We start from the raw sequence: 209,350 nt of genomic DNA on the forward strand, positions 1-209,350 counted from the left end.
ATTCCTTTTTGTCTAACAAATTTATAATTTTCAAAGTTCATGATTATTGAGATACTAGCTGTCCCGGCAAACTTCGTACCGCGGATCATTTTTTTTTTTATGAATATTATATTTTAATATTTATTATCCTATTCCGGTTTAAGAGGAATCCAAAAAATCAAATATCATACAAATTTGTCGTTCTTTACTTATAAATGGTGTAACTACCACAACTTTCTTTTATATATATAGATTTAACTAATCGCCATAGATATATAATCTACAATCACTCATCAATCCACAAACCATAACCATCAGTGATGACTTTTTTTTTGTTTCATTTAGGTATTTTACGGCCATGGTTGTCTCTTTTTTTTTTGCTTTTTTTTAAAGAATATTTTGTACGGCTATGGACGTCAGCTTTTTAAAACCTTACCTATTGCCTCATTGTCTTAAACCTCAGAGTATAACCCTATTTGAAACACATACTCCTTGGTCTGTGATCAAGGAGCGTCGCCATTTTGATGATTAATCCTCACTTGTCACTTCATATTTCATGAAATTGGCCCGTCTACCCGATTTTGTAAGTTAGATAAAAACGAAAATTCGTAAGGTATTAATAGAAAATTTCTTAAAATAACTTCAGGCGATGTCTGACCGAAAACGCTTGCTAGATGATCTCCGTGTTATAGACCTACGCGCTGAGCTAGAGAAACGCAACTTAGACAAGAGCGGCGTTCGCGGTGTGCTCATAAAACGTTTGACTAAGGTAATTGCGAGTGCGAGAGATTCATAAACTTTAATCATTTAAATAGATATGTTGTATTATATTATATGTATTTGTAGCATTTGGTGGAAGAGGGCCATGACCCGGAAACGTTTACATTCGAATTGAGTGGAACAGAGCCGAAGACTCCTTCAAAAAGATCAAGACGGACAGAAAGTTCTGTAGATCCGACCGACACGGAAGATACTCCCGCTTTAGAAGATATGATAGTTCAAGATACGGCGGGCGAAGAGGAACAAACTGATAATACTGAAGAAAATAAAGCAGAAGCTGCCAAGGAAAGCCCAACGAAACCTGACTTAAAAATGGATGTAGATGAAAGTGAAAAAGTCAACAGAAAACGAGAGAGCAAGGATGAGCCTGAAGCTACTCAAGCCAAGAAACAATGCACTGACAAAGATGTTAAGATTGAGGAAAAACTGGAGAACACAGATGCTGAGGACAGCATCAACTTAGATATTGGAGATGATGAACTTTTAAATGAAGAGGTATGTTTCTATGTCTTCAAGGTGAATGTTACTTTGCCACCAATAAGAACAAAACATTCAAATGGATTTATGATGGAAATCGATTAGATAATTATATATTCAATTTTCATAGAAAAACAAAACAATTTTTAGACATAAAGTATTTATTTTTTTACATAGCTTTAAGAACCCCAATTCAGTAGAATTATATAATAAAATGCTGTGAATTATTTATGATATTCTATTTTTTTAATAGTCAAAAAATCTAACAATTGATTGTCTCACTCATATTTCACTTGATCTATTCTAGTTTTCATAACTTAACTATAACATTTAATTTCCATTTCAGACTGACAACAATGCAAAAAATAAAAAAGGTAAGTTTTATAAGCTTATGTTAGGATTAGGATATGCTACATATTTATTTTTGCATATAATTTTGTTCAAGCAAATATCACTACTAAAACATTGAATAAATATCACAGCCACTTCTTGTGCTAAGTAGAAATGTTTCTATTTGTTAAATTATATAATATTACATGTTGTCTTTAACAATGTTAAATAATTATATGTATTGTGAAGTGACACTGATACTGGAGTGGACAGCCAGGAAGAACATTAGTAATAGGGAATAAACAAAAATAGAACCTGCTTGCTGCCTGCACATGGAAAATGAGAAGAAATTGAAAAGTACCAGAGAAGGAAAATATTAGCGAAATGGGAGACTGATTAGCACCATCTTATTAATACTATCTGAACTCATCTATATCCAAAGCATTGTTACAGTGACTCTTCTATCCTACTATTTTAACAGACTTGTTGCGTTTATCCGGTTTTCACCAGTTATAGTGTTGCATCCATACATGGCATGGACAATATGCCTTGGGAGGTAATATTGCTCCACGTGTCATAGAGGCACTGGTGTTAATGTCAAATCAAGTTTTCAGGTGAAGAAAAATTAATCAACAAAGAAAATATACAAGTATCGCACATCTATTTTACTATGAACTTATAAAGAAGAACAAAAACCAGGACGGGCCGCTCATCTCGAGCGTCCTGTGCTGACTCCACTGATTGTTAACACTGGCGTAGATGACGACGCGAGCGAGGAACCTGCACCCGCCTCCAGCGACGATGCGGCGCAGAAGGACTCCACCACGGCGGACATCACCACCAATGAAAATCAACAAGTAACTTCTGAAGCAGCAGCCACTAGGTTGGTGCACATCGAACGATCGTCGCGACGTCGTCTTGCAGCTATATACTACGATATTTACGTTTAAATATTTACAATTGTTATCACTACAAAGTTTTGCACCAAAAGTGCGGGCTGAAAGGAAACAGTATTGATTTTGGACAATGAACTTGCTGAAGTAGCTGCATGTGCTGAGCTGAACATCTGCACCTATCAAGAGCCACAAGCTTTTTCATCAGGAAGAGTGCGGACCAGTGCTTTGTCGTTGATAAAGCAACGACTTACGGCGGGCAGCATTGTCACGAGCTCCGGGCTGCTTCTTCACTTGGACTTCGATGAAGAGAAGACATCATACTACCATGGTGGATTAACGGTGCAAAACTTTGTAGATGATGTGTGTGCTAAAATAATATTTTATTATAAAGCATTTGGACAAAAAAAATCTTTAAAATCATTTACTATATTCAGGGTATACTAAAACAGTATTTCTTTATTGCAGCATTGATACAGAGAAAAGTGATAAGGATGAAAAAGGTGAGAAAAGATGTCTAATTTAAGTTTATTGCAAACATTTTATAAATATATTTTATGTTTTATGTTTGTTGTGATCATTGTTTTTAGATGATAAGGACAAAGATGGAGATGATAAAAGAGAAAAGAAAGATGATAATAAAGAAGGAGGGGCTCGTAACCTATGGGTCAGTGGGCTATCTGGAGACACTCGAGCTAAAGATCTGAAACAGCTGTGCAGCAAACATGGCAAGGTAAGATTCACTGCCTTTTATTATTTATTTATTTATTTAAATATCTGTAAAAATTTTCAGTATACCTATATAATATCTTTATCTTTATTATACCTTCTTGATGAAATTGGATTTAAAGTTATCACTGAACAGAGCTGATTGCATATTATTCGCTTACATTTTGTAAGCAAATAACCCCCACCCTACCCTGCCTTTGAACAAATCCTTTTCCTCATGAAATCTGAGCTTATGTAGAATATTCACAAGTCCAATACAATGCTAACTAGGTATTGCCCAAACCAAACAGTATATCTCACAATTCGTGGGGTCTGATGCGCAGAATTCAGTATTAGCCAATCAACGGAACGGTACATTTGACTAGTACGCGAAGTGAAACTCGCAGCTAACTTCCGCGACGACATAAAAATTAAGTCGAACTATACTAAAGTTTCCATAAAAAAAAATTATAGGTAATAGGAGCTAAAGTGGTAACAAATGCACGCACACCTGGCTCTCGATGCTATGGATACGTGACGATGGCAAGCGCTCAAGATGCTGAGAATTGCATCAAAAATTTACATAGAACAGGTAAACCATAGAAAAATAAATTTATCAATTTGTGCCCTGATATTTTTGTATGATCCATTATACAATAATTAATAATAATCTCTGAGTATTGATGACAAAAGTTGGACTTGTACTATTATGAAATCTGGTTTTGGGTCTATACATCAAATGTCCAAACATACATTTGATTTATGTGTAAACTCAAAAGCACTGATTTCAGTTATCGAGATTTAACTTTCACATGAATAAACCATTTTTCATAACATGATCTCTGAGCCACATAAAACTGGTGCTGACAAACAACAACCCAGGAATTGAAACCAGACACTAGACCATAGACCATTATAAATGCGAAAGTGACTTTGTTTGTCCTTCCTTTAAGTTCTAACTAAGCAACCAGTCAAATTGATTCTTAGCGTAAACATAGTTAAAAAGACGTTGAATAACATATAGTTTTTTTCGAAGTAAACCAACGGTTTCCACGGGATTTTTTATATAAACCGTAACAAAATCGGACTTCGGATTCATATTCCTTGATTTATGTATGATACACTCGCAGAACTTCATGGGCGTATGATATCTGTCGAGAAGGCTAAATCAGAATCAGAATCATCAACGCGTCGCCAACCATCGGCTGGTCGGCCTGAACGCCGTACCAGTAAGGATAGAAAAGACGAAGCTAAGGAAAACCAAGTAAGTAACAATCAAACACTAAACTTATGCCCCGCTATCAACTCACCTGGAAGTTAAATAATTGAACTGATTTCCAAAAAGCAATTGCCAACCTGACATCAGAATGGCTGGTGTGTCTGATATGCTTTATTAACCGACTTACAAAAAAGGAGGAGGTTCTCAATTTTTTTTTTTTTTTAAATTTATACTTCTTTAAAGGCGTTAGGAAAAATTAATGGGCGTGAAATTATACGATGTAACAAATGCGCGCGCACATGGTTACACGATTTTAACAGGATAAAGGTAATCACAAAACCGAGTGAGAGGGGAATACATCGCCCGCCAGCTCACAAAAAACCGACACCCTGAAGGTAGCTATAATCAACATTTTAGTTTTTCAAAAAAAAGGTTTGACGTTGTGCACTTTCAGTTGTCAAAGTCTGCGGGCTCATTGAATTAATTGATTCAATTGTTCAATTGATCAAAAATGTCTGCAAACGTAGAATAAGGCATAAGATAAAAAAATTTAAAAGTTTTTCACCTTGTTACGTTATGTTTGTTAGCTCAAAATTCGGTTCTTTATAAATGTAACAAGGAATATTAAGAATTTGATCTATACTTAGTAACTTTCTACACATTTTACTTGGCACCGACTTAAAAATGTTGTAGACAATATTTATGTCTTGCTTTTGGTCTTAAGTTATAACAAAGTTGGTTTTTTTTTGTCAATATTAATTGCTCTAGGTACTATTCATTTCTATACAGGTGCTATTTAGCATAATTAAGGTACAATTATTTGAAAGATATTTCATCATTTTTCCAACACTAAATGTGCCAACCCAAATAGGAGTATCTAACTAATTAGTACTTATGAAATTCATTGACAGTAATGTACAGTATGAAAATCGGTATCGGTTTTGGCGGACAAATAAATTACATTGTAAAATATTTGTCCTGTAGTTAAAAATGGAACGATCTTTTATTCCGAAACATGGTGACCAAGGATGTAACTTATTAAAGATTTTAACTATTTAAATTTCAAAGTGGTTTGCAAATATACAGCTGTTTATTGAATTTTACAATATCAAATGACAAAAATTAAATCAATAAAATGTAAAAAAAATTAAATAATAGCCGGAATTAGCGTATTCGTGCACAGAATGCCAACGAACATTATCGAGTTTTTACCGCCGCATCAGCTTAACCGTCAAAAAAAATATCCTAAAAGTCTAAAAATGTTTAAACCTTATGCAAAATGTTAATTTCAGATTACTCTAATTAGCCGTTAATGGCTCGATATTTTTATTACTACGAAACTTTGGTAGGTATTTACAACACTTTTTGCGAGACATAAACTCTTCTTAATTTGATTCGAGATACACAAATTTTACATGAAACTTGTTTTTTTTTTTTTAGTTAAAGACTTTAGAACGGCAAAAATAATTGTAGTCTGAGCAATTATTGTGTTATTATTTTTTACGATAATATATTTTTAATGCGAATAATTTTCCTGTTAGGATGATAAGGAAGGCACCGACAAGACTAGCGAACCGAAAGCAAAGAAGGAAGGCGACGTTTCTGGCGCCGAAAGTACCAGGTCCACGTCAGAGTCTCGGGGAAAGTCGCATCGATCAGATAAGGTAAGCTTACATTTGCACTTGCTTATGAATAAAACCGGCAATATCAATTACTACATTGTATTGTACATTATTCGATAAATACCACTTTACTTATTTTGTTTTACCATACCATAAATTACGTGAGGTGTTTTTTTAAATGTTTTGTCCCTTCATATCACGACATCTCACCACGGGGGGAGTCCCCTGGTGAGATGGCGTAATATTTTATTCAACCCCCTCCCCCATCCTTTTCACGTGAGATTTTTCAAAATGTGGGTTTCTTACGTTAACGCGTTGGATTGTTATTGTAAAAAGACCAAAATAGTATAATTTTTTTTTCAACCAGGAAAAAAAATGCGTGATATTTGCCGAGACCCCCCCTTCTCTCCAACCTAAGATAAGATGAGATTTTACTAGACCCCCCCCCCCCCCCCCCCCCTAAAACATCTCACGTATTTTATGAACACCCCCTAATTATAAAAACTTTATTGCACATAAATGAAAACAATAAAAGTTACACTCATAGAAGTAAAACTTGTATGTACTGTGTATATAGATAGTTGTGTGCAAAGGTGGTCTTATTGCTAAAGCAATCTTACAGACAACCCTTGGTGAAAGTAATTTACTAACATGAAAGTTCAGTACAAACAATAAAACATAAACACCGAAAAAACAATAGAAATATTTATTTTTATAATAAATAAATATAACATTCCACATTATATTATATTGAAACAAACTACTTTTAAAGCTTGCTAGAGATTTAGAGGGATTTTTTGAATTGCAACCCCCTTTAATTTTCAACTGCTTGTTTATTTTTATCATTTGTTGTGGAAGCTCAGTAATGGGGTCCCATTGGCATCCTTTGTGTATGACTCTAAACATTATATATTAGACTGCATTTTATCTTAACTATCTTATAAGGTAAACAATATATTCCGTTACTTTTTAGGGTAAACTATGTTTTTCTGTGGTCTAATGAGATTACGTAATTAATATAAAACATCCTTAATTTATTTAAACAGGACAAAACTAGACATAGTTCAAGGAACCGCGAAACTAGGCGGTCTCCTGCGCGGGAAGTGCTTTCGTTTTCTCGGATATGGGTGAGTAAATGTCCACTCGCACGGCTTCTAATGAGAAGAGCCTTTGCAGTGTGAGTGTAAAAGCCTCAATGAGTGCTATAGTGAAATATTATAATCTTCATTAAAAGAACCATGAAGTTTTCACTACAACCTATAAGTTTGAAAAAATGTTTTTAAATGTGTGGGTTATTGCACGGTTATATGGAATAGCTATGCATGACGGCCAACTGGCGCAGTGGGCAGTGACCCTGCTTTGCGAGTCCAAGGCCGTGGGTTCGATTCCCACTACTGGAAAATGTTTGTGTGATGAACATAAATGTTTTTTATGGTTTGTCTGGGTGTTTATCTGTATATTACAAATATTTATGTATATTATTCATGAAAATATTCATCCGTCATATTAGTACCCATAACACAAGCTGTGGGGCTAGATGGCGATGTGTGTATTGTCGTAGTAAATTTATTTATTTATTCTATGCACTCATGGTGAGTGCATGTTGTAAATTATCATCATTGAGGATTGACGTCCACTGCTGCACACAGGCCTTTTGCAGGGAGTGTCAAATTTCACAGTCCGGGGAAACGCGTTTCCAGCAGCTCCCACTGACTTATTTGATTGTGGTCTGTCAACCTCGTTGGGTGCCAATTTCCATCGGTTCCACGGGCTATGTACTCTATGTACTGTGCTCTACGATACGCATGCTCCGTTAAGACCAATCAAGCTGAAACATCTACCGGCGCCTTGGTTATCAGAAGAGATAAAAAATTTAATGGACAAAAAGATCGCGGCGAAATTTAAATACAAAACAAATAATACTGACGCTAACCGGGAAAAATATCATAAAGCACGGAATCGCTGTAATACATTGTGTAGGGATGCTCAACGACGCCATATTCATAAGTCTGTTGAAAGTGGTGACACTGCTAAAACCTGGAAGTTTCTTGAGTCTCTTGGAGTTGGTAAATCATCTCATAGATCTTCTATTAACGTTGATATCGAACTCCTAAATAAACATTTTTCTACTTCTGATACAATTAATAGTTCCGATAAAGAACGTACTCTTAGTATTCTTTCTTCCCACTCAACTCCTAACTTTTTACCATTTACCTTCGAGTCTTTTACTGAATGTGATGTTAAGAAGAGCATAATATCCATTGCATCGAATGCTGTTGGTGTAGATAGCATTACCCGTAATATGATCATTCCAATTCTTGACGTTGTTTCCCCTATTCTAACCCATATCTTAAACTCTTCCATTCTCTGTAGCAAATTCCCTGAAGAATGGAAGTTTGCTCAGATTATTCCTCTACCTAAAAAAAACAACCCTTCATCGTTTTCTGATTTTCGCCCCATTTCTATATTACCATTTCTCTCAAAAGTTCTTGAAAAACTCGTATCTCAACAACTTAGTCTCTTTCTTAATAAGAATAACCTTCTCAGTTCTTTGCAATCTGGCTTTCGTCCTGGTCATAGTACGGCTACTGCTCTTGCTAAAGTAACTGATGATATTCGATGGGCGATGGATAACAAGCAGCTAACAATTCTTATTCTGCTTGACTTTAGCAATGCCTTTAATACAGTTGACTTTGACATCTTGCTTAGTCTTTTACGCTCTATTAACATATCTCCATCAGTAATAGACTGGTTTCGGAGTTACCTCAATGGCCGTCGACAGCGCATTCAGATTGACGAGTCCTTTTCGTCTTGGTGTGATGTAGCGGCTGGGGTACCTCAGGGTGGCGTGTTATCTCCTTTACTTTTTTCTATTTTCATTAACTCTATTACTCAAAACATCTCTTCTCTCTATCACATGTATGCAGATGATATCCAAATATAACGCTCATCTACCCTTCAAAATCTTGGTTCTGCTATTGCAGCTATAAATAATGATATGGCTGCAATTTCTGAGTGGAGCAGGCAATATGGGCTAAAGGTCAATCCTGCAAAATCAAAAGCTATCGTTATTGGTAGCTCAGGAATGATCGCGAGGGTTGATTGGCTGAGCATTCCTTCTGTTATTTATAATGGCATCGCTATTCCTTTTTGTGACTCTGTGAAAGATCTTGGTGTATACCTCGACCGGGAATTGTCATGGACAGTGCATGTCAAAGAGCTGAGTCAGAAAGTGTTTGTGGCGATGAGCTCGTTGCGAAGGCTGCAATCATTTCTTCCAATTCCGACCAAAGTTATGCTAGCACATTCTCTTTTTCTATCTATTCTCGATTATGCGGATGCAAGCTTTCTTAATCTGACCGAGGATCAGCTTAATAAACTTGAGCGTCTTCAAAATCTTGCTATTCGGTTCATATTTGGCCTTCGCAAATATGACCATGTTTCCGTATTTCGACAAAAACTCAAGTGGCTTCCTATTCGTCGTCGCCGGGATATGCATGTACTTTCTCTTCTGTACTGTGTGTTATTTCATCTAAATACTCCCTCGTATTTAAAAGAGAAGTTCACTTTTCTTGGTGAGCAATCTGGTGTAAGATCGTGCCGTGCGCTGACGCTGTGTATGCCTTATCATAAGACAAAATTTTATAAGCGTTCGTTTAGCGTACTAGCTGTGGAATTGTGGAATGCGCTTCCATTGAGCATACGACGATCCAAATCACTGGCGATATTTAAAAGAGCAGTTAAGGCCCATTATATTGTTAACGACTTTTAATAGTATGTATATATGTACTTACTCATTTATTGTATGTTAAAGTATTTAATTATGTAAGTGTTGTTATTATATATATTAGTTTATTTTTATATTTATTTATTTATTATATTATTTACTTTTTATCTATTTGTGCACACTAGTTTATGTATTGGCATGTAGTTATTTGCATGTATGTATTTTAATATTTGTACCACCAGCAGTCTATTCTCCTCTTCTTTTTTTTTCCTAATTCTAAGGTTGCCTGGCAGAGATCGCTATTAAGCGATAAGGCCGCCTTTTGTATTACTACTTCTTTCGATGTTTCTGTTTTTGTTATATTTTAAATGTTGTGGTATACAAATAAAGAGTTTAATAATATGTGCCCGACCCATTGCCACAACAGCTACGCGACTCGTTGGGCTATGTCGGTAAATCTAGCTCTCCTACGGATCTCCTCATTTCTGATTTGATATAGTAGAGATACTCCTAGCATAGCTCTCTCTATCGCCCGCTGAGTGAGCCTTCTTACGAAGGACATGTTTTCACGTCACGTTTTCTTAAGTCATCACTGGCAACAAGCACTTTGCGAAGGGTGTAGAATATTTATCCTTATCCTTACTAATATTATAAAAGCGAAAGTGTGTTCGTTTTTTTATCCTTTACGCCCTAACTAAGAATCCAATTGATTCCGTTTTTTGGGATAAAGTTAAGTGATAGGATGTGAAGAGAAGAGTAACTTTTTATCCCAGGAAAACAAAAACGGTTTCCACGTAATTTGTAAAAAAAACTTCATAAACGCGGGCAACAGCTAGTATATATTAATGTCTATTTCTTTGGAAATTTGCAGAAAGAACGTGACGTAGCCAGAGCGCGCGAACGTTCGCGAGCCGCTCGCGAAGAGGAACGACGTCGGCGCGCGGCCGAAGATGCGTTACGGGAGCGCGAGCGCAGACAGCGTATTGAGAAAAACCGCCTCGCTGTTGAACGTGAAAAGCTGCGTGCAGAGAGGTATTTTTACTGACTTTTATAAATAAACGATTACAATTTCAATGGAATACTATCGCAGTACCTACCTCCCTATCAGGACACGCAATCAACCTCTGCACAACGTCTTCGCCGGCGAAGACAAGGTCCCCGACTTTTAACGTCATCCGGACGTAGACTCACACCACGGCCTCGGCGTGCGTTTTAATCACCGTCCATAACCCTTTCAGTCCAATCGTCGCCTGATCAGAGGTTGGGCCTCACATGAGGCCGAGGGTTCAAGCTCTTCCTGGCAGAGCCCTATTCCGAGGCACGCCAATAAGCCCGCGTTACGCTGTTAAAATCATTAGGGTTAATCAGCTACAAACAATCCGAAAAAAATTGTATTCGTGCTGTACAATATATACTAATATAATAAATACGAAATGTGTTAGTTTGTTACGGAGGGTAACATAAGCTATCCCCGGAAAAAACGGCTCCCATGGGATGTGTAAAGAACTATTATAAACAGACTTAGGACGACAAGTTCTTGTATAAATTGGAATCATCCATTTGATATCCCTACTATAATATTATAAATGTGAATGTAAGTTTGTCTGTTACTATTGAAAGGTATAAACCCAGTTATTAGAATATAAAAAGATAAATAAAATAAAAAAATAATAATTAGCGATTCAAAATAACAAAATAATAATCAACTAATAATGCGATTTCGATTCTTACTTACTTATTGTCTTTCGAAAAACAAAAAAAAAAGCAGACAAAATCGCGGGCAACAGCTAGTTAAAATGTAAATTCTCATGTGGAACCATCACAATTTAAATGTGCAATTTTTATTTTATTTTATCTCCCTATAGGCCCTATAGTAGCGTGCATAGAGGGTATGCAAAGAGTATGCAGATTATATCCAGTACTAGTTTTAAAAAACTTAAGGATAGACATTGTAAGAGTTATAAAAAGTGTACCCTTAAGTATTTATAACTCGTACTGGAGATTTTCTTCCATACCCTCTATGCACGCCACTGCCTATAGGGCATACTTCGTTCCGAATGTTATTATTATCTTTATTATCATTTTTATTTATTTCAGGGAGAAAATTGAACGGGAAAAGAACGAGCTATTACGTTTAGAACGCGAAAGACATAGACTTGAAAGAGAAAAATTAGAATTGGAGAGATTGGAGTTGAAGAGAGCGCAACTAAGGTATGCATTTAACATTAATTAGTACCACTACTATGACCCCACCTTATGAATCCCCACATTTCTAACAATTCTCATGCACGGAAATATTGTTACAGGATTTATGTATCAATATTGTTAAATTTATTCATAAGGAAGCAGATCTTAGATCGGGTTGTTTCATCTGTTATACAGAATAATTCAAACTACTCTATAAGCTATTACCCACAAAGTTTTTGTTGTATTGAATCACTGTTATTATAGTAATGACTTGCGTTAAGCTAAGTTCAGGGAACTCTGGCTAGTAGAGCTGGTAGAATTTCCGACTCTTAAATATGGAACACTTTACTATAACGTCATAGCGTTTTAATGTTCGAAATCAAGGTTATAGATGATTTATATATAATACAGACTAGAAGAAGAGCGTCGCAAGCGCGGCTACGAGAGTGGCACTTACCGCAAGCCTGCAGTCAGCCCGCCACCCGAGCCCGCCTACGAGCGAGACTCGCGACACAAGCGACCACCGCCGCCGCAAATGGTAGTTTTTTTTATGATTTTTTATGATATTTTATGATTCCTAAGCTTAACCTGCGACTTCATTCAACTAACATGACTACATATGACCATAAGTTTATTTACAATCTATGACTTGAAAATCTTAATTTATATAGATTCAATTACCTAAAACCAACATATCAATTATTACGAGACAATCAAATTTCTATTATATTATTATCTCGATCTCGATATTTTCAAATTGATTTGCACTTATATAATATACATTTTTATACACATAATATCTTTTGGATCTGTATAACATTTTACGTGCTTTAATAAGGGCCTTCTTGTCACTGATGCAAATAAATTGTAAATTAATAATAACACATTAAAAAATCGATTATATCGATTGCCACATGCAAATGTATCGAAGATACCATAACGGATTTTCATAACCACTATACTATCGATAGTCTAGTATAGTCCAGACAACGGATGATGACAACGAGTGGTTTGTTGATAGGCCTCAGGTCGCGGGCAGTTCGAGGCGCCGCCTCCGCCGCGGTTTGAGATGCCGACCAACTATGATCGCGGTAATGACAAGCGCGACCGCGACCGCGACTACAAACGGGACTACCCAAGGCATGTCTCCTGTAAGTTGATACTCATAATTTTTTTTTTTCAACTACAAGGATGTAAGTGATGATCTAGTCTAAGATAGCGGTATCTAAGACTGGATCATTCATAGTTATATTTGTAGCTCCTTATCGCTTACTACGTGATATCGTACCGAAACGCTAAATCGCTTGGTGTCTGTGGACGGTGGCTAGCCACGGCCGAATCCGCCAGACGAGGTAAAATTCAGGCACCGGGGATATTATAAAAAATACTATAATACCCCAGCCGTATACATACCTTTCCTGTATACTGTTCTGACTGACGGATTTTGAGATTTAAGTTCTATATAAGCTACAGTTAAAGTACTGGTACTTTTGAAATGAAATGAAATTTATTTTTAGAGATAAATCCTTTAGAAAGATATCATTCAAATATATATTATTGTCATAGTCTAAAATGTATTTTTATTTCAGCTGGTAACATGAAGTACCCCAGTAATGGCAGCACAAATGAAGACACACGGCAACAAATGCCTCCTGGCACGAGACTAAAAGAACCTGGGTGAGTGTAATTAATTTTAAATACTATGTACAGAGTAGCTATACTTTAAGACAGTGCTCCAAATCATCTCAAATCTCTATTAGCCTTATGTCCTATATAAGATAGTAAGATAGTCTCTTGAGTACATTTTTTATGATACAAAAAAACTCCCTTGCATTGGTTTACCATTTATTGCAATATCACATCTTGATGACTGCCTACTTCTGTTTGTACAGCTAGTTGAATAGGTAAAGATTATAAAAATCAATTACCTTGTGTTACCCTGTGGTAATGCTCGCAAAAACTGAAAAAGGTGTTTTTAGTTTCGTTCGCCTCAATACTCAAATGTTTTAGTTTCTGTCTGAATTAATTATCTATCTGATATAATTAATTGTTAATTAATGTTTGCAATCAAACCGCAACTAAAAAAATGCATTTCAATGATTAACTTCTTTCAGCCGGTCATACGACGCTCGAGAAGGTCGCTCGTATCGCCCATCACCCCCAGGCAAACCGGAACCACGAAATTGGAATGCTTCTAATCGGTACCCCGATGCGGCAGCAGCTTCTAAAGGTATTAAAGGTACTTTTATAATATTCTATGTGTGACCTACGTTTTTGTTATTTTTAAAACCTAATATGTACATCATCATCAACCTATTATCGAGCAAGGTTTAAGTCACAGTGCTGATTGTAGAAGTCTTGACACACCCTTGAGAGCATTATGAAGAGCTCTTTAAGCCGGTTTCCTCTCGATGTTTTTCATTACCGTTAAAGGAAGTGATATTTAATTGCTTAAATAAAAAGCATTAAAAGATGAGTGTGGGGATCAAACTCTATCCCCCAAAGGGGAACCGAAGCATTATTCACTAGGCTATTTTTTATCATTAAACGTAACTAATGTCACTTAACTTAGTGTCTTCATTATTTACTTAAATCAGATCCCGTACGATAAATGAAAATACCAACACAATACCATACCTTGTCGCAAGAATCTAAAGACTTGTTAGGTTATAATATGAGTTGCCTAGTTAAAATAAATTGGTTAATGGTCACATGAATGCTTAGGAATATTTTTTGAGTAGACGTTACTTTCTTAGGCCTTGTTCCTTCGTTAGTGAAAACGGGCATAAAGCGTACTATTATAAAACAGGCATGAAAGATCTATAATATCTAGTATATTTCCCGCGTTTATTACGGTTTTCTACAAATCCCGTTACCAATACTCCCGGAACCGTTAGTTATTCAAGTTAACTGTTTGCTTATTTAGAGCATTAAAGGAAGGACAAACAAACACTTTTGCATATTATATTCTTCTTCTCAGTCGGTTCACTCTTGCCAGAGCGGTCTTGGTAGTCACATCAGTGTTGTGGCACGCTTGACCTATTCGTCGCCACTCCTCTCTGGCAGCTGCCTTTCTAGCAGCACGTAAGGGACTGCCACATCCACTGCGACAGCCTCTGCTGCCTTTATTTGGTCCCATTGGTACATCCCATCTCATGGGCGATCTTCCGCGTGACCCGATGCCCTCAATTCTTCCTTGGACAACAAGACGTTCTACGTGTATTATTAAATTGTAAATTAATAATAAGGAATAAATGTTTGGTGCAGGAAGCGTAAGCGGTGGCGGCACTAGCGGTGGCGGCGAGGCGTGGACGGGTGGCGAGCCCCGCTATGGTGGCGGTGGTGCGTACGAGCCGCGATATCCGCCCTCTTACCCCGCGCCCCCACCCGCCGCCACTTACCCCGACCGCTACCCCTCCGGCCGGGAGTACGCGCGCAAGTACTGACACCTACCCACAGTGTCTACCAAGTACAGGCGCTACAGACGCCGTACGGTGAGTACTGTAATATTATAATAAATATTTCATAATATGGTTAGTGTGAGCCACTCTGATCAAATGTATGTGTGAGGCCAGCCTAAAATGGTAGCGGGCTAACCTAATATGGGTATGGCAGTTGTATTAAATAAAACCATTAATCTGTTTCTAGGAAACTTTGTGGGTAGTGGTTGGCCTGGTTAGTTTGGTAACTAACCAAGTCCACCAAACAATATTTCTTAGAATATATTTTCGGAAAAATCCACAGATTTTTTAGGTTGCCTTTTGTTTCATTGCTAAAATAAATTTAATCTTTTAAAATAAATCCCACAATGAGAAGGGATGAAGGCCGTAGTCCACCACGCTGGCCCATTGTTCGACTTCACACACCTTTGAGAACATTATTTGGAGCTCTCAGGCACGAACTCAGCCCCCCCGAAAATGAATTTGAGCTCCCGCGATGCGCTATCACCGCGTTATTATAATACTGACATGTAATTCTCTATTTATTTTTAGGTACATTGATGGGACTCCACTGTAATCCAATTTCGCCATGTCGTTTGTGTTTTAGTGTTAATGTATATTTAGTTATTAAATAAATAATGTTTCATTCCCTTTATTCTTTTACAATAAAATATTGTAGATACTATTTGCTGTAACATGCAAAAACAAATTTGCCTTATTCTTGATATACCTAAGGCTATGTCTGTGTTAAGAGTAATTATTTAGGTTAATGTGTTATTTTATTTTATATTAAATTTGATCTTTCAAATAGTTGATGTAGCGAAAAACATTTGTAATATATTTAAAAATATTACCATAAAAGCTAATTCTGACTTATTAATTGGTTTCATTAAAACATGAAATTAAAAATTAAGACTTTTATTTCACTTTACACTGTTATACAGCATTATGAACATGAAATGTTAGTCAATCAATACAAGAATATTCACTAAATTGTTGTATTGTTTACCTTCAGTTATAACCTATTAATAAAAATATATATATGAATCTAATAAGTGGCACTACTATAGATTTGTATTGAAACAAAATGGTTGTCATTGCTATTTTAGATCTATACAATGTGTGAATTTAGCTTTTTTTGTATATGTGGAAAATATGCATTAATTAAAACTTCCACCAAATTTACCATTAATTATATCAGAATATGGTTTAAAATATACACACAAAAACTTAATTCATAGTCTAAAAGAAGTCTTAATTTCTATATTTAGAGATTGTGTCAAAATACAGCTGAATAAAAAAGTGCTTTATAAGAGGCCCTCAACAGGCTCTTTTGAAAAGAACTTCAGGCTTCCTCTAACAAAAATATTTTTTCATAACTCTTTTAAAATATCCTGTTCATTATTTACTTAAATGCAGATACTGAGAATACGCTGACCAAATATATGCAGCAGGTGCTCTTTGCATATGTGACTTGCATTTCATTCAAAGTAAATAGTTCAATATTCAAAATTATATTTCACATGGTTAATTTTACATTCTATTTCATGGATACCTGAACATTTAACTTATTCTTGAAACACAATCACAAGGTCATAATCAAATTTGGCCAAATTGTCTTTGAAAATATATCATAAAAAAGCATAAACTTCTAAGATAAGTTTGCCATTCTAGGAAATGTAGACGAACTTTCAAACTTCCAGCTAATGCAACATTGCTAACAACATTCTCTGTCACAAATGGATTTTTCTTTAACTTAAATTGTTATAGTTAAAACAGATCTACTTCTTATACACATACAATATAATGGTGTTATAAGCAGCAATATTTCAAACATATGAAATCATTCTTAACTTATTTTCTTAACACATCAAAAGGATTTATACAATTAAATATTTGTTAGGAATGAGCGAAACTTTGAAGTTCTTTAAAATATGTGTGCACGCAAATTTTCATCTATAGTATAAACTTAAAGACAATGCTTTATCAGAAAATAATTGTAACATAAAGCAAAAACATTATTTACACTCAAAACCAATGTAATTGTTTATAATTTTTTTTAAAACCAGTGGTAGTACAGCTCATTAAAATGCAATAAATTACCACCACCATTCTAAGTCAAGATTTAAAATACCACTGGTTCATAGTTATAATTTTGTGCATTTAAAGTATTATTATTGTCAATAAACAAAGCTGAATGCGTCGGAACTATGTTGGCATGATTGGTGAAAGGTGTGAATTGTTTAGTCCAAGCATCCATTTCAGTTTCTGGTGGTGTCATTGATGGTTCCTCGAGTGATTTTAATGCAGTGATGGCATCCTGTTGACCTTGTACTGCGGCCAGGCGTAAAAGCCGAATAGCAGTTGCCTTATCTCTAGTAAGACCGCCGCGTCCTTGACCGTAGTATATCCCTAGATTATAAAGTGCACCCGGGTGTTGCAACGCCGCAGCTGAACGGTAAAGCTCCATCGCCTAGTACAACAAATTAACATACTACATAATACTGATTGCAAACTACCAAAACATCAGCTTATTTCACTTTACACATCAGCTTATTTATCATAGCAAATTAATCAATATGCTATTTTGTAGCTGGTGATATTTTCAGTATTTAAGAAATTGATGAGACAAGAGAACAAATTGATTGTAAACTGCGACACTTTTGTTGAAGCCAAGGAAGTAGATTTTATCCCTAACTGTAGTTTAAAGAGCATGATACACGGTTCACTTATTTGTTTGAAGAATTTATTGCCCTTGGCAAATGAAATCTGAGGGATCCGGGGATGGTGCAGGAATTATTTTATGCACTACTATTACTACTATTATTCCTTGTATACAACTAACACAATGATATTGAATAATTTGCTTTATGACATGTCAACTAGAACAAATAAACTGCTTTTGAGATAGTCTCCCAGCAAAAAATACAAAAATAACTCAACTTACTATTTTCTCATCAGTTTCCACTCCCATACCTAGTTCATAACAAAGTCCTAAGTTGTACAACGCTGGTGGGTGGTTACGATTAGCTGCAGATCTATAAATTAAAAACAAATGAAAAATTCCTTGCAGTGAACAACACAGCAGATCCTAGAATGATTTTGTCCTAGAAGTTAGATTATTATACTTTAGCATACTAGGTTTTGTAGTGAACTAATTGTTTATTGTAATAAATAACACTGTTTTTATTTTATTATATACATTATAGCCTAAAAATTATGATTATACCTTGAACATGTTAGTAATTCACTTACACTTCATATATTACTTTTTATTCCTAAGCTGCAGCTATGCGAGACTTGCAGACTCACAACTCATTTTGATTAATACTGGTTCCTGTCTGGAATTTCAGCACTTTCTTGGCTGGAAGTGGTTTGGCCTATACTAAGGGTATAGTGTATACTATTGTTTTCCTAGCTAAACGTTTGCTGAAGAATTAGTGCAGATACTCCACTGACTTGTAATTACTTTTTTTTTATTACACAGTTTTGGGGAACTCTGGTGCAGATGTGAGGGCTGTAGGTGGAGGAATTTGTGTTTTCTGAATTTTGTCCGGTCTGGTGGGAGGCTTCAACCATGGCTAGTTAACTCCCTATCTACAAAACATGCCCCAAGAATTGTAGTGATCTGGTATGATCCTGGATAGAAACTGATTAGGGGTGTGGGTTTAATTTTTACCCCTAACAGAATAGCCTGTTACAATTAGACTGCATCATCACCTACAACCAGGTGAAATTGCAGTCAAGGGATTACTTGTACTCGAATAATTAAAATTAATAAGATATGGCAGATTGCCATCAATGTAAACCAGTACTAATTTGAAACACTAATTAATCTAAACAAATTAATCCGTGCTATAAAGAAAATAATCACCTGAGCAAGTTAAGTCCATCTTGATGTTGTCCATTCTCAATAGCAGCTAAACCAAGTCTGTTTTCAATTGAATTTAGAACCTCTCCCAAATCATCTGAGTTAGCAGTACTGCCACTACTTTGACTAGTCTCTAAATTATCATTTGTTACAAAATGTAGAGTAGGTGGTACATTTGGAAATGATGTTTCTAACTGAGGTGGTAACTGCAGTGGATGAAAAGAATCATTGTTCAAGCAGGGTAAGATTTGGAACAAATAGCTGATTTTAGGCAAACAGTATTTGTTGTTAATTTTGGATTCCTTCTTACATTTCAGGTGAATGAGCTGGCTTGTATACCATCCAAATACTAAAGCACTACTCTGTAAAGAATAAATTAATAACATATTAATGGAATTTATTTATTTTAAATCGGTAATGCTATACATTTTTTTATTAAATTTTCTTTTTAAGTTAAACTACAATACATATGTTAAAAACATGATGGCAAAAGTTATACAAGAAAGAATATCCAAAGCATTACTTGTGATAAACAAACTGTGTTTGTGAACAGCCACAGTAAAATTGATAACATGCACACTGAAACAAGTGATTGACTAGCACAATGAACTTGGAACACCTATGAAACAATCATTGATTTAGAGCTTTTTATAATCTCTACAATACCATTTGGTCAATTTTTACACAGTGAATTGTCAATAAATTATATTAACATAATAAAAAAATCCATGTCTAAAACTATATTGGAATTAACCAACCAACCTAAGACAAACATGAGGACAGCTTAAGGTTGAAAGAAAACCTGGTTCAATATAGTCACATTATAAGACATAATAATTGTATATGGTTCCAGAAACTAAAAATGCATAAAGAGTATTTTTGAAGACAAACAGAGAGTAAAACAGCTTGATAGTGCTTCCTCATGGCTTGCTTTACAAATATCATTATTTTAGGCCAAAATCTTAGTAGCACTAAAATAAAATATGTTACTTGTGAATACAATTGTTTTCTAATGGTGAAACAATTATTTAAATCAGTTTATTTTTCAGTTTTAATTGTGTATGGAAATATTTTTCCTCTTTTTTATAATATAAATAAAAGTTGAAGAGTTGTGTAGCCTTATTGCTACACTTGTTAAGTAAAAAACAGCTTTAGCATGGTTAGCCCCAATTTTATATGTCTCTCTTGTGTGAGGACCAAAGGTAGAATACCAAATAAGGCTGTGAAATATTCAACTCTATTAGCACTAAAATGTAAGAAAAATGCTTTCTAAACACAAGCTGACCTTCATTCAAAGGTCATCATAACAAGGCTTTTTCTTGCTTTTGGACTACATTAATAAAAAGCTATGAAAATTTCTAAAAATAATCAAACTGAATTTACCCATGTTATGGCACCAATCCAAGTGCGATTTAACTGTTCAAAGTTCCATCGTTTGTTGTTAGTGTCATTTCCGTTTTGATAGCTGTTCCAACACTTTCTAGACATAAACCAGCAGCATGGAGAGTTTGCATTCTTATTTTTCTCTTCTTGTAAATTATTCTTTGTATTCAACACAGCAGAATGCCGTTTATCAAAATGATTAGCACCTTTTTCAAATGTATCTCTAATACGACGCGTTACATATTTCCACATGTTTATTTTATTAATTAAGATTTAAGATGATCATTTGAGTGAGGGAGTTAAAGAATTTCCATTTTGTCTTGGTGGAGGATACAATTAGGTAATAGGTACTGCGTTCTGTAAAAGAAAATAACTCGATCGTACAATAAATTATTAAGTCACTTTTACTCCTTTTTCAGAAAAATCCAAATAAAACAAATATAAAAACAAACTTCTGCTTTGTGCTTTTTGATGTGTCAAAAATTGTTGTAAAGTCTACGGTGTTGTAATATTTTTTTATTTCCAAAGTATGGAGGGTAGAGGTAAGGAGAGTCATCTTATATGGGAGAAAAGTTGAAAAAGTGTCCAGTTGTTGCGCTAAATAACAGTTCAAAAATCCTCCACAATGGCGCTGGTGGATGCACAGGGTATGGTATGAATGTAGCAATCGTAGATGAATTGAAGTATGCCGAGTTAAAAAATTTAATGTCATTATCGACTAAAGTAGTTAATTATTGAGAATTTCAACAACTTACGTTGTACAAAATATTGTGGTAAATATAACCTTACTTCCTTGTATCTCCATACTTCCTTGTTTATTTTTCAAGCCTACTCTAACAATATTTATATTTGGCGCTTCTTTAAAGAGTTACACTGATGCAAATGTGGCGCCATCCTAATTTAATACATTTTGACGACACTTTTTCATATACACAGATGACTCTCCTTACCTCTACCCTCCATATTTCCAAAGCCAAATTATGTCAGAATGCCACAGAACCAGAACACAGACGAAAAACCAAAATTTGTTAAATCAGTTTATATAATCTTTTAAAAAAAAAGTTAAAATCAGTTATAAGAAAAATTGACTTCTTCTTCTTCTTCTTTACGGGATATGGTATTGTACTGCCTGATCCCTACGGGAAAGAAAGAAAAAAAATTAACTCACATGAAGTTTGAAATTTTTAGTACGATTCAAAGTTTTTATTGTCTATTTAATATATTTAAAAATGTAATAATTTAATCTATTTAAGTTCGTATTTAAAAATATATTAAAAAGACAATAGTTTTTTCAGAGATGTGAATGAAGATGATATAAAGATACAAACGAGCGGGGCAGGCGACAAAAATTATATCCCCTGATAAAGGATATATTTAACGTGTCCACCTGCTAAAGAACGGGAACAGGGAATAGGAAAAGTTTACCTCCGTTTATAATTACACATATATTAGTTGGATATTATTTCCAATTGTGCGTAAGTGCTCTGAGAGTTGATAAAGCTGCGGGAGAAGATACATTTTAATCCGTTCCCCGGGGAGATATTTGTCTCCTGCCCATGCTAGCTGATGAGTTCGTCAGTGGTTTGTGAGTATCTTTATACAAACAAGCTGATCTTTTTTTTTCTGTACGGTATTATACCTTTGCCTAATTACAGCGAGAAATAATAATGATAAAAATGTATTTAAGTGACGTTTGACATTTTTAGCGGCAAATTGCAAAATCGTTTCATTGAAAACAAAAAAGTACCTACGATTCAAGGCGCATTTCATTTAAAATATATTAAATACACAATAGTTCATGCTTTTCAGAGATGTGTGGACGAACTGGTTTGTGAGTATCTTTATATTATTGTCAAATTTATTTTTGTCAGTCCGTGATTATTGTAAAATAATTCCAGATTTAGGCAAATAAACTAATATTATTTTTGTAATAGGTCTCTTAATAAGGAACAGGTACAGAGTGCTTGTGGCTACAAACCTAACGATCGCAATGTATATGTGAAACCAGACTGGCTTCCCGAACATAATGATGGTAAAAATTTCGTACCTTCTTACAACATAGCCCCAACTGAAGTCACGCCAGTATTAATATCATCTTCCAAGTTCAAACATACTGCAAAAACAAATAGAGTGCTTAAGCCTATGATGTGGGGAATTATTCCATCATGGCACAAGGTATATGTTTTGGCTCCTTCATTATCTATATTTCTATCTAAGATAGATCATGAATGCTAGTGAAAATAATCTACTTAATCTCAAGCATGCAGGAAACATTGCATTTTTATCTTGTCACACTGGTCTTGTGTTGGTTTAAGTTGTTGATTTGCATAGGTATTAACTGAATTATTAGTACATGGTCAAAGATGCAATTTACTATTTGAATGCATACAATAACTATAATGCTGCTAGAAAGAAAGTGCCAAGCCCCGACTAACACCCAAATAATATCTTATTATGATTTTTTTTCTAGGGTGACTATAAAAACCATAACCTCAGTACAAATAATTGTCGCATTGAGAACATTAAAAGCTCAAAGCTCTATGGACCATTGTTAGCATGTGGAGGCAGATGCATCATCATTGCTGAAGGGTTTTATGAATGGCAAACAACATTTAAAAGTAGAGTTAAACAACCATTCTATATATATGCTCCTCAAGATGAGAATGTAAAGGTGAGGTACATTTTTTTTAACTTTTAAGAGCAGTAAAAAAAAATATCCATATTGATATAATAATCTTGTTTTTCTTTGTTTATCTTTATTCAAAATCTAAATCTATTGTATAAATACTTTTAAAACATTTTTATTTTCTGCAGGTTGATGATCCCACAACATGGAACAATGAATTCACAGAAGGTAGAGGTTGGAAAGGAATTAAGTTGCTACACATGGCAGGCTTGTACCATGCATGGCAAAATGAAGGCACAATAATCTATTCTTATTCTGTCATCACAATGGACTCTAATAACGCTTTAGATTGGCTACACCATAGAATGCCAGCTATTTTGGACAACCAAGAGCAAATAGAGGTAATCAACATGTCAGATGTGGGCATTCTCCCCAAAAGAAACCTCTCCTCCCCCTCCCTCCAGAAACTCCCCCAGCCCTCATACTTTTTTCTAGCTACTTCCTATAACATGTTACAGGTAATATCAGCATGATGAGAGTGATGAAGAATCATTAAAATATTGTATTCATCTAATGATATATGATTCTTATGTGTTATTTATTTGATAATAAATAAATAACAAACAAGAATATTATTGTTACATGTGGCTTGATCTAGAGTTGATGTGTACCTATTGTGAATAATGGCCATTAGTCTAAAAAGATTGTTGTATTAAAACCTTCAGTAAAGTACTGTTTAGTTTTATAACAATGATATATTTGCATTAAGTTTTATTTATCTCTGGTATAAATAATATAATTAATACACAATACTTGAACTATAAATATAAATTAAATCCTTAAACTTTTGACAAAAATATCTTTTACTTTCCAGGCCTGGCTAGACATTGATAATGTTAATGCTGATATTGCACTGTCATATTTGAAACCTACTATGTTGCTGACTTGGCATCAAGTATCTACATTTGTCAATAGTTCAAGAAATAAATCAGATAATTGTAACAAAAGATTAGAAAGTAAAACTACACAGAAAACCCTTACAGCATTCTTTGGCAAGTCAGAAAAGCGGAAATCTAATGAAGAAACAAAAGAGGATAGTAAGAAAATAAAAAAAGAATAATTTTTTTTCATATTTATTTATCCAACAACTGCCGATCAGGCATAATGTGACAATCACTTTTAAGGCATTATAATCACCAGATACTTTTTACTAATTATTGTCAAGCTTGTGGTTTTTGACATCTCCCGCATAATTGACACAGGTTGAATCTTAAGACATAGGTGCCAATTATGCTGTAAACAAATTAACAGGGCCAAAAGTAATCCCACCCCTTTTACATTGTTCTTGACGGCTTTAGTATACATGCTTTAGTACTATTTTAAAACCTATCGGTTTAGTTCAGAGATTTGTGTACAACAGAATAAGCACCATTTCATGGTCAGTTTCTGATGACTAATCGTAATTATTTGAAATATTTTGTAAATTAGTCACTGGAAATCTTACCAATCTATTGAACATGTTAGAACCGGTAGATGCACAAACTATCTCAATATTTTATATATATATTTCTTTGTATTTTGATTGGACAATGTATGTTTAATGTCTAATTTAAATACAAAGATTATATTATAAAATTGGGTAATGGTTTCAAATATCTCCAAATAAAGTTGACAGCCATAAAAGTAGTGATTTCCTTTTCCCAATGTTGATAGGTCAGAAATTAAAGTTATCCTTTTTTATGTTGCAGTGAGCATTGTGAGAAGACTAAAAGAAATAGCTCTTTCTTTTAGATATGTCAACTTAGTTCAATTTAGAGATATGTTGCTACATAATTTCCACCAAATATTATGTATAGAAAAGGCTATTTTCAACATATCAATTGAGTTTAGATGTTGATTAGAACCAGCACCAATTTCTAATCTGATAACTTACATACAATGATATGATTGATGTCATTTAAAATATTTTTTTTTCCCCCCCTATAAACAACAGTTTACCTGGGTTGGAGCTTTAACAAAGCAAATTAATATTATGTTGTAATCCACATACACAAAATATTATTTAGCAAGAAATAATAAAGAAAAATAGACACAAGAAGCCCTAATTGTTTTCTATTCTAAACTTCTTGAAGTCAGCTTCACATCGAATTACTTTATGGGCATCCAGAAAATCTTTGATAAAGCTTAATACTTCATATTCATCTGAAATATAAAACACATATGTAAATATCTTATCAACATCTATACATACAAAGAAATAAAATGGACATCTTCTTAAACTTAAGAGCAATTATAATTAAGATTTGTAAAGTCGTAATTAATGGTTATGAAAATATGGCTTAAAAGTCAATTTAATTTTTTCGTCTATCTGTTTGTTCTGGCTAATGTCCGAACGGCTGAACCAATCAAGTCAGAACCCTCACTAGTAAAACAAATTAGAGCTGAAGGTGAATATTTTGTGGAATAGCAGATGAACGTTTGTATTGGGAAAAAGTGACTCAAAAGAAAACAAGTAAGCGAACAAATTTTCAGGGAATTACTTGGCTATTTTGTATATACAGATTTTAGAATTTTCATTATTTAAAACCAGAAGCCTAGATAACATGACCATGTTGATATGTCTTACTTTATTTATCCACATGCTCTTGATCACTTTAAAAACTAGAGGTATCAATTTGAAACTTATAAAGGTTATTATCATATTTTAGTTCAGACATTGAAAGAATGAAATCCCTGGTGACCCACATGGTTTGCAAAAGGGTTAGACTTTGCATAAATGATGAAGAAAAAATTCATATATTCATAATCTACAATACTTACGTGGATATTTACTGCATTGGTATATAAGCCTTATTAAATGTTTGACCAAAGATTTAAACAAATTTTTTCCTTTTATTCTGCCTTTTATATAATATGGTGTTAATATTTTCACAATCCAAGGTGCCATTCTTTCTTTGCAACTAGTTACAAAATCATGGCTCTCCTCCAGAGGTGAAACAACACCTTCATCATCACTATCATCACCAAAAAGATCCAATAGCCTTTGTTTCACCTGAAAGAAGAAAATGTAGTATATGCAGTATGACTGTTAAGAACAAAAAATCAATCTGGATTGCTTTAAGATATACCAAAGTGCCTGAATAATTTGGGGTGTCCTGTAAGGTCTTAATTGTGGCATGATTCCTTTCCATTTTCATTGGAAAAATCAACAATCAACTACAGGATATTTCCACTGAAGCAAGGAAGGAAAGTTGGGAAGTAAATAAATGGTTATGTGCATTCAGATCTCTGTTCTCTGAATATTTTTTATTTTGTATAACTTATGTCATATGTGCTCATTTTGCTTCAATGGAAATTCAAATGGGAACCATATTATTTTGTTACAAAAAAAATACAATGTCTAGAATTCTTTTAAGATATCTGTGCTCATTTTGCTTCAATGGAAATTCAAATGGAAACCATATTATTTTGTTACAAAAAAAATACAATGTCTAGAATTCTTTTAGGATATCATTGGCATAAAAAGAGTTAATTCTAATTTATGTTTATTTGTTGAATAATCATCACAAAAACCTACCCTTCTAAATTTATTTCTATCATTGTCTCTGATTTGGTCAAGCAATTCATACAGTTTAACCTTTTGGAAATATTCTTCACATAGCCATTTACTTGTTCTTGCAATAGATTTTTTAATTGTACAATGAACTGGATGTTGAGCTGAGTTTTCAGGGTTGTTAACTAATATGCCACTTATTAAAGCCAGTCTTTCATCAAAACATTTTTGTGTTTCTTGGTTCTGCTGAATTGGCAAATTTACTTGATGGGCCTTAATATTCGAAGGCATTGCACTTTCGTCATTTATTTTAGAGTTATCTGTCATGCACAGGGCACTGTGAAATAGATCCTCATCAGTTTCTTCACCTTGAAATAATTTATCAAGTTGCAGCATTATTTCATCAGAGTCTTGTATGTCTATCGAGGTTCTTGTGTTATTCTTTGGTGAACTACTGTGATTTACCATATTTATGTCAGTATTTGGATGTATTACAATGTTATTTGGAATTTGTGCCAAAACATTATTACTGTTAGGTAATTCAAGGTTTTTACTCATATCTATTGGAGATTCCGAAATTCTTTTCATTTTCTTCCTTTGGTTACAGGAACATTGACAGTTGCAATCTTTAGACCTGCTATTGGTAGTTTGTGTTTTCTTCTCATTTTCTGGTGCATAGTGAAGGCACTCATAGAGCTTTCTATACAGAAGGCTGTTACTTGTTGACTTTTTTAAACCTTTGATCTGTAATACAATAAGTTCTGCCAAAATCCCTTTTGCAACTTACAGTATACACATTTTTTTTATTTTTTTATGATCTTTATATACTTTTGTGTGTCCCTGAAACTCTTAACTACTAGACTGATTTTGATGAATTTATTTGTGTCCTTGATTTTAAATGAAAATAAGATTGATTTTTAATTAAAAAAAAAAGAATAGACCTGGTACTGCAGACTGAAAACAGGAACAACTGCTGAACCTTTCAGTTTTATTATATTTTATAAATTACAGCTACTTAATATAAACAATTCATGTTGTGTGTTTACATATATTTAACTGTGCCATATTTTTGCACAACAATAGTAAAACAATTAGATAAATGCATTATTTCATTGTGATGCAGACTATTTAAATTTTAGTGATATATTTTTTACTATATAGGTAATACTAAATTTACTGACCACTTCAGAAATACTGTTTCTGTATATCTGAACCACCATAGATGCTTGTGCTGCGGACATCTCTATCATTTTAGCACATCTCCAAATAGCACTGGGTAGATAAATGTTCTTATTAAGCAGCTTCTGGTTTTTTTCATAATTTACTGCTAGTAATTTTATAAGATATTCCATATAATGTTTACGAACCTGTTGAGTCGAAAATAAAGCTACAGAGTTAGTACTTGCTGAAAATAATAGTTATAACAATGATTTTATGGTACAATTAGAACCACTTACTTTGGATATAAGAAGATGCGGTTCAGATTCTAGAGATGGCAAAGGCATAACAGTTGGGTCGTGTTCTTGTAACCACTTCTCGACAATAATATCGGATTCCCATTCCTCCATTTTAAGGTTCTACTTTGTTTTGATTAAATTCTAATAAATATCTAAATAATGCTAAATGAAATTATCGTAAACACAATTCACTACCTATCTTACGCCGGCTGTCAAAATGTATATGTCAATATATATTTTTTTTTCTATTCTTGTTTTTAGTTTGTGATCTACAGAAGGCAACGATCATTGAACATAGAGCCTAAAATCTTTTTTTTTTCCCATACGGAAAAGGGAACGGTATATCACCGTACAAACATGTCTTGAGTGTATGTCAATATCATCAAAGAGATGACATATAACAACTATGATGTGATTTTTCGCACTACAGTACTATCGATGTAATATCGAATACCTAAGGCTAACTATCGGCACAACTTTGACATAGTTGAACTTGCAAATTACAACACTATAATATGGCATAATAGCTATACATTTTATTGTATTTTTGAATTTGTTATGGTTTTACGCATTTGTTAGGTTTTTAGTACCTACTTGATTTCGTGTATTATTCGTTCAATATGAATTTAGAATTACTTATGATTATTTGAACTATAAACTTGATTATCCTGACTTCGGAACAAAATAGGAATGGCTACCGAAGAACATAAATATTTATCGAATTTTTTCAAAGATGTCCATTTAGCATTAAGGGAATCATCAGCTGATATCGGAGTGGACAAAGCGTGGCACTACCACTGTAGAAATAAGGATGTTCTTAAAACGTATGCTCAATATATGCAGAAACTAGCTACAACACATTGGGAAAAAAACGCATCAGATGAACTATCGTCGGCTTCATCTCGGATAACATGGTCTGCCGACTTTGCGTATAAGTATTTTATAAACAAATCTTATATGAAACAAAGAGAAAAAGAAATAGACATTGGAAACAAGATTAATATAAAAATAAACAATGCTGATGAACTATTCACTAAGCCATTTAAACTGCTGGATGTTGGTAGTTGTTATAATCCCTTTAATAGATATGATTTCTTTGAAGTATTGGCAATAGACCTATGTCCCGCTAACAATATTGTATTTGAGTGTGATTTTCTGCAGGTTCCCATACAATCAGATACTGTTATAATAGATAATAAAGTAATTCAATTAAAGGAAAAAAGTTTTGACATAGTGACATTTTGTTTTCTCCTTGAATACATTCCTTCATCAGAGCTAAGAATTAAGGCCTGTGAACAAGCATACAAGCTCTTGCGCATTGGTGGTCTGTTACTGATAAGTACTCCTGATTCAAAACATGTTGGTGCAAACAGTAAACAAATGAAGTGCTGGCGGTACACGCTGGCTATTATGGGATTTTCCAGAATAAAATATGAAAAGTTTAAACACATGCATTGTTTGGCATTTAGGAAGTGTTCAAATAAGGAAGTGGCAGAGAGATGGGCAACTCTGCATAAAGAATCATATATGAATTATTCCATACACATTCCACAAGACTTCAAAAATAAGAATGAGTGTAAAGTAACAAGTAGTAGTATTAAAGTAGAAGTTGAGGACTTTAGAGAACTTCCTTTTAACATTATAAGTTAACAATATACAATAAGTTTTTTTTTTATTCTTTATTAGCCAACAACAAAACAACTATCAATGCCCTTAAAGGTTTCAACATTACACAACCAAGACATTAAAAAAGCTTTCAAGGAGCGTAACCATCAACCAAGGAAACCATTTCTTTCTTACCATGCAAGTGCATTATTACACAAAAATATGGAAGATTTCCCACATTTTTACAATACCAAACCTGTTAAAGTAATGACAGAACCCAGTTTATATACCCCCATTATTTTGCTGCCTATAATATCAAAAGTTTTTTTTTGAAGTAGAACTCAGGGGATCAAAAAATAATTCTAACCTTGAGACAATTCAGGGATTCGAAAACATTGTCCTAAGAACAATCTCAACAAATATTTGGAAATAGCAACAATAAGAGAGAAAATGAACTCATACTCCAAGAAAAAGCTTAGATTAAAGAAATATCTCAACCAACATCTTAGGTACAGACAGGGTCTTAATAGAATTGGACAAAAGATAAACTTACCAGACCACATTAACTCAAAGGGGAAGGAAATTTGGTGAAATACCTCTTAAGTAATCAATAATCTTACTATGGCTGGAAAAGCCAATGGCAATATAGGAAAATATAAATATTTCTTTTAAGTGAATATAAATTTGTCTTTTACCACCCTATAGGATAGAAATAGAAACAATGTTACCCAAACAAAATGTACTCATAAAGTAAAATGTGTGATGAGATTTAAGGACTTCACACACAGCAGCTATAATGTATATTAATGTACATTACATCCTGGGATGTATAGCTTTAAATGTAATGTATCTTTCCCTTCATTCCATTGGTGAACATCTCGATTGATGCACTTTCCAGCTGCTAAGGTTTTATACAGTGTGTTGGTATTTTTAATAAATAAATAATGACATATACATCACCATCTAGACCCAAATTTAAGCAGTGCTTGTGTTATGGGTACCAAAATGACTGACGATTATATTTATGAATAATATACATAGATACTTATAATTTAAAGATAAACACCCAGATACTGAAAAACATTAATGTTCATCACAAAAACATTTTCCAGTTTTGGGAATCGAACCCTCTGCCTTGGACTCAGAAAGCAGGGTTGCTGCCCACTGCACCATTCGGCTGTCCAATGTTGTGATAATATGGATCTGTTGAGATACTTATTACTAAATTAAATCATGTTTCTCCTTTAATATTAAAAATATTTAACACCATGAATGATTTTGTTTTTATATGAACTTTAATTATTATTAAACTCTCAGATGCCATTGATCTAAGTATATGCAGTGAATATTTTCCTTCTTACAACAGTGACTCAGTTAATCTGTTGTATGTCTGCTATTCATAGGTAAAAAATTGACACATCTCATACACCCATCTATTGATTTAATTTTCTTAGTATTTGTTAAGAAAATTAAATCAATAGTTGGGTGTATGAGATGTGTCCTATATAATAGTGTAGAAAAAGGAACAAACAAAAAATTACTTGGAGCTGCTTCCAATGTCTGCAGAAATTATGGTTTTAATTTCTTATAATTGATGCAATATTCATATCCCTAACCTACCCAAACGCTAGCGATATTTGTAATAGTTTATGATAACTAACATCAATATAGAGTTACTGAAGATCAGATAGATTAATTAAAGGGGGTTATATTTTGACAATTAAAAAAATTGTGGCATGGAAAAAATGTTCATGAAATGCATATTAGAAGATTTATTAAACTCCTTGTTAGCAAACCAAATTCTGTATGTTATTATGAAGTGTTTAATAAATGAGAAGCAGGATTGGAATTTATAAATAAACAGTATTTCATTAAGTCTTATTTAATTAATTATGAAATAATCTTAATGTTAAAAAAATATAGTAATTCAAGAAGTAACAATTGAAATACTTATATTTAAAAATAATGATATAAAGAAAACTGCAATATGCACTATAGATCAATAATTCACTATTACCCATCACAAATCTATTTAACAGAAGAAAACTTAGCTTTACGCTTCTCTAATTTTTCTTTATTTTCAATGTCTGTCATTATTGCTGACACAGACTGACCAAATCGTTCAGCCCTTTTCTTGAATTTATCCAAATTATCAGACACTGAACCAGTATTTGTGTTATCAAGTATGCTGTTACTAGTGGTTGTCCTTTGGTTAAATCGTTCTTTTCTGGCCTCTTTTCGTTGCTCATCTGTCATTTTTACTGGCAAGCCAAATCTTTTTGCACGCATCTCTAATCTTGTTTTAGGATCAATGTCAGCAGTTATTTTGATTTTATTATTTGGAGTTTTTATACTCAGATCTGGCTCTGGTGGTGTAACCTCCTCCTTTTTGTCTTCTTCCGGTTTGGTAGAACTGGATGTTATGGAAATTGTCCGATTCAAAACAATTTTCTTTGCACCTGCCTCCTTGTTTTGTGTTGCTTTCGTTTCCGAAGTGATTTTCCTCTTTAACGTTCTCTGTGGTTTTGTTTCTGTAGGCTGCTTTGGCGGAGAGACTTCTTCGAGTGCGAACTCTTCGTTTAAGGTGTCTACAGCTACATCATCCAAGATATCGTTTTGGCTTTTATCGTCTTCGTCTTCTAGCACTCCGTCTGAATCTATTTCATCTGAATCAAGATTAATATCTCCGTGATCCTCTTGAGACATTGCTGCTTGTAATCTCGCTAGGAGCTCCGCTTTATCACCGGCGTACGATAGTCCACGTGATTTAAGTTCTTTTCGTAACTCTACTACCTTCATCTTACTGATATCGCTTAAAACAGAATCTGCCATTATAAAAAAAGACTATTTAGATACCTATTTATTTACTAGATAATAGATATAAAGTTATAAATCTTCTAAATTTTACACAACACAGCTTTTATTTAATTTTGACAGATTAACACCACAGACAGCGAGGCGGTGCGCGGTAATATACATTTTTTTTAAATTTTATTAATGACTACAGCTCTGGACTTTTGAGCCTCAGATAAATTAGTGTGTGTGTCCCAATGAGTACACAACAAATTTAAATGAGACAAAACCTACAAAGTATCCGTTTTTAATTCAAAATGAGGGGTTAATAAGAGAATTATGATTAGATACCTGTACAAATTTTAGTCTTTATTCGTGTACGAATGTAGCATATCCGCACTTCTTCAAAAGTATACATGGAGATACATATTTTATTTCAACTAAGAGAATCCAAATAAAAGATTCATCAGTCAGTCTGTCCAATAATTTTCAAGGTATGACTAATTTATGTTAATATGATTGCCTGGTTTATTGTGCAGTCACGGCATGAAAAGGTTCGTCGATTTTGAATAGATTCGTTCAACGTACCTATCTATCGCTAGCACATATTACTTTTTGAAACCATGTTACAGAATAGATTGGAGTTAGTGCAAATCATATTTAATTGTTCGTTCGTAAAGTTCAAAATTGTTCAGATCAAAGTCGTTTGACTATCTTTAAATCTTGTTTTTATGTTTGATAAACTTCTTGTTGGTTCAACCTGCCATTATTATTTCTTGCCAACGAATCAATCAATCAATCTAATCAAATCAATTCGCCCAAATATATGGTGTTTGTCCAAGAGTGATAAGAAACGCATTACGTTCAATGGCATTACATTATAGGCGACCCGTAAAAAAAAAGATGCTCTGACAACGGCTCATAAGGAATCACGTTAAAGTTTTTACAACTGTACTTGGAGTCCGTTTTTTCAATGGTTCAACAGGCATAGTGATATAGTGATGATACCCTGGCCGGCATGATCTGCAGATTTAAACCCGATAGAAAACTTATGGGGTTTAATGGTATAGCAATGGGAAAAAACAAATGAAAGGACCAAAGAGGCTATAGAAACCACTGCCGAATGATTTGAGAAGACACTAGAGGCACGGATCTATGCTCTCGTCCACTGGGTTCAATGAGAAATAGATTACAATGTGTGATTGAAGTAAATGGTGGCTATACCCGTTAATAAAAAAAAAAACATTAAACTTAGACGTAGTTTTCATTAACTTTTGTTATTTTATAGTTGTCATTTATTCGTTGTTTTAATACATTTTGTAACATTGCACTGATGATTACTTATTCGGTAGCAAACGTCATTTTTATTTAAATGTTAGCAGCACTGTTTCTTGCACTGGTAAACTTAAGTTATATCTAGCTGTAAAACTGTTCCGCCACCATTTAATTGCAATACGTTTTGCTGAAGGCAAGAAGTTAAAATTTCCTGTGGTTTCAGGAAGGTCATAGGGGTATTTTCTAATTTGGAAAGCGCAAAAGGCCTTCCTATTTTCCTTACGCATAATTCTTTCCGCTTTAGGTATCGTTTCCAGTTTCCTTGGAGGCCTAATAAATCGATTTTCCTTTGTTTTGAACTAAATCGACAGCGTCTTTAAGATTCTTGTGATCATATTTTCTATAGGATTTATTATCGTCTTCCATTGTTGATCTGAAACAAATATAAGTTATGAGGTTATTTGGTGATAATAAAAAATATTGTGATAAACTGGTGATAACAAAAAAGTACTTCAAATCTAAATCAAAATATATTCACCGATTGCCAGAAAATAGTAACTTTCGAACGCTATATTACAATTTACTATTTTATTTTAAACAAAAGCACAAATCAAAATCAACACTCAACAATAAACTTCACTATCCAAAAATGTACCTAAAACTTTCGTAAAACACTAAGAATTGATGTTCACAACTTATATTAAAATAATAACTTACCTTGATCCTCTCACAATCTCATTGCAGTTTTTTGTTTAGTCAGACTACAAGCACTATTTTAATTGTTTTTGCCAAAATACGCCAATGCAAAGGTGCGATGCCAAAAAAATGGCGTGACCGATGCAACTTCAATGAAAAAGTTTAGTTTCCTAAACACGCGGATGGTGGTGGAACGGGAGACATATCTGTCTTCTTCACACTTGGCACAGTGCTAGTGTCGTATTGTTAACGTGCTTGTACAGGTTAGTGTGAGATCTATTTTCAAAAATGTCACCAATTTATCTATACTACCAAAATACATAGTATATAGAACAAACTCTGTATTCTCAATTCTGCGACCAGACTATTTGAATCCTATATGTTTTGTAGAGTACTCTAGAAATCATGATTTTTGGATGTTAACGGTTATTGTATCAGGAAATACTTTTATTATACAATGTATTATTAATCTCCGGGATTAATGGATTTTCAGGAAAAACACATTTGGTTTTTTACTTAAATTTTATTTATAATTACAAAGTCGAACTTAAGAAAATACCCATGCTAGATTTCGAGAGGCAATAGAAGTATTGAGACCGTGACCATAGATGTGAGGGTACTTTGAGGAAATAAAATACAAAATATGTTAATATTATAGAATTTAATTAGGGTACATACAAACATTTTGTAATGTTGGAGTATAATGATCAAACTAATAAGCATTATTGGATAGCTAGTGACAATTCGTGTGTAAGTAGCTTTTATTAAATTTACTAAAGAATATGATTTTGGAGAGGAGTCTAAATAGCAAAGTTGAGATGTCGCTCTTATAAAAATACATGTATTAATTAACTCTAACTACTGTATGTGACAAAACATAATCTCATTAAAAAATTACTCTCAATACTGCTTTGCTCTTGGTCTCTGACGAGGTGCGGTACGCACTAGCGACTGGCAGAACTTGCGGAAACGGTTCGCCACGGGGACTCCTCTCGCACTCTAACGTCGTAGCTTAATGTCGTTCCGCAATCTGTTATCACCTTATATATTTTAAATCGATTAAAACATTCCATAACTATTAAGTATTCTCTATTTATTATAAAGGAAATCACACTGATATTTCGAAAGCCAACAAAACAAACATAAGCGTCCACTAATAAGTGTTAGCAAAAAAAAAAAAACAACTCAGTGAAACCGGCCGACGACGGGCATCGCCCCGCCCGTGCCCCCCACTATGTACAACGGCAGCGGGCGCTCGGCGCGCCGGCTATACGTAGACTACCGTAATGCTAACATCGAACAGTTTCCGCTAGGTCGAGTGCGTCCGGCGCGCCCCTCCCCGGCGTCGGTTGCGGCGCGGGCGGCGGTCAGACGGGGCGCGGGCGCGTGGGCACGGCGGGCGGGTCGGGCGGCGCGGGCACCTTGGTGCGCGGCTGCGGCTTGGCGCGCGGCGGTGGCTGTGCGGGCGGCGGTGCGGGCGCGGGCGCGGGGTCGGGTGCGGGCGCGGCGCACAGGGGCGGGGGGCGGGGCGCGGGCGGCGCGCGGCCCAGCGACGCCAGCATGAGCCCGCGCAGCAGCGCCGCGCGGCTCTCCGTCTCCGCGCTGTCCGTGCCGCTCGTCGCGCCTGCACCCAGCGGACGGTTACGACCATACAAAGCTTTGTGCATTATGATGATTTTACAATTTTTTATTAAAGTTTTTTCCTTCACTTGGAGGAAGTATAAATTTTAAAATGCATATAAACATTTTCTCTTCTGGCGATTGCCAGAGAGTCGCAGGTTCAAATACTGTCGGTTTCGGAAAAAAAATTCTTATGCATTTTAAAATTTATGATTATTTTAGCTCAAACTTTAAAGATTATAGAATTTATTAAAGAAAACATTTTGTTTACGTGCCTATATTAACACCACACATTTTTTTGAATTTTGAATTTTGTTAGATCACATGATCAAATTAATAGCAAGTCACTACAGCATCATCAACACATTACCGGCACACTACAGGACACGGGTCTCCGTAGTTTACCACGCTGGCCAAGTGCGGCTTGGTAGACTTCACACGCCGTTGAGGACATTATGGAGCACTCTCAGGCATGAAGGTTGAGTGATATTTAAATTGCTTAAATTATAACGCACATAGCTCCGAAAAGCCAGTGGTGCGTGCAGGGGCACGAACTCGGTCTCCGGGAAAGGAAAACCGAAGCTTTAGCACTAGGCTGACAACGCTTCAGCCACTACATATCTGCGGTAGTCTAGAAACTCGACTAAAATTATTTAAAAAAAAAGTTCGTTTACGTGCCTACATTATCACCCCACATTTAATTCATAAAATTAAATTCCATACCATGATCCAATGCACTAAAGGTAAACAAATATGGCGCTAGATCACATGAACAAATTTGTCAAGTGTTGGGAATATTAGCAAAGTAGTTTTGAATGGCCGATTGGATAAATACATTCTTTACCATACATACATTAATTACCATGTGGTATTTATAAATATTATTATTTAGACCTTTAGATCATCATTATTTTATGATATTTATGTAATGGACTCTAGATTGTCTATTTTAAGATAGAGGCGGCTGTATGGACAATGATCTTTGCCTGTTCTGAAGAAGACAAATAAAGTATAAGATAAGAGGCTCTTTATGCTGTTCTCTTTTTTGAATTTCTTTCCCACACGCGGGGCGATAATGAGGTGTTTTCCACCCGCAGTTTAAATGAGGAACACTAATTGTCCGAAGAAGAGATATCAAAAGTAATATTACCAAGGAAGCCGGCGAGGAGGAACTGGGAGTCGGGCGCCTCGGGCTGCTGCGGCGGCTGGGAGGCCGGCTGGAGTGCGGGGGGCGGAGCGCTGGCGCTGCTCGACGACGCGGCGGCGGGTCTGCGCGGGAGTCGCTCCAGCTGCTGGCGGGCCGCCTGCACACGTCACTAGCGGTTAGCGATTACACTGACACACTACATAGTCAGAGTTTATTTATTTATACTCTTTATTTGCACACAAAAAATACACAAGAAGAATAAAAAAAAAAAAACGTGTATTCACTTATGTAAACCTTTTACCCCTCGCCTTATTCTACGTTAGTAGAAAAAACGACACTAACAATGAAAAAAAGATATTTCATACCTTAAGTGGTGGGTCCCTCGCATAAGTTTATACACGACTATCTTTAAATAGGGAAAAGTGGGGAATGATCGTATGATCGTATATCGATGAGTAACAACTCCCACAAACAATGTCCCACCATGATGACCACGATCACTCTGGCAAGAGTGCTACGACGTAGAAGAACAGGAACTGTACAATATTGTGTATATAATAATATGTTGTGCTCTTAAAGCTGCTATTGTGGCTAGAAAAGTTAAGAGTTGCGTGCTGGGATTCGGAATCTGCCCCCGAAAGTTAAGCCGATGCCCTAACCACTGGTATATCGCCGCTTAGCCAATATAAGTATGGAATTACAACAAAAGAATAAAAAACAATTTATATCTTAAATCAAAAAATCCCAGTGCGTCAATATCTGTAATCTTCATTAAAGAACTGAAAAGACAGAAACAAGGTTTTAATTTGAATATTTTGTTTTTTGTAATATTTTTTACTTGTCTTTTATTAAATTTGTAAGTAACCTCACGATAGACACCACTCACATAAAAATACAACAAACCGTTTAGGCTTTATGGAAATATACACAAATACCCTCTGCGAACAGTCGGGTGAAAACAAGAATACAAAGGCTACTCACCGTGGCCTGTTGCCGCTCTAGTTGCAGTTGCATCTGCAGTTGTTGAAGTTGGCTGGGCGTGCCGGGCTGGGCGCCCCGCCGCACGCCCGACAGCTGTGACAGCAGCTCCGCGATGGGGTCCACCACAGCGTCGCGCGACGACGGCGACAGCGCCGCGATCCCGCCGGACGTGCTGGAAGACCGGTTGCGTGCAACACACACGTATCAGCGAACCGTGCAACGTTTATGACACGTCCACACGCTCGCCGAGTGTAGGCGAGCGGTGGCCAGTGCTAGCGTGAAACGTCACTGCTCGTTCAGAGGGCGGTTTTTTGGAAAAGATCAAAGTGGCGAGTGGCGAGCGCGAGCGGAAAATTTTAACGACTTTGTTCTCGTTATTAATTAATAATAAAAAATAATCGATCTCCTTGCGAAAAGCTTTGACCAACATCTTAAAAAGCTTTCGCTTAATTGCTGGATCAAGGGTCGGATACAGAAAACGGTAGGCCTTGAAACAACGAATATAGTGAGGAGGTTCCCCACTCTGGAGTCCTGACCGCCGGTTGCTTTGGCATTCAAAAGAAGTAGGTGTTTATTTTTTGTAAACTTTCAATAGTGCTGTTTTTATGTATACAATTTAACATAATTAAGATTGAAAAAAAAATTATAATCAATAAAAGATAGAATACCAAAAATTTTATGTAGACATTACTGAGTATTTTATTTCAAAAAAAACAAATAAAGTTATATACATAACCAACGTTGAATCAATTTTGATTGAACGTGTAAAAGAGAAAAATAATGTTGAACATTATTTTCCCTTTTACACGGGTTCACATGGTTCGATTTTAGTTGACCACCATTTGTTGCTCAACAAAACATTGAAAACTAATTGAAATGGACACGTTCTAACATTTCAATCAAAATTGATTCAACATTGGTTATGTATATAACTTTTTTTCTTCATTCATTAATTTTTCGTACGTATAAACTTACACATAATATTAAAAAAAAAATGCGCAGAGCTAATACCTGAAGTGCATATTGGTGCGACGCGCTCGGCTCACCCCACGCCCCGAGGGCGGCATGCGACGTACTCCGCCGTGCCGGATGCCGCTTGGCTCATCGTGCATAGCGGTTAAGGATTATCATATTATGACGGGATGTTGAGTCAAATAAGGCTAAACACTATATATGTGACAAAGAAACATGCATAATATACAAACGAACAACTTAAACGTCTTCCTTCATACTTTCAGCTAACATGCATACAAACATTCTCCTATTATACATAACACACAAGCAGAGCCATCCCAATGAAATAATGTGAAATTCTAATAACGAGTAGCAATTTAACCTTATTACAATTATCACAGGATATTGGTCAAAGACTTAAGAAAACCTCAAAATCTGTTAGAAGGCTATAGCATATATAGATATACATAGATTAACAGATATATATATTTATATATATATATATATATATATATCTAGCTATATATACATATCCGTTATCTGTTAGGTAGTGTGTGGATTTGCATACAATCAATTACCTCTTTCAATCAGAAATGCTCAGTAAATGTCGAGAGGTATTTTTATAGCTGTAAGGAACTTTTAGATTCTTAAATTATATAACTTAAGACCATAAAATATTAGTATAGATGAAAATTATAACATATTAAGTGTAAAAATAACATACAGTAGGTTTATCCACAGCAAATATAAAAGAAAAGTTTGAAATAACTTAATAGTAGTTTATGCAACTGTAGTATAATTAGGGGTATTAAAACACAAGTGTGAGTTTGTAATAATGTCAAATGAGACCGAATATAATACTGTTCTCGGAGGAATATTTATATTTATCAATTCACTATTTTTATTTTCTACGGAATTCTTTAAATATAAATATGTATATAAAAATATATTTAAGATATCTAATGTTGTGCTATAAAAACTTGAATCGTATTTTATTTTGGTAAACAAACCAATAAAAACAGGTATCGATCAAAAATGGCGGGGATTTTCATAACCTACTTTTTTTTACGTTCAACCTGGCACGCGCTTAAATGATAGTTCTTTTTTTGAAATTCATACACATACCACACATCGAGTAGTAAGAAATTGACTGTATGTGAGAAACCCTTTGCGCAGTAGGGATCGAAAAAAAATAAAGAGTATTATAATGTAATTCAGTACAATATTATATCATCCGTTTGAATGATACATTTAATGGTTATTATGACATTGAGTGTTTTAAATGTTGGCAATAAGCTAACTGTTTCAGAATCTTTTGTAGAGGATTTAAAGCATGGGAGTAGATAAATAATATAACGATACTCAAGGATGAATAAAGAAACTTTTAGTGTACACCACAACAAAAATAACTAACAGACTATATACAGCAGATTGGCCCAGTGGGCAGTGACCCTGCTTTCTGAGTCAAAGGCTGTGAAATCGATTCTCACAACTGAAAAATGTTTATGTGATAAAACATGAATGTTTTTCAGTGGCCGAGTGTTTATCTGTATATAATATAAGTATATTATTCATAAAAATATTTATCAGTTACTTAGTACCCATTTGAATTTTGATGAATTCAGTATAATTAAAACAAAAATTTACCAATACTGACAATAATTCGAACCTTAATAATTATTCCTATTAATTGTTATAAAGACGCGTGGGAATCTAACACTGAACCACGAGATCCGTAGTAGAACTTGCTAGCTACCAAGATCATACTATAGATCATCATAGAAGACAGATATATTTTCAGTACATAGTTACATCATATACTACGCAATAAAGCTGTTAAAACAAATTAATTGTTCTTACCTGTCTCATATTGTAAAACAATCTTCTAATGACTTTTCATATAAAATAAAAAATAAAACATACACAAATAAAGAAAATATTTTGTAACTCTACTGTTTGTATTAATTTAAGCTCATTTTTTCTATTTCAGTAATATCAGTTTTATAATTTTTTTGAATTTTTTATCCTAAAAGAAAATATAAAGATTGTTTTACAATATAAAACAGAGTAGAAATAATGGAGTATAGATTAATGTAATACTATATTAAAAAGGATATCAAAAATGAAATGAGATCCCTTGGTCCCGTTCGGTGTTCAAGAGTCAGATGGCCAGGAAAGTCATCAGTTACAAAGTTCGGCTCCCCACCAGGCAATGAAGCGCACACAGGACATACCACCTAAAAGTGAAATTGGTTAAATTGGTTACATATTAGACAATACTAAATGCTGTTAAGTCAGTTGTATGTATACAAATTCTTACAAAATACTTCTAGAATAGAAGCAACCATTTCTATCTCTACATTCCTATCATCATTGTCAACTCAGTACTGGCCCACTACAGGACAGGAGGTATTTGGAACTCCCAACAAAAGACCAATGTCCAGTAGTAGACGAGAATTGGTTGATATGTTGATGAGCAACTAGCAACCTGCCCCTGTTTCGCACGATTACTATGTAGATACCGTAAATTCCGTAGAACATTAATTCAATCTATCTCGTAAAGCCAGTGTGGCCTTTGCATTGAAATTGAAAATTCAAAAATCTTAATTTTCAATGCAAACATAGTTGCGTAGTTTCAAAGATCTAAGCATACGTTTGAACGTGCACATAGTCAGCTCATTTGCTTCTTCACCTTATTATTTATGGCACCTTTTAGTGTAAATTACCTGCTAAAAATACTTATGAATATTAAAACTGTTTATCCATGGATAGCTGTAGATACTGTTGTCGTGACTTGATCATACATTTAAAAATAACTTTACATTGACCTACATTCGCTGTATAAGAAAGCCATATAAGTATCTCGTATGGTTAAAGGAGTTTCAATAGAATGTTATAATGTTAAACTTATTACCTATTAAACTAGGTATGTCATATGGTTTTACCTGCTATAAATACAAAAATATGAAGAATGTTATATAACAAAAACGAAATGATAACAAATAAATAAATCTAGAAGTTATATACTGAATGAAATATTATTTTACTGCCAATCATTTGAGTATAATTTACATTTAGTAAGTTATTTTGCATATAATGCTAAAATACCTCAATTTGTGTTAAAACCACATTGAAAGTATAGACATATAGATAAATATGACAAACATAGAAATTATGAGTAACATGAATAGGGAAAATAGTGTGTATAACTAGTACGGATAATATAATCATTGGATCAAACAAAAAGATGGAAGAATAGACAGGATGAAATAGAATAGAATAGACCTGTTGATTCAGTTCAGTTTAGAGATATGCGAACAACATAATCTGCTCTAATATCTCACTTTCAAGAGACAAACTGGGTTACAGGTGGATAATGAAGTTCAAAAGTGGATAAAAAAGACAAAGGAGGCACAATGTGAAAGAGAATTGATGGAGAATTACAAGATAGTGATCTTGTCAAGGTACCAGTAAACTTTAGAAGGGGATGGAAGAGGGCTATGCCACAAGTAACACTGCAGTATATGAACTGTAAACTTATAACTTCTGTCATATCTTTCAAAACTTACTAGTTTGCTTCTATTAATTTAAAGATTTATTCTATATAGAATCTGTAAAATGTGGCCTTTTTTATTGAATATGAGATATGTATGAAAACCTATTGATGAAACATATGAGACTTGGTAGCTGATTACTTAGAATTAAGATTCCTATATATTTTTTCCAAACGTAAATGTATCATTTACTCAGGTTAGACGCCTACATAAAATAAACTTTGTTTTTTTCCATTCTTACAACAGGTATTTTTAAAACAAAATTGAATAGGCATCTACTAGCTATTTATTTATTTATTTATTAAGAGCACTTACAACATGCATATTACGTTTTTTAAACATAGCAACACACAAAAACATGGACTGATATGCACGTCAATGACAAGTGCACATACAAATACATAGCATTGACAAAGCGTCATGTAATCATTGTCATCTACACTGTATAGTTATATGAATCATTTTGTATAGCGTTCTAGCTTCTCGTGAAAATGGATAAGACAGAATGCTATTAAAAATACCAACATTCATACGTGCTAAATGAAACTTATTAACAATTTGTTCTTTTCACCTTGTTACGTACATCAAAAGGATATGCTGTATGTCTTCCAGAATTCCACATTAGGTACAGTTTGGATTAGGGTAAATAAATGTTTTTTGGAACAGTAAAAAAAAAATAATAAACTTACAGCCTGAGTTGTGTCAGCATGTTCCGCAGTAACATGTTCTATAAGCGCTGTGTCAGTCATCCCCATACGGTTGCAGAATGGACATGTGTAGGCTTGTGGCTGTTCCAGTGTCAGGCTCTCGCCGCCGTAGTATAGGTCTTTGAAAATATAAAATTTTAAAACACATTTTAATGAGAGCAGTTTATATTTATTGATTTAGAATACTTGTAAAGGTCAGGAATTTAAACAAATATGTGGTGCCAAAATAACTGTTGCAGTAGTATAATATTAATCTCTAACCCAACCATTAACACCCAGAAATTTGATTACTTCTCATCAAGCTCATGCCTCAGAGAACAAATAAGTTCAGATTGATTTTCACACAGTTAAACATTTTCAGCCTGCCTGACCCCATTGTCTACTGGAAAATGTAAGAAAGCAATGTTTTTCGACCCATCTTGATCATCATCATCTTGAAATGTTCAACTTAGGTCAAGCTTATAGTATTTATGTAAATTGCTCTTTTGTTCTATATTTACAGTTTTCAGGGAAATGTACCGAAGTTACCATTTACATATTTTTTGTTGTTACACAACCCTGACAAAGCATAGATTTCTCACACAAAAAATGTAGGCCAGTTGTCTTATGTTGAGTCAGAAAAAAATGTTTCTCACCAAAATCACTTCTGGATAGAATACATTGCATGGCATGCTCTGTTGTGTGTTGGTTTGTTGTAGCGCCAGACTCATAACAAGCGGCACATAAGTCGTAGTCGATGCATATCAAACATTTATATCGTCGTCCTCTAAAATTATTTTTCAAACAAGAATCACAGCTGACTCCTGAAATTGACAATACAACATTATTAAGATTTCATTTCGCATTTCGTTTAAAAACTACACAATATTTAGTGTAAATAAAAATAAATAGAGCAGGAATGTTTACGATTTTTGCAAAAAAAATCTTTGTGACAAAAGCATCGCACAAATTTTGATTATCATTCATTACCCACCTTCATGGCGATTCATTTTCGCCACAAAATGTCGCCGCAACACCTTGGCACCAGGATTACTGCTACTATTTGAGGTATTTATATTACTATTCTAAAATAAGTAGCACAACATATAATACACTAAAATACAAGATTTTTAACAAAAATTTCCAAGCAAACCTAACCCAACCAGGCCATAATGACGTCACATAATGGCTGTGTGTTGTCTGTTTAAAAAATAAAATAAATCACAATCTCTCAGGACAGATTATAAATTTTAGCTTAATTTTTCTGGTCTATGATTTTATTGTTATCTATTGACAGATGAGAGGAACAAAATGATTTTGATGAAATTAAAATAAGGTCGCAATAATTCTAAGTTCATCAGTTTGCTTTCAATATACCTTAGTTCACTTTATATAGCTTCTCTATCTTCTGTACATATTATAAAACAGAGTCCCCCGCCGAGTCTGTCTGTCTGCCTTTGTACGACAATTTCATATGGTTTTCACCACAGAGTATTTTGATTTTACTTATGAACAAATTGATTCATGCGTAAGGTTTTAGTGTATATTTAACGATTGTTTTCTCCATAGGTTTTCTGTAATTTTGCTGAAATATAACGAAGTTTTCTAAAAATGTCATACCGACTTGGAGCTACGGTGGTGGTGGTGGTGGTGGTTGATACGGTACTATTAAGGACGCATTTCCAAAATTTTATCAAAATGCACTACTTAATACAACCAACACCTTATAAGTATTGGATAAAATTGGTTGATATTATTAGCAAATTAATTAAGCTTAATTCTCATTGTACAGACCTTATGGTCTGTATAGGTTTCAGCATTTAAAACATTTCGGCGATTTTCCACTTTAAAAAAAAGGGTAGGGTTTCTTATCTAGCTTAATACTTGCGTCATGTCTGTTATTAATAATATTTCATATTTTGTTTGCTATTCAGTAGGCAGGAGACAAATATTATATTCCCCGATTATGCTAGCCGTGCAGGCTGTTACTACCATAAGATGAATACAGGGATTTTACCATTTTATTTCATTTATTGAATATTTAAATATTTATCAAGTCCTTAAAGTAACAATGAGTCTTGTAACATGGAGGTAAAATGATAGTGTCAAAAGTAAAGTAAAATGTTACAAATGTAACATTTTGACGACGTTGGTCCTGCCTCTTAATTTCAATTTTTTTGCCTGGCCATCGTATTATAAAAAAGCTATCCTATAGTATCTACTAAGGCCAGTGATGATTGCTGGCTTAGGTGCTGGCTGAACATACTTTTCTTGTACCTGTGATTCCAACCAAATATTACAATAGTATAATGTTAGTTGGTATTCCAACTAATCACTAACCAATGTCACAAACCCATAACCACAAATATTACTTACTGACACTGTCATTGAAGAGGCTGTACGGTGATATTCCTTTGTCTTTACCTTTCCTTATGGGAAAGAATATAGAAATAAAAATTGAAACTGTCAACTTGACAAGTTAAAATAATAATACAAACCTAGAATATTCGTTATTCGTGTTGGTTTTTGTCTACCTATTATGAAATGTAAAACATAAAGTGTATATTATTTCATGTTTTATTTAATGCTGTTTAATTATCTTCTAGTATTGTAACTTAAATGTTGTACCTATAATTTATAAGAACGGCTAAACAAAAGTGCCGAAAACGGGACAGGAACAAATTCAATGATTGTTAAATTCCGGTTTTGTCAAAACGAAATAAATTGACGGTATTTTGCGCGGGAATTTGCACTTAGTGGAATGTAATGAGATACATTGATTAATTATACGTCTATTATTAAGATTAATTATTTTAAACAATGGCAGACGCCTTGGCACATTTAGTTGTTGATGGCAATGAGGCACTCGAATTCAAACTGGGTAAGTATCTAAGAAAACGTCAGTGTACTTATACACAGGATGATTTGTGCTAGCCAGACTTTGTCATCAGTTCAGGTGACAAAGTCTGGCGACTACAGTTTGCACTTTGTCACAATCCTGTGTAACATGAACCGCTTTTTTAAGTTTTAAATTGTTTTTTTAAACTTTAATAACACGCGCGCCGTAAGGAGCACTGCTCGCTTCCAACGTTTTTCCGTTCTTCTTAAACATCTATAAATCGAAATATCGAAACATTGTTCATACTATTCACTTATCAAATCCATTTTGCAGTACGAGAAACTGAAGACATTGAAGATGATGACACAACCTTTGGACCAGACATGTGTCATCAGGTCTTTGGAGAAAACGAAAATATTTTTGGATATACAGACTTGAGAATCAAACTATTTTACAGTGCAGCCAGTCTTCAAACATACCTTGGCATATCCTACTCTGATAAGGTATGATAGAACTAAAGCATTATTGTAAAGGCATATATGTAATAATAAACTGTAATTTTAAAGATAATACGCTATAAGCAATGGTAGTAAGGCATCAGTAGAATTTAAAACTGACTTAATTTCAACTAAACTGTGTAACTTTGTGATGGAATGAATGTCAATGTGTCCTGAGTCTGTAGCAGTGTCACTGCTATATGCTAAGCTATATTTTTTTAATATATAGTTAAGATCAGTGCTTGAATACAATCACACCTTACGGCCATCAATGACCACCTCTCGAGAGTCAATTTTTTTGTAATTCTAAAAAAAATGATATTGCAAAAGATGAACTTGACTGACTTTCTTGCTGCCTTATGTTTGGTAGAATCTGTCTTCCTAACCAGTGGTATAATGCCTTAACACAGACTGTGTTGTTTCAAAACTTCCATAATTTCAAAATGTGTTAGATGGAAGCCTTCCAAATCTTTGGAAGTGAAGTATTTCATACATGTTGAAGGGATATAATATACATGTTGGAGGGATATATATAATAAATCTTTTAGAATACTAACAGACAAGTGGTTCCTTTGGGAGAGGGGATGAAAGTGTTTGACGATTTTACACCATAACTCGGACAAATTATATAGGTTATAATATGTGGTTAATTTTGCCCAAACTGTGGTTGGCGATAGAGGACGGCAGCAAACCCCTCATTTAAGGCTTAGCGATACTGAATACTTTAAATTTTTATAGAACTACAATTAAATTTAATGCCACAAAGTTGCGGGCAACAGCTAGTTAGTTTCAATATCATTGTTTTATCTTGAATGCAGTTGAAAACAGAGTTCTTCTATTTCAAGCATCTTAGTCATTAAAAACAACTTAATATGTTCTAGTATTTTTATTTATTTATTTATAATATGTTCTAGTCTTATGAAAATTGTTGTGTCTAATGATTAATAATTATAATTATTTTTTATAAATTCAGATTGATCCAAAAAATTCAGCTGGATTGAAACCAGATGATGTGGAGGGTGCACTACAAAAGGTGCTGGCACCTGGATATGTCACCAATATAGATCGATTTGTCTCTATGCTCAAGAAAGACAGACAATTTAAACCTCATGGAGTTCTCGTTCAAAAATTCACAACAGTAAATCGTGAGTTCTGAAAACGTGACTTATATTCCAATAAATCTACTTGTAGTGTGCTACATTAGGGGCTATGGAATCCAAATAAAAAAAGGCCTTTGAAACTATATGAACTTACACCCACAAGTTGATTACTGCTCTACGATGTGCACAAGATGGCTCTTAGATTCTCATAATAATTGTGAGGCTATCTGTTTTCAATGAGAAATATTTTAACTTTTTTATTATGTAATACATACTAATATTATAAATGTGAAAGTTTATTAATTTGTCCTTACTTTACGGCCCAACTAAGGTTCCCTCAGGATTCGTAAATCACTGAATAAACATGGACAAAGAATGTGGGCAACAGCTAATAACTTAAATTATATTGTTTTACTCATTTCAAATCAATTTGAATGCATGAAAAAACATCAGTGATTCACTCCAAAGAAGTATAATTTAAATATGTATTTGAGAACACTCATATTATGTTTTGTAGGTGATGGAGGCGAAACTCAAAATTTTGAAGTCTACTACTGTGAGACTGCAACACCTGGTTTTTTAGCTTTTCATGAACGGTTACAGACATTTCTGTTATGGTATGTTGATGCTGCTTCTTTTATTGATGTGGATGACGACCAGTGGGCATTCTTTACTGTGTAAGTATGTCTTTCAATTGAATTGTTAAAAAGATTGTACATGTGATTATTAGTTGTCAATCATTTTATTTAACAACCACCCTCATTTTATTGCTAAAAACATAATATGTGTAATTATGGGAGGAGGATATGTTGTTACAATGCTACAAAAATATGCCCAGGATTAACTCCTTTTCAACCGACTTAAAAAAAGGAAGAGGTTCTCAGTTCAATTGTTTTTTTTTCTTTTTGTGTATATTTGTTACTCCATTACTAAAACCGATTTTGATGATTATTTTCTTGTTCTTTCTTTACACTATATAAACACCTATAGCAATTCAAGTATTCTTTAAAAGAACTTTTGCATCTTCTTTGGAAAATAACCATATGGAACTGATGATGATGACAGTTATACCAGAGACTCACTTGTGACAAGTCATTTTTATAAATTTCATCCGCCTCACCGCGCCATATCGCCCCCTCGTGTTAATACTGCATTGTCTCGGTTTCTAAGGGTTGCAGCGAGATTTTAAATAAAATGCAAGAACTCTTCAGCTCTATTATTCAGTGACGTGCATTTCATACATGCACAAAAGCACTGCATACCCTAAAATCGAAATATAGAGAAGGTTTTTTTTCCATTTCATGCAATTTTCCTGGTATATGCATAAACCAGGGCACGCCACTGCTATTATTTAGTATAAGTAATGAAAAAGCGGTGATAGCTTGGTGGTTAGTTCTTCGGCTACGCCTCAAGGGGCGGAGTTCGAATCCCAGCACGCGATATGTGCATTTTTAGTAATATCACTTGCGTCAACGGTGAAAGAAACCTGCATGCCATATAGTTCTCCATAATGTAATAATTCTCAAAGGCCTGTGGAGTCCACCAACCCGCACTGGGCCAGCGTGGTGGACTACGACCTAAATCCTCATTATAGGACGAGACCCGTGCCCTGTACTGGTCCGGTAATGGGTTGATATGATGATGATGATGATGATCAAGTTATTAATAACTAATCAATTTGTATTTAAAAACAGATTCGAGAAGTACAGGAGCAGTGAAGGCGAGCTCCGGTACGCGGTGTCGGCTTACGCGACGGTGTATCGCTACTACGCATATCCACGGCACATACGCCCGCGCATCTCACAAGTACTGACTTTGCCGCCGTATAGGAAAATGGGAATATGCGCGAATTTATTACAGGTAATTTTGTCTGAATATTATTATATTCTTAAGGTGTAAATTATAAAAATTTATAATATACTACCTTTTGTCCGCGTTTTTCGTCCAACCCTCGGTTTTTCCAAATAGATCACCAAATTGTAACCAGGATACAGATGCGATTTGATCTACTTCCGGTCCCGATAGGGCCTTATAGAATCTGCCATCCAACTCCGTTACTCTTCCATACCGCCATACAATCTGAGTTACTAAGTACTATAGGTTTGCGACAGTTCTCTTTGCCAAGGAATAGCGTCTGTAAATCGACTATACAGATAACCAATTATTTAACAATATTCTGGTGAGCATTTTTCTTTAAAACAAATTAACTTTCGCTTTTTGTATGCTTAGATCTTTTAAACTACACAACAGATTCTAATTTGGTTTTCAGTGATATATAGAGTGATTTAAGAGGAAAGTATATATGCAATGAAAATGCATATTATTTTAGAAGATAAGAGCAAAGAAATTTAGAAAACAAACATATTTTTGTGCTCTTACTTAAATGCCCTTATTGCAAATGATTGATTAAATTAATTAAATACCACATTTGAGTCTACATTCCATTGTGGAAATCTGGGTAGCTAACTAGTTAAATTAAAAAAGTTCTAATATTATTATTTCACTTTATTCGCAGGCTATCTATTCACATTTCTTATTGCATTCAGAAGTTGTGGACATAACAGTGGAAGACCCCTCCGATGATTTCCAAAGAATAAGAGATTATGTGGATGCCAAATATTGTGAAACACTGTCAGCATACCAGCCGTCCAAATTAACACAGGGGTCTGTATAGTAATTTAGTAATTATTTAACACTTAATTATATATTTAACGGACAGGTGATGGCAGATCAGAGTACAGTTTTCAGTACTCCTGCTTTTTCCTCATGGTATCGTACGAGGCGACTACTACTTTCATCTACGGCAATCACCAATCCGTCTTCCCAGAGGTGTGATTATGGACAAACCCTCTTGTCAGGAGAGGCCTTTAGTCCAGCAGTGGACTGTAATAGGCTGTATGAATGAATGAATGAATGAATATACTTTTATTGTACACCAAAAAAAAAGTAGTTACAGAGATAAAAATACAGAGCAAGAGAGTACAATATGGTGGCCTTATCGCTACATAGTGATTTCAACCAAAGGCGTAAAAGGAAAAAACAGAAAAGAGGTAGGTTGTGAACTCAATAAGATTTCAAAATTATACAAATATATAAATAAAATATATATATATATATATATATATATATATAAATATATTACATATAAATGCATGTAATGTATTTACATATACATATATTGTTTTTTTTTTTTAAACTCTGTTTATACACCACTACACAGTTATGAAAATAAAGGACGAATAGAGTGAAACACAAAGACGAAGGAGTAGAATACAAAAGGAGGCATTATCGCTTAGAGGCGAATTAAGTTAAATGTATAGCCTCCAATTAAATAAATAAATATACCACGACAATACACAAATCGCCATCTAGCACCAAAGTAAGCGTAGCTTGCGTTATGGGTACTAAGATGACTGATGAATATTTTTATGAATAACTAGTTGTACCCTGCCACGCTTCGCAGTGGCACATTGTGATTGAATGGTTGAGAAAAATAGATATTAACAATCCTTGATGCGTATTATATATCATGCTAAAATTTCAGCCCAATCATTAAATAACTTTTTGAGTTTTTGAAGCGTACAAAAACCAACATAACATTTTATACATATAGATGTGTTTTAGCACTAAAGATGTCCCTCCTACTTCCAGAGGCAACCAGTATTATTTGGAAATTACAGATAGTTGCAATCATTGACTGCAAATCTTACATAGACTCTTCCGCACTTCGAGTTTTAGTAGTAGTACCTATTAAAGCATTTTGTGGCCAAGCTTGTCCAGGGAAGTCCCTACTACCCCCATGCCTATTTAAGCTGCTAAGCTGTGTTCCAGTCCGAGGGGCGTCATTTCATAGGATGTGTTCCTTGCATGGCATTCAAAGTGTTCCTCTATTTATGTAACAAATTATGGTTTTTCACTAACTATTAGGTTACCACAGCTTGGTCCATCATTTATTACTATAAAAAAACCTTTAGGATGTTATCAACAATTATAATTATATAAATAATTTAAATGCCCCCTCCAGGGCTAAAATTTTTCGAAATCTGATAGTAAGTGACCTTAATTTAACAAACATGAAACTTTTATTAAATTTTAAGTCTGTGGGAATTTTAGTATAAAATTTTCATTTTTTTTCATTAGCACCCCCGAAACCGATTTTGTGATTTAAAGTTCATTCAATACATTCTTGTTTACTCGTAACATAGCAAAAAAAAAATCTGTCCAAATTTCATGTCTAAAAGAGTTAAAATTAAAAATTTAGTTTTTTATGATTTTTTCTAATCATTAACGCCCCCGCTAAGTCAATGTATCCTCTACATGGATGCAAAATTTCAATTCAATTGGATGTATAGTTTAATAGTTTTAACGGAACAACCGTAAACAACTCTATAGATTTATATATTACTATAGAGTATAGATATACATAAATACTTAGAATATATATACATATAAACACCCAGACATTTTTCAGTAGTGGGAATCGTACCCCCGACCTTGGGCTCAGAAAGTTGGGTCGCTGCAAAATGCGCCAATCGGCCGTCAAAAATTGTAGGCAAAAGGTGCTAATAATTGAATAATATTTATTGGATAGATATACGCGTTACATTGCGGAATTCCATGATATACAATGTGCTTAATTTGAATTAATTCGCTAAAAACAAAACACAAACAATTCATCCGCGTATAAGTCAACCTTAAAAGGTAACATATGTTGTCGCGGACTTTTTTTTAACTTTTAAAGGGGATCATTTTTTGGATTATGGATTTTTCTATAATAAACGTAACCTAAGTTTACTCCTTATTACATCAGCTACCTGCCAATAAAACAAACAAACAAGCCAAACAAAAAATATTATTTTGGTGTATGTACTGTATAAATATTCTTATAAATGTAGTAAAAAAACGGTTATTTCAATATTACAAACAGACACTCAAATTTTATTATATGTATAGATTAAATTAACAAACTAAAATCATTGTTAATTATTGTCAACAAACTAATTACAATTCTTTACTGAGAAAGACAAACAATGCAGGTGTACTAAAAACGAAAATTTTATAAATAATTGATGTTAATTTTCACAGATTTTCCGCTGAAATGGCGAACCAGGCGCGCAACAAATTAAGAATTAATAAGAAGCAAGCACGGCGCGTGTATGAAATACTGCGTCTAAAGAATACAAACTTGTCAGACAAGGCCGCCTACCTGGATTACAGATTAGATGTAAAGAACAGATTGAATGCACCTTTCCAAGTATGTATAATTTTTTATATTTTTTATTACACCAGTTAGCCCTTGATCACAATCTCACCTGGTGGTAAGTGCAGTCGAAGATGGTAACGGACTAACGTGTTGATGGCAATGGCATTTATATTGAACCAATACCCCTAATTGGTTTTAAGACAACATTGTACCGGAATTCTTAATCGATGGTGATAGCTAGAAGCGGTGATAGCCTAGTGGTTGAGCTTTCGGCTTGGCTTTCGGGGCGGCTAAATTCGAAACCTAGCACACTAACTTTAGGTTGAGCACGCACCTTTAACTTTAAGTTATGTGAGCAATTGAAACATTACTTGTTCCAAATAGTGTAGGAGTGAACATTGTGTGGAAAATTGCATGCCTCCAAAATGTTCTTAAAGGCGTGTGGAGACCACGAATCCGCACTGGGCCAGCGAGGTGAACTACAGCTATAACCCTTCTCATTGTGGGAGGAGACCCTAGTGGTACCCTGTTGATGATGATGAGGTAACTAGCCACGGCCGAAGCATCCCTGATTCCAAACTCACCCAGTGGCGTTCCTAGGGTTTTGAATTTGAGCAAGCCCAGTTACCTAAAGGACAAATTTAACTCGTCATGATCTCTAAGTCACCATTCTTGTTGTGCTAAATGACAAACCATATCAACAAATCTTTGAAAACGCGGTCAGCACGCGAATTATAATAAAGAAGTTTCTATGCAATGTTTGCCAAAATTAAAAAGTAATCATAGTAATCCCAAGTGTTTCTTTGAGTTCTGCTCTCTTTAATTCTTATGATGCCTGGTAATTTATGTCGTAACCAGCCGCGTTCCAACCATTATTTTAATAAGAAAAAAAATATGCAAAAATTTACCTGTTGTTCGCCAATTATTTTTTGATTTCGCCACAGAAACAATTTGCACACAAATTGAGCTCATATTTAACAATATTTACTATAATTTTTAAGAAAACAAACCAGTAAAATGCACTATTAATCTCAAAAAAACAATAATAAACTGCTAACTAAGTAGTTACTAATCAATAATAATGAATCTGTCAAGTGTCAACTAGTTGTAACGCAAACAATAACACGCGTGAAGTTGTTTCAATTCGCTCGCTGGTCATCTTCACTAACTTCAACTCGCAATCTGGCATTTGATCTCCATACTAAATTATTAAATAATCTAGATTGTCTCTGCTAAATACATTGAAATTTCTATGAGAGAGAGCAGTAAAATAAAAGCCCCATATAAGCAAATGAGTGTGAGCGAGACAAAGCAGGGCCTCCGATCGCGTACGAAGACACGCGAAGAGCGCGATAGTGATAGTTCGGCGCGGCGCCGCGCCTTTCGGCTGGTTGCTACCACAGAGGCTACCTGCCAGAGTAACGTAGTGCTTTAATTTTAATCGGTTCTAATTTGTCGGAGTTATGGTGTAAAATCGTCAAACTTTCATCCCCTCTCCCAAAGGAATACTTCTTACACTTCCAAGAATATGTGTACAAAGTTTCATAAGGATCGGTTAAGTAGTTTTTGCATGAAAGCGTAACAAACAAACTTACATTGACATTTATAATATTAGTAGGGATAGGGATTTTAATAACTACATAGTGTCTTATATTTATATCTATTGCAGAAAAAGAAGTTAGAAATGAAAAAGCTACAGAAGGTCTTAAAACCAGAAGAGTATGCAGCTGCTATTAGTACCACAGGATTAGCTGAGACCCACGCACGTCTTTCTGGGCAGTATTTAGCCTTGGAGGATGAATACCGACGCATCATACATAGGATGCAACAAGACTAACTTTGCCATTAATATAATAACTAAACAAAAGTGAAGTGTCCAAAAAAGTTGTTGAAAGAAAATTAATGTTCGTTTATTACGTTATTTGTTCAGTGTATCCTTAAAAATGATGACAATAATTGGTGTTAAAAAAAATGTGTCATTAATGAAGTGGCCAAAAAAACAGCGTTATTATCAAAGATTGGGTAAATTTGACATGTGAATCTTTCAGTGAATTTTTCTAATGTTTCTCATTTGGATGTAGTTATATGATAACCATACAAATACTAATAATTTGGCTTCAATATGGCTAAATACAATTTATTTTTTTATTTATTTATGTGGGTTGGTATCAAATAAAAAAACGTAGAAGCTGTTCAAAGATAGCCTCACAAAAATAGCTAGTTGATAGCCAAGATCAAAACATTACTGGACTCAAATATTTCACTGAAATATTAAAGGTAGTATTAGTCATTATATTTCTTATTGTTTAGTATTGACGGCCGATTGGCGCAGTTTGCAGCGACCCTGCTTTCTGAGTCCAAGGCTGTGGGTTCGATTCCTACAACTGGAAAATGTTTGTGTGAAGAGCATGAATGTTTTTCAGTGTCTGGGTGTTTATATGTATATTATAAGTATTTATGTATATTATTATTTAATTCTATTGAGCAAGAAGATTTTTAAATAACTACATCCATAAGGGATTGTACAGGGGAAGTCCACATAGCAACGAATCAAATTACATATATCTTCATACATTTATTTTTGAACTTGTCAACAAATTCATGCAGAACACACGTTGCTGTTCGGACTATCTCTTTGTATTTTTTAAGTAACAATTATAAAATAAAAAAGTTGATGGAGCCATGTCAAACTAATATGTTGTTGAAAGTTACGAAAGTCGTTCACCCCAGTGTGTTCCACAGCTGAGGCCACTGCCTATGAGATTTTTAATAAAATTTACTTCTTATTTGGCTAATGGCCTTGGGCTTGCTGGTGCAAATGCACTACGATTAAAAGCAAGCGATTATATCCCGCTAGATTTTTGATAATCAAAGAGAGAACGAGAGTTAAAAAGAGAGTCAAGCTCTTTAAAATGGCAGGTAGTTAATGCCAGACTGGGCCACTGTAAGAAGCGGTTGCAGTGTGTTAAAATTCTAACAAAAGCATGTATTTTAATTTTTTATCTTCTTTAATGTTTTAATTTGTATACTGATTTTAATTAGTATCCCAGTATGTTCCTTCCCAGTTCACAATATTCAGTCAGTCAAGGTCTTTGATTTCAGGACACAGTATCTGTATAAGAACTCTAGGAACAGCCCCACCATGGAATCATCACGTCTATCATTTTCTCATCCTTTCTTTCTATGAAATGGGTAGACATAATTACCTAGTGACGCATCTCAGCCCTGACATATTCCATCCATTGCACTAGAATTTTATATGAACTGGGCATTATAGGAGTCAAAAAATTGAGTGAGAGATAAATATACCCACCATGTTGAATGTCATTATTGGTTATTTGAAGTAATGTAAGAAAACAAGTCATATTTAGTGTACCAAATTCATCACTGCCTTTTTGGTGATTCTAATGATAAAACTTTTGTAGGGTTCTGTACCATATAATGGAAAAACGGAACTCTTATACTATAATTATTTTGTGATATGTCTGTCCAAGTTGTTATTCTCCGAAACAAGATGAATTTAATGACAAATACCTCATAGTGCTGTGAACGTTTTAAGATACAACAAAATATTCTAAATGACATGTAACGTTATATATATTAAAACAATGTTAGCAGTTAGCAAAACAATATTTCCAGATATAAATATTTCCCGTTGAATTCCGTAATAGCCCCCTTTTCGGTAGGGCTAACATGCACGCCACAAAATAGTTATGTCTAACATTTTTTCATTCTATTTGTATTGCTTGAGTCACATTAACGGAACACGCTCGTGCGTCGTTAACCGTAGGTGTAGCTACTACTTGTCACGAGAATTTAACTACAGCATTCACATTGCTATGTGACCTTAAACGATAACTCTGGTGGCGGTATTTTTTTTGGCAAATTAATGAGATTTAACGTAAGAATAATCTTGTTGAAGCGGTCAAACTAACGTTTATAATTCAGAATCTAGGGCGTTGATGTAGTGTGCCCATTTAATTTATCGCGTTAAGTATCGGCGAACATGGCGATGATGGACATTTATGATTCCCTTTCATTTAGCCCGAGAATATGATTAAATGGATAGACAAAATTATTATCACGTGACGAGTATCTTAACAGCAGGGCTGGCACGGGCAGATTTTATCCCCCAATGAAATCCACTGACGGGATATAATGAAGGTGTCCATCTGCTAAAGCACGGGAACATGGTATAGGAGAAGTTTACCTCTGTTTATTACTAGACATATATTATTTGGATATTATTTCCATTTGTGCGCCAGTGCTCTGTGATTTGATAAAGCTGTGGGAGAAGATATTTTTTATTCTTTCCCCGGGGAGATAGTTGTCCCCTGCCTGTGTTAGCCCTGCTGGTGTGTTAATGTCTCGACCGAAGTTTTTTTATTAGTTGTCAACAATTTATGTTATTTGGTTAGATATAATTATTGTTTTAAACTTGTGCCTTACTTTACTTTCAATATTTTAATGTAATTCAGATGCGAGGTTTTTGTTTACATATATTTTCTATAATGTCATATCTAAATTCCAATTTACTTTATGATAATAAATGAAATGTTTGTAATTTTAGTGGTATTTCTTCCCACATGCCTAATATCAAATTAGATTTATTTATTTATTTTTACTCTTTATTTTTTACATGAAGTAAAAGATATATACAAGAAAACAGAAACATAAAAATAGAAGCAGAATACAAAAGGCGGCCTTATCGCTTAGTAGCGATGCCTTTTATTATCTGGTCACCTGGTGGTAAGTGATGATACAGTCTAAGATGGTAGCGGGCTAACCTGTTAGGGAGTATGGCGGTTATATTAAACCCATATCCCTAATCGGTTTCTACGCAACATCTTTGTCGGAGGGTGGAGGGGTTTTTGATAAATAATATAACGAATTGTCATCACTTTGTTTATTCCTTTTTTTTGATTTTATATAAAAATAAGTAAGCTATTACTGAGATCCGTAAACTTAAAAATTACAAGATCGATTAGTAGAAAAATCTACTTAAAACTTAAACAAGAATTATATACATTTTGTACTAGATAATGAAAGAGTGCAACAATTAAAATGAAGTATTCATAATTTAACAACGTAAACTAATCCGCAAGTAACTTAGGAGCATAATGCGAATGACGTCAGAAATAAGCTGACTGAAACGGATGCAGTGTTATTTATCCTTATCCTTAAACTTTTAAAAGGCCTACAGCTAGGCTCAGGTACGAACTAGAATATAAACCGAGATCTCTTGATCTGTAGTCAGAAATGCTAACCAGTTTAGGATATACGAGTATACGGATATTAAGTATACGCTTTTATAATATGATTCCTAAGGTAATTTTGGACCTACCAATGCATAAGTTTAAAGAATATGTTAAAACACATTTATTACAGCGAAGATTCTATACAATTGATGAATTTCTTAATGACAAGATTGCTTTGAAGCATCCGGCTCCGCTTTCATATCTCACAAGAGAGAAAAATTAATTTTAAAATGTAAAATGTAAATTGTTGATTTTTTTTATTTTTTTTATTGGCATTTACTATGTTCTACTTTTGTCTTATTGGTACTATACATTTATTGTTGGAGGTGGGCGTTAATTGTTGCGACACAGTTTATACTACTGCAACAGTTATCGTTGCACCATGTTTATTGCGTCAATTCTGTACCCTTACCAATATTCTGAATAAATAAATAAATGTTGATGTTGGAAATGAGCAACTGCTGAGTTTCTTGCCGGCTTCTTCTCGGTAGAATCTGCCTTCCGAACCGGTGGTAGATCCACTACACACAGACAGACTTGACGTTTCAAAAGTGCTTATATTAGGCCTACTTGAAATAGTAAATGAATTATGAAATTTGAACGAAGCAAGGCAATATTCGAGATCCAGTAAGGATGGCATAAACTCGAAGTTGGTGCTATGGCAAGGCTTCCCAACTTGGCCGCCGTAGAAAGTACATCACCCACTACCGGCCCACTACTGTGGCACGGGTTTCGTAACACAATGAGAACGGGTTAAGGTCGTAGTCCACCAGTTTTTTGATAGTCTTTGTGCAGCTTTCTAATTGGAATGAAGTGACAAACCGCCTGTTCGAGAAAGATTACTGAAGTGGAATGGTTTTTGGTACTTCAATATTAATCGTGAACACGTTTTCCGTATGTTCCTAATTCTGTATAATACAAAAAAAAATGCATATCAGTAGTTTTTTACTATCTGTAACTTCCGATACACTGAGGAAAAGTTAAAACAATACTTAGTATAGGATAGAAGCAAGCGTTACTTCGCGGAAATCCATAATATATTATGAAAATTAAGCTTTATTTGCTCTGGTGTAATTTATAATTTCTTCAATCTTTATTCTCCACACCAGACAGATCTTCGGCAATGTACCCTCTACGCACGTTTCGCTCCGAAACCGGAGCATCTTCAGGAGATTTTGACTTTACAATGAATAATTGTTAACAATTCTCAGAAAGATTCTCCTGCTGTTCGCGGAGTATAGCAAATTAAGCTTAATTTTCATAATATAAAACAATAGTTTTTATTTTCTCATTGCTATCGATAGTCGAGCAGAGATATTTATTGTAACGCAAGTTTTACCGCATGCCCGGCTTTTCGGCTTATAGCACTGACCTCTAATATACTTATAAAATAGAGGTCAATGGCTTCTAGGGTAGTACGAACATTATGGAAATTCAGAAAAAAAAACTAAACCGTATTGCACGATCAGGAATTATGATGGTATGTTCAAAGCATGCCTTCTAATTGCTTTTATTTTGCTTTGTTGAAAAATATTAAAACATACTTAGTATTATAGTATCTGTACTGCACAGATCCACTTTTTACAGAAAATATCAGAAAACACTTGTTTTTATCTATTTTGTAAAAAAACTTAACACTCAATAGAAATTTAAAAGATTCAGAACACATAAAAGTGTCAATGGCTTGAAAGATTGCAATTTTTGAATTCCGCCAAAATAGTGACGTAATTTAACAAAATGAATTCTAACTATAATAATCTACATGTAACAGTCATGAAGCGGTGATAGGCCCGGCCCAGTGGGTAGGACTTTGACTTCACTTTCGGAGGCAGTATTTCGAAATTCAAGCCTATTTAAGTAACCGAACACTCTTCACTCAGCGTCTTAGTTATACGATCAAAATCGTAATGCCATGTTTCACAAATTAAACCATACGCATTGGGCCATCAAGTGAATACGATATTCAAAATCTCCTTTCGGGTAACGTCTAGTTACAGCTTACGTTCTACAGCAAACTAATTCGTAACAATTCAAACCAGTTAATGCTCTGCATCTTCATAATCTCTGAAGGGCTTTCAACAAGTTTCTATGTGGTACGCCTATGTACATTTAGCGCGGTTCAGTGCGACCGCGACACTCCGTCAGTTATGTAAAACATTTCTCCGAACCACTCGTTGTGCTCATCCAGGTACCTAAAACAGTTAGAACTTTTTTTTCATTTTTCACTTTTCCTGGTATAAAGTATCTTATGTAACTCCTTTTTTAACTCTATGCCCCACATCAAATTGAATGGTTACTTAGTTAGGGCGTAAAGGACAAAGGACAAACAAACACACTTTCGCATTTATAATATTATTAAGGATGCTGTAGAGACTAAGATGGTAGCGGGTTAACCTAACTTGTTAAGGGTAACGCAATTATTTATTTATTTATTATTTATGTACCAGAAATGGTGATTACAAACATAAATATATGAAGTGAACAAAGGAAGCAATTATGTTAATCCCTAATCCGTTTCAAGGCGGCATCGTACCGGAACGCTAAATGGACGTGGTTGGGTGATAGCTAGACTCGCCGAACGCTCCCATCAGACCAGACCAGAGAAAATTCAGAAATTATTAAATTGTTCAAATTGCTTCGCCGAGGATCGATTCCACGACCTCCACTTATAAACCAGAGCCAACCACTGCGCCAGGAAGGTCGTCAACTAATTTAAAAACAAAAGCTTGATAACAAAATAAAGCTAAAACTTGCTCGTCTATTATTATCTGTTGTCGTGTTAGTACAGGTAGTGCTGAATTTATAGCATTGAAATGTGAGCTTTATCTCATATAACATAAAGTTGAATTTTAAGTGTGTGACGTGTGGGCAATGAGTGGTCGTATCATCATCACCATCCTCACATCAACCAATTTACGCCCACTGCTGGAAATAGGGCTTGTAGGGCTTTCGCAATACAACGGTCTCGTGCCGCTTGAGTACAGTGGCTCCCTGCGACTCGTTTGATCTCATCTGTCAACTGTTGGAGGTCTACCGATGCTGCTTATGTCTAACTTAGACTGAAATTCTATTTTTGAAATTAGAATAATAATTGGCACACCTAAAAGCCAAAAAAGAAAAAGTAGGAGAAGAATATTAATAATATAATCTATATTATGACATTGTAATGGAATTGTAACTGTATCAATAAAAAAAAAAAAAAATCTACCATAAATCTCGACATACTGGCACTTAAATATTAAAAAGTTTGCCGTGTCATATAACAAAATCTCTCATTTCGAGTTTTAGCCACTAAAAAAATAGTTAAAAATTATTTCAAAACTTATACTCACTGTACAAACATATCTATATGTTTTAATATAAGTTTCAATTTAAAATCGGGCATCTGTGTTGCATTTAAAAAGTCCGGCAGCTTTACTGTAAAGTAAAGAAAAGAAAAGAATTTATTTTATATAATTTCTAAATAATAATGTTATTACAATTTTAATTGAAGATTAAATTACCAAAGAGTCTTGCTAGATGGATGGCTCCGTAAACTCTACAGGGAAGGTGTTCCGTATCTTCGCGCGGTATTAATTGCCATTTTGCTACCTAATAAAAAGAGCAATTTTAACATCTATGTAATCGTATAGTAATGTTATGACACACAATAAGCATACAAAAGATCCCGAATTTCTAGCAGTATATTAAAACAGGGTGATGTTTTGGCTAGGTTGGTCTTCTGTCTTCAAGAAATTAATTGAATTTATAAATGAGTATGCTGTAATAATTAAGATCGAGGCAAAATAAGGACTTTTTTCGAATTAAACTAGCCTAGATATCTTTTCTAGGTTAGTGTAATTCGGAAAAAGTCCTTATTATGCTCCGATATTAATAATTTTTTTACTAAACGTCCAGCGTCGGATACACGCTTCGAAAGCGGAAGCAAAAGATACTCATTCAAGAAGTTAGTTATAAATTCAACTAATTTCTTGAAGACGGAAGTCCCACCTAACCAAAACATCATCTTGTTTGAATAATAATATCCTGGTCCTGTTTTCTTTTTTTACTATTATTATTATACATATATAATTTTTTATAAACTTAAAATGCATATAAAAATTTTCGGAACCGTCAGGATTTGAACCTTCGACTCTCTGGCAATCGCGGCCTGAGCGCTTTCTCCAATTAAGCTACGACTCTCCTACCGTCGATGCCGAAATTAGTATATGCCTTTCACATCAGTCTTATTGCAACAGAGCGTCGCAGGTTCAAATCCTGTCGGCTACGAAATTTTTATATGCATTTTAAATTTATAAAATTAATAACTCCACCAAGTGTAAGCTAAAAACACTAATAAAAATTAATAAAAAAAAAATATATTATTATTGTTATTTAATATTTTTTTTATAGTAATAGTGAACGGACCAAGCAGAGCGCCCACTTGATGGTAAGTGGAAAACATTCATCTATAAACAAAGCAACACTTCACTTCCTTTAAACGAATGTTTAATGGAAATGTGCCTGAAATTTACCGGCAACCGAGCACTTCAGACCGAAATTGCAACAATGCTGCTTAGCAGCAGTAATAAGCATGGCGACATTACTTCCCCGGACGAGTTTCATATTTATTTATTTGTTTTTTTATTTTTCTTTAATTGGAAAACCAACAGTTGTAGATTCTAAATACTTAAAAAATTGTTTGACTTAAAACTAATAACAGGTTTCCACAGATAAGTCTTATATAAACAAGGGTAACTGATAGAACCCAGCAAAAACGCAGCAAACTATAACTGAGTGTTGAGTTTACCTAGCATGCAACAGTTTATCTACTAAGTTGCGACGTACACTGTTCATATTACCATAAAATAAGTCAATTTCGGGGTCATTGTAAACAGAATTAAGAAGGCGAGAGACACGGATTACAAAGTAATTAAATCTATTCTTAGTTTTAGTTCAGGGTACGTGAAGAATATTTTTATACCTAGGTAATCGTGATTATTAATGTATTCTTTAATACATTTGTGATTTGGCTTATTTTCTATTATCTTTTTTTATATGAGTAATTAAAAGTTAATATAAATATGTAATAATAATTATTATACTAATTTATGAAACAGTCTCTGTTACCAAACCATTATAGAAGTTGGGAGTTTGATCCCCCTTATGTGCGTTTTTAGTAATAAAGTATCACTTGCTTTAACGGCGAAGGTAAAAACTTTGAGGAAATCTAGACATAAGACTGAGTATCGCCTGAGAGTTCTCCATAATGTTCTATCAATCCGCACTTTGCCAGCACGGTGCATGATGAACTAAACCGGCTCGATCTGACCTGTGCCCCTTTTGTAGAAATGGGTTGGTAATGATGATAAAGGTTTCCTTACTAGAAGAATATGATACCTTATCGAGGAGTTGCGAGAGGGGATTTCTTGCGGGCGTGGCGGGGGTCGGCGGCGGGCGAGCGGGTCGCGCCCAACTCTCGCTCATCGATGACCCACTGCTGCCAACACTGAAAAAACATTACACAATAAATTTAAAAGAATTATGGTGTGGGTCGGATCGGAATATCGGGATAGAATTAGAGACAATTTAGGGTGCTTTCTTCTGAATATTGTTAAGTGCTAGGGTACGAATATTTGGAAATAATTCCTTATGTTTCTTCTTTTTTTTTTTTTTTGGTATATTTATTTTACTTCATGTAGTGTTCAAATAAAGAATAAAAATAAGTGAATAAAGAATTAAGCCAAATTTGATATTAGGCACGTGGGAAAAATACCACTAAAATTACAAACGTTCTTTTATTATCAGAAAGTACATTGGAATTTACATATGACATAGCAAATATATGTAAAAAAAAATCTGGCATCTGAATTACATTAAAACATTGAAAGTAAAGTAAGGCACAAGTTTAAAACAATAATTATAATTAACCAAATAACATTGATATTCCACTATCAAATAAAACTTCGGTCAAGACATAACGGACCCTGGCACTTGGTTGAGATAAAAAAAAACACACACAGAAGATAAGCACTGGATAGCATTTATTTATTACTTAAATAACTAAACTCTTGTTCGTGATGCGAACCTTCCAATGGTCTTAGAGCTATTTGTGCTCAGGAGGTTAGCCAACCGGCAGACAGAAAGAATAGGTAGGAATGTAGCTGGGCAGCATTTCGGCTAATACCTGAACTGGGTATCGAAATTAAACTCGACCTCATTATTACGCAAATCAAAAAAAGTATGTAGCAATATTATGCTAGTATATTGTGGATATAACAGAATTAATAAGAAGTAATAAACGAATAAGAACAAAAGACTTTAATCTTCTCTTCAATACAAAGTTCCAGAAAACACTTCTGGAAAACGGTCAATCGTTTCCCCCGATGAGCCCCATCTCCCCGGAGATGGAAACATCCATCCATTCCATCTCCCCTGTAATAATCCGTCAGCTACTGTCCGTCCGAAAAAAGAAAACTAATCGTAGTTTTGAGTAGAAGCCGAGGAAAAATATTTAGTGATATATTTCACAAATATCACTTGTTTCTAAAGTATGGCTCAGATGACACTTAATTCCGCTCTCAGAGTAGACTGACTCAGTGGCGTCGGACACCCTGCTTTTAAACTGCTTCGGAGGCCTAGAACCTCTTTCAGTTGGAAATCATAGAAGGAAATATCTAGAAACGTTAGAATTATGACCATTCTTTCAGTTTTTTGTTGTTTGGTATATACCTACTTATTTTACAGAGTCGGTATCTGTTCGGTGTAGAATCGATATGCTTTAGTAAAAAATTAAACAAACCGAATAAGACAGTACATTGGATCCGTGAAGTGTTAAGAAGGCTTTTTTTACGCACGATCCTGAAATTGAATGCATTTTGGGGGGTGTTTTTGGAGAGTTCTAGAAATAATCAGGTCCAATTCAATCTCAATATACTGTATAGAACAGTGTATGTTCACAATCACATATCACCTGCACGTCTAGCATGGGCCCGAGAGTTTTTCTTAGGCCCACGGCCTTGGGCAAGTGGATAAGTAAATTTTATCACTTCTCATTGGATATAAGTGGGGGAATACAATTTCTGTTTCACCCATGCTAGTGCCGTGCTGATGGTAATAATGGTGCAGCCAAAGCCAGGTTACCAACTGAAGGGTAAATAAAACAATTATAAGTATTTACCATTAATAACACTTAACTTTTGATTTAGTTTTGAAAATAGGACTGAAGCTCTTGTTTATTCCATTTTTTATATGTATATTGAGTTAGTTGAATTATTATTAAAGTCCATTCAACAACATAAAATAGGCATGATTGATACCCTTCTTCTCTTACTAAACTAAACAGAACAGAATTAATGTGTTTCGAAGTTACTGTTCCAAAAACTTTGGGTTCTAATTACTGACCTCGAAGATAGTGTTTCAAAAGTTCGTTGTTCCCCCGTTGAGGTAGAGGGCGCTGGTTCTTCGTTTTCTGACTGCGAAACAGCCGACTTGTGTGAACGGAGTCTGTATAAAACGTGTTATAACGATACATTATTCGTTTGATCATAATTACCGAACCCAGTCCGCTTAATCAAAAGAAATGCCAAAAAAGTCAACATTTTGAATTAGTTTTGTTCTATAACTCCGTTTCTAGTAGAACTTTTGCAGTTCAACTAAAAATAGGACTGAATTAATTCCCTTTTTTGTATGTATATTGAGGTAGTTATTTATTAACTATTCTTTTAGTCTATTCAACAACATAAAATATGTATGATTGATACAATGCTTCTCTTACTCTTTAATCGTGTTAAAAAAGTGTCTTTGCAGGTTTTGAAGATGATTAGATAAATTGATATCATTTAACAATCCGTGGCTGAAGTCATAAGAACGATTTATTTTGAATTTCCGGGAATCGGACGCTAGGTTTTACTTTTCCTGTAAACTGACGTTTGTCTACTTTAACACCAGCACTGGCGCGCAACTAAAGTCGTTGGTCTCGTTTATTATTACCAACGTGTGGTCATTTTCGTGCAATCAAGCCAAGCCGCATTTAAATTGTCACTTCTTGACTAGTATCTGTCCAAAAACATGAGACAGGAGACCTGTCCCATTAGTGGAGGGTGTTTGAATGAGGGTGATTATGAAGTCTATCAGATAATGGAAGTGTACTTGCCTTCTAGCGAGACTGTATAATCTACTACTAAACTAGTATAGATGTTTAAACAAGTGTTTGGAGGCCTAGAATACAGTTGCTCCTGCATTCATCATCATCATTTCAACCGATTGACGTCCACTGCTGGGCATAGGTTTTTTGTAGAGCGTTTCAAACTCCACGGATTCTGGGCCGCTTGTTTCCAGCGTTTGCTGCGACCAACGTTGCGTTTACCGGTGCGGGTTGCCATTCCAGCACCTTGGATTCGAACTTCCATCGGTTCTCCGAGCTATGTGCCCCGCTCATTGCCACTTCACTTTCGCGGTTTGGCTACGTCGGTAACTCTAGTTCTTCTACGGATCTCCTCACTGATTTGATCACGTAGAGATATTCCTTACATAGCTCTTTCCAGCGCTCGCCGAGTGACCCTGAGCCTTCTTATGAGGCCCATAATTCGCGCCTGCATTGCTGAGATATTAATAGGATGGGGATGATGATGAAGACTTTTAGTGATACTGTATGATCTACTAAACTTGTATAGATGTTCAAACAAAAGTTGGGAGGCCTAGAACGCAGTTGCTACTGCATTGCTGAGACATTTATTAGGTAAGGTATCCTTAGGTAATTTTGGACCTACCAATTCATAAGTTTAAAACACATTTATTGAAGCGATGTTACTATACAATTGATGAATTTCTTAATGAAAAGGTTGCTTGGAAGCATCCGGCTCAGCTTTCATCTCTCGTGAGATAGAAAAATGAATGTTAAAATGTAAATTGTTGGTGTTGGAAAAGAGCAACTACTCAGTTTCTTGCCGGCTTCTTCTCGGTGAAATCTGCCTCCCGAACCGGCGCTAGAGTCACTATAAACCGACAGAGTTGACGTTTTAAAAGTGCTTATAGAGTAAGCATTCTTGAAACCAATATATTTTTTTTTATTCCACTACAAGTTTGTCCTTGACTGACTGCAATCTCACCTGGCGGTAAGTTATTATGCAGTCTAAGCTTGTAGCGGGCTGTGCGAAAATCGATTAGGAGTATGACTACCATACTCCCTGTATGGTAGTCATACCCCTAATCGAGTTTAACGCGACATCGCACCGGGACAATAAATCGCTTAGCGGCACGTCTTTGTCCGTAGGGTGGTAATCAGCCACGGCCAAAGCCTCCCACCAGACAAATAAGGGGCCATCTATAAATAACGTCACACGAAATTATTATTTTTAAGTGTGAGGGAGTGAACTACCTTCTAGCGAGGCTGCGTGATCGCGGTGCAGCCCGCGGCTCCCGCTTCGTGGTGTCTTCGTGCCTCGGCGAACTTCTGGTACCTTCGCTGCTTTGTTCTCTCGTCTCTTCGCTTTCCGCCTTTTCTGTTTCCGCTTCCGCCTCTGCCTGCGCTTCCGCGTCCTCTGCCACCTCTTCTTCCGCTTCCGCTTCCGCTTCTGCTTCTGCTTCGGCTTCTATGTTTTCCGGGGCTGGCTCTGAAAATAAATACTTATATTTTAAACGCGCAAGTTTCTTTGTATGTCCTTACTTCACCCCCTACCGAGCAACAAGTCTACTTATGTTTGGTGTACAGTTAGTTGGAAGTACGGAGAGTTACATAGGCTATATTTTTAATCTCCGCAAAAAACGGTTCCTATGGGATTTGTATGAACGCGGACGGAGAACGCGGGGAACGGTTTTCTTACTGGCTCTAAAAATCCATACTTATATCATGAATGCGCAAGTGCGTTTCGTTGTTTGTCCTTACTTCACCCCTTAACGAGCAACAAGTCTACTTGAATTTTGGTGTACAGTTAGTTGGAAGTACGGAGAGTTACACAAGGTACTTTTTATCTCTGAAAAACAAACTTTTCCTATGGCATTTGTCAAAAACCATAATAAACGAGGACGAAGAACGCGGGCAACGGGTTTTCTTACTAATACTATTAATGCGAAGGTGTGTTTGTTTATCTTTTCTATACGCCCTAACTAAGACACCAATTGACTTGGTTTTTGGCATAGAGTTTGTTGAAAGGAAGAAGAGTAGTGTATTCTGAACGCTACTGTTTCTTCTGGGTTAAACAAACGGTTCCCACGAGATTTGAAAAAACGGTGATGATCGCGCGAAACAGCTAGTATATATATATTGTAACCTAAATTAGCTATGCGGCTTTAGGATTGATACCGAAAACTAAACATAATTTTGTTTTTTAGCCATATTAAGAAAAAATGGCGTAATAAACCGAAGGGATAAACATTATATTAAAAAAAACATTTGCTACGCAACTTTTAAGTTTGACGAGTAGCTATACAAAGTTTTCATAAAAAAATACGCGGTGACAACCAAAAAAATTAAATTGTCTAAATTTAAGTCAAATGGAGCCTTATGTATCGAAAACTGACGAGCATTTAGTTTTCGGGAAATACAAGGTAACAGATATAGTTTATGTTCAGGTTAGGTTAAGTTGGGTTTTTCTTTATTTCTTGAGATAACCTTTTCAAGATTAAGTAATCCTTTTTTTGGTTACGAATGGTGTTGTGTGAGTGTACTGTGTGCATAAGTTGCGAAACTTATCCTAGAGATTAAACTTAACTCTCGTATCATTAAGATTATTAATTAATAGTGAAAACTATATTGGCTTGTGTAAGATGTATAATTAATCTCGATTGTAAGATCAACAGTAAATTAATTATAGATTTTTGTTTTTCAAATAAAAAAGAAAATATACCTTCTCCGTTTTCTGCGTTTTCCGGGTCTGGCGGTAAATGCGCGTATTCGGGAACCTTGGGGCTTTTTAGGTCCTCTTCTACCGATTCCGCCGTAGCGTCCACGTCGTCTTGCGATGGATCCTGGTTCTCTTCGTCCTCATCGTCGGGCTCTGTCTTTATATCAGGTCTGCAAAATATAATTTTACACACCACTCGCTCGCCTGCCTTATCACATAGCATGGTCATCTAAAGGTAAAGCGTGTCATAACATTCAAAAGCCATAGGAGGGGTTGTAATGTGATTTAGTTTAAATAACATCCCGCTTCCGAAGAAATTTCTGATCTTTCCCATATTGCTATCTCTCTTAGACGATATATCACTCTTTTCATAAAGTATGGATTATGTACCTGTGATGTTGGGAAGGATGTACTTTACTCTAAAAATATCTTAGTTTAGCAGAAATTAAAAGTTGTTTTCATTGCAAATTATATTTGGTGCAGTGGGCAGCGACCCTGCTTTCTAAGTCCAAGGCCGACTACTGGAAAATGTTTGTGTGATGAACATAAATGTTTTTCAGTGTCCGGGCGTATATGTACATTATATATGTATATTACAAGTATTTAAATATTCCTTTGATGATTGATGATGATGATGTGTGTATTGTCTTAGTATATTTATATTTATTTATTTATGTAATAAAATTGTTTCCCGCCAAAACACTCTCGGGGTGTCAAGGCCTCACTCGTGACATAGGCAAATTAGAGCTTTTGTAAGTCTATAGCAAAAGATTATTCATTTGATATTGATAACAAAAAAAACCTAGCAACTAGTTTGAAATCATAAAATACTTTATACCCGTGAGATTTCCGAGTTCAAACGGTACAAAATTATGTTTATATAAAAGTGACGTCATTATTTTCAATCCGGCGTTTCACTATTCATTGTGGATGGCTAGATCTTGCAGTTTTATTAATTGAAAATAAATACCAATGTCACTTCGAATATAAATACAAATAAATATGTTTAGATTATACATGAATCATAATACAATATTTTAGCAATTCTTTACCGGAACATTGCAACAATGGAATATGGAGCTAGTTCTCCCCCGGACGAGCTCTATCACAAAATACTCTAATGCTTGTACTATTAGTATGGATACAGTGCAACTTACTCGTCGATATATTGGCCGCACATCTCGTAATACTGATCAGCTTCCTGTTTGTACAATAGGTGCCCGCGGAGTATGAAATCGAAGTAGACTCTCAACCCATCTGCCACTTCTCTGAGTAAATTTAACCTGTAAAGAACCAATATTTTCTCAGGTATCCTCTCTCATAGGATAGAGGGCCGAACCTTCTCGAAGATGAAGACGGCAAGGTGGCGGTGAACACCATCCCAAAATAACCCGGGTGATGTGACCTCAGGGTCGCGGCCTGTTAGAGTGGGCGCTGTTGTTTTGTGGGACAAGCTGCCGTGCGAAGGATCGGCGTTCTTGGGAGTTTGCTAAGCTTCCCAATATAGGCAGAGGGTGGCCAACGAGGGTGTTTAATGGTCAACAATCTCACATAACCCAAGCTATCCCCCGGAAAGCCGGATTGGACAAAAAGATAGTGGACTTGACAGCCTAAAAACCATATCTATACATTAAGGTAGGTATGTTTTTCCACTTTAGTTCGAAAAGAGATAAATATATGCTCTACTAGCTGAAACTCATGACTTCGTTCGCGTGGATTAAGGGTTTTTATTCCCGCAGGAATTCTCTTATTTCCCGGGATAAACGGTGATCTATGTTCTATTCCATGTCAAAGGCTACATACATGCCAAATGTCATCCGACTCCGTTCAGCCTTATTTGCGTGATTGTTTTACAATTATCCAAACTTTCACATTTATCTCATATATATATTTCTTGTGTGCGTGTGTATGTCACTGAACTCCTCTCACTGAAAAATTCATTCAAACGGCTGGACCGATTTGAATGAATTTTTTGGTATTCGTTTGGGTGGCACCCTGGATGGTTTAGATTCACAAATCAGCCCGACAGATGGCGCTGGGGTCTGCTAATAATAGTATATTAATAATACGTATATAGTAGGATATTCAGCGCCGGTGCGCTAAGTCAGCGTGAATGTGAAATTAAAATCAGATTATTGCCAATTACTGCGCGGGTTACATCGAAAATTAATTCTAAAATGCTATACACAACCAAGACGGTTTATAAAAATTATATAAGAAAGACAGTATCTCATCATCATAAATAATATAATGAGTTTAGTTAAGGCTAAAAAGGCTCAGTCACTTAGAAGGCGATGGAGAGAGCTATGCTAGGAGTATGCTACGTGATCAAATCAGAAATGAGGAGAAATTTGAGTTACCGACATAGCTCAACACTTGTGTTCTGAACTAATGGCCGTAGTTGCCGGTCAAATTACAGGCACGTGAGGCTAAACACGTACGACTCAGGTTGATGGACACAGGTGGTGTATGCTGTTCTTATTGTTGCATGGTTTGTAGGCGACGGTTTTCCACTTTACATCAGGTGAAATCAATAAATGATTATTTAAAAAAAAACGTGTTAAAGTGTGCACGTCATCTACACGTTCGACATTCAATGCCTAATTGTAGCCAAGGCTTGTATTATACTTTTCTCAAATAGTGTATATATACACTAGAACTCAACTTGTTAACTTTTACTAAATATGTATCATATTATATCGAATAGTAATTTGAATAAATAAAGATATGGTACAGACACGCATACACCCACACACGCACACACTTATAAATAAATAAATAAGTAATACCGTTTTTTCTCTAATCTCGATGCACATATGGAAAGACACATACCCCCAAGACACGGGAAATCCTAGTTCGGGGGTCCAGGGAATTTAAGAAAAACATTTGGACTTTTAAGCAAATAATAACTGTAATTATTATTATTATTAATTACAATGTCTTTTCAAAATCTATGACGGACGATGAAGGACAATTGTGAGAAATTGTGTTATTACCTGCATGAAACATCAAGCATGTCTGGCTTGTGTGTGGGATCGTGCCTCGCGCGGGGCGGGTTCCACGCGCCAGCGCGCGCAAACCATTTTACGAAGGACTCAAGAATCTGGGCAGCGCACGGCGTCGCAGGCAGTCTGGACAACCTGCCACGTTTCACTACCAGATGGTAGTCGAATGTCAAGCGATCCCTGAACCAAATTAAATATGGAAAACATTAAAAAGAAGACATTAGATCAGAGTGCCTTATGCCTAGTGTGAGTTTTTCTACCTACATTTACCAATTCGATCGATTCGTAAATTATGATTTATATAGTATCGGAGGCGCCACCTAGTTACAATACTGGGAAACCGCACTTGATTACGCGTGAAAGTACACTACGATTTAAATAGTGTCGAAGGAGAGTCACCTCGTTACAGCGCCATCTAATTCCAATATTGGGAAAACTGACACTAGATGGCGCTCTTTCGATACCATTTTGTAATTATTCGTACTTAACTTACGGCCGACCTGATGAGTAAAAGTAGGTAGAAAATCTCACAGTTGGCACTCAGTTCGATCCCTTGCACACAACTCGTAACTTTTCGGATTAACTATATTATAATTAAAAAAATTTTACGACATCCATGTCAAAAACGCTAAATATAAAGAAAGTCAGCGATATGGGGACATCCTCTTTTTTACACAGTCGGTTGAAAACGAAACTATGCCAAATTAAATTAAGTTATGTTGTTTTTCACCTTTTTGAAAAAATAGTAAATTTCATTTTAAGAAAAACTAGAAATTATTAGTAGTCCATTATGTAAGTTACAACACAAATCAAAGAAAACAATTAGTAAAATAGAATCGTAAAGGAAAAAATAATTTTATAAAGTAATTATGGAACTGAGTGTTATTAATTTTGAGTAGTTATACTACTACTAGCGCCATTAAAGATTCCATCCATCGACGACAGATGGCGCTGTACAACAAATATGATAAGATGATGTTTGAAATTCATTTAATATAGTTTAAAATATTTTATGTATCATAAAACATGACTGTAATGGATAATAAGATCAGTGTTTTTTTAATAGACGGCTAAAGTGATATTGTTTATACATATTTTCTTTAAAAGAAACAAATTTCCTAACTCACGCTATTGAAGTTTTTTAAATATTTGGGTATATATGGCTGGCAAAGCAAAGAAATCATTGTGTCTATTGAAAGGAGAGACGGTTAGCACTCCCCTTGACAAGGATGGAACACATAAAATGGTGAAGGCACAACTTTACCACAATTTTTTTTTTTAACAAGTTCTTAACAGAACATGATAAATTTACTCATTTATTTTAATAGATTAATGAAGAGTGTTTATGATTTTCTTTTACTTTAATATTTTTAATGTTCACCATAAAATATTTTGAAGGTTGACTGATTATTTATTTATATTTTTATATATATAAAAAAAACAGATACCTCAGAGCAGAAGGTAATATTATACTAGCTCTGCCAGCATTAGAGTTGGGAGGAGAATTGGGTTGATTACTGGATGCAGACCCTGAAGAGGAGTCTGTGTCACCTGTTTCGCCTTCTGCTTCTGAAAAGGAATTCAAAGTTCCTTTGCATAAGTGATTTATATACTTTTTAAGTTTTATACATAACAGAACAGCTCAGTTTTATATTAAGATCTACAAGAATAGAAATTAATATAAAACTATATATTGTTGATGGGGCTATAGGTTAGCATGGCCAGGTTTAGCTGGTAAAATATATTTTAAAATATTGATTCGGATTGTTAAAAATATTGATTTTTCCTTCAACCAAATAATACTTTATGTTTCAGTGGATAATCACTATATTGCTAACATTAATTGTTGTAAATGGTGCAAAAGGCAAGGAAATAATAACTAACAAATTTTTTTTTTTAATTATTTGTTGGTCTATTCACCGTCTGGATCAGGTTGTGTGCTACTGGAAGACCCATCATCACTGAAGCCATGGCGGGGTCTTTTAGCTGGCCCTGAACCTGAGGTTGTACTGTTTCCTTTTTTGCGTTCTCGTCTGTACAAGTAAGCTCCTCTGAAAAATAATTCTACCTTTTAGTTTCTCAACGTACAATTAACAAGCCAATGTTTTTATTGACAAATTCTCTAGTGCAGTGGTGCAAGCAATTGCTTTATAGGTGACACGTCCTGGTTTGTTTACTGTGCTAAATCAATTTGGAAATTTTTAACTTCTTAATTGATTTAGAGGGTCTCTGGTTGATTATTCTAACTGCCACTGCTAGTTTTCAACTTTCTGGCAATGATGAACTGTCAAACAATATAGCATTCTCATAGAAACCAATTTAGAGGTTCAAATCTAATCTAAAACATTGCCATATTCTTTTCATCTTAGACTGTATTTGCTATTAGTACTTACCATGGAAACAATACAAAGTTTTTTTTGTATCGTTTCCATGGTTTAATGTATGTAAATGCCTTCATTATCATCATCCTAGCCTATAAATGTCCACTCTGCATTACAGGTCTTTTCCCTTCAAGAAGAGAGGGAACTAGAGCTTCAACCCTACCACTGAACCAATTAACATAGGCAGGTTTGAACAATTATTATAATCACTTGTTTTTGAATAGTGCTAATAGTCAATGTTTCTAACCTCCTAGACTAGAGGCAGATTTAAATAACTAATTAAACACTTAATAAAGAACTTTTAATTATTACAATTGAAGCTGTGATTTTTCAGCAAGATCTCTCTGCAACTGCCTGTTCTCTTCTGTGTCCTTGAGCACAAAGTCTTCACTCACACAGCGGTCCCAAGAGGAATTCCAACCTTGGAAATGTATCAGATATTCGACAGTTCGCCGTCCTCTCTTATCTTTACTCTCTATTACCTCCAAAACCTGGTGTGTAAAAATAATTCTTTTTTGTAACTTTATGACATAAATTTAGTTTAATTTCTAAGGTACATATTTCAGCAGTAAAAATATAGTCTTTAAATTGATATTGCACTCAAAATGTTCGAAATATTAGAAGCAGACAAACCTTTGAATCATACAAAACTTTTGCTTTCGTAGGATCTGGCTCATAACATAACACACGCTCGCCTTCGCTGAACTTATAGCGTACACCTCTCGTTGAAACCATTTCTGACGCTTGAAGAATTTTAATGTGTTTGTTATATTCTTTGAAACAATAAGAGAGTCACTACTAACACAACATACATTGGTGGGCCGGCGTTATGACTTTGAAACACAAAAAAACATTACAAAACCAAACTTCAGTCACACCCCGCTTGTTATATTATTCTATAAGAGGTATTCGATGCAAACGTTTTGGGTGTTTGTAGTATTTAGAAACTTTAGTTCAATTCTTGTTACTATTTAATAATTTGATATCGGCACCAACGCATTCAATGGATGTACACAAAACTGGCGTAAACAAATCAGCCGACAGCGAGAAATAAAAATATTTTGACACTTGACATAAGTTGGACATTGACGGAACGACAGATTAAAAATAATTTCGTTCGTAAATAATTTATACGGTAGCTACAAAGAGACAGTAAGACACAATTTGGCATCTATGCTATACGTAAGCGAAGTGTCAAAGAATCCGTTTATCCCGTATACTCCTTTCCTGATTTGTACACCTTAAGTCATCACTCTCTTCGTCTGTTCCTTCCTCTACTGGGCTGGATCCCATTTAAAATTTCTTGTATGATGTACGTGCATCCCTGACTTATAATCCCATTTATTCATAATATTAACGAATGTGATAAAATTAATGCGAATTATATTAGGTGAATTTAAAAAACATACAAACTTCCAACCCCTGTTTTACCTATGTATGGATAAAATATTTCCATAATTTCAGGTTTGTAGACTTAGTAATTACAAAATGAAGCATTTACATGCATCCCCTGTTTTACCAGTCGTAAAAGTGATATCTAAGAAAAAACATATATGTATTTTTTTTTTTTAATTCCTAACCTAAATGCGAATTATGGCGTCTCTTATCGCAAAAACATAGGACTTACATAATAAACTTCCAAAGCCTTATTCCCCCTTTACGGGTAGATTTGGATAAAATATTTTCTTAACTTGACGACCGACTGGCGCAGTGGGCAGCGACCCTGCTTTCTGAGTCCATGGCCGTGGGTTCGATTCCCACAACTGGAACATGTTTGTGTGATGAACATGAATGTTATTCAGTGTCTGGGTGTTTATCTGTATATTATAAGTATTTATGTATATTATTCATAAAAATATTCATCAGTCATCTTAGTACCCATAACACAAGCTACGCTTACTTTGGGACTAGATGGCGATGTGTGTATTGTCGTAGTATATTTATATTTATTATATTATGTTTATATTAACTAATGTTTGTGCTTTAAAAGAAATTTACTCGTATTTCCGAATTATAGAATATTCAGAATAATCTTTCGACCCCTATTTTACTCCCGTCTATAAGGATAAGGTGATATACTAACCTAAACGCTAATTTTGGTGTCTCTAATCTCGACAACAAAGGACATATTTCGATAAAAAAAAATCTGGACTGATTTGGTTTCTTTCAAAGCATAGACTTGAAAGAAACCAATGTTCTAAATTTCAGGTTTGTAGACTTAACAAAAAAAAAAATCTGAAGAAACTCATCCCCTTAACATTTGGTTGGTTGGCAGGTTATGTTTTTATTTATTTACATATTTTGGAAATTTAACTATATTTTAAGAATTTAACTATTTCTATTCACATATTTTGGAAAATTACCAAATTTCGCCCCAGAGGTAGTTATGAGGTTTATAGTACTGACTACCGCTTTCGGTAATTAGAGGGTGGTAAGAAATCTAATATGTGAAAATATTGTGAAACATAACGTATGGTTTTTTAATAATTAATACTTAGTTTAAAAGTCATACGCATAGACAAAAGTAATGTACTTTAAAAGGTCCGCAAGCCAAAGGTGTGCATAGGTACCATGAATCAAATTGCGCAAGCGGTTGGCCCGCGTTGTCCCAGTATAACGTCGTGGGAACAAGACAAATATCAAGGCTGTAGATTCTTACAGTAGACACATGGCTTTAATTAGTTGTTTTATCATCACATACATAGTTACTTATGTACCTCCGGGATTTATTAATCTTTCGTTTTTAAAAACATGCGATCACGTCTGATGGTATCAACAGGAACTTTCTCTTTATGTTAGTGGCCAACACTATATTAACTATAACCTACGTTTTAGGTGACTTGTATGTTGTACCGTAGGATATCATGATGCAAATGAAAGCGCTTGAGCCCATGTACGGGATTTGGTTTATTAAATCGATATCACTTGTCGGTTTTTACACGGAGTAGTAAGTACAGTACGCTAAAGTAAAGAATTGCTTGTCGGTGTCTTACTGGTAAATAAATGGTCGACGCAGGAATCTCTTTTAAATTATGAATTGGTTGAGAACATGATTTATAATCTACTTATTTGTAAACTTTGTATAATAATGTTTGTTGGTGGTAAATAGATGTAACCACTTATGTGCTTACTTGAAACAGATCTATTAATTCGCTTTCATAACATGATGTAAAAGGACTCTTGCAATCTCACAGATCGTAATCAATTTAAGTAACCTAAAAACGATTATTCCCTATGTGGCCCCCTTAGTGGTGGGAATTGAAAAATTTACATAAAAAAGTTTGCCATCAAATGCATAAAACCAAAGGAAAAAAAACGTGCGTGTATTTATGTACACGCGTTAGAAGTTATACTTCTTTGGCGTAACAAGATACAAATCTTTTCAAAATGTTATATTCCGCCTTATTCTATGTTTCTAGAAAAAACGACACTAACAATAGAAAAAAGGTGTTGTTTGAATTATTGAAAGTCAACTGTCAAATCTTTTTTAGAAAAACTATTGACAGTAGCTAGCTTCATGATGTCCGGTTTTCGTGACGGTGTCGGTGTCGGTGACGCGCGCATCTTAAATATTTACTCTCACCATTTTTCCCTAACGCGCCAAAAGAAGTATAACTTCTAAACCTTTTAGTCAAAAGTTTTATTATTTAGCATAAATATCTAAAAAATATATAAAAAAGCCGCTTTAAGCTATGCTAGTAAGCCCCTATACTAAATTGGGTAATTTAATACAGAAAATTAAAAAAATATGTATCAGTATAAAATAATTTATTACACTTAATCTAATGAGTCGATCCACACAACACGATCATTTCACTAGTTCGATTATTATGTACTATTTGGCTGATGCCACTAAATGATTTTAGTGGTGGTAGATTGGGGCAGAGTAAGCGACTGGGGCGGCGAATTTGGCAATGGGAGCAGCGTGTATCACGGGGGCAGCGGCGTAGCCAACGGGGGCAGCTGCGTAGCCAACGGGAGCAACTCTTGCAATAGGGGCGGCATAAGCCACTGGAGCGGCTTTCACTGCAACGGGTTCCCTGTGGACGACCGCGTTGAATCCGTTGTGGGGGTCAGCAGTGTACTCAACGGTACGCTTGGTACCGTCGGGGTCGACAACGGAGTAGGAGCCCTGGACAACATCGCCGTCACGAGTCTCGTGTTGAGTCTTTGAATCACCTGTGAGACTGTCTTGGACGTCGTAAGCGAAGCTGTATTGTGGGTGGGGGTCATATTCCTCCACGCGTGCAGCAACGGGTGCGACGGCTGCATATTTGGCTACGGGAGCTGCGTAGGCTATTGGACCAGCCGCGTGATACGCAGGGGCTGCGGCGTAGGCGGCGTAGGGGCTGGCTGGTAGCAAACCAGCGTTGGCGGCCACCGCGATGCTGGCAAGGATTACAAACTGTAATAAAAATAAAAATTATAACTTCTACGTTCTACTAGTAAGCCCCCAATTTTATACTATTTAATCCTTATATCGTAAGATAGAAAAAAATATGTAAAAATGATGATGTTGAAAAAGAGCAATAGCTGAGTTCCTTACCGGCTTTTTCTATATATAATCTGCCTTTTGATCCGTTGGTAAAGTAACAACAGACAGACTTGAAGTTTCAAAAGTATAACTTATATTGGGTCTACTTCAAATAAATGAATTTAGAAATTCAATTTAGAGATTGAATTGTTCAAATTCTGTCAATACTACAATTATTAAAAATGAATAGTCATCGCTGTCTCATCTGGTAGACGTCCAAATATATCGAGCGAGCGAGCGAGACATTCAGCTTAATAATTTTGAACCTTTCTTATTAGGTCTTTAGACTATATTTAGCGATCACATTCCAGACCCTTCCGCCATCACTAGCTGCAATCGGCACTGTTTAAAAGCTTTGGCCATCACTCCTTTAGGAATTACACGTGCCTATATTCTACAGTGGCTGATCCTACGATGACCAAAAATCTTTCTGGTCTATACCTTAGGAGATGTTTTGGATTAGATTTTTTTGTATACGTTTTATTGCAAAGAGATAAAATGGAAATTAGGGCAAAGTTTTAAGTTCGGGCTAGCTGTGGGATACTATAATAATTTATACCTTGAAAACCATTGTGTTGATTTGATGAGAGGTTGTGGAATGATGTTGACGGGTAGTGCATAGAGCTTTTATACTAATAGCGGGGGCTCACCCTTTCACTTATTGGACTTGCATCGTGACGTAGTCGAATGATCTTGAATTCGCGCCCTAGGGGCAACATTAGCGTTAAAACGCCCCGAAAATAAAGATAAAAATTATTTATATTAGAAAACACAACTTGTCCAACATAGATTATGATTCCACTACGATTTGGCCCTTGACTGTAATCTTACCTTCTGGTAAGTGATGATGCAGTCTAAGATGGTAACTGGGTACACGATTACGGGTATGGAAGTTATATCAAACCCATAAACCTAATCGAACGCGACATCGTACCATAACGCTAAATCGGTTAGCGGCACATTTTTGTCGGTAAGGTGGTTACTAGCCACGGCCGAACCTCCCACCAGAACAAACCAGAGAAAATTAAGAAATTATAAATGCCCAATATGCCCCCGCCGAGGATCGAATCCGGGGCCTTTCCCTTAAAACAACAGCGCTCACCGTTGTGCTAGGGATGTCATCGAACTGTAAGCAATATTCAAAATAATTTAAGATTACTGCACCAGTATTTAAAAATTAAAAACTTTTTTTTACTGCTGCATGGAACGACCGCAAAAGGAGACGTGCGTGGTGCATTTTCACTGGTATTTGATGCAATGCACTGCATGCATAATGCATTAATAATGGCTGAATGAGGGTTCTATATGTTCTTAACTCTGTGTTCAAAGTATGTTTTTTAATCTATGTGAACAAGTGTTAGTACTCGTAACTATGACCACTCATTACTTAGCAACCTTAGCATTCAGTATCATTCTTCCAACATTCGATAACAATCGCTAGCTTTAATAATTGATTCATCTCGACAGTTCGTCCGTCTGACAGCATACGAGGTCGTATGGTAATATAATAAGTGATTGAACTGATAACCTATTGATTTTAATATAACCGTGACCCTGTGGAAAATTATGTGAGTGAAACAGCTTTTGATTAGTTCATTAGTAGCCTATAACAGTTCACTGTTGGACTAAAGGCGTCTCCCAACCCTGTCGGTAGGTTTGACTATAATCACGTAGTAGAAGCACAAAGGTCGGCTCCTATGACACCCGCGGGAAGGGTGGTGAAAACTGTAACTGATCTGCCGTCACCACACTGCATGTTGTATAATAAGTTAGTTCATTTTGGGATAACTTCTGCGGTTCAGCAAAGCTATCAATACAATAATCTATGTATAAATGAGAAAGTGTGTGGGTATGTTCCGTATAGGCTCCGAAACGGCTGGACCGATTTCAATGAAACTTTCAGGGAATCTCCGGGTTGACCTGGCGAGTATTCCTGTAAAGTTTGGTGACGATCGGAGCACTCCTATTTTGGAACTGTCAAACTGTCAAATACAGCTTTTATTTACTATGACGATATTCTATTGTTGGGTATACATGGGTGTAGATAATAATCTTCACCCGCTCGAGAAGAGAATAGAAGAGAATAAATACGGAGAGAAATAAATGATTTAATATATTATGAGACTTAAATTAAAAATTTAATAATGTAAGTTTATTGCTTAAATAAAATAAAGCAAAATCTAGCCCGGCTGGGTACGCTAGTGTAATATAAGGAAATCTTTAATTACTTGTGGTATCCAAAAATTCCATCATAAAGATTTTCAGCAGAATCGAAATGGGGGCAATCTCCACGCGCTGTTAGCCAATCTTGAAGTTTTGAGAATGTATACCGACTTATATTATCGAATTGTTTGTTTGGTTGGAGGCGTCAGGAACTACTGGTTCGAATTGGAAAAATCTTTTTGTATTGGACAGTCCATTTATCGAGGAAGGGTACATAACATTATGCTTCGAACTATAGGAGCGGAGCATCTATGGAAAACGTTACACGAACGGAAAAAAATACCCTTTTTGAGCTATCGAAGGGTGCGATGCGTAAACGGTTAAAATAACACCAGAACAGTCTTCAGCGGAATTGTTTCTTTTTAAAAGTTCTCAGAAATTTCCGTGACAGCATATGCATATATTTTATGGTAGTACACGCGGATTTAGACGCAGGTGACCGCTAGTTTAGTTATATAAATTAGTTCCTGCCCTTTTTTTACTCTAAGCAACATAACCCCTTACCCGCAATTGCCTCCGCCGGGAATTGAACTTGGGATCTCCTACTTAAATTCACAGCGCTCACCGTTGCCCCAAGGAGATCGTCGAAATCGCAGGACGCGCCTGATCTCTTTCCGGTCATGACAGAGTTGCCGTCTCATCGGACCATGAAAGTTAGGAAATTAAGAGTTTTTTTTTTTTTGTTTTGTGTTTTTTTTTTATTTGTTTTTGCGTACACACTTATGGAATATCTTTCTGGAGATTGACCACCGTGGCTGAAATCAGTCAGGGAAACTTATTTTTGACTTTTCTTTAAAGTTTAATCGTTATCAAAGCTCGTGTAAATAACGTCTGGAACGTTTTACCACGTAAGTATTGCGAAGTCTGAAGCTAAGCGTGCGCGTGTCAGATCATAAACACAAAAGCAAAGCTCAGTGAACTTATTATATGCCATTTAACGCGGCGCATGACACACTTCGTTAACATAATGATGTTAGATAAATACTAAGTAGGTTCCACTTCGAACCGGTTTAGGACCGCAGACCTCTCTTGCACAGCGGTGTGAAGGTTCATCTGGGGTTCGAACCTCTGTGCGAAACAAGTAGCGCGTTTGCTTTTAAAATTATCATGTTGTGGGCTTGTGTCACAATCTGGCTGCTGTAAAAAATCCCTTGCTATATTTTATCGATGGCTTCTGTATAAGTTTTTTTGTTTTATTTAATGAAACACCAGTAGAGAAAACAGAGATATAAGAAGAATTCTAAAAGTGACCTTATGACCGTGATCTCTGGCAGACAACATTAGCCTTAGCCTAGAGTAATAACATTTTATTTGAGGTACTTAAATTTAATTTCCATTATTTGCTTACGATGTTTTTGTAGATATCGGCCCTTATAAAAATATTATCATTTTCAAGTTCTAAAACTGTCTTCTATGAGAGACGCATGCACCTAGCAATGTGGAAATATGTTGAGGATGATGGCACGCATTGACGGACAGGGCAAAATTATAAACGACTCAATTCAAAGCAAAAAACAAAATTAATTTAGTTCCAGTAGGACTACTTTATAATCACTTTTGAAACGTACAGTCTGTAGTAGTGACTCTACAACCTTGGAATTCGTTTTTAATCGAGAAGAAGCCGGCAAGAAACTCAGCACTTATTCTTGAACTATTGGTCTACAGAACCCAGAAAAAGACAAAGTTTGACAGTAATTTAGTCTATGTTAAGATAAACAAACGGCCTTCATTTAAAAGTTCAGGATTTCGTCACCCATAGCTGACATTAATATTTCAGTAGTGCAGTGGACGCATTTTGCAAGTTCCTATACCTACAATGTATATGCATCTGCAATTTAGCGCAAGGTCTGCCTTTATGTGTCATTGCTTCGACAGTGCACTTAACAGAATAAATTTCTTAGAAGGAAAAATAGCCTATGTTTCAATGGAAACTGTTGTAGAGATATTCCATATTATGAGGGTGCGATAAATTTTTAATTCTAAACACGAAATACACATTTTACTACAATTTTATTACTTTTTCATAACTTTATGAAAGTGCCGATTTGTCAGTAGCATAGCATGTTGCTAGTTTATGCTAGTTAATTCTTTCAAATATACCTATTCCTCATTTAGGTTATTCGAAATTTGAAAGTAAAACTTGAATGAATTTTAAAAATTTAAAATGCATATAAAAAATTTCGGAACTGATATGCCTTTTACATCAGTCTTATACCAAATAATATTTAATGATCTCAAAACTAGTGGGTCTACGTTAACTATAGTGGACTCCTATGATATTTAGACGTACCATTATTCATGAACCTAGACATGTACCAAATACTGAAAATCCGATAACGACTGATAAAATGTAAGATGAATAAGAAACATTTATAAAAAAATGTAATAACCATAATGGTATTAATTAAAGTTCCACGTGCCAAATTTATAATTTTGTTGAAAGGAGATAATTTTATAAGTTTGATGAGTTATTTTAGGATTGAGGTAATAGAAGCTGATTAGCTATGATATAAATAAAACTACCACGTAAGTAAAGCAATAAAATGATTGAATGGTTTGGAATTGGTTTTGAAAACAGCCTCTGTACTGTATATTCATTGATCTTAGCTTTGTACCATTTGAAACAATAAGGGGCATAACCTTCAACCTTGGCACTCGCCATCAAATGTAGGCTGTGAATACACATATACACTTTGTCCGTCCGTGGTTTCGGAATATTTAAGAGTCAAAAAAGGATAAGAGATTATTATTATTTCGAAATCGCTGATATTCTATTGAAATAATAATAAATACAAAATCAGGCTTTTAATCATTATTGAATGAAGGATGGCATAACACACTCGCGTGTTTTACTTAGTGTTTTTGACGTTCTTTATTAACACAAAAATATATATTGCCTCCTGAATGCGAATTAGCGCACAGAGAAAACAAACATTAACGTATCTATATCAATGAGTATACGAACACTTCATCTATGTATGACAACAGAACGAACCATTTGAGTTGACTTTATTCCTGTAAAGTGTAATTTCTCTTTAGATTAATCGATTTAAAACGTCTTGTTCTTAAAAAAAATATTATAGTGTAAATTACGCCGTATGGTGACGGCAGATTGGAATACAGTTGTCACCACCCCTCCTATTCTCCTATTTTGACGTAAGAGACGTCGGACGACGGGCAGCAGCGTCCACTGTCCTACTTTTACCATCTATTGCTATCACCTACTCGTCTGTCTAGCGTGATGATTGTTGGGTTAGCCTTTAGTCCAGCAATGGACTGTTATAGGCTATCGAGGGAGTAAAATTCTACCAATTATTTGACTGAACCAAACCGTTACTTTTCTTCTCTTTTTACTCCACTTCTCAATAGAACCTTAGTAGTCCGCGCCACATCTCGTACACTCGCCACTTCTTATAATATAAACCGCGACGTAGTATGGCATTATTATTCACGGCTAAGTGCTGAATTAATGTTTTTACGTAAAAAAGTACAACATGCAATAAATCTTATGATCTAGTTCACGTACATTATGTTTCGCAATAAGGGCTGGTCAGAATATTAGAAAACATCAGCTATTTATACATCTGTACAGTAGTTACGCGTATTAAATCAATGGATCTGTACTAATCGATACTAAATTTTAATAAATATACTACGACAGTACACACACACACTAATTGCCATCTAGCCCCAAAGCAAGCGTAGCTTGTGTTATGGGTACTAAGGCAACTGATGAATAATTTTTATGAATAATTTACATAAATACTTATAGTATATAGATAAACACCCAGACATAGAAACATATTCATGTTCATCACACAAATATTGTCCAGTTGTGGGAATCGAACCCACGGCCTTGGACTCAGAAAGCAGGGTCGCTGCCCACTGCGCCAATCGGCCGTCTAAAGGCCATACAAAGTTTATGTATTCCTGCTTGATGTATATCTGTGATTTCAAAATGACTTATTAACTAATATTAAGGCGTTGTTAAAAATGCTACCTGCCTAATATGTCTTTGTCTGCTTGTGTCTTTGTCTGTTTAGATTTTTATTTTATTACAAGTTAGCCCTTAATCGCGCTCACGATTTATACGTGCATCGTTTTGGAACGCTTAAACGCTTAGCGGCACGTCTGGCGTCTCTGGCGTCGTCACGTAGGCTTCGACTGTGGATAGTTCCTACCGACAAAGAAATGCCGCAAAGTGATTTAATATAACCACCATATCACAACAGTGACTTTTATCGTCCTATGGGACAGCAGCTCCGACACCATTGTTGTTTCGCAGGTATTAGATGAATACATGTTAAACACATACACGCAGTGGCGTGCACTTCATACATGCACAATAGCTCTGCTCTGCCCTAACATTTTTGTATATAAATGCGAAGGATTTTTCAATTTCATGGCATCTTCCTTCTTTATGCATACCCTGGTCAAAAACCCTGTGCACGCCACTGCCCAAACGGTAGCTTGTTATCATTTTATAATTCATCATCACGTATCACCAGATGAGATTGCAGTCAAGGGTTAACTTGCGTAAGTGAGTGCACGCAAGACGAAGGCATATTAGCATAAAGGTCGTCTAAAGTAAAGCCGATATTGAGAACAAATCGACTTTATCAGAGACCCGAGTGAATGTGGGACATAATATACGGAATTGCATCAGCTGTATCGTATTAACGACTGATTATAAAGTAAGGTGAAATATAGGCCAAGGTTGTTGTTGTCTAAGGGTGGTTCGCTGTGATTTTTTTTTAATTCATTTTTACAAATTAGTCCTTGATTACAATCTTACTGTGTAGTAATTGATGATGCAGCCTAAGATGGTACCGGGCTAAAGTAAGGTGAAATATAGATCACGGTTGTGGTCTTTGAGCCTTCGTGTGAAGGTTTTTTTAAAATTATTTACAAGTTAGTCATTGACTGCTATCTCGTCTGGTACGTGACGATGCAGTCTCAGCGAGATAGCCTGTTAGGGGTATGACAGTTACAATAAACCGATACCCCATCCTACGGGCCTACTTGGTTTATAATCGACATCGTACAGGAAATCTTAATTGCTTGACGGCACGTCTTTTTCGGTATTCTGGTAACTAGTCACGGCCGAAGCCTCCTAACAAGATTTCGATAGCCAAGCGTATACTGTTTCAACTTTCTGTCTTCTTCTTGCCCTTATGCAAAAATTCTGAGGGGACAGTACAATATATCGTCATCAAAAATTACGACCGATTAGCTGTTTGGTTTTTGGCATATTGCTTTAGACCGAACGCGTTTCTTAACTTAACCTACGTCAACTTTCCTTGGAAAGTTATTTCACCTCCCGTAAAGTCCGATTCGAACTTTATGGCTTCTCAAACTTAGTGCGTTTCACGCAGAATTTAATATTCCGTATCAGCCAATGAGCTGGACGGTAAATTTGACTATCTGCGGGAAGCTACACTCACAGCTAACTTCAGCTATGACATAAAGTTTGCATCGAATTGTACCTAATCAATAAAAAAAAGAAAACATTTATTTCAAGTTTGCCTTATTTTTAACGAAGCGTCAAGTCTGATTTTACTGACTATACGATGCACTGGTTCAAAAGGCAGATTCGAAAAGTAACCGGCAAGAAACTGTTGTTTGATAATAAACTGTTGAATTGCCTTATTAAATTTATTATATGCTGTATAACTTTTTCCACTTTGATCATATAAAAAAAAACTTGACCACTAATTTCCTTTATTAAAGATATGCGAAATCTGAGGGCATTTTCAATATATAACTACTATAATATACATATAGTTTTATTTTCTATTGCACTTATCCCTGGTGGATACAATTTAAAATTAATGCTTAAATACTCATATTATACAATTTCAAAGTTTGACTGTTTGTTTAGATGTTACCTATTTCCCGCTGTACTGCACTTAATTTTAAGCACATAGCTTACGTCCAAAAATAGACCTAAGAAGCGTTTATCACCGCTAAACGTTAGTAAGATCATCTTGCAATACAGCTTGTCCGGGAAAGTAGGTACTACCTACAGCTTTGCTATTTCTGACGCCAAAGAGCTTTCCTCTGCTTCGTTAGGCTTTACACCAACGCCTCTGCAGGGCTAGCACGGGCAGGAGATAAAAATTATATCCCCCGATTATATACCCTAGGATATAATTAACATGTCCACCTGCTAAAGCCCGGGAACATGGAATAGGAGAAGTTTACCACCGTTTATTATTACACATACATTAACTGGATACTAGCTGTTGCCCGCGACTTCATCTGCGTTTGATTTTGTATTTTGATGTGGCATTTAATTTAGTTGTAGTTGTAAAAAAATTAAAGTATTCAGTATCGCTAAGCCTCTATCTCCAACCACATTCATCAGATTACATACACTAAGTTTGGCCAAAATTAAATACATATTATAACCTGTATAGTACATAAATAATTATTTAAATTTGTCGGAGTTATGGTGTAAAATCGTCAAACACTTTCATCCCCTCTCCCAAAGGAACAGAGCTTAATGTCAGGATAAAAAGTATTCTATATTACTTCTAACACTTCCAAGAATATGTGTATAAAGTTTCATGAGGATCGGTTAAGTAGTTTTTGCGTGAAATCGTAACAAACAAACTTACATTATCATTTATAATATTAGTAAATAGAGATTTTGGGCCCAGAATAGCAAACGGTCCAGTAAGTTCCGGTCCGAGAAATCTGTACGAGATAAGATTTAGTACGAACTATTAAGATCCATGAGTCTGGAGAGCAGAAAGCTGAGAGTTTATTCAGCGTTTTGGTAACCATTCCTAGTCATTGGGAGGCGGACAGTAAGTATATAAACTTTTGGTAATGGTATATAAATTTTAATGGTAACCCCAATGAGTCGGCCACATCCAATGGTGTTTTTTGCATCCTTCGTCAAACGTGTTCTAATGATATCATGTGCTGACATTATAATCTTTGCACATACTATATGAAACTAGTTTCAAGCTTACCTTCACATTATCACAGGACATAATATATCTTATCTATTTATGCGTATACAATGGTTGCAATTTGTCGATTTGAAATTAAAGATATACAACAAAACGGTAAGTACTAAATAATACATAAGTACATGTAAAAGCCAAAGGTCACTGCATACAAAATATCGATAATTTTTGTACGTTTAAAGTTAAAATTATCTCATAGATAATTTATAGCTAAGAAAGGTTTTATGTAAAATAACTCCTAAGAAGGTAAAATGGGAGTTGAAAGTTTGTATGAAAGGCGATGGAAAACAACTTTTATTTAACTTTTTTTATCGCAGACGACGCATTTTTAAGTATATTATAACATTAATTATTTTTTTATGTTTATATTTAAAAACTTTTACACGTAGTGTTAAATACCACTTAGTCAATGAAGCTAAAATTTTAAAGTAGGTACTTTATGTGAGATATGAAATAATTTTAAATAAAATAACCTCTAAATTCTTGTAATATTCCGATTTAAGACACGAAAATTAGCATTTAGGTTAACATTTTATTAAAAATATACTTCTACTAATGTTGGTAATGATCTTTTAAGGGTGATTAAAAAAGGGAAAAAGTTTTGCTGAAAATAATAATTGTTAATTCCACGAACTTGAAATTCACACATAGCGTAGACCCACAGCGCTGCTGAAATGTTAGCTGTAACGACCATAAACACATGTTGGTGAAAATAAACGTTTATTTAAAATCAAGTTTAAACGGGGACAAAGTCATCCTGTAAAAACCTGAAAGCCTGCGAGTTCTACATAATGTTCTTACAGGCGTGTGAAGTCTTCCAATCAGCATCTGGCCAGTATTATGCACAACGCCCTAAGACTTTCTCATTCAGAGAGGTGACCCGTGATGTGTAGTGGGTTGATAATTGCGAATGGCGATGGGGAGGTAGTATCAAAATTTAGATGTTCAATTTAACGCGAGCTTCAAGCGCGTTGAATTCTTTCTGTTGGTTGTACTTATTAGACGTGTTATTTATATTCTTCTACATTTTCCGCCCATGTTAGGTAACCCCGCAGCTCGTAGATCGATAGAGGCAAGTACAAGAGTTATGACGGTATCCAGTAATAGTCGAGCTTTTTGTGTCAGAGCTCGTCCGGGGAGGTAATACCTCTATGGTATACCCTCTATGCACGTCACTGGGTATTACCTACCGCCATACTCATTTCTGTCAAAGCCAAAGCTTTCAAAATGCATTCAGTTATAGGTGCATAAAACCAAAATCTAATCCAGGTTTTTTTTGCAATGATTTAAAAAAGAATTTCAATTTTAATCATTTCGTTTATAAAGAGAGTTGCTTAGATAAAATAGCAGAATGAATAATGATGATTATTTGTAAGAAGTGACAATCGATGACCAAATTACTGAACAAATGCGACAGATAGTTCTATATAAGGAAATCTTATTAAATTCCAGCAGCGGGGATATTCAATACGAAGCAGACATTGTGTGTGCTCGCGTCGCAATCTTGCGTAACTCCTGGCAGCCTTGCGAAGGACGTGTGTGTGGCCGCAACGAAAAATACCCGCGCGTTTCATACGCGCCTCGCTCGCTAATGGGCACGGCATAGACAGGGTTGATTGATAGATACCGCTTAGAAAGGAAAAGATAAGCAGGTTTTGTTTATCGCAGAACCGATGGCCTTTGAGGCAATCGGGTTCTGGAGTGAAGATTGCGGTGTGGGACGAGCAATGAGAAAGGTTGAGAACCCTATTTTATAAGTATAAGCCGTGCGATGGCCCTCGACGTCAGTATGTACTTAAACATTTGGTCCGGGAATAGATAATGAAAATTGAGAGTAGAATGTAAATAAATTAATCAAATAATTATTGTTTTGGTGGAATTAAGTTATAGATATTCCTGAGGTAACTTTTGAATTACGAGAGATTAAAGTACGTGACGTATAAATTTCTAATATTAATATTATAATGAATAGTTATTTAAAAAATAACAAGTTTATAAAGGACTTGCTGAGCCCACGTTGTGTGAGTTCATCATAATATACTTTTCCAACTTGTTATTTTCTTTCTGGCATTAAAGATTGTTACACGTAACTTAGTTAGTAGCCACAGCTTTTAAATATATGTAACTCGTAAAATTTTTTGCATTTATTCTCTACGATATTTTTATTACGATGGTTCATGAGTTTGAATCCAGAATCAGGAATCCAGAATCTAATACCAATGAAATTTTATTTAAAATTTTTAGAACAAAAAAGCTAAGAACCTCCTTAACGGGCGCAAAAAAGTCCCTATTAGAATTGAGAATGACCAACTACTGTATTCTTACGTTGTAGAAATAAATAAAAACTTGGAATCTTTTTCATAGTTTTAATTTATTCTTCGAGTTTTGAGTCTTAGAGTCTTTTGCCGCTAAACGATGTACGACGCGAATACCTACCTCATATTTATTAACGATAACAGTAAAAGCCACTAACGGTGATCGCACATCATATCGCTGATCGCAGCATACATCGAAGAAACACATTTCATAATCATATTCAGCTTATTAACATCCCAATACTAGGCATTTTTTTGCAATTTCTATTGCATTCTTTGGTGAACCCAAAGAATGTATCAGAATATTTTTTTATATTTTTAACAAAATGTGTTTACCCCCACTCGTAGGAAATATCAGTATAAAAATTAATAACAACCAAAATACTCAGTAATCTATGCATGCATACATTATTTTTAATCCAAAATTTTAATAAATAACCAAGATAAACGGACTTCAAATTTTCGTTAGAGATTGCAGTTACTAGTGTTGTTAGAGGTAAGGTTGACAGAACTTCAACTATTAATAATTTAATCTATTTGGTTAACACAGCGAAAATTTTATGTCATTCTATATCTTATTTCTGACTAATTGGTTGCCTATATTACGATTCAGGTCTCAGGTCGATGCATAGTAACCGATCAGCTATACACAGATACTCCGATACTATACAGACTCCGGTTTGTCTGCTTGTCATTTTGATGACAATGGCTAGACGAGCCAAATCTTTCAGACTTTCGACACCGTAACGAGCGTATACCTATTACGTATTGTTTGGTATTGGCAACTAAACGACTGTAATTAAAATACAATACCTACTTCCATTACACTTATTATGCTTTCAATTAGTTATTTTCTGGGTTCCGTAGACAAATAACACTCTAATTTAAATTCTTTACTAAAGGGAAAAGTCTAAGAAGTTTAATCATCCAATATATTTGCTACATAATGCTTTTCGGAATAAAGCCCCAGCATGATTATTCTGGGGTCATTACGGGTCGAGTTTTATCTATTCAGCTAAAAATTAGCACTTGATTCCAATCTCACTTGATGATAAGAAGATGCAGACTAAGATGGTGCCTTATCAAAATTAAGCTAAATTTGCTATACTCCGCGAAAAGCAGGAGAAACTGATTAAGACGGACGGAGAAGCAAATTAAGCTTAATTTTCATAATATATCATGGAATCCCACAAAGTAACGCCTGCTTCTATCTAATGGAATATATTATATTAATATATTCTCTACGTATATTGAACCCACATTTATATTCTCTTTCCACGCAGCATCGTACAAGAATGCTCAATCGCATACCCATCAGAAAAACCTATCAGAAACCTATCAGATAAACTTACCCTGCTTAGGAGTTACTGTTACATGTTTTCTTATATTATGAAGTAAACGACTATGATTGAAATATAAAACCTTTGTTTAATAATACATATTACGTTTTAAGTTAATTATTTTCAAAGGTTCCATGGAAAACTCTCAATTTAACTAACATCTCTACAATAATTTTTATTAGTGTTTTTTCCTATACTTGGAGGAAATATCAATTTTTATAAATTTAAAATGCATATAAAATTTTTTTCGGAACCGAATGGATTTGAACCTGCGACTCTCTGGCAATAGCGAAATTTTTTATATGCATTTTAAATTTATAAAAATGTCTCTACAATTTTTTGTTCTACGAAAAAGATCTGACTTTGTTATCCAACTAGCAAGAAATTAATATTTGCTACATTGTTAGGTCGGTGCCAAGTAAAAAGTAGAGATTAAAAATGAGTAGTTACTATTGATCATATCCTTCGTATACCTTTTTATGTAGAAGCAAGGAAAGTACCAATAGTTTCTACATTTTACTTGGCACCGGTAGAATATACGACTACGGTCTAATTGAGAAACCCTTCCTTTTTTGAATCGGTTAAAAATACCTATTTTATGGGTTAAAATGATGACGCGGTTATTAAGTCTTGTTTTCTAAACCTTTTTTAAACAAAATATAGCGTGTATGAAAAATTAAATAGGAAAAAGTTCTTGAGAACTCGTATGCATCACGACCGTACCGTAATTGCTTATTTTGCCTCATATGTTTTAACTTAATTAAATGAATGCAAGTAATATATTTACTTAAATATTTATCTGATATAATAAAAATTAGCTCTCACAATTCAGAAACATGTAATGTTTGACTTTTATGATACCTTGATACATACATTTATTATTTTGCAACTTAATGATTCACGCCACGATCTGGACGAGTTTTGAATAGTGACCACAATCAGCTAGTGTGACAACATTTAAACTGGAGCACTCGTACTATTAGAAAAATATACGTGTAACGTAATGCATCCTAAAGTTTATTGTACACTATCGCATATTATCGCGTTAGAAGTGTATTGATGCAGAATTGTTAAAAAAAATACCTAATATATAAGCATTTCAAAATAATAATAATAATTTTCCAAAAATATCTAGCTATCCTTTAAAATTATCTAAAGAACTTACGTCGTACATATAATACGTATTTGCACCTTTAACGTATTTGCTTATGCTATGTCATATTTAAGAAAATGTTATATACTGTATGTTATAGTTACGTGAAAAGGCAATAACAACGACGATATGAAATATTCTTCAACTCTTAAGCACGCATTAGAAAAATATACACTTCAATGAGAAGCAAGCAAGATGATGTAGACACCTTTATTAACAATTCCAATACCTACTGAAACATTCCTCCACAAATCTTGCAATTCTTGCAGATCTTGCAGCAGTCGGCGATCTCATAAGCTCCGCTTATGTTTATTTTAAAGCACACTTCTATTGAGGGTGCCGTGGCCCCGTGTCATTTGTGACAATACAGGTAGGTTGAGGTTCTAATAAAATAACATATTAGTAAGAGAGAAGACATCTATCTAATCAAAATCAAAACTAGTGAAGAGAGAAAACGATAACAAGACATCAAGACAAAAGAAGTATCGATAGCTTTGAATACTAATTTAATTAAGCTCGAAAGGCTGCAAGCATGTCTTCCTATACAGCACTTCAGATGTCGTTAAACCTTTAACCAGGCGCTATCTACTAATATTGTTTAATATGCTTGCTTGTAGCTTAACGAGTAAGCATCAGTAAGTTTGTAAAAACTAATTTGCAAGCCACATTCAAATGTTTTCGTCGAGACTATTTTTGTAGAGCACCGTGAAGATCTTGTAATACACCTGAAGCGGGCTAGAATCTAAAGAAAAATTGGTGTGACCGCGATGTTTCATAGCCCCGGTCGAATTGCACAAGTAGCGCCTTTGTTTACGTGGCATTGTCCAGCCAGACCATCGGCCATACCCGTACGTGCGTACTTGAATATATTTAAATTTGGAGATGCGACCAGGATGAGGCAAGCGTACAAGCGCACTATAAATGCCGTTTGTGCCCAACAGGGGGTACAGTTCACAGCTTCTAGCACCCCTGTGCACATCACATCATACCAAACAAAAACAAAATGGTCTTCAAGGTACGGAATTCAAATGGATTTTCGGTGAAGTGTTTACTTAAAGTGCAGTGAAAAGTGTCAAAAAAGTGCATCAATTTTGCGAACTAAATGTTTTATTTTAGTTTAAAATTCGGAACAATTTAATAAATGCGTTATTAGTGCAGCGGAAAGTTAACTGTGTTACACATACCTTCTAATTAATATCTAAATAGATGGGATTTCAGGGAACACGCTGACGTCTTTTTTTGTTCTAGTTGGTGGTCTTCTCTTGCCTGGTGGCTATGGCGTATGGGAGCGCAGCGTACGCAGCGGCACCTGTTGCCTACACCGCACCAGTCGCAGCAAGGCTTGAAGAGTTCGATCCCCTGCCACAATACCGATTCGGATACAACGTAGCGGACTCTCTTACCGGTGACTACAAGAGTCAGTCGGAGCAGCGCGATGGAGACTTTGTGCAGGGACAGTATTCCCTTGTCGAGCCTGACGGTACTCGTCGCGTTGTGGACTACGCTGCTGACCCTGTCAATGGTTTCAATGCTGTTGTCCGCAAAGAACCCCTTGTGGCTGCCGCTCCTGCTGTAGTCGCTGAACCCGCAGTCGTGCCTGCTCGTATTACTGCTGCCCCTGTAGTTGCCCAGCCCGCTCCAGTTGTGGCAGCGCGCTACGCTGTCGCACCCACTGCCCGTTATGCTGTAGCCCCAGTTGCCGCCCCAGTGGCTAGATACGCTGCTGCTCCTTACGCTCAGTACGTCTCTGCCCCAGCTGCCCCACTTGTAAGCGCTCAGTACGCTGCCGCTCCTTACGCTCAGTACGTCTCCGCTGCTGGTGCGCCCATAGTAAGCGCCCGTTATGCCGCTTCTCCAGTTGTAGCTGCACGTTACGCCAGCCCCTACGCAGCTTATACCGCGCCTGTTGCCACAGCATACAGCACTCAGGTGTCGTCTTACACTGCCGCTGCACCGTTCGCTGCATACACAGCAGCAGCCCCAGTAGCCGCTGCATACACAGCGGCAGCCCCAGTGGCCGCTGCATACACAGCGGCAGCTCCAGTGGCTGCTGCTTACACGGCAGTCGCACCCGTAGCCGCTGCGTATACCGCGGCTGCACCTGTGGCCTACACTGCCGCTGCTCCCGCCCGATACGCAGTGCCAGCGGCATACGCCGCCCCCGTAGCAGCAGCGCCCGCCCGCCTTGCCGCCGCCGCTCCGGCGAAACTAGTCGAAACTGCCGCTGCCGGATACCGTTACCCTTAAAGAAGACCTTCAGCTTGACGGCTCATTTTAACAAAGACTTGTATATAGCTAAATAAAATTCTTATTTTGTTTACTTTTGGATTTTTATTGCCTTACTAATATTAATAATGCGAAAGTGTGTTTGTTTGTGTGGATTTTTCACATAGATTTAGTTGAAAGGACGGAGAGTAACATAAGCATTTTATCCCAGGAACACCAAAGGTTTTGCATAAAAATAAACGTAATAAACGCTCCGCGTTTAGCCAAGCCAATGCTTTTTATTTGCATCAAACATTTAGTATAACGGACTGGCGTACTAATCGGCGCGCGGCGTATTATAACTCAGGTCTCATAAAAAACAAAAATACACTATTCCGCATAATACTTTACTAGCTGACTTGAGTTGGAGGAGCTGAGCTGAGTTGCACAACTTCGTTGCACCAAATGGGTTATTACCGGAAAACACAAATGAGATGACATTTTCTCAAAATGAATCCTAGCTAGATCGATTTGTCGCCCCCGAAACCACCTGTATACTAAATTTCATGAAAATCGTTGAAGCCGATTCCGAGATTACAATTATATATGTACAAGAATTGCTCGTTTAAAGATATAAGATTTGGAACCAACAAATTTATATTATTACTTTAAACAAGTTCCTTTACACTGTACAGTTTAAAGCTTTCTTGAAAGAGGAAAACATATTATATTGAAAACGTTGTAAAAAAACACATACATATTTACTAAAGAAATTATTATATGAACTTATTATTGTAATAATAATAAGTTCAAATAATAATCTGTAATAATAATGAATGATTTATTTTTATTTTATTTTTAGGGAGATTGAGTTGGTATTTTGATTATTATTTGGTGTTTGAGAAAAATACTCAATACAATAGTCAATAATCTCTATAGGTACTAAACGTGGTTGACGAGCCTAAAGGAAGAGCCTTTTTCACAATATTTTCCGTAGCAAAAGATTCCACTACCACTATTTTAAGACCTGTTAATTTAGTTTAGTTTAGTTTAGAGATTTAGGTTCGGCATAATACGTATTATCTATTTGAATATCCTTTATCGCTTGGTAAAGAGATATAATGGTTATAGCCACCTTGCAGCTCTAAATAAGGGTTTTCTTTGTATTTGACTTGTATAATCACATCGTTCGTAAGCAGTAAGATCGTCTCTATGTGACCTGTAGAGCATCTTTCTTATCTGGTTTAGGAAAACTTGGCACGGTGCCAATTTAGTTGTAAGTAGCCTAGAATGAACGTCATTAAGATTTCGTTGAACACATTTTGTAATTTGTTGTCTGTGACTATGTCTCTAAACTAAATTGAAATGTCTAAAATTAGTAATTTTTACGATGATTTCCATGGAATTAGACTTTTTTGATTTTTTTGGCCTTTATTCCGCGGAAGCGTTTCCGTGGCCAGACGATTGGTAGGAACACCAATTGGTGGGGCTTTAGTCGATACGAGTCCGACATAATCACAATTTATTATTTCTGAATTTTCTCTGGTGTGGTCTGGTGGGAGGGTTTAGCCGTGGCTAGTTACCTTAACGACACAGCCATGCCGCCAAGTGATTTAGTGTTCCGGTGCGATGTCGCGCAGAAACCCATTAGGGGGATCACTACCATACTTCCTAACAGGTTAGCCCGCTACCATTTAAGACTTCATTATCACTTACCATCAGGTGAGATTGCAGGCATGGGCTTACCTGTAGTTAAATCAAAATAAAAAAAATACCTCGTAATTTTGAACACAATTTCACAAAAGGCTTTCATGGAGCTGAACACATACGACACAGATTGATACATGCAAGGAACACGTCCACTAGCGGAGTATTGCTCTGTTTAAAGGCGATGGTTTTCCTCTTACCAGCAGGTGAACCATCTTCTTGAACCACCAATTATTAACATAAGAAAAAAAGGTATTCATCAATCAATCAAACAATTTTTATTTTGCTTGATTATGGTACATGCAACATATCCTGCCAAGATTGGCGTGCAAAAATTATTCGTTAATGATTATATCAATATTCTATATTAAATAACAAGTAACATTTAAATAAATTAATTAAAAGTAAAAACACATAAAAAAAAGGAAATGAAAATATCAGATTAAATAAAACGTTTATACTTAATAAATAAAATGAATGTCTATAATTATAATAATTTTCCATCCAAAAGTTTATCAAATAAAACTGATTTGAAACAGGGAAGATCAATTTTGATGCTTTAAGTATTTGAAAGTATACTTTATCGCTGGCAATAATTGACACGATTATCACTAACTGTCATAAAAGAGAATGATTTTGAGCATGCTCTAATGCTACTTGGTGGAATTTTTCGATACAATAAGAATTAAACATAATTGACTACTCTTACTCGTTAATTCGCTTAAAACTCCCTAGAAAAGACATATGTCCAGCACTTCGGACGTCTATCGGTTGATATGATAAATAAACAAATAAAATAAATAAATAAATATACTACGACAATACACACATCGCCATCTAGCCCCAAAGTAAGCGTAGCTTGTGTTATGAGTACTAATATGACAGATGATTTTTTATTTTTTTTTATGAATAACATACCTAAATATAAATAGGAACACCCAGACACTGAGAAACATTCCTAATTATACCACAAACATTTGCCAGTTGTGGGAATCGATCCCAGGGACTTGGACACAGAAAGCAGGGTCGTTGCCCACTGCGCCAATTGGCCGTCGGTGCGATGATGATGAATTTATAATTTCTCCAATCTTTATACTCCACAGCAGATCTTCGGCAATGTACTCTCTAAGCACGTTTAGCTCCGACACTGAAGCACCCATAACCCCGTCTCTAATTATGTCCTCTGCAGTTTGGTTGCCTGGCAGGCATCGCTTTTTAGCGATAAGGCCGCCGATTGTACAATTAAAGTTTAATGTGTCGTTTTATGTCGTTTTTGTATGTCTTTCTTGGTGTGCAACAAAGTAAACTTTCTTCTTTCTTTCATCCTTAGGAAATTTTGACATTTGATAATTGTTAAGTGAAATATTGGAATATTATTACATGCAACAGTTAAAGTACCTACGTGGGTAAACTCTGCTAAATTCGTTGGTTATTACATGCATGTGGGTGAACTCTGCAAATTTCCTAAGTTCGTGCCGGAATTGAGATATGACCTGTAGTTGAATATTCTACCATACTAACGCAATACAAGGATAGTATTGTTATAGTAGAGTCGCTTAAATAGTCGCTATTTAACTAATAACTCCTCCTTAGCGAAATTAATATTTAATCTAATCCAAAAACTTCAGATAACGATTGAATTGGTTAGTGATTTCCTTTTCCTTATCTTCCCTGTCGATAATATCCATACTAATATTATAAATACGAAAGTGTATTTGATTGTTTGTCCTTACATTAATTAAGCCCTAATGAACTTTATTTTTGGCAAGTTGAAAGCACGTGGAATAAGGTAAGCTAATTATTATCCCACAATATACATCGATATACGTCTCTCACAGGAGAGATGGTGCTCATTAGAACAGCGTCTGTTCTCTAAAACCATCAGCGAGTTGGTGGGCTTTAACGGCTGTTACCACAATTAAGTGATATTTTTTTTTTAATCTTTATAAACGAGCGCTTGACTGCAATCACACCTGGTGGTACGACGATGCAGCCTAAGGTGGAGCGCGCTTGCCTAGAAGATGCCTAATCACTCTTGATTTGAAGGTACTCATTTTGTAGGTACTGGGGAAAATGGAAGCTGGAAGGGCATTCCAGATCCTAGCGGTGCGGATCAGAAATGAAGATGCGAAGCGCTTCGTACGCGTCCGCGGGACTAATAACAGGGACCGACGGCTTAACGTGCTCTGTGACTCACAGGGGTTGACACTGGCTAACTATGCTCTGTGGCTGAAAATTATTTTATAGAACATAGACTACACCTTATATAATTTTTGCCCCGACCCGGGATTCGAACCTAGGACCTCTTGATCTGTAGTTGAACATGCTATCCTGTAGACCAACGGGGCAGTTAATGGTCTTAAGGCGACATTGAAAACAATTTCAAAACATTTTCATGAATCAGCTGTTAACATTGCCGATATTCTAGTCGGCGCGTGCTCTATATGAAGAAAGCATTTTATAAATCGTAACAGTGCGTCGCGTCGCAGGTGTAACTTTCTTCAATGAGCCACCCAGTATTGTGCTCACGTCCCGAGTTACGTATTGATGTACACTGGTATAAAATGTGGGGCTGCCCGAGGGAAGGCACAGTTCAACCTCGGCCACTGCGCATCCTCATCTAAGCAACCAACCATGAACAACAAGGTGAGATTTCGATCATTTCATAAAAAATATAAAACCGATGCTTTTATTTTTATTTCCTTAAAAAGGTTTCCTTTTTTAAAAATCTAAAATTATGTGTTATATAATTATTATTATTTTAAAAAATAACAATGCTTCATTAAAAAGGTAATTTCCGCTTTATCATAAAAAGCAAACACATTAATAAGGTTGCATTTTAAATTATGAATTACATTGCATTAGCATTTTCGTAAATCAGTTTTAATTTTTTTGGCTTTATATAGTCTTTTTCCCCTTCAACAATTCATAATGTCAATGGGCCCTAAAGATATCCCTTGGGTCATGCTTAAAGCCTTATATTTTATCAGAATATACTAGATCAAGTTTAAAAAGTTTGAGTGTTCGTGTCCTTTAATTACAAAAGAGTACGAGTTAAAATTTCTTAATCCAAATAAACATTCAACTGTATCGAACATTAAACAATCAGGACAGTTGTCGTTATTAAAGCGGCCTAGACCTAGGCTGGCTCACAGGCGTTGCCATTTATCGTTCTGCACACGGTCATCAAATCTACCACGACGCACGACCGATTGACCAATACTCTGTCACTGGATGATTTGCGACATAGCCACAACTAACGTTCCTCATAACGTATGTGATAATGCTAGATAGCGTATTAACAAAAACTTGAATGGGCTAAACAGTTTGTTTAATACGTAATCGGTTTTATACCCGAACACTTAATCGTTTTTCAGAACGGTTTGTCGTTAGGGTGTCGAGTGTTGACTGCGTCTGATACCAGGCAGGATCTGCCCTTTTTTAAGTAACTTTATACGTATAATTCGACGGCGTTAGTTGTATTATGTCTCCAAATGTTATAACTATAATGTAGAGACAGTAACAAATATGTTTGCTTTTGCTCTGCCCACACTATCTGTTTGGCAGACAAAACAAGGCTTTGTAAAGGAGCTTTTTTAGATTAGTGCTTAAATTATGTAACTCTAATGAGCACTTAAATAATATATTTAGAAATTATGGGATACATTGATCAAAAGATTACTTTACTAGAAGTTAATTGCACATAAGTAACGTCTGCATATTAAGTAATTATGTTGGAAAAGAGCAACTGCTGAGTTTAATGCCGGCTCCTTCTCGGTAGAATATGCCTTTCTTATAATGTAGTCCACTAAATAATTCCTTTTTTTAATAAACTCACCACGCAATTCAAGCATTAATGCACTAATTTTTGGCTTACTTCCTTAAAAACTAATCTATTATTATGCTGGACGTATAAAGTTACGAAAACCGACCCTTTCTTTGAGTTGGACCATGTCGCAAGTGAGCGCATGTATTCAGTACGGCAAACAACCCGCGCATATCAATGCGTTGGTGTGAGCACGACGCGGCGTCCTGATTGTGTAATTGATCGTTTGATAGCTTATTTCTTTGACTATTAGCTGATACCAAAAAAAAAGGTACACATTTTGTGAATTATATATCTAAATAAAATGAAATGTGAGCTACCACTCTCTTCTATGATTGCAGACTGATTAGCAGGGCAAAGTATATATGAAATGTTATCAATGACTTTTGTGCATCGTCAAATTGGACATCTTTTGTTTCAGATTGTAGTATTCATCTGCGTAGTAGGTATTGCCTACGGTAGTGTCCTAGCCCCAGTCCCATTAGCTGCACGCGTAACTGATGTTCTACCTCAATACTCCTACGGCTATGATGTCCAAGACTCCCTAACTGGCGACTACAAGGGTCACCAAGAACAAAGAAACGGCGACCTAGTGACCGGCTCGTACTCAGTTGTAGACCCTGATGGTACGAGGAGGATTGTTGACTATACTGCTGATCCGTTGAATGGGTTCAACGCGGTGGTCCGTCGTGAACCGCTAGTCGTCGCTGCTGCTAAAGTGATTGCCCCAGCGCCAATTGTAGCTCCGGCTCCGCCACCTGTTTACGCAAGAGCACCCTTCTTCGCTCCAGGGCCCGCACCACTTCTAGCCCCAAGACAACCCTACTACTTTTAGATGAATTAATACAATTTTGTTGTGTTGCTGTATATACCTACCTATTAATTGATTAAGTACTTTTTTTATAATTGTTATTTATATTATTAAATGAATTGAAATTTACTGTTGTTAACATTAGTTTATGTATAGTTTATGTAATCTACGTTATTAGATTAGTTCAGAGAGGCAGTCAACGCACCAATTTGTAGTGCTATTCACACGGCTATTTATCACAGACACTTATTCACAAATTTGAGGGAACAATGCGGGAAGAGATCAGTTGACAGATATTTACAGTTTATGCACAAATGTCACTCAACCCTTTTCCACTAATCGATAACCCGAGGCCTCACGAAATAGCGATGTGCCTATATCACGACAGAGATCAAAGGCCTATAACGGGAGGGTTTGGTCATAATCACACCCCACAAAACGACTGTCAGCCATTTTGTGGTAGCAGTATATTTACAATTTACAAAAGACGATGCATTTTTTCTAAACGATATATATTTTTTTAATCTTTTTTTTTTATTTATTTTCTAGTCTAGTTTATGCATTAGCATGAAGTTATTTTTATGCTCATTATCTTTTATAAACCTGCAGTATGTTTTTAGCCAGTTATCTTAATCCTATGGTAGCTACTTTGTGAAAAGATCGTCTTTTGTACTCTTTTTCATCACAAAAAATTTAAGAAATTAAAGGAGAGTTTGATATTTTCTTAAAAACCAAAATTAAAACAAAATATCGAGTATAATTACCTTATTGTGAACTCAACTATAGTTTAGAATTATAAAATGTACTGCAACTTTTACTATGTGGAATAATAAGTAAGTGTCCTTAAAAATAAGCACAACGATGACCGCATTCCGGTAACATCGTGACCTTGCCTTTGTTAGCTACTTCAATTGAAAGCGAAAGTCAAAATGTCTCCGAAGCAGCGGTAGTTCAATTACCGGACCAGCCCAGTGTGACGTCACGAAGCTCCGATGGTACATATGAAACGAGACCGCTGATTCGAATCCCCTGCACCAAGTTGCTTATTTTAACAATATGAGTTTTTAATTTAGTAATTAGTAACTTTTCGTGACAGAGCTCATCCGTGGAAACACTAGAGCCATGAAGAAGTTTTTCACATTAAATTCTTCGAATCAGAACTGTTTTTATTTCAAATAAAAACTTGTAAACTTCAATGTGGTGTGGTCGTTTGACCCCAATATCTATCCACTATTAGTTTATTCACGTCGCACTGCAAAGGCCTACTTCAATTCATGGTGGCTAGATTTAACGAATATAAACACATTATTATTAGTAATAAATTATTACCGAGACGAAGGCTTAACGTGTACTTCGGGGCAAGGAAGTGGACAACGCAAAAACAATGCTAAAGAGTTAAAGACTTATATTTATTATCTTCTAATTAATTCTTCTTTATCATAAGGCTGCCGGCACAGTCAATATTATTAACAATATGCAGAATATTGCCAATAATATTGATGTGTGTGCGGGCAGCTTATTAGATGTAAGGAAAATATGCTTCGCGTAAAAAAATAAAGTTATTTATTAAATTACAAACAATATAAAGCAAAAAAAAAATGTTGTAATGTAAAATTTTAGTAACCTATAAGTCGAATATCTGAAAACCCAATGTACCTGATTTTGGAGGAGGTGGTAATGCTCGTTCTGGGCCTGGTATTACAGATAGCCCTCGCTGGCACCGTCGTTTACGTTCCGCAGGTGATGATCCAGCTTCAGGTTTACGTGGTAGAACTGAGAAACGTCTGCCAGGTGGCACGGTAGACATTCTCTTAAACAATACTTGGGTTTCAACGCCCTGAACTTCGTCCATTACACCTAAAATTTGCTTCTCACGCTGTACAATTGCTTTCCTCTCATCAGCAGTAACGGTTTCGGCTGCCATTTCTGCACATTTCGCTAGGAATGCTTGCACGCGTTCGGGATCCTGCAACTTCTTAGAAAATTCATACGCTTCCTCAACTTGGATTCGCACTTCATTCGAATTACCTTGCTGCATATCACCGCTCATTAACACAAAACAACCATTAAGCCACCAGGTGACGCTACTTGCCTCTTGAGCTTCTTTTTGGCACCGTTTCGCATAGAATTTAGCGAGTGCATAATTCTTTTGAGAACACAATAAACGTGCTAGTTCGTACATTAACCAGCACTTCATAAGCGAATTTTCACACATTTCTAGAGTAGCAATAACCTTTGCAGTAGCTTGTTTTATATCAATAAATTTATAGGGATAACTGGCCATGACTGAATCAAATGAGGTTGGTCTACCAACTGGTAATCCCATAAGAAAAGCGATACGACGTCTATTCCCCCGTTCACTGAGGGTATACGACAAGCGATGTTGGGATAAATAACCTTCTCCTACAGCACGGTACAATCGATCAGTGTAAACCTCTTTATCAGGTAGTGTACGTCGAGTTTTGATATCTAAGAACATTTGCATGCGCTCTGCTTGTGCAATCAAATCCATAACACGATTTTCACGCATGCTCTTTTCTATTTGTTTCAAAAGTCTTTCAGCTGTTCTAGCTCCTATTTCTCGTTCTTTTACCAATATAGCCTCTTTATATTTGTCTTGATGTTTTGATTCTGCCTTTTCAGCTAATTGTGTTGTGTAATACGGACGTTGCGCTCGTAACATTTCTTGTCTCTCGGTTAGTGACCGTAAAGCTTCTTTAACGAGCGCTTTTAACTTCACACTTCCCGCTGAATTTGCAGATTTCAGACGTTCATCTGAAGTTAGATGCTGGAGGAAAAATTTATCATACGCCATTGGTCCTAAATACTTCATAGCTAGTACACGAGCTAGGGTTAAATGTTTTCGTGCTTCCATTTGAGTAAGTTTTCGCTTTCGTTCCGGCTTTGGAATGCGAGAAACGTGTAATTGTTTCTGTGGTTCATCCTCATCTACGCGACCTGCCTTTGCCTCCATGTGTTTAATTAGCGGTAAGAAATCTAACATAACGCTACCTGCGTTAACACCTATGCAGTCTTGAATTGTTTCAACGCCCTGATTAATTCCTTCCATGAAATAAGGTGGCTGTCTTCGATATCTTGCACCTCTATAATTCATCACAACCGAGCGTTCAAAGTCTGACATAGTGTACAACGCCCGAGCTTGCATATTCCGGGCGTTCATGTTGCCAGGCTCCAATTTGAGTGCAAGCTCTGCGTCTGAATATGCTTGAACAGGTTGCACCGAATCAGCACATACCTGACTTCGGCCAGTAAGCAGGCGGACGTCGTCAGGAACATTGTTATAGGCTTCATCGTAAGCTGCCTTAGCTTTTTCGAACTGTTCGAGGCGTCTCAAATGCGCACCTCTCTCTCGATAAACTGTTAAAGCACCATAAAGTTGTTTTTCCTCCATTGTGCAGTATATAATGTGTAAATTATGGTATATACCAAAACAACATGTACAGATCAATAATTTTTTGATTTTGTTTGACAAATAAATATTTTAATCAAGTTTTTTTTCTGTTTTACTCTTTGTTCAATCAAAGAGGATTATACAAACGGCAGATAGCAAAACGCAACGGTCACTGACTTATATGCTACGTTTAATACATATTTTATTTCTTTAATTTTTAAGAAGGAGTTATGCTATCAGTGCATGTACTCTAAGAGGTTATTTGAACTACCTTTGATATTTTAGAGTCAAATTATTATGTTCCGGAATATGGACTGACTGACCGAGGATACTTTTAATCGTGAAAAAATTAATAGATATTCCTGAAATATGGTAGATCTTTGAATAATACACTGAATTTTATATAACTAAAATTCAATAAAGACAAAAGGGAATTTATTGATTTAAATCCTACTTTCAAACTACAACTTACAAATTTATAACCTAAGTAGAAAAGAGTTACATACAAGGCTTCTTGAGTAGAGCGCAGCCATAGGCAAAACAAGGCTAGCTAGACTGTTGTTTTTTTTGAGATAATAAAAGAAGAAACGCAATTGACATAAATAAAAATGTTTATTGGTCATGTAAATATGAATCAGTATATCCTATTCGATGTAAATCAATTTATACAGCTACCACTGGTGCTACGGGGCCCGCTGTGAATCTAGCGTACGGACTGACGTATGGGGCAGAGTACGCTGCATATCTCGCCACGGGGGCGGTATAAGCAACGGGAGCACTGTACGCTGCCACTTTCGCAACAGGTGCTGTGTAAGATGCATAAGCTAGCGGTGAGGTGTACGCAGCGGTGTATTTTGCGAATGGCGCTGCCACAACAGGTGCAGCAGCGACTGGTGTGGCGGCGATACGTGCAGGTACAACTGCTGGCTCAGCAACCACAGCTGGAGCAGCAGCAACTAAAGGTTCTTTCCGCACAACCGCATTGAATCCGTTGACTGAATCAGCGGAATAATCGACAGTGCGGCGAGTGCCATCGGGGTCCACGAGCGAGTAGGAACCTTGGACTAGGTCCCCATTACGTTGCTCCTGTTGACTCTTGTAATCTCCTGTCAGTGCATCAGCTACGTTGTATCCGAATCGGTATTGAGGGAGAGGGTCGAATTCTTCAAGCCTAGCTGCGACTGGTGCTGCCAGAACCGGAGCGGCTACGGCCACGGGTGCGCCAGCTTGGGCCAAAGCCGCGAAGCATGAGAAGATGACAATCTGTTAACAAACAATGAGCTTGCTATAATCACGAGTGAATGTCAAAAAATATCTAGGTCATACAGAGGTCTGACCAAATAGTTCAGACAATGCAATTGTCTGGAAGTTGCGGAGGGAGGAAGATACCAAAATTGGACTCAGTAGTTTGGGTCCTATGTTGTTGAAGCTTTTGTTTGAAGCGCGATAGTCAATTATAATATTAATTACTGGAGTAAATATTTTTAAGTATTCTTAGTAAACGTTTACTTGACATCCCTAGCCTATTTGAAATATCGCGACGATGTCGATACCCTGGGATCAAAGGCATCGGACTACTGTATCTCTTCTTTATACTGTGCTACAATTCTAAAGATAATTTCCTTAAAGGTCGCGTTAATGTTCTCGTTTGTCGTACTTGAAACAGTGACACGGTTTTACGAGGGCAAGACTAGAGCAGTTGCGTAAAGTGTGCACGGAGAAATTACTAACAAGTTGAGGATGCTTGTCAAGGACAGCACCGCGCTGCCTCCTGAATCTTAATAAGGCATTGTGATCGCGTGAGTAACCACTGAAAGAAATGTATAATACGTTGACGGAAGTCGGTAAAGTTGGAATTTATATGGGATTTTGTTAAGCGCTATTTGATAGGTTTAACAAATTTTCATGTGTTTCATTCAGATGTTTTTTTTAGAACGAACAGCAAATGAGTGTGTTATACTCAAGCCTCCACAAACAATGTTCTGTAGATAACGATAATGCCACCTTTTGAAACAGATTTCTTTATTTATGTTCCTGGTTCTCTATATATTCCTACAGAAATATTAAGATTATGTAGTCGTGGTAAAAAAGAGTAAAAATAATAAATCTAAATTATTATTATGTTAAAAATATTCTAATCATTAAAATTAATTACAATTTATCTTAAAATGTAATTTTTTGAAGGTAGATATTTTAGATAATTATAAATGTTATGGTCATGAAAATAGTAAAAACATTTTTTTTTTTTAATTATTAATAAGAAAATGAACTATAAGGTCTTGCATTACCTTAAAAACCATTGTTGTTTGGATGAGTTGATGAAGCCAAGTATGACTATGCTCCTGAAGAGTTTGCCGTGGTATATATAGTGAAGCTGGTTGTGACACCGAACCAAGTTCGCACTTAGTATTGTGTCTGCGCATCACTATGGATGTGCTCGCAATTGAAAATGAGCTGCAGTTTGTCAATGACGGAAAATCTGTTGTTCTTGACTTTCCGCCAAATATTAAGAAATTTCATAAAAGTCGAGTTTTAAAAACTGGGTTAAACTTGTAATATTATCCGTTGAGCATTGTTGCAATGCTGTGTTTCGGTCTGAAGGGTGTGGTTTCCGGTGTAATTACAGGCACGCCTCAAATTGGATGACACAGGGCGGCATTTTACAGGACGAGCTCTTTGCTGCCCTGTTAAGTGTTACTCTGTTTAAAGGCGATAGTTTTACACTTAAGATCTGGTGCTTTATCTGCTTGCTCCGTCAATTATTACTATAAAAAAATTAAAACAAAACAAGGAGAAGAGTCTTCGGATTGTTTACGAGTGCCTGTTTGAGAGCGACAAATTGAAAAAACGATTCGTCTTCTTCCTCATCAGCTAACAAAGAATAGAGTCCCTATGTTGTGCCTTAACTTTAACGACATATTTGAGCTAGCTTGTCAAACGGATCCTTGTGTAAAGCAAGGGAGAGCTAGAGCTAGAGTTTATACAGGCATTGTTGTTGTTTTTTTAATTTAGCTTTTGTATAGAACAAACCTCAATGAGCGAATGGCTCTTGACCTTTGCCTCGGTTATGGTAAATGCTTAGATGTCAAATACCTTGTTAATGCATATCTCCGCATTTTACAGTATGGATTACGATTTCTGTCAGCGTGGTGCTGCTTCAACTGCTTCAACCACTGCATGTATACAACGGGAAGTCGAAGGCTGCGACACGGAAGAATAAATATTCTTTCCGCATATCCTTTGATCACATCCACTGGCAAAGAAAGAGAGTGAACGTAATAACTGTTTAGGTAGGTAACTACCTAATTTAAAATCACATTTATCTGATAAGTTCGGTAAGAAAAAACTATTTACTTTGGTGACGCCGAGGTGCTATCATACCAGCAGGTCTAAATCCGCGATGAGTTTGCAAATTCGTATACTCTATATATAACTCGATAGTAAAAGTGGCGCCGCACTTTCTGTCGCAGTCGCAGTCGCAGTCGCAGTCGCAGTCGCAGTCGCAGTCGCAGTCGCAGTCGCAGTCGCAGTCGCAGTCGCAGTCGCAGTCGCAGTCGCAGTCGCAGTCGAAGTCGCGGTCGCAGTCGCAGTCGCGGTCGCAGTCGCAGTCGCAGTCGCAATCACATACACAATCCTTTCACTATCACTATCATTATCACAATCACCATCACTATCACCTTATACAGATACATATTATACTTATAATATACACGTAGTCCACCACGCTGGCCCAGAGCAGATTGATGGACTCCAGACACCTTAGACATTATGTATCACTCTCAAGCATGCAGGTTTAATCACGATATTTCCTTCACCGTTAAATCAAGTGATATTTTTATCGCGCTATCACCGCTTAATATACATATATAATATATAATATACACATAGCCCCGGCTAAGTTTGTGGACTCCTCTTAGACCAGCACGGCTAGCATGGGCAGAGGACAATTATCTCCTCGGGGAAAGGATAAAAATATATATTCTCCCACAACTTTATCAACTCTCCGAGCACTGGCGCACAAGTGAAATTAAAATCCAAATAATATATTTGTAATAATAAACAGATGTACACTTCTCCTATTCCATATTCCCGTGCTTTAGCAGGTTCTTTATATCACTTGACAGGGGATATAATTAACTTTTCCACCTGCCAAAGCACGGCGACAGGGGAGAGCAGAAGTTTATCATCGTTTGACATTACTCGTGGACATATTTCCCCCGGCCAAAGCATGGAGAGAAATTAAAGGGGAAAAACTATTTTTTTTTTGACATTTTAAACAGAAAATTTTATCCCAGTCTTTGTGGTCTGTCAGAGGTGGGTTTAAAATTCTAATAATTAATAAAAGTCGAACAAAAACATGTCTCGTGCTTTCTGGGGCTCTTATTATTCAGCTGAAATGGAGAAATCCGAACGAAAATTACATATGCGATCTATACGTGACGCCAGTAATCCGTTCGAATTTACCGATGCCGTGTTTCAACACTTGTTTCGGAAGGGAAAAATTGTGTGCTGCACTTGTGCGAAGAGCTTAATGAGGCACTTAAACCACTTTATGCTGTCGTTGGACTACCAGTATCACACACAGCACATAAAAGCAACTTGTTATTAAGTACCTAAAATCACCTTGTGCAAAGACACCATTTCTTTATGAACGTAGGTTTAAAAAAAGCATGGCTAATCTATTTTTTGTCTAGGCTCTCACATCTTTAAGGCTATTAGCGGACAGTCGTTGTCAGCGGGGGACAAGTCAAGACCAGGGGATGACATGAAATCGACCAACATTTCCAATTGTATCTTATTACTTCTTGATCTGAATAAAATAGTACAAGATCAATAATTTGATATGTAAACAAAAAGATCTTAGTGATTATCGACTGTTTACTTTCTCTGTAAAACATTCATTATGCTTCCTAGGTAGTCACTTTTTGCACTCATTTTATTTTCACGAAATAGGTACGCTTTATTACACTTTTAAAAATCTAGAATAAATAATATAAACACACAACCAAAGACGTTTATAGATAAAACAAACTATAAAAAACTTAGACATCTAAAACAAAACATAAATCGCAAAATTTGTTTGCCTAAGCCATGAGCACTGATTAGAATAAGTACTTTGCGAAAATTACGAATCTCATTTGCTTGGCGTCGACTTTCAATACAATCTAATGAGTACGCTTTTTCTAATAAATAATAGAATATGAACAAACGAGCCATGGTTTAAATATTACATAGTTATAATTAACTTAAATGTAACAAAAATAACTCATTTTTACTTAAATGTAATTTAATAAACTTTAAATATTTTAATTCACTACAGAACTCGATAGCTCTTGATTAACTTTTTGTTTGACAACTTGACACGAGCTTCGAAGGAGAGTAATTCGACGATCGAGGCATATATTTCCTTACAGAATACCAAACATCACCGCATAATGTCAAATTAGCCCGAACATGCAGTTTATATCTCCGCCGCATCCGGCAGTGCGGCGCCACCTTTACTATCGAGTTATAGAGAATACGAAGTTGCAAACTCATAGCGGATTTTGCTGTCGAGTTACAAAAACGTCCTTCCAGAATAGCCCTGCAGGGCACGTTTGGAACCCTACTAGCTTTAGTTTTAAGTTACCGAATGCAGTTAACACCATCACTAACATAACTTTAACATGTTAAATGTATGAACGCTTCATAAGTGCCTGTGATAAAGGCTACATGAATAAAACATTTTTGAATTTGAATTTGAATTGAAATTTGATATAATGTCATATTATGTTTTCTTTATTATAGCTATATCCTCAGTTGAAGAACGTGGTGATTTTTTTATTTGCCTTTCCCCACCTAAAACGTTGGTGCAGCATATGAATAAGTGAAATGATTAATAAAGATTAGATTATAATATAACATCAAGCTACGACTCATGTTTAAGGAGGACCTCAGCTACTAAGTAATAATTAAATGTTAATATATTTTGCATTGATTCACGATTATGTTACACAAATGATTACTTATAAAGTGAAAATAAAACAAAATATGCGTGATAATAAATATTTATAATTACATGTTATCTACATTTTGGTAATCAAGTTGCAACAGTTTTAATGGTGGTAAACAGGGGATGAGTACGCAACAGGTGCATGGTGTACCACCGGAGCAGAGTGGACAAGCGGGGCGGCGTATGAAACTGGAGCGGAATAAGACACGGGCGCAGCGTGGGCTACTGGAGCAAGCTTGGCGACGGGAGCAGCGTACGCGACAGGTGCAGCAACAGCCTTCACGCCAAGAGCCTCCTTTCGTACAACCGCGTTAAATCCGTTGTGTGGGTCAGCAGTGTAGTCAACCGTACGCTTGGTTCCATCGGGGTCAACTACAGAGTAGGAGCCCTGTACAACATCACCATCCCGGGTTTCGTGCTGGCTCTTAGAGTCACCGGTTACACCATCTTGTACATCGTAGGCAAAGCTGTATTGTGGGTTTGCGTCGTATTCATCGACGGCGACCTTAGCTACGGGAGCTACGGCGGCGTATTTAGTGACTGGTGCTGCGTAGGCCACAGGGGCGGAGTAAGCGACTTTCGGGGCAGCAGCGTAAGCAACTGGAGCGGTGTGGTATGTTGGAGCAGCAGCGTAAGCTACCGGAGCGGTATGATATGTTGGAGCGGCAGCATAAGCTACGGGTGCCGCTTGGTATGCTGGAGCAGAGTAGGTGATTTGTCCAGCTGGGACAATGCCGGCACTGGCTGCGGCCACCAAACATGTGAAAGCGACGAACTGTAAACAAAATAAATATTTTCCATCATTTATTTTTTCAAAACGGGTATTTAATATTTATCTAAAGTAAAATTTAACTCTCTAGATTATTTGAATAATAGGACCTAGTCAAGATCGGAACGGATCCTGGTTAGGTCATCCATCTATTGCTATCAGATTTAAATTCTCAAAAATAATATTAACGTTTCAATACGGTAGCGTATTGAGGCTTGAGCGAGGTCCATCCATGATTGCCTCAATCCACCTCTTACAGCGTATCACTCAATATGGCGACGTTTCATTTTGCTTAAAAATTAAAAACACAAAATAATTTTTATAATCGAAAATATTTCGCACCTTGAACATTTTAGCAACTGTTATGGAAGAGCGAATGATCAAATATGATGTAGAAAAGAGTTGGACCAGCGATTTTATACACTGAACAAAGCGCCTCGGGCGAGAGCTTACTATGTAGTATTACGCGATGCGACTCCCGCTACGCGATCCGATGACAAGTTCCGATCAGCAACACAAGTGTATCAGTTGTTATGGCACAAGGACTACTGGATGTAAATGTCATGTTCTCTTTACAGGCCCTAAATGTTATACATTGATCGATTACAATTTACTTATTAATTGGATTGTTTCCGAGAAGGTATTTATCTAATCGTAAATATTTAGTAATACCATGGAGAATAAGGAGTAAGGGTTTTAGCCAAAAACCACTTCACTGTACTCAAGCATTGGTGCTAGCCTAGCCGTGGGCTGCCGCCTTCCTTTCAGGGAAACCGAGTTCGACAGGCACTTCTAACTTTTGGAGTTTTTAATATCAACACGCACGAGACGTTTTTTATCCACGTTTCTCACACGTACTGCTAGGATGTGGAACGCCCTCCTGGTAACTGTGTTTCCTGAACCGTATAACTTGAGTACCTTCAAGGCAAGAGTGAATAGGCATTTTCTAGGCAAGCGTGCTCCAACCGAGACTGATCATTGCCTTCTACCTGGCATGGTTGTCGTCAAGCGTGTCTCTATAAAATATATAAATAGACAATTTAAATATCACTTGCTGTGAAGGAAAACATCGTGAGGAAACCTGCATGCCTGAGAGTTCTCCCCAACGTTCTCAAATGTGTGTTAAGTCTACCGATTTGCATTTTGCCAGTGCGGTGGTGGACTACGGCCGAAACCCTACTCATTCTGTTAAGAGACTCTGCAGGGACTGTAATGGGTTTATAATGATAATGATGAATGATACTCAAGATTGCGAGCTATATTCCTACTCGGTACCTTAACATAATATTACGTCATGTAGGCAAAACGATTTGCAAAGCTGAAATAACAATGGCTGTGGCACATAGCTCAGAGAACAGATCAACTTGGGTAGACCTATAGCAAAAGAGTCGCTGACAGAAGCAGCACAGGACATTTGTATTCGGCAAGCCTTAAACAATTATTTTATAATTGCAATATGTTGGACGGTCCAAGCAGTTGGGCCATCCAATCATTAGTGGAAAACCATCGACACGTGCCTATAATTGCACTAACAACCAAGCCCTTTAGACGACCACAGCAATGTTGTTTGAAAAGCATCATTTCATTTCATTTCATTTCAACAACAACGATAAACATTTATTATCGATGCGCATTTCTAGGAACTCTCGTAGCTTTAATTTTATGTTTACAAATGCAGTGTTCACCGCCATATCAGTACCGTATGTGAATAATCCCTATCCCTACTAATATTATAAAAGTCAATGTAAGTTTGTTTGTTACGCTTTCACGCAAAAACTACTTAACCGATCCTCATTAAACTTTGTACACATATTCTTGGAAGTGTTAGAAGTAATATAGGATACTTTTTATACCGACATTAAGCTCGGTTCCCTTGGGAGAGGGGATGAAAGTGTTTGACGACAAATTATAACCGATTTAAATAATTATTTTTGTACTATAGAGGTTATAATATGTGTTTAATTTTGCCGAAAATTTGTGTAGATCTGATGAATGTGGTTGGAGATAGAGGACAGAACTCCTCAGCGGACAACAGCAAAGCCCTCATTTATGGCTTAGCGATACTGAATACTTTAAATTTTTTTAGAACTACAACTAAATTGAATGCCACATCAAAAAATAAAATCAAATGCAGACGAAGTCGCGGGCAATAGCTAGTAAATAAATAAAATAATAAATTAATATGAGGCATCTTTATTTGAATAGAGTTTTGACTACGACTTCGAAGTTGATAAAACGAAATCGAATAATTGTGAAACGGTTGGTGGTCAATATAAAATGCGGCATTCATACCGATTTATACTTATTTAACATGAAGTTTTTATGTTTGAACGCGCTCATCTCTGGAACTTCCTGTCAGATTTGATAAATAATGTATGTATTATCTGAAAATTAATAATAAATAAATAAATATACTACGACAATACACACACCGCCATCTAGTCCCAAAGTAAGCGTAGCTTGTGTTATGGGTACAAAGATAACTGATGAATATTTTTATGAATAATATACATAAATACTTATAATATACATATAAACACCCAGACACTGAAAAACATTCATGTTCATCACATTCATCACACCAACATTTTCCAGTTGTGGGAATCGAACCCACGGCCTTGGACTCAGAAAGCAGGGTCGCTGCCCACTGCGCCAATCTACCGTCAATTAAAAGATTACTTGCATATCAATGACAACAAAATACCTTTCCGATTTTGAGGTTTAGATTCTATGATACAAATTATGAAACAAAATTAGGCTGGTAATAAAATATTGACATTGAGGTATTGAGTTTCATTGATAACTGTCATAATATTTATTATAGAGATTTCCTTAGGATTTCCTAAAAATCAATAACTTTGGACCAGTGGTTTCCGCATAATCTTATTTTAAGATTTCAGAAGGTACTACATAAAATTTGGGCCTTTTGATATAATTATATTTTCAAATCTATGTTTGTCATAACATTTTAGCTTCAAAAATGTTAGCTGTTTACGCCAGTAACTTATTAAATCATTGAATATGACGATGTTTCTAAATCATATTTTTTTAAATTATATCAAAGACCGTAATACCTACTTATTTTGCAAAATTGCAGCCAGAAGAACAAGCCTCTTTGCAAAGACGTAAATATTCAAGTTTCTTGGTACTTTTTATAATTTGGTGAAAACTAGCGGACGTTAGGTTTTGAATAAAATGTGGTGGCTCAGAAGTATGCGACCTCTCCAACGCGCGGGAAAACGAATATATGGAACCTTCCATGACACCTTGGATCAATTGACTGGTATTCAAAAACGGGAACTTCTGGCTCACCTTGCTGGCGAGTGCGATCCTTTCCGTATTCTGAGTATTAAGAAAGGTAACAACCTACATATTATTTGAACAAATAGAAGCGGCTATTCATAAGGAGTTCGTAAATGGTTCATTTACTCTTTGGAACATTTTCCACAAGCCTGTGTAATGCAAGAAGCAAATACTCCTATAATTTTCCTGCCTCCCCAAAAATAGGTTGTCTTAGAGACGTAGAACGATCTTACAACATTCTAACTATTCATCAGTGTATTATTTTTGAATTTGAAGAGTTTATGTTCCTTGATTTCATTCTAGCTTTTCATCAGTGTATTATTTTTGAATTTGAAGTATTTATGTTCCTTGATTCCATCAGATAAGTCGAACAAACAGAGAGACAGCTTGACCGACAACTGACTGAACTGAACTCTGTGACCTCGTATCGTTATGTTAATTATAATTTATGGCCCATGGGAACAGGAGTCGTACGTGGACTCCAGCTAGTAACAAATATAGTCTGTTATTCTTGCCATGGCCACTATTATTATTCGATTCTTTTTTAATAGTTATTCAGCTTTTATCCAGCATAATATGATGATAACTACTTAAAGAGTAAGATGCTTACTTGGAAGATACGTGTCACTCTCGATTATAAGGAAACTATATTGTAAATGGGGAACCTGCAGGCCAATTCTGTGTCTCAGTTGACACCAAATTTAGCTAGCCACTGTGGAAAGTTGCCACTGTATTGAACATTATGTTCCTAGTATTAAGGTTCTATATAACAATAACGACCATTTGCAGGACCAGGAACTCATGAATGTCCCAACCTCATACCAAGCGCATACTGTAGCCGCCTTGTGGGCTGTGTGTGTCACCCCGACACCATGCACATTGAATGGATTGTGGTGCATATGGGATGGCCCAGGCGGTGCGGCTGCGGTTACTGGTTCGAGCTATGCCCCATTGCGCCGCTGTAATGTCATCTCATTTTTAATTTATCATTATCATTTCATTTAGTTTCCTTTATTAGAATTATATTTTGCTATAATTGAAGTGTAATTTTTTTCCCGCTAAGAAAATTAAAAATTTTCAAAAGTTGGGAAGTTATTGGTTTCACCACTTTTTTCGAAAATCGAGTTTTCATCAGATGTCGACGTTTTGAGGTCTTAGAAAGCTTTCCTGACTATTTCCGCGATGGTGTCATCATGTCTTTATGTATTTGTGTGTGTGTGTGTGTGTGTGTGTGTGTGTGTGTGTGTGTGTGTGTGTTGTGTGTGAGTGTGTGTGTGTGTGTGTATGTATGTCTGTATGTAAACCTCTCATAACTTTTGAACGGCTAAATCGATTGGATCGCGATTGACGGCATTGAAAGGGCTTCACTTCAAAAGATTCGGGCCGATAGATCCCGAGAAATCTCAAAAATAAAAATTTTGAAAAACTGTTTTTTTAGAATAACTTTCAGAAAACCGATCGAACCCAAAAACTAATCAGCTTCTTAAGCTTGATAATCCCCGTCGATCGCCGCCGGTCCGATCCAAATCGGTTGATCCGTTCGAGAGATATCGAAAACGAAAAATTCCGAAAGTTTTTTAGGATAATTTTGAAAATTTTCGTCTGAATGATTTTTATCTAGAATTCTTCATAGGACTCCATAAGGTAAAGACTGATTCGTTCAAAATAGCAATTAGAGAATTAAAAAAAATAGTGTTTTATGAAACTTCTATCAGACTTTCGAGCTCGAAAACGATGTAATAAATTAAGCTTTGAGCACTTAGGTATGAAATTAAGGGAAAATTAAACAACAACAACCTGAAGAGTGAACTACATTACTCATTTTCTATAATTGAATAATGTTTTTTTTATTTAACTTCCCGCTAAGAATCTAAATTTCTAAATTTAAGTTTAAAAATCTGAAAATATTGCTTTATGAAACTTCTATCAGACTTTTGAGCTTAAAGCACAAAATAAGTATGGAATTAGTGGGAAGCAGTCGTGGCGCTGCGTTCCGTTCGGCCCGTGTCGGTCTCCGTCGGCTGTCGTCGTCATATTGGCGCCACCATTTACGATAACTCTTTTTTGACATTAAGGCTTTAGTTTCTATGTTCAGACATACCTACGAGCGCTTCCTCCTGCTCGTGCCACCAAATCTTATACCACCAGTTTCACGAGAAGGAAATGGCATACCACTGAATCCGGATAATGCTCTACTTCATTTCCAATTTTATACTTTAGCTGTCCCCTCGTTTTCACCCGCGTTATGATCTAAAGATCGTAAAGTTATATTGACCATGCGGATACCTTAGTGATAGCCGTAAACTCCTTCCGTACGCCCAGTAAAATAAATCTTAGCTATTCTTGTACCTACTTATGTTTATGTATCATGAATAGTTTTCTCAGCGCACCATAAAAAACGACAGATGATATGATAGAAATAATGAAAGGATCATAAAAATTTCAAAGCTTTGAAAAAATTATCGTCCTTTTTTAATTTGGGCTTTTAAAAATCCTGCAGGGACCCTTTATTATTTCGGGATAGAATGTATCTTAGGGATACCTCCAGATGCAAACTCTTTCTTTGCATAATTTCACAAAGATAAATTAAGCGGACAAGTTCTGCATAGATAAAAAACTTTAACAGCTGTATTTTTAAATCCTACAAGTTGCTTTTACCAGCAGCTTTTCCGAGATAAATATTATCCATCTCTAAGATGTAACCTACATGTGTGCCAAATTTCATCAAGATCGGTTCAACGGTTGAGCTAAAAACAGGTAACAAACACACAAACAGACTCAAATTCGCATTTATTAGAGTATTAGTATAGCTATTTTGCGCGTGTGCGACATAAAGCTTATACTTACAGCAGTTACCAACCCAATTCCTTTGACCCTGAACCAACTGCACGACCTACCGATATGTAAACCTTAATATGTCGCCCATATCTTTACCTTATACATATAAACTAGTTGTTGCCCGCGTTCTCCGTCCGCTTTTATATAGGTTTTTTACAAATCCAGTTGAAACCGTTTTTTCCTTAGAATAAAAAGTAGCCTTTGTTACTCTCTGTCCTTTTAAATAAGTTTTTCTAAAAAACAAGTTGAATAGTTTCTTGGCTACGCTGTGAAGCAAGGACAAACAAACAAACACATTAGCATTTATAATATTGATAAGGATTAAACATTATAAAGCCAAGACAAGATCAAAAAAAAAACTAGTTTTGTTGTTTTAACTGACGGAAGTATGAGTCATATTTTTATATAAAACTATCTTTGCCTCGCGGTTTCATTAGCGTAAGTTTTGTGGTATTAATATGATGTATGTTGGTCATAATATAACCTTTCTAAATAAACGGGAAATCTCACGCATAAATAATGTTACAAATAGGCCGTAAACACTTCAAGTACGTATCCATGGCGAAAGTGTGTCTGTCGGTTTGTTCTTTTGTCGCCTATGTTCACCGCAATCAATGCACCGATCTTGATGAACTTTGGCACACATATAGCTTCTAACCTAAAGATGGACATAGTATACCTTTTTCAGCCCTGGAAATTCTCGTTTCCCGTGAGATTTGAAAATAAACGCGAATGAAGTCGCGGATAATAGCTAGTAAATTATAAATGTTAAAAACGCATTTAATGAATCCTTGGATATATTTACTTAGTATATAAATGTTAAACAATAGCCATAAGTTATTAATTATGGTACAAGTTTAGGTATTATGCTAAGGACTTGTTAACGCATAATCTAATTCTAACAGTTTGATCTCATTCAAATGTTTGTTTCAAGGTTTTCGTTCGAAACAACTTTTATTCTAAACATATCCAAAGTTTGTCGAAATATTAAAATAAAAAAGTCCAAAGGTTGATTCATTCTCTTTATCTGGACATTCCAAAGACAACATACGTTTATAAGTCTATACTTACTTTAATAATTCACTTTTTCTCAGTTAAATTACAATTAACTAGTATCACAAAAATCAATTAACAACAAAAAGTACACTACTATAAACTACTTAATACATATAATTGGGTATGAAATACTCCCCTTTATTAAATGTTGCTTTAGCAGTAGAAGTGTCATTTCCGGGGACAAAATAATTTACCTGCTCACTCTCAACGAACTGATTTGTCGAAAATATCGGTTGCTCTAGTCTCCTTTCATACGGGATAGGATATGGGTAGGCGTGTCTAAAAGGAGTATGTATCCGAGGGCTTCGTACTAAGCTCGGATATTGGGTAATATAATGACGTTTCGCGATTGAATTGCGCAATACTGGTTCGCTTCGGACAACAGCTTTGAAACCATGTTTCGAGTCGGCCGTGTATTCCACAGTGCGTTTTGTTCCATCTGGATCCACCACAGAGTATGAGCCTCTGACGACATCGCCTTGTCTGAACTCGTGCTGGCTTTTGGCGTCGCCGGTTGAAGGGTCGACTATGTTGTACCCGTAATTGTACTCCGTGCTCGTCGGTGGTGGATCCGTCACAATTATGCTTGCTACCGCTTGCAGGACACACGCCATTAACACTGCCTGTAATTTTTAAAAGTGTCTTAATAATGGATACATTAGAAGCACGTTGACACACGACCATTTGCGAACATTTAAACCTACATATCAAAATATTTTTGGTATTAGCTTATCCTATATCCTTTTGCCACTTAATTTATAACATAACTTTAAACAGGCTTCTATATTGAATTTATCTGCGGAAAAACTTGTATATAGTTGAACTTACACATTCCATTAATATAAAGCACACAGATTGACTTTACTTTGTTTTCCACGGGAATTATCACTGTATTTTTACGGTGTCTCACGTTTCTTATATAATTTATTATTTTTTCACTATTATTTTAATAAGACAATATAATAATTACCTGAAACATGTCGCAATTGTTCTTGTAAAAGAGATTCGGAGTAAAGGCGCCCGCGAGGGCAACATTGCCCGTATTTATAGAAGCGTGGCGTTCACTTGTATGTTCCGTATTGCAGGCAACCGTATACCTACCTAGGTGTCATGAATTGTCACAGAGTAGTTAATTATGCACAATTTTAATCAGATTATTATTACAAAATCTACCGCAACTTGGCTTATTTATAGTACTACAGTATAGTACACTACTTATCCCTTTATTTAGTTTTATATAAACTTTGATTTCTCTCTAACACTCGGTGTATTTTGTACCTACTATCGTATGATTTATTTATTTATTTATACTCTTTATTTGCACACAAATAAAAATACAGAAGAAGAATAAAAGAAAACACAGACAGAAGAAGTATAGAAAAGGCGGCCTTATCGCTTTGTAGCGATCTCTTCCAGGCAACCTTAGGATAAGGAAAACAAAAAGATAACATACTGCAGGTTGTGCATATTAAAAAAAAACATACTAATAACTACTTACTAATACTTAAACTAGATTACACAAATAAAATAATACATAATATATTAAATATTAAAAAAAAAAAATAATAAACTAATATATACTATAACATATCATAAATACATTAACAACAGTAAATACTATTACATGTCGTCTTCAATGTAAACTATAGTGGTTTTTGACAGCTTTCTTAGAAAATACAAAGTGACCTAGACTGCCTTATGTCGATTGGAAGCGCATTCCACAGCGCTTGCACTGTAAACGAGTGCTCATAGAACTTAGTTCTATGAAAAGGCATACTCAGAGTCAGCGCGCGACACGATCTTAAATCGGATTGCACTCCCAGAAAAGTAAACTTCTTCTTTTGATTTACTATAATAGATAGATATTATATGAAATATGGAAATTTTATGTGAAGAGGAATTTTTTTACAGGAAGAGGTGGATATCAAATGAGTCGCAGGGAGCCGCTGGACCCAAGCGGCACAACACAGTATTTTTTGAACTCCGTACAAAAGACCCAACCAATGGAGTCCAATGGCCCATCATCTTTTTATAAATATTGTATAAATTGGCAAATATAAGTAATTCAAATACATTTATTGCCAGAAAGCAAGATTGACTGCTTTTTTCCTTTATAAAAGTGGTCTGATTCAAAAATTGATTAACGTACTCGCACGAACGTAACGCAGCTTAATACGCGTCTAAGGTAGGTCTAGGACATAAAATATTACCTATGCATCGCAATACGGATCTTTGCCTTTGTTAAAAAACGTTAAACTCTTTTAATAACGTCTAAAATATAGGTCAATAACTTTAACCATGGTCATTTAAACTGAAAAAATTGTATTGGCTTATTAATTTCCAAGAAAATACTGAAATAGCGAAAAACCGGAACAAAAACAATCCAATAGATTTCAACTCAAATGAATAACATACCTGTACAGTTTTCACAGATATAATAAACTAAAACAATACTTACTTAACTATTGCTTTAAACCTACACTATCATTAGTCTATGCAGTGAAAGACACTAAATCTATTCATTTATCATTCAGTTCTATGTTTTCTGTACTTGAATTCAGTGCAAGATTGTAATTTACTCCTGCTAGATACCTAGAGTTTCTATTTCGTTGGAATTAAACCGATCTGGTACTCATAACAAACAGATAGACTTGACGTTGCGAAATGGCTTATAAATTAGGCTTGAAATAAATAGGAATTAGTATTAGTATCACAAAAACTCCATGATATTCGTCTGATCCGAAATCCGTTAGTGCCAGTTGCCACCAACCACCACACTCAAGTCGGTTTTAATGAAGAGTGATACGTAGTAGTTTTAAAGGGGAAAACTTAGCAAATTACTGTACGTCTACTGTAAATACGGTATACACCAGCGACAAATATGAACCTGTAAACCTTTTTTTATGCTTCTAACATGCGAAAATCTGAACCGAGTAAACTCGGTATTTGGTTACTCGGCAACACGTACTCGGTACACCTCTACTCTAAATTCTGAGATCATAAAAAAGCTTTGAGTATCTAACCGGGTAATGGATTGAGCATGCATCATTACGTTTTTAAATCACGAACGATGTACGAGTATGTAAGGATATTCGTATTTACCGACTACGAATGTGGCTGGCAATTGCCAGTGGACAGGCGATAGGAAACCGTTGGACATCTGTTTTACATAATCGTGGTGTACGAAAATTCCTATATGCTTAAATACGTACGACCCCGGGACGTCTACCAATCGGGTGAGACGATGATGATGTAAATATACAAATAAAGCGTATTTAAAAAAAACTTCTCTGAAATAGATTTGAAATAGAAAGTATTATTTCCATCTACTAGGTGTTTTGGAAATTTCATAATACTTATATCTACCTAGTTTAGAACTAAATTTTATACTCTATGATTTTTATAACATTCATTATCTTTAATTATTCTAAATTATGCATATTTTATTATTACTTATATTCCATTTTGAGTACTTAATTTATTTAGGCAAGTTATAGCGCAATGGTTTATTAACGTACTGTTTTGATTTGTTTGTATTTTTAGCAAAATATTAGTAAATGTATGTTGATCTGGACAAGGTATGAACGGTCTCTGATGCAGTTCCATAATAATATGTATGAGTTTGTAATACTTTTTCTGTACTTCTTGAATTTATTTTTCCTACAAAACTATAATATCTAAGGTACTTAGTAGTTAGTAGAGCTTTTTGTGGCAAAGTTCGTCCGGGGAAGTATATTACTGGTATATTTATTTCTGCCGCAAATCGGAATTGCCAAAGGACGAGGTTGCCGGTGTAAATACAGACCCATGAGCCTCAGTAGCGTGCATACTGGGTATGCACAGAATATGCAGATGTTATATATTCAGGGAAATTTCCAGTACGAGTTATAAATACTTAAGGGTAGGCTTTTTATAACTCTAACAATGCCCATCCTTATGTTTTTTTTGACTCGTACTGGAGATTTTCTTCATTTTTTATCATCTGCATACCCTGTGCATCAGTGGCGTGCATAGAGGGTATGCACAGGGTATGCAGAAGATATAAAATTAGGAAAATTTCCAGTACGAGTTATAAAAAACATATGGGTAGTCTTTTTATAACTCTTACAATGCCTATCATAAAGTCTTTCAAACCTCGTACTGGAGATTTTCTTCAGTTTATATCATCTGCATACCCTGTGCATACCCTCTATGCACGCCACTGATGAGCCTTACTACCTAAGCCTCAGGTTGCTTTGGGAAGTGTTGCTCTGTTTATAAGCGATGGTTTAAACCTCACCATGAGGTGGGCCTTCTTCAGCTTGGTTCATAAATTGTTACTTTATTAAAAAAAGATAAAAGCAGCCGTTTTTTTGAGACTGAATAAGAAACATCCCATAAAATTTAAAATATCAATTAACTGTGATTAGTTTATCAAAGCTAATATGATATATTTACGTACGCTAAAATTAATTACTTCCCTGTTAATTAGAACACTCAACCTTAACTAAATAGCTCGTGATATGTTTCACATATACAGTATGAAATTATAAGGACCGAAGGCGTATGTTCTTAATCTATGTAAATAAAAAATATTAAATAAATAAATATACTACGACAATACACACATCACCATCTAGCCCAGAAGTAAGTGTAGCTTGTGTTATGGGTACTAAGATGACTGATGAATTTTTAGTAATAATATACATGTAAACATCCAGACACTGGAAACATTCATTCTCATCACACAACAGAAATTTAAACAGACATTTATAATAATCGTGGGCAGATTTATTAATGTAGAGTATCAGACACTACAATATATAACAGTTCCAAAGTTTCGCAAGGCATATTTTATTAGATGACTCCCTCATTTAGTCTTTGAAGAACGTGCTTTTCAAAGCATTATTAGGGATAGCGCCAATAACTTTACTCAAAGTCGATGTTTCCAAATTTATATTCTTAGAATCTAAGAGGTCGGTAGAGTTAACAACTAAACCAGAGAGGTAGTTAAGTAATTATTAATTGCATAAAGCTGTAGCTCTTAATGATTCATCCATTTGCATCTATTGAGTGCTCGATTTCATGGCCAACTAACGCAGAAAATTGGCTAATTTGGTCGTGCAATTTAATTTAATGGCCATTGTTACTTAAACAATTGCCCGTACCATTTACTTATAGAATTAACGGGATAAAATTGGATCTAAAGTAAATATATTTAACAACTACTTTGGATGTAATAAATTGCCAATAGCTAATATTATATTGGATTGTATTTATTCCACTACTAGTTAGACCTTGTCTGCAATTTTATCTAGTGATAACTGATGATGCAGTCTAAGATGGTAACGGGCTAACCTGTTAGCAGTGGCGTGCATAGAGTGCACAGGGTATGCAGATGATATAAAATGAAGAACATCTCCAGTACGAGTTATAAAAAACTTAAGGATAGGCATTATAAAAAGCCTACCCTGGAGTATTAATAACTCGTACTGGAGATTTTCTTTATTTTATATCATCTGCACGCCCTGTGCATACCCTCTATGCACGTCACTGCCTGTTAGGGGGTATAGCACTTATTTTAAACCCATACCCCTAGGTTTATACACGGAATCGTACCGGAAAGCTAAATCTTTTGGCAGCACGTTTTTGTCGGAACGGTGGTAACTAGCCACGGCCTAAGAGCCTCACACCAGACCAGAGAAAATTAAGTAATCATAAATTTTCAAATTTTTCCTCGCTCGAGGATCTCTATGTGAGTCTATATGAGACTATATGTGAGTCTGTATAATATAATACGTTACCCCTTGACACTATCATTACATCATTTGAAACAGTCTATCTGCAGCCACTGTCTATCACATTTTTAAATTATGAGATACTAGTTGTTGCCAGGAACTCCACCTATGTTATTCGATGATCCCCGAATCAGCACTATGCTAAAAAATATTTCGATCTCTATCTCTGTGACAAACAAAAACAAGGCTATCCCACGGGAAACGATTTTAAGACAGCAACCATACCCTTATCACGTAAGCCCACTACCAACTAACTGAAACTGATCACTTCCATCAACACCAGGTAAGATTGCAATCAAGGGCTAACCTGTACTGGACTAAAAATAACTCAATACCTAACCATCACTAGCTTGATCTATTAGCACTAGTGCTAAGCATATTCAACTATTGATCTAGATCAAAGAGGTAGTTCACAGTTCCATCTCACATTTAAGATTAATATCCTTTCTCTACATTTTGGACTCATGCCTCGCGCAAGTTTTAGAGCCACGTTTTTCTAGTTGTCTCAGTGAAAAAATTATAAAAAGAAAATAGACTTTTTTAAAGCAACTGCAATACAAATTATACAATACATGGATAATATTTCGGATTTCCCCACTGCAATTCAATGGCATTGAACTACGACGCCTTTCGCATTGAAAAGACATCAACGAGTCTCTACTTTACACTGTTGCGTCGATATGTCCTCCTGCATTTATGTAATACTTTTTTAGAGTACCAAGACGGAATCGTATTACTAAAGTTTCTGGTGTCCGTCCGTCCGTATGTCAGCGGGCTGTATCTCATGAATAGGTAGGGAGTAGAAATTTTCAAAGAACGTGTATTTCTACTGACGCTATACCAAAAAATAAAAATTTCCATTTAAAGAAACGTGTTTTTTGTCGCTTTTACCCGATTTTAATAATATCAATAGTATATTTTAATAATAAAAAAAAACCGGTCTTGTGCGAGTTTGACTTACACACCAAGGATTCCGTACCAAAGTGCAACGTGAAACACGTCATAATACTATGACTTTGCACTTTGGTACGGAATCCTTGGTGTGCAAGTCAAACACGCACAAGACCGGTTATTTTTTATTCAAAATGGCACCTAGATATAAAAAGGACATGCATTGAATTATGACCTTAACTTTGTATTCATTTTACCAGACCTTGCGAACTTGCTACAATCAGATAAAAAGGTCTCTTATGAGTGTATTAATAGCTCGTATATAATTTTGTAAACATGTTATAAAAAGTTTAGATATTTTGCTTGAAACTTTTATGACCGGTCTAGATTAAGAAGAGTACACAAACGTTTACAAATTTAAAAAACTAAGTGATTATTCAATGGGGTATTTGTTATCTATTTCTATTTTTTTTAGATTGGTATGCAATTGGTACTTTAGGAAAATATAGGTTTTTTAGTTTCCATACCTACATGAACCTTCCTACCCAACTCGACCTTATTACTAAGCCTCCGCTATCTATCTGTCCGTCTGTCTGTAAAAGGTAGAAAGAATGTGAATTTTCATAGCAACAAACAGTAAAATAAAAAGTCGAAAATTAAACCTGTACAAGAAACGTGTTTTTCGGCGTTTTTTGCTCGATCTTAATAATTTTAACACTATTAGTATTTCATATTGTACCTCGCTATCTAACCCTTCATGTGCAAATCCAATCCGAACTTTGTTCTTGACGTCTAACTAACTACGACGTTTGTTAAGTAAGTATAATGTTATGACATGAGTTTTGATTTTTTTTTGGTTCATGGTTCCTGCAGCCTCACGGAGGTGTGAGGCAAACGTAGAATCTTCGCCAGAGGTTGATTCATGCCCAACAAGAGCTCAATGATCCAGGGTGAGAGTGATTTTGGAATCAATGGGACCGTAAGATTAAGATTATCCGTAGGCTCCCGGGGCCGTGGAATAAGCAACGTCTAGACGACGTAAGTTATCGGAGTCTTGGCAGGCGAAGATGCTGTGTTGAAGTACAGTTTTCTCAGTGTATAATCGTAAATAAACACATGCTAGTTGATAGGGTTTGACGTCCTATATATAGTCCTACGTGAAGCGTGCTTTGCGAGGCGTGTGATAAATTCCGGGCGGGGCTGACACACATTGGTCACGCCATTATTATCTCGTATGCCATTCTAGTTCATGATCATTATAAGGTTCAGTTGGCGCTAAAACAGTGTTCATTACGAGTTAGCGATAGTGTTTATCAGGCTCTTCGTTTAGTAACGTTAAATCAAATTTAACAATGGCGGGGTACGATTGTGCGATCAGAATTCTGGCGTGCTAATAAAAAAGGTGAATATAGACATTTTACTAAAACTGAGCCTAATACTTGTCCTGCATCTGCAACCCGAACTTTAATTACGTATCTTATGTGGTTTTTCTATGCAAGGTACGTAGATACATAGAAAACGAGCAAGTTTCAAGTGAAAATAAATAACTGAATCAGAAAATAGAATAAACTGAAACTCGCACGGCAAAAATTTTGTAAAACACAATTAATAATAAATGGTCCTTGATATTATTTCCCTAAAACTTGATATCAGAGTTAAAGTCTTCCTTAACCTAAAATAAGCCTGCCTACGAAATAGCTACACCAGGGTCTGGTTAATATACTAAAACAATTCAAAAGTCTACTAGTTCATACACACTGCTATTGCCATACTACGAGTATAACCTCTGCTAGGTTAAGAACAATTTCTAAGATTATAACGTCAGATAGATAACGATGATTATCAACTTAACCGAAACCTACAGCTAAGACTTTTGGTGTTACTCGAAAGGGAAGGCAAACGGCCAAATCGTGCCTTTTACATTTTGTAAATCCATACAGTAACCGAATAAATGACTCTCATTTACAGTTTTAGCACCAGTACACTTTCATGACTCAGTGCATTTATGAAGTTTTACATTATATTACTCTCTTTTTTTATAATTTCAGTCAAAACTAGAAAAATTATATTTGTATGAATCAAGATTGGACAGTTGATTTAATGATTTAAAATTATAAGGTTACTGCTAAAAGGTAAAAATGACAAAAACAAAATATTTAAATATTTGATTCCTCTAATTTATTACCCTAGTTTTTAACACTTATTTATATTAACAATAGTCAACTTCATAAACTCATCTAGATAAAAATAGGCGCAGGTCACTCAACAAAACAAACTTTAAAACAGATTTAATAACATGGCTAATTCAATGAAGAAAAAAAAAATACCCTATAATTACTATCTTTATATCTTACATAGCAAAATGAAAAGACCATTCATGGAGACGCACAGCGTCGTATGCAAAACTACTTTTATGATAATATTAACGTAAATGAGGTTTACGTCATTAGTTATCAATATATCACGAAGTCGAAACGCCCAGGCAAGCAAATAAACCCTGGCTTAGCCTCTAGTGATTCTACCACTGAAGTAACTGTATATTAAATCTGTTATAGGTATTAATGCGGACTAGTGGTAGGCAGCAACTGGTGCTACGGCCTTCACAACCGCTCCTAGGGGTTCCTTGTGGACGACCGCGTTGAAGCCGTTGTGGGGGTCGGCTGTGTACTCCACGATACGGCGGGTGCCATCGGGTTCGACGAGCGAGTAGGAGCCTTGGACTACGTCTCCGGAGCGGGACTCTTGCTGACTCTTGGAGTCACCTGAGAGAAAAGCGCTTTTTATAGACAGACAGATTATGAAAGATATGATCGCTTCGTCATCAACCCATTACTGGCCCACTACAGGGTATGGGCCTCCTCTAAGAATAAGAAGGGTTTAGGTCACAGTCCACGAAGGTGGCCTAGTCTAGATTGGTAGTTGAGACTCTCAGGCATGTTGGTTTCCTCTCGATGTTTTCCTTCGACGTTAAAGCAAGTGATATTTAATTGCTTAACTTAAAAACGCACATAACTCCGAAAAGTAAGATGTGCGTGCGAGGTATCGAACTCGATGCCCCCGAAAGGGAAGCCGATGCCTTACCCACTAGGCTATCGCCGCTCTTTGATCCCTTACTTTTGCCCATAACTTTCATTGACCTATTTGAGCTCTAATATTAAAATTGGATTGGTTGGCCCTACAAAAATGAGCGTAAAATATTTTGTCCCAATTTGAAGCGCCAAATATAACATAACAACAAACTCGGGGACTAATATTACTGCAGTGTTTTTAGTATTTAAAATTTTTGTTACTATAAGTTGTGAAGCTGTAAAACGAGTGTCTTACTCTGGTCTGCGCAAACTTTTTGGGTTAAATTGTTTTAATTGGTTTTCTCACCAGTAAGAGCATCCTGGATGTCATAGGCGTATGAATATTGAGGGTTGGGGTCATAGTCTTCAACTGGCGCAACCTTCGCTACAGCGTAGGGTGCGATCGCTGGCCTCGCGACGGCATAAGCCGGTCGAGCAACTCCGAGAGGCGCTGCAAGCGGGGCAGTCAAGCCGTATGGGCTGGCATAGCCTAATGGCGCTGGGAGTAGTCCAGCTGATACGCTGGAAACTATGAGGACGACAGCTACGAAGACCTGGTATCAAAAAATTACATAAAAATATAAAATTGTTTAAGTAAGATATTTTCTTAAGCACAACAACTACAATATTTTTATATATTACTAGCTGTTGCCCGTGACTTCATCTGCGTTTGATTTTGTTTTTTGATGTGGCTTTGACATTCAAATGGCATTCAAGTATTCAGTATTGCTAAGCCTTAAATGAGGGGTTTGCTGCTGTCCGCTGAGGAGTTCTGTCCTCCAACTACATTCATCCAATCTGCACAAAGTTTTGGCAAAATTAAACACATATATTATAACCTCTATAGTACAAAAATAATTATTTAAATCGGTTATAATTTGTTGGAGTTATAGTGTAAAATCGTCAAACACTTTCATCCCCTCTCCCAATGGGACCGAGCTTAATGTCGGGTTAAAAAGTATCCTATATTACTTCTAACACTAAAAATATGTGTACAAAGTTTCATGAGGATCGGCTAAGTACTTTTTGCGTTAAAGCCTAACAAACAAACTTACATTGACATTTATAATATTAGTAAGTTAGTATAGTATATAGTATATAGTATATATATATATATATATATATACTATATACTATACTGCGTTTGATTTTGTTTTTTGATGTGGCATTCTGAGCTAGTATACTTTGAAAGAATAATATATATATATATATATATATATATATATATATGTATATATATATATATTATTCTTTCAAAGTATACTAGTTCAGAAAATACAATATATTGCAGGACGTGCTCCTTGCATGCCCTGTGAAGTGTTGTGCATGCTCTGTTTATAGACGATGGTTTTCCACTCACCATCAGGTGGGCCATATGTTTGGTCCGTCAATTATTAATATTATTTTTTCACAAATGCAGAGAGCTCAAAAGTCGATCACACTTAAAGAAATTTGAATTAAGTAATACGGATGACATCGAATACATACAGTCGTAGAATCTCTTTCTCTTTCGAAGTCCTTCCAAATAAGGCGTTTGGTATAATCTCGCTACAAAATTTAATCAGCTCTACTGATTTTTTTTTTTAAACATAATTTTTTTCCGTGAATTAATAGTTTGTTTATTTTACTTGTTTTTCTATCGTGTTTATATATTTATATTAAAAAAATTAAATAGATTCATTTCTCGTTAAAAATTTAGAAAATATATTTTCCAACTTATTCTTTTTATTAAATGAAATAATAATAATTACGTCTTTAATAATTAAAAAAAACATTTAATACCTTCATGTTGAACTAGTGCGGTGCGCTTAGAAGAACTCAATGCCTGTGATTGCAATGGGGTTGGACGAACGGTTTATATACTTGCGCCGCAACATTACCCGCCCAGACAACGATCCATTTTATCATGAACTGCACCTGAATTATTTATGTACCTAACAATGTATTAAACTGCGAATTTAATACACATTGCAATTAGAATATCTGGGTCACATAAGAACAGGACACGCGTAACCATGTAACACTAAACTAACTTATAATAATAATATACGTGTCTCTTTAAAATCTAAACTAATTTACTTTTGACGATCTCCTTGGCGCAACGGTGAGCGCTGCGGACTCAAGTGGGAGGTCCCGGGTTCGATCCCAGCCAGGGGATATTTTGGAATAGCATCCCTGACTTTTCGGAGTTGCATGCGTTATGAATTTAAGCAGTTTATATATCACTTGCTTCAACGGTGAAAGAAAACATCGTGAAGACACCGGCATGCCTGAGAGTTCTCCATAATGTTCTCAACGGTGTGTGAATTCCACCGACCCCCACTTGGCCAGCGTGGTAAAATACTTCTCCTTCTCATTCGTAGAAAAAACTCGTGCCCTGTAATGCGCCGGTAATGGGTTGCAGATGATGATTTCCGAATGCTACTACTTATACTACTGGCTGAAGAAATTCTTCTATTTCTTGGGTAAAATGATGATTCAATCTATGATGTCTATGCCAAAAGATATTCCTTCATGCCTTATTTCAGCAAAATACTACTTATACTATTTATACTTCCGGATACCTAGGAAAAATAAAGATTTTATGTTCAGCCAGTAAGTGGAAGTTTCAGAAAGAAAATATGCGTTAAAAACAATAGTGAGCTTAACTTCATAAACCCTAAAATGTTTTTTATGGGAACAGAGAGACAACATACGCGGACAATAAATTTCCCATGAAAATGAAATGAATTAATGAAATTTTAATAAGTGGGTACGTTAACATTAGATATAATTTTATATTGATTTCGATAAAAAAGTGATATCAGCAGTATTTGTGGTGTTTACTCTAAGCTATACTATGGAGAAGTACGGGCAAAAAGATATCTAGATGCCCACATATTGACTGTTCAGCTTCAGCGCTTGTCATTACAATTACATTAAAATTTAGTAATTTACTTTTTTGCTACCTTTTTGATTTTTTTATCGATGGTGCGGAAATCCTCTTGGATCCTCATGGGAGAGGCGCGAAGGATATGTGAGACTATGGGATCACCGGCTGAAACTGAACCTACCTAGCTACGTATAAATTGAATAGTAACTACGAGTAGCTTATGCTTTTCCGAAGTAAAATTTCTATAATGTTGCTACATATATTGGACGGTTCGATTACCACTGCATGATGCAGTCTAAAGCAAGTAGGTTTAATATTACATCAGCCACGCTTAGTATTAATGCAGTCTGCCAAATGTGATATCCTTCAATCAGCCTTCACACAACAGTTGTTTTAGAAACTTATTTGACGACTTTTTTGTTGCACTTTCTTGTATAGGTTGTACCTTTGGACCTTTGTACTATGGACCCGTATGCAAACTCCGAGTAACATGGAATATAGATATGGGGGTTTCCGTAGAAGAACCAGGTTTATTGATATAGTTCAACGAATCGCAAAGCTATGTCGCAATGGGCAGATTGCTCTGAGAACCGATGGGCGTTGGGATTCTATGGTGGTGAAAGTACGATCCCGCATCGGTAAACGCAGCGTCCCACGAGGTGGACAGACGACATCAAGCGAGTCGCAGGGAGCCGCTGGAAAAAAGCTGTTGGAACACCCTATAAAAGACGAGAACATCGAAGCGACAACGCGATAATCAATTTATAGACTTTATTTTAAGGGCAGAAATGCCATTATTAGATTGACTGCCATTTGATGCCATTTTATGTCGAAAAGAGTTTAAAAATTAAAGGTGATTTGATTTTTAATCGTCATTACAGAATAACAATCCGTACCAGAAAAAAAACAATCTTTCCTAGCATGCTAATTAAATGCGTAGATCACGGGATAAAGAAAAACGAAAATACAAATGATTTATATTGAATTAACATCTCTCCTTATTTTATCTGCGGCGGGCAATGCAGTAGCTTCACCAAAGTACAGAATGCGAGTTTATGTCTTTTAGTAACGTAGAGGTAGTAATATCCAGCACAGCAAAAACTGTACATATAGATCTTATAAGACGCAGTTGTCAGTTAATCTTACGATATTGTGATACTGTAATTGATTAAACAGCTGGTCTTGTCTTCTGTTACTTTAATTTCCGTTGGAACAGTTTATCTATGCATATAATAAAATCGTAGACTATCCGTGTCTGAATTTTAAAGATTTTGTCAAATAGATAAGTGGGAGACGTTAGAAATAAGGAATAAAATGTAAAAATGTATGTCTGTTTTTCTGTTTGTTTGCATGTCTGTTGGTTTGTGCGCGTATCAAGCAAACGCTACTGAACGGATTTGAATGCAATAGCTGATGCTTGGGATTGAAATATAATTTAATTAATTCTAAGAGAAGTTATCGCGAATTAAAAAGAAATTATCGACATACACCTATTAACAACTATTATACCACTATAAACAACTTAAAAATATCTGTACAACTACACCTACCAGAAAATTTCGAAAATTCGAATAAACAAGTATATATCTATATATCCTATTTGAGTCAACTAAGAATACGATTCTGTCTCTTATATGTGGAACGCCCTCCCGGCAACTGTGTTTCCTGCCACGTATAATTTGGGTACCTTCAAGGCTAGAGCGAATAGGCTTTTTCTAGGCAAGCGTGCTCCAACCTCATCATTGCTTTCTAACGGGCATGATTGTCGTCAAACGCTGGCCTATCGTCAACAAAAAAAAAAAAAAATATTACGGTTACTATTCGCTGTGAGTTTAAAAGATGATACCGAAGTACATTAAATTCTCCTTCAAACCTCCAAAGTAATCTATTTACTGGCCCCAGTTATAATAACTTACCAAGAAGTATCTACAATTTTTTGCCGCTGCTACTGCCAGACTTATCTTTAAAATGAACTGTTCCTACGGGATGCTTAAAAACAAGAAAAAACTCGGACGAAGTAGCGGGCAACAGCAAGTACCTACATAAAATGTTATCGTCTTGCAGGTTGTAAACAAATAGGGTACAATCAAAGTAAATTAAATAAAATGCGTTATAAACCGTGCTATCTACCTTTAAACTACCGCTTTACCTAAACTGGATTTTTTGACTTCATGTCATCTTCCTATACCTGCGTACCTTGCACGAACCCCTTTAGATTCCAGCAAGGCAAGGGCGGGCCTTTAGGTGATCAATGCATGTCCTAGGGTACCTGGACCATTTGCTAACTTTCTACGTTATCCCAAAGAGATTCAAAACTATCAAAAAATCCAATTAATATAAAATATATAATTATAAAAGTGTGATTAGCTTTGGGCTTCGCTAGAAACAACATAAGGAAACCAGTATAATTTTCCAGTAAAAGGAAAAAAGATCCGTGAGCCACTGAATAATATGACTTGATTCTAAGTCTAAACATATTCGGCCTTATTAATAAACGCCTTTAATAGCCTAGTGCAGTCCTCCAATATGAGTTATAAATCGTTTTTAGGGTAGGCAGTGCTTTATTGCATGTATGAAGTGCACACCACTTGCCTAGTGGCTAGGAATTCGGCTTAGCTCTCAGGAAGGCCGAGGTCAATCTCCGGCACGCAGCTCTAACTTTTCAAAGCTTTGTGTGATTTAAGCTTTTACAGCTGGATGTAGGCTGTCGCTTATGACGATAAAAATATCTCTATGTATAATATAGAGGCGGTAAAACAACTAACTTTTTGGGTCACAGCTGCGACTTAATAAGTGCGTGTGTGGTTAATACTGTGCACGAGATAATTCATAATGCCCTGCCCATATATGGTGTGTCTAACTAATAACGCACGTATTTATGTTCAAGAGCTGTCAAAGATATAATAGGGGCATATTATTACAATAAAAGTGATAAAGGTGGGTCCGCACATGACATCATGCCTGTATGAAACCACTAAGCGATGCCATTATTACTTGGTACTGATACTTATGAATAAAATAGGTAGGTACACTTTTTTGCTGTAGTAGCTGGTTAGGTAGTAATGTAGTTTATGGTACGAGTCTTTTTCTTCTCGTGATCTAATGGCGCAAATGCTTCGAGCCGTATAAGGTCATTAATTCAAAACCTGAAATTACAATTTATCTTTCCGAAAATGGCTTAAAGTAAGGTATATACATATATAATATACTACCTATGTGAGGACTAACTATTTGCGGCACCTGTTGCTGAACCCAAACATTTATTTCATGTCATGTCCCAATAAATGGTCCTCATGTCTGGTGACTAAGGAACCGGAACGTATTTAGCCTAAGTCTAGCAATTCAAGTGCCCATAAGTTGACAGTTAGACAGCATTTGGTACCTATTATCCATTGAGTTTGATAAGAGTTTTTTAGTTACTCTAGCATGCTCCCACAGTTAATATTCGCCCGCCCTAACTTAATATTTTTTTAACGCCATCTAGCACTGATATTTGGAACTAGCTGATTTAATATAATGTGGCAACTCATGTATTTGTAGTTATGTAATTTGTCTAAATAATTCTTAGAAATAAATATTTAAATTACCATTTAGTAGTTCAACAGTTTCAACAATATTGCGTTAGCCATTTCAATGAGCTTTTATGGAATATAAAACCCTTCTCATTCATTTCAAAAATAAAAACTGCTGAAAACATTCCGAATAAGTTAATAGTTCAGTATGGCAACATTTATGTATTTTGTATTGGAAACGTCACTTCGAATTTCTTTTTGTAATGAATGTAAAAATCTAATAAACAGTGTTCTTTGTTATGTTTAATAAACAGAATAAGTGTATGTGTTGTTGTGTTAGTGTTTAAAATGGCAGACTTCGACGCTATATATCCAGACGAGACGGAGCCTGAGGAGAATATAGAGGAGATGCATGTGACGTTAGTGCCCGACCCAATAGTGGTCCGAGGAGCTGGTAACATGACAGTGTAGGTTTCTTTTTATCAGCTGTTTACCTTCCACTTGAAAGCCAAAGCGTTTTCATGTACAAAACACCGTTAATACCAGGTGTATTGGTGTAGCCAAGTGGTATGCTATTTTTGGGTCTTTGTTGTCTTAAGTTTGCAGCATTGGATTATTTCTTGGATAGGGACATTGACCAGACGCCAAATTTCCATTGTATTTATTTAGTTTAGAGCATAGCTACTATTTAATCACCTACATTTCTGGATATGAAAATTATATTGTTTACATTTTTAGTTTTTCTACACACATGCTTAAGTTGTTATTGAAATAAATAAGAGGAGATTTTAGTTGGTTCCTTTCATTTTTAACTAGAACATCTATAGCCTATAATATGTAAAAATTTCTAATATCTAGAACATTAAAATATAGGTCACCATAATTACAAATTCAGTATTATAATTGATCATAAGTGAAACATCAACTAAGTACTTCTATCTATTGAGATTTTACATTTATCTAAGATTCCTTATTTAGTAACAATACTCTAAACAAGAAATATCAACAATCAAGCAAAACTATCTCAGAAAACAATTTCATACACATTTTTGAATCATTTGTCAAAATTTTAAGAATGGCAGCTTACTAAAATTCTGTTTTCAGGAATAGTTTGGTATTGGGCCACAAATCAACAATTTAGTTATTTGTGGCCCAATACCAAGCTTCTATTAATAAATTTTAATAAATATATAGAATAGTTTTAACTATCTTGGTGATAGCATTCATTTGTTTTTACGCGGTATGTTTGTGAATGAATGCTGTCAAAAAAGGCCATTGTTATTTCAGATTTACTGTATAACTATGTTTCAAAGTTCTTTGTTGGCTACTAAAGAGAAAGGCTAAACTAACATAAAGAAATAATTGAATTGTAAAAAATCTCTTGAAATTATAAAAATTGTTTTTTAAAGATAAGCTTCAAAGAATCTAGTTTTAAAACTAGGAAAAACATATAGTAGCTTGTTGAAAGTTAATTTCCTATTTATTTATTACAGTCAGTAACATTCTAAATCTTCTTCAAAAACCTAGGCCGTCTTTTTTAAATTATCCTACATAGATTTCTGTGAAACCTTTTTTAGCTCCCTTAAATTTTGTGACAAACTGTACAATATTCTCTATGATGAAAAATTAAATGTTATCTCCACATTGGATGTTTTATATTCAATTTCACAAGTGCAGTAATTAAACCTCATTAAAATGTACACACAAGTTAATAAATCTGAATAACAATTTAACCTTTACTCTTTACACAATATTAAAGTACAAAGTATTTATAAACAAGCAGTATGGCAATTAATAGCATCAGTAACAACATAAACAATTCAATAGTATATTATTTAGAAATATAATATTTTGCTGTTTAAATATTCACTAATAAATAGTAACATAAGTTGTTACAAAAATTGTGAAAAAAGTGACTGTGTAATTGTATTCAGTGCAGGCGGAAATCATGGCAGCTAGTTAATGTTCTATACATATATTATGTAAGTTTATATTTTTACAATGTAGGTATGTTTAAATGAATCATTGTTGTGTCATATTGTCTATCACATTATAAACACAATAATTACCTATTGTGAGGCATGGATGCTCCAATTTATCAGCAACTTCATTAAACTATGTAGTAAACCATAGAATGTTCCATAAAAATTGTGGCATTAAATGCTTAGCTTAAAATATCATAATCGAAAAACCTAATAAATGCCTAATTATTTTTTTTGATGTTTATCAAAAAACATTAATTTTTGATTAGGCCACTTCAATTCTAAAGGATACAGCATTTGCACAGTTTTCTAATCCAAGGTTATCTAAACCCCATTGTTTAGTATTTCAAATTGATTTGCATAAAAAGTACATTCAATGCACAGTTTTTCCTTGACCAATTTAAACATTTTTAACACATTAAATTCAATAAATGATAGTGCTTATTTGGTGATATATTATATACATTTTTCAGAACACAATATTTCAATATTGTGTTGGTAAAATGTAAAAATTGACTGAGCATTGATTAAAGTCATAATATATACACTAGCTGACCCATGCAACTTCTGCACCAAATCGGTTATTGCAGGAAAACACGAAGAAAATGTCATTTTGCTAAAAATGAATCCTAGCTAGATCGATTTATCGCCCCCGAAACCTGCTGTTTACTTAATTTCATTAAAATCGTTAGAGCCGATTCCGAGATTCCAATTATATATATATATAAGAATTGCTCATTTAAAGATATAAGATACAGATTTACAATTTTGTTCTGTCCCTAGTGTTAGTTATTACTGTTTTTAGTCTGTTATGCTGAGCTCATGCATCATCATTAATATCATCCCCTGTTTATATTATATACTAGCGGTCCCTCCGACTTCTAAGGTGGAAGTCGCGAGGGACCGCTAGATAAACATAGCAAGATAGACATATACTGTCGCGGACTTGTTTTTAGAACTTTTAAAGGGGAAAAACTTTGTCATACATGTTATTATCGAAACTTTAACCGTTTGCGCAGCTCACGCAGCGGAAGCTCTTAAAAGGTAAAAAAAAAACCATTTTGAAACTTTTGTCATTGGTGCTATGCTCCTTTTGGTCTTATAGCCTTTCTCGATATATGAACTATGCAAAACTGAAAGAATTTTTGAAATCGGACCAGTAGCTCCTAAGATCATTGCGCTCAAGTAAACAAACAATAAAACTCTGTACTTTAATATATTAGCATTATTATAGACTAATACGAGGATATATTCCCAGGTTGGGCCAAAAACTGTGACGTTCAGAAATTTTCAGTACCTACCATACTGGTGCTATTGGGTGACTAATACGAGGATATATTCCCAGGTTGGGCCAAAAACTGTGACATTCAGAAATTTTCAGTACCTACCATACTGGTGCTATTGGGTTTGTCCACCCTTCTTATAAAGCAACTTTTTCAATATTATTCATGTGTGCTAATAATGAAAGCCTGCATTGGAATAGCATTATGGGACCTATGCTCTAAATCTCTGTCTCATAGAGAGAGGAGTTAGAGGATGTCTCCAGCAAGGAATAATTATTAGGCTACAGAAGATGTATTTAAACTTTTTCACATCGTACCGATTCCAGCTTTGGTCTGAGCAACCGCTTCAACGGTGAATTCCCGTCGGGCTTGCAGTCGCGCGTGGCGCCCGAAGAGTACCAGGCGACGGTGGCGCGTATCAACTGCGTACTCAAGAAGACGCTGCCCGTCAACGTCAAGTGGCTGTTCTGCGGCTGCGTGTGCTGTTGCTGTACCCTCGGATGCTCTCTATGGCCCGTCATTTGCCTAAGCAAGCGGGTGAGCATAGTTATCATCATATCAACCTATTACCATGGATCTCTTCCCACAATGCGAACGGTTAAGGCCGTAGTCCACCACGCTAAGCCGTGGCTCAGTTCGGATTTTTAACTCCACCCGCCTCTGAGAACATTATGAAGAACTCTAAGGCATGCAGGTTTTCTCACGATGTTTTCCTTCACCGTCGAAGCAAGTGAAATTGCCTAATAAATAGTCAATGTCAATTCATTAGAGCGTAGTCGATGCATTGTAATTCTTGAAGGCGTATTAAGGTAGTTAAAAGGGGGTATTAGTTTAATATAACTACCCCCATTACCATCTAAGACCACATCATCACTTACCATCGGGGCTTACTTGTAATGAAGCAAAAAAAAAGAATGTGTCCGAGGTCATTCTGTAATTATTGTGCTCGTAAAATTGTGTAATTACACTTATTTTCATTAACAACTGATGGACCCCAGCGATTTGTTAATGTCGATATCGACCCACCTAAGATGTCTCCAGGATTAAAGTTAACCGCAGCGTATTAACCCACTCCAGGGCACAGACCTTGTCACTCACAGAAGAGACGGCTTTAGAGCATGGGCCCACCATTCTGCTCCAATGCATTGGTGGGCTTTAACGACTAACATCACAAGTTAGTAATAATAACCAGGACAGACAGCTTAACGGACTCGTCGAGGCACGGGGCTGGTACTGAAAATTCTTTAACAGAAAGAACAATACCTAAAAATTCTTTGCTAAACCCGGGATTCGAACACAGATTCTCGAGATCCGTAATTGAACATGGTAATAACTAGACCAACGATGCAGTTATTCAAGATATATCTGTGCAAAATTTTGTCATTATCGATTTGCCGCTAAGCCCAAAGACTATATATTCTGCGGAAGTAGTTTCCGCTTGTTCTATTGAAATAAAAAGTATCATGAATTCCTACGTCTATCCAAAAGATGTAAGCTATATTTAAGCCAAAATTCTTCCAAGATTGGTCTAGATTGACTATTTGGCGCAACATAGTTTCTTCTGTAAGGGCTTCTTAAGATAGACCCATTACCGGCAACAAACAAGGCACGGGTCTCCTCCCACAATAAGAAGAGATAAAGGCCGTAGTCAACCACGCTGGCCCAGTGCGGATTAGAGGACTGTAAGGGCTTAACGTCCATGTATTTATCTACCGAATTTTGTCCGTATTCGCAATGAAAAAAAAAATAGATTCGAAATCCTGTTTGTGTTACAGACCCAACACTCCCTTAACAAACTCCTGGAATGGGAGAACAGTCGGCTATACCACAAGCTGGGGCTCCGATGGCGTCTCACCAAGCAGCACTGCGACTCTTCCTCAATGATGGAGTATGTGCTGCTCATAGAGTTCATACCAAGAATTCCCATATACAGGCCCGACTAATGGCAGACCATGTTAAATGTAAATATGAAACTTATTTTAAATGAAAGCTTCCAATTGCATAGGCGGCGCGGCAATCATATGTATTATAAGTAGAACAGTGTGATATAAACCTTATTTTGTAAGAAATAAGATGCTTATTCCTGTAGGTTTTATTTGATCGAGTAGTTTCGCGTTCGTATTTTGTACGCAGCAGCAAATATTATTTAACATAACTTTTAATATGCAAGCAATAATATGAAATGTATATATGTTGAAGAGTTGAAGGATAGTAGGTACCGCGTATAATTAGCTATCTCCTTAAGAGTACCCGAACTTATATTTGGTACCTTTTAATTTCTAATGGCAAGAAATAAATAGGAAGAAGCTCGCAGACGTGCGCTCGTGGAGTACATGGAGAGGTTTTATAGGGGAGGGGTCTTGACTGTTGAATCCCTGATACCACATGGTGCGATGTCGCGATTGCGTGTCATATCTTGTTGTAGTGATCATCAGTTTTTGTAGTAGATGTGGCCAAAATTGGCGCTCAGGAAATGGTCTCTTCAAGAGAATGCCTTCTAGTTAATGTGAGAATCGTCTACTCTAAACTTCAACGCCTGAACTAAAGAACGGTTATGATTTATTTTTATATAAGCGATAAAAAAAACTATTTAGTAAAAAAAAAAATTGGCCACGCGACGTCCAGCGGATGTGATCTTTCTTGACAGTAGATAAAACTTGTAATTAATACAAGAGATTCGAGGCGAAAATTATTTATAAAAATAGGGTTTCGTTAATAAAAATGAAAAAATTATTTACTTATTACTTTAATCATTTTATTAATGACAGAATATTAATACAAAAGAAGAATAAATCAAGGTTTTACATGAGATCTTTTATCGAAGCTGATCTATAGTTTAATAATCGACTCACTATTATTTTAATAAAACGTCTTATTTCTTTACAGATGAGGTATATATTGGACTTCTCTTATTTTAAAGCTCGTAAACTTTACATAAAATGTATTATAATGCAGCGCCGCCAGTGGGATTCTTTATTGTAAACGAGCTACGCCAGTCTTGTATTGACTAGCGAATATGTATCCCAAATAAAATCTGAATCTTGGAAGTACATAGTCGTGTACTAGTCCTTAGATCCAGTTTTATATATTGTATGAATTCAGCTAAATCCATATAATAAATGATCCGTCTAAAGGCAAAGTAAACCGAGGCGACCAATCCGCATCCGCGGTAACGTGCTTACCGACCAATCGCGATTGTTTCAGCAAGTCCTGTGATTGGTCGCACGCAGGACGCAAACAGGAATGTGTGGCGGTCTCCATGTATACAAACTAGATGGATGGATGGATCAAATCCAAGTTTGACACATGAGTGACATATACAGGGTTAAATAAAAAATACCAGAAAGCTCTCGGCTTGTAGTTGTTTACACTTAAACTAACAACTTTTGTTCTGCGACTTTTTTTTATCCGACAGTTGGTGAATTCCATTTCAATATTTTACGTTACGTTACACTACTTGTTACTACTCTGTAATGTAACATCGGTAACAGCGCGCGAACCACATATATATATTTGGTATGTATACTTCACAGAAATAACATTATTTAAATAAATTAAACTGGATTTTAAAAAGTCTTAAACAAAAGTAAAATTGTTTGGATTAATTATACGAACTTTCTGGTTTTTTTTCCCTGTATATATAAAAATTGCAAAGATGAATGGCCGAACCTTGGTCCCCGAGTAACAAACCAGCTCGGAGGAAATCATCCTATTCTTACGGTCGATCACAAGCCATAGTTTCCCTATAAACGTCACTGCTAATGCGGGTTGGACTTTTTGAGTGGCTTTTCCTAAAAACCCGTTCCGTGAGAGCAGATAGTATGATTACGGTAGACAAACCATGACGCCATTATCAGCCCTGTAGGAATAGACTACCTTCAGTCATCACTTTAAAAAAAAATTAGTACTGATATGAAAATTAAGACTAATTTGCTATACTCCACGAAAAGCAGGAGAATCTGTATGGTGTGATTTATAATTTCTTTAATCCTTATACTCCACACCAAACATGTCTTCTGCAATGTACCCTCGACGCACGTTTCGCTCCGAAACCGGAGCATCCTCAGGAAAATTTACTATTGTAAAGTCAACATCTCCTGAGGATGCTCCGGTTTCGAAGCATACAGATTCTCCTGCTTTTCGCGGACTAAAGCAAATTAAGCTTAATTTTCATAACATATCATGGATTTCCGCAAAGTAACGCCTGCTTCTATCCAAAATTTAGTACTGATATTGTTAGTTTTTCGTGATCTTCCGAACTAAGTCATGCAGGCAGTACTTTATGTTTGACTGGAGTGCGCGCCACTCAGCGAAATAGCGTGAGCTATAGCCGGCCGATACAAAATTGCTACTTCATGTTTTTGAAACAATCTCATCCTATATATGAATATTTATGCACATGCAAAGTCAAAAATATCTTCTTTATAAATTATAAATGCATATAAAAAAATTACAAGACTGATGTGAATGGTATATACTTATTTCTGCATCGACGGTTGGAGAGCCGTAGCTTAATTGGAAAAAAGCGCTCAGACCGCGATTGCCAGAGATTCGCAGGTTCAAATCGTGTCGGTTCCGAAAATTTTTATATGCATTTTAAAATTTATAAAAATTGATAATTCCTCCCAAGTGTTGGTAAAAACACTAATAAAACATTATAAAAATATCTTTATTCTAGTAGGCCCATAGATGGCACTTATGATGCGTGGAAAATATGTACATGGTAGTGAGATTGATAGCGATAACCGTAGAGGCTTAACACCTACCCCTTAGTTTGATGGACAAAGGGCGGCTATACGGGGGCAAATATACTACGTATTCCTCGCATACCTACCCTGTTCTGCTAAGTGTTGCTCTGTTTATAAGCGAATTTTTCCACCAACCATTAGGTAGCCCAACGGCTTGATCCGTCAATTATTAGGATAAAAAAAATATATCAAGGGACTTTTGTTTCCCGAAATATGCCCCCTGATAACTGCCGCCCTGGCCTTAGCTTGCGCTAAGTCACTGACGCCACATAAGTGTACAGCGTCCCTGGGATCGTGTATATTGTAAATAAGGTTATTGATCGCAAAGTAAGCGGTTATAAATGCTTTTTTTTTTGTATAAATATCACATTTTTACATATGCAAAGCTTCAGTTGCTTTCAAAGCGGTGTTATCTATGTGTAATGTAGCTATAAGTATTCGGGGAGATATAAAGCCATGTCTGGACTGATAAGCGATAAGCCGGCACCCATTATAGTCTGGTATTTTGATGATTAAAAATGAAATACCGTGATAACATGGAGTTAAAGTCGAAATTTGATTTTATTTTTTGCTGTCATAGCGGCATTATGAATTCGCTGAAAATAGCAGTTATCGACCTATTTCCGTTCATAAGATACAACTTGCTGACAGCCGCACATACAGACAGCGATTGTTTAGTCCCAATGGCACCATTCGGACACGGAACTTTAAAAATAAGTAGTATTAATACATTCTCGAGTAAGGAAAAACAGAGCAGTTTCACTATCGTAGATTGTAATACATAAAATAATATTTTTTATAACTGTTGATATTTTAAGTAAGTTTCTGAAAAAATAAACAAATTATTTAAATCATTAAATCTTTATTCATGAAATGTTAATAAAGCAATTAAGTCGCAAAGTGAAATCCTGTCCTTATGATAGGTTAAAAATGCGTTTATGCACGAGCATAAATTCATTTTCCACCATTACCAAGTAGAAATCAGAACTTTTAAGAGCATAAGATGTGCTTTTGTGTTAGCAGAAAATTAATCATTTACGAAATGCAGAGATAACCGAATCGTTTTGGAGTATTCTCCAAAAATTATGCCGTTACAGCGTTTTTGTTACAAATGTACCTGTATAAAACGTGTAACCGAATTACGAAATAATGTTGCAGGATGCAAAAGAAACCCTGTAAAAATATTAAAACAAAAGAACCCATTTCCTTTTACCATGCAAACGAACTCAAAAGATTTTAAGTGTTTACTTATGACAACCCTATTGAAGATAAAGGACCGACACGCGCATAGTAGAGGTACTATAATAGAGTAAAGTGACAAGAGCTACTTTATTTTAATTTTGCATGTTATGTTAGGGCTGCATCTCGGTTAAATCTATGGCAGTGGTTTAGTCAAAAACAATTAAGTATCCGGTTTCACAGATAATTCTCAGAGGCAGTACATAATGTACCTCTAAAGCCTGTGAAGTTTTATTTCGGTTTTTATTCAGACGTTGTATAACACGTATTGCATATGAATTGTTGTCGGTACGGACGTGGCTTTAAAGTTGTTAAGGTTATAAGACCTGTATATTAAGAGGCAGAGGCTAGAGATTATGTAAATTAAATTTATGTTTTTTAAATTTAATTTAGCAATTGAAGCTATCAATTTTCTTCCGCACAAGAGAATAAAAATCGATTCGCTTACAAAACATTACTTCAGATTTAAGTATCTGAATGTTTATGTTACTGCAAATCGTTACTGCCCCTTTTTATAATTTACGAATTTAATTAGCAAATTTACTTAAATCGTTATTTAAGTTTCATTTAAGTAAATATATCGGCGTTTCTGTTTGTCTCTCTCTTTCTCGCACATATTTGAAGGTAGAAATCTCAAATAATTGCACTATTATTAAAAAAACAACTAAGTAATCAGGTCATATGTTCATACTTGAATTTAGCAATACATTGAATGAATTTATTGGTGCAAACTTGAATCATTACAATTTAAGGTCAATTCAAATTAGCCAATGTATATGTAAAAAAAAAACTACAATTTGCTAAGCAACTGAAGCGCAGAATATTTTGGCTAATTTGAATACATCATAACAAAGCCTTCAGAGAAACCTTAAAAGGGATTAAAAGGTAGGAACTAATCGAGTAGTTACCAAATAAATAGCAACCGAATTCTTACGAATTATAATGTTTGATTAATCTGAAGTACCTACTGAAACACTGCGAAACAAAGAGAAGCAGTCGCATATATTTTATCATGGTTGCACATTACCGGCCTATTATAGACCATAGGTCTTCTGTTTGAATGATAAGAACTAAGGACGTAGTCCACGCTGGCCAAGTGCCGATTGGTAGACTTTACACGCCTTTGAGAACATTATGGAGATTTTTTTGGCATACCTACAGGTTCCCGCGCCATGTTTTCCTTCATTGTCAACAAGTACCTAATATTAAACTGCCTTAAATACTAATAATTCCAAGTAGAAGAGCCTGCTAGAGATCAAAATGAGCAATATTATCTAATACGTAAAGAGTTCAATTTACTCTATATTGTAAGTGTGCTACAGAGATAAATATACAATATTTTCAATGATCTATTATTTTTAATTCTATTTTACCAACCCTCGATGTTTTAAGACACACTTAAAACACCCCTACTATTGGCAAGCCACGCGACAACCCAAAGCCGTCAACAAAGGTTGCTCAGGCAAATAAAAAAAGCATAGTTTATAAGAGTTAAAATAAATCTCTAATCTTATTATTTTATGAAAAACCGCATTAAATTCTGTCTACAATGTTAAAATGTAATCTTTTTCTTAGAAATATTTATGCTTCATTGCATTTTTGCATAAAACTTACGGTAGAGAGCGTTTTTGCGTTTCCTGAAAACTTTCTTGCATGGTATTGTTACCTAGTGACGTAATACACAATCGATCCACGTGCTTTTGTTGGTAAAAAAATAGACATGGGTATTTTTTTAATGCGTCGCGAAATGTCAATAAAGTTGGTGTTTTAATTATGTTTTCGGCCTTACTGACATATTTCATGTACCTGAATGTCAATATAAATAGACACAATATCTGTAAAAGTAGGAGTCTATCGAGTGCACGCACGGAGGGGGATAAGTTATGCGATCTTATGTTAGGAAATATTTCGGGACTGTGTTATTAGAAACGTAATTGTTTATAGTAGAATATTTGTTAGTTGTATTCGCCCTCTTTTCCCTTTTCAACAAGTTGTGGTAGGTTTTATTGTAAGAAAAATTATCGACCTTTAGTGCAATTGTTCGTTATAACTGAGTGTCTGGTTTAAAGTCTTAGAGCCCTGGGCTCAACGGTTATACCACACACGTCAGTAACATCTCTGTTAAATCACCGATCAGTCAAAAATCGTAGCAGACTCACCAGCCGTGACTTGACTGACGTGTTTCAGTAACACCTAATTCCCTTATTTTTTTACTGACTGGCGACGTGAAGCCTTGAGATAGCTATTGATTTCAATCGAGCTCAGACTTGCAGGAATAAACCAAGCATACTTTTTCAATTTAATCACTTTGTTTATTTCGAAAAATGACGAAACTAAACATATCATGCCATCACTATAAAATATTTCGTCAAAGTTACAAAGCCAATAGAGCAATAGACCAATAATATAAACTATTTGAGCTAGAAATACCATAATTTAGTCAATACAAACACAAGTCTCGATATCGACTCAATAAAGTATGCACCTTATTTCTTTATAGACATGATCTATGTTAGATTACTCCTATATTAAGAGGCTTATAGAATTTAAATAAAATACTACATATCGCAGCGCCCTGGGATATGATCTGAATTCCGACCCTGGACAAAATGTTCAGACAACATTTTTTTTTTGCAATCTAAGTTAAGTCACTAAACCAATTTCACTGGTTGGTCTATTCCTGATACTGAACTGATCAAGGAAGATACTAAGGCATACATTTTACCAATAGATTTTCACTAGGCAACATATAGCCTAACTTGTCGATGGTTCTTGCCGCAAGGTGGTATTTTGTGTTTGTATTATCATTATTTTCATTTTTAGTTTGAAATTAAGGTTATTAAAAAAAAAAAAAAAAAACAATTTTTAATTTTTTTCATCTGAAAAAGACAGTTTTGTGTGAGTCAATAAAACTTAACGATCCGCCGAATCGGTGTCGCAACCTTAGAAGGCGCCTAACGTCGGTACACATCACATCTCAGTACGTAAAACGTTTTTTCTCTAGGAATCACCTAAATCACTAGGCCATCGATTAAGGCGATTCCTAGGTTAAGTGGAAACTGGCATAAGCATTGCCCTTGTAATTGTTATATATAAATCCTAAACTATACTGGGCTCTAATCTGGCATTAATATCTTAATTGCACCTAAAGGCACGTAAATTTGGACTCCTTTGGGATGAATTTTACGTCGCAAAGTGGTTTAGCGCGTTATGATTACAATCGTCGTACTATTAATTACTATTCTAAAATCTTTGCAATATCTACACCTAAATACTAACTTATTTGAATTAAATGAATCAAAAAAAAATTTTTTTTTGTTTGAATATTTGTAGATACTGCTTAGGTAAAGCTATAGCTAATCTTAGAATATCAGAAGAATTAATAGTGCCATTATTATCTGCAGATAACTTTTGTTAAGCAAAATGTCCGGTCAGGGCCTCCTTAACTGACGCTACGCTGTATTGACATCCTTTTCCCTGTTTTCTTTTATAAAGGATTTCACTACTTCGAGGGCTTTTGTTTTTTTTTTTTAGTTTAGGCTGTATGTATAACTTAACACGTTTTTTACCGTTGAGATTCCACTGTTGACCCTTATTTAGTTACGCCGTTTATATATATATACATACATATATATATATATATTAAAAATGCCATTATTATCACAGATTGGGAAGTCTTGCCACCGCAAAGTTTTATTGAACAACGGTTGAAAAGCGAACAGGGTATGTTGACATTAAGTTGTAATTTAAGCGAATGTAAATATTTTAAGTACCTACGTATAATATAGATTATTTTTGTTCAAATAATAAATCTCACTATGTGACGATATACTTGTTTTATTGCAAACTTAATTCAAACCTATTCGAAATGTGTTTTATGAAAAATGTTTTATTTGGCGGGATTTTGACAGTTTCATCCACAACATAAAGACAGACATCAATTGTCTGAATTAATTTAATTTTAAATATTCGTATAAAAGTGACCAAGCATGATGAACAAAAGCTGCCATTGTGATACAATCGGTTTAGTACGATCAGAGCCAAAATTAGAAAACAGTGGTACGACGTAAGTTGGATATTTTATGGTGCTATTAATTATACGAAATTTATGAACTGTTATTATTTATTATAAATAAATTGACGTATTATACACATTTATTATTATTTATACGTTCAGAATACTTAAGGCACTTAATATTATGGTCCCACCAAAATAAAAACTACTTATAAATAAATGACACGAACTAAACTCATAAAAAACGTACATAATTTATATAAACTCTTCCGGTACCGATTGAAAATAAACGAATAAAATAGAAGCCTTTGGCTATAATATTAAAGAAAAAAAGAACATCTTTTAACATAATTCATAAGATTGTAGCAATTAATAAATAATGAGAACGATTTTCCAGTGGCCAAAATATACAAAATAATAAAGAAATATTGGATACAATCATCCAGACACGAAATATATAAAATAAAAATGTACAATGTGACTGACTACAAAAAACTAATTTAATTAATTTTAATTTTCTTTTAGTGGCATCTACAATTTTGACCATGATAGAAAATAACATTGATATACAATTTTCAAGCAAGCTTTTATTTTAATCTCATAATAATTATATAACAAAATTCCAAACTGAATTCACAGTTTAATAATATTGGTAATTCTGGTTGAACTTCAAGATCTTACAAAAATTCACACATCTTTGAAAGGTAAGGTAGATAAACTGTTAATTTAATTGAATATGTCTATGTTAAATTCATTTTTAATTCAACAAAGCAATAATAAAATACTAAATAATACAATACTTACTTATGAAAAAATATAATATTATGTGCATAGCAACGGATAATTTATGTAGGTACAAAAATAAAAAAAAAGTATGTATATTCAGATCTTTCGAGCATCACACAACCGTAACTAAAAATAATATCGTATGGCATATTTAACTACGTTACACATAACATATTAATAATTGTATTATTTACACTTGTCAATTAAATACAATTGTTGACTTTTATTACACCACAGTTTCGCTGGCTGCCGTTCGGTCATTAAGGTCAAATGGTAATAAAACTATTTTAGGATACTTACAGTTACTATGGCAAAAAATGATAAATCTGCTTACATCATTAAAGTCTCCGCCCACTAACTACATCGATAGATGCGTTGTAGAGGAACCACTCTGCGTTATGCGATTACGCTGCTTTAGCAAACATATTTGTTAAGTGTACGAACAAACCTAACCATCCACACTTCGTGCCAGTATGCAGAACATGCCAAATAAGTACAATGTTCTTTTGACAATATATTATTGTCAAAAAAGCCAAAATTAGAACGCTGCAACTGATCAAATTTGTCTCGTTTGACATGTGTTAAAAATCTCTTTATATATTAATATAATATTGACGCAGTGGGGTTTCCTCATTTTAAAGAATGGTTCCATCTATGTTTCCGGACTTAGTTCTTGTAACCAAAAGATCAGGCGGATTACCTTTATTTTACGCAAACAATGGCCCAACGAGAGTGTAAATAATAGATTTCTAAACAAAACTTATTATACACCTTAACTCTTATTATAAACATTCAGTTATTGCACACAAGTGTTAGTAGATTGAACTTTGCAAGAATAATATAACATTTTACAGCACAAGCTTTCATATACACAACACCTATAAAAAGTTGATGTTAGAAAAGTACAAAATACGAGAAGCATCAGTCTTGGTGCAATTCCCACAACATATCACATGTTACAAATTAGTTAATGGACGTTTTCCTAAAGTTATTCATTTTGTTTTTAAACAAAAATAATTATTTCGAATACATAATGACGAACTGATTGTAGTACTATAAGATAAGAAATGAAAACCGATTCGATCCGTTCTCGTGTAATCGGTCGCTCGTACAAAGTTAAAAGGCGCTACTAATCCTTGAGTCTTGCCCGCCACTGACTTCATTCGTAGAGTTGTCTATGAGAAGAGGAACTCAGCTAAATATTGGTAAGCGGTAAATGACATAATATTTATCGATTTAGAAAACGCGGTTGATCTAAAAGAAGACTTTTTTGCAGCGATTCAGTAACGATACAATCGCAAAAACAGTGGTTGGTTACCTTCGCCGACGTAACCAGAATATTGCACCGATTTCACGAGCATGAATACAATGGTGTTTTACAATATCGATCGATCGATGTCTCCCGCTCAAAACAGTAGAACTTTTACAGTAGAAGTGTTGCACTTTTATTATTGGAAGAGTAGTTTTTATGTATAGTACTTCTGGGAAATATTACTGCCAAGCATTCTATGTTCCAGTCCAAAGGACGTGTTCGCTGGTGAAATTATAGGCACATGAGGCCTTAAACCTATACCTCAGATCGATATGAACCGACATAAATTAGTTATATCGTCTGCGAAAGGTGCAGAACTCCTTTGTGGGGTTGAGTAAACGCTTTTACAACATGATTCCTAAGGTAATTCTTGACCTACCAATACATACATTTAAAAAATGTGTAAATACACATATAATACAGCGAGGTCACTATATATTTGATGGATTCCTTAATGAGAAGGTAGATTGGAAGCAGCCAGCCTCGCTCTCATCTCCCGCAAGGTAGAAAAATGATTGTAAATGTTGATGTTGGAAAAGAGCAACTGCTGAGTTTCTTGCCGGCTCTTCTCGGTAGAATTTGCTTTCCGAACCGGTGGTAGAGTCACTACAAACATACATACTTGACGTTTCAAAAGTGCTTATAAAGTAGGCCTACTTGAAATAAATGAATTTTAATTTTTTTTTATAGATACGGGGCTTTTTAGGATGTGTTCATTCATTGATTCATTGCATGCCCTGCAAAATGTTTCTTTGTTTATAGGCATTGGATTCCCACTTTGGGCCATCTGCAGTGTCGTGCACTTCATACATGCAAAAAAGCACTGCCTACCCAAATTATTCGATATAACACTTATTGGAAGGGAAATTTTCTATTTTTCAATTGAATTTATCGATGGACCTGCCTTATGTACCCTGGTCGAAGACCCTGTGCACGCCACTGGCCATCTGCTTGGTCCCGCCAAATATTAGTATAAAAAAGTGACGTATTTATGTAGATTCCGAAGCAATGCTGTATAGATTCTATCGCGCGTTGTAAAGTAAGCGATAATCTCTGTACTCTGCAGTCAACATTTACAGAGTGTAGCATGTTTGAGGTTTGCGACTTTCCAAAGGGCCATTATGTATAAAGTGGTTTAACACAAACGAAAGGGTCGATTAAATAACTCCCAACCAAATATGTGCCTTAAATTTACTGCACTGGTCGATTTAAATATTCCATTTAATTTTATAGTTGCCAGCTTCCAAAACTACCCGCAAGGACATTCATAAATATCATGCGTGCACTATACACGTCAACTTTATTAACTTCATGTTGAATTTAATAACTACTATTCATGAGAAAATAAATTTAAAAAAGATTCAGAAAGTAAAGTAAATATATTGAGATGTCATGTCATGATATCATCGTGAGTCGCCTTGCCATGCAAATTGTTTTGTATAGAAAATATGCATGAAATAATGGTTTATTAAAGGAAACCAATAAGGCAAAAAATTGACGTTTTACGACAAAACTGTAATAATTATAATTTGTTTCATCCGGTCAGCCTAATAAATGTGTGTATTAATCCGTCCCCACGTCACCAGTTGATCTGACCCACTTCATTAGATGTCTCAAATAAAAAAATATAATTGCTTAAGAAACACCCTACAGAGAGGGCGAGCGACGCGGTGCGCCACGGTTACAGCCATTTGCTCTTAGTTAGTACATATGTATCAATTTTAAATATTACCTAAAAATACTTCAGATCGGATAATTGAAATTACTACAGATGAAAAACTATAGAAAAGTCAGCGTGTATAGGCAGGCACGGTAGATCAAGTTTAATTAATAACGCCCGGAACGAATTTCTGCTAAATTATTTTCCTATCGCAAACTCGAAGATTAACTCAATTGGACATAATTGACTGGAAACTGTCCCTTTGAGCCGTTGCATTCTCCGAAATACCATTCCTGATTGATTTTCGATAACACAGTGATCTTGTCGCCTATACTAAACCGTAGGTCGCCCGATTGGACTGGCTCGAAGTCGTACAAGGCTATCGCTTGGCCGATGTGCGTGGGTCTCTCGTTCACAAGTGGCACCTTGATCTCGACGTAGTTTGACGGGAAGAGACCTTCCACCTCCTGGAGACCTCTGCGCAATCTCCCGTACATCCATTCGTCGTTTTCTCGCCTCAGCAGATAAATCTTGGAATTCGCCTGTAATAACACAAACAATTTTAACTTAAAAATTACTTGCTTTGAAGGTGAAGGAAAAAAATCGTGAGGAAAGCTGCATGAGTTATCCATAATAAATAAATAAATATACTACGACAATACACACATCGCCATCTAGCCCCTAAGTAAGCGTAGCTTGTGTTATGGGTACTAAGATGACTGATAAATATTATTATGAATAATATACATAAATACTTAGAATATAAATATAAACACCCAGACACTGAAAAACATTCATGCTCATCACACAAACATTTTCCAGCAGTGGGAATCGAACTAACGGCCTTGGACTTAGAAATCAGGGTCGGTGCAAACTGCGCCAATCGGCCGTCGTTCTCAAGGGCGTGTTATTACTACCAACCCGCACTTGGCCAGCTGGACTGGTCCACTGGTGCTGGTACGGCCTTAAGGCCGTAGTCCACAGGGCTTAAGCCCTTCTGATTCTGCGAGGAGACCTGTGCCCTGCAGTGGGACGTTAATGGGTAAATGATGCAAAAATGTACGAAATAAATTTAACGTGAGTAGTAAAAATGGAAGTCCATCCCCATGCTTCGAATCCCGGATATTACCACTGACACGTGAATATTATAACGTCGTTTAAGCCCGCCAACCTGTATTGAAGCAGCTTGGTGGATTATAGGCTTTTTCTTAATGCTCCTAAAGATAATCTAATTAGGCCTTCCTGTGCCCAGAGGAAAGGATACTGATAGAAAACAAAGGTAAAGGTAAAGGATGATGATAGAAGTCATTTTAAAAATTTTGACTTAATAATAATTGGATACAGTGTTCACAGAGTTTTGGACCAGGGAAAAGATTTTTTTCTTCGGATAAAAATTACTCGTGTTTCCTGGCGCAACGGTGAGCGCTTTGAATTTCAGTAGGAGGTCGCCGATTCGATCGTCGGCGGGGGTAATTTGGAATTTATAATTTCTGTATTTTCTCTGGTCTGGTCTGGTGGGAGGCTTTAACCGTGTCTAGTTACCACCTTACGGACAAAGACGTGCCGCTAAGCGATTTAGTTTTCGATGTCGCGTACAAACCGATTAGGGGTATGACTACCATACTTCCTAACAGGTTAGCCCGCTAACATCTTAGACTGCATCATCAGTTATCACTGGGTGATATTGCAGTCAAGTGCTTATGACTACCATACTTCCTAACAGGTTAGCCCGCTAACATCTTAGACTGCATCATCAGTTATCACTGGGTGATATTGCAGTCAAGTGCTAACTTGTAGTGGAATAAAAAAAAAAAGTCCCCTAAAATAACTCTATGCCAAAAATCTAGTTATTTATTTGTTTAGTTAGGGCATTAAGCATTCATTTCATTGTCATGATCTGAATACCATAAAGTTCGTTGTGATAATGTAAAAGAATATTATTTTTGCCATAAACACTGCTTGACGCATTAAAATCACTTGTAACTCTAGTCGTTTTGGATAAGGATTCAACTATTTTACATCGTATTCCTGCGTATATATTTGTAAGTTGAACCTGTGCACGTCATTAATTGGATATAAACAGCAAATACTATACTTATCGCTAGGATTAGTTCCACGTGCATAATCTTGTGATTTAACTTTGCAGTACATAATAATAGTATTAAACTAGCAAATAGATTTGGTTTGTAAGGTATTTTCTTGAATTTAATTTTTTTGTAAGGATTCATTGATATTTCGAAGTAAGAACGCCTTGATAGCTATACATAGCAGTTAGCACGTCGCTACTTACGCGTTATCACTATAATAACTTGCGACTTGTCAATCTTATTACAGCTTAGGAAAAATAGATTATATAAAGATAGATGTTTCGTAAAAAGACCATTTAAACAATATTAAAGAAGTTGTTACACGTAATTTTTTTTAACTGCAATTATAGCTAGTATAAATCTAATTTGCTATAGAAAACTATACAGTTCATCAGTCAGTGAGTCAGTTCAGTGAGTTATCATAGAGGTAACATGTATTTATGCACATTTTAGGGCAAAAAGTAGCCTACGTGTAAATCCAGGGTATTATCTATCTCCATTTTAAATTTAAGACAAACTGGTTCAGTTGTTGCGGGTTGAAGATGTAACAAACACATAGAAAACGTTCCCTTCATAAGTGTTTAGTGTGACTATACACATAAAATACATGTTAAGCGCTAAATTCGAACCGTCGCGTATTCGGAAAAACAGAAGAACTGCAAATATTGTCAGTAGTCACGTTTTGGATACGTTTTTGCATGGACGTAATTTACCTACTATTTTTTGCTGATGTCAATTTGCGCACTCGCAACATCTTGAAACGCCTAGGGTTGACAAATAATAAGTAGAATATATATTTCTTTTCAAAAGTAAAGTATTGGGGAACCCCAATACTAATAAATAAATATAAATAAATAAATAAATAAATAAATATACTACGACATTACACACATCGCCATCTAGCCCCAAAGTAAGCGTAGCTTGTGTAATGGGTACTAAGATAGCTGATGAATATTTTTTTATGAATATAATACACCGACACTGAAAAACATTCATGTTCATCAAATAAACATTTTCCAGTTGTGGGAATCGAACCCACGACCTTGGACCCAGAAAGCAGGGTCGCTGCCCACTGCGCCACTCGGCCGTCAAGTAAGGGAACTCTACATGAGTCTACTACTGCGTGCATCTACAATGTCTTCCCAGCGTGGCAAATCCAGCGGGAGCGGCCTTTCGTCCAGCAACGGACCGTCGTAGGCTATTGTTTGATATAGACTTAGCGCTTGGCTGCAATCTCACCTGATAAAAGTGTGGAAGCAGCCTATTAGGTGGAGCGCACTAGCATCGTGCACTAAGCACAAAAACACTGCCTACAAATTTTATTTAATAACTCATAGATTCTCCCATTGTATGGCATCTTCCTGCTTTCCACTAACCTGGTCAAGAACCTAACGCACGCCACTGTTGAGTCACAATTATTCTTCTTCAGTAAAAGTAAAAAGTAAAGTACCTTTTTATTATAAAGATAAAAAAAAAGATTTTGTGGGACTTATTGCATTTTATTTTATTGTCTTCAATTAATTATGTTAATTTTTAAAGTACGTTAATAATTTTTAAGTATTTGATTACCAAGAGTCGTTTTTGATTACCAAAAATTACCCTTTATAGGGTGTTGACCACATTCGTCATTTGACATTCTATCCAGTATAGTAAAATAATAAATCGATAAAATAGATAAAACCCTAACAATTGCTCAAAAGAAAAAAAATTAGATTACTATAGAGCTCATTGAACTGGATCTAGGTTAGACTGTCCAAGTTGCAAAATGTTATATGTAAACAATACCAGCGCTATTCAGCAATTTATCGATGAAATAATTTCAGTTCAAATTCAAATTCAATATTTTTTATTATTTCGGAGAAAGTTAGGCTATCTTGGTGTAGAATAAAAAAACTGACTGCAATCTCACCTAAGATGGTAACGGGCTAACCTGTTAGGGGAATGACAGTTATACCATTAATCGGTGGTATCTAGCAACAACCGAAGCCTCCCACTGGACCTAATTCATTCAAGTACTTTATAAGCACTTTTGAAATCGTCAAGCCAGTCTGTTTGTAGTGGCTGTACCAACGGTTCTGAAGGCAGATTCATTGAGAAAAACAAATCTTCTCTAACCTCATTTGACAGTTTAACAAACATTTTTCTGAGTGAGAGATGAAAGCGGAGCGGCCTGCTTCCAAGCAGCCTTGTCGTTATAACGGCTCGGTTCACGGCTCCGTACTTTAATTTCTTCAATGACGCGTCGAAAAAGAAATAAAAAAGTAGTCAATAATTTAGGCCAATAAAGCAAATCAAAGATTGTATCAATAAAACTGATAATTTTTAGCTCGTTTACTAGCGGTTCCCCGCGACTTCGTCGCCGTACAACTTCTGATAAGTTGCGCATACAAACTTAATTTCGTTATTCTAAACAATATAGTCCAAAGCACCGCTGCGACTCACTACGCTATTAAAACATAAAGATAGTTATTTGATGTTAAACATCCTATTACCTTTTCCGAGTATTGGGCTATGCAATTCGAAGAAAAATTCCAAAACGGACGAACATACCCTGGTTTAAAAGCGTTCTGATAAATAACGTTTCATTCACAATTTTAATAAAACGTGTTATCATTATCATCAGTACCGGCCAACTACAGTCGTCAGACGGGTCTCCTCTAACAATAAGAGAAGGGGTTAACCCCTAGCTAGTTTGCCTAGTGCGGATTGTAGGACTCCACACACCTTTGAGAACATTATGGAGTACTCTCAGGCATGCAGGTTTCCTCAAGATGTTTTCCTTCACAATTTAAGTTAATTTTATTTAAATTGCTTAAAACGTACATAACTAAGAAAAGCTATCACCGCTTCAATAATAAAACATGTAAATAAATAAAATTTCCAATAGTGGAAGTCTAGGATTTGCGCCATTTAGTCAGGAAAAAAGTAGACCATATCTCAACGCTCCATAAAATATCCCTAATTACGAAAATCGCTATAAACACACCTTCTTATATAATAATTGTGAGTAAGCTTTGATATACAAACAAAAGAGATATACTTATAGATTTCGAACACAAAGAGAACAGGTTGTCCGTGGCGAGCTGGGGAATAAGACTGACAAAAACATTTACGCTTAATATTTTTTTATGACTTGTTGTGTGTTGTAGCTCGGTTAGCATGATAGGCAAGTTATTAGTGTTACTGTAGCTAACCCCATTTTGATAAGCTATCACACCCTACGTAAAACATAACGGAATATCGAGGCTAACTTAGTATTAATTGTATTGAAGAAGCTGAATCCGGCCACACTTCGTTGTAGCTCAGTCTCATGTTGGAAACGATATACCGATGTTTTGTATTATATATTATCAACCCCCGACGCAAAAACGACGGGATGTTATTTAAGTTAGGCGTGTCTGTCTGTGGCATCGTATTTCCCGAACGGATGAACCGATTTTATAGGTACTGTAGCAAGACTGAAGACATTGATATCCTAATTCGTGTCCCCCCAATATGAAACAACGCTAAAAATTATAAAAAGTTGCCCTCAAATAACCGTTCAAAAACTTATTTTGCATTGAATGGTACAGATATTGGACTTGGAACTGGTACTTTACATGCTTTCAAATGAATTTAACTCCAGTGAATCCCATGAGACTTTCTGCAGACTCATCTGCACTGTATGGCGACCAAATACAAAAGGCAAAACGAATGCTCTATACTAGAAATGCCATTAATGTATTGTAGGCAAATTCAAAAGGCAAAACGCATTCCATTTACCCGTAATGCCATCAATATATTCAAGGCAACGCCTTTAGAGGTAGCAGAGGGGAGCATGGCTCTGTGCGACAGAATTCACGGGGCGGTATACCGGAAAACAAAAGTTAGTGGCCGCAATTTTAATACAAGCCAAGGTCTTAATTGTGATCACAGTATAGATACTTCAACTCAGTTGTGCGCGCGGCCCTATGTGTGCGTGCGCTTGTAAATATACAACTTTCATTCGTGTGGCAGTGACGCGGCAGTCGTCGTTCGAGCAAGACGTGTTCCTATCGCTTTTTCTTACGGGTACAGTCGTTTACGAAAATGTCTAGTTCTTCACGGAAAAAATGTTTAAGGAGTCAGGTAAATATTTTTTATTTTTAAATTTAGATGTAATGAATAGGTATTTATTATGATTCTATATACGAAAAAATATATCCTTGTTGACGTTTACGTATTATTGTTTTAGACTCGAGAAACCATTGCTAAGGTATACGAATTTCTGAAAATAGATGCGAGAGATATATTGGAACTAGTAAGTGATCCAGTTTGCAGTGCAAGTCCAATTTTAATATCGAAACTAAGTGAACATTTAAATAGCGTACGGAAAAGAACAGCAATGGCAGTGGGGGTATCAGAGAGAACAGTTACTAATATATTGGCTGAAGGAAAAGAATCTGACTCTAAGTTTAAATCTCCGCATAAAGACCGTAAAAAACGTTTAAAGAAGTTAGAATTAGACAACTTTAACGTTGATGTTATACGTTCCACTATTCAAAATTACCATTTAGAACATCGTGAGTTACCTACCTTGCTAAAGTTGAAAAGAATATTTCAAGATAAACTTAACTATGATGGAAGTATTTCGACTCTGCGTACAGCTTTGTTAAAGTTGGGATACAAATGGCGAAAAACTGTGGATAACAGACGTGTTATTATAGAGCGGCATGACATCCTAAAACTACGATTTTCCTACCTAAAAAATTTACTCAGATACCGTCAAGAAAATCGGTGTATCGTATATACAGATGAGAGCTATATCTTAACTAATCATGTTCAAAACAAAGGATGGGGTAATAAAGATGGACCACCTTTAAAGAGAAACCTGTCGAAAGGACAAAGAATTATCATTGTGCATGCTGGTTCAGAACAAGGTTTCGTACCTAACGCACTATTGACATACAAAGCAAATAGTGTTTCTGGTGATTACCATTCTAACATGAACGCGGAAAACTATGAAAAGTGGCTAAAAGAACGTCTAGTACCGAATCTTCCACCTAACTCTGTGGTTGTGCTTGATAATGCCTCATACCATAACGTTCAAAATGACAGAGCCCCAAATTCGAATTCCAAAAAAATAGAAATGCAGAGATGGCTGACAGAAAAAAATATAGCTTTTAATCAAGATATGAAAAAAATTGAACTGTATGATTTGATTAAAAAAAATAAAGAAAACTATATCTGTTACAAGATTGATGACATACTTCAGCGATATGGCATAAAAGTTCTTCGATTGCCACCATATCATCCTGAACTAAACCCCATAGAAAATGTGTGGGGAATTTTAAAAAATTATATTGCTTCGCGTAATGTCGACCAAAATGTGACGGAAATAATGAAACTCATAAATGAATGTTTAAGTCAAATTGATGAAGGGATGTGGGGTAATACTTGTCGACATGTACAAAAGAAAGAAGAAGAATACTATAGACATTTTGACATGGAGTCAGAATTCATAATTAACCTTGATGAGAGCAGCGAATCCGAAAATTCATCATTTGATTTTTCAAGTAGCGATTCAGAATAATGTTCAATAAATAAACATTAAATTACCAAATAACTGTTTTTTTAAAAAAAAACCCGTATATAACCCGTAAATAACTGTATTTGTATTTGTACCCGACTGTACCTCTTGTCACGCACACAAAGTCACTGTATATGTACAAGGTTTACCCACACATAGGGCCGCGCGCACAACTGAGTTGATGTATCTATAATGTAACTTTAATGTTAAGGCTCAGTGCCTATACACTGTAGATTACAATCCGATTGTACGGAACCCGTAATGCACGACTCTTAAGGCGACCTGACCGTTTTTACGTGTCCGCACTTCTAATGTTCCAATGAAGAAACGATTACATGCCTTTGGTAAGCGGCTTGGCTACGGCGTAAACTTCACAGATGTCTTACTAAGACAGTAGACAAATAGAGTTCGATATTGTGAAACAACTACTCGTTTGCGAGAAAATAATGTACTAAGGGTACGTTAAATCAGTTATTTTAAAAACAGTAATAATTATTGGCAGCCGCAAATGTCGATATCGTTTCCTGTCCAGTGTAGATATTGCGCATATGTTTTTACCATATCGTAAAACAACAGACTTCTGCAAATCGCCTACGTACCCACAGACTGTAAGCAGGTACCTACTTGTGAAACAATAAAAGAATTATGTAAACAGAAAAACAAAACCGTGCAGTACGTCACGCGATCGCATGCGCCGTGTTCGATTACCTGACGTCAGCAATTCTGTTGAATCGATATCATAATAAATATTTGTTAAATACTATCAATTATTATATATTGCGTACGTAAAGTTGCCACCCACAAATATACCCTACATATTCTTTTTAGAAACAAGAATATCTATAGCAATGAACTATTGGGTTTCCTCACGATGACGCGATGTACAACTCCAAAGCGAATAAACTGGTTTTTCATTAGGTATAGCAATATTTTGTTACTTTTTTAGAGTAAAGTATGAAAGATTTCCATATTATAACGCGGTATAAAGTGAGGTTAGGAATTCGAACTCCCGTAGTTCGATCCCTGTAGAAACTTTAAAAATTTACCTACATAAAAAAAAAATGCGCACGCATAAAGCACGGATGGCAAAAGAATAATTTGAAAGAAAAACACTGTATATGTTATTTATAAAAAAAAAAAGTACTAAAATAAGTAACTTATATTGGTTGAATGTAAACTGTTTGTTGTACAATATTGTATGTTATTTGCTGTCTTCAAAATCAGAAGATTCAGATATCAAAGTAAAACGAAAATTCTGAATTCATTTATATATATCTAGAAGGCCTACTATATAACGAGCTTTGTTACGTCGTATCTCTTTGTTTAGTTACGTTTAGTCTATCGACGGTTCATGAGGCTGATTCTACAGAGAAGAATCCGTAAGTAACTTAGTATTTGGTTGCTCTTTTACGACATCATTTTACTATTATTCTTCTATCAAAATCATCAATGACCTTGCTAGGTATCTCCTTTAAAAAATAAAAAAGATGTTATATGATTTTATGTTGAAGAATGGAGAACCTCCTTTTTAGATGGTCATCATCAACATGCGCAGCGTATGACATCCCACTGCTGGCCACATATTATGAGAGAGTGTTTAAGAGCATAGACCCACCAGTTTGCTCCAATGCTATTGGTGGGCTTTAACGACTATTGTCACAAGTTAGTGATAATAACTAGGACCGACTGCTGAAAGTGCTTTCCGAGGCAAGGGGGTTGACACCGCCAATTTCCTAACTCCGGGCTCGCACAGAAAATTCTTAAACAAAACAACACCTAACATTTTTTGGTTGGTGGTTGGTCATCAGTAAATACTACGACAATACCAACACTTCGACACAATGAAAATTGGTTAGCACATATTAAGTAGGCACGCCAGGAACAAATGATTCAATGAATTGTCATAAATGCTTTATAAATGATATAAACGCTAACAGGTTTGTCCTTGAGCGTAGCTGAGGTAAATTTAGCATAACACTGGTAAGGTTTTAGCTTACTATAGTGCAGACTAGTCGATATTCGTTACGAGATCATACGTAATCGTTTCAGGTAATCGGCTTAAACAGTCCTGCTGAATTAGCTCAAATTCAATTACAATTACAATACATGGAATAGACCCGGGCCTATTAAAACAAAGCGTTAGTAACACTATAGGCTAGATTTTAAACTAAGATTTTCGAGGTTAATCAACATTTCTTGTGGGTGAGACCCATCGTGACCACGATCCATGCAACTGGGTCGAAATATCGGCAAATCCAAAATATTATCGTGGTAATATAGTTCAACGGGTACATCGTTGAAACACCAACAGCTCGTTCGGGTACAACGTTTAAGAAACTATAGGCTAGAATTTGTGACGACAAATTACACAGTTATTTTATAAAGAGTATTTATTTATATATTACTAGATGTTGCCCGCGTTCTTCGTCCGCGGTTCGGTTCTGGTGGTTCTTTTAAAAATTTAACACCAACAGCTCGTTCACAATACATATTAAAGGAAAGTTACAAATATTTTGTTTCTAATCAGTGGGACTTGCCATTTAAAGGCGTGCACAGCATTTACTACAAAATGACCGATATTAACACTATATCCCGTGGTAACCGTTTGGTTTCCTGGTTGTATATATAATAGCTAGCTAGTAAGATAATAAATTAAATAGTTCAAACAAACTAAACAACACGCTTGGTATAAAAAACAAAACTAATTTCTACTTTTAGTTCAGTTTATTTATAAAAGTGTTTTTTTTTTAGTTTTTCTTGATCTGTTATTTTTATTAGAGCAAAATGAATCGGTAACCCATTCACCATCAAAGAGATAATTAGAGATCAAAGAGAGAAGTTGAAGATAATGGTTGGAAATTAAAATGAACATCATACCTGCCTTAGTGACTATAGCTGAAAATTATATAAATTAACAAAAATCTTATTTTACAAATAAAAAAAAGGAATAAGCTTATCAAATTAGTGTATATTCAATCATCGGTCAAGTTTGAACGAAATCAGACCGTTTGAGGAGGGTCAAAATCAAGTCCAAAGCAGTCGGTTACAAACATACCAACAAAGCCAATAAAAATCTTATTTTATTATATTGAAAATTGGAATAATCTTCTCAAATTAGTGTATTGTCATCGGTCCTCGATATGTCTACAAAGTTTGAACGAAATCTGACCGTTTAAAGTGGGTCAAAATAGCGTCCAAAGAAGTCGGTTACAAACATACAAGTGAAGCTAATATAAAGCGTGTAAAAAAGAAGTCTAAGTTAATCTACGTCTTGTCTACTAACTCTATGCCAAAAGTTAAGTTGATTGGTTGCTATGTTACGGCGTGAAGGAAGGACCGACAAAAAACAGACGAACACACTTTCGCATTTAAAATATTGGTGAGGATAAATAAAAGTAGATTCTCGGAATCATAAACACATAAAAGGAAATATAAGTTGATTTTAGAAATCCACCACTCAAAGTATGAAATGGGGTACCTATAATATTTTTATACAAGCCAGCCCTATAAAAAAACTCTATAAAACTCAATATTTTAGGTTTTGTTTTTAATTTTCCGGATATTTTCTCTTCTTGGCAGTTGTATAGTGATCGCCCATTTTTAAACATTATTCTCATCAATCAAATGAGGCCATTCAAATATAATAAACTGCGAAATTCCAATAAAGGGCGGAAGGATGTCAATTACGTCACGACGTTGATAAGACTGAAAAACAAATCTGTTGTATATCGGTATCATAAATTATCCACCCAACAACTTATTATTATTATAAGCCTAGTTACAAACTAAGAAGTAATTACACTATAACCCATACCTTTTCCGGGCAAAGGCCTCCCCTAGTCCTAGTCATTCCAGATATGGGAATCTTAAACTTTTCTGTGTCACAAGGGGCCTGCATACTCTACAATCCCCCTAGAATCTACCCAACCATTGGGCCTATTTAAAAAATTAAAAAAAAAACATTTAAAATAATTAGGTTTGCAAGCATATTTTAAAGTCGGACAATCACGTACACTTCAGTTTTAACCCGCCATCTTTTTAGTGCATAGGTTGCATAAGTAATTTCACGCCTATATTGTTCATAATTTGACCCAATTTGTTCACAATTATACCTAATAATTATTAAAGCTAGTTTAAAACAACTCAATTGAAATTACCAACATTGTAATAAAGACCATGTACCTCACTATTATGGCGTAATATTATGAATATAAGTAAGTGCGAACCAAAACGGCCTTCTATTAACTTCTCTTTTTAAAATGAGTGATTTGATTTTTACCTTTTCCTACAGAAGGGAGAAAGCGACCAAAAATTAGTAAAAAAATCAGCTTCCATAATTTCATGAAAAAATGCACTGTATAGAGCCTTTTTTGAAACACAATAAAGAAACCGAAATAAATTAATGGAAAGGACGTTTAAAACCGACATTTGTGACGTATAATTTGTCCATGAACTTGTACTTTGCCAAGTGAAGATGTGATAAAAGAAACATTTAACGTATGCATCCTAAAAATAGACAGTTATTTGGCTTCCAGCCACGTAAGCGAAAAACAAACAATTCGAACGCCCTATTCAGTCAGATACATTTTGCAGATTTATCTCAACAATGCGATTACGTACTTGTACTATTAACATTATACTATAGTAAAGAATATAACTTGGAATAATGTATTATAATGTAATGTAAGGAATTTTTTTACTTTTGACAGCTGTTTGTAAATACTAAAATTTATCGCGATAAGTTATTTAGGGTTATATGAAGAACACACGTTGCGCCGACCCCGTATAACATGGTATAAGTGCAAAAATGAAAATACATAAACCAGTATTTTTCTATAGAGACGGACGACATAATGTGTAAACATAAGTTCCTGGTAGCGCGCATGCCCGATAAGAGCGATTTCGGTAAGAAAATCAGCTTTTGTCAAACATCGTTAACTAAGACGATCTTAACTACAAGGCTGCTTGGAAGCAGACCACTCAGCTCTCACCTCTCACAAAACAAAAATCCTAAAGATTGTTAAACTATAGAATTAGATGTTGGAAAAGTGCAATATGCTGAGTTTCTTACCGGCTCTTCTCAGTGGAATCTGCCGTCCGAACCGGTGGTAGAGTCAATACAAACCGACTGACTTGACGTTTCAAGTGCTCAAAGTGCTCATAAACTAGGCCTAAATGAATTTTGTTTTTTATTTTTTGATGAGTGAAGCAAGCGTTTTGACAACTTTTATAGGTAGAAAAATTTTCTTTAAATTCTATATCTCTATCATGGTGCAAACTTGTCTATAAAGTTCCGTGTTCTATTATTTATTTTAGTTTAACCTTATACGTTTACCACCTAAAATGATAACTACCATCAGTAATATTTCGCAGAGCTTATGGGCTTGGAATCGAGAAGTCTAGTTTTATGTTATTAATGCTATTTTCCGCTCGCAATATTGCTTGGCGATCAGTTTAGAAAAGCTGATAATAAAACTAGATGGATGCTGTATGACGTAGATTTATTCAATAAGCTCATAAGCGGTAAAGATATACTGGTCAGGACGACTATAGAGTACGGATATTAAAATATGCGCTTCTTCCGGAATAGTTGAGATAAAAGTTCCCTCTTGTTGTTCTGCGGTGGTATTTTTATTATAATAGATTATTGTATGCTTGCATGTTTTAAAAAATAAGTATGAAATGAACACTAAGCTTAATTCGCTATACTCCGCGAAAACATCCTCAGGGGACACCGGAGAAACCTCAGCACGGCTAGCATAGGCAAGAGACAATTATCTCCCCAGCGAAAGGATAAAAATTTATTTTCTCCCACAGCTTTTTCAACTATCAGACCACTGGTTCCAGTGCAGTGGAAGTCCACTTCTGGACATAGGTCTTTTGTAGGGAGTTCCTAAATCCACGGTCCTAGGCCGGTTTTTTAAAAGGGACAAGGGATATATTAGTTTACTATTTACACATATATTATTTGGATATTATTTCCACTTGTGCGCCAGTGCTCTGAGAGTTGATAAAGTTGTGGGAGAAGGTAAAATTGCATTTGCATTTTCGTTGGCGCACAAGTGGAAATAATATCTAAATTATATATGTGTAATATTTAACGGGGGTAAACTTCTCCTATACTCCGTTCCTGTGCTTAAGCAGGTGGATACGTTTATTATACCTATCCCCTGTCAGGGGATATAATCGGGGGATATAATTTTTGGCTCCTGCCTGTGTAGCCCTGCTAAGGTTTTCCGGTGTCAGAGCGAAACGTACCAACGAAGAGAGTACATTGAGGAAGATTGGTTTGATGTGAAGAAATTAAAATATATATATATATACATATATTTAGACAATTCACACATCGCCATCTCTCCCCTAAGTAAGCGTAGCTTGTGTCATGGGATGGATATTTTTATGAATAATATACATAAACACTATTATAATATATATATAAACACCCAGACACTGAAAAACATTCGTAAATTTAGTTCGGCCGCCGAAAATTATTAATTGCATCGTACAGATTCTCCTAGTTTTCGCGGAATACAGAAAATAAGTTCACTTAATATCATGGTATTCCGCAAAGTAACGCCTACTTATACCCAATATATATATAAGTATTATAACTTTGGTAAATACGACTAAAAATATTCTTCTATCTAAACTAAGCTAAAACGAACTTCTAACCTTTCGGTTATCCACCCCTTTGCACTATTGAAGGTGCACAGAAATACTTCACGTATAATATGTTTCATAATATTAGATATCAAAATGACATAAAGTATTATAAAATAACAATAAAACGCATTACGTACCGGTCATGTACCTTACATCAATGAGATTACAAGAGTATCTCGGTGCTTGCAAATGCAATTACGGGTACAAGGCAGACGTCAGTGTATGTAGGGTTAAGGGTCGAATCTTTATTGCTGGTATCGAAGGAGTCACTTGAAATCATTAAGAAATTAAATGGAATTTTGACCTCGGTTTCCTTATTGTCAACTACCTTGTTTATAAACTGAGTATAGGTAATTGAAATATAAATGCTTTATTTCTACAAAAGGATTAGCCGGTTTGGATGCGGTTTTTTGCATTACGTTCGGATGACTTGTTATTAGACATGCTATACGGCTAGAGGCTACAATCAGGATTTTAATTTCTCTATTATATTACCAATATGCTCAAAAATAATTTGGCCAATTTTTATTCAACTTTTTGCTTCATACATATAGTCCTGCAGAGTAAATTTTTAAGGTTCTGTACCTAAAGGGCTCTTTATTACTAGGACACCGCTGTCCGTCTGTCTGTCTGTTTGTCCGTCTGTCATGAACCTCATGAAGCATGATAGTTAGGCAGTTAACTTTTATAGATAATTTATTTCTTTTACCGCTTTAACAAAAAATACTACAAAACGGAATAAAATTAATATTCAAGGGGGCTCCCATACAATAGCCACGTTTTTTATACCGTTTCTATTGATGGTTGAAACTTTCAAGCGCGAGTCAGACTCGCACTTGGTCGGTTTTATTAAATAATTTTACAGATAGTAAGAAATCTCTGGAAGAATTTGAAATAAATGGCTACGTAGCGATAAGGCCCCAAAATTTTACTCTCTCGCTCTATGTTTGTCTCTGTAACTAGTTTTTTTCTTTGGCGTACAATAAAAGTGTATTCATTTATTCATTCAGCGTCTAAAGGGCGTCTAAGGGGTAATTTATATCGGCTTCACTTTGTTTTAAAATTCTAATGTTTTATCATGCGACGGCATGTACAACGTTGCACTGTTAATTTACAAGCAACCTAATTAAGGTTGGTTGCCGATAAATGCAGGAAGCTTTATTTTTGCATGCAAGGTAGCTAATAAAGTTTAAATCTACACCCGCCATGTTATGCTATAATTAAACATTTGATCCGTATTACAAACAAGATAAGAAACATTTTCGCTTGGCACGCAGTGCAGGAAATTAATGCCATTATAAATATTGCAGGTGTTTTATTTAGAGCGGAACTATCAGGTGACTTTAGCGATACCGTATAAACGCCGTGAACTTTCCAGATTTATTTTTATAAAATGCTAATCCACCTTTCGGCGTTTGATCGATTAATCTGACTAACTTATATGACTCATACACCTATCCAATAATTAATACGTATGTGTTTTCTTTTGCTATATTGCATTTTAACATTGACTTCGCAGTAACAGAGATGGGGCAGATACGTCCAAGTAGTAACAAAAATGGAAAGGATTAAATATACAAGGCTAGTCGGAATGGGATGGGATTATGAGATGGGTTAGAACAGTACAAGATAACCGACAGCACACCTCCAACTTTTCAAAGTTAGTAGGTGATTACGTATCACTATAATCGTGAAGGAAAATATCGCGAGGACACTGAGAAATATCTATACTTCTTATCCTTTCCCCGTGGAGGGAAAAAATACCACCTTGTTACCATAGAGGAAACCCGTGCGCTGTAGTGGTCCAGTAATGACTTATGATGACGATGATGATATACTATTGATCACCGATCGTTGTCTCATTACGGTTGTTTACACTGGATAGAAAGTTTCAATAACTTAAGATAGTAAGTTTTAAGGCGGTTATTAACGCGCAGGATAACAGACGATCGTTGATATGGGCATTAATGATTCAGACATTTATTATATATATACGGCAAGATTTATAAGATTGCGCCCCGAATATGATTCATCTATTAAGCCAAGATTTTATTGATACGTTATTTACTTTTGCATCCTGATTACTTCGACGTAGTTCGTATCAAGAGTCGATAATAATAACAATGACGAATTATTTAATCGTCATTTTTCAATTATTTAGAAGAGGTTCAACCCTGCTTTAAGTAAATTTTTCATCCAACCCCGGTTTTTAAAACTTGATTTAAATCTAAAACGCTAATAATAATTTCGTAATATATAAAATATAAATGCGTTTATCCTACACAAGACCTATTGTCCAGCAGTGGACATCAATTGGTTGAAATGTTGATGATGATGATGAATATTTAAATGATATTTATATAACATATACAAAACAATAACTATGGCAATGTTTGCTGCCCCAGTTTCAAATTTAAGGTTAGATTTTCTAGTAAGACAAAACCAATCACGCTTGCACAGCTTCTTGCGTCAATAATGACTGAGAAGTTGGATACCAAATAAGGAAACTGATCAATGTAATTACAACCAATTCTATGAACATTCTACTTTATGGTAATAATAACCTTTTCGTACAGGTAAAAACCATTTCAAACGGAATACTCACATTAAAACATAAATCGCCAGGAAGATTTGAAAAATAGTCGAACAAAGCAATCGCATAGGGCTCTTCATCATCGTCTGAATTGTCCGGCAACTCAAACTCTGGGTCTTCCGGCCAAACCAACGGTAAATCATCATCTACGATTTCTGGCGGTGGTGGAGGAGGGATGGTTGGCATGGGCGGTGTTGACTCCCGCTCTGGTGACTCTTCATCATCCCAACTAAACGTCTTTGAATCCTGCAAAACAGTATTTACTATAAAACATCATCGATAAGCATCAACTAAAATACAATTAAACGCAATAACCCAGTGATCTAAATATTTTTGGAAGCAGCATATATCTTGTGTGTATTTTTCTACATAACTAACTGTTGCCCGCGACTTCGTCTGCGTTTGATTTTGTTTTTTGATATGGAATTCAATTTAGTTGTAGTTCTAAAAAAATTTAAAGTATTCAGTATGGCTAAGCCTCAAATGAGAGGTTTGCTGTTGTCCGCTGAGGGGTTCTGCCCTCTATCTCCAACCACAGTTTGGGCAAAATTAAACACATATTATAACCTCTATATTACAAAAATAATTATTTAAATGGGATATAATTTGTCAGAGTTATGGTGTAAAATCGTCAAACACTCATCCCCTCTCCCAAAGGAACCGAGCTTAACGTCGGGATAAAAAGTATTCTATATTACTTCTAACACTTCCAAGAATATGTGTACAAAGTTTCATGAGGATGGGTTAAGTAGTTTTTGCGTGAAAGCGTAACAAACAAACATACATTCACATTTGTAATATTAGTATGGAAGTAGGGAAGTAGGGATATGGTAATTATCAACATAATACTAAAAAAAAACATTTTTGTACTACAAACACACTAGAGACCTAACAATTTTACGAGGTAATATTCTAAATTACAAATTCTAAATTCTAATTCTAATTTAAGTCAAGCTAACTAGGTAAGATTGTTAATATTTTATAAACTACTAGCTGTGGCCCGCGACTTCGTCTGCGTTTGATTTTGTTTTTAAAGTATTCAGTATCGCTAAGCCTTAAATGAGTATAGTAGTATATATATATATATATATATATATATATATATATATATATATATATATATATATATATTTATAACATGTGACTGTCAATTAATTATAGACAAATAATTTGCAATAAAATAAAATTGCAACTATAATTAAAGATCTAAGCTATCCTATCTCTTAAGTTGGACAGACTGCTCACTGTGTGCCAATTTAATTTAAAATCGGTTAAGTAGTTTAGGCGTCCATCGCGGACAAACATCGTGATAGGAGATTTATATATATTAAGATACCAACTATCATTCCATGACCTCACAACAATGGAAACTTGTAAGAACACTTCATAAGTGCCTGTGATAGGCCTACATAAATTAAGAATATTTGAATTGGAATTTGGTATACCACTTCAGTTAAAGTGCACTTCCAAGTAATCAATAGTACAAGTACAAACAATATAACCATGAAAATAAATTTATATATAATTAAATTTAACTTAACTCAAAAATGGTGTGTTACTTTTTGTATCAGATGGAAATAATGAGTAGGCAAAAACAATTATAATTAGGTAACCTATTATATGATGTAGTTATATTCATTATTGTATTATGTAATAACATTGAATTAGATAAATTAATTTCTCAGAATGGTGAATCCACACTTGCAAATTTTAAATAATCATGTTAATTAATATTTTTTAGTAAAGACAATTCTTAGAATATTTGGAATACTAATAGCTGGGAAATCCTTATAGGTACTAGTTTGTGTTTCCAGCTATATCATCAGATATTGTTTAGATTATGTAATTAATACACGTTCATTTACAACATTAACTAATGAATTTAGTCAACAATTAATATTCCAATCTTATTCCTTTCATGTTGTGTTAGGTCAAGGTCCTTACATACATTTTAATAATTTTAATGTTGTTTCACTGTGTAGCCGAAACAACATGGTGAATCCATGGAATGTTAAGTGGTTTGTCTGTCCTCATTACTCTCTTAATTTAGTAAGTACAATATGTATTTCAGTAAATGTACAGTAATTTTCCTAATTAGTGTATTCATCTCTTCAAATGGAAATGATGCAACTGACTAAATTTACACCTTTAAGAGTTAGTACAAGGTAATTATGATTTGCAACTACAACATATTGTTATATATAATAGGCTCAATGGAGGCCCCTGCAAATTGTAGCAGTATACTAATTCTAAAAAAGTTGTGTTGCTTACCAATAAAAGCAACAAAATTTGTCGCAATTTAGCAAGAAATTCAACTAATATCTTCTACTATTGTATATTTGCAATTTTTTTAAGTTTAGCACAATAATAGTGTTTCAAAAAATGAACAGAAGAAAGCACACTCACCACATTGTCTGTGAAGCCATTACTAATTTTCTGTATAGGTGTTGTTGTATTAACACTCATGGATGTTATCTGGAAATTGCTTCCAAATGTACTCTTTAATAAAGAAGAATTATCTGGTGGTTTAGGCCTTGCTGGTTTGGCACGGATTATTGTTGGCCCTTTCAAGGGTGCAGCTGCATAATGACTACTTACATTACTCAATGTGTCAAATAAATCATTGTTAAAAGTTGGTTTCTTAGGTACTGGAAGCTTACAAACTGGAGGCGAGAATGGATCTACCATAGAAAAATCATCTAATGTATCCTCTTTACTTAATGGTTTTCTTGAATGTAGAAAGAGATCAAAGTCATCCTCAAATCCACTCTCAGCTTGGGAGGCGTTACCCCCACCAAATGCATTGTGATGGTTTGTCGATGTTGTAGCATCTGATCCAAAACTGTCAACACTTACACCATCACTACTAGACCTAGTTGTAAAAGTTGGTGAACTGGGTGGAGATGAAAGGTCTATCAGAGTCCCCATTTGTAAATTTACACGTTCACATTTGGGAAATATTTTATTAGAGTCCACTTCACTGCCTGGATCAGTAAATGTTTGATTTGTTGCACTTGGGTTATTCACTGTATTTTTACTTTTTCTTGATAATAAAGATGCAAGTACAGTAGGTCTACGTATGAAGTGTGATGGTTTGGCAGGGACTTCTGGTTGTTTGGAGACTTTTGGTGGCGGCGGACGAGGTGGGGGCTTCTTTTTTTGCCCAAATTGTGGTGTGGGCTCAAAAACATCAGCACCAAAGGGATCATCATTCCAATTTGTAACAGGCGAGTACCTGTTGACAGCTATCCCAGGCACTCCAGGGGCAGCTCTGGTTGGACCCTTCATACCTAGGTAAAAAAAAATTACAAAGCATTTTTAACTATATGCATGTATATAGATTTTTTTATAGTGGAATAAATTGTATAAAATATCCATTAATTACAGTTTTGTATAGTTTTACAAAATTTTGTCTATAAATAAATTTAATTTATTTATTTATTTTATTCTTATTGAGGTAAAGCAGATGGAAAACAAGGCTTGTCCGAAATATGAATAATTGTTTAATCCCAACCTGAATATCCACTTGACAACTTCAACTTATTAATTCTACTAAACAGCACACTCGAAAGAATAATAACTAGAAACAAAATTATGCGTTTTTTAGCACTACCGTGTGAAGAGTAATTAAGAACTTCAGCGACAACCGTCGCCCCGAAACTGAAGTCTGCAACTGTCAGTACTCAGTCGATTGTGTCCAGAGGGCAATAGTCACAGCTGATATGAGCGCCGCAACACAGCGGATGTTAATGTGATAAACAATTGATAAAAACAGAGATCCACCTACTCAGAGACATGTGCACTGCGCTTCAACTTTTCACGCAGTATCGCATATGTGCCAGGTACGAGACAGTACGGCCTTGATATGTTGATATGCACGTCATAACAACGCACATCAAATGAGAATATTATTTACATTAGATTTTATTTCATTTCCCTAACTGTTAGAAAATGTATTAGACTAATAATGAAATCATATATTTTAGGATTTATAATACATTATACAAACCATGATTTAACATTTCCATTACGAGTTTCGAATTCAATTCGTTGATGTAATGACACAACCATGAAGTATGAACAAGTTAACTTGTATAAAATACTCTTTAATTAAATGAACCTTATCCTATCACTGTGTTATAATGTATGCACTTCATTCACAAATCATTTGAACATAAGATAGCCCAGGTTTTCAATTATTTATTGTACTTATCGAATTTTAAAAAATAAATTACTAAAAATATCACTCAACAGTCAACACCGTTATTTCATTGTTTTGTTGAGGTATCCAGAGACTTATGGAGACTGGAGAAGTAACTTTGTCGAAGTTGGTAAGGCTGTAGTCATTATATCTGTGGTAGTCATAGAGGCCAGTGTGCACCTTGGAGTAATACTGTTCTGTGTCAGTGTGGCTGTACCACTGACAGGGTTGTGCTGAGTACTTTGTCGATAGTAAATATATTTTATATATTGTAGGTTTACCTTCAGTGGCTGCTTAAACTGAGTTACAAAATAAATAAACTCGACTCGAAAGAGTGTGTGCTTGGACCGCATGGCAGAAGTGAAAACAATACCTGTGTTTTTATTATCTTTAATTTTTGCGTGTTAAGCTTTATTAATATAATATTATAATATAAGCAGGATAAACCGCTAACTGCACACCTCACAATGTAAACTTAATAATAATTAAACCAAATATTAAAATAATAATTATTACGTTCCAATGTTAACTCTTAAATTAACAAAGACAATACCTAATATTAGGTATGATTTGTGAAAATATAAAATTAATAAATACACCATTGAATTGGGGACAAGCATCAAACGTCACAATATAAAACGAATAAACTTATATAAAAACTCCATACATGACAATTTGAATATACTAAACACAGCAGTTCAGAGTTCCCCCGATCGAGCCTTTCACCTCTAGAGTGTGACGGTTCAGCCTATCTTACTACCTACGGAAAATCTTTGTGCGATGTGCCAAAATAAGTTTTCATTTCAACAAGTGACTAAATAAGTAACGCATAAGAAAGAAAAAAAGAAAAAATAAGAAGCTAAGAGAAACTAAGTAGCCATAACGGAAAGTATTACCAATCTATAGGTCCTATATCTGTGGCCTGGCCAGAACGGGACATACACTGATCTGTAGTATAATAGAGGTCAACGGGACATATAAAATACTGCCTATGATGAGAAATATCAGATATCACTGAAGGCCTTAAAGGACTTGAATCCATGGCCGTAAAAAAAAAAAAATGTCACTGTAAGTCTGTGCTGTCACTTGTCAGTTGCCGCAATCCTAACCTTTATTTCAAAAAGTAAATGTATATATTTGGCACAGACAAAAGCCATAAACAAGAATTGAATTGAATTGAAATGTATATATGCTTATTTATTGTGCTAAATTCATTGATCTAATGTTACTGGCTAAAATTAAGTAAAAAATAAAAGAAAACTTCTTTATTACCTAAAACTGTTCGGGCGTCGTGTGTGAAGACCATTTTTTAAGAATGTTTTTTCTTTAGCAATGAAAAGCACCATTTAAAACATGAAAAATCTTAACAGTTAAATACTAAAGACAAAACAATAATAAAAACAATGTGTTCAATCATTCAGTTGCCTTTAGATATTCTAATAAATATTTTAGCTCGTTTAGAACTCCGGGATCTTCGCAATTTAATGTTAACATGTAGAACTTTTAAAAATTTAATATTAAACGAAAACTCTTTATGGCGCATAATATGTTCGAGAAGACTTATTTTACAGAAGAAAAGGTATTACTATTTAAATTTAATCAGTGTAAAGTACCATTACCTTTTATAATTAACTAAGATGACCATTTAAAAACAAACAGACTGATGACAGGTAGGCAATGGGGCACGAATCTTAGAGGAATAATAAATATTTAGAGAATTTAGAATGAAGACTGGTTAACAGGGTAGACTAAGTAGTGTAATCTAACATCAAGAGACTTACTTTGTCCATTTATTTTTTTGTCTTATAATGTAAATAATAGCTGTAATTAGCTATGTGGTGACGGCAGATCAGAATACAGTGGTCATCACCCCTCCTCTACCCAGTTACTGCAATTCTGCCCAGTTACTGCATTTTGGGAGCTGTTTTTCTAATTAATTTTCCTGAAAATGTTCTATAATTTATTAAACAGTTTAAACTAAAGATCAATAATACAAGTCATTGAAAACAAGAGGCACAAGACTGTAGTGTTCTGAATATACTGAAATCCTACTGTCCACCAGTTAACACTTGCGTCATACATCTGTCCATATTTAAGACAATGATGGTGATATTGTCTAATGTCATTTAATAATTATTGTTTGTATGTTTTCATTGCAGTGAAGAGTTATCATTTTCCTGGTATAATAAATGCAGAATATCATATAACTGGAGTAAAGGAATTTATAGGAGTAAGGTAAATGACACTTAAGTAAAAGTAAATGCGATTTTAGTAATAAATATTTTGTTCTTCAAAGCCTCACCATGTTATTAAATTCAATATTAATCAAATTGTGATAAAACATTTGTGGCAAGTTTTTTGTGATAATTATCCGTCTCTCTTCTATATCGGTCAGATTCCATGTATATTATGCATATCATATTTAAATTTATGTTAAAATTACATTCATTTTCACTTCTAGGTCATTATCAATCACACAGTAAAGTATATGCCGTGGTTGCAGATGTGTAGTTCTCAAACATGGTGCCTATCAGTAGGATCAGAATTAAGATGTTATTTGCTACACAAGAAATATTTAATCTCTAGTCTTTTGTGGTCAGTACAAGTACCAACTATAAAAAGAGATGATGTACGCACAAATGATATCTCAAGATTCATAGTAAAAGATGATATTATTGTTTGCGGAAACAGGTAAAAAGATAGTACCCACATTTTGTATAATATATAATATGTGCTCCTATCCTAAGAAGTTATTCTTTCTAGGGATGGGTGTGCCACAGTCTACAAATGGGAAAATGCAAAGCAAAAACCAAATTTGTTAATGCATATTAAAGATAGCCATGACAATGGCATGGTGGAAGTATCTGCAGTGGAAAAAATGCAAGATATAATTGTGACTGCATCTAATAATTGCCCGTACATATGCTTTTGGGATTGCAGAAAGGTTGAAAATAATTGCTATTACAATGATAAAGATTGTAAGTGATTGACCTACAATAGTTTAATTAATATCATAAAATTATTTTAATAGCATAAATATCATAAAATAAAGCTTTATTACCGATAACAAAAGTGCCACTTTACTATTAGTTTAGATCTTTTGTGACTTGAGCTTGTCTGGAGAAGTACTGCTGCTAAACGTATTTCTGCCGCAAAGTAGCAATGCTGTGTTCTGTTCAATCACTTTAAAAAAAATTGGAATTGGAACACTATTGGAATCTATCTAACTATCTATCTTGTAGTGAGGCCCGCTTCAGCGGATTCACTTCGACCCTCCAGGATCTTTTGTGCTGGCCCCTCCTTGAATCCCCCTCACCCTAAATAGCTTCAAATATCCACTCTAAGAGTTTGTTTGAAGATTTTAGGTTGGAGGCACAGTAATCCTCGGGTTGTGTATAGGCCACTCCCAAGAAGTCCAACCGCTTTCTAGCCAATCCCTCGCATTCACAAAGCAAATGCTCCATGGACTCGACATCTTTGTTGCAGGCCCTACATGTAGTGTCTTCAATTATGCCCATTTTGAGCAGCATGGACCCTGTGCCAAAGTGTCCTGTTATGACCGCTATGGCGTATCTTGCCTGTCTCCTACTCAGTCTGTTAATCTTGTTTGGAAAACAAGGTCCAATTGCGCCCAAGAATTTCTTAGAGTGCCTTAGACCTTCTAATTTGTCCCATTCTGCCGCAGATTTTTCTTGGCATATGTTGATAGCGCCATGTTCACCACACATGGTGCAAGCCCTATACATGGTTCAGAACCGATGAATCTTCGTCCAGATCCCTTGCGAGATAGCTCGTCAGCCAGCTCATTGCAACACTATTGGAATACTTTTGCAATAGGTACCATTTTAGTCAAATTAATTCAGCAGTTGTCTGAATTGACATGTAGGTACTCAAGGCAACATGGAATTTAATGAATACATGCAGGGTAAACTGTTCAATTTAAGTACAAATAAGGTAATTTTTTTCGGTTGGCACACGGAACTGACCTGCCCACAGTTGGAGGTAGGTTAAGAGGGACTTGCTAACTCGAGGGTACACCCTAATTAAAAACCACGACAGCATACCCTTTGTGTTGGCTTTGTTAGATGCCCGGAGAACCCGTTTTATACTTCCTATAAACCTTAAAAATGAAAGGTTTCATAGGTATAATTTTTTTTTAAATATAAATGTGTATACACCGCCTTTGGTTGTCTAAATCCTAATGCTACATTAGAAATATTATTTCAGGTAAAACGGAATATAAGCTGAAAAATGAAATTGGCTGCAGAAGCATTGCTGCAAATGATGTACAGGACAAACTGGCTCTTGGCCTCAATGGAAATAGTAAGCCACTTTTACTTGATGTCAATACGTATGTTGATTTCTCAATTTTATTATAAGGTGTTAAATACTTTCCAAACATAATGCAAACTATAAGTTGAGACATATTTCAAGAATAATTTTTTAGTAAACGAAAACTAGTTCCAATCCTAACTTATTAAAATACTGCCGTACTTGACGTACTTCCAATACTAATCTATGTATTCATGCATTGTCGTGCGGGTGGTGTGAAAAAAAACTAATGTATTTTTTCCAGTGGTAGCTTCCTAATGACATCGGATACGACTAGGAACGTTGGTCAAGTTATACGTGATATTCAGTGGCATGATGGAAACTGTATAGCCTACGTCACCCATTCGGGAAAACTGCGCTTCATTGACATTAGGAGCTCTGCATTGGTATGTGGTCACTAAAGTAAGCTTTAATTATAATAAAACTGTAACTGATCAAATGTAATTTTTTTTCATTCAAGTCTGTCTATCTGTCTGTTTGTCTGTCCGTCTGTCGCTTGTATCATGGCCGCGCATCACGCTAAGGTATCTGATTTATTGAAGTAGGCGTAAACAATGAAGCAGTACGCTGCGTCCCGTAATTTACGCAGACGAAGCCGCAGGGCACATCTAGTGATAGTATTTATTACAGATAATATTTATTACACACAAAAAGGTGACGTAATACATAAACAAATTATAAACTAAACAAGACTGTAATGGCGGCGTTATCACTGATAGATATCCCTTCCAGACAACCACTCAGTGAAAGGACAACAATAGTAAGGAAAAATGGTGGATGATGTACAAATTAAAAGATACATAACAAATACAATTAACTTACATAAAATTACGTAGGTAATAAGTTCCAAATTCCACGGTTTGTGCCGCTTGAATCCAGCGGCTACCTGCGACGAGCCTAATGTCGTCCGTTCACTTCGTCGGGGGTCGACCAACGCTGCGCTTACCAGTGTGGGGCTGCCATTTCAGCACCTTGGGACCCCAACGTCCGTCCCTCCTCCGAACTATGTGCCCCGCCCATTGCCACTTCCTCTCGCGACTCGTTGAGCTATGTCGGTAACTCTGGTTCTTCTACAGATCTCCACATTTGTGACTTGATCACGTAGAGATACTCATGAGCATAGATCTCTCCATCGCCCGCTGAGTGATGCTTCTTATGAGGCCGTGGAAAATGGAGGTTAGTAGAATTTGGAACTCCCTACAAAAGACCTATGTCCAGCAGTTGATGTCTATCGGTTGATATGATTTACATACTACTAAGCTTTTTGATTTATGGTTGGTGGTTGCAGGCACTTAAGGCCGCGGTTGATGAACACAGGGAGAAGATAGATAGATAGATACATTCTTTATTGCACACAATTAAGGGTTGTCTGGAGGAGATCGCTTAAAGCGATAAAACCGCCTTTGCGCATTTATATTTTCCTTGTATTTATGTTTTCAATATTTACTTTAAATATAAATTATCTTTATCCCTTAATGAGAGAAGAAAATGAGGATGAAGAAAGTTGCTCTGCATATATTCTCTTTGCAGAATATATGCAGAGCAGAGCATATAGAGAGAATATCTATTTTGTCCATCAATTCCACCTTTTTTTTTTATGTATTGTTTTCTATATAGTGAATTAAGAAATAAATAAAATATACTTGTACCTACGCAAGTATAAATTATGTTTTTTTTTAAATTTTAAATAAAACAAGTAATAATTACGTTTTTATTTTATTTCTTCAATAGGTGTATGAAGCGCGGGATCCATTCCAGTCATCGCTCTATTGTCTCAAGACTGACTCGGACCGCGCCGTGTTGGTAGGCTCGTCTGAATATTCCCGTTGCGTTCTCTTTGACTTACGCTCTACGCATGTTGTGCAGGTGTTTTATCTTTTTTTGTTATTTAAATGATAACGTCTAATCTTGCTTGGCAAAGGATCGAGGGGTACAAAAACCGTACACTATGGAAATATAACAAGCATGCCACGGATAGTGCGACTGCAGCGCGGCTATTCTACCCTTAAGTACATTTATATATTACATACGCGAAAAAACAATGATGACCTCCCTGGCGCGACGGCGTGCACTGTTGTTTCAAATGGACAAGGTTCGATTCCCGGCAGTTAATTTATAATGTCTGAATGTTCTCTGGTCATCAGCGATCAAGAAGCTTGCAAAGGTTGTATCAAAACCCTAAGGGCCTTATAATAAGCGTGCCTTAATAATTCTAGTTTGGGGTACAGCTGAATTTTAAATTTAAATGTAATTTGATTGTTTCAGATGTATTTTACTCAGAAGAAGTCGTCTCCGATATACAGCCTGGATTTTGCTTCATCTAAACTGATAGCTGCCGCGGATCTCGGCGTTGCATGTCTAAACTTCAATGTAAATGCGGCTACAACTCAAATGAAAGATTTCTCGTATACATTTGAATTTGTTAATAGATAAACTCATAGAAATCAGTCAGTCAATCATAGATACTGTTAAAAGTTACAACAAATCAGTTGTAACTTGTAACAGTATCTTGTTAAGATTTCTGTAGAAAATATTACTTATTTTATTAAAATAGATTAATGAATAAGTCCTAAAAAGACTGACACGGTTATTTAATTATTAAATCTGTATTATATGAAAAGTTTTAATTGTAAAATTTCCTTGACCAATTAAAATAACTTAAAATACGGCTATGCAATAGGCAAACGTACCGAAATTTCATTTATTTATAGTTTTAAATCAACCAACAAAACTTAAAAATAATCGTATTTTTTAATCTGTGGTTCACTCCAAACAAAACACGTTTACATGCGCGTGGCGCCATCTGTGTTTAAGCAAATATTGCCGAGAGCGTTCTTTCTACGATTACTTTCTTTTCACCTAAATAAATCTAGAAAATAATTTAAAAGAAATTGCAGAAATTCCTTCGCAATATCATCTCATATCATCAATACAAAGTTCAACTTATTATTTTATTACTCATTGGAAGATTAATTAATAATTTATTTGGAGTAATATCATAATAGTAGGGGAGCCCAAGCGGGGATTTCGGGATTTACAAAAGGTCGGCAGATTAATATACAGGGGGATACCTTGTACCCGGTTAAGTAAGTACCTCCACAAAACATGAGGCCCATATATAAGGCCACCCGTCAAGGATACAGGATCAGAGTAGTAAACAAAAATTGACCATCAGAAATTCTCTAGCGCGTCAGATTAAGGTAGGGTGAGTTAATTACATCCTAAAAAGTTGTAAAAAAAAAACGTCATCTCGACATTCTCGAGCGTAGCTAAATTTTTTTATATCTTGAAGGAAATAATTCCTTACCTTACAAAAAACAATTAAATTTACGGTAGAAACATTTAAAAAATGTGTAAATATTTTGGAATATCGTCGGAGCAAGCCGGTTATCCGAAAGTCTCGAGGAACATATGATAACCTCGAATTGTCGATGAAATCATCATGAAATGATTTATATCACGCACAGTGCTATAAATTATTTACTGCACTTAAAATACTGCGAGACTTTTAGTATTTACAAGATCAAAGTGTAGTGGAACATGACAATACACCGGAAGTTTCGGGAAATAGCTCCGAAACACATGCTCCTGATTCTGGAGAGTGAACTAAAACTAATCTGCCTTTGAGCTTGAAAAACCACGTCGATCGCCACCAAGCTGGTCAAAATCGGTTGATTCGTTCGAGAGATATCGTGAACGAAAGAAACAGTGTTTTTTCGGGATTACTCCGAAATTTGCGGTTCGATCAATTAAAATTGCAAAATTACTTATGAGGATAATAAAACTGCGTCGAATTCCGCCAACCGCGTGAAAATGCTTGATCCATTCATAAGTTATTGCGGTTTGAAAATTCCAAAAATAGTGTTCTATGAAACTTCTATCAGACTTTCGAGCTGGGAGAGCTCAAATGCATAGAAATATTATTTCTTTGAACTCAGCGAGCTCAAAATATCACAAATTATATTTTGCGCTCAAAAATGTCATAAGTACAATATTAAGCGCCCAGGAATGGAATTAGCGGGAAGTTGCAGGGATGGCCTTTAAGGTGAACCGTTTTTCTAATTTTTTTTTGTCAGATTAGGCGAATCCCTCTAGATAATCCTCAGATTATGAGACAGTACGTTTAGAATATAAAGATGAACCATATATATCTTAATCTGACGCGCTTGAGTATTTCAAAATGGCGATTTTTTTTTGCACATTATGAAAATGGCCGCGAGTTTGCGTCCCATCGAAATCGTCAGATTAGTGAATGAGAGCTTTTTTTTGGTGCACTTAACACTCCCTTAGAAAATTAAATTTCGATTAAATATTTTTTTTTCATTTTAAACCCTTAAATACAACCACCCGCATCATGCAAACGATCAGATTAACATACGTACATAATTAAAAATACGCAGGGCATTGATGCTATCAATATCTGACGCGCTCGAGGATGTCCATGCAACAGTTTTTTTTTACATATTTAAAAATCTATAGCCGCTTCCTCCACCGATGTAAAGGTATATATCATATAAAAAAATTTTCTTCTTATCATCTAAGTCATGCATCCTAATAGGTCTCTACGACGCTCGAGTAAATCCCCATTTAGCATCGTGGGCTCCCCTACTAAACCGGTAATATGACATTATCTGAACTGCGAATGAACATTTTGACATTGACATTACAATTGCCTGACAATCTATACTTTTGCTGTTCTTGTTTTTCTTTAGTTTTTTAGAATAAAAATAATAGTAAGGTTGTAAAAAAAAATATGGACTAAAAAGATCAGAAATTAAATCATTTTCAGTCGCACACGCCACACAAAGTATGTTCAGAGACAAATTAATTCGAATCTTTAGGAATGCACAGCGTTTTAGCAGTGCAAAAGTCATTAAAATACGAAATATCGCACCGGTTACATTGGGCTTATTAACCACAGTTTCTTGCGAAGATAAAAAGAAAAAAGTAGATGTAACATGGAATCCAGACAGTTTAGAACATGAATTTCTGATCCGACAAGCTACAACCGTGACTGTGAACGCGGCGACGCAACTTCTTACAGTTACATTAGTCGCTGTTCAGGACACTAGTGAAAGGTAAACAATAACAATTATTTTTCCATTGTTCACTGAAGTAGAGTAGAGCACATTACCTCTATTCTCTATTATGTAGTTAATGGTTCCAACAGTAGATATAAGAAATTTGATGTTATGACTTTAGCAATTGCTTTAACTTTGCTATTGGATTTATTCTATATAGCCATATTTGACTGCTGTATATTGATTGATTGTTCCTTCTCTCCATAACATTTTGACCAACTAAAATAGCTAAATAGTAGTAAATTAAAAATTTTATTACATAAATTAAAAAAAATTGGTAAATATTTATTCACGATTTGTAAGTGACACTGCTTTAGTTACACTTAAGCTATTATATTTAATAAATAGGTTAAGAGAAGCCCTATCAAAAGAAATATGCCTGGTGAGACAAGCACTTGAATGGGGTGATGATGGCACTCCACCAGATCACTGGGACCAGTTGGTGGCAGTCAGAGGTTCTTTATGTGACCTTAAACACAATTTAAGAAATCTTTTCAGTAAGTTTTAATAAACCAAAAAAATAAATACTACCAGACTCAATCAATTTCTATATTAATATGATAGATGTAAAGGTTTGTTGATTGTTTGTAACCTAATGTTTCACAACTTTGGACACTATTTAGCTAGCAAGTGCACTAGGAACTTAATTCAACTCAGAAGTACATATTATAAGTTATATTTAATACTTCTAAATTAATATATTTAATAATTATTAGTCTATGACAGTGTTAGCCAACTTATAGGCCTCTCCTAATTGGGTTTGTCAATAATCACCACTCTAGGAAAAAGCTTAGTGATCACAGTAGATAGTAGTAGCACTGACCATTCTGGTGCCTGTTCTCTGTAATATTCTCTTAGACTATTCGTACTACCCCAGTGAGAGTAGGAGGGGTGGTGATAATTATCTGATCTGTGGTATTCTGATCTTCAAACTGCTTTAAAATATAGTGCACTTTGATAGGGACTGCAGACTCATACCAAAAGGCAGGCATCAGCAACTTGAAAGACTGCATCTACATTATATATTGATTTTTGTGTATTAACTATAAAATGGTTACTTGAGATTTACTAAAAATACTGGTATTACTATAATATTATATTTATTTATACTCTTTATTTACACACAAAAAATACAGAAAAATAAAAAAAATCAGACAGAAACAGTATACAAAAGGCGGCATTCTATTGTGATATTAGTAGATTTTGTTTAAAGATAAAACCCTGCCTAGTCTCTTCTGATTTATTCTACTGCAAAGCATGGCAGTCCAATTTGTAAATTTAAAAAAAAAGCTCTTTGCTCATTTGAAAGTTGTTTAAGAACTTAGTTGAAAATGGTATCAAAATCAATTTGTTGTATATTATTGGATTTCCAAATAAAATTACAGGTTACATGGATTATGCAGAAAAGTTAGCAACTACAGCTGCTGAAATATCATATTTGTCAGGAAACATAGCAGCCTCTGATGCTATATGTGAAAGAATTGACCATGCATGCAGGTAAACAAATAAAACAAAATATATTTTATATTAAGGGTTTTAATAAGTTGTGATATATATTTTTACATCTAGTTTTAAATCTTTTCTATAAATCCCTTAAAAATTAAGTATGCAAAATTAATATAACAAAAATCACTTTATAAACTTAAATATTATTTTTAGTAAATCTAGAATCAGAGTGAAAATAATTTAAAGTACATTGTTTTAATCAGTCAGTTAAGACAAATCGACTGCCAATTTCGTAAAGCTATGCTCATATTCTTATAAAAACACATTTATAGTAATAAAAAAAAAAAAACTTTTTGTATTATTTGTTCTTATCCTTTTAAAAATTTAATATTTGCTTATATTTTAAGGAAATAAGTTGAATGTTAAAAATTCAAACAATAGTACACTGGAAAGATTTTTTTTCTATATAAATGGTATTTTATCCTCAGAATCTATTTAACATGTTTGTAACATGTTTGTTATGAAACTTGATACTTTAAAACATACATACATGAGTGACATCATACAAAATTAATTAATTTCGTAATAAAAAAATTATATACTTAACAAACTTAGGCAATAGTTATTTCATTTGTTATTGAAGCTTTGAATATTTCTCTTCTTTTTTTCTATGGCCATACACAAATGAAAAAAAGAATTATATGCTGAATTATATGATAAAATAAAGCGAAAATTATTAAAATGTAATTGGTATTTGGAAGCATAAGGTTAGCGTATTGGTGAATGTATATAAATGAAAATGGACATAGTCAGGTACTTAATAATATTATATACGAGTAAATTCAATTATTACATTTATTATTTTTCCAATTTAAAACATTAGTTACAAACATACCAGAAACCCTCAAAAACATAATCACAACTAAAATAAAAAAAAATCATGATACAACATACAACCTTGAGTCAGTAACAAGAAGCAAATCTTTTTCATGCCTAAATAATAACTTTGTTTCTCTGCATCTAGACTTACAATTAAACAACAAAATTCACTTTACCTTTAACATGAAGTGATAAAATATAACAATAATTAATATAAAGAGATAATACATTTATTTATATGTTACATTTAAGAAGTATGTACATATTGATTGCATATTTAGACTTGAGTAATACAATTTTTCTTTTATTGTTTTCCATTAAATTACATTAAAACAACTTTTGTATTACGGAATTTGTAATAATTAAGTCTAACCAAAATTTGTGTTACTTTTTAATAGACATATCATTCACATTTATTTATTATGTACAGTTGGCGTGATAAGAGCTGATATAAACATCTTACAATATAATTATTCAAATTACTAACATACACAGGAATCGCTAACATTTACACTATTCCAATCTCACATGATGATATGTGATATACACATAGTTAATGTAATTTTCTCCTACGCAAACAACGTTTAGTACGTACAGCGGTTTAAGGCGACAGCGTTTTGAGTCTGCGATTAGAGGATTAACTTTAAATACAAGACGCTTTTGAGACTATCGCACGAAACGGGTTAAATAATCCGCGCGACCTGCTTTAGAACGCTACGTCACCAACGTACGTATTTATGCGTTGTAAAGTCGCGTCAACCTAGCCTAGTGCTAGCACAGACATTGATTATTAATCGCACGAATTTTAGCGACCTTTAAGAACGTATGTTACAGTTGAGAAGTAAGAATTTTATAGTCGCAAATGCACCGCACTTGCCATAAATTCATTTAACTCTTAACCTCTTATAACATATCGACGACTAGAAACTGCGATTTGCATTAAGTACTAGCGCTCACTGCGGTCTTTAGTCACGTGATATTATGTAAGTTTTGCGAATAAATAAAGGAAAATCGTGTCACATAACAAAAATTGCACTTACTACTGACGTATGTCGCCTCCTTTTTCCGCGGTCAGACGTACTTGGAATTGAAGGAATGAGTATGACAGTTTTTCAAAGACCCTGCATCATACCGGATGGCTTAATTGCTTGGCAGTGTAAATTTATTTTACACTAATACATTTTCTTTTAATAAGTCATTAAATATAATAATTCTGACTGACATTAAATATGATAATTCATTAAACAAATGAAAGAAAAAGTGGAAACAAAAAAATACATGGTAGATCACAGATTTTACTCTTCATCGTGACCATAAAGTACGTAGAATATTATAGTCTTTAGAAATTGATAGTAAAATAATAATTTATTCTTTTTTTAAATTTGAAATAAATTGTTTTTTTGAAAAACATCAGCTCTTATTGCGCGGCCTATATTCTAAACATCCACATAAATTTGTTGAGACCCAAAAACGGTTACAAGTAGAAATTGAGTTTTCAGGGCATGCAACACTCAGAAGCAATTAACAAACATATTGCAGCAAGAGAGCTTGGAGTTACAGCAACAGGCGATCATCAATGCGCCGCATCTTGAGGATAAACTGAAAGCAACAGATGATATTAAGAAGTCAGTTATAAAGTAGATGCAATAAATATTTTTTTTCTAGAATAAGCACCAGTTTTTCTATTGTCTAAATAGTTTTTATTTGAGTCCGACTTTTTGATAATGTTCTTTACAAAATCTGCCCATGCAAGGAAATAAAGCATATGAAAAATAGGTTCTTTAGGCCCTCTAGATAACGAATTTTGAAAATATTGCAAACATGACATTACTAATAAAGTATTTATAATGTTTTGTTCTGTTTTTGTTTAAATTTCCTCACGTTTACTCACTAGCCCGATCGAATAAGTGTTTTTTTAATTATAGCCCTCACTAGCTGTTGATCTCGTTTTTCGTCCGCATTTATTACTCAAAGGGTTTACCCCAGTTTACCCAGTTTAAACCCTTAAACTGGGTTTGAAACTTTGTATGAAAGTTTTGAATTTAGAGACACCAAAACTCACATTTAGATTAGTAATTGTGAATAAATGAGCTACTAAAAATTAATCGGCCTATTGGCGAATTGGGCAGCGATCCTGCTTTCTGAGTCGAAGGCCGTGGGTTCGATTCCCACAACTGTTTGTGTGATGAACATGAATGTTTTCCAGTGGCTGGGTATTTATCTATATATTATAAGTATATATGAAAATAAATAAAATAAAATTATTCATCAGTTTTCTTAGTACCCATAAGCTGCGCTTACTTTGGGAGTAAATGGCGATATAATATAAGAATAAATATACTACGACCATACACACATGTATTGTAGTATATTTATTATTAATAAGTCGGGGATGCACGTACAACAACCGAGAAGTTTTAAATGCTGATACCGGCCCAGTTGAAAAAGGAAAAGGGATGATTAAGTCATCCCTTTTCCTTTTTCTTTTTTGGTAAAATTAGAACAGCAGCATACGGGATAAACATTCTTTGCAACTTCCATTTAACTCAAATCAACTGCCAACTACCGTTTAAACTATTGAACCGATTTCTAAATTGAAATTTACGGTAGCTTTCTTTCCGGAGATGGGCATAGGTAACGCGGGAGATCATCTCAAGCTCCTGGGAAATCAGGAATTCTACACAGACAGAGTTTCGGGCATCTGCTTAAATGACCCTGAGGTGCATACTACCAATTTTGTTTTTATATTAGGAGGTTTTTAACAGTTTTTAAACTTCGCTTTTATAAATCAGATAGTAATATTATAGTATAGAAAGTTATAGAGAGTATACATTTTTTCTGACTGTGACCTGATAACGTATTCATAGAACAGATTTTAGGTTATTCCTTTTCATCATCAACCCAATGCCGGCCTACTACAGGGCACGGGTCTCCTTTCACAATAAGAGAAAGGGTTAAAGCCACACTCTCCACACACCTTTGAGAATATATAGATATATAGTTCTATAGAGAACACTCAGGCATGCAGGTTTCTTCACGATGCTTTCTTTCACCGTTGATGCAAGTGATATTTAAATTGCTTAAAACAAAGTTAAAATTTCATCGCGGACGAAGTCGCGGGCAACTGCGAGTATTATATGGATGGATGCCGTGGAGAAAATAAAATACAAATATTCGTCAATGGTCACCAACTTGGCCCGTTATTACTTTTTTTTTTTAAAGTAAGTTACTGCAGCGGATAGCATAAAGATGCATTGATAGATGAACGTGTAAACACATAGGTACGTATGACACGATGAGGTACGATGTATTTTTTCCAAACATGTCTTCATTTCCACTCATTTTGTCAGATACAATTACTTTTCAAAATTAATGACGAACAACTGTAAATTTTACCGCGATAAAGTATTTGTTTTATTGTTTTAATTAAAAACGTTATAATAAGAGACATACGAAATTAAAATAAAACCTTTCAAGTTACCTCCATGGTGGCAATGTTTTTGAGTAACAGATCATCCTATTTTAAAATTACACTGCAGATCTGAGTTTCATCAGCATCATTTCAACCAATGTACGTCCACTGCTGGACATAGGTCTTTTTTAGGGAGTTACATAATCCACGGTCCTAGGCCGCCGATGTCATCTGACCACCTCGTTGGGAGCCGACCTACGCTGCGTTTACCGGTGCCGGGTCGCCATTCCAGCACCTTAAGACCCCAACGTCCATCGGTTCTCCGACCTATGTGCCCTGCCCATTGCCACTTCAGCTTCGCGACTCGCTGAGCTATGTCGGTAACTCTAGTTCTCCTACGGATCTCCTCATTTCTGATTTGATCACGTAGAGATAGTACTAGCATAGCTCTCTCCATCGCCCGCTGAGTGACTCTGAGCCTTCTTATGAGGCCCCTAATAAATACCCGTAAGTATATACTATAATAGTTTACTATAATATAATTTCTTTGGCCGCAAAAACCATGCGACCAGTAGCGTGCACAGGGTTATTGACCATGGTATGCATAAAGAAGGAAGATGGCATAAAATGAAAAAATCCTTCGCGTTTATGAGTTGTATCCAAAATTAAGGGTAGGCAGTGCTTTCGTGCATATATGAAGTGCACGCCACTGCATGAGACATGGATTTTCATTCTACTCGCATGTATCCAGTACAGCCAGTATCCCGAAGGTTGTCAAAATAATGCTCGAATTTCCAAGCGTGTTTGAGAAAGACACTATCGAAACAATACCTGTTCAGAAGGTAGCGTCCTTGTTTAGATGCGTCTCGATGTCGACACGGCAGATGGGGCAGTGCTTGTTGGTACTGAGCCACTGGTCCACGCACTCCATGTGGAACAGGTGCATGCATGGTAAACGTCTGCAAATGAATATTAGCAGTAGTAGAAGTATCTAGCTTGTTGTGACAGAGCTCGTCCGGGGAAGTGCCGCAAATCAGCATTGTTGCAATGCTATGTGTGCAGGTTGAAGGGCGTGGTTGCCGGTGTAATTACGGTACTAAATACTTAAACGTCTAAGCCCCAGGTTGATGAACAAAGGGCGACGTGTTACGGAACGCTTTTCGTCTTTTTATGGTTTATCCAATAACCAACCGGTGGACTAGCTTCTTAGCCTGTCAATTATAACTGTAAAAAAAAAAGTTTACAACAAGCTTTTTTTTTTTGTGAACCGATGCAACTCGAGGGTTATCCTATTCTTATTTTTTTTTATTCCACTACAAGTTAGCCTTTGACTGTAATCTCCGATTAGGGGTATGACTACCATACTCCCTAACAGGTTAGCCCGCTACGATCTTAGACTGCATCATCACTTACCACCAAGTGACATTGCAGTCAAGGGCTAACTTAAAGTGTAATACATTAAAAAAATGCTTTTTGTTTTAAACTATATCGAGATGATAAACGTTCTAAATAGTATAACGTACTGTTTGCGGAAATTCCGATCGGATATTAGGGACTTGTATTGCAGGAATAGACCAACCAGTGGAAAAAATCGTCTGAAGTGATTGTATCTACAACACCAACGTGATTATAAAACAAAATTAAATAAGTATTTTATACTATCGGTTATTCTTAACACAGTTATCAAGGCCTCTTCCCTTCCCTATGAGAATATAATGGAGAATGAGTATCAGCGTCCTCTGTCCTAATATTGGCATCAACTGCCATCACCACCCCGTCTGTCCAGCGTGGTGATTGTGCAATCAATCCCGTTAGGAGAGGCATTTAGTCCAGCAGTGGACTGTAATAGGCTATTAATGGTGGCTTCGGCCGTGGCTAGTTACCACCCTACATACAAAGACGTGCCGCTAATCGATTTAGTGTTCCGGTGCGATGTCGCGTAAAAACCGATTAGGGGTATGACTACCATCAGTGACGTGCAGAGGGTTTTTGACCAGGGCACGCATAGAGAAGAAAAATGGCATAAAATTGAAAAATCCTTCCCCTTTACGAGTTATACAAAAAATATAGGGTAGGCAGTGCTTTTGTGCGTGTATGAAGTGCACGCCACTGACTACCATACTCAGTAACAGGTTAGCCCGATCACTTACCGCCATGTGAGATTGCAGTCAAGGACTAACTTGTAGTGGAATAATATATTATACAATAACACAAAAATAATGTCTTAATAAGGTTCGAAACTCTAGGGTGTTGCAATGGCAGTTATGCTTACCTGCAGTCGGACTCGACTTCGAATATTGAGAGGCAGATGGTGCATTTCTCGTCCTGGTGGTGCGGTGCGGGGCGTGCGTACGCGTGGCGGTATGTGTTGCGTTCTATGACAGCGCGCGACGCACCGCGTGCGCTTCGACGCTCTGCCTCGGCCACACGCACAAGTGCAGCCATCTGAGTGGCTAAAGCGCCCGAACCCTAGAGAAGCGAGACATAACGTAAAAACTTCGATGTCAAAGTCAAATATTTCTTTATTCAAATAGGCACACAGATGGCACTTTTGATGCGTACAATTAAAATACAAAAAATTTCAAATTCAAATTCATTTATTCATGTAGGCCTACTTTATAAGCACTTTTGAAACGTCAAGTATGTATGTTTTTAGTGACTCTACCACCGGTTCGGAAAGCAGATTCTACCGAGAAGAGCCGGCAAGAAACTCAGTAGTTGCTCTTTTCCAACATCAACATGTACAATCATTTTGCTATCTTGCGGGAGATGAGAGCGAGGCTGGCTGCTTTCAATCTACCTTGTCATTGAGGAATTCATCAAATGTATAGTAACCTCGCTGTACTAAATGCGTTTTTACACATTTTTAAAATGTATGCATTGGTAGGTCAAGAATTTCCCTAGGAATCATGTTGTAAAAGCGTATACTCAACCTCACAAAGGAGTTCTGCACCTTTCGCAAACGATATGCAGATATCACTAATTTATGTCCGTTTCTGGTAAGTCGATTGTTAATTTACATACATGTAAAATATGACATAGGAGTGAGTTGATGGCGATAACTAACTTCGTCAACTAAAAACTAAAGCTACGAGGGTTCCAAATGCGCCATAGCCGGTTGTTTTTTTAGTTATCACCATCTCACATTGTCCTTTAAAACTATTAAAGAAGTAAACTAATAAAGAAGTAAACTTCTTGGATCGTTGTTTTTTCACCGAAACTAATTCATCATAATCACCTCAATACCAGAATCTCCTCTCAAAATGAGAATGGTTTAGGACGTAAGTCAACCACGCTGGCCAATCGCGTATTGGTGGAATCAACACGCATTAAGTTACTTTTTTTATTGATACTTAAATTTAATCCACAGTCAGGGGATATTATCTAGGGGTTTAATTTTTATCTCTTGCCTATACCGTTTCCTATATTTTATCGTTTAACCATGAGATATTATATTCTCGCAAAATAAGAGGTGCGTGCATGGAATCTCGGTCCCCCGTAAGTGCGGCCGCTTGAAGCTAATTAACCTAAGCAAAGTTTTCAGTCTACAACATTAAGCTTATTTTGCTGTGATCTGCGACAACCAGACATAACTGTAGGATGTAAACTCGCCGGGAAAAAAATCTATTAATTTCGTTAACGTGGCTACGTTTACCGTTCACTTTAGCATCTGTTTATTTTAAAAATACTTGTGTTATAAAAATTTGTATACAATTTTCTTACCAAAGTTAAACTTTGATTCATTTTCTCGCTTTAAATATTTGCAACCTGTAAAGTATTTACAGCCACAATAATCGCACTCAAAGTCCGTGGAACTCATAAGTAAATTAAATATTTTATCATTTATTTCATTAACGCTAACTTTATATTTTTTTTAATTCAATAAAGGACATAAACTACAACTTGTAACTACTGTGTTCATGTTCGTAGTATAACATAAATCAATCGTAGCAAGGAACTAAATAATTACAGGAAAGACATCGCGTGGTAATCTCCGAAATGACTGAAAAATGATGAATAGCTTGCAAATGATAACGTATCAAGGGATTGTAAGGGTCGCAGATTAATAACTTAATACTATTTGTAAATAATCGTGGTAAGTAAGTCGTAAAAATATTTGATTACATTATGACGAGATTTTTTTTTTTATTTATGACCTGACTTTTAATTTTGTAGTTTCTTCAATTGTACGTAAATAATAAACGTACTAAGTGCAAAGTGTGAGATTTTCTAGCGACTTTTACTTGTGCGTTTGAGTGAAAGTTGACTTCAATACTGCGGAAGCAGGGCTTTCACTCACTGCACTCTTTAGTATAAAATAACATTATGCGTAAATAATATAGGCACTGTTAACTTTTCCTAAAATCCTGGAAAGCATGGTAATTTTCATTAATAAAAACGTTTGCTTTGCTGGTAAATACTTGGGAACGCTTTCTGATAAGGAAAACAATTCACCGGTTTAAAAGCGGATGCCTTGTGTGGACGTTGACTAGGTTGAATGACCGCTTGCATCGGATCTAGCACTTAGCAATGTAACGGTGTGTTTATATAAAGTAATTTAGCTTTGATTTCCTAGATAATTATTTCAGACTTAAACACTCTTTTCAAATAAATAATTTTGTTTGAACAAAATCGGATAACCTTTGATTTGATCTGAGTTTCAGATTGTATAAGACAATCATGGCATGTAGTGAAAGCCTTCAACCGTATTAATAGCAATGTCTGCACAATCTTACAAGTTGGGTGGATTACACATGCCACTGCTAAAATAATATATGACCTTTTGACTTCGAACTAGTTCTACCCTTAGCTTATGCTTTCCGGTTTAACGATACCTGATTATCTAGTTTCTAGTAATGATTAAAGGGTTCACTGATTGCGAGTGATGGAACTACTTTAATTGTAAGGGAACTTCGCAACTCCCTGTCGTCGTCTTAAACATAAGACCTATACCGACCAACGTGTAGCCGAATTTCGAAATAAATTTGAAGGATGCATAAGTATATTTTATAAGGGTGATAACCCTGTAAAGATATTAAATCAAAAGGAGTATATTTATTTTTCCATACAAACGAATTCAAAACAATTTAAGTGTTTACTTATGACAACCCTATTGAAGATAAAAGACCGCGCATAATACCTACGCTAGGCGACGCGTACCTAATAAAGTGACATATTTTGAATTTCGTATGTAATGTCAGGGCTGCATCTGATTTATTTCAGTAACTATAGCAGTGGTTTACTCAAAAACTCTAAAGTTTTCGGTCCCAAAAATAAGTCTCAGAGACAGTACACAATGTACCTCTAAAGCCTGTGAAGTATTATCTCGGTTTTCATTTACACGTTGTATAATGTTTCAGAAAATAAAACGGGAAATTTACAATTATAATTAATTAATTAGGTTGAGTTTTAACGAATCAATAATTCATGTCAAATTGTTTACTTTCCTTTTAAAAAGCAAGTTGAAAAGCATACATACGTTATGCATACAAAAAAAGAAAGCAGAAATTTCTTATGTTTCGGGAAGCAAAGAAGTCGGGCACCCTGTAGCCCTTATAAACTGAATCCACAGGTCTATAGCGTAAATCTGTTAAACGTAGATTAAAATTTAGCCTACCATATTATATTCTTATCATCGATTTATCGCCAAACAATTTATCAATCATTCATAATCCCCAGATTATAGATAGATCCCGAAGCCGCCGCTTGCTAGACCCAATTGTCAAAGTATATGCCGGTTTACATTTAATTGCAACAAAATATGTTCCACCGAGGCCATAAGCTAAAAACTTCGAAACCCAAAATAGAATACTAGGATTTCATTAAACCGTCAAGATTACTTCTACTTTAAAGAGATTTTAATTTTTTAACAATAGTACCTACTTATGTGAGGTGGCTAAGAATTAATAATGACATAAACATTTAATTCTTGCGAGGCAATTTGTATAATAAATAATGGTTTTATAAAAATGAAATTGATTAAAAATCATTTAAATCAATGATAACTTTCTTTTATGTATATTTATTATTTGTCCACCAATCTTGCAGCAATAAGGCATGTCAACATTGTTTACTGTATACTCCTCAATGTTTCTTTTCCTGTATATTATACGTGCAATAAAGTGTTTCTTCTACTTCTTCTCTTTTGTAAGGAATACAAAAGAAATAAAAACATAATCCACAACATTTAACGTCACTCTGCCTATGTGAGTCCCCCCTCCCTCTTCCCGCGGGTTTCGTACGAGGCGGCTTAGGGAATATAACAGAGACTCGCTGGGAGAGGCGTTTAGTCCAGCAGTGGACTGTGATTAGCTGTTCATGATCTCAAGCTAGTGATAATCCCTAAAATTTGACGGCCGAGTGGCGCAGTGGGCAGCAACCCTGCTTTCTGAGTCTAAGGTCGGTTCGATTCCCACACACAACTGGAAAATGTTTGTGTGATGAACATTAATGTTTGTCAGTGTCTGGGTGTTTATCTGTATATTATAAGTATGTGTATTATATTCATAAAAAAATATTCATCAGCTATCTTAGTACCCACAACACAAGTTACGCTTACTTTGGGGCTAGATGGCGGTGTGTGTATTGTCGAAGTATATTTATTATTTATAATCCGAAATCGCTTTAGGTTCATGTTCTCCGACATGGGGTTGACATCATTCATTACATTCTTTTGTGTATTGTTATTATTTGTCCACCAATCCGCACTGGGCCAGCGTTGTGAATTACGGCCTTAACCCCTTCTCATTGTGGGAGGAGGCCCGCGCTCTGTAGTGGGCCGATGATGATAATTTATGAATAAATGAATACACTTTTATTGTACACCATATAAACATATAGTAAAATTATAAATAAAAATTTAACAAAAAGTATACAATTTGGCGGCCTTATCGCTGCATAGCGATCTCTTCCAGGCAACCAAAGGCGTTAAACACAGCTCAAGAAGAGAGGTAGGTGGTGCATTTAAATAAACATGCATGTATACCTACCATATATAATTTATATTTAGTTTTGACCAGTTTACGTGGAAGACCATCTCGGTTAGACAGAGCAAAACTGGCATGCCAAAATGCTGCACTGTATACATTCATATGAGGCGTAGGTGTTGTTTTCATGTAAATATAATTATATCGGCTACCAAGTCCTGCACGGCTAGCATGGGCAGGAGACAACTGTATCCCCGGGGAAAGGATACAAATTTATCTCCTCCCACAGCTTTATCAACTTTCAGAGCGCTGGCGAACAAGTGGAAAAAATATCCAAATAATATTTGTGTGATAAATAATAAACGGTAGTAAACTTCTCCTATTCCATGTTCCCGTGTTTTAGCATATGGACAGGTTAATATGAGTTCAGGGGGGGATATAATTTTTGTCTTCTGCATGTGATGCCCTGCTGGGCGTGATTGCCGGTGGTAGCATCATTGCTGTACTCCGGTTTGAAAACCTGAACGCAGCCATGCTGATCGGCGGCCGAAATAAGCGTGGCAGTAGTACTTCCCCGGACGAGCTCTGTCACAAAAAGCTCTGCTACTACTACTGCTTTTTCTATTTTTTTTTCTTATAATTTTTATTAGTGTTTTTACCTACACTTGGAGAAATTATCAATTTTATAAATTAAACACTACTAAAAATTATAAAAAAACAATGTGTCATCTCTTGTTTCAAACGTGTCTCATTGTAATATGGACCTTTAGAAAAAAAGTATATCGAAACTGCAAAGTTTCCTACTAGATGATGCTACAGTCGCTATAAGACTTATTTGAAAGACATATACTATTTCGGCAACGACGGTAGGAGAGCCGTAGCTTAATTGGAGAAAGCGCTCAGGCCGCGATTGCCAGAGAGTCGCAGGTTCAAATCCTGTGGATTCCGAAAATTTTTAAATGCATTTTAAATTTATAATATACTAATGCTTTATTGGAACAAAACCCTAAAAAAATCATAAAATCAATGGGTACTTATAAAACCCACGAACAGAGCTTCAGAAGAGTTTTTGCATAACTCATAACTGATTCGATTAGCATACTGGTTTTCTAGTACGATATATTCAATTTGGTCAAAAGCAGGATTAGTCAAGGGCATTCACTAGTTATTATCTACTAAAAAGCAAACACGCTAATTCCCTATAGATAAAATCATTTATAATTCACTAATAAGGGTCAGATAAGACGGATTATTAAATCAAATCGCATGTTCCGCCAACTTTTTACTTTTAACTGATGGTCGTACCAAGAATCTTTATACTTAATGTGTTAACATTGGATAAGACTCGGTGACCACGTAATCATATCACCTGAAGTACTAAAGAAATTAAAATAATGCGATTCAGTCCTTAAAACTTACTAGCCTGTAACTACAAGTGTTACGAGGCGCGTAGAATTGTTGTTTTATCCGGATAAAACTGTTATGATAGTGGAGTTTCGGAGTTTTCGGCAAATTATGTTATAAATTCCACCAAACATATTTATCTCACACATCTCCCAGATCCCAGCAAATTGAGCTTAATGTTGCGTAAAATTGTAGACTGAAAATATTGCTCCTAAATATAAGAGTCGTCTGAAGGATGATCTCTTTGTGTGATGACATTCGAAGTTGTTGCTTTATTATTGTTTGTAAATTATGTTTTAAAATCTACTTTTATATATTATGTATATTTTATATTTATATATTACGTATATATATTTCAATTATCTATGTATTTGTATTTATACATTTTGGTATTTATGTATACCTATATTAAAACACTCTATCCCGTTCTATTGCTGTAAGTCCTTTCTGTAAAGGTTGCCTGTGATTGCTTGCAGCAATAAGGCCACCTTTGCATGTCTACATTATTTACTGTATGCTCCTTAATGTTTTTGTTCGGGTATGTTATACGTGCAATAAAGTGATTCTTCTTCTTCTCTCGTGTAAACAATACAAAATAAATAAAATCATAATCCAAACAATTTAACGTCACACTGCCTTTGTGAGTCCTCCCATCCCTCTATATAACAGAGACTCGTTGGGAGAGGCGTTTAGGCTGGACTAAACTAGTGGACTGTGATAAGCTGTTCATGATCTAAAGCTAGTTATAATCCGAAACCGCTTGCTTTCCGTGTTCTCCGACATGAGGCATGTCATGAGAACTGTTTGGCCCAACTTGGGATTCGAACCCAATTCATGATTTAAAGCTAGTGATAATCCGAAACCGCTTGCTTTCCGTGTTCTCCGACATGAGGCATGTCATGAGAACTGTTTGGCCCAACTTGGGATTCGAACCCAAGACTTCGTAATCCGTAGTTAAACATGCTAATCACTAGACCAAAGAACTAGTTACATAAAAATACTGTTTTAATGTGTATCGTTTGTGAAAACGGATCTAAATTTGAAATGTCTCACCATGACCGACGGCTGTATAGAGATGTGCAGATGCGGCGGTTGCATTTGTAGATAATGGTGCATATGATGGTGGATGTGTTGTCCGTCGCTGCGAACAAAACCGTTTGTTATTCAAAGTCAAATATTCACATATTCAAATAGGGCCATAAATGGCACATCAGTGCCATTTATGGCCCTATTTGAATATCAATGTACACTACATTTTTTCTAACTTGTTTAACAAATTCAAAAATGTTTCATTCATGTAGACCTTATTACAGGCATTTATGAAGCGTTCATACATTCAACATGTTACACTAATGTCAGTGATAGTGATAACTGCATTCGTTGCTTGTTCCAAACGCGCCCTGATCTAAGAAAAGCCCACAACAAATTAAGCTAGGTGTTTTTTTGTTATCACCATCTCACAATCTAGTTCATGTTGAGCTATGAAGTTAGAGCAATTCATACCCTAGCTTTATATCATACATGTAATCCTTAATATTATAATAGGATTTTTCTATAAGCTTACGTCATATAAACTTTGAACTTATTTAGAGATATGTCTTATATTGTAAACAGCGACTGTCTTTTATTACTTTATAGTTTAAAGTATGTTTTATAAATATACAAAAAAAACAAGTGAACCCGGGACCTCCGCATATAACACCACAGCGCTTATCGCTGCGCCAGGCAGATCGTTAACATGGTAATAAAACGATGGCGATAACTACATTATATACAATGTGTAACGGAATACCGAAAAACTGCAGAAGGGTGCATAAGTATATTTCATAAGGATATCCCTGTAAAGAAAATTAAACCTAAATATGCATTTATGAAAACACGACATTCGAATTGTTTATTTATGACAACCCTGTTGAAAATAAAAGACCGTGCACCGACACGTGCATAGTACATGCGCTACGCGACGCGTACCTGATAAAATTACAGGAGTCACTTGATTTTACTTTTGCATGTGATGTTAGGGCTGTATCTGATTTCATTCAGTAAAAACTATGGCAATGGTTTATTCAAAAACTATTAGCGATTTGGTTTAACAGATAAGTATCAGAGACAGGAAATAATATACCTCTAAAGTTTCTGAAGTATTATTTCGGTTTTCATTTACACGTTGTATACGTAAACATAAAACTAAAGCTACGAGGGTTCCAAGCGCGCCCAGGTCTAAGAAGAAGCCCACAGCAAACTTAGCCGAGAGTTCTTTTTGATATCACCATTCTGCATTGTAATTTAAAAACCTGGTTAGAGCCTCATACCAAACTTTTTTATATATTGGACAGAAGCAGGCGTTACTTTGTCGAGTCAAATCTCATCTAATCTTACGTTGGAGAGAGGGGGGATCTCAGCAAACATCACGCATTTTTTTCTGATTTCCGATAGAAAAAAAAAACATTATACTTTTTTGGTACATTTAATCCAGATTGTACATGCTTAAGATTTAATTTTACTAGTCTTAACTAGTCGTGAATAAAAGCACGAAGAATTTTTTTTTTCTTTTTACAATAACAATACAACGCGTTTGCGTAAGAAACCCACATTTTGAAAAACCATACGTGATCTGGGGGATGGGGGAGGGGGTTTAATGAAATCGCACGACATCTCACCAGGGAGGGAAGGAGGGACAGAAATTCTAACTCATCAGCTACTATAAGATACAGCGGTGATAGCGCAGTGGCTAGGACTTCGACTAACTTTTCTAAGTCATATATATGTGTTTTAAGCAATTAAAATAATCACTTGCTTGAACGGATAACATCGTGAGGAAACCTAACAACTAATGCCTAACAGTTCTCCATAATGTTCTCAAAGGTGGTTGGATTCCACCAATCCGCACTGGGCCAGCCTGGTGGACTACAGCCTTAACCCCTTCTCATTGTGGAAGGAGACAGTAGTTGGCCGGTAATGGGTTGATGTGATGATGACGATAATGATACTATACAGAATGAATCCAACTTACAGAGTCAAAGGTGGTGGCAAAAGATCCCGATCTATGTGGTCATCAGGGAACTGAAACAAAGAAATCCAATTATTTTTAAGAACAAATAATATTACAAGTATGGACATATGAATGATGGAAAAGAGCAACTACTGAGTTTCTTGACGGCTTGAATTATTTGCTATACTTAAAGTGCTAAAAGTTTTTAGAGTTTTTTGAAAATTAAGCTTAATTTGCTATACTCCGCGAAAAGCAGGAGTATGGTGAAATTTATAATTTCTTCAATCCTTATACTCCACACCAAACAGATCTTCGGCAATGTAGGGTACATTGCCGAAGGCTACGCACGTTTCGCTCCGAAACCGGAGCATCCTCAGGAGATGTTGACTTAACAATGAATAATTGTTAAGTCAACATCTCCTCCATTCAGGTTTGTGTGGGTCTTTAGGTAGGTAGAAACCGATTAGGCTATGACTACCGTACTCCTTAACAGGTTAGCCTGCTACAATCTTAGACTGCATCATCACTTACCACCAGGTGTGATTGCAGTCAAGGGCTAACTTGTAGTGGAATAAAGAAAAAGAAGCATTATGCTTTACATTGGCCTTCAACTGAACTGACAACCGCGTAGTCCGCTGAGCTTTTCAGTGATGGTGATGAGTGATGATGAATGATGATTTAACTAGTAAAGTTAAAAAAAAAAAAAAAAACTTACAGAAAGCATCACCGGTGCTGGCCGAGTGGGTACGTGCGGCGGAAAGTGCGTTAGGGCCGGGGTGATATCGCCCATCATATTTCGACGCTGCACTTCCTGAAAGAAAATAAATTTATTTACTTTCTAAAAAAAAAATGTACATCTTCTTCTTCTTCTCTCTGGGCAGTTTCCGCACGTAAGCGCTTTACTTGTTGTACGTAAAAAATGTACATATAAATGCCCTCCCATCTTCAGTCTTCCCCGATACCTATAATCTGGGTACCTTCAAATCAAGAGTGAATAGGCAATCGTCTAGGCAAGCGCGCCCCATCTTAGGTTGCATAATCACTTACCATCAAGTGTGATTGCAGTCAAGCACTTGTGAATGAATGAATACACTTTTATTGTACACCAAAGAAAAAAAGTAGTTACAGAGATATAAATACATATAAAGAGAGTAAAATTTGGTGGCCTTATCGCTACATAGCGATTTCTTCCAGGCAACCAATGGCGTAAATGGAAAAAACATAGAAAAGAGGTAGGTGGTGCAATAAATAAGATTTAAAATTATACAAATATATAAATAAAATAAATTTTTATAAATATAAATACAATACTCTTTATAACGTTATCCTTTATAACGATAAACTCCCTATAACGTTGGAGTGAGCCCAAGTTGGTTGGTTTGCGTTAAAACTCACATATTGAAACACTCTTTATAGCGATACGCCATTCTCTATTACGAAGAAATGTGTTCATATTTGTAGACAGTAAATATTTATTATCGGTATTATTGTTTGTGTTATGTTATCAGGTAACAAAAGACTTTGAAGCTCCGAAACATCCGAGGTCGGTCTAGCTTTTGTTATCCTTAATTGCCTTGTACACGTGCAGTATGACGCATTGTTTTCTCGGAAGTGATGGTCTTCGACCAAGCATACTGGGTACCTATCGTATTATCAGTCGTAAACCTACTTTTTTAGATGCCGCTAAGTTGGTAGAAAATTTTTTGTTGTTTTATCAAGACGATTCCACCACATATCTAGATATGAATAGGATACATAAAATAATACAAAACAAGTACTGGCATAGCAAAAAACGTCAGACTAAATTATCAGACTATATGTGTAAACAATAATTTATATGTATAAGCATTTATTATCTAAGACATACATACAATTAAAAATTCTTGTATTAAAAATTCTTATTAATTTGGTTTTTTTTTGTTCACTCCATATAACGATAACTCTCTATAACGACAAAAAATGCTCAGTCCCTCGAGTTTCGTTATAAAGAGTTTACACTGTATAATATAAACATATAAATACATATAAAATATAAACAGACATGAAATTACCCATAATTAATGTAAACTACTAACAATCATATACAACATATGTAAATATATAACATAAATACCTATATAAGTATATAACACACTTGTGTATATATTTAAAAAAAAAAATTATGTACTCACAAGCATGTGTTGTTGTCGTTGCCAGAGTCGCTCATGCACCAGGTACGGCGGGGCGCGGCTCAGTGGCTCCCCCACTGTAATACAACAGTACGTTATTGTTGAAGTCGAAAGTAGAGTACTGAACGTGTAGAATATGAAGTCTGAGATACAATAATGCCGAGTCGGTTGGTTTTTATAGTACACTAGTTGTACCCTGCCACGCTTCGCTGTGGCACGAAGAATACATTACATACGAGTATGTCAGCGAGTGTTTTTCTCGCTTTCGGCAGATGGCGCGGTCACTGGTACATCGATCGTAAAAAAAAACTGTAATTTCGCGTTCGCGGATATGCGACTGATGCAAAAAATAGATAAAAACAATCTTTGATTTTAGCATGATATATAATAATATTATATCATGCTAAAATTTCAGCTCGGTGCAGTACTTTATGAGTTCTTGAAGCGTACACATACCAACATAACATTTATATATATATATAGATAGATATAGATTTAAAAACACTTTTCCATATTAATTTATTTACAATCACTTTTCCAGTTGTCTATGGGGATCCGGCCGTCAACCGGTTGTGTATACTCACGGTGCGCGGCGGGCGGGTTGTGTGCGGAGTGTGCGGAGTGCGCGGCGGGCGCGGGGGGAGCCCCGGGCGGCAGGGCGGCGCGCGCGTGCGGCGGCAGCGCGTGGTAGCGCAGCGAGGGCGAGTACTCGCGGTGCGCGGCGGGCGGCGGGTTGTGCGTTGTGTGCGGCGCGTGCGCGTACGGGGCGCGCGGCGGAAGTGCGCCGTGGCTGTGCGCGTGCAGGTGGCTGTGGCCGTGCGAGCCGTGCGACGGGCAGCAGCAGCCGCGGCACGTCACCATACAACGCACCCTACGCGACGCAAACACACTTTATTGTACACCTAACATAGATAACATATATATATAGACTAGCTGTTGCCCGCGACTTCGTCTGCGTTCGATTATTGATTTTTTTGATGTGGCATCCAATTTAGTTGTAGTTCTAAAAAAAATAAAGTATTCAGTATCGCTAAGCCTTAAATGAGGTGTTTGCTGGTGCCCGCTGAGGAGTTCTGTTCTCTATCTCCAACCACAGTTTGGGCAAAATTAAACATATTATAACCTCTATAGTACAAAAATAATTATTTAAATCGGTTATAATTTGTCGGAGTTATGGTGTAAAATCGTCAAACACTTTTATCCCCTCTCCCAAAAGAACCTAGCTTAATCTCGCATAAAAAGTATCCTATATTACTTCTAACATTTCCAAGAATATGTGTACAAAGTTTCATGAATATCGGTTAAATAGTTTTTGCGTGCAATATTTTAAAAGTATGTCATAACATTAACACATATAAATATATATAATTTATAATGAAATTATAAACGAAAAGACAATAAATATAATACACAGGTACAATGGGCTCGCTAAAACGCGATCTGTGCCAGGCAAACGAACAAACGAAAGTGAAAAAAAACTTCTAGACTATAAGGTTAGGTTGTACACAAGAAGTAGTATAATGAATACACAAATAACAAATGTAACCAAATTAAAAAAAATACCAATCGTTATATCATGCAAAGTATAAGCCTACAACACAAAGGAAAATGGCTCAAGAAAAAAACGGTTCACCCTACGGACGTGAGATTGACATCAAAGGCTAACTTGTAGTGTAAAATATAAGAACAACGTGTAATTGATAACCGAAATAATACTTCACAGTATTATACACGTTAGATGTACATTATGTACTGTCTTGAAGGGTTAACTTAAAGTAAAAATTTATGCAACAATAGCGCAACCTAGCTTTGTTTTTCTCAATGTCTAGATAAAATTTACTTTGTGTTAAAATAAAGTATTGAAACAGACAAACAACTTGCCTTGTCCGATGCAATAAATGGGGATGCGATGGTACTGGAGGTGTGTGATAGACAGGTGGTTCCCGATGCGGTACTGACTCGAAAAGGGGCCTTGGGGACCGTACAGCCCCTATGTGAGCCTGAGGGACATCTTCAGGAGACTGACCAGTGCGACCTGGGGAGCTAGTTAAGTCTATTACTTCCCTCTGAAAAAATAAACAAAATCATGTTTCAAATATGTTGTTTCATCTGTTTACATATTGCACTATATATGCCATGACTTCTAGACTAGCTTTTTAAAATCAATCGTTTAAAGGGAGGTGTTTTTTAGGTATTTTAAATATTTAGCTAGTATAACAAAAAAAAAAAACAAAATTCAAGTAGGCCTAGTTTATAAATACTTATGAAAACATCAAGTCATTCTGTTTGTTCACCTATCCGCCAATTTAGAAAAAGACCGAGAAGAAGCCGGCAAGGAACTCAGCAGCAGACGATTTTGCAATCCTTGCAACTTGTTTAATGTCCTTCAGCTGGGGGTATACCAACTCACCGTGTAAAACCTTGCAAACCCAGCATCCAAGATTTCTCTCTGTGCTATGTAACCTCACCATTTTACCTTTACAACTCATTGACTATATATACTATAACATTATGAACATTTATTTAAAATACTCACTCATAAAATACTCAAAGAATCTGCACCGTTACGTGGTTGAAATACCATCAACACGTACGAAGCGTTTTGCTTCTTCCTTTCTGATCCGCACTGCAAAGGCCTGGAATGCCCTCCCATCTTCCGTCTTCCCCGATACCTATAATCTGGGTACCTTCAAATCAAGAGTGAATAGGCATCTTCTAGGCAAGCGCGCTCATCTTAGGCTGCATCATAACTTACCATCAGGTGTGATTGCAGTCAAGTACTTGTCTATATATTTAAAAAAATATATATATAAACTCACAGTATTTGGTTCATCTCCCAAGACTTGCACATCATCATCAGAACTTGAGTCTGAAACCCAGTCAAGTTGCAAATCTGGTGCGGATAAGACATGGCCACCACTGCTTGTTGATGATTCTGCTCTGCTTGGCTTAGTTTCCTGGGAAAAATAACAATTTTCAAAACATTTGTTTGCCACAGATTTTATGCATATGTGTGTAAGTTCCCTAATCATATCAAGATCTGCACTATTTACCTACGATTACAAATCGTATCAGATGTTGATCAATAGCATAAAGTACTAATAAAAAATATATTAAAAGATGTTATAAAATAAATAACAATTTGATAATAAATAATTTTATTTCATTAGTACTTCTTGTCATTGATTGACCACTGATGATCAATTGCAGTACCTGACTTGGGCCCCAGATAACACAAGTGTGTGATGTATCTATAGTTTAGGTATTCCTAGTTCAGTAATGTCCTCAACAACATTGACTAACTATGCAACTATTTTACAGCTTTTACTAATAAGGGGTATTATGTGCAACATTCACCAATGATTACCTGGTTATTATTGTTTTGTATTGTTGAAAGACTTGTTTCAGGTTGCATGGTATGTCTTGCTGAACTAGTTCCTGGTTGAGGAGAAGCTTTGATCCGTCTGTCTCCTCCACCATCACAACATCGCCGACTATCTGACTCTTCCACTTTAACAGTCACTGTACTATTGTAAGCATTGTTTGTTCTATTGCATGGCTGTGGTGTTGGTGTGGTTGGCTCTGATTTTACGGGAACCTGTCCATTTGGCTCTACCTTAATAGTTGCGGCAATGCTTGAAGAATGCTGTATATTTTCTGACGGCCTGGGAGGATTTACTTCAACTTTTATAACTGGCTGAGTTCCGGGCTCTATTTTGATATTTGAAGTACTAGGGTGTGACGAACCAGATGCTCCATTACTATTATGAGCGCATGGAATCCTATGGTGATGATGATGATGGTGGGCTCCGTTATGGTAATTAAAGTAATTTGGATTTGATCTATGCTCTGATGAAGGGTTATGGAAAAAGCATGTGTTTTTGTTTTTTTTACACCCACAGCCTGGACGAGGCAGGTAGTTCACAGATTGACTTTGTTCTTTAATTTGAGGGGCATTACGGATTTGGTAATGTTGTCTATGTGCGGTAACAGGCTCATCGGGCTGTGGTTCAACTGCCACTGGTTGTGTGGTTTGTGTGGACACTTCTAACTGGTCTTGTGGTTCTGCCTTAACACCAACTCTTCCGCATATAGCAGGAGCATCAATTAATCCACATAACCGACGACTATTGCCTGCTCTTGTGGCTTCATCTCTGGCCATCTCAGGTCTACCTACACCACTATCACAAGGTTTTTTGCTTGGTGTTGATGGGCTATCTTCCTCATCAGAACTCAGTTCTATTAAATTTGGACTTGCTTGAGTCTCTTTTGATTGTTTTCTTCTCGGAGATATATTTAGTTTGCGACTTGGTCTTTCTAAACTTTGTGCCCGGCTTTCAGTTGGGTTTCCATCAGCAGGAAAATTACTAAAAGAATGACCAGCACTTGGTTGTAGAGCTGTATAACCTGAATTTGAATAATTTGTCTCTTGGATTTGGGGTCGAGCTGAAAGTGCGTAATTGATTGGCTGTTGTGATAAATAATTTCTTTCTTCACTAAGCACAATCATGTTCATATGACCATATGGGCCCACTATGTATTCTCTTGGATTAGTTCCATTGCGGTAACTGAAGGTGCTAAGTTGATAAGCTGGTTTGGGTTGATAACGTATATTGACATCATTAAAAGTTCCACTAGCGTTTGTGCCGTCTGGATTACTTCTGCCAATAGAGTATTCAATGGAACTTGAACTATCGGGCAATGGCTGGTATTCCTCCGGGACTGGTGTGTGTGCTGACAGAGGCGTCACATTAACTTCAAATGGTTGTGTGGGTGTTGTAGAATTTATGTAATTGGATGAAATAGCATTCTTTGGCGTTTGGACGTTTCTTGCCGTAGATTCATCAGCAGGTGCGGGCAATACTTCTACATCATCATCACTTTCAGCAAACAATGGATCACATTCCATCTCTTCTACAATAAAAAATAATAATTAAAAACATTTGTTACTTCATAGCAGAGGGTAATGGGCTTTCATGTTATAGAGCTTAATTATGGAGTGGCAGTTTTCTCCCATCATCATTTATAAGTTCATCACATTATTTGCCTTAATAAATGCCTAAACATATTAAAACGGATAAAACTTACCATTCCTTGGTGGATTATCAGAGGACGTAGAATTATTATATATGGAACCAAGTATAGCAGCTATTGAGGAAGGTCCTGGCATATCCCATGCAGATAATGGTTGCTCGCCGTCATACCCCTCTTCAGTCATTTCCATGTTTTTATTTTTTTATCATTATGTTCAAGATAATCCTTATTTACGTCAAGAATTAAACTTTGCTGAACTTGTCAACAAAATACATTAGCTATACCAGTAACGAAATATAAGTTAAAAGGAACATATTAGTTTAAAATAGAAATATTACGATATTTTTTACGTTATAAATTATTTTACCTTACATTACAAAAGTAAAAATGAAAATTTAACACATAACAAATAAATATTAAATTGCGACGACATTTTTTATTTAGTGATAAAAAATTTAGATTTTTTTCCACAGACTAAAATAAATTTTAAACACCCAGTTCCCACAGATCTAAATTGTAAAGTTTGTCTATGTGTTTTATCTTATGAACTTGAAATAACTATTGATATAAAGATGACTAGTTACGACCAACAATTTCATTGATTTGATTTGATATTTACAGTGGATCCCGTAAAACTTCAGCCAAAAGTGAATATGATAGAAGTAAATTAACATATAAGAAAATTTGATAGCTATTTGATGCATAAAGATAAAAAGCCGCTTTTCAAAGCACTGCTGGCAGGTTTTCTTATTTTTCCTAATGATTCATACAGAAAAGATTTATTATATCTCTTCATAAATATGAAGTCGCGTTGGACTGAATATGTGGTCACCAGACATGAAAATTTTCATATTAAATGATTTCAAACATTATATGCTCTAGTGACCTATGATCCGCCATTGTTTAAGTTAGGAGGCCAATGCATATTAAAAATGTTTTATTATTTAAAAAACATTTAAAAAAAGAAGTTCGATTATACGCCAACTTTGCGTCGCCAAGTAAATATTTCTTCTTTAGCAGCTTGTCTGTCCAACCACATCACACATAAGATAAACTTATTGACCTTTGATATTTACAGTAAATCAACTATGCTAAATAAATAAAAAAATATAAAAAACATCATACTTCATATCAATCGAATTTTAATGACAGTGTTTCAAAAAAATCTTTAGAGATTTTTTCGCAACAACTAGGATCAACTATTAAAGTAATAATCATTTTACTTTTTTGACCATTGTCGTAGCATTGAAAGAAAATACAAATACTTTTAATTGTAGTATTTTTAGGTAGTTCCGGACTCCATCTGAGATTTATATAGTATGTGGTTGCTATTTAAGTCTGTTTATATTAATACTTAGCTCGAACCCAGAGCCATAAAGCCACTTTATTAAACAACGACAAACCGGCAAGTGCAAGTCAGTATTGCACAGCGAAGGTTCCGCACTTTATTAGGAAACTTATTTAAATAGATATTTGGTTAAATAACGTCTGGTGACTCAAGAGCTGGCGCTTATTTAGCCCTACGGCTAAGTCGGCTAAGTGCAATTCAAAGGGGCACTAGCGCCAGCATTTTGGGTACATGCCCATAAGTGAACAGTTAGACGACTTATATTTTAGTTTTAGTTTGTAATTATTATTTCCCTACAAAAGTATTTTTTTCGTTGGTTCATTAATAAATAAATATGTTTATGCACAATTAAAAAAGAATATAATGTTTGTATATTAAAAAGAAATGAGGATAGATAGATTAATCATCAGTCATATTGTACTGACAATGCGAAACGTGACAGATTTTTTTGTGAATCGAGCAATTAAGTTGTCACCTTGATATACACAACCAATGGTTAATATTTAATTGGTACAATAAGCAATGACTTTCATTCTTCAAAAAGATTAAGAATAAATGAAGATAAAAACAATTTTTAGGACTAAAACTAAACGCCATAGTTGTTTATGACAGTTTTTACGAAAATTTTTTACCTACGTTTTTGTTATTTACATTCACTTCCCTTTTCAGAAAAATGCGTATAAAAAACGTGGTTCTGTAAACGTCATTGACTTGGAAAATCATTTATCTTTATGAAAATAATTTACAGTCTAAAATCAATCATATGAAAAGGGATAGAATACTTTAACAATCGCGACACAAAATTTCATCCTAATGAAGAACCTTAAATTCCTTCAAATAAAGCTTAGATTAACTTGATTGTAATTCGAATTTGAATTTCGAAATTGCTTTTTCTAGTGACTTTTGATCCTTGTTTTGAATTATTACTTATTTTCATTATTATACTATTATTTTAATAAAT

General features: G+C 35.5%; 22 protein-coding genes and 1 non-coding gene across 31 annotated transcripts; 12 read left to right on the forward strand and 11 right to left on the reverse strand.

The window, feature by feature from the left end:
- Positions 1-491: 491 nt before the first annotated feature.
- LOC120633610 (SAFB-like transcription modulator) lies at positions 492-16,172 on the forward strand. 2 transcript variants are annotated; one of them, XM_039903850.1, is made up of 18 exons: positions 492-748; positions 826-1,254; positions 1,583-1,610; positions 2,326-2,449; positions 2,928-2,962; positions 3,050-3,192; positions 3,642-3,759; positions 4,298-4,431; positions 5,928-6,050; positions 7,055-7,135; positions 10,607-10,767; positions 11,833-11,946; positions 12,334-12,460; positions 12,944-13,073; positions 13,512-13,599; positions 14,037-14,161; positions 15,190-15,416; positions 15,915-16,172. In XM_039903850.1, the coding sequence occupies exons 1-17, from the start codon at positions 629-631 to the stop codon at positions 15,366-15,368; spliced, it is 2,259 nt and encodes a 752-aa protein (XP_039759784.1). In that variant the 5' UTR covers positions 492-628; the 3' UTR covers positions 15,369-15,416; positions 15,915-16,172. The 2 variants fall into 2 exon arrangements, with proteins under 2 accessions (XP_039759784.1, XP_039759785.1); XM_039903851.1 differs by having other exon boundaries at positions 493-748; positions 14,037-14,152.
- Positions 16,173-16,264: 92 nt separating this feature from the next.
- Positions 16,265-21,114, reverse strand: LOC120633611. 2 transcript variants are annotated; one of them, XM_039903853.1, is made up of 5 exons: positions 21,069-21,114; positions 20,617-20,973; positions 19,237-19,595; positions 18,310-18,400; positions 16,265-17,835 (listed from the first exon to the last, which is right to left on the reverse strand). In XM_039903853.1, the coding sequence occupies exons 2-5, from the start codon at positions 20,866-20,868 to the stop codon at positions 17,488-17,490; spliced, it is 1,050 nt and encodes a 349-aa protein (XP_039759787.1). In that variant the 5' UTR covers positions 20,869-20,973; positions 21,069-21,114; the 3' UTR covers positions 16,265-17,487. The 2 variants fall into 2 exon arrangements, with proteins under 2 accessions (XP_039759787.1, XP_039759786.1); XM_039903852.1 differs by having other exon boundaries at positions 20,617-21,104.
- Positions 21,115-22,132: 1,018 nt separating this feature from the next.
- LOC120633707 (abasic site processing protein HMCES) lies at positions 22,133-24,366 on the forward strand. Its single transcript, XM_039904025.1, has 6 exons — positions 22,133-22,201; positions 22,323-22,447; positions 22,551-22,791; positions 23,087-23,287; positions 23,431-23,643; positions 24,117-24,366. The coding sequence occupies exons 2-6, from the start codon at positions 22,428-22,430 to the stop codon at positions 24,360-24,362; spliced, it is 921 nt and encodes a 306-aa protein (XP_039759959.1). The 5' UTR covers positions 22,133-22,201; positions 22,323-22,427; the 3' UTR covers positions 24,363-24,366.
- Positions 24,360-28,626, reverse strand: LOC120633706. The gene is made up of 5 exons (XM_039904024.1): positions 28,253-28,626; positions 27,977-28,162; positions 26,820-27,539; positions 26,063-26,294; positions 24,360-25,444 (listed from the first exon to the last, which is right to left on the reverse strand). Exons 1-5 carry the CDS (start codon positions 28,361-28,363, stop codon positions 25,344-25,346), a joined length of 1,350 nt encoding a protein of 449 aa, XP_039759958.1. The 5' UTR covers positions 28,364-28,626; the 3' UTR covers positions 24,360-25,343.
- A 97-nt stretch (positions 28,627-28,723) lies between these two features.
- LOC120633862 (S-adenosylmethionine sensor upstream of mTORC1) lies at positions 28,724-30,878 on the forward strand. Its single transcript, XM_039904232.1, has one exon. The coding sequence runs from the start codon at positions 28,943-28,945 to the stop codon at positions 29,900-29,902; it is 960 nt and encodes a 319-aa protein (XP_039760166.1). The 5' UTR covers positions 28,724-28,942; the 3' UTR covers positions 29,903-30,878.
- Positions 30,879-31,775: 897 nt separating this feature from the next.
- LOC120633920 (SAP domain-containing ribonucleoprotein) lies at positions 31,776-32,839 on the reverse strand. The gene has a single exon (XM_039904326.1). It carries the CDS (start codon positions 32,687-32,689, stop codon positions 31,886-31,888), a length of 804 nt encoding a protein of 267 aa, XP_039760260.1. The 5' UTR covers positions 32,690-32,839; the 3' UTR covers positions 31,776-31,885.
- Positions 32,840-35,988: 3,149 nt separating this feature from the next.
- On the reverse strand, positions 35,989-44,756 carry LOC120633965 (E3 ubiquitin-protein ligase Kcmf1). Its single transcript, XM_039904400.1, has 8 exons — positions 44,558-44,756; positions 44,220-44,387; positions 43,567-43,703; positions 41,441-41,560; positions 39,381-39,475; positions 38,370-38,541; positions 37,392-37,545; positions 35,989-36,245 (listed from the first exon to the last, which is right to left on the reverse strand). Exons 1-8 carry the CDS (start codon positions 44,571-44,573, stop codon positions 35,989-35,991), a joined length of 1,119 nt encoding a protein of 372 aa, XP_039760334.1. The 5' UTR covers positions 44,574-44,756.
- Positions 44,757-46,052: 1,296 nt separating this feature from the next.
- On the forward strand, positions 46,053-57,156 carry LOC120633665 (histone acetyltransferase type B catalytic subunit). Its single transcript, XM_039903968.1, has 8 exons — positions 46,053-46,444; positions 46,736-46,905; positions 47,873-48,044; positions 48,517-48,676; positions 49,694-49,859; positions 50,515-50,663; positions 53,085-53,253; positions 54,872-57,156. The coding sequence occupies exons 1-8, from the start codon at positions 46,384-46,386 to the stop codon at positions 55,037-55,039; spliced, it is 1,215 nt and encodes a 404-aa protein (XP_039759902.1). The 5' UTR covers positions 46,053-46,383; the 3' UTR covers positions 55,040-57,156.
- Positions 57,157-59,692: 2,536 nt separating this feature from the next.
- LOC120633936 (protein male-specific lethal-3) lies at positions 59,693-75,693 on the reverse strand. The gene is made up of 13 exons (XM_039904364.1): positions 75,303-75,693; positions 74,982-75,160; positions 74,209-74,339; positions 73,737-73,857; positions 72,280-72,468; positions 70,441-70,566; positions 69,287-69,453; positions 67,819-68,053; positions 65,844-65,945; positions 63,840-63,948; positions 61,964-62,051; positions 61,793-61,877; positions 59,693-60,652 (listed from the first exon to the last, which is right to left on the reverse strand). The coding sequence occupies exons 1-13, from the start codon at positions 75,402-75,404 to the stop codon at positions 60,580-60,582; spliced, it is 1,707 nt and encodes a 568-aa protein (XP_039760298.1). The 5' UTR covers positions 75,405-75,693; the 3' UTR covers positions 59,693-60,579.
- Positions 73,474-73,564, forward strand: LOC120634022. The gene has a single exon (XR_005659228.1). It is a non-coding gene; the product is annotated as a U6atac minor spliceosomal RNA (small nuclear RNA).
- Positions 75,694-78,531: 2,838 nt separating the features above from the next.
- Positions 78,532-79,774, reverse strand: LOC120633674 (larval cuticle protein A2B-like). Its single transcript, XM_039903982.1, has 2 exons — positions 79,763-79,774; positions 78,532-79,074 (listed from the first exon to the last, which is right to left on the reverse strand). The coding sequence occupies exons 1-2, from the start codon at positions 79,772-79,774 to the stop codon at positions 78,532-78,534; spliced, it is 555 nt and encodes a 184-aa protein (XP_039759916.1).
- Positions 79,775-94,214: 14,440 nt separating this feature from the next.
- On the forward strand, positions 94,215-95,458 carry LOC120633673 (cuticle protein 19.8-like). Its single transcript, XM_039903981.1, has 2 exons — positions 94,215-94,226; positions 94,460-95,458. The coding sequence occupies exons 1-2, from the start codon at positions 94,215-94,217 to the stop codon at positions 95,456-95,458; spliced, it is 1,011 nt and encodes a 336-aa protein (XP_039759915.1).
- Positions 95,459-99,757: 4,299 nt separating this feature from the next.
- LOC120633676 (larval cuticle protein A2B-like) lies at positions 99,758-101,784 on the forward strand. The gene is made up of 2 exons (XM_039903986.1): positions 99,758-99,769; positions 101,371-101,784. Exons 1-2 carry the CDS (start codon positions 99,758-99,760, stop codon positions 101,782-101,784), a joined length of 426 nt encoding a protein of 141 aa, XP_039759920.1.
- A 1,600-nt stretch (positions 101,785-103,384) lies between these two features.
- LOC120633672 (outer dynein arm-docking complex subunit 4-like) lies at positions 103,385-105,218 on the reverse strand. Its single transcript, XM_039903980.1, has one exon. The coding sequence runs from the start codon at positions 105,170-105,172 to the stop codon at positions 103,385-103,387; it is 1,788 nt and encodes a 595-aa protein (XP_039759914.1). The 5' UTR covers positions 105,173-105,218.
- A 617-nt stretch (positions 105,219-105,835) lies between these two features.
- Positions 105,836-107,472, reverse strand: LOC120633966 (larval cuticle protein A2B-like). The gene is made up of 2 exons (XM_039904401.1): positions 107,461-107,472; positions 105,836-106,435 (listed from the first exon to the last, which is right to left on the reverse strand). The coding sequence occupies exons 1-2, from the start codon at positions 107,470-107,472 to the stop codon at positions 105,836-105,838; spliced, it is 612 nt and encodes a 203-aa protein (XP_039760335.1).
- A 3,795-nt stretch (positions 107,473-111,267) lies between these two features.
- LOC120633967 lies at positions 111,268-130,878 on the reverse strand. Its single transcript, XM_039904402.1, has 8 exons — positions 130,649-130,878; positions 129,174-129,420; positions 128,368-128,560; positions 126,056-126,072; positions 120,101-120,231; positions 119,325-119,753; positions 112,276-112,356; positions 111,268-111,939 (listed from the first exon to the last, which is right to left on the reverse strand). Exons 1-8 carry the CDS (start codon positions 130,652-130,654, stop codon positions 111,268-111,270), a joined length of 1,776 nt encoding a protein of 591 aa, XP_039760336.1. The 5' UTR covers positions 130,655-130,878.
- On the forward strand, positions 114,767-116,201 carry LOC120633677 (cytochrome c oxidase subunit 5B, mitochondrial-like). Its single transcript, XM_039903988.1, has 3 exons — positions 114,767-114,836; positions 115,031-115,291; positions 116,026-116,201. The coding sequence occupies exons 2-3, from the start codon at positions 115,129-115,131 to the stop codon at positions 116,199-116,201; spliced, it is 339 nt and encodes a 112-aa protein (XP_039759922.1). The 5' UTR covers positions 114,767-114,836; positions 115,031-115,128.
- A 4,609-nt stretch (positions 130,879-135,487) lies between the features above and the next one.
- On the forward strand, positions 135,488-148,320 carry LOC120633675 (cysteine-rich hydrophobic domain-containing protein 2). 3 transcript variants are annotated; one of them, XM_039903985.1, is made up of 4 exons: positions 135,488-135,717; positions 138,842-139,052; positions 140,291-140,476; positions 148,169-148,320. In XM_039903985.1, exons 1-3 carry the CDS (start codon positions 135,599-135,601, stop codon positions 140,456-140,458), a joined length of 498 nt encoding a protein of 165 aa, XP_039759919.1. In that variant the 5' UTR covers positions 135,488-135,598; the 3' UTR covers positions 140,459-140,476; positions 148,169-148,320. The 3 variants fall into 3 exon arrangements, with proteins under 3 accessions (XP_039759919.1, XP_039759918.1, XP_039759917.1); XM_039903984.1 differs by lacking the exon at positions 148,169-148,320 and adding an exon at positions 141,402-142,295; XM_039903983.1 differs by lacking the exon at positions 148,169-148,320 and having other exon boundaries at positions 140,291-142,295.
- Positions 148,321-151,345: 3,025 nt separating this feature from the next.
- Positions 151,346-173,521, reverse strand: LOC120633630 (SH3 domain-containing protein 19). 3 transcript variants are annotated; one of them, XM_039903900.1, is made up of 4 exons: positions 173,176-173,521; positions 171,573-172,456; positions 169,179-169,412; positions 151,346-152,817 (listed from the first exon to the last, which is right to left on the reverse strand). In XM_039903900.1, the coding sequence occupies exons 1-4, from the start codon at positions 173,192-173,194 to the stop codon at positions 152,500-152,502; spliced, it is 1,455 nt and encodes a 484-aa protein (XP_039759834.1). In that variant the 5' UTR covers positions 173,195-173,521; the 3' UTR covers positions 151,346-152,499. The 3 variants fall into 3 exon arrangements, with proteins under 3 accessions (XP_039759834.1, XP_039759836.1, XP_039759835.1); XM_039903902.1 differs by lacking the exon at positions 173,176-173,521 and adding an exon at positions 172,780-172,974; XM_039903901.1 differs by lacking the exon at positions 173,176-173,521 and adding an exon at positions 172,681-172,974.
- On the forward strand, positions 158,285-159,947 carry LOC120633631. The gene is made up of 2 exons (XM_039903903.1): positions 158,285-158,469; positions 158,576-159,947. The coding sequence occupies exons 1-2, from the start codon at positions 158,431-158,433 to the stop codon at positions 159,911-159,913; spliced, it is 1,377 nt and encodes a 458-aa protein (XP_039759837.1). The 5' UTR covers positions 158,285-158,430; the 3' UTR covers positions 159,914-159,947.
- A 987-nt stretch (positions 173,522-174,508) lies between the features above and the next one.
- On the forward strand, positions 174,509-180,274 carry LOC120633923. 3 transcript variants are annotated; one of them, XM_039904332.1, is made up of 8 exons: positions 174,509-174,946; positions 175,527-175,602; positions 175,829-176,058; positions 176,131-176,345; positions 177,595-177,718; positions 177,944-178,085; positions 179,431-179,565; positions 179,965-180,274. In XM_039904332.1, exons 1-8 carry the CDS (start codon positions 174,771-174,773, stop codon positions 180,130-180,132), a joined length of 1,266 nt encoding a protein of 421 aa, XP_039760266.1. In that variant the 5' UTR covers positions 174,509-174,770; the 3' UTR covers positions 180,133-180,274. The 3 variants fall into 3 exon arrangements, with proteins under 3 accessions (XP_039760266.1, XP_039760268.1, XP_039760267.1); XM_039904334.1 differs by having other exon boundaries at positions 179,431-179,502; XM_039904333.1 differs by having other exon boundaries at positions 175,871-176,058.
- A 2,081-nt stretch (positions 180,275-182,355) lies between these two features.
- LOC120633624 lies at positions 182,356-186,959 on the forward strand. The gene is made up of 4 exons (XM_039903882.1): positions 182,356-182,777; positions 183,129-183,277; positions 184,166-184,277; positions 186,605-186,959. Exons 1-4 carry the CDS (start codon positions 182,509-182,511, stop codon positions 186,744-186,746), a joined length of 672 nt encoding a protein of 223 aa, XP_039759816.1. The 5' UTR covers positions 182,356-182,508; the 3' UTR covers positions 186,747-186,959.
- Positions 186,604-207,389, reverse strand: LOC120633968. Its single transcript, XM_039904404.1, has 12 exons — positions 207,096-207,389; positions 205,375-206,921; positions 204,827-204,964; positions 203,889-204,073; positions 202,592-202,878; positions 202,011-202,084; positions 200,555-200,650; positions 199,861-199,910; positions 197,901-197,988; positions 190,790-190,986; positions 189,349-189,476; positions 186,604-186,704 (listed from the first exon to the last, which is right to left on the reverse strand). The coding sequence occupies exons 1-11, from the start codon at positions 207,229-207,231 to the stop codon at positions 189,353-189,355; spliced, it is 2,922 nt and encodes a 973-aa protein (XP_039760338.1). The 5' UTR covers positions 207,232-207,389; the 3' UTR covers positions 186,604-186,704; positions 189,349-189,352.
- Between the last annotated feature and the right edge of the window lie 1,961 nt (positions 207,390-209,350).

The sequence above is a fragment of the Pararge aegeria genome, chromosome 22, assembly GCF_905163445.1.
Source record: "Pararge aegeria chromosome 22, ilParAegt1.1, whole genome shotgun sequence".
In the NCBI taxonomy this organism is placed as follows: Eukaryota; Metazoa; Arthropoda; class Insecta; order Lepidoptera; family Nymphalidae; genus Pararge; species Pararge aegeria.

What these genes read in the sequence shown, in the direction of transcription:
- LOC120633665 (XM_039903968.1), top strand. Translation starts at nt 46,384, where the DNA reads ATGGCAGACGCCTTGGCACATTTAGTTGTTGATGGCAATGAGGCACTC. An exon ending in GGCACTCGAATTCAAACTGG is followed by an intron (nt 46,445 to 46,735) that starts GTAAGTATCTAA and finishes TCCATTTTGCAG; the next exon opens with TACGAGAAACTGAAGACATT. An exon ending in TATGCGCGAATTTATTACAG is followed by an intron (nt 49,860 to 50,514) that starts GTAATTTTGTCT and finishes CTTTATTCGCAG; the next exon opens with GCTATCTATTCACATTTCTT.
- LOC120633624 (XM_039903882.1), top strand. Translation starts at nt 182,509, where the DNA reads ATGTTCAGAGACAAATTAATTCGAATCTTTAGGAATGCACAGCGTTTT. An exon ending in GTTCAGGACACTAGTGAAAG is followed by an intron (nt 182,778 to 183,128) that starts GTAAACAATAAC and finishes TTTAATAAATAG; the next exon opens with GTTAAGAGAAGCCCTATCAA. An exon ending in AGAATTGACCATGCATGCAG is followed by an intron (nt 184,278 to 186,604) that starts GTAAACAAATAA and finishes TTGAGTTTTCAG; the next exon opens with GGCATGCAACACTCAGAAGC.
- LOC120633706 (XM_039904024.1), bottom strand. Translation starts at nt 28,363, where the DNA reads ATGGAGGAATGGGAATCCGATATTATTGTCGAGAAGTGGTTACAAGAA. An exon ending in GAAACAGTATTTCTGAAGTG is followed by an intron (nt 27,540 to 27,976) that starts GTCAGTAAATTT and finishes ATTGTATTACAG; the next exon opens with ATCAAAGGTTTAAAAAAGTC. An exon ending in CCAATGCAGTAAATATCCAC is followed by an intron (nt 25,445 to 26,062) that starts GTAAGTATTGTA and finishes TTTATATTTCAG; the next exon opens with ATGAATATGAAGTATTAAGC.
- LOC120633862 (XM_039904232.1), top strand. Translation starts at nt 28,943, where the DNA reads ATGGCTACCGAAGAACATAAATATTTATCGAATTTTTTCAAAGATGTC.
- LOC120633920 (XM_039904326.1), bottom strand. Translation starts at nt 32,689, where the DNA reads ATGGCAGATTCTGTTTTAAGCGATATCAGTAAGATGAAGGTAGTAGAG.
- LOC120633631 (XM_039903903.1), top strand. Translation starts at nt 158,431, where the DNA reads ATGTCTAGTTCTTCACGGAAAAAATGTTTAAGGAGTCAG. An exon ending in AAAAATGTTTAAGGAGTCAG is followed by an intron (nt 158,470 to 158,575) that starts GTAAATATTTTT and finishes TTATTGTTTTAG; the next exon opens with ACTCGAGAAACCATTGCTAA.
- LOC120633923 (XM_039904332.1), top strand. Translation starts at nt 174,771, where the DNA reads ATGTGTTCAATCATTCAGTTGCCTTTAGATATTCTAATAAATATTTTA. An exon ending in CTTATTTTACAGAAGAAAAG is followed by an intron (nt 174,947 to 175,526) that starts GTATTACTATTT and finishes TTTTCATTGCAG; the next exon opens with TGAAGAGTTATCATTTTCCT. An exon ending in AAGGAATTTATAGGAGTAAG is followed by an intron (nt 175,603 to 175,828) that starts GTAAATGACACT and finishes TTTCACTTCTAG; the next exon opens with GTCATTATCAATCACACAGT.
- LOC120633630 (XM_039903900.1), bottom strand. An exon ending in ATGGCTTCACAGACAATGTG is followed by an intron (nt 169,413 to 171,572) that starts GTGAGTGTGCTT and finishes ACTGTTTTGCAG; the next exon opens with GATTCAAAGACGTTTAGTTG. An exon ending in CTGGCGATTTATGTTTTAAT is followed by an intron (nt 152,818 to 169,178) that starts GTGAGTATTCCG and finishes GTGTTATTACAG; the next exon opens with GCGAATTCCAAGATTTATCT.
- LOC120633677 (XM_039903988.1), top strand. Translation starts at nt 115,129, where the DNA reads ATGTGGTGGCTCAGAAGTATGCGACCTCTCCAACGCGCGGGAAAACGA. An exon ending in TATTCTGAGTATTAAGAAAG is followed by an intron (nt 115,292 to 116,025) that starts GTAACAACCTAC and finishes GACCATTTGCAG; the next exon opens with GACCAGGAACTCATGAATGT.
- LOC120633707 (XM_039904025.1), top strand. Translation starts at nt 22,428, where the DNA reads ATGTGTGGACGAACTGGTTT. An exon ending in TTATTCCATCATGGCACAAG is followed by an intron (nt 22,792 to 23,086) that starts GTATATGTTTTG and finishes TTTTTTTTCTAG; the next exon opens with GGTGACTATAAAAACCATAA. An exon ending in ACAACCAAGAGCAAATAGAG is followed by an intron (nt 23,644 to 24,116) that starts GTAATCAACATG and finishes TTTACTTTCCAG; the next exon opens with GCCTGGCTAGACATTGATAA.
- LOC120633968 (XM_039904404.1), bottom strand. Translation starts at nt 207,231, where the DNA reads ATGGAAATGACTGAAGAGGGGTATGACGGCGAGCAACCATTATCTGCA. An exon ending in CAGCACCGGTGATGCTTTCT is followed by an intron (nt 199,911 to 200,554) that starts GTAAGTTTTTTT and finishes TCTTTGTTTCAG; the next exon opens with TTCCCTGATGACCACATAGA. An exon ending in CTATACAGCCGTCGGTCATG is followed by an intron (nt 190,987 to 197,900) that starts GTGAGACATTTC and finishes TCGCTTCTCTAG; the next exon opens with GGTTCGGGCGCTTTAGCCAC.
- LOC120633610 (XM_039903850.1), top strand. Translation starts at nt 629, where the DNA reads ATGTCTGACCGAAAACGCTTGCTAGATGATCTCCGTGTTATAGACCTA. An exon ending in TGTGCAGCAAACATGGCAAG is followed by an intron (nt 3,193 to 3,641) that starts GTAAGATTCACT and finishes AAAAAATTATAG; the next exon opens with GTAATAGGAGCTAAAGTGGT. An exon ending in GACCACCGCCGCCGCAAATG is followed by an intron (nt 12,461 to 12,943) that starts GTAGTTTTTTTT and finishes GTTTGTTGATAG; the next exon opens with GCCTCAGGTCGCGGGCAGTT.
- LOC120633965 (XM_039904400.1), bottom strand. An exon ending in TCTATCCAGAAGTGATTTTG is followed by an intron (nt 43,704 to 44,219) that starts GTGAGAAACATT and finishes ATATTTTCAAAG; the next exon opens with ACCTATACTACGGCGGCGAG. An exon ending in CCTCCTCGCCGGCTTCCTTG is followed by an intron (nt 36,246 to 37,391) that starts GTAATATTACTT and finishes CGCTGGGTGCAG; the next exon opens with GCGCGACGAGCGGCACGGAC.
- LOC120633936 (XM_039904364.1), bottom strand. Translation starts at nt 75,404, where the DNA reads ATGGTTTCAACGAGAGGTGTACGCTATAAGTTCAGCGAAGGCGAGCGT. An exon ending in AAGTTTTGTATGATTCAAAG is followed by an intron (nt 75,161 to 75,302) that starts GTTTGTCTGCTT and finishes TTTACACACCAG; the next exon opens with GTTTTGGAGGTAATAGAGAG. An exon ending in TGCGGCCAATATATCGACGA is followed by an intron (nt 69,454 to 70,440) that starts GTAAGTTGCACT and finishes TATATTTTGCAG; the next exon opens with ACCTGATATAAAGACAGAGC.
- LOC120633967 (XM_039904402.1), bottom strand. An exon ending in CATCCAGGATGCTCTTACTG is followed by an intron (nt 128,561 to 129,173) that starts GTGAGAAAACCA and finishes CTTTTCTCTCAG; the next exon opens with GTGACTCCAAGAGTCAGCAA. An exon ending in AGTTCGTTGAGAGTGAGCAG is followed by an intron (nt 112,357 to 119,324) that starts GTAAATTATTTT and finishes CGCTTTGTTCAG; the next exon opens with TGTATAAAATCGCTGGTCCA.
- LOC120633611 (XM_039903853.1), bottom strand. Translation starts at nt 20,868, where the DNA reads ATGTGGAAATATGTAACGCGTCGTATTAGAGATACATTTGAAAAAGGT. An exon ending in GATGGACTTAACTTGCTCAG is followed by an intron (nt 18,401 to 19,236) that starts GTGATTATTTTC and finishes TTTAATTTATAG; the next exon opens with ATCTGCAGCTAATCGTAACC. An exon ending in TGGAAACTGATGAGAAAATA is followed by an intron (nt 17,836 to 18,309) that starts GTAAGTTGAGTT and finishes TTGTTGTACTAG; the next exon opens with GCGATGGAGCTTTACCGTTC.
- LOC120633672 (XM_039903980.1), bottom strand. Translation starts at nt 105,172, where the DNA reads ATGGAGGAAAAACAACTTTATGGTGCTTTAACAGTTTATCGAGAGAGA.
- LOC120633675 (XM_039903985.1), top strand. Translation starts at nt 135,599, where the DNA reads ATGGCAGACTTCGACGCTATATATCCAGACGAGACGGAGCCTGAGGAG. An exon ending in GGAGCTGGTAACATGACAGT is followed by an intron (nt 135,718 to 138,841) that starts GTAGGTTTCTTT and finishes TACCGATTCCAG; the next exon opens with CTTTGGTCTGAGCAACCGCT. An exon ending in TCATTTGCCTAAGCAAGCGG is followed by an intron (nt 139,053 to 140,290) that starts GTGAGCATAGTT and finishes TTTGTGTTACAG; the next exon opens with ACCCAACACTCCCTTAACAA.